The following is a 241,670-nucleotide window of genomic DNA, read 5'->3' on the forward strand; positions in this document are numbered from 1 at the left end:
ATTTATCTATAAATATATTGAACATTCAAGAAAACATCAGCTATCCTCTTAGAGCATTTATTTCAACATTACATTTGAGCAGGAATTAAAAAAAAGTCCCTAATTCAAGTATATTGACTCTACATTAGACTTTCGCTAGATCAACAAGTGTATAATAATCTTAGTTTCTCACATTCATACATCCTGCAATGACCTTATAAGAACAAAAATCTGGTCTGCATTTCCACTACCAGTGTAAAGTTTAGTTCGCTTCCCAAATGGTCATCTTTCAATCAGAATTCTTCAAACACCTTCCCAGACACACTGAACAAATTAATCCCCCACACATTGTTGCATTTTTCTCTTTGTGTAGAGGAACAATAACACCATTCTTCCAGTTGTCAGGCATAAATGCAAGGACACACACAACCATTAAACACATCAGTACATTGAGTCGCTCCATATGCAAGTCATATCCATATGTTCTAGGCATCCCTTAGGCATGAAAGCCAGTTGGGTGACTTTGGGCCTATCGTTTTCTCTCAGCCCAGCCACCTCACAGAGGAATTGTTGTTGTGGAAAAAATAGGAGGCAGGAGCATTATGTACACAGCTTGAGCTCTAGAAAATAAAGGCAGGATAATAGTTGAGTGGCGATTATGTTAACTTTGTCTTCTTTCATCTTAAAGACTGACGGATGTATCACTGCACATTTCCCCAAGTATGTCCCATGGCCTGGCACCAGTTCTTAGAAGGTATACAAACAGGTGTTCATTTTTCACTCCAGCCAAAGTTTTGCAGCATTAATATCACCAGGATTCCAGTTGATGGAGAAAGAAGAATTCACCATTCAATATCATAATCAAATCTCTATATCCCCTTTTCTATGTATTTATTTATTTTGGGCCTCTGAGTCGATTTTGACTTCTGGTGATTTCAGAGGACAAGTGCCTACAGTTCTCTATTTGATCTGTTTATACATGTTTTTCTTCCTATGGTAGACTTTGAGTGGAATGGAAATGTACAAATTCGATAAATGAATTTAAGGATGCATTAAGAATTTAATGTAGGATGTATTTAAGAAATTCAGGAATAAATTACTAGAAGATTTTATTACTGCTGCATTAGCATATATTTATAGATGGATTTTATAAATATAAATTCATGGTAGAGGATTTCTATCTTTTAATGATTCTGAGTCATATTAGTTAAATATGGTTTTAAAGAAAATCAAAAGAGATTATAACTGTGGTCCCTAGTGAGAATGCTGCAGGAGTGACTCTTATTTTGTTTTTCATGCTGTTGACATCTTCATGAAGTCACTATGAAAATTATACAAATTTTGTATGTTGTTATTCCACCAATCATCAGATGAACTCCTGATTGTTTCATTTATCCAATCAAGTGCAGCAATTGATGTTCTGTATTAGCAATAGACATACAGTTGGAAAAATAAAACTTAGTAAAATGAGGTTCAAACTAAACAAAATGCAGAATGGCTAGTCCATGTATCCAACTGAGCATATTTAATATGTTTTGGAAGATGATACATTCAGAGCAGGGGTGGGATTCAACAAGTGTTACTACCGGTTCGGTGACTACGTTTTGCCAGACGCGTGCTGCGTGCACATATAAAAAAACCTTAAGCTGTGCCACCTGGACAGCTGAAAAGTGCAGCGCACAGGTGACAGCATTTGAAAAGCCTCTTCTTTCCTGCTTTTTCAACTGCACAAAGCAGATGAGGTTGAAAAAGCAGGAAATAAAGGACAGGTAAGAGCCCAGGTGGGTGGGCCAAACAGCAGCAAACAGAATCAGTTTGGTGTCTGCTGCTCTTCAGAGCTACGGGTTCTATAGAGCTGGGCAGAACCAGTAGCATCCCACCCCTGATTCAGAGGATCAAAGATATGTGAGGGATTTTTTGGATTCAATACTGGTAGAGACACAGGTGGCTTTAGGGCTTTTTGAATTGATGGCCTTTAACATTCTACCAAACAATTTCTCCTATATAATTGTTTAGCATTGTCAAACTCCCGGCCCACGGGCTGGATGAGTCATCTGCTGGCCACCCCCATGCCCAGTTTAGTGAAGGGGAACAAAGTCCTGATACATCATGTGATGCCGCTGTGATGATGTGAGTTTGGTACCCTTGGTTTAGGGCCTAGAATTCAAGATTCTCTCTGAATACCCCTGGCTTTTGAGGTGTGGTAGATAGCTTCTAGAGTAAGGGTCTTATTGGTAGTGATGTCCTGGCCACAGAATGCTACCTCAAAGTGGCATATTCAGGACCACATGAGAGAATGCTATTTTCTCATGCTGTTAAATTTCAATAGTTTTCAGTGTTTTTATTCTAATTCTTTAACTGAAATTTTGTCATTATGTTGATGTTGGTTTTTAAGTCATATTTACATTGTAAAATTGTCTTTTAATACTGTTGATGATTTTAAATTACTGTAAATTACTAAGGGAAACAGGATCAAAACCACATAGATGATAAAAATGAAAAATATCTAAAACATTTATTTGTTTTTAGCTTTATTTTTTCCAGTCACAACATTCACCAGGATTTCTTTCAGTAATATATAACAGTTATCAATATAGTTCAGACTTAAGATGCCTTGTTGTCCTGGAGATAGGAACATTCTGCTGGCTCTTTCCTGATACCCTCTGTATGAAAAGAATTCCTTGTTCTTTTCTGTCACATGGAGCCACTTCAGATGTAATATTTATGCATATAAATGTTTCAGGAGAGCTCTGATTTATCAACCATCTCCTCCTCTTTCTCCCTCTTATTCAAAGATTTCAAGAGAGCAACAGATGGCCCTTGCAGGCTATTTGCTGTGACTGAAATGGTAACACCACTGAGAAGGGCTCACAACTTTTGTGACTAATAATGAGCGCTGCTTCTTTTGCTAGCACTGTACTCTCTGCATCCAAAAATATTTTGTTTGTTTTAAGAAAAAGAGACATCTGTGCTTGTACCACCTGCTACTTTCTGTTGTTCTTAGTTTGTGTAATTTTAAATGATAATTAAATATGGATTTATGTTTATTGTTTGCATTTTGAAAGTGATTTTTGTTCCCAATTAGGAAAGTAAAGAGCAGCACGCAAGCTCCCTATTCATTCAGTTAGACTTATTTGAGATTTATGCTACTATTCTGGACATAGCCCTCCGCTTGAGTTCTGCTTAAATAATGTAACCATGAAAAGAAGAACTTCAACAGTTAGCATCTGGGCAGCAAGCAGAATAACTTGGTTACACTCTTTCCTATTGCAGTGAGGTACATTATATTTCTTTCAAAATCTGAAATATTTGGTTTTTTTTTAAAAAAAAATTGTAAATGGAAAATAATTCACTACTTTTTCACAATGCATTCCCTTTTTGGTGGGAATACAATAGATTAGATTTAGATTTTTCTTCCAATCCTACCTTTATTATTTTTATAAACAACTCAAGAGTTATTTATATCTAATGCTCATTCCTCCTTCTATTTTGTCTGTAACAGCAGCTCTGTGGGCTGAGTTGGGTTGAGAGACAGAATGGCTGGGCCAAAGTTACCCATCCAGTTTTCATGCTGAAGGCAGGGACTACAACTACAGTCTCCCAGTTGCTATCCCAGTATTTTAGCCACTGGTTTTTATACATATCCATCAAAGAGCTGGAAAAATCTCAGTGAGGCTTAGCCCTACAATATGGTCAAGAGATTCTAAGGAATAAATGGATGTCCTACTAAATATGTATATAGCCGTGGTGGCAGCACAGTGGTTAAAATGCAGTATTGCAGGCTACTTCTGTTGACTGCCGGCTGCCCAGAAGTTTGGCAGTTTGAATCTCACTGACTCAAGGTTGACTCAGCCTTCCATCCTTCTGAGGTCAGTAAAATGAGGACACAGATTGTTGGGGGAAATATGTTGACACTGTAAACCATTTAGAGAGTGCTGTATAACTCTAAGTGCTATTGCTATTACTATATGGAGGTACCACTAAAGAGAAAGAGATACCAGAATTAGAGAAAGTAGAATATGTGATACAATATTGCAATAAGATGCAATAAGAATGTAATTCTTAGTAATAAAAAAGAGTATTAATCACCGGTCAAAACATGATATGCTGTTTATATTGCTGCTCTTTTGTAGAGTAGGAGGGAAGATCGATTGATACACACACATATAAAAGAAGCTTTATGACCAGGATTATATAACAGTAAACCTATGAAGATTAATTGTGGCTGTTGTAATACTCTAATTTCACAGGAAAATGAAGTGTTGAATTGAACGTACATGTTGAAAGGCTGAGGGTAAGATCAAAAGCTGTAAAAGTGTAGCTGAGGTTTCTGGGATGCCAGTAACATAGCATATTTCCAAGGAAAATAGTTTTCCTCAGATAGAATGCCAAGGATAAAAGGACCATGTGCTGGGTTACATATACAATTTTGCTGTAGAAGAAAAATACATTTGAAAAAGTTTTCTTGTTTTCTCACACATGGTCATGGTTTAACATTCAGTTAAAAATCTTGAATAGCTGCTATAAAAAAAGGCAGTTTTAGACAAGGGTGGGATTCAGGTTTTTTAACAATGGTTATGTGGGCGTGGCTTATTTGGTGGGTGTGGCTTGGTGGTCATGTGACTGGGTACGCATGGCCAACTCGACATCATTCATGTCAAGGGGCTCTTCTCTTCGCCTGGCTTCTCATGACAGTGGGGATGCTGCAATGGTCATAAGTGTGAAAAATGGTCATAAGTCACTTTTTTCAGTGCCATTGTAACTTTGAATGGTCACTAAATGAACTGTTGTAAGTCAAGGATTACCTGTACAAAAATACAAAAAGCTTCTTTGCTTGCAAAAAGCTACCCTAATCCCAATCATTAAGTTACCAATCATTGAGATTAAAAATACCTGCAAGCTGGAGTTACAAATCAGGCAGGGTGCCAGAGCACCTTGAGGAATGAAAATAGTTAAAATGCAATGATAACTATCAAGCAGCCAACTCTTGCTCATAAAGTGAAAGTCTTTAGCAGAGAGGTCATTTAAGCTCTCCAGAAAAAGCACACCCAGAAAAAGCAATACTTAGATCCATTTGTACCACTTAAAAATACCAGCTGGTCTCACTCACCTCACAAGATATCCTACGGAAATCGAGGGCGGAGCTGGCGTCGCGGCGGTATGACGTGTGATCTTAATGCTCTAAGATCACCGTCGATACCTCGGCTGCTGGACGGTCCCCACGGACCTCAACTGTCCCATAGAGATGGTAATAGAGAAGGGCACATCCTGTTGATCCCAGAGACATCACAAAGTCCCTGGTTGATCCAGGAGAAGCCCTTTTTTCTGGTGGCAGAGAGGCAGCCATTGAAGCCACTGAAGCTGGGACAGCTCCGGAAGGAAGAGGAAAGTGGAAAGCAAAAGTGTGTCAATCTGGTGGGATGATTTTTTAAAATACTACTGTAGCAGGAAATCTACTGCTTCACTACTATTTGAGAGAACACCCTGAGAAGAAAAGAGAAAAAGTTTAAAGTGAAAACAGAAGAGGGAAAGCGATGAGATTAAACCTACAGTCAAGATTAGTGTAATATTTTTTTTTGCTGGACTTTTCTACAAACACCTTAAAATTTTAAAATTGACTGGTCTTTTTCTTGAATTTTACATCCAATGATTTCTTTACTCTTTTTTTGTTGTTGTTTAGAACTCATTTCTTTTTTCTAGTGCTTCTTTTAAATATCTAAAAGCATTTTAGTTTAGCTGCTTATTTGTTAGCCATTTTTATTTTTTTTTCTTTGGATACAAGGGGGGAAGTAAAAGTAGAGACAATAAGTAACACTGCCATCTAGAGGCTTGGAAACGCTGTTTCTTTCTTTCTTTTTTGTGGCTTGATAAGCCTGACAATAACAAGAGCTGTTGTCAAGGACAATGAGCTAGTTTGTGAAGATAGTGGGATGAGCATGGAAGAATGTTATTACAGGTGCTCTTCTGAGTTACTATCTGTGGTTGCTTTTGGATAGTGAGAGAAAGCAAGAAATAAAAAAGAAAGAAGACTGTGAGGATCTTGAGAAGAAAATTTTAAAGCTTTTTTGGAACTGAACTTAGCAAGAGAGCCTTGTATACTGTACTGTGGCAGTGTGTGGCTTGTTTTTTTTCCTTCTTTGCTTTTTTTATCTTCCCCCCTTAATAATCTTTTTTTTTTTTTTTTTGCTGACCTCTGTGACAGTGGACTGCTAAATGGTTTTTCCTTTTTAATTTTTAATCTTCATTTTTTTTTAATCCTCAGTACCTTGCTTTTTCTTTTTTCTTTTCCCCTTTGGATTCCTTTTTACCTCAAAGTATATTGATCTACTTATTTTTATTTTTTCTTTATTTTACTTTTTTTCTTCTCCTTTTTTGGGATTTGGAACACTATTTTTATGATATTTTGGCTTCTTCCACATTGATTACTTGGATTAATGTACTGAACCTGAAGATCTTTTTCTTTTATTTTTTCTTATTATAATTTTTGCTTTTTTATGGTTTTCTTTTTAATCAATTGGATTTAATTGGAGGGGGTGTACAAGAACCTGAAAATTTTTCTTTCTCCTTGCTTCTGCCTTGTAAAAATGAGTAGAAGACCATCAATTACTAGTTCTTCAATACCAACTACAGCTTCTTTGACATCTGGAGGACAACGATCAACAACGGCAATGTCACAGAAGGAAAAAGAGAAAGAGGTGACCTTACAGATAATTTGGCAAGGAGTTCAAGATATAAAGTTAAGAACAGAAAAACAGATGATAAAGTTGAGAATATCTACCAGATGATGATGAAGTATGAAGAAAGTATCCAAAAAATTGAAGAAAGAGAGGAACAAAGAAATAAGAAGATTGGCGATATTGACAACAGATTGAACATGATTGAACAGGACAAGAGTATGCTGAGATGGGAAATAGATAGATCTGAATTCTATCTTAGATTTTAAAATATAGAGGAAGAAAAGGGAGAAAATTTGTCAGAAATAATGATAGAAATTCTGGCAGAAGCACTGGAAATAACTAAAGAGAAAATGATGAATGGAGAGATGAAATTTTTTGAGTCTTTACAAGATATGCACTGAGAAATAATCTACCAAGAGAAGTACATATAAGATTTATGAAGAAGGCCATTAAAACGCAAATATTACAGATAGCAAGAGAGAAAACACTGAAATATAAAAGGCAAGGAGGTTGTGGTCTTGAAACAAGTACCTAGAAAAATAAGAGAGATGAGAAGAGCATACCAATTCCTGACTAAAATTCTTTTGAAGAAAGGTGTGAACTGATACCAGAAAGCCTTCAGTTTACATGGCAAGAGCAAAGACATAGAATTGATTCAATTGAGAAAGCAGAATTATTTTATGCAGAATATTTCAGAGATAAGGAAGATGAGAGGGAAAGACAAGAAGCAATACTCAAACTACAAGAGGAGTGCCTTGAAGTGATTCAAAAAGAACAAAGAGCTGTAGGAGGCAATGGGGAACCTAAAGAACAATGAGAGGTGAGATCAACCAGAGCTGCTTACCCCTCCTATAAAGTATAAAACATGGAAGAGAAAAAATTGATTACAATATAAATAGACTCAATTCTGCTATTAAAAGAAGGAAAACATTTCATAAATTAGAAAAGTTGAAATTTGATATAATTTGCCTACAAGAAGTACACATCAAAAAACAATATGAACAACTACTGGTACAGCCAAAATTAGGGAAAATATTTACTTCACTGACACAAGTTAAGAATAGAGGAGTAGTCTTAAACATTAAAGATACAATTCCAGCAAAATAAATTTACATGGACGATGATGGAAGAGTTTTGATGGTGGAGATAACAGACAATAACGTGAAATTACTTTTAACTGCGATTTATGCTCCAAATGACAATCAAGAAGGATTTTATAAAAAAAAATTACACAGGACAATAATTGACTTAGAATACGACAATATATGTATGTTGGGGGACTTTAATGGAATAATTAATGAGAAAATGGACTATAAAACACAGAAAACAGTAAAACAAAACAGAAAGATCTTGCCAAAATCTTTTTTTTTAAATGACAGATGAACTAAACCTAAAGGACGCTTGGAGAGAAAGAAATATTAAAAATAGACAATATACTTTTTATTCAAATAGACACTCATCATGGTCCAGAATAGATATGATATGGATGTCAGTGGAATTGATTATTAACATACAGGAAATTGAGTTAGAAACTGGTACCTGGGCAGACCACAATCCAATGACAATTAAGTGGAAAGGACAAAGAAAAAATCTAGATGGACTTTAAATAATACTTTATTAAAAGAATAAAGAACTTTACACAGAAAATGGAGAAAGAATTGGATTTCTTTTTCAAGGAGAATAGAACAGAAGATACAACAATACAAAACTTGTGGGATACAATGAAGGCTTACTCTAGGGGTTTGATAATAGACTATACAAAGATAAGAAACAAAAAGAAAAGACAATCATTGAAAATGTTAGAGGATGATCACAAGAGACTTGAGAAAGAACTACAAAAATCACCATTAAAAAAAAGACGTGAAAATGGGGGGGCATCACTGGCGTCACGACAATATGGCATGCGATCTTGGAGGTCTGAGATCACTGTCAATATCTTTGCTCCTGGACAGTTCTATCGAATCTAAAACATCCCAAAGAGATGGTGAAAGTGAAGAGCACATCCTGTCGATCCCAGGGATACAGAAAGTCCCTGGTAGATCCAGGAGAATCTCTTCTTGCCAGCGACAAAGAGGCAGCCATTAAAGCTGCTGAAGTTGGGACAGCTCCGAAATGGAAGAGAACAGAAAGAGAGAGTGTGCTGGTTTGGTGAGAACTTTTTCTTTATTCTAAGATCTGAAAGGACACCCTAAGGAAAAGAAAGAATCTGTAAAAGTTTTGACAGAAGTGATTAAGCGGCGATTTTAAACAGGAATGTCAAAGTAATGTTTTTTTCTCATTGCTGGATAGTCTATACACGATCTTATATTTTGAAACTGGACTGGTTTTTTCTTTTACATCTATTTTTTTTTCTCCTTTTGGATTTTGTAATATTTTAGGCTAGAGGCTCCCTTTTAGTTATTTCTTTTTTAAAAATATCTTTTTCTTTTTTTTAATCAATTCTTATTATATCTTGCTTGGAAAAGGAGGGGGAAAGTGAGAGCAAAGAAACTTTGTAACACTGTCAACTAGTGGCCTGAAAATATTCTATTTTCCTGTGACCAGACAAAGCTGAGAAAGAAAGATCTGAGATGTTTTTTTCAAGGACATTGCTATTTGATAAGATAGAGGGAAGAGCACGGAAGAGTATTATTGCAGGTGCTCTTCTGGGTTTCTATCAACAGCTGGAGTCTGGTGTTGAAACTTAGGGGGAAAAAAGGTGATAAGTTTTTGGAGAAGAGAGCTTTAATAAGAGCCTTGGATAATTAAACAAAGTGCAGTGTGCTCTTTTTACTTTTTTAAAGTTGTGCTATCCCTCCTCACCAGCTTTATTGTATTTCATTTTATCTTTTTTTTCCCTTGTAATAACTATTTGGGTTTTTGGCTTTGTTGGAGCTTGTCTTTGTTTTTATGCTTGCTTTTTATTTTAAAGGGGAAGCTTTAGTATTAATGTTTCTTTTTCTTTTTTTAAGGGAATAGCCTTTTTCCCCCTCCTTTCTTGATAGGTTGCTCTCACATAGAAAGTGTAAATGTTCTGACCTCATTACACACCAGTCTTTGTTGCAGCTTGACATGCCGCTAAACCCACCTATCTTCCAATAAAACAGACCATATGCGTAGAACTGGATGCTTTATTAAAAGAACAGGATATGGTGAAACTGGGGAAAATAGGAATACATACAATGAGAACCAAATACATGATAGGCAGTATTGAGTTACTGTTGAACATAACATTAATAAATACAAGTAATCTAAATCTCATCAGCGATGATCTGTGTGTGGGATGTGGGTTTGTCCTTGGATAAACATGTGCCACAGATTAAGATGGATTCTACTTTGTGTTTCTGTCTCCTCCAAATGCTAAAGGAAAATGGAGTCTGGCTTTCCAGTGTGAACTTGTTTTGAGAGTGTGGGCTGATTGGGTCAGCTTCAAAACAATATAATGGTATTTGTTCCTCCGGCCACTAGATGGGGCTAAAAAGCAACAACAGTAAATATAAAAATTGTGTGCTGAGGCATAACAGTAAATAAGATTATATATACACATATATCTTTAAAGATTTTATATATACACATATATATATTTAAAAAGTTCAGAGTTTCCCATCCTACAATATGTGGATGCCACTTGAATAGCATGCTGGAACTTGATCTAGTCCAGGGGAGGCTTCTCACCTAGCAAGAAAGGCTGACTGGGACAATGAGCTCCATAGATACAATTCATAAGAGACTCTTAGAAGCAGACACCTCGTTTCTCTGCAATGATGAAGTAAAGCTGAAAACAGCACATAATCAGGCAAGTGTCTCTTTAAGAATTCCTAGGTTACTAATGGATATAGGTCACACTAACAGTCTTAAATAAACAAATCATTTTACTTTTACAAGATTACTATCAGGCTGTGGCTGCTCTGTAAGTCTAAGAACATGTGGAAGAAATGGTCGAAAAGATCTTATACATCAAACCTTCATATCTTAAATTTCTATGGGGAAAACGTCACAGAGCATTCCTCATAAATGTTATAAAAAGGACACATTGTGACCAATACTGAATTTTGTGATGAATACATTACTAAGTGATAAAGGCAGATTTATATGTGAAAATTTACAATTGCACCAAATTATGTAACCCTGCAAACAAAGAAATAAGTGAATACATTTTGTGAATACAATACTGGATTCATTAGTCAAAAATTATGAAGACTACAATGACAACAAGCATTCATAGTGGTTATACCTGAAAATCCAATTGTCTACAGGCAGTGATGGTCAAGTTAAATTGAAATAAAGAAGATTGACTTATTTGTGGAATGGATCTAGTTTACTTCAGTTCCATTCTTATACCTATATTTCTCTTTTTCTGAAGCTATTACCACCCAGGGAGAGATATGGCAAGGATACATTCTGCCTCACTTTTCAATATGCCTTTTTTTTTTTTTTAATAATTCAGGTTCTCACATTTTTTATTCTTTACTCTCCAGTGTTAGCAGACGGTGCAATTCAACTTTGTTATATACAGATGACATAGTAATTTTTGTCTGTCTCCCAGGTGGGAGTGAGAAGGACATTGGCTTTCTCTCGTCCAAAGAACAACTTTTAATAAGTTATAAAAAATAACTAGTGTTTTGCACTAGTTTTGTACAATCAACTATAAGATGCATAAATGGCAAATTAGCAGTAGAGCAGGTGCGTACTTACAAATACCTTGGAGTGCAATTCCAGGTCTCCTTATCTTGGAGCACACATTTCTCCTATTGGATTGGTGTTGTTCAGTGGAGCTCTTCAGTTGTCTGGTGATTTTTTTTTCCATTGAAAGAGAACACAATTTATCCCTGCAGCTTGCAAGATTATTTCTTTTGTTGTTTGTGGTATTCATATTTGTACTTTTAAAAAATTTAATATCCTATCCAAGATCAGCCCAAATTTATAAGAAATAGGTTTGCTATGCTAAGATTTATCAACGATGCTGCCTTACAGTTAGAGATAGGTTTGGTTTATGTAGATGCCAAAGTCTGGCACTATTTCATTACTTGCTAGTTGAAATTAATGTTTTGTTTCCTGTGGATCTGGCTCCAGTGGTTCTCAGTGACCATTTTAAATCAATCTGGCTAACAAGAAATAACAGCAAACTCCAGTCTTTAGGTCTTTCCTTAAATATCCTCTGCCCATTGAAGTTTGAAAATGCTAGAAGTTATCTTGAGCAGTACAACTGGGCACTCATTTCCAAATCAGCCTAAACCTAGTAACCAACACCGCACTCAGTGTTTCTTGTTCAAATTGGTATGTACCATCATCCTATCTCTCTTTCATTCTAACTCTGAAATTTTGCCAGAACTTCATCTTGGCTAGGTTGGAGACACTCCTGATTACAGTCCTGACGGTATTATTTTTTATATTTTTATTCCATCTTTATTACTTTAGAAGAAACTCAAAATTGGGAATATCCCTAAAGTGACTGGCCCAAGATCAACCATCCTGCTTACATGCCAAGGTGGGGCTAGAATTCACAGTCTCCTAGTTTCTAAGCTCCATCTCCTCAACCACTACACCAAGCTCATTCTTATAAAAATTATCTTCAATATATTCCCCTTTGTAGTCAGCTACATCTCAAATCATATATCTCATTTTAAACAAATTTTCAGCAAAGATTAGGAGGCTTACTTGTTGCTTCTGTCTGATCAAGATTCTGATCTATTATCTCGGGTTCCTGTTTTCTGTGTTTTATTTGTTCTACTTATCCCAGTTATTGTTAATCTTCCTGCCATCACTATTACCTGCATTATTTTGTATATTATATTATTGTGCTGCTATTTATTTTATACCTACTTTTTACTTGTATATATATATATATATGGTATATTTCAGGAGTATGTATTTCTATATAGGTTTTTCAGTTTGAAGGGTGTAAGAAAGGTTTGCTTTTACAATCATTTATCAAAATAGGTCACACTGGAAAGATCTATATAGGATTGTCCTGCAAATGTTACTAACGTTTTCTAAATTTGGTCCTACAAGTTAATTTTATTTGGATAAAATCATTACAGTTGTAAGAGATACATTTAACTTCACTTTAACTTAAAACAGAGATAGATTAACTTGGATTCATGAGAGTACTTGGAATTTTGAGCATGTTTAGTTTATAAAATAGCTGCCATGGGGGAAGGGTTTTCTATTCACAAAATAATTATAATGCTGGACAGTTAAAGAACATTTTTTGGAAGCAAATAGGTGAGATTGTTCCCTAATTCCTAGTATTGTTTCTTTTTTCTGGGAAGGTGAACATAAAGTAGTTCAGAAACATTGAAGGAATAGTTACCAATAAAGACATGTTCAATATTTGGAATGAAGCTGAAATATACAAGGTTAATTTAATCACACCCTCACTTCATTCCTGAACATTCCCTTCATTTGGTCTTATTTCAAAATTAATGGACAAAACATATTAAAAAGAAATGATAGGTTCTAGTGAATTATATACTTTCTAGATTGTATGTCTTTGTGTTTTTTTTTAAATAGAGCTTTCAGTAAATTCTTTTATAAAAAGAATTGTAAGTTATAAGTTCTTACAAAACTGTTGTGGAAGACACAGGATTTGTATTGCTATTGGGAAATAGTTCCTTACTGTTATGAGATGCCTTTTTGTTACAGATTAATTCTGTCAAAGAATATCTGTATTTAAATAAGTTAAATTGCTATTCAACCATGTGCTCTTCCTTCAGATTCTGGAATAATTCTCATAAATCTTCATAATCCCCCCATCACGGACACATACTGACCACTTGTGATCTTAATATGTGAATAATGAGTTGCCAATGACTAAGGTACGTGGTGACATTTCAAAATAAGGAAGTTGGGTATTAATTAGTTATATCAAAACCATGTAGATATATGACACAGAGACCAAGTGTACCATCAAGCAGGGAGAGGAGAAACAGATGACCACACTTGTATAATATTTAAATTCCGACCATTCATAAATAATAGTAGTCATCTTAATAAAAAGCTGCTAGAAGTATAAGCATTCTGACAAAGTTTAATATTTCATTTTAAAGCTGGAATAATGAATGCTAAATTATATGGCAGTACCTACAGCAAATCTGTATGTGTGACATTCAGATTAATACTAAATGAATTCATTACAAGAAAGATAATTACAATGAATGGCTGATACATTGATAGTAACGGAACATTTAGGATTCCATACATACATAGAACATTAAATATCTAATTAGCTAGCTGTTTGTAACTGTAGCAATAAGACATGACAAAGATATTTGAAACTGATAAATCTGTTGGCTTTTTAAAAGTGATTACTTAGGTCTCTGATTGTTCTATCCTATTTATGGAGCTGTTGTTTCTAAAGTGCACATAATTTCTTCCAACATGGTTATTTAGATCATTTTGGAAAAAGTGCTTTTATTTATTATTTATTTATTTGATTTGTCAATCGTTTACAAGATAATAGGTATAAGTATAAACATGAGTAAGAATACAGAAAATAGGTATGATTAAATGGGGACATTAGGACAGGGACGGGAGGCATGATGGTGCACTTATGCATATCCCTTACAAACCTCTTAGGAATGGGGTGAGGTCAACAGTGGATAGTTTGCGGTTAAAGGAGTAGGGGTTTGAGGATATAACTACAGAGTCAGGTAGTGCATTCCAGGCAATAACCACTCTGTTGCTGAACTCATACTTTCTGCAATCAAGTGTGGAGCAGTTAACATTGAGTTTGTTTCTATTGTGTGCTCTTGTACTGTTGTGGTTGAAGCTGAAGTAGTCATTGACTGGTAGGACATTGTAGCAGATAATTTTGTTTAGATAGATAGACCTTATTTAGATAGACACAGAATCAATGACTATTATTTGTTACAAATAGTTTTGTCATATAGCAAATTTATTTCCAGCTTATGGGGACTTTACTGCTTATGGGGACTTTACTGCTTATGGGGACTTTACTGCTTATGGGGACTTTACTGCTAGCCTTCAGTATATGATTAAATGCCAGATAAAAGACCTAGTTACAAAGTGCATTTTGGTCTGTAATAGAGTTGACTGGAGTTGAGTAGTTAATGCATTTAAATAATAAAAGGAAATTAGGAGAAAAATTTCAAAACAGATACAAGTTCAAGCATCTTTTCCTAGGAATTAAAATTTGACAACATAATAATTAAATTTTTCACACTTTCTTAATTGATTTAGAACAAGCTTTAGTAATGCAGACATAATGGAAATACATTAAATTAGCACTGCTATTCCATCTTCACTAGAAAGAAAACCCACCCTGAAACATGAGATAGATTAGTATTTGTCACCACATAGTTTTGTTAATAGTGTAACTCAAAGCTGTTCCCTAGATCCATAAGAAGCCCAATCCTGAGACATTTCTGAATAATTTGGAACAGATTATCATTTACCTGGAGCAAAACAGATAGCTCACCTATCCTGTTATGAATTGAAATCCTCAGCACATTGCCTGTCCCAGCTTGTCATTATGGAGCTCTGGAGCATTGCCAATGGCAGTGAGACAGCAGTAGAAGTGTGCCCATCCCAACAGTTGCTTGTTCAAAATTTCATGGTCTACAGATGAGGAAAAAGAAAGTATGTCCTTAGTTTAAAATTTCATGGTTTACAGGTGAACAGTTTACTACTGAAATTGATTTTATGATCAGGTCATAATCAGTTGCTTCAGTCACAGAATCTTAGATACCTTTCTGTGACTTAAAGCCATTATTCTGTTCTGTGCACTCCGGTGCAATAGGCAACAAGTCTTAAACTTTTGATATGTGGGTGTTATGTCCCTGGAACTGAAAGAAGTTCCCACCCAGGTCCGTTCGCACTGCGGGGGCGGTTGCCCCCTCTCATTGGCTGGTTCTCCCCAGCAGCCGGCTATAAAAGCAGGCTGCGGGGTCCAACCAGTCGCTGATCGCTGCGAGCCAGTTCCAGGCTTGGCTAGCACGTTCAGTCCTTTATTACTCTAATAAAGTATTGTTGCATCCATGCCCTGGTTCAGCCTCTCATTTTCCGAACTTAACACTGGCGACGAGGATGGGATGGCGACCAGAGGCAAAATGCAACCGCTGAATCACTAGCCGCTGATCCACAGCCAGAGAGAGGTCAGCAGGCAACGAGAGCGAACGCTGATCCGCAGCCAGAGAAAGCGGTCAGCAGGCAACGAGAGTGAACGCTGGTCCGCAGCCAGAGAGAGCGGCCAGCAAACAGTGAGAGTGAGAAGCGTCTGTAGCCGCTAGTTAGCCAGCTACAGGGAAAGTGTAGCGCTACGAGCCGCAGCCGCTCGTTTCCTTAGGCGCGAAATTCAAACGGCTGTCATTTGAATTTCCGCCCGAGAATACAGTGCGGTGCTGTATTGCGAAGTCACTGACGCCCACGCAGGCGCGAATTTCAAAACGCTGCCAACGGCCGTTGCAGCCTACCTCGTGTTAACCCAGAGAGAGGGGGAGAGTGTGAAAACCTCTCCCAGAGCTGAAGTCACTTGCCTTCCAGAGGCACAAAAACCTTCCTGCTGCTGCCCCAGAGAGATTTTCTCAACAGATTCTCATCATGAACTCCAACCCAGTTTTCCCAGCGTTCAAGCCGGATGAGGAGAAGTGGGAGTCATACAAGAATCGTTTTAACCACTACATCGACGCCATAGGGCTGGCTGATGCAGGGGAGCACCGGAAAAAATCATATTTCCTGATCTACTGTGGTGCCATCGTCTTTGATACTGCCACAGCACTCGTGGCTCCACGTGAGTTAAAAAACGTCCCCTGGACAGAACTGTTAGAAATCCTTACTAACCACTATTCTCCTAGACCCTCACAGATTGCCAGGCGGTTCACCTTCCGAATGAGGAAGCAATCAGACAAAGAGACCATCAACCAGTACGTGGCTGCCCTCAGAACAGCAGCACTCCATTGTGGGTTTGGGACCTACTTGGATGACATGCTCCTCGATCAGCTAGTCTGCGGGGTCAAGGATCTTCACCTCCAAAGGCGCCTACTCGCCAAGAAGGACCTCAACCTCGCTCAAGCCGCCGAGGAAGCCCTGGCAGCGGAGCTGGCAGCACACTCAGCCACCGAGATCCAAGGTCCTGTCTCCAAACAAATTGCAGTTTCCGTCCACTCTGAAGAGGTAGTCATCGAGGAGGACTCCAGTGATGCGGCCGACATCCACCGCCCCTAGCCCACACCAGGCACCCGCAGGTAGGAGCCAAGCAAGAAAGCGTCAGTCCATCCAAGCACATCACTCTGTGCCTATCCTGCGGTGGTTCTCACCTGAGGACCACCTGCAAGTTCAAGGAGCCACCTGCAACAATTGTCACAAAAAGGGCACATCGCCAGAGTCTGTCAAGCCACTCACAACTTCGGCACAACGGGTCCCTTCCTTTTCACATTCCGGACCCCAAAGGCAAGTATTGAACTGTCGCACCCGCCACCACGCTAAGCACGCTTGCCATACCATTAGTAAAATCTCTCTCTCCGTTTTATTAGAAGGTAAACCTTGCCACATGGAGGTTGACACGGGTCAGCGCTCTCAATTATCTCTTGAGCACCCTCAAGAAGCTACAGCCCAGTCTATCCAGAAACCGGCTCCAGAAGTGCCAGCTTAGCCTGAAAGACTACCAGGGGAAGATCATTCCTGTAATCGGCAGAGGCAAGTTTCTTGTTAATTTTAAAACTTTTAAAGGCCACCTACCTCTAGTGGTAGTCAGCGGCAACCTCCCTACACTTTTGGGACTTGATTGGTTCCCCCACCTCGGCCTGGGGTTAACAGGAGTCCATGCGGTCTCAACCTCTGACACTGACTCCCTATTCGCTGACTACTCAGACGTATTCAGCAATGAGCTGGGGTGTTATAACGGTACCCCTATCTCATTCTCAGTCGACCCCCAAGCAGTCCCAATCCGGTTGAAACCTCATAGAGTTCCATTCGCAATTCGCCTAAATTAGATGCGGAACTGGATAAATTATTAAAACAAGGGGTCATTGAGCCAACAGATTTCGCCAAATGGGAGATGCCCATTGTCACACCCCTCAAAAAGACGGTAGCCTGAGAATTTGCTCGGACTATAAAACCACAATTAATAAGTTTTTACAAGTTAGTGCTTACCCAGTGCCCGTCATTCAGCATTTATTACACACTTTTGAACCTGGCAGCATTTTTGCCAAATTGGACATGTCTCAAGCATATCAACAGTTCCCTGTTGACAACCAAACAGCAGAACTCCAGACCATTGTCACACACAGGGGTGCTTTCCGGTGCAAGCGTCTCCAATTTGGCGTAAGTGTTGCCCCGGGCATTTTTCAATCCCTCATGGAGCGGATTTTGCAGGGCCTCCCTGGAGTAGTACCCTACTTCGACGACATCTTAGTCTCGGCCAGGGACAGACCCCAACTCTTCCAGAGAGTTCGAGCAGTGTTAGAGAGGTTCAGACAGCATGGCCTCAAATTAAAAAAAGAAAAATGTGCCATTGCCACTAGACAGGTGGACTTTCTGGGTTATAAAATTGACGCCTCAGGCATTCACCCCCTGGAGTCCAAGGTTAAGGCAATTCACGAGGCACCCACTCCAACCTCCAAAGCGGAACTGCAGGCCTTCTTGGGGCTATTGAATTTTTACGCATCTTTCCTGCCCCATAAAGCATCTGTGGCGGAACCCCTGCACAGACTTTTGGATAAAAAATCGCCTTGGCATTGGGGACACAAGGAAGACTCCGCTTTTTGCGCAGTCAAATCACTACTCACGTCGGAGGCGGTTCTTATTCAGTTTGACCCCAACCTCCCATTAGTGCTAGCAGCGGACGCACCCCCTTTTGGAATTGGGGCAGTATTAAGCCACAGGCTCCCCAATGGCTCCGAGGCACCCATCGCTTTTTTTTCCAGGACGCTCTCTGCAACAGAGTGCAATTATAGCCAAATCGACAAGGAAGCTTTAGCAGCTGTCGCAGCAGTGAAGAAATTTCATGAATTCCTTTTTGGCCACTTCTTCGAGCTGGTCACGGATCATAAGCCTCTCCTGGGTCTACTAGCTGGGGACAAACAGACCCCTCAAGTCCTGTCTCCTAGAATGATGAGGTGGACTCTTTTCCTAGCAGCATATTCGTATAGACTCATACACCGTCCAGGTAAAACATTGTCCCACTCCAGCTGAGGATCCGGCCCCGGTACATGCTATCTTTGAGGTCACCCAACTGGACCTCCCCATCACTGCCCTTGACATTGCCGCCAAGTCCAAGGCAGACAAAATGATCGCCCAGGTACTGGACTGGGTGAGGAGGGGGTGACCGGGCAGCGATGTTGAAACCAAATTCACGCCTTTTAAGACCCGCCTACAGGAGTTATCCAGTTTTCAGGGCTGTTTGCTGTGGGGCACACGAGTGGTCATCCCGACCTCACTGCGTACCCGAGTTTTGGAGGCGTTGCATGAGGGCCATCCTGGCATCGTCAGGATGAAGGCATTAGCACGCAGCTACGTATGGTGGCCTGGCCTCGACGAGGACATCATCAGATGGGTAAGCTCCTGCCATCCCTGCCAGGAATCCCGTCCAGCCCCTCCAATTGCCACCCCCACTAAGTGGGAAAGCGCCAGCGCACCTTGGTCCAGGATTCACATCGACCTAGCGGGCCCAATCCACGGCAAAATGTTCCTGGTGGTCGTGGACTCTTACTCTAAATGGATTGATGTGGCACAACTATCCACGACCACCACGCAAGCGGTTACCAAGGTATTGACTCGCCTGTTCGTAACACACGGGCTACCAGACTCTATAGTTTCCGACAATGGCCCCCAGTTCGCATCGGCCGAGTTCAGTCGCTTCGCTGCCAATCTGGGCATCCGCCACATCTTCACGGCTCCTTTTCATCCAGCCAGCAACGGATTGGCAGAAAGAGCCGTTAGGACCACTAAAGAAGCTCTAGCTAGGTTCAGCAAGGAAGACTGGCACCACAGACTCTCCCGTTTCTTGCTGAGCCAGCACTCAACCCCGTGCACAGTCACTAATAAGTCCCCGGCTGAACTCCTGATGGGTAGACGCCTGCGGACTGTATTGGACAGGCTTCACCCACATTACTGCCCTGACTCTCCCCTCGCTTCCACATCGGAGGTTAGGCATTTTGTCTTGCAGGAAACCGTGTTCGCGAGGAACTTCGCTGGAGACCCCTTGTGGATCCCGGGCGAGATCGTGGCCATCACCAGACCCAGGTCATATCGAGTCAGACTGGAGGATGGCCGAATCTGGAGAAGGCACCTGGATCAGCTGCGGAGGTGCCAAGGCACTCTCGTCAGCAGTGACTCATGGCTGCAGACCGGTGCGAGGCTACAGCATCTACCCCACAGCAGCACCTATTCCGGTGACCTGTTTACACCTGCGGCCGAGCCGGAAAACCCGAACTCGAACCATGACCACCAGACGGTTGACCAGTCCGGACCAGTCAACGGGAGCACATCCCCAGTGACCAGCCCTGCGAGTCCCGAACCAGCACTGACCGAGGAACACGTTCGTGACACCCCACCGGTCCGACCTTCCTCTGCAGACTCTGAACTACCAGACAATTCACCAGAGTTGCGCCGTTCTGGGCGCCAACATAAGCCTCCCGCGTACCTCAAGGACTATGCGTGTTCGCATCTGGGGGGAAGGGGTGTTATGTCCCTGGAACTGAAAGAAGTTCCCACCCAGGTCCGTTCGCACTGCGGGGGCGGTTGCCCCCTCTCATTGGCTGGTTCTCCCCAGCAGCCGGCTATAAAAGCAGGCTGCGGGGTCCAACCAGTCGCTGATCGCTGCGAGCCAGTTCCAGGCTTGGCTAGCACGTTCAGTCCTTTATTACTCTAATAAAGTATTGTTGCATCAATGCCCTGGTTCAGCCTCTCATTTTCCGAACTTAACAGTGGGGTCCCCTCAGATATTTAAAGAGTTGTACTGGTCTCTTCAACCATCTTTTCATTAACTAAATATATCTACTGTAGTTCTGCCATTCATAATTCTTAGTTTCAAATTATTCCTATCTTTCCTTGCAGCTGTTTCAGCTTTTCAGGATCTTTCTTTTAATATGTGTCCAGAAATGGATGCAATTTGCCTGGAAATCTGAACAAATGCAGAAGATAATGGAAACATTACTTTTTAGGATTTGGAAACAATATTAATATAGCCTGAAAATAAATTTGACTCCCCCCCCCCCGAAATAACACTGCACCTCTATATTTAGTTTGTGATCAATTATAATTTCACTGTCCTTTTCACATGTTCTATTACCAATTCAGAAATTGTTCATTCTAAACATTTGCATTTGATTTATTTTTATAAAATAAGAATTTCGCATCTGTCTCTATTCCATTTCATTTGTTTTATCAAGATAACATTGAATATTATTGTGTCTTCGGTTATCTGTACCACCAGTTTTGTGCAATCTGCAGAGCTGATAATGTGGTTTTTTAAAATTGATCTCCTCTTCCAAAATATGAATGAAAATGTCTGAGGCCAACATAAACTTATGACATTTCACTTAATAGCTTATTCCGGTTCCATGATAAACAACATTTTTTGAGTATACCTTTAATGCCAGTTGTGGATCAAACTGCAAACAGCATTACAAAAATCTAGCAAAGATGCTACTGCTTAAAAGTCCTTGCTAACTTTTGGAGTATGCTACATTGGTGCTTATCAATTGATTGCTTTATAATGTGCTCTAGAATCTGAAGAGGTATTAATATCAGACTCATCTCTATGATTTTGGTACCTTCTCTACCTTTTAAAAGCTATGGATAGCATTTCTCCTGTATTTTGGTACCTTACTTATTTTGCAGAAATTCACAAATGAAATCTATAGGTTCAGTCAAACTGTCTGAAAGTACTTTAATATTTTGAAATGTATTCTACTTGACTCTATAGATATGAATTCATCTAGGCTCCTAGTTGGTGTTTATATTAAACTCAAACTGGAATCTTGATTCTTCAAATAGTTCATAAATGTAAAGTGAGATACATATCCTATGGTCAGAGAAGATAAAAAGCTTCCTTCTAGGCAATTCAGCTTCTGTTAATATAGACATATCTATGTAGTTCCTTGGCAACAATACCAAAATTTTGCCATTGTCGTCTTCTGGGATACTTTAAAAATTCCTACTTTCCGTACAGCCCTGATATTCTTGGTAGTGTCCCTTTCAAGTACTAAATAAAAATTGAATTTTCTTGCTTGTTATAGTTGTGTCCAAACTTTGAAGGAATGCTTTGTTCTGATGATACTTCAGTTGAACACACCGTAGTAGTATATTTACAAATCAAAGCATAAATGTGCTTCAAAGTACAATGGTTTGTTTGTTTTCTTATTTTCATACCACAGAAAATACTGATTTCTTTGAATTTTCCTTATACAATTCTGAAATTGTATAATTTCATATGCTCAAAATAGATTATTTTAATATTAAAGATGCACCTGGAATTTGTATCAATATCCCACAACTGTGAGTATAGTGAATATATATATAATTCTTGTTTTAGTATTGGAAAAGGAGTTGTTGTAGTAAAAGTATATAGAAATATATCTATATTGTTGGAAAATTAACACTCCATCATTGCTGGGAGGAAAAAAAAAAGGGGGGGGGCAATGTTGATACTTCACAAATTCATTGTTGAGGCACATCACCAGGCTCTCTAGAACCAGCTTATTCAATTCCATACTATGAAGCTCTTGTTCACTTGGCAATGAAATAAATGTCCCTATTTTTCTTTGTCAGATATTCAAGAGAACGCAATACCGCTCCATTCATTCTCATTCTACCTCCTCACAGAGTTTTCTTTGTATTTTCTGATGTATCTGTGTTTTGGTGTTTAGCCTAGCACTTCCTTATTCCCACTGATTTGAAATCAAGCCATGTAGCCCATTTGCTTGCAAAGCTTCAGCAATTCATCCTGGGGAAGGCAGTCCTTCAGAGGCAGCGAAACCCTGCAGAGGAGGCGTCCTTCTCTTTCACAGCTGAACCGAACAAAGGCTGTTGCAAGCTAAAGGCTCCATGGAAAGATCAACACCGATTCCTCTGTTTTCAGCAGTTAGCAAGTACAAGGCACTGCTAGTGTGACTACTTTTTAAAAAATGTCATGGATATGGAAATGAACTTCAACCTTGCGTCTCTGAAAGGCCAATTGCTTCCCAAATCATCATTACATCCAGTGCTTAAATAGCAAGGTGGTGTGCAATTTCTGTTGTTTCAGTTTACACTCTAGTGAAATCCAGTTCTGAGAGAACTATTGTTTGGGCTTTGAAAGTCAATTCTGTTGTCAGTTATACCTAAGGAAAGTGTTGAGTAATTCAGCCCCATGTCAGTTATTGCATTACTAATTTACCCCAGTGTGACAGAGAGAAGAATTTAACCATCTGGTTCTTTTTTCCCTGATGAAACTCTCATACTTGAAATCCAATCTTTTGTCTTCTAGTCTATCCATGTGGCTGTTACTCTTGTTCCAGCATCCCTACAGGGTATTTCTCAAGGCATGAATTTTCTCCTCATTCTTCCTCTGCTCTCAACTCCCGTCCTGCTGATGCAGTCCCTTCCTCTGCTCATCTTCTCTTTCTTTCTCCTGTATAGTCAAATGCCTCATTTAGTGGATGGCTTCCTAATTGGATATTGATAAAGGCAGTTTTTAAAGTGTTTCCTTAGTAATAAACCATTTTGCTCTCTAGTTGTACCAGGCTGTCATACATACTTTTTCTGATGGCCAATGCCATTGTCTGGCATTGCACATTCAGTTCCTGACTGAGAATTTTGTGGCTCCTATCCTGTATCCCTGGCCTCCTTTATATTTATACCTAGGATTGCCACTTCTGGGCTATGCAGTTTGCAATGGAATATGATTGCTTAGTTCCGTATCCATATATTTAAAAACAACAATAATAACTCATCCAATAATGTTTTGGATTTCTATCCTGATAATTCAAGAAAAGTATATAGAGAAAATGAGGTCATAGTAATATAATATAACATAAACATTCCTACCCCCCCAAGATTCAATGAGGAATCACCTCAAAAAACTCACCAGTTCTCTGCAATCTCCTGAGTCTATAGTCTACATATGCCTGACATTTCAGCTGGCTGCCACATAATTAAGGTTCTCAGAAAATTTGATTTGGGCTTTTTGTGAGTTGAATCCTGACCATGCAAATTGCGATTAATTTTTATAGAAGTAAAAAGGATTTAAAAACTCTAAAGAGCAACCTTGCTTAAGAAATACTTTACTGGTATGTACCATTTTTGAAAGGTACAGAATCCTGAAAACCGGCCACATTTTATTTGATTAGTTCCTCATTTTTTTCAACTCTAAAACGTTTCATCCTATTTTTGTATCAGCTTCTAATGTTTTAAAAGAAGAATCTGCATGAAAAGCTATACAACTAATTGCACACATTTTTCCTAAACTGCATTGTACTTTTCCCTGAAGAGCATTTTTACAAACAATTTTGTTTCCTGTGTGGATTTTTGTGTTGGTTTTTTTTTACTCTACCAAGAGAGAACTGAACTTCAAAATTCAGCAAAAGTGTACTATTATTCCTGTATAAGTAAAGGCTTCTTTTTTGAGGTCAAATGATTTCTGAAACATCTAGAACAACCTGTTCCAAGCTTGGCATATCTTGGGCATCTCCCAGGGCAAGGCTGGGAAGGAATGGAGTAGAGCACAGTCTGCCTACCTTTCTCTGCTGCAGGTTTGGTTAAAAAAAATAATACTAGCAACATGCTGTTTAGAGTGTTAATAAAGGAACAACTGATTAGTACGTGACTCAGAAATGTATTTCATTTTAATTGGGAAACCTTAAACATAATACAGGTCTCTTTTAGTAGAAAAAACTACAGATGGAAATCAATAATAAAATAAAAGGACATTAATTCTTCTGTTATGCACATTAATTCACTTGTGCTACAGTGGAGGTTATAATACAGACATACTACTTGCATATGTCATTGTACAATTATGATTACACACTGAAAAACATAAACGTTTTGATGTACATATTTTTTTCCATCTGTGTAGAGAAAGGAAGATTGAATAAACTAAAGTTTTTACCAGCAGCATTCCTAAGTAAGATATTTTATCTGCAATAGAATCAGTGGTTGCTGGCAAGTAAACAGCTTCCTGCCATCTTTTGAAACCTGTCTATTTATATAGTAATATAATAATTTCTTTATAATAATAAAGAAAGATGATTAAACCTATTTGATTTATATGCAACTTTTAGAATATGTTTTAAGTTTCTTTTTCTTGTTTATATCAGTCCCAATTTAATGCTAACTAGCATTTAATTTTAAAAGACAAATCCTACAAATTCAGAGTGCTCTAAAACCACACCCAAAAGGTCAGTCCAAGCCACATCCAGGTACAGATGAAAATACACCCAACTGTCTGCTGAGCATAGCTGTAGGCAAAAACTGAAGGAACAAATTAATTCAGTGTAATTAAACCACAATTTTAAAAAGCTTGTAGTTTTTTTTCCTGCATGTTGTCTCTTCTGACTTGTTATGTGCCCTGAGAAGTTTGTTTTACAAGGGAGCACCAATCTTTTTTCAACACAACCCTCTGTTAACTGATTAGTGTTTTAGCTGATTCTCTAAATGAAAAATTAGGCATTTTTATTGCTTCCTACAGTCACTTTTAGCCACTTTATCTAGTCACTTCCTTTGTCACTGCAGGTTTCCTTCTTCATCCCTTGGGTGATGTTAGTATCTCGCTCATTGGAAATATGTTCACAGGTGCAGGTTATGGTTAGGCAGAGAAAGCTATTTATCAGATGGGGAACTACAACTTCCTCTTGGTTTTCTTGTTATATTTTGCATGGTTCAGTTGAACAATTGAGGATTATTTTATTTTATTTAATTTTTAATCCCAGTGGAAACCCGTTGAAGAATTTTGGATGTTCTCCATTCCAAATGAAGTTTATCTTGATAATGCATATTTTTTTTTACATTTAGAGAAGACAAATGTATTTGTAGCATGTAATAAATATCACGTTTTAAACTGATACACAGTACTTTCATCGCTATATTCAAAAGCAGGCTAGCAATAGGACTTAGACTTATTTACAGCTTCATAGCGCTTTACAGCCCTCTCTAAGCAGTTTACAGAGTCAGCATATTGCCCCCAACAATCTGGGTCCTCATTTTACTGACTTCAGAAGGATGGAAGCTGAGTCAGCCTTGAGGCAGTGAGAATCAAACTGCCAAACTGCTGGCAGCCAGCAGTCAGCAGAAGTAGCCTGCAGTACTGCATTCTAAACACTGCATCACCACAGTACAGGATAAGATAGGCAGCATACTTCAAATTTATATGGAAGTTGACAAATTAGAAAAAAACATTAATACTTGTTATATGTATTGAGAGATTAAGTGGTGTAAAAAAACATCTTAAATGCTGGAACCCATAAATTAAGCCATGGTTCAAGAACATCAATTTATAACAGAAAGAACCTTTATTTCAGAGCCAATAATAATTCTTGAAAAAAAATACAAGCTAGGAACTTTGAAAATAATGTGCTTCTCTAACAAGGCCTATTTCTTGAGACAGATATATACTTATTCACTGTACATACTGTGAATTGACTCATGTGTTACATATTTCCTTGAAGCTGATTTAATTTCTTGGCCATTTTAACACTAATGAACCATTCATAAATTATAAACCTTTCACAAATTTTAGAGGCCATGACTGTGAAGTAGATGAATATTCATTCATTTCTTGATAGGGGTAATTCCAGAGTTGAGGTAGCCCTAGGCAAAGTATTCGCTGCTGTGTTACCTCTTGTATTTCTGGGCAATGCTGGGTGATGCTCACAAGTTGACTGCAAAGCGATATTCTCATAACACTTTAGAGTCTTCAAAGAACAAATATGGGTCCATGAATAAGTGCTGAGTGGTGCTCAAAAATTAGGTGGAGACTGATATTGTCATAGCATTCTAGAGTAAATCTTCATATAAGCAAACATAGACATTGTTTTTGGAGTTCTTGCTCCATAGCATTTTGGATCCGGGAGCAATTGCTATACCTGAGTCTGGAGCAATGTGAGTTTAGCTTAGATGAATACCACATTTTTCAGTGAATACTAACTGAAGGGTCCTTGGTGCTCTCTGAGCTTGTTTGTTTTCTTGCAGACATTTCATTACTCTAACTAGGTAACATCATCATTACTGACAGCAAATAGCACTCCTTACTATCACTGATGATGTCACCTAGTTAGGGTAATGAAATGCCTGCAAGAGAACAAGCAAGCTCAGACACCACAAGGACCCCTCATTTCAACCCTGAGCTACAAAGATTCTCCTTTATTGATACTAACTGAACACATCATTTTCAACTGGTTTCCTAACTGCAGAGGAAAAGCCAAACACTGATATTATCTGTCATGCCCCTGTTGGAATCTGATTCTGAGGGGGAGGTTGAGCAGCTGACAAGAAGTGGGAGTGTGGCTCCAGTGGCTGTGGAAGAAATTGGGGAAGGGCATAGTCTAGCTGGGCATTCAGAGGAAGACCCAGGGCCACCCCCCTCTTCATCCTAGGGCACACAGGGAGGAACGGAGAAGGGAGCAACATGAGTTGCATGGCTTATGGGGGAGGAAAGGGCCCTGATCCCCTTCATTAGCTGCAGCTGAGAAAACTGTGTAAAAAGGCAAACTACACACAGCAAAGTTGCTGGAAGCAAAGCATGCATTATCTTTGTTTGTTGAGGCTCATCTGGGTTCTGGCATCCTCCCAAATGTGTGTGTTTTGTTACCTTTGGGAAATCTGCTATTCCTCATCCTGCCCTGTCTCATTAATTGCTGCAGTGTGGTTTGTGTTTGTTTTTATTTATAATCTATATTTACTTTGGGTTTGAACTGAATTTCTTCCCTTTAAAGACTGTTCTTTTTTCTCCAGCTGATGATAACTGGACATTGGGGGCCAAGCTGGAAGTATTAAAGGGACTTTATCTACTTTTGTGACTTTGTTACTTTTGTGCCATGTCCCGGGTCATCACACTATCAGTTAGAAATGCATAGATGTACATAGGATCTAGGAACACCTCACAGTTGAATGTATCTATAATGGGTGTATGTATAATGAGTGTAAAATAAGGATATGCACAAAAAAAACCCAGAGAGAATGAAAGAAAGAGAAGGGTCATTCCCTGTATGGATTGTACTGTTTTTAGGAAAGTTGTTATATTTCTGCTTATGCCATAGATTTCTAAATCTGGTGTCCTTCAGTTGTATGGGACTACAGCCCTAAGAATCCAGTGTGAATATACAACCTGAATGAACTAGTTGTATGATGAATATCTAGGGCATAGAAAATATTCTGGGCTGCTTATACTTGTGGTTTCACACTCCTGTTATGAGTAACAGGGAGAGGCAACTTAAGTGTGATGAGAAAATTATTATTGTTGTTTAATTTTTACAATACATCAGTAGTGCTGCAGAAACAAGGTGTTCTGCATTTTTCTTCCTTTCTGAGGATAAGTTGGGTCAATTCTTCCCTGATCAAATTCTAATGAAAATTACACCAAGGGTTAATACAGCCCAGCTGTAGGAGGCTGGCATAAGCAAGGCAAATATAATCATTGCTTTCTTTAATATAAAGAGCAGGAACTTAAAGAAAAAAAAGGCATACATGGCTGTTACAAGAATTTACAGCCTTTTGCAACAGCATGATTAAACCATAAGGGTCAGCCTGAGGGACTGTGCAAGAAAAGAACATGTTGGACAAATATGACTTAAAGGAAACTTTCATGCTGATAATAAGTATTTCGTATGAACAATCTACAATAGGAAAAACAAAGGCTGAAACTTAAGACAGAGACATGAAATTAGGTATCACAAGGACTCATTAATTATGAAATAGTAGCAGAGTTTTTGGAATGCCACATGCTTTGAACACATGAGGCCTTTGTTATCTTCTGCTGCTAAAAGATCTGAATTCGAAGAGCTGGAAAACTTTTCTTTTTTAGCCCTGACAGGGGATGCAAAGGATTAAATTTGGGGGTTTCTTTATATAAATCCCATAGCTGCATGCAGTGCATAACTTTTTGCATTCATATTTTGCCTACCCATAGACAGATTTTGCATTGCACCTAGGACCTGCCCCCCCCGCTTTCCCTAATTTCCAGTCTTATTGTTGTCCTAAGGTAATATTTTCTCTCATTTAAGTTTAAATGTATTTGAGAAATTTAATTTAAAAAAAAACATGGAAAATGACCATCATGGCAAAATTATGATTGATTAATATCAAAGTTATGAAACTGAAATTTCATTTTAGTATAATTTCTAAATATATTATCATGATATAGAGATAAAACAGTAGAGATATACAAATAAATAAATGAACCCATTCTTAAGAAACATCCATTATTTCCTATAACTCTCTTGAATGATTCTTCACAAATACAATTCCAGATGGCTATTATAAACTAAAGATAAACTCAACAATGTATGCAATCTGATTTTTTACATACATTTTGTTCCACTTCTATTCAAAGCTGTCACCTGAATTTTTAATACTACAGCCTGAACCGCACAATGGAGTGTCTTACAAGTAATATTTTTAAAGCTATGACAAATCTTCTAGCAATTCCAATAGCACTTAGATCCATATACCACTCCATAGTGCTTTACAACACTCTCTGAGTCATTTACAATGTCAGCAAATTGCCCCCAACAATCTCATTTTACTGACCTTGGTGGATGGAAGGCTGAGTTGAACTTGATCAAAATTGAACTATTGCTTGTGAACAGAGTTTTCCAACAATACTGCTTTTTAACCACGGTACCACCACGATTTTTTTTTTACTAATTTTCTTTATTCAGAGATCAGTAATCTGCCTCAAAGCAATCAATTGACAAAATAACTTAGTTTTTAAATCTGAGGAATTCAAGGAATTTGTTTTCCATTCCAGCAGATGAATTTGATAACTAACACTCTGGCTAAAAATTAATATGTCTTTTGTCATTTCCATCGATTTCCAAAGCTTAAATACTGAGAGAATGTGATACATTTTGGCTAAATCATGTTTTTATGCTAACAGTTTTAATTTATTTGGATATTTAGTCACAAAACTGGATAAGCAGGGTATATATAACTACAGAATAATAGGTTATTCAATTTCAAAGTTGTATGAAACATTTCACTTTTCTTGCTTTTAACGTTGTTCCAGTTTATATTATTTTCTTTCAGAATTATATTTTTTCTGGGTTGGATATTTTGATGGAAGGTATGACCTAGGTCCCCTCCACTTCAGTTTCATTAAGGATATTTTAATAGTTGATCTTGTTTTCTTTCAAAATGCCAAAGGTCATAGATACTTCTTCTCTTCTCCTGGTTTATAGGGATTTCGAAGATAAAGCTATTTGTAGATTATGTTCAGCTGTTCAGTATCTTCTTAAAAATAGATATTTATTACATTCCTTGGGACAATATTTTCATCCAATAAACTTAGAAAAAAATGGAATTGTTTCTTACATCCAAACCTGATTGAAATAAGAACTTTAGTTAGACATACATAATACTAAAAGTTTGTGGTTGTGAAGGTGAAGCAAAAAAAATGTTTTGAAAATCCTGCCACCTGTGTGTTGGATCCATGCAGATTAATGCTCCTAAGAGGGAAGCAGTGATTAAAGTCTCATTGCAGGAAGGCATGGTGTCCTTGTCTTGAATGAAGCTGTGGTATACACCCTTCTTAAGAGACTATCCTTGCAGTGGTGGGAATTCAATTTTTTTTTACTACCGGTTCTGTGGGCGTGGCTTGGTGGGTGTGGCAGGGGAAGGATACTATAAAATCTCCAGTCAGAGGTGGTATTTGCCGGTTCTCCAAACTACTCAAAATTTCCACTACCAGTTTTCCAGAATTGGTCAGAATCTGCTGAATACCACCTCTGTGTCCTTGGACCTTTTTAGACAACTTTTTTTTTTAGTTTTCGATCTTTTCTTCAAAGTCTACATGAGAACTCTGGAGAGGGCTTCCAACAGCACAGGATGTGGTATCATCAGTTATTATTTATTTATTATTAAACATAAATGCTTCCCACGCCATTGCCAAAGACTCTGGGCTACTTACAGTTTCATAAAACAATAATGTAGAACAACTATATTAAAAACATTAAGCATTAAAAATTCAACATTAAAATTATAAAAAAAATGATTAAAAAGAGATCACTATGTAAATGTTGGAGGCGAAATCTTCTCCTAGTCTACTTTCCACCTGAGGTTAGACCTCATCAGGTCCCCAAGACATTTGTCAGGGACAAATTTTCAGGCTCTTTCAAAGGGTCGGGGAGGTGGGTGCAACTCTCATCTCAAGGGGCACATTATAAAATAATGTCTGTTCAGTTGCATCACACATTCAGTTATAGATTTATACATTTGGTAAATTAGCCCAGAACTAAGACACATCCTGTAAGACAACAACAAAACATTTTACTATTATTCATTTTTATTTATATCACCCACTCTGACATAGCAACTTTTGGAGTTGCGTTTATAAATATGAAATTGACTTTTTCTTAAGAGTTCACTGTCTAGAAGGATATGATCAAGAAAAGCCTTTATATTATGTGGTGCATGTATCAATATTTAATGGGGAATATTATATTTATAACACAAAAGTGCTACCTGGAGTGTTGTAAATCTTACTTTTATAGGCTAGATATGCTTGAGTTAGGAGGGAAGGAAACAGAAAACAGTAATCAAGAGACTACTTATGCTCAATAAAATGAAACAATGGTGAGTCACTGAAGCTCACAAAAAGCCCTTGTAGACTATTTTGGGCTCTTCCACTGATTCTGTATATCTATAATGAATGGAATCCAAAAGAGTAAAGATAAAATTCTAGATTTTTCAAACTTAGCAACTTTAAGATTGTGAACTTCAACTCCCAAAATTTTCCATCCAGCTTTAAAATATATTGTTCTAAATCAGACAGTGCCATAGAGAGAGGTTTGCATTAGCAGTATTTAGAATGAATTTTTTCCCTATTTTTTCATTTACTTTGTTATTTTCTGGAAACCAAATAAAGAAATATATAACTGTCTTTTATACAATGTTATCTTTTAGAACATTGGTGTGCCTACTTAGGAGGGTGCCTAGTCAGTTGAAATGCCTAGACTCTAGAATGATACCTTCACAGCGATTTACGTGACTCCACCCTAAGATAAATGATAGATGATTAGATAGATAGATAGACAGACAGACCACTACAACAGGAAAGTTCTAAAATTGTAATCTACTGTGCTGCAGAATACTGCATAACAGCAATAAGACAAAAATATTTAAATCAACCAAATGTGCTGGTAATTATGCCCACAAACTATAATGTAGACATCAATATCTGATGGTCAAATATTTTGATGTAGGAGCTTATTCTGTGGTCAAGAAGCTTTAGTTAATTTAGGCATTTGCTGAATAGGAACAAAAAAGCAGTTTATTATTAACCTGTCTGCTAATGAAATTATGTCGTGAATTCTATTTCATTCAGGAGAAGTGTAAAATAAATGGGATTCAAAGAGTGCAGGAGGCAGATGCCATTTTAAATCCCTTAATAATAAATACACAGTGCTAGATAGCTAGTAATGTGCTCTATCACAAAGCATAAAAGTATAGGATTTAACTGTTCATATCATTTATCTCTGGTTTGTCTGAATCTTGCATAGTTTTGACTCCTTCCTTTCACAGCTCTAACAGCGAACTCTCTCATTTTTGCAAGGAGAGGGGAAATTGTAGCCTTTGCTTGTTGAGATTGGACATTTGTTTCATATTTATGTTTTCACAGCAACTGCAGACTTAGTTGCAGAATTGCTGTGGTTTAAAGAAGTGTGAGCATCCCTTATGGCAGTGAACTATTTAACTTGCATACAACTATGCCTTTGGTGACTGTACTAGAGAAGACAGGCTGAACTTTGTCTTCCTTCTGAAAGGAAGTTTGTATTGGCTGTATCCAAGTAAATGACACTGTTTCATCCTTAATTATTCTTTTTTTCCATTATTTTATATTTAACTTTACAGGAGAATGGTACATCTTTGCTTCAATACATGATAATTACTAAATGGCAGGATACAGTTAGATCTGTATTGTTAGATTTGTAATACTCAGTATATAGTCTGCACTCCTATCCAAGACTTATGATGTTTTTTGTGTTGGTGGAATCTATTTACATTACAATTCATATAGTTTTATGGGTGTTCTTTTCTTACACAGATTTATTAACACAAGCATTAATTGTTACTTACTTTTCAAATGTTTTCTAAAATGCAGGTGCTATTTGAGTCCAGTTTTCTAGGTTGGAATTGTATTTTGCTCCATGGTTAACCCAACAGTAAAAAAAAATGAACATTATAATTATATTCAAAACTTCCCTTTCCCACAGAACTCAAGGACATTAATGTAAGGTGGTTTATCCTCTTTTTTCTGTGCAAAAGATAAATAGAAGCAAGAGATCAGGTTAGATTTGTTCAGAACAAATTCAAATCGCATGTTTTCTGTCTCCTTGCTGTCATCTTCTGGATGTCTGGCTTTTTGCAGCTATTGTAATCCTGATAATTACAGGGCTTTTTATATTCATGGCTATTTTTCTTTAAAATATTGATCATGTGTTTTCTTATGCTGGTGCCTAAAAATTAAAACAGCCAGAACAAACCATTCATACTCATTCTTTCTCTGAAATTTATTTATTTTTTAGAGCCATAATCTTAGACTGCCACCTAAAGGCCATTAGCTTCTTAAAATACCACCACCGTTTTCATTTTTCTGTTTACTTCATCTCCATCAGGCAGGAATCTGGCACTGTAGAGTTATCACAATATTATACAATATGGGCATGTGCTCCATCCAGTTCGGTTTCTCTTTTGGCAAGCACATTTGATCAGAATAATAGTATTAATTTTATGTCATATGAAAAGAAGAAGGAAAAATGCTGTCGGCTGGTGAGTTCAAGTCTGCCCTCAGTGACGGAAGCTTATTTGAGGCAATGGATCAGCCAGTTACTCTAAGACCACATCATAGAATTATAATTGATGGGAGAAAATGAAAGAAAAAAGGCCCACTGGTGGGCCCTGAGAAAATTTTGGTGGGCCGTAGAGGAATCTCACCTTCAGAGCACCCCCTCAAAACAATTAATCCAGGCTGCGTAGAAACACAAGGCTGCGCCACCCACATGGCCCACAAGAACCCTCCCCACCCACTCACTTACCCAGCAAACTTGCCTGCTTCCTTTTTCTGACCATCAGCTGTTCTACTCTGCCGGGAGATTTAGATTAGCTAGAAAGCAGGAAATTGTTGGATTTCTTACTTTCTAGCTAGTCTTTAGATCTTCAGCTCTGCTTTTAAGCACAGCCAAACCTCCCTTAGGACTGAAGTTTCTATTATTCAGTGCAGACTCACACAGCAAGCAAATTTTATGTGACAGATTGAGCTAGCCGATGGCAGATAGATAGACCACTGAATGATTCTGTGAGCAACTCAATCTGCCTGCCTGCTTTGCCTAATTTTGGGTAAAAGTTGCTCTTTTTTAATAAAAAAAATCAATATTTACATACATAGTGTGTTGTGAGTTAATTTTGTGAGTTTGCTTGCTAGAAAATTTTATGAGTTTGCTTGTAAGAAAATTTTATGTGACAGACTGAGCTAGCCAATGGCAGATAGATAGATTTCTGAATGAATCTGTGAGCAACTCAATCTGCCTGCCTGCTTTGCCTGATTTTGGGTAAAAGTTGTTTTTTTTTAATAAAAAAATCAATATTTATAAAATATTTATAATATTTACATACTGGTCATGCCCAGCCAGTCACATGACCACCAAGCCACACCCACACCCATAGAACTGGCTAGTGGTCCCTGAGATTTAAAATTATGACTTTGTTGGTCCCTGAGGTTCAAAAGGTTGGCAACCCCTGCTCATGGAGATAAGGGGAGAGAGCAGTGAGGCACATTCAGACTTGCAAAAGTCTGTTACTGTAACCTTAGAATAAAGTAGTATTAGCGTTCATAACTTTGGTGTCCTAATTTTATGTATCTTGAGGGTATGTCACCTAATTACCTGCAAATATTCTGAATCACATTTCTTCTATTTTAACTCAGCATGTTTAATGAATCGACATTGTAAAAACTGCAACCCAAAATATCTGAGCTGCACTAGGTAAAACAAGGGAGAGTGCAGCTAAATGAAAACTGGTGATTTGTAAATTAATTTCTGTGGATGTTATGGTGCTGGCAATTACTGTTATAATGTAACTTTTCTTTTTATACATAGAAGCCATAAATATTTTTTTAAAAACTCATCAGCATAGTAGCTCTAAGTAAGTAGGACACAAAGTATCTTGAACAATGTTAAAATTGTTGACTTATACCTCAAGGAAATATCATGTGATTAATCTGTTCAGCCACTGGGTGCCAATGTTGTCTAATATTTCATAAACTGACATTTTTAAATTAATCCTGAAACCTTCAACCTAAACAGATGTTTATATATTATCATACTTGGAGTTCTAATATGATTAGAGATTTGAGTGTTTTAAAGATAGGGGCTGTCATTCTCTTTTAAATAGGAACCTACCAAATACTTGTATTTAATTTTCTTGCTCTCTCATTTTAAATAACAGCAACTATATCTGAGCTTTGATTGATTCTAGGAAGAATTATTTAAAAAGAAGTGCATTTCTCCCCAATACATACAGCTGCTCTGTAGCTATTTCATGCAAACAGTGAAAATTGTGAAAGACCACTAGAGGTCAGTGTATCTCGATCAAATATTGCTATATACGATTTAGCTACAAGTCTAAGCTTTTAATTCCTATCCGCTGTTCTTAATATTTCCATATGATTTATCTATACACATCTCCCAATAAATTGTAAAACAGGATGTTTATTTAGTTGAATATTAGATTGTATCCAATGAATATCCAATGAAAACCATGTAACATGTCACTTCAGTGTGATAAAAGGTGTTTAGACAAAAGACAAAAATAATATTATTATGAGGTCAGCGGATTGGTCAAGGTGATCACAAAGAACCTCTTTATTCTTTTAAATGTTTGTCTGAAAACTTGTCTCAGGTTTCTGTAAGTTGAGCAGGGTGAGTTCCCAGAGGCAATGCCTCTTAAAACAGACAAAGGGAGAGTTGATTGCTCGGATTATGTTTCAATAACCCCAGGAAGACATAGTGATTTGCCACATCATGCCCAGGCATGTCCTGTGATTCCTGAATGATAAGTGACTTCTCCTTTTGTCTTTTTCAGCAAATGGAGAGGGGGACAATTTTTGAGCCCTTTGAGCCCATTGCCTTTGAAATCCTTCGAGGTCGGACTGTCTGGATAAGTTCTAGGTACAGGTAGTCCTGGACAATGGCACTTAAGTTACAATGGCAGTGACAAACGTGTCTTATGAGTGTTTTTCACACTTCTGACCACTGCAGCATCCCTATGGTCATGGGATCAAAATTTGGATGCTTGGCACCTGGCATTTATTTATGATGGTTGCAGTGTCCAAAGTCATGTGATCACCTTTTGTGACTTTCTGACAATGAAAATCAATGGGGAAACCAGATTCATTTACCAACCGTGTTACTAACAATAACTCTAGTGATTCACTAAACAAATGTGCAAGAAAGATCATAAAATGGGGCAAAACTCACTTAACAAATGTATCACTTAGCAGCAGAAATTTGGGGGCTCTATTACAGTCATAAGTTGTGGACTATCTGTAATTATGAGTTTCTCTGAAAATTTGATGGAAGAAAAGGTATTTGTTGGAGAGTAATATGAACTCTTCATTGAATGTTCAGTATATATATATATATATATATATATATATATATATATATATAAAACTTGCCCTTCTATTACAGAAATAACATCAGCCTTCAGTGACCTTGACAATGGTCTACATTTTGCAATCCCTAAAACTTCTTGGCTAATGAGAAAAACAGGTTATAACACACGATCACTATATTGTATTGGAAACACTTTTCCTTGTAAATCTGTTTAGAGCTGGAGACATTTTTAGGAGAGATAGGTTAGACTGATGAATTTCATGGATAGTAGATAATTTAACAAACTGGATATGAAATGGTATATAAAATATTATGAACTAAAATGTTAAATACATAGTTACTTTATTTGATATGTGTTTCTTTCAAGAGTTACAAAATAGCCTTCTTAGAAATATTCGAGTTCAAAATATAGTTGAGGAAATTGAATTTTTATTGAATCCTTCCTGAAAAGTTACTGATAATTGTACAAAGAGGGGAAAGTAGGCTGCAAGGGTACCCAGTATTAAAAGTTTACAGTTTTAAAAGTTAACATATTTTTATTGATAATATGAACAATAGAGATAGCTATTGTGCATCATTATAGATAGCAAAAACTTAACAGTAGGAAATTATGGCCTTATACCAGAGAAGCTTTGCTTCAGGCATGACTTTTCATTAACAAATCTTGATCTCATGCATCATTTTGCAGAAACTATGTCTAACATCATAAATCATTTAACCACAGGGGTCATTGGCATTCTATTCACCACAGAATAAAAGCTGCCTGGTGCTTCTGCTGATCTCTAGGAAGAGATATTGTCCACATGAATTCCATACACACACACACAGGAAATTGTGGTGATGATCCATTTAGGTTAAAATTACATAAAAAGGCTGACAAGTTTACTTATATATTGCAAAACAAAAAACCCAGAAATACTTCATTTTATGGCTCCCAAAGCAGTTTTTTCATATTATGCAAAATATTATTAATCTGTTTTTTTAAGTTTCAGAAGAGGAGTGGAAGCCAGGATACCAACCTAGCTTATAAAATATAAATGGCATAAATATTGTTGGCAATATTTCATTTATCAAAGACATAATACCTTCCATCAGTATACATTTAAAAAAGTAAGTTTTATTTTTTTTGTTATGGCAAAGCAGTTCTTTAATTAAAAATTAAATCTAAATAAGTTTAGACAACAATACAATTTATCCAAGTGTCCATTTTGTTAAAACAAAATAAATGATACCAAAATAGAAAGACTGAAGAGCATGGGTGTCAAACTCGCATCATCATGGCAGTGTCACATGACATATCACATGACATTTCCCCCATTCGCTAAACCGGGTGGGGGTGTGGCCAGCATGTGATGCATCCAGCCCTCAGGCTGCAAGTTTGAAAGCCCTGCTGTAGAGTAAGCAGAACTTCATAGGCTGTACATGCTGTCTTCAATTTACAAGCACAAGTTGAGATTGGAACCTCTATCATAAGCCAGTGGAATCATCATGTGAGTTGACCTGACTTTATGACTATTTTACCATAGCCATTAGGCTGCTAAGTGAGTCATGCTGTCATTAAGCAAATCCAACTTTCCCAATTGACTTTGGTTATCAGAAACCAGCTGGGAAGGTCATAAATGGTGATCAAGTGATCACAAGACATTGCAGGTTGGTTGTCAAGTGTTGTGATCACGTGACTGCAGGGGCAATGCAATGGACCTAACTTCGAGGGCAGGTAAATAAGTCACTTGGCTGCTGTAACTTTGAATGATTGTTAAATGAATGTTGTAAGTTGAGAACTACCTGTGCTGTCATAAAATGAGAGGAAATTATTTGATTGATTTGTTGTCTTCTTTGCTCAAATCCCCAGTCTTCATTGTGAAGACTCAACCCATTAATTAAGTGAAACCTGTACAGCCATAGGTCAAAATTGCTTTCTATAGAGATCATTCTAGAGCTAGCTAGCTGGGAAATTCAGGGAATTAAAGTCCACACATCTTAAAGTGTCTGAGGTTGAAGAACACTGCACTGGAGGATGATACAAGTATAACTATATTCTAATAACTTTTGGGCACCTATATTGGGAAATATTCATAAATAGGTTTTTAAAATGTTTTTAAACAAGGAGTATAACAATTTTTTTAAACAAGAATTAAGCAGGAAAGTCATCTTGCTTTGGAGGAAATGGCAGAGAGACAACTGTCTTTCTTTTCGCTAAAACCAACATTGAATGGGCAAGTGATTATTTCCCAGAAAAAAATCTGCAAGACCCAGGAGAATCTTTCTATTATTGTGATAATACCCTCATGCATGCTTTTTAAAAGTCAACAGGGGAAAATGTAGTCCTTTGTGTATGTCCTGATTGATCACAGGGGAGATTTTCCCCCTTTACCATATCTTTGAGGATTTTAGAAGATTCCTCACCTTTTTGTTTGCTGCTTTCTTCACTCTCAGAGACACATTATTGCAAGCCAAAGAATGACAGAGGAGCAAACCAATTAGAAGTGTGGTCTCAGAGCTAATTATTCTGTAGAGCTGTAATTTGAGAGGATAAGAGGCCATGGCAATACCCACATGTTGTCCTAAGCCAAGGATTTGTTTCCCTAGATAATTTATTTTGTTTATGATTTATTGAATGTATTTGTAGAATGCTTTTAATTGTTACAGCAATTGCAACAATAACATGTTTATGAAATTATTATTTGAGTCTTAGGTAATCCACACCATTTTTTTTAAAGGGAAGTAACAGTGGGACAGGAAAAAGAGTGTTTCACACACACTGTAAGTATGTCTATGAGTCACATGCACTCTCTTTCCTGTCTCATTGTTACTGTGGGACAGGAAAATTTTTTTAAAATCTGTGGTATGATGGGTGGCCAAGTCTGTGCATTCAAAGTTCTACTTTTTTTTTTAGATGTCATACATATGACAAATAGGCAGGAGTTAAATTGAATGGATGTAGCTGCCATCTGATTCCTTTGATTTTCCCGTCAGTGTAATGTAGAATGAATATTTTTCAACTTGTTCAAGAGATGATCTTTTGCTTATGACCAATCATATGCCTCACATTAAAGAGATTTCTAGTTTCTAAATATAAAGTTATTACTGGGAAATTCTAAAGAGCTGCTGTCAAACTGTACAACCAACTTGAGCTACATGGATCAATAGGGTAACCAAATCTTAAGTTTTAGGGTTTCTATTAACTTCAGCTGCATATGCTTAATAAGAGAAGAGGCATACCATGCTCTGAGGGAATACAACTGTATAGTATTAATTAGTAAATTTTTTCTCTCCTTATAGACATGTATGCATCCATCAGTTTTGAAAAAGTCTTCAAACATGTGAAGGGTCCACTGTCTTTTATTAAATAAAAGAAAAAAATGAATGCAACATATCTGAGTTGTGTTGCATAATGTATTTAATAACAACATTGACAACTAATGTACTAATAGTTCAGTTATAGTTGTGAATGCAAACAATTCCAAGCCTTCACTACAAATTCACACTTCAAGCATGCAAAGCTCACTCCTAAGGGAGAGGGAGGCTAGAATTTCTTTTCTTTTTTTAATTTTTATTGGTTTTTAAAAACAAACATAAACAAACAAAACATAAAAACATCAAGCTATCTTCCATATATATATACATATATACATACAGTGTGCCGGTTGGTTTACAAATTGTTTTGTTCTTCCATTTCGTAGTCTTCAATTACAATTACATTGCATACAATCTCATATTGTCAATCAAAAATTAAATACCTTAGTATCATTATTAATCAATGATTTGACTATACTTTAATTCATTCACGTTTTACGAGATAATCATAATTTACTTAGTTTATTTTATAACAGTTCATATGATCACCCCAAATCTATCCTAAAATCATTTTGTAGATATAATAAGAAAAAAGTACATCTTTATATATTTATTATTTTCTAAAAGTCTACATATTTCATTACTGTATTTTATTATCTAACCATTGATAGAAAAGATCCCAAATTTTATAAAATTGTTTATCCTCTTGTTCTCTAATTTCAAATGTCAATCTACTCATTTCAGCACATTCCAATATTTTCTTAATGATTTCCTCCTATGATGGTATTTTCTCATTTTTCCAGTTTTTAGCAAATACAATCCTAGCTGCTGTCAACACGTTTACAATCAGGTATTTCAAGTCTTTAGTATATATTTCAGGTAAAATTCCCAATAAAAATATCTCTGGTTTCAAATCTGTATGTTTTTTTGTCATTTTTTCCAACCACATGTGGATTTTAGTCCAGTATTTTTGAGCATCTCCACAGGTCCACCACATATGGTAATATGAGCCAGGTGTCTGATGACATTTCCAACATTTTTCAGATTTATTCTTGAACATTCTTGCTATTCTTGTCAGGGGAAAATGCCACCTGTAAAACATCTTATACAAATTTTCTTTATATGCTGTTGACATTGTCATTTTATAATTTTGAGACCACAGTTTTTGCCATTTCTCTAAATCAATCCCATATCCAAAATTCTTCCCCCAAGCAATCGTAGTTTCTTTAACTTGTTCTTCTTCTAATTTAATTTCTAATAAATATCCATATAATTTTAAAATCACCTTTTCATCAGTACCTGTCAAAATCTTATCTAAGTCAGTCAATTTATCATAGAAACCTTCTGTTTTAGAATCTTTATCATACCTTGAATGTATTTGCGCATATGAAAACCAATTCATCTTTATACCTTGTTCCTCTAGCTTTTGTATAGATTTGAGTTCACCCTTTTCATTCAATATTTCACCATATCTAACTGTTTGTTCCTTTTTGTATATTATAGGATAAGAAAATGCTTCAATAGTCGATAACCAGACTGGAATTTTCAAATAACATTGTCTTTTAATCTTCTCCCAGTTTTACCACAGAGACTCCCATATATAATGTCTTCTAAAATACCCCTGTGTTTTAGTTCCTTTAAACCATAAAAAAGCATGCCACCCCAACAACAGATCATGTCCTTCTAATGTCAAAATCTAGTGTTTTTTAATGTTATCCATTCCTTAACCCACATCAGATTTGTAGCTTGATAGTACAACTCCCAATTAGGCAAACCAAATCCTTCTCTAATTCTAGCATCTTGCAAAAGTTTTAACTTTATTCTTGCTTTCTTACCTTGCCATATATATTTCAACGCAATTTTATTTAAATCTTCAAAGCAATCTTTTCCAAGCCTAATTGGAATTTTTTGAAACAAATATAAAATTCTGGGTAATATATTCATCTGGTTGTTGAAATTCTCCCTATTAGTGACAGTTGTAAATTTTCCCATTTTGCCAGATGTAGCGCTATCTGCTGTTTAAGTTTGATATAATTATTCTCTTTTAATGTACTATATCTTGCTGTCAAATATATCCCCAAGTACTTGATCTTATTTGTAACCTGAATTTTCAATAGGTCTGCCAGTTCTTCCTTTTGTCTTAATAGCATATTCTTTGTCAAGATCTTTGTCTTATCTTTATTTTCAAACCAGCCACCTTTCCATATGTCTCTATCTTTTCTATTAATTTTGATGCTGTTTCTAAAGGGTCTTCTAAGATGAAAACCAGATCATCTGCAAATGCTTGCAGCTTAAATTCTTCCTTTTTGATTTTCATTCCTTTTATATTCTTTTCATCTCTAATATTTCTGTTTAGCACTTCCAAAGTTAACACAAACAACAAAGGTGATAGTGGGCACCCTTGTCTTGTTCCTTTTCTTATATTGATAGAGTCTGTCAGTTTTCCCTCTATCACTACCTTTGCCGTCTGCTTATAGTATATAGCTTCTATTGCTTGAATAAATCTTCTAGCAAAATCCATCTGTTCCAACAGTAATAACATGAATCGCCGAATCATCGGTATAAATCAATTTTGCTGGGATAGTCTCTTTAATATATAAAACCACTCCTCTTTTCTTACATTATGTCAAGGAAATAAATATTTTCCCTAGTTTTGGCTGTATCAACAATTGTTCATATTGTTTTTTAATATGTACTTCTTGTAGACAAATTATATCAAATTTTAATTTCTCTAATTTATGAAAGGTTTTCCTTCTTTTAACGGCTGAGTTAAGTCCATTTATATTAATTGTAATCAGTTTTTTCTCTTCCATGGTTATATTTTGTAGTTAGGTTTAGTAATTCTCGTAGATCAATCGCCATTTGGCAGTCCTCTTGGAATTCAATTAGTGAGATCTCTTTTTCTGCCTCTTCCTCTTTCCTTCCAAAAAATTTTGTATAAAATAATTCCGCTTTCTCAATTGAGTCAATTCTATGTCTCTGTTATTGCCATGTGAACATTAAACCTTCTGGAATCAGCCATCTATAATTCACCTCTTTTTTAAGTAGCATTTTAGTCAGGAATCGGTATTCTCTTCTCATCTCTCTCACTCTTCTGGGTATTTGTTTCAAAACCACAATCTCCTTGTCTTTATATTTCAATGTTTTCTCTTTTGCCACTTGCAATATTTGCGTTTTAATGGCTTTCTTTGTAAATCTAAGGTGAACTTCTTTTGGTAAGCTATTTCTCATTGCATATCTTGTAAAAACTCCATAAACTTCATCTATTCCATCCATCATCTTCTCTTGAGTTATTTCCAAAGCTTCAGCCAGTATTTCTATCATTATCTCAGCTAAGTTTTGTCCTTTTTCTTCCTCTACATTTTGAAATCTAAGATAGAATTCTGATCTATCCATCTCCCATCTCAACATACCACTTTTATCTTGTTCAACCACCGTTAATCTATTATCAATATCTCCAATCTTTTTGTCTCTTTGTTTATCTTCTTCTTCAATTTTCTGGAATCTCTCATCATACTTCAACATCATTTGTTGGATGTTCTCCACTTTTTCACTGGTTTTCCGTGTTCTTTGTTCGATGTTCTCTGTTCTTTGTTCAATGTTTTCTGTTCTTTGTTCAATGTTCTCTGTTCTTTGTTCAATGTTCTCTATTGTCTTTTCAATATTCTCTGATCTTGCTTGAATATTTTGAATTCCTTGCATAATTATCTGCAGAGTCACTTTTTCTTGTTCTTTTTCTTGCTTTAACATTGTCTGTATTGAACGTTGTCCTCCAGATGGTGGAGAGGAAGAAGTAGAAGTTGAAGAACCAGGAGCTGTAAATTTCCTACTCATTTTAAGCAATTCAAAATCTTCAGGTTCTTCTAAACCTTAATCCAATTGTGAAGTAACCAATTATAGTTCAAAATAAAACTAGTAGAAAAAAGAAGTCCCATAATAATGATAAAAAAAAGAAAAAAAAGGGAGGACAAAATTTCTTCAGGTTCTTGTATACCTTAATCCAATCAATAATTAGATGAAGAAAAATGCTTAAGAAAACAAAAGAAAAAAAAGGAAAAGGAAAAATTCTTCAGGTTCTTCAACTCCTTAATCCAATTGAAAGGTCTCAAATAGAAAAGAGTGCATGAGAATAAACCAGAAAGGTAGATGAAAAAACAAAAATACCAGAAAAGGAAAAAAAAGGCTTTTAAGGCTTTCCCTTTAAAATAAAAAGCAAACGTAGAGATTGGACTTCCAAAGAAAGAAAGAAAAACAAAGACAAGCTCCAACAAAGCCAAAAACCCATATAGTTATTACAAGAAAAAAAAGATATAATGAAATACAATAAAGCTGGTGAGGAGGGATAGCACAACTTAGAAAAAGTAAAAAGGGCACACTGCACTTTGTTTAATTATCCAAGGCACTTATTATAGCTCTCTTCTCCAAAAACTTATCACCTTTTTTTCCCCCTAGGTTTCAACACCAGACTCCAGCTGTTGATAGAAACCCAGAAGAGCACCTGCAATAATACTCTCCCATGCTCTTCCCTCTATCTTATCAAATAGCAATGTCCTTGAAAAAGAGTCTCAATTCTTTCTTTCTCAGCTTTGTCTGGTCACAGGGAAATAGAATATTTTGAAGCCTCTAGTTGGCAGTGTTACAAAGTTTCTTTGCTCTCACTTTTCCCCTCCTTTTCTGAGCAAGATATAAGAATTAATAAAAAAAATAAAAAGATATTTAAAAAAAGAGAAATAACTAAAGGGAGCCTCTAGCCTAAAATATTACAAAATCAAAAAGGAGAAAAAAAATAAAGGTAAATGAAAAAACCAGTCCAGTTTCAAAATACAAGATCGTGTATAGAAAATCCAGCAATGAGAAAAAAAACACATTACTTTAACATTCCTGTTTAAAATTGCCACTTAATCACTTCTGTCAAAACTTTTACAGATTCTTTCTTTTCCTTAGGGTGTCCTTTCAGATCTTAGAATAAAAAAAAAGTTCTCACCAAACCAGCACACTCTCTCTTTCTGTTCTCTTCCATTTCGGAGCTGTCCCAACTTCAGCAGCTTTAATGGCTGCCTCTTTGCTGCTGGCAAGAAGAGCTTCTCCTGGATCTATCAGGGACTTTGCGGTATCCCTGGGATCGACAGGATGCACTCTTCACTTTCACCATCTCTTCAGGATGGTTTAGATCCGATAGGACCATCCAGGAGCAAAGATATCGGCAGCAATCTCAGACCTCCAAGATTGCATGCCGTATTATCACGATGCCAGCTCTGCCCTCTCCCAGGGAGGCTAGAATTTCGTAACTAATTTCAGTGATGTACCTTATTGCTTGTGCAACAGGCCATTGGATGAAAAAGGTCAAGAGTGTTCCAGGAACCTAGTTCCACCTATTTCCTTCCCACTAATATTGTGGACCACATAGAAAGACTACAAAAGAGAGAGAGAGAGAGAGAGGGAGGGAGGGAGGGAGGGAAGTAGCCAGGAGCCCCAAGAAATCAACAGTTATTAAAGAAAGAACAATAGAAAATGCTCAACAGAATGGTTGGCATACAAAGAATATATTATGAAAAAAAAATCAGATGACTGATTTAAAAATCCAGAGTTCAGTTCAGTAACAGATGCAAAATGCCTGTCACATTTAAATTATTTAAAGGGGAAGTATAAATAGACATAGTGTGCATTGCAATTTTGCAAATAGGTTAGGTCAGCATCAGAAATATTGCCAGAGATCCATCCATCCTTCCTTCCTTCCTTCCTTCCTTCCTTCCTTCCTTCCTTCCTTCCTTCCTTCCTTCCTTCCTTCCTTCCTTCCTTCCTTTTATATACAGGAGGAAATCACATAACCAGTTTTCTGAACTGAACTTCATTGCTGAATTTGAGCGATGGAGTCAGATTTTCAGAGGACACAAAAAGAAGCTTAGACAAAGTGGACCTGAGATTATAGGATATCTACTCTTAAGACAAAGAGATATAGAATTTACAAAGTGTAGTCCAGAGGTTAAGTGCAAAGCTAAAATATTGAAACTAATATAGGTCAAAGGAGGGATCTATAAGCAGCTGTATGACTATTCCAGCTGGCTGTTGCACAGAAGTCTGTGATTGTGGTATTTTTTTCCACAAGTGAGTTCTGACTTTCATCTCACATACTGCCAGTAAAATTGATTGATTTCCCCCCTGCTTCCATCATGTTTAGAACACCTGAATGTCAATCATCATAATATCAGTTTAAATACTATAGTATGCATCAACTCTGAACAGCATTTAAAGTCAAGAAAAAATTTACTCACCAAGAATGCTAAAAGTCACCTGGACAGAGCTTACAAGGTTTGATTTGGCTGTGTGAGTTCAGTTTTTGTTGAGTACATGTTGAGTACATGTTATTTTCTTGGCAATAGGAAGAAAGTGGCTCATCACTGTCTTTTTCTAGAATGTTTGCTTTTACATCTTCCACCCTTGGGCTTATTGATAAGCTTCCATTCTAACTAAATTTGAACATGGTTAGCTTTGTGAGATCAGCCAATATAAGAATGATAGGATTAAATTTCAATGTTAACCTTAACCACCTTCTTCCTTTTCCTTTCCTCCTCCTCCTCCTCCTCCTCCTCCTCCTCCTCCTCCTCCCTCCTCCTCCTCCCTCCTCCTCCTCCTCCTCCTCCTCCCTCCTCCTCCTCCTCCTCCTCCTCTATAAAAATAGACATTAGAATTATAAATCTCATTCCTAAAACAATACAGCTTGCTCATGAAAAAAACTATAAAATATTAAATTGATAACACTTCCCTATGTATTGTTATGTGCCACCAACTTCAACAATACTTCATTTGTTTTTGGCTGCAGTGATTACTTTGTAGAAGAAAGAAAGCTTTTGTCCATGTTTAGAATGATTTGCCTTGTGACAGAAAAAAAAATCAGATAAAGCCAGTTTGGAGTAGTGATTAAAGTCCTGTCCTAGAAACCAAGAGACTATCACATGTAGTCCTACCTTAGGCATGAAAGCTGGCAGGGTGACTTTGGGCTGGTCAATCCATCTTAGCTCACAGAGTTGTTGTTGTGGGAAAAATAGAAGGAGGAAGGAGTATTAGTATCTTTGCAGTTTTGGGTTATTTATAAAAATAATAAAGGATGAAAAAAATCTAAAAAGAATTATCTCCAAAAACTGTTTAATTGGCCATCTCCCAATTCTGAGCCCAACAAATCTGCCTGCTGCCAGATAGTGAGGGTCCTAAATACTCAGTGAGGGCAGAATATTGGAAATCATTAGCACTGGGTATATTGATTCTGCTATTTCTAATCTACCACACCTCAGCTGTCAAAGTTCCTCAGAATAACAGCCCAGTATCATTTACTGGGTGTGGAAATCTCTTTCATTTTACAGCCATTTGTAATTAAATCCAGTTGATGGTTTGCCAGTTAACTGGCACATCAATTTTTTTTGAGCTCAAATGTTATTACAGCTATTGCTAACTTTCTTACTTTTAGTATATTTGCAATTTCTCTCACTTTTAGTAATCTTTGTTCTTCAGGCTCAAAAGAAGGTGAGAGAAAGGCGGTTATGCCTCCAGCAGAGCAGTTTACCATTAAGCACAAGTTGCAACTAGGTAATTAATCAGATGATGTTCATTTCTGAGAAAATGGCTAAACCTCTCATCTCAAACAAATTGGTTTCAATAGTGCATGAATGAATACCAAGCCAATTAAACATTGTTTAATAAAGCATTCCTCAGAACATACTATTGCCCCAAATGCCTCCTTTTTACTTGTTATTTCCCCACCCACTCCCCAGCTAAATTTGAATGACGCATTGGCATATTTCTAATACATAGAAATATTTTTATATTGTATGTTCTTTCAGCTATACCATTTTTCCAGCAAGCCTGTATATGACAAATATTCTGATGTTTTTATTATGGAATCAGAAAACAAGCAGTTTTCTTGAGTAAGACTATATAAAAAAATATCTACTATTTTTTCTCATAAATACAGGTTTCTATAAATACTAGATGGAAATGTATAAACAATAAGATGTATTTAATCCACATTCAAATGAAATTCAGTTTTATCCAATATTTGTTTTTCTTCTGTAGCAATAATTGCCTATTATCCCTTTATGGTGTTAGACATTTTTTAAATTAATTTCTCAGTCCATGAGCCCCAGTCTTCATAAAAGCATCTGCTGTTAAAATATTTTGTTCCATTTTGTATTAACATGTCTAAACTGAGTGTTCATCTCCTTTAAATAACCTTTACTTTACTGTTTCCCTGTAGTGTCCGATATTTAAAGATCATTCCTATCAGGTTATCTTTCCAGCCAATCAAACCAATAACAAGTTTCTACAGAAGGGATTAATATATTTAATTATAAAGTCTTATTTCATCTGGGCCTTCAATCCATTTTTAAATTTTCCAAAATCATCACTTTAAGCTTTCTTTTGCTGTTTATTAAAATATTTTTTCTTAAATCCTTAAACTTATATGTTATGCTTCTTTTGCAAAGAAGAAAAAAATCTCACTAAGGTAGAATTCTTGGCTTTCAAGAATTCTTGGCCCCCCCAACCAGCCCATTACAAAAACATCTGTTCTTGAGATCTTTTCATGAGGAACACTATGGAGTACTGTACATATGGGTTATTTCATCCTCTCTCCTTGATCCTGAGAGACTTCTCAAGTCCAGATCCTCAGTCAGGCCATAATATCTACTATAGACGGTATCACATTCAATCAAGGACATCTGGTTTGCCATGAATCTTCATCAGAAATTCCACTGTCAATTTTTACAAGATGGTTAGAAGAGGCTCCAAAGGCCATATAAATTGAATGTGGCTGTAGGCTAACAAGGTGTTCGTCATAGCTATTTCACCATAATGCACTTTCTTTTATTTTGACACAATGTATAAATGCAGTGAGTTATAGTTTTAAAACTATAGCATAGGGCATGTTATTAATATAGAGGTAATTATTATTCTGATTATTGTTATGGCAACTAACCAGTACATCTCAATAAAAGCTTTGATATCAGTGTAATGGTAAAATAATAAACAATAAAGCACAGTACAAACTGACAGTAAAAAGAATTGAACTAAGGAAAGATAATTAAAATTTGACTGGTTCTGCAGGCAATAAAAATAAATGTAACAACATTTAAAATGATTGAATGTTATGGTACGACAGTAAAAAATCTAGATAAATGAGCCTGAATGGATGAGAATCTTTAATCAATAAGTGAAAATATTTAAACATATCTCCATCTCAACCTTCTTAGCAGGATATCTGGAAGCAGAGAGCTATGTATTCAACATAAATGAATAATGGTTTAGCATGTTAACGCAGCTATAGTAAATATAATTCAACACAAATTGTATTGATCTTCAGCTTCTTTTTGTAAACAAAGGGAAAATAAAAGAATAAGAAGAATTCTCATAGACTTTGATTTTGCTTATCATGATCCAATTTTTTAAAAAAAATGGTTGGAGAAGTTTCTCTATGACTTAAAATGTTCAAAGAGTCTTAGTTTTTCTTTGCATCAAGACAGCACTTGTATTCATGAAAACTGTCCATTTTAGAACTTCTGCACCAGCATGAAAGAGGAGCAACTACTTTAAATTAATTTCTGGGAATCTCTTCCCAAAAGTGCCCTCACATAGAAGCCTTAAAAAGAGGCATTGCTTTAATGACCAGCAGAGAACTGCTTGTTTATAACATGTGAATCACAAAGTACTTTTTCCAAATCATTTTTGATTTATACAAATAAACACAGAGAAAAGTGCATGTACATGCACCTGTACACACACTAGATAGCAAAAAAAGAGAGATATCCATTTTAGAAGACGTACGTACTAGCTTTCACTGGTGAGCCAATTGTAGCCTTAGCTGATAAAGGATTAGTACAAAGTGCAGTTACCTATCTAGACTTAATTGTTATGTGAAGCATTATTATTAATATTGCTGTATTGTCATTTGTATTTATGCTACAAATTGTGTATATTGCACAGTCCTTTTGGAGTGGAAAGAAATGAATCTAATGAATAAAGCCTCATATAAAGAAATCAAATCACATACAAATCAAACCTAGCTCCTAAGCACAGAATAAATAATTTTGGGGCATTCATGTCTGTATCTGGAGTAATAAAAATACATAATTTGCTAAAGTATAGTTTCATTTATTTACCAAGTCTTTATTTCTATCCTATTATATTGTAATCAGAGTCCCTTTAGTGTTTTTAGCATCAAGCTTCAAGTAGTTATATTTCTATGACAAAAAATTGATCTGAATGCTATTTAACAATTGAAGTGTTACCAGATTAATAATAACAGATTAACAGAGTTGGAAGGAACATTGTAGGCCATCTAGTCCAACCCCTCTGCCCAAGCAGGAGACCTTACACCATTTCTGACAGATGGCAATCCAGTCTCTTCTTGAAAGCTTCCAGTGATGAAGCTCCCACAACTTCCAAAGGCAAGCTGTTCCATTGGTTGATTGTTCTCACTGTCAGAAAATTTCTCCTTATTTCCAGGTTGAATTTCTCCATGTTCAGTTTCTATCTATTATTACTTGTCTGGCCTTCAGGTGCTTAACCAATAAGAAAATCTCTCTCTCCCCCCCCCTCTGTCTCTCCTTCCCTCCCCCTCCCCCTCCCCCTCCCCCGTCCCCCCTCTCCCCCTCTTTCTTTCTCTCTTGTCTCTATATATTATATCAATCTTCTCTCCCTCCACCCCTTTCTCCTGTCTCTAAATGAAAGCAGCTTGTGTGACTCAAAGAGCAGAATGGTGTAAATGAGTAGCAGAGCAAACCTCACACAGAAAGCTGAAAGGATGTATATTGAAAGGATGTACATCACAAAGAACAAAGTACCACATTTCTCTACTGGGGGCAAATAAGAAGACTTCAGATCGTCTCTGAATATATGATCATGATGAGAAAAGAATAAAAAGAAAACCATTGTGGAGCATCATCATTTGTGCACTTCCTGAATGGGTAGATAATACTAAGAATTAAATATGAGGAATGTTATATTACATATGTTTAACACTGCAACTGGTAAGGGATTGATACTGTTCATTTCAACATCTTCCTTATACTGTATTTCCCCATGTATAAGCCACCCCTTTTTTCCAAAATTTTCAAGCCCAAAAAGTAGGGGGGTGGCATATACAAAGCAGGTACACTTTTTATACGTGAAAAATGCATAAAATAATAAAGTAGGAATAAACTGGTTTTCCAGCAGTATGCTATACTTTTTTGTAAAAATTGTACGTGATGATACGATTACGAGTACGAGTGCACGCGATAGAAATGCATACGCTAGGCATCGGCCTGAATGCTTCGTTCCTACTCTCGTTCCGATGCGTAGATTGCTAGCGTCGCCCGCACCGCTTCGCGTCATGACCGAAGTTGTAGATCTAGACGTCGAATTTTGTTTCTTTGTAAATTTTCTTTCTTCATAACTTGTTTCTCTAATAAAATATTTTTTTCAAAACTTCACAGTCCAAAAATTGGGGGGGTGGCTTATACAAAGGGGGTGCTTATACATGGGGAAATACGGTAAGTCTTTTTTCTAATGGATGTAAACAAGATAATTTATATTTGGCTGTATCATTTTAATTAGGTAGATGACTTGAGTTTTATTTATACAGATTATTTGTTTTAAAATTTTACATGTCGGACACTTTCAGATAGCTCTGGTGGATTATAATCCACATAAACTTTAAATAGTTATAAACCATTTTATAATCTACATAAAATGATAAGTCAACAGCAAAGAGAAAAATTTTCAAGCTCCCTCCTAAGCTAGGATAAAGAGAGAGATGCTCCACCTGGACCATAAAAGTTTTCTTTCTACAGATTTGCTTTTATTCCAGAAGTTTGCCTTTTTGATTTTATTTTATCACTATATTAATATAATGTAAACCCTTTGCAGTATAAGTTACATAAATCTTATGCCAAAGGAATTTTGCAAATAAAAAAGAAATAATGCCACAATTTCAGATACCCAATTTTGTTGTTTGATATACTTTTTCCATTTTAGAATGGAAGGTTATAAACAAAAGTAAGAAGGGGTTGTTTTGCTCAATCTTTTGTTTTTGGGCTCTCAACTGCTATTTGTTTGATAACTTTGGCCTGATATATCACACCTATGTTTTATAGTTGTTCTAAGACTTATATTTAAGATCCTGGATTGTGTGATTGATGGAAGAGGTAACCAGACATACAACAACAATCTTAATAAGTTGTCCCTGATATCAACTATTTATTTATTTTATTTTATTTATTTGATTTGTCAATCGCTTACAAGATAATAGGTATAAGTATATACATATTTATGAATACATGAAATAGGACAGGGATGGTAGGCACATTGGTGCGCTTATGCATGCCCCCTATAGACCTCTTAGGAAAGGGGTGAGGTCAATAGTAGACAGTCTAAGGTTAAAGTTTTGGGGGTTTGGGGAAGAAACCACAGAGTCAGGTGGAGTATTCCAGACATTGACCACTTTGCTTCTGAAGTCGTATTTCCTGCAATCAAGTTTGGTGCAGTTAACCTTGAGTTTGTATCTATTGTTTGCTCTTGTGTTGTTGTGGTTGAAGCTGAAGTATTCATTGACAGGTAAGTCATTGCAATGTATGATTTTATATAGCATACTTAGATCAGACTATAGTCCAGTACTTCTTAAGGGAGACAGTTTCCATATACAGGAGTGAAACCTCAAAAAATGCTGAATCACCTTTCCCATAGCTTTAGTTCTATTTGTCTGCTTTTTCTCTCCTTCTTTCATTGGCTATGATTATGAAGTATGTCAATTAATATAATAAAAATCTCACATTGCCACATGACATTTGTTTGATGACATTAGAGGAGAATATACTGAAATGTCTCCTAGCAGTCAATCAATGAGTGTTCATTTCTTTCTATAAAAGAAGATCAAATGTAGTCTTTTAAACTTTTTAACTATGATGCTCCAATTCCTATAGCATCTCTAGATCTATAGCTAATTTTAAGGGTTTGTTTCTACAGAATGAATAATTTTTCTCTTGTAATTTTCTGTTGCTCACTATGCTTTTGATACTGATTAAATGATGGATGACTGATAGACAGACACAAACTCTTATTTGTTGGGCTTATGTCTTACCTTTTAATCAGGAATTAAAGGCAATATACAGACAGCTTCTTTTACAGCTATAAGGTAAGTGGGACTGAGAGAGATTGTCTCAAAGTATCAGATACGTGTGATGTCTAATGGGGAAAGCTAGTTATTAATGCACTTGACCAGATACATACCTAAAGTTAGCATAACAATAAATTCTATACCAATACAAAACATTGTTTTTCCAAAAGAACAAAACCTTGTTTTCATACTATACATAGAGTATCTAAGACCAGCATACAACAATGTGATGGATGAAAAAAAATACAGTGTATTCTCTTTTCACAGAATGCATTGTTTATGAACACTTTCCCCCCGTATTTATGTCAGGGACAGTATGGAACTTTTGAATGAGGATTTGGAGAGAGTTTTGCTTAAATCTATCTAAGTGGTTTGCAAAGTCAGCATATTGCCCCTAACAATCTGGGTCCTCATTTTACCAACCTTGGAAGGATGGAAGGCTGAGTCAAGCCAGTCAAGGTAAAAGAAATCGAACTCATGACTGTGAGCAGATTTATCCTGCAATACTCTATTCTAACTACTGGGCCACCATGGCTCCATGTAAGTCCCAAAGGTGGAACTACTAGGCTTCATTATCATAAACTTTCATAAAAGTATGGAAGCTTACATGGAAGCTTACATGGAAACTTATTTTTCTTTGACTGAATTTTATTGGCTTGTTGAGGTAGCTAGCTTAAATTTGAATGCTGGCTTGCTTTTTGAAGTATACATTTTGCAAATGCTTTCTATTTATTATTTCATAAGCTTAGTGTATTGTTTAAAATTTTATTGTTTCAAACCCTTTGAGATAATTTTTTGTCCTTAAAGCTAACATAAAATATTTAAAATAAAATTATTTTAAAACTGCAGTAGCCATCTTTAAAGTTTTTGATTTATAAATCAATTATTCATCACCTTCTTTTCACTCCAGCCATCTGCTAATATCTTCTCTCCAAGATTTACCAAAGATGGCAAATGAATCCTAGTCTATAGAAACCTAATTACCTTCCAATGACTGTTATATCTTATACAAATTGATAATCAGATGGGTGGGAAAAGGTAAAATGAGAACAATTAATATATAGTACAACAGATGCAAACATGCCCTATGTTATTAGAGATTATCCAGCCTTGCAGTATTTTTAGATTAGTCTTACTTTTGTTCAGTTTTATACTGAAATGAGAAAAGTCTAAGTAAAAATTCTTAGTGAAATGCTAGTGTTTGTATTAGCAAAATATTTGAACATTAGTACCTCAGGCCATGCTTGTATTTGCGTGAACTCATGTCTATAAAAAAAGACTAAGCTATATTTGTTTAATAATTGAGATATTATTTCATACACTGAGCTGCAGATAATCAAACTGAACTGCAATGTGATTCTGATCTAAACCTGATGTTTATAAACAGCAGCTACAGTCATCTAGTGTAGCTTTGTGGCTCAGCCTCTCATGCTATTATATTAGTTCAATACTAATTTACTAAGCTGTGTGGGTATATTTGTACTGATTTAGAAAATCAGTAAGAAGGAATCATGGCTACAAAAGGCTAACTTGAGGGGAGGGGAGGCTCTTTCCCAAAAACTAAGAATAGTTTAGAAAAAGTAACAAGTACAGTGCCAAATTCCTCTGCTAAACAAATAATCAAATAACAAACAGGAGAAAAATGAAATGATTAAAGCCTTAGTGAAGTAAAAATGTACAATTTTGAAGATCAACATAGCCAAACATTGTAAAATAAGGATGACTCATGTCAAAAGCCCAGTGACATTAGTTTGTGTGTGTTTTTTCCGTTCTTCACAAAAACGTATTTAAAAATGGAAACTTAAAATAAAAATAATGCAAAACAGTGGGTCAAGAGGTGGAGCTATGTGTATTTTATTCATATTTTGCAAATGATCATGCTATGAAAACTTAATAGCATGAAAACTTGCATATGACTGTGCTATGACTGTTCATAGCACAGTCATATGCAAAACAATGAGTCATGACTTCCCTAATTCAAGAAACATTTTATTGATTGGTTTTATTGAAACAATTGGAGTTAATCACCCTGTGGATCTACTGGAAGTTGTCCAATAATCTGTTGTTCTTGGTTTATCTTCTTCTACTTATCCTGATAACAATAACATGACCTTAAAATAACCAATAGGAAATAGATTTATTCATTCTGGACAAAAGGGTGAGATAAAAATTGAAATAATAGCAATCATTCTAATAATTAACACCCAGACTTATCAACTGTTGATAAGAAAGAGAAAAAAAGGCTGGATAGTGGATGTGGCAGTTTTCAGAGACAGAAGAAAAGAACTGGAAAAGATAACAAAATACAAAGACTTGCAAATAGAAATAGAATGATTGTGGCAAAAGAAAGAAGTAGTACTAATAGTAGAAGGCACTTGGGTGCCATCCGAAAACATCTGGAGCACTACTTGAACACCACTGGCATGGATAAATTCAGCATCAGTCAATTGCAAAAGATGACATTACTTAGAACGGCTTATATCCTGTGATGATGTCTGTAAGACCAACAAATATCCACATCTGCCTGTCCAAGGTGTTTGGGAAAGACTTTATAGGTGGGGAAAATACCAAATCCAGTTGGAATATCTGGCCAACTATGCAATGAATCATAATAAAAGGCAATGCATAACATTATGCCCAAATTATTGGTTGTGATAAAGATGACATTCCTTTTATTCCTGTGAAAAATACTCATAGTACTATGGTATCCATCTGAGTAAGGTATCCATCACTAGAGTTTAACTGTAGCAAGAGGCCTTGCCTGAAAGTCTATGTTTGGTTTCTCCTTCAATTAGCCTCACCAGATAGTAAATTTCAACAGTCTTGTCTCCATTCTTTACCTGGCTCTTCACTGCTGCATGTTACTTGTCTTCTACTACTCTATTCCCTTCTGGGAATAAAATTCAAAATAACATTGACATACTTGCTTGACATATAGCCACTCTAAGGGATTTTTTTTTCTCTTTTATTATTCGTTGCACCACACAGAATGTAAGAAATACATTATATAAAGTAGCTGAGGATTATGGCTGTCCTTCCTCAGGAGAACTGTGGAACAAAGCCATCAAAAGAAAAATTGAGGAGGAATGTAGACTGGATCTAACAAGGGGCTGCGGACATAAAAATACATTAAAATTCCAACAGTGCAGTTCCTCTCTCCCCATGAAAAAATAAACTGGGCAATTGCTCAGATTGTATTTAACTACAGGTAGTCCTTGATTATGGGTGTAATGAAGCCTGTTCATCATGGTGATAATTCATGACAGTCATAAACATGGTCGGTCATGTGACTGATCTGATTTTATGATTATTATTTTTTTTAAAAGCAGATTGAAAATCCACATATCTTAAGCAAACCAATGTTTTGCTTAATGGTTCAGTTTTGCTGAAAATTGAAGGCAAGTGCCAGGTTTTAGCAAAACCATCATAAAACATGGTCGCATGACTGCAGGACTCTGCAAATGATCATAAATGTAGCCTGGTTGCCAAGTGCCTGAAGTGCAGTCATGTGACTGTGGTGGGCCCTGATCTAAGAATCCTTCAGGTAGGTCTGTTAGAACTTCGTACAGGTAGTCCTGGGCTTAGGACCACAATACAGCCCAAAATTTCTGTTGCTAAGTGAAACATTTGTTAATGACTTTTGCTCGATTTGATGACTTTTCTGGCCACCATTGTTAAGTAAACCACCACAGTTGTTAATTTAGTAACACAGTTTGTTAAGTGAATCTGTTTCCTAGATTTTGAATTGTCAGAAGGTCATAAAAGGTGATCACATGACCTTGCAACCATCATAGATATGAACCAGTTGCTAAGCATCTGAATTTTGATCATATGACTACAGGGATAATGCAATATTGTAAGTGTGAAAAATGGTCATAAGTCCCTTTTTCGTCATCACTGTAATTTTGAACAGTCAGTAAATAAACTGTTGTAAGTCAAGAACTACCAGTATAGTCACCAAGGTGACTGGTCATAAGTTGAGGACTACCTATATTCCACTCTAAGCTCCCTCCCTTCTTCTGGTCTTGTGAACTTTCATAATTCCAGCAAGCATCACATGCTTTTCCTGCCTCCATAATTTCCCCCAGCTTAATGAATTTGGAATAAATGAGGGGCTTCCGGGCTTCCAGTGGCAACTGCTGTTAAAAGAGTTGGAAACTTTACTGAAAACTATACTCCAATCCAACTGGTGGAAGAACAATTTAAATGTCTCTCTTCACCAGCAGAAACTTTCTCCAAAAACTGAGCAGAACAGGGTTGACAGACAGGAAAATCTAAACCAATGTTGTGCTGGCTGAAGAATTCTGTGAATTGTCCACATATCCTAAAGATTCTAAGTTTGAAAAAGTTGATCTAAACAGTCCTTCTCCCCGCCCGCCCCCAAACCAGGCAAACTTATAGAGTGAAATGTCATACTATTATGATTTTGGCTTCTTTTCCTGACTGCCTGTAATGAAAAAAAGCTGAGCAATTTATAAAGATGAAAGCTGCTTGTACCACAGTGGTCCCTCCACCACCGTGTCTTGGAATCTACTAGTGTCCAGACTCGTCATCACCTGCCAGGGTGATTTAAATTAACTTAATTTTAGCAATTTTAGTAAAACCCATTGTGTACTATCCTGTCTGGACAAATTAAGATGAATGAGTGCTGCCTTGAGTTATCTATAAAATAATAAAAGTGGGATAAAAGTTAAATAATTAAAAATAAATCCTAAAAATCTTTTTAAAATAAACTTTATTAGTCTTTTATATCTTTAAAAACTGAACCAAAAATATACATATTATGACATTAACAGTATGTGACATCTATCTCATAAACTTCTATTTTGTGCTTATTTACAAATACATACAATTTATGTGAATGTACACCTTTAATCTACAGGTTGCTTATTATTAATTGTTTCATCATCCATTTGTCTTAATTCAATCCAATCATATAATTTTTCCCAAATTCTATAATATTCAGAGTCTTCTTTCTATCATGACATCAGGGTTAATTTATCCATCTCCTAAAAATTTTAATGACTAAAACAAATGGCAATTGCAAAAACTCCACCTGACTTTCCAGTCTCCGCCTGGAAAATATGGAAGTGTTTCATATACCACCGAGCTAAAAAACAAACAAACCAGAGCTAAGTCCAAGATTTATTTGCTTGCTTGTTTGTTTTTTTATTAAATTTATTTGTCAACCATCTCATATCTAATGACTCTGGGTGACTCACTACAACAATATAGTTGAATGGCAGCTAATGTTAGTGTGAAAGAGATATACTCATATTTAGAATTAGATTGTACAACTTCTTATACATTGTGCAAGACATACATATTGTATACTATATCCTTAGTTCCATCAATATAATATTTTTTTGATGCATGTTATACATTTATTCTAATTAAATGCTGGAAGAACTAAAACACTGGGAAACACTGGGAAATAGATTCAGTATTGAATCATTTCCTGTCCTGTTTTGTGTTAGTATGCTGTAGTAGCCCATTTATTTGTCCCTAGTGTAGGGTAAGCAAAACAAATGATTCCTTAGGAGGGGTAAATCAGTATTGCTTTATTGATTTTCTATGATTTATATGTGAAAAACTGGCACACTGATTCTGTTCAGCACAGAGGCTACTCAACCTCAATTGTATGAACTGCATGGTTTTTTTCCACAAAGGGTCATGTCCTCCATCTGTTCATTTCAGTGGCACAAACCTCGGTATAATACAACCCTTCAACAGCAGAAATTATTTACTGTTCCCCATGAGTTCAGATAAATTGAAACTGGGCATGTGTATTTATATCTACATAAAGTTTTTCCTCACAGTGATCATATGTTGATGATGTTTTATAAATAAAGCTTCATGAATCTTATGAAGCTCAAACAGTTTTTGGAGATGCCGCTTCAAAATCTCTCAGGCATAGCCCAAATTTATCATATACGTTGCTTTTATAACCAGCAGATATACATAAATTTTGAAATTAAAGTATACAATTTTAATTTTAAAATGCAGTTCCCTGGGGCCTTTGCCCTTCAGAATGCAAAGACATATGTGGAAAGCATCTGGTATCAGGAAAGCTAGCATGTTTTCTGCAGTGTTTAGAAATGAATAGAAAAGCAGCTTACAGGCAACTGTATAATAAGATTCCATTCCTCACAATAACTCAATTTGCTGGGACTGTTTTCTTCTCTTCAGAGACAGGTCTTCCTGGAAAAATCTCCAAAGTGCCTTAAATCCTCAGAATGAATTCTCTTTGCTACTATCAGAGACCAGAGAACTGTCACAAACACCTGGCTCACACATATATAGGTGTTCCGATGAATTACCTTTTCAGGTGAATAAAATATCATGTTCCAAACAGCGAAAGGACATGAATATTGTTGGATTTATTAGCCACACAATTGGGAAGTTTCAGAAGAAGAACCATGGTTCAATGTAACAAAAAAAAAATCATTCATTTCTAATCTGTCCAATTGCTGAATGAATGGCAAATTCATTAAAAGTACTGAAAATTACTAAAATATTTGCTAAGAAGTAGTAATATAGGAAAACAGAGTAAATGCCTTGAATGCATTCAGAGCAGGGGTCTCCAATTTTGGGAACTTTAAGACTTGTGGACTTCAACTCCCAGCTTTGCTGGCTGAGGAATTCTGGGAGTTGAAGTCCACAAGTCTTAAGGTTGCCAAGATTGGAGACCCCTGATCCAGAGGATACTTCAGATCAGTGGTGGGGTTCAATTTTTTTTTACGACTGGTTCTGTGGGCATGGCTTGGTGTGCATGGCATAGCTTGGTGTGCATGGCAGGGGAAGGATACTGTAAAATCTCCATTCCCACCCCACTCCTGAGGAAAGGTTACCACCAGTTCTCCAAACTACTCAAAATTTTCACTACCGGTTCTCCAGAACTGATCAGAACCTGCTGAATACCACCTCTGCTTCAGATCAATATGAACAAAAAATACAAATATGCTTGGGAAGAGAAGTGCAAAAAACCCATCACTTTGTGCAGCATAAAGGTTACGTCAGAGCATTAGCTCTTTTCTATTAATGAAAATCCTCAGTTGAGAAAATCCTTCTGGTAATCCTTCTGAATCATTTTATCTGGCAAGGACATCCTATTCTTCCCCGTCTTTTAATGCTAAATAGAATACAAAAATATCATTCAATCAGAAATGATGAGTCCAGGCAAGTGGGAGCAATACAAATGTGAAGGATCCATTGAGGGTAGGGAAGGCGACAGCATTCAGGTCAGTTCAAGGGAGTTTGTTGCTGTCGTCCCTTCCCATCATTCCACAATAGAAACTGACAAGGATATTAAAGAACCTTATTCCAGCACTGGAAGGCCAGCAGTCTGCTCCATTGCATTAAAGTTCAGCAAACTTGGACAAGGATTAGGGTTAGGATTCATGCACATCCTTTTTAGCCTTAAGGCTCCTTTCCCCATAATTTGCTGCATCAGGCAGTTATCCCTATTAAGTTCAGGATGTGGAGTTTCAAGAAAACAAAAGATTCTAGAAAAAGGAAAGAAGAAGCAGGCATAAACAAAAATGAAGGAATCACCCAACACAAAATCTCTTCAAGGACTTTACACCTTCTTCATGAATGAAAGCAAGGGATGTCAATCAGACTTCTACTGTTACTCTAAGTCCAAAGTTAACCTTCCAAATTATTGAATATCATACAAGATATAATTCTCATACTGGAATACCATCCACTATATGTCGGTCCATGCTCTAATTTATCGGGTTTCTTCGATTCACAGTTATTCTAAGGGAAAGTTATATGATGTACTGTACATATGCATCAAGCAATGGAAACAATGTTTACTGTTTTATTTCCAGTCAGATGAACAAAGCATTTTTCCCTTCATTCTACAATCAGAACTTATTTTCTGAAAGGAAAAGATGTGTTTCAGGTAATGTTAACATTTTTATTATTACTTTATTAAGGCAACATCTTTTTTTCAGGCTGTGGTAGCAGCCTGAGAAAACTTGAGTTCTTATGAATAGCAAAAAGATATATGAAATCTAACAAAATTTTTGAAGCATGGACTGCCATTGTAGTGGCAGTACTTCACTACAACAAGCTGACAACAAAATGAAACATTTCCTTTTCTCATTCAGAAGAAGCCAGTGCCTTATTATCTTTATTTGCTTTAGTATCTTATGTAAAAGAAGACTAAACAATAACAAAAAATCTCTGTAGACATTATCTTCAAATAAGTGTAATCTTTCAAACTAGACTTCTTAAAATCATAACATTTGTTTTTACAAACAAATATTTTCCTAAACATAACTATCTCCAATTCATTGAAGTTAAATGACAAATCCAGTCTAAACATCTGGCCAACAGTGCAAACTACCATAATATAATATATATGTATTCTGTGTATATTTGACAAGATTAAACATTTCCTATCTACATCTTCTTTCAAAGAATGATGCATTCATGCAATAAGGTGAATGTCAAATGCCATCTGTATAGTAAGTAACTCATTTAAGCTTTCAAGAGAAAAATTATGAGAGCAGAATTTAGCAGAGTACATCAATGTTAAGAAAATAAAATGAAAGAAAAATCTGTAATATTATAATTGATGCTTGTATTTTATTTTGTATGAGTATTATATAATACACTAGCATATAGCAAGCCAATTAAAAAGAACAAAGGATCATGAGGAAAAATAGAAACTGTTTGCAGGATTCTGTATGCAGATATTTTTTACCAAAGGTTGGATTATTTTGCACAATATCAGCTGGTTTCTCTATTAGAAATTCTGCCACTTATGCAGTTGCACCACAAAGTCATGACCCAAGTAGAAAGGGACAGAATTTGCATTATGACATTGAGATACATATTTGGTCATCTGTCAAATTTCCCTTGCCTGTAGACCTCCATGATAGGTAACCAGCAGTAACTTAATACACCAAAAGAATTTTAGAGTGATCATCCTATTGTAGGGATATATTATTTATTTAGTAATCAAATTAATACTAATTAACCACCCATCTCACAAAAAGTGATCACAGGTAATCAATCAAAAACAATAAATGCATAAAATAGGCACTTAATTTTTTTTAAAAAATAACCACGATGAATAATTAAATTAATTAAAACTACAATATATACAAACACCAAGTAGAGAGTGAATGAGTACATCCAACCTCAATAATGGAGCCACTTAAACAAGTGTCTGACATAAATATCTGGAGAAAGAAAGTAATTTTTCCAAGTCTTAATTATAGTTCTATGACTTATGATTTAAAGGATAAACATATTGAAAAAAATAACTCTTATGATCCCAAATACTAATGGTTTGGAGAGTTAATTTAATTAACAATAAGTGAATCACTTATTGATACAGATTAGCTGTGGGTTATAATGCTGTGATGACGAACCTATGGCACACGTGCCACAGGTGGCATGCAGAGCCGTTTGTCTGGGCATGTAAGCCCCAGCCAAACTTACCCACACTGTGCATGCATGCACCTCCCAGCTGATTTTTGGCCTGATTGAGGCCTTTTTCAGGCCTCCCAGAGGCTTGAGGGAACCTTCTTCAGCCTTTGGAGGCCAAAAAACAAGCCCATTTCATCACTTCCTATATTTCGAAAATACTGGAAGTGATGAAACAGGGCCATTTTTCAGCCTCCAAAGGCTGCAGAGGCTTCCCTCAAGCCTCTGGGAGGCTGAAAAAGGCCTCAAATGGGCCAAAAATAAGCTGGAAAGTGCACATTGTAGGTAAGGAAGCAGTGGGAGGGATCAGGTGCGCATGTGCAGGGGGCATGGGGGGCTATGCACATTGCCTTCTGGGTGCTGGCATGTGAGCACATGTGAGAGAGAGTGCATGCACAATTTTCAGCACAGGAGTCCAAAAAGGTTAGCCACCACTGTTATAATGAAATATGGGATAGGTATACAGATTTCATATGTGCTACATATCTCAATAATGAATTAAAATACTAGATACCATAGTGAATTATGCTGTCGTATTAACATGATACTTAACTCATTCTACCTCCTCCTCCTGCTGTATGTTTTCTTAATCTTATCCTTGTTTAACCAGTCATTGGTTAATATTACCCATAGCTTATTATAATGTGTGAGTCTAATTGTTGTTCTGCTATCTATGTTAAGATTTGGGCCATATTTCTAACTCCAAATAATACTTAATTAAGCATAGATCCCAACAGTCATCAAGCTTGCAGGATCAACTTTAGTTCCCATCCTACTTAGAATCCTGAATATCTACTGGTTAGAGTTTAAAGCAATGTATTCAAACTTAAAGAATATTTGAGACCAGGAATGTGTCCTGAATAATAAAAGAGAATAGATTTGTGTAACAACACCCCACTCCCATTATTCAACTATTCAGGATTTTAGCAATGTAATTGAACCTTTTTTGTTGTTGTTGCTGTGGAATATATGGGAGATGGAGTTCCTTGATGCTGCATTGCAAATTAGTTAGATTTCCACCAATAAATTCTGATTTTGGACTAAGCTGGAAATTTATTCCTGCAGTAACTCCTTGCATTTTTTTCTACTTTTATATATGTATATAGAAACAATTAAGTAGATAATATATAATTCTCCAATCTGATTATATGAAGAAATTATGTCTGGATGATACCCTGAAAGTTCTTCAGTGAAAAAAAAAAAGGAAGATGCTTTATGGAGATTTAATTTTTTCCCACATGCTGAATTTCAGTGACATTTTAAATAGCTGGTGCTAAGCAAAATAAATCCTTTGGGAACATACAGTTGCTATGCAGATGGTGGTTTTTCCAGCTTTATTAGTGTTCTTTCTAACATGTAGCTATAAGAAAAAGAGATGGTATTTCTTTTCTCAGGATCATATCTCCAACTGCCTTAGCATTAACAAAAAACACATGCAAACACTCAATATTGCAGCATCAGCCTCTTTTGCATAAGGGCCCCATTCTTTTCTTTTTCTTTTCTTTTTTTACATATTCCTATATCACAATGCCATATGATGAACAGCATTTCTGGAATCATCTGTCACACAGGCGGGATCTTATTGTCATGTGTGCATTGTATTCTTTTGCTGTAAGACTGGATAGAAGACAGGAGGTTTTTAGGACCCAGGGGGATGACTGCTATTGTGTGGAGAAGCACACACACTCATCCTATCCAAAAATGCATAGCCCCGTGGAGGCAGAGCTTGTTCATTCACAGTTGTTTAGAGAGATCTTCTGTTGAGGCTGCAAAGAGGGAAAGCTGTCTTGCACCCATCCCTATCTACATCGAGGGTGGCACTCTAAAGGTATTTGAGATGCATCTTTTCTGTGCTTGCAGTAGCTTTTGTTTCTTCCCGTTTCTCTCTCTCTCTCTTTTTGTTGCAATGCCATGGCTGCGGCGTTTCAGCACTATCTTATGTGGACAGCTCTTGTCTGCAATCCATCTGTTCTTAAGCTTTTCCTTCCCACATTACCGAACTCTTCTTCCTGGACTTCCGTGGCTTTTCCCCCCTTTCTTTTAAACTCCCACAGAGGTTAAATTCGAGCATCTTTAAATTCTCAGAGGGGAGCAGAAAAAATAACCACATGTGTACATGCATGCACATGTATATACTAATATTTCTAAGAGCCTTAAGTGAGGAAGTTCAGTTGAAGGTTAGAATTTAGAAAAGAAAGGTCAAAGTGTACAAGAGTTAGAATAGTGGGTGGGTGGGTGTGTTGAGAGCAAGGATGTGTCTTTCATTGAGGAAATGGGGCAATTGTAAAGATCAGGAGGCAAAAGCTGCTTTTAAATAATTTCCTGTCTGCTTCCATTATCCTTAAATTTGAAGAGATGCTTTAAAAAAAATCCAAAAAGAACAATTGAAATAACTTTGAAATGAAAAATAATTATCAGTCAATAAAGAAGAGAGTGAATTTCTTCCACCAATCACCTTTTTTACTTTAATGTTGAAAGTAATGGTTTATTCCCCCCCCCCATGAGGTATAAATGTCAAGATTTTAATAAACATAACTAAATGCAATGAAACCATACAGTTATTTTACAATATATTTCTAATACTAGCAATCTTTTCTTGGGCTTTTTTTTTGAGGAAAATGAATGAAAATAATAAAGTTAAAGAACTGATGGCTGCTCTTTGTTCTTAAATACAATTGGTTTATATTTGGAAGGGACATACAAATATGAGACACACATGGAGAGAGAAGTTCCCTGTGGTTACATGGTATAATGAGACAATAACATAAGTAGTCCTAGTACATTAAAAGTTAGTGCAGTGCCAATAAGTAAAATGATGTTATGTAACAGCATGATGTCATGCAGGGCAGGCACACGTATACGTTTTCCCTTTTAGCTTACAACAGGGTATCACTAAACAAATTAATTTCCTGGTTTGATTTCAGGGATTCAGCTCTTGTTATGCCTTTCATTTTTAATGAAATTACAGCAGATATATTAATAATTTTCCTGTTTTGTTGACTCATCCCTGTTCTGAAAAATCAAGAACCAAACAATCAAATGTGAGAGAGAATGTTTAAAAGAATGCTTTTTGATCATTTGATTGTCATTGCGTGGATTGTCATTGCTTTCCTTTGGCTCTCTAACCTTTTTAAAACTAGATTAACAATAACATATTGATGTAATTAAGCATAGCTTATCAATTCGAAACAGCAGAATTGGGCCTTCAAAACTATCACTGATATCGTGATAGTAATTGAGAGATGAATTTTATACATGGTACAGAACCTTTTTGGGGGGGAGGAAAATATTTGTTGCTTTTATTGACAAACAAAGAAAGCCTACCTTGACATTTCCATAAACAGATTCATATCAGTGTAGTATATGTAATATAGTGACTTAGGACCAGTATGGTATGGTGATTTAGGAAAGGCCAAATTTAAGGGTTACATTGAGCCAATCATTCTTTTTCAACTCAATATTCCATCTTGTGCTTGAAGAGTGGGATATAAATTGAACAAAGAAACCAATAATACAACTTATCTGTCATTATGGCAACATTTAGTTGAGTAATTCCACTTAAACAGTGAGTCACTGATGTAGTTTATTGCAATAGACATAGTCCTGAACTTATATTGATGGCAAATATCAGTTATTGCTACATAAATATATCTATATATATGTAATCTACTGTTTATATATATCTATACCATCTATGTCTAATCTATGCCTAATCTACAGTATATCTATGTCTATGGATATACCTACATCTATACTTGTATACACTAGTGGCTAAGGCACCAGGATAGAAAATGGGAGATTGTGAGTTCAAGTCCCACTCTAGCCATAAAAGCCAGCTGGGTAACTGGACCAGTCATTCTCTTTCAGTCCAACTCACCTCACAGAGTGGTTGTTATGGGGAAAATAGGAGGAAAAACATGGTTTGGATTGTTTTCTGCCTTGAGTTATTTCTAAAAGAATGTAAAATAAAGTCAGGATATAAATAAATAAGATTGAGAAGTGTGAGTATTATAATTGGTGTAATAGTAATCATTACATCAAACATTTGTGAATACATAATCAAATATTGTGCTAGAATTGCAAAATAGAGATCACACCTTTTCAAGCCTAATGATCTCCAGATTATTTGACTACAATTTAGCTCATATCTAGCTAAGTTAGGGAGGGCTCCCATAAGGTTGAGTCACAAAAAAAAAAAATTAACAAAGCATTAAAAGCATAAACTTCATTAATATTTTGAAAGCAGTGATGGGCAGGCAAGACTTTGAAAAATGCATTTTTTTTCAGCCAACCAAAATCGTAACATAATTTTTAAAACATTTTTGTGAATAATGTTATATTACAAGTAATTTTTACCTGACACATGTACTTCTAGCCCTAGTTTATTTCAGTAATCTCAACTATAAAAAATAAAGATGGAACCTTGCAGACAGCTTAAAATAAATAGAAATTAGAAGAATGGTGAAAAATAAAAAAGAGTAGACTATAAACTTCATCCATTCAGTATTTTTTTAATAAATCAATTATTTGAGCAAATAATTCTATGATTGTTTATAGAGTCATGGGAGGGCAGTGTTTAGAATGCAGTATTGCAAGCTAATTCTGCTGACTGCCAGCAGTTTGATTCTCACTGGCTCAAGGTTGACTCAACCTTCTATCCTTCCAAGGTTGGTAAAATGAGGACTCAGCATATTGCCCCCAACAATGTGGGTCCTCATGGCTGTAAAGCACCATGAAGCATTATATAAGTAAGTATTATTGATATTGTAAATATGTTAACTTTGTGTGGACTTCTGGGTGAGTACATTATTATGTTGGAAAGTTGTATTTGAATTATTTGGGGGTGGTGGTGGTTCTGCATCAAATTTGTGGGTTATACACATTTTATTATATAGGAAAATAAAACTGGTCCTAACTGATACAAACAACATTTTAACAGTTGTTTATTTAAGAGCCTAGATGGCACAGTGGTTAGAATGCAGTATTGTAGACTGACTCTGCCCACTGTCAGAAGTTTGATCTTGACCAGTTCATGTTTGACTTGGCCTTCCATCCTTCTGACGTTGATAAAATGAGGACCCAAATTGTTGGAGGCATTATGCTGACTAAACTGCTTGGAGAGAGCTGTAAAGACCTATGAAGTGGTATATAAGCCTAAACACTATTGCTATTGCCAAGTTTTGGAAAAATGAACTTCTGTAATACATACATACATACATACATACATACATACATACATACATACATACATACATGTATTCCCTGTCTTAATATTAGTTTTTTCATTTCTTAATTCCTTGAATATAACATATTTTAAACACTTTGATTTCTGTTGTTGTGAGAAGACAAATATTATATTAAGATACTGTAGGTTTTTTTGTAAACATAGTTACAGATTTTTTTTAATTTTTTTTTAAGCAAATTTTATTGATTTTAACAACAAACAAAACAAAACATCATTAAACATTAAAAACATAAAACCTCTTTCCATTATAAATCTTTACAAGGCAGGTAACACATTATTTTATATCACATTCTTCTAATTTATCCCATTTCCATATAGACACGTAAATTCCCTTTAACAAATTTCACATTATTTCTCTTTACTCTTATTCAATCACATTTATTTTCTAGTTTATCTGCTATTCAATCATCACATTTATATTTTCCTCTGGCTTGTTTACAGTTGTTCTCATCTGGCCTTCCTCCGAGATTTTATTAATTCTCAATTAAACACACACACATAAAGCACAAAAAACATAAAACTTCCTTTTAGAAAGTAACTTGGCCCCAGATTACCTCTTTTTGTATGGACTTCAATTAAATTCATGCTCTTCTTATATACCATTACCTATCTTGTTTACCATTCTATATCTTCTATGTAACTCCTCCCCACTTATATATTTCATCATACTTTAAGACAATATTTTTATATCTTTTGTCCATTTTTCCATTTACATTTATTTCATTCCCAATATAAAAAAAGAATAATTTCTCCTGAAATCTCTAATCAGAGTATGATGCCTTTCTATCATACCCCTAAATTGAAATTTGAAATAACACCTAAGTCCCAATCTGATTCTGCTTAGTACATTCTACTATTTAAAAAACAAATACTACAATAATAAATCTATAATAATCAACACATTAGCCCATTAAACTCTATAATTAAACTAATATTTTAAACATTTCCTTTAATATTTTATTAAAATTTAAAATCATTCATTATTAAACATTTTAACATTGTACCTTAATATTTTAATCTTTTATTAAATCTTATAAAATTCTAATTTTCTATTTTTAATACAAATACAACTGCTACATTACTATCATGTGTACTATGCAGAATCCCTTTTTTTAAAAAAAGAATCATATATTACCCTTTGTCCCTAAAAAAGATTTTCTTTTTCCCATCTTGTTTTATACCTTTATAACTTTTCCCCCCCTTTTCCCTTTCTTTCTTGGCCCACCTAGACTTTTTACCCACTCCTCTCCAAACCTCTGCCTTCTTGGCTTCCCCTTTCTGTTGCATTCTTCTTTCCTTTTGCTTTCTGGCATTATATTGTTTTTGCATCTTATTTTTCTCTTTCATAGAAATTTTTTTATGTCTTAAGCCCTTCCTTTTCCCTCCTCTCTTTCTCCTTTCTTTCATAATCACACTATTTAATTCATTAAAAATGGCTTCTTCTTCCTCCGCTTCTTCCAGCTGTTGTTTAATTTGCTGACACATAGCAAGCGCCATATCTAGAAAACAAAGGGCTTCTCCCATAGCGTCCTTGCCTTCTTTCCTTATTTTTAGATATTGTTTTTTTAGTTCATTGAGAGGTAGAGCCATTATAAACTTTTTATTCTTCTTTTTCTGTATCCTCTTCTTGTTATTAAGCCAATCAAATATTTCCAAACTTAAAACATTTCCCCAAAATCCCAAAGTCCCAAAGTCATCAAACAGTCCAGGCAAAGCACAAACTTCTTCCTTTTACAGTTTCTCTTCCTGGGGTAAAGTCAGTTAGGGAAAAAAAAACCCAATCTGTATTTTAAATCTTTTTTGCAGTTAGTTTCTAATCTCTTTATCTTCAAAGCATCTCCTCCAACAAAGTCTTGGAATAATTTTTTTTCCCCAAGCCTCTCCCTTCCCACTTGTAACAAAGGGCTTTAAATTTTTACCTTCTGTTAGAGAGCAGATTTTCCATGTCCATTTGTTAGTTCCATAAGGGAGGGAGAGTAACTTACTCTTTTAACACTTTCCTTCGCCACTGAAAACCTCCATTAGAAACATTGTAGCATCCAAAAAGAATAGTAATTTTCCAGGTATTAGATATGTCCTTAAAGTCCCGGTTCAGCCAAGAAAAACTTTCATTTTAAAACTTCCTTCTTCTTCCTCCTGCACATTCTTAATCCAGTTGCCGGCTTCTTCGTGGTGGCCATTGAGACCGCCGCTCCACCGCCTTGAGAAAAGGGGGTTATTGCCGGCTGGGGAGGGGGTCTGCGATACCCCTCAACCCCTGTCTGGATCCCCCCTATCTTCAGCTACCCCAACAGTGCAGCCTTATCCTCCAGATCCATCAGGATCGGAGGCACCAAGACGGCTAGCACAGCAGGGATTGCGGAGAAAGTGAATCCCTGCTGTCACTGAAGCCTGGCAAACCGGAAGAGATAGTTACAGATTTTTGTAGAATCGATAACTATAATGTTTATTCAATTTTCAGTTAAATACTGAAAGTTAAATAACTTCTCACAAGTAATCCTTGCCAGATTAAGTGGTAAATGTGTGTTTGTATTTTTTTCTATCTTTCATTGTGTGTGTGTGTTGTGTTTTCAAGTTAGTTATGACTCTTGGAAACTACCTAGAAAGACTTGCAGTTTTCTTGAAAGATTTCAGAAATAACTTGCCATTGTCTCCTTTCTAGAATTGCAAGAAAGTAACTGGCTAAGGTCACCTAGCTGACTGTGTTTCAGGCGGGACTAGTATTTATTATATAATAATATTTTAAAAAGAAACTGAAGGCTTGCTTTTGGGTGTACAAGAGCAAGCTATTCAAACTAATACAATCAAAGCCAAAATTGAAAAATCTTTAAGTGATTCAAAGTGCAGATTGTGCAAAGAGACAGAAGAAAGAGTAGATCATATATTCAGATCATGCTAGAATATTACACAAACTTAATTGCATTTAGTTTGTAATTAGTACAAACTATACAAGAAAGCACACCTGCCAAAATGATTCACTGTAACATCTGCAAAAATTATCATGTACTAGTAATAAAAAATTGGTGAGTACATATAGTTGAAACAGTAGTCAAAAATGAACATGTTAAAATATTCTGAGATTTCTGAATGTAGACTGATAAAGTCTTGGCTCATAACACAGCAGATATAACTGGCTTAAAAGAAAAAAGTGTAGATAATTGATGTGGCAATATGTGGTGATAGTAGAAAGGTAGATAAAGGACTGGAGAAGAACATAAAGTATCAAGATGTGAAAATTGTAATTGAAAAATTATGGCATAAACTGAAATCTTGAATGGCACTTCAAAAATCTGCTCATTGATAAAATTTCCATCTGTCAATTGCAAAAGACCACCGACTTGGATCAGCTCATATTGAGACCTTATGACATCTTAGGTTTCATACTAAAGACCTGGCAGCTGTATCTTCAGATTTTGTAAACAGATTATAATAACAGGATAGGAGTCTAAAGCAGTTTTTATTTTAATGATAAATGTTAATTGTTAAAGCTGAAAATTAAATACTTTTTTGTTTAATTGCTTTATAGCATTCAAGAATTTTTATGAATGAAACAACTAGTAGGCATAGGTCAGCCACTAGATGACTATATTATAATAGCCATTAACATTTTATATTTAGTAGTACTATCAGGAAACTTCAAAGGAATATTGATTATTCTGGCTGCCTACATGTTGCCTTAAGGCCCAATGTTAGAATGAAAGAAGGGATGTAAAAATGAATGATATATAGTGTTTACTTTTTAGTGATTTTATATGTGCTCATGCAAAATGTGGCATTTCACCAAAACATTTCATTTACTATGTGAAAAGATTTAACTTCATGATCTGCTAGCACAAGCCAATCTATTCAGTACCACACATGCAGATAGAAATATTACTAGTTTCCATCTTATCTAGAACAACTTCCTCTTTTTTTCTTTCTTTTAACTAGCTCAATTGGTAAAGCCTAACATTTCCTGCTACTTACTATGGTCTATTGAATCCTATCAAAAGCTGGTTAGCATAGTACAGCATTCACGCATGCATTTCTACATCTAGGCTTATCTCTGGGTATATAAGTGCAATAATCAAACAAATAAATAATGACTTAGCAGGGCTAATTCAGGGAAGGCATGTGACCTGACCTTTTTGGACAGATGAGTAGATTATAAGATCTTCAGAGTTCAGCTTTAATAATGACTAAGATGGAATATAAGTAAAATTTTCACTAACGCTCCAGTGTGTCTTTACTCTTCTATGAATAAGACCGCTATAAGGAAGAACTTTGTACTTTTAAAGCTTATTAGCCCCAAACAGGAATATCAGTTATCTCTGCATCTGGACTCATCTTCGTGGTTATCAGGGGAAAACTCACCTGGCTTCCTGGAAGAGGAAGTCATTTTTGATGCAATCTCACTGATTCTTGTCCTGAATTGTTGTTGTTTTTTGGAAGCACTCTGGGTTTTTTGCCATCTTGAGAGGAAGAGTGATATCTAGGTTCAATTTCTGCAGGCAAAGGATCCATTGCCTGGGTAGTTTTATGCTAAAATTCTACCTATAATCAAATATTGCATTATACTTCAGGAAAATTTTTTAAACAATTCTTTTCTGTGAATTGAGATGAATGGATTAGAGAGTAAGACAGAGTTCATTAATGTGAGTGTTCCATTTGCATATTCAAGAGTCAATGGCAATTGGATTGATGATCATCTGCTCAGACATTCTATTTGTTTTGGATAAATATATGGTTCAACATAAGTTCTTTATGTGTGACAAAAAGGGAATGGATTTAAATATGTGACTGGTTTAATTGTTTGTGATGAAAGTCTGAGAATTAATGAGAATACAAGAGTGAAAAAAAGTTCTGAATTTGAGACAGGGAATTTCATGGTAGTTCAAGAATAAATCTAGGAGAAAAATTGACCTGAAAGAAAAGCAAAGAAATGAAACAACTAGAATGAAAATGGAATCATTTTTCTTCCAGTAATCTTTCCACTTTCACTATAATCTCTCTTCTCCTCTTCTTTCCCCCCCTCTCCTGCCCTCCCTTGACCCTCTTTGATTCTACCATGGATATGTGGATTTGTCATCAATATAGATATAGACAAATTATTTGAGTCCTATATGTGTTGCAGTTCACATATATACAAAGACACATAGAAATTTTTTTCAACAGAGGGACTGATCCCTTTGACTCTCTGCATTGGAATATGTGAAAAGTTGTGGGAGATGTGGGAGTCCAGGAATCTGTCCAGAAGGAACTGACTGAATCACCCCAGTGTGTTAATTATTAGGTAATTTGCATGTCTTCAATGGAAATCTTTTCTAATCTTGCTTCAGAGTTTCACCAGAAACAATTATGTAGATTGCAATGCCATGCAATATACTCTGAGTATAATTCTTTGGAAAATATGATCTCAATGAGAATGAAGTTCCATTTAGCCAGATGAAAGCAGGTTTATTTACAAAAAGTGTTATTATTTCTCAGAATACATACGTCATACCCCTAGTCTTCCATTTTTAATTTTATTCTTGTTAAATATGGAGCAATAGCATAATACTAAATATTAAATCAATGTAATATCTACAGTGCTGATGGCTCAGTGCAATTATATTTTCATCTTGATGTATATGAGGCACAGAATTGATGGCAATGTATTATTCCATTCAAAATAGTTCAATTTTAATCAGGTCTATACTGGCAATAAAAAGGGAGATATAGTGTTTTGAAATGTACTTATTCAATTTCTGTTTATTCACATATAATTAGTGATTTTGATCTATATATTTGTTTTTCAGAGAATGCAAATTTGTACCTTGGATAGATATCTGGGGATATAAATGGAATTTGTTTTCCACTCAATATAATGCAAGAGATAAATGCACTTGAATGGATCACCACATACTCTTAGTTGAATGGAGCCATTGCATATTCTGACCATATTTCTAAAGCTAAGGATTTAGAAAAGCAACTTTTGAAGACATGACCCATTTGCATACTGGACTTAGTCCAGAAATCATAGAGAAAGCCCGTCTGGAACTTAATGAAAACCCAGATGTTTTGCACCAGGATATTCAGCAAGTAAGGGACATGATCATCACAAGACCTGACATTGGATTCTTGCGTACAGATGATGCCTTCATCCTGAGATTCCTCCGAGCCAGAAAGTTTCATCAAACAGATGCCTTCAGATTATTGGCTCAGTATTTCCAGTACCGGCAGCTGAATTTGGATATGTTTAAAAATTTCAAGGCTGATGATCCAGGGATCAAACGAGCTCTGATTGATGGATTCCCAGGAGTGCTAGAAAATCGTGATCACTATGGCAGAAAGATACTTTTGCTCTTTGCAGCCAGTTGGGATCAGAGTAGGTAAATGTAGATAGCATCCTTATCTTTTTTAAAAAATACAATATTCAGTAGCAAATGATTTATTATATAATTGCAAATCCAGATATTTTGTACTATAGAAGCAGATTCAATTGTTGCATTGTTTTGACAATTATTTGACTGATCTAATATTTAAGATGATAAATGAAGAATGTGCTTACATCTTAAATCTTGCTTCAGGTGTGTATTTACTATTTCACATGCATAATTCAGATTTCAACAAAATGTTTATAGGAAATATTGCCTAGTAAAATTAAAGTAATGTTTTATTGGGATTGGGAAGATTTATTTTCAAATATAATTCCTTTTGTAACCATATTTACACTGCTATATAGTTTATAATGTCATAATACAGCTGTTTACAATTGACTATAATACAGGTGGTTCTATATGACCAAAAGAAGTTTGAATAACCCAGGTATCGAGTGGGAAATTCTTCTTTGCTATAACCAATCTTTCCACAATAGTAGGTCTAATAACATCTACTTTATTAACCCAAGATGCCAAATACTTAACCATTTGAAACTGCATAGTGACTGGGATAAAAAGAGCAAAGCATTACTGTTATTTGAAAAGGAAGGAAGGAATCAGAACAATATTTTTAAATTTTCTGAATGTCAATAGGTGTTTAGAAATGTGTTTACCCACAAATTCAATTAAAATGAAGAGTTATTTTGCTCTTGCAAGGTTTCATTAATAGTAAAAACAAAGTTTGCAAAATCCCATGCTCTGTTTTGAGTTCTATATTTTATTATTAAATACATAATGCCAAGACTTGTACCTGTACTGTAAACAAAAACATTTTCAACATATTGAATCTTTAATTTAGATCAATTATATTTTGATTAAAACACTACCTTTAATATCTTTTAGTCCACGAGTGTCAAACTCACAGAGTCACGTTGCTGTCATGTGATGTTTAATGAAGTTTTTCCCCTTTGCGGATTTGAGGTGGGCATGGCCTGCATGTGATGCATCCAGCCCACGGGCCACCAGTTTGACACCCCTGTTTTAGTCCATAGGATTACTAAATAAAATAGTGGTACAAGAAAAAGCTTTAAACAAAACACTATATTGATACTTATGAAAGTAAACAGGAAGGGATGAGGATGCTTATTATGGGTAAAGTCTATTTAGTTAATCCAGATCAATGCTCTTTTTTCCTGTTTGATTAATCACTTCAAAATAGGAAACAAAGATCTGTAGGAAATAGTGAGAAAATATAATTTCCATGTCTATCTTTTACTTCCAGGATTAAAACAATTCCATTTTCACTTTTGTACAGCTTTCAAATATTTCAATGGCAAACACAGACATTCATTTTTCCCTCTTGCCAAGTAGCAAAGACATCATAACTGAGAAGATTATAAGAACAGCAAGAAAAATGATAGCAGACAGGAATTAAGAATTTCAGACATGAAAATAACTGTGTAATCAAGTATTACAAAGGCTTACCCACACAATCCTTTCTAATACAAATTAGTAGTAAACCGTTCATTCTTTAAGGAGTACATTAGTGTTTCTCAAACTAGACAACTTTAAGATATGTGGACTTTTATTCCCATAATTTCCCAATCAGCATACTGGCTGGGAATTCTGGGAGTTGAAATCCTCATATTATAAAGCTGCCAAGGCTGGGAAACAGTTAGATAATAGACAAGTGATTCAAGCTAAATGGATCCACATTCAGTGAATTTATTGGTTTGTCCAAATTGGTTTCTGGTAGGTATTTTATGAAAAATCTGAAAATATCAAGTTATTAGAAAAGTAACAGAAATATCTTTTGATTTTTTTAAGAAACAAAGAAGAGAGAGGTACATTTTTGCATTATATCTTCCAAGTAAGAAAAATATCTATCAGTTCCTAACAGATAAGCTTTGGGAAAAGAAAGTCGGTGATAAATAAGTTAATGAAAATGCTTTCTGGAGAGATAAAAAGTGGTTTCATGCTTGGTTTTGTTAGGCTACAGGATGAATTAGTTCTAATCCTGTCATGATTTGTAACTTTTCAGCTAAAGGGGTCCAGAAAGCTAAGACAAACATATATTGTGAAATGTGATAAGGTCTCAAGGTAACAAATGGTCTGAAGTAGAGATATCTGTCTTAAGGATATTCCTGGACCTTGTTTGGTCATTAGGTTTCATAGTGATTGCAATGACTAAGATTCTCTTTGTTCAGTTTTAATTCATTTACTATACTATAGTGTGAGTATCTTACTGGTAGTAATTTCATGTCTTAATTATTCTACTGCACTCTACATCTCTTGAAGATGATGCAGAGGCTTTAAATGATGCAGAACTAATCATGTTCAATTACTGAGCAATGTGTACAATTAACCACATCAATTCCCCATAATCTCCAAAGACTATTTTTCCTGAAACTACTGCAAACTATATTGTGGATGATTAGCTTGGAGTCCTAGTATTCAATGGAACAGTTCTTCCAATGTGTACTAACTCAGCTTTTAAAGTAACCAGTGGAAAGCTTGGTTATGGTACCATTAATGGACATCATCTGAGTGACTGCTTTTTTTAAAAAAAACTGTGAAGTACTCTTGGATTTTTGAAAACTATAATCCAACACATCTTGCTAGTACTATTCGCAGAAGATTTCCCAAACCATAAGGAATAATGAAGTTCTTCTAGTTGAGGCAGGAAACATTGCAATTCCTTAAGAATAGCCTAAATCCTTTCTGGTAGAGAATAATTTTTATTATAATAAGGTATAATTTAGCACTTCTTTCACTTTTTAATAGCTGGGCATAACTATATGGGCTCCTTTAATGACCACTTGTACATGACTGCCACAAATGTAAATACAAGTGGTACTATGACAGGTTCTTGTATTTACATTTGTGGCAGTCATGTAATTATGATTTAGAGGAGTGGTGTGGTGGCCTAGAGGTAGAGTTCTGGTCTCACAGTCAGGAGGCTGTGAGTTAGATCCTAGGTAGAGGCAGATATTTCTCTCTCTGGGCACAGTGGGAATATATCTGCTGAACAAAACTCCACACTGGCAACAAGACGGGCATCCAGCCGTTAAACACTCTGCTAACTCCATTCAGTTGCCCACACTCTATCCTGCAAGGTTAAAAGATGATGCTGTAATTGTGATTCAGGGACTCAGCACCCAGCTCCCAAGTATGACATTGGAGTGGTCCATAGTCATGTGATTCCCATTTGTCTTTGCAAGTTTCCTACAAGCAAAGTCAATGATGAAGCTGACTGAAAATTGCAAAACACATGATGTCCTTGATTAACAATCCACAGTGAGTTGTTTAATGACAGCACCTGGAAATATTGGAATTTCCATTGCTAAATGGTGCAGTCACATAATACAGTTTACAACTGAATCACAGTGATGGAAATTCTGGTCCCAAATACAATTGATAAGGGAGGGCTACCTGAATTTATTATTTGATAGGTTTTTTACAAATATCATGTGTAACTAATTAAACAAGATTAACTTTGCTGATTAAAAAGATCAGGATTTTTAGAATAAAATGCAAAGCATTACAAATTATGATATTAAAATAATTGGTGATGAAAAATGCAAGCATGTATAATAGTACCATAGATAGTGAACTTTTGTTATACTTCTGTTATTGTGAACATTATTAAATTCTGAATTACTTGTAACCTGAAGAAAAAAACTTGCCTTTTCCAATCAGAAAATTAATTCTATGTAGAGGACAGTAATTGTCAGAAAGTTAATAAGATACATTAAATGAACAAAAAATGCTATATGGAAAAATAACATTACAATTATGCATGGATACATATATTTTATGATTCAGTAGAAGCTTCAGATCTAATTAATAATTTCAATGTAATTGATTTAACAAAACAAATCAAATACAAGATTTGAAATATATGAATCATACACGTTAAGTGTATGGAAGACACTGTCCATGTCCATTGAAGTTACATGCTGTAATTGGCTTCAGATATCTCATTATTAATGTTGATTGGCATTAATATATATATATATATATATATATATATATATATATATATATATATATATATATATATATATATATATATATATATTTGTTTTCTGAGGTTCTCATGGGTATTTGTATGTGGATCTTTGGTTGTTCGGATTTTCTCACGCATAAGATTCGAAGTATCTAGGCAACGTTTCGATGAAGTCTCATTCATCATCTTCAGGCTTCTGTCTTCGGCTCTTGCTTCTCAGAGTGATGTGAGATTGCAGCTGCTGCTTCCTTTTAACTGCTAGTGGGGGTGGGACTTGATTGGGTGGGGGCTTGGCTGTGTTCTGATTGGGTGGGGGGTGTTCTCATTGGTAGGGGTTTGGCTGTGTTCTGATTGGTTGGGGGTTGGCCGTGTTCTGATTGGTTGGAGCGTGTTCTGTTCAGGTGAGGGCTTGGTTGTGCTCAGGTTAGTCTTAGTTGCTGGGGGATTTGAGTTGGTGAGCTGTGATCTTGCTGTTTGGCTTCGAGTTCGTGGTCATGCTGCATCTTCATAGTGGGTGTCGGTTTGCTTCATGTATGGCTCGGAGGGGTTTGAAGTGGGTAGTGATGCAGCTGCAGTGCAGCTTCTGGTCCATGGTCGTGTTTCATCTTCTGAGTGGGTGTGAGTCTGTTTTCTACATGGAAGTGTGGTGGTGGCATCTTGTGTGGCTCTCATGGGTGTGGGTCTGGTGTCATTCTTCATGTTAGGTACTCGTCTGTTCATGAGGGCGGGTTTCCAAATGGCTGGAAGGCGGGAGGTGTCATCTCGTTTGTTCACCAACGTACTTACAGCCAATGGATTCCAAAGAAAGAAGATTACCCACCTAATCCAAAAAGAAACCCCAACCAAAATCCAAGACAGAGAACAAGAAAACGGCAAAGCCCTCCTCCCATATATAAAAGGCACTACAGACAAAATCAGCAAGATCCTCCAAAAACACATCAAAACAGCATTCTGCACAAACAGAAAAATATCCACCATCCTAAGAAACCCCAAAGACAAAATCGAATTAGAAAACCAAGGAGTATACGAAATCCCCTGCACTGCCTGCCCTACCACATACATTGGACAAACTAACAGAAGAATAAGTGCACGCATTGAAGAACATAAGAACTCAATCAAAAAAGAAGAAACGACCTCTTCCCTGGTCCAACACCTCAAAGCCACAGGACATGAAATTGATTTTAAAAATACCAGAACTATCGCCAAAACCGAACACTTCAACAGCAGAATAATCAGAGAAGCCATAGAGATAGAAAAACGCCCACACAGCATGAACAAATGAGATGACACCTCCCGCCTTCCAGCCATTTGGAAACCCGCCCTCATGAACAGACGAGTACCTAACATGAAGAATGACACCAGACCCACACCCATGAGAGCCACACAAGATGCCACCACCACACTTCCATGTAGAAAACAGACTCACACCCACTCAGAAGATGAAACACGACCATGGACCAGAAGCTGCACTGCAGCTGCATCACTACCCACTTCAAACCCCTCCGAGCCATACATGAAGCAAACCGACACCCACTATGAAGATGCAGCATGACCACGAACTCGAAGCCAAACAGCAAGATCACAGCTCACCAACTCAAATCCCCCAGCAACTAAGACTAACCTGAGCACAACCAAGCCCTCACCTGAACAGAACACGCCTCCAACCAATCAGAACACGCCAACCCCCAACCAATCAGAACACAGCCAAACCCCCTACCAATGAGAACACCCCCCACCCAATCAGAACACAGCCAAGCCCCCACCCAATCAAGTTCCACCCCCACTGGCAGTTAAAGGAGGAAGCAGCTGCAATCTCACATCACTCTGAGAAGCAAGAGCCGAAGACAGAAGCCTGAAGATGATGAATGAGACTTCATCGAAACGTTGCCTAGATACTTGAATCTTACGTGGGAAAACCCGAACAACCAAAGATAGATAGATAGATAGATATATATATATATATATATATATATATATATATATATAGATATATATATATATAGATATATATATATATATATATATATATATATATATATATATATATATATAGTATTCAGCTTTGTTCGGTATTTTCCCACGTCATTATAGTTGTGCTTTTAAAGTTGTACCAGCGTTTGGCAGAATATCATCTGCCATCATCATTCTGCCGAAACGTTGCTACAACTTTAAAAGCACAACTACAGTGACGTGGGAAAATACCCGAACAAAGCTGAATACCATACATGTAAGTACCCGCGAAAACTTAAGAATAGATAGATAGATAGATAGATAGATAGATAGATAGATAGAGATAGATATAGATATAGATATACACACATACATACATACACACCACACACTCTATATAGAAGAGAACAGAACAGAACAGAATAGCAGAGTTGGAAAGGACCTTGAAGATCTGCCAGTCCAAATTGCTTAGGTAGGAAACCATATAGCATTTCAGAAAAATGGTTATCCAATCTCTTATTAAAAATGCCCAGAGTTGGAGAATTTACAATTTCTAGAGGCAAGTTGTTTCACTGATTAATTGTTCTGTCAGGAAATTTTTCCTTAGTTGTAGATTGCTTCTCTTGTTGATCAGTTTCCACCCATTGCTTCTTGTCCTGTGTTCAGGTGCTTTGGAGAATAGATTGACTGTCTCTTCTTTGTGGCAGCCCCTGAGATATTAGAACACTCAGGGGTTGGATTCTGCCGGTTCGCATCTATTCACTGGAACCAGTTGTTAACTTTCTATGCAGTAAGGAAAACCAGTTGTTAGAAGAAATCTCCTTTTGTTTTTTTCCACTTTACTGGCCTAATCCTGTAAAGAAGGCAGGAAGGAAACATTCTGGTGTTGTTGCTTACAAAAACTGCCTCTCCGTTAACCCTTATTATATTCTTGGCAGGACTAGACTTCCTTCTCTGGAGTTTTTTTTTTTTTCCTCCTTTGCTGGTACTTTGCTTGTGTGGAGCCCGAAATTGATATATGTGTAGCCATTTCACTTGAAAACCTGACAGCTTGACTTTCTTAAAGGGAAAGGTTCTTTTAAGCTTTTTACACTGCTGTTGTGAGGAAATACTCCCCTGTTGGAGTTAGCACTTTGAAGAAATAATTGAATAACAGAGTAGAGCTGCTGGAAAGAAGCTTTTAATGACAAGGAACCAAGATTAGTGACATTCAGCAAGGCTTCTTGGCTAGCTGGAAAGATTGGCATTCAAACATGAATTTACATACCTTTTCTGAGTTTTGGTCTAAAACTGATTTTTGGTGAAGTTTAATTCTGTGTTTATTGATGGGATAATTTTCCCTATTCAGCTCTGATTGGAAGGAAAAAGGTTAATTTCTGTTCCTGAAAAGTTGAGAAATCTGGCTAGTTCCTGTGTCTATTAGTTCTGGTAATTGGTTTAACAAGTAACAGCTACTGTTGTGATTTAATTAATTGTATTGTGTTTGAATTTTTCCTGCCTCATGCTTTCTTTTTCTATCTGCGGAGAGGGGTTTAGTGGGTTCACTGCTTTAGTGGTATCATGCACTGTCCTTTTGGGTTGTACTTCTAAGAGGCAGGACGCAAGGTTGGCATAATTTTTTTACTGCCTTTCGGGGGAGGGCATGTGATCTTTCCTTAAATCTGGATGAGTTCCTTAGGATATCTTGTGATTCCTTAGGATATCTTGAGGTGAATGAGACCAGCTGGTATCTTTAAGTGGTACAAATGGATCTAAGGATCGCTGAGTGTGTTCGCCTGAGTGTGCTCTTTCTGGAGAGCTTAAATGACCTCTTAATAAAGAGTTTCACTTTATGAGCAAGAGTTGGCTGCTGATAGTTATCATTGCATTTTAACTATTTTAATTCCTCAAGGTGCTCTGGCACCCTGCATGATTTGTAACTCCAGCTTGCAGGGATTTTTAATCTAATGATGGGTATTTAGGGCAGCTTTTTGCAAGCAAAGAAGCTTTTTGTATGTTTATACAGGTAATCCTTGACTTACAACAGTTCATTTAGTGACCATTCAAAGTTACAATGGCACTGACAAAAGTGACTTATGACCATTCTTCACACTTATGACCATTGCAGCATCCCCACAGTCATGAGAGGCCAGGCGTGGAGAAGCGCCTCTCAATGTGAGTGATATTGAGTTGGCCATGCCCAGCCAGTCACATGACTACCAAGCCATGCCTACCAACTAAGCCACATCCACAGAACCGGTTGTTAAAAAAATTGAATCACACCCTTGGAACAATGCTATTAGTCCTGAGTCCTTTTCATCAAACTAGACATACCCAATTTCAGCAACCATTCTTTATAAGTTTTAGCCTCCAGTCCCATGTATGTATGTATGTATGTATGTATGTATGTGTGTATGTATGTGATCTACTTTATATAATTATATGTTTCTAATTAATCATAATATTTTATTTTGGTGAAAACCAATTTTGCAATATTTATGAAATGAACAGTCCCATCTAACTTTCTATATTTATTTAAATATATATTGAGAGTTAGTTTGATGGGATAGTTTTAGATTAGAAGTCTGAGATTATTAATTCTAATCCCACTTTTAAGACAACATTGGCTGGGTTACTTTGTGCCAATCTCTATCTTTCAGTCCTCGGAAGCAGGCAATGGCAAACCATTTTAGAAAATCTTGCCAAGAAAATCACAGGGACTTGTCCAAGTAATGATCTTGGACTTGAAGGCACAATAAACAAACATATATTATAGTTATTTTTGTTCTACTTTTATATCATTTTAAATCAACCATTAAGACTCCTTTATACTAACTAGCAGATGAATTATGTTTCTTTTTTTTCTAAACTAGATTAAATGCTATTATTTATACTCTATTGCACATTATGATGAAAAGTCCTACAAAAATCATACTAATAAAGGAGAACGTTTGTAGCTCAGGGGTCTCTGAGCTTGCTTGTTTTCTTGTAGACTGATGATGTTACCTACTTTGTTTTCTTGCAGCACTGATGTTACCTAGTTTGGGAATGAAACTTCTGCAGGCAAACAAGATTTGAGAGCATCAAGGACCCCTAAAGAAATCATATTTCTATTCAATTCAGATAAATTTATTGCAGTTAAAGAGTGATATAATGCTAGCTATATTTGATCCACCAGGAAGTACAGATAGTCCCCAACTTAACAACCATTCACTTAGTAACTGATTGAAGTTACAACAGCATTGAAAAAAACTGACATATGCCCATTTTTCATACTTATAACTGTGGTAGCATCCCTGTGATCATGTGAGGTTGTGTGTTTACTTTTTGTGACTTTTTGACAAGCAAAATCAATGAGGAAGCCAATTTAGTTAACAACTGTGTTACTAACTTAACACCTTCCATGTTTTACTTATCATGTGTGGTAAGAAAGTTTGTAAAATGGGGCAAAATTCACTTCACAACTGTTTCTGTTTAGCAACAGAAATTTTGGGTTCAACTGTGGTTGTAAATTGAGGACTACCTATATATAAAAATGTGTTGATTTGCAGTACAAGTTCTAAACATGATGTAGGAGGGAAGGCTGAGCCTGAGGGAAGGGTTAAGTGCACCATCAGTCTCAAGTTGCTTCGCTATCATAAAATATTTAAGTCCAGTCCAGCTTGAATTCCATTGACTCTTATCTACTGCCAGTTTGCTTTGATTGTTAGTAGTCCAGATTCTTGTAGAGTATGTTAACATCCAATAAACCTGTAGTCATTTCAACCACCTTGCCTTCTGATTTCTTGCACCTGACACATAATGACTTAAGCAGATTGGAATCATATCAGTACTGATTTTAATTAAATAAATATGGGAAATTGATTATTATGTGAAATTGGTTCAAATTGAGCTAGGATAAGTCATTTTATGTTTTTTTTAAAAAACCTCATGGATCACAACAAATAAGTTGGTTACAATAAAGCAATAGCACATGAAGTTAAAATTGGAAGGTAGCAACAAAAAAAAGAAAGGAAGAAAATTACTTCCTGAATTATTGAAAAGTGATATAAAAGAATCTCCAAGCAGAAATGAATGGTGCTGACAGCATATTTCCCCCAAAATGTGAACTTTTGTCAGTCTGAATATTTTATAAACCATTAATAGGCTATGAAAGCAAGGCTTTGAAAAGTACTTACTGCCTGTAGTAAAGGCCTCACTCAATCTGTCGGCCAATTATGTAGCTGGGTATTGTAAATGATTTAATTAGAATCTGTGCTGGTGCTAATTAGGTGAGCAGTAGGCATGGTTTGATTTATAAATGAATGCCGAGGTTTTCTTGCTTTTGATCAGATGACTCCATAATAATTCATCAATCTGTCTGTTTAAATTCTACTGGAGGGACAGGGTGGAAAAAATATTGGGCAAAGGATTTTATATATATAAAACTACTATATACTTGAACTACGCCGGCTATGATTGGACTTAAGCATAGTACATAAAATCATATGTTACAACATCTTACTGGTTAATGAATATTTAACCACAACACAGGAGCACACAACAAACTTAATGTATACCACTCCAACCTTGATTACAGGAAGTACAGTTTCAGTGTGGTCAATGTCTGGAACTCACTACCTGATTCCGTTGTCACCTGCTCAAACCCCCACTCTTTTACCCTCAAACTAACCTCTATTGACCTCACCCCATTCCTAAGAGGTCTGTACGAGGCATGCATAAGTCCACAATCGGGCCTACTTTCCCTGTCCTATTGTACGCAATTATGATTTCCTATTTCTTATATATAAACGTATGTTTATTCTTATTTCTATTATATTGTAAGCATATGATAAAATAAATAAGTAAATATGTATGTATGTATGTATGTATGTATGTATGTATGTATGTATATTCTTTCCAATTAGCCTAAACATTATTGTAATTTGTGTTCATTTGATACTCTATCAAAGAAGTTTTTTCTTCTAAAAATCTATAACATAATACTGAGTCCCTGATTGTTTCTAAAAACTGAAAGATTTACTGTATTTAATTTCCAGTCATTTCTGCAAAGGATTCATTAAACTTTCAGTGTTGCCTGATTAAAAAAAATACTTCTAACAGCCATAAAGTTCTACTTTCATAGTTTTTATGTAATCACATTTATATTATATAGTTTTACAACATCCTTTATTACATTGTGGTTTTCATAGCCTTCATCATTTCAGTGATAATTCTAAATTCAAGTTATTTTTCTTCAGCTTACAGGCTAGACTGTTTATAATACTTTCATTCTGTGCTAATTAAAGAGATCTGCTTGTAAAGATAAAATGGAAGAAATAAGCCTGTTGCCTTAGAGAAAAAGTAGGATATAAATAAAGTTTGCAATAAATAGATAGCATCTCAAAACAAACACATGGACAAAGAAGAGATATCACTCACTCACTCACTCACTCATACACACACAAATAAATACACTTGTGAAACTAAATGTATATATACAATACAAGGTTTAAAAAAATTAACATGCCCACATATACAGCCCAAGCAGGCAGTTTTGAAATAAAAAAGCCCTTCTATCAATCTTAACTTGTTCATTATGCTTTCCCATTTCTCAACAAAGGTGAAATGGCACAATTGATATTCTGTTTGCTTGGCATAAAGTGACTGGTTAAATACCTGGTAGATTTTGTTTTTACAACTTTTCTTTCCCTGAATACCTAGGTTTACTTTTGGGATTTAAAAGTAGCAAGGGGTGCATTATTTTACAATTTTTCCAGATTTGAGTTATTTGAGAGCTGAGGAAGAAACCTTTCTATGAATTCCAGTGAATGATTGCTTTTATTTGAGTAAAATCTGATTACAATCTTCTCTATCATCTCTATGAATTGGTTCAAGGAAGACTGTTTAATGTTAATCTCAGTATTCTTCCATAGCTTCTCTTTTGTTTTCCAAGCAGTACAATGAAAATATTTTTATAACATTTAATAGTACAGACAGTTCTTTTTGCATTTGTAACCTCTATGCTTCTATTTTACTAAGTTGATTTTTTAAACCTTTACAGACTTAATCTGGCATAGATCATCAAATGATGCTGCCCCTTTTATGTATCTTAAACTTCAAGTTCAACATAATTTTAACAGAGGAACAAAATATTATTAAATCCAGACAAGGAGTAGGCATGCTGTAAGCAGCCATCCTAGAGAAAGTCTTAACAATTTTGCAAAGATCAGCTGGCACAAAATCAAGAATCTTCCAGCATGCGGTACCTTTATTACATATAATGACTTGTAGTTTCAATTCATGCCAGACACAGTTCTAATATAATTTCCAATTATATTCCAAAATATATGCTATTGATTTTTACATAGAGGTAAAGGAAAGAGTTTTGATTTTTTGTAGATGTTCTTCAATTTAACCAATACACAAATTGTTGATACTTGTTAGTCACATAACAAGATCCATTTAAAAAAATCAATCATGTCAATGAGAAAAGGCAAATTCCTTCTTCGTGTTTATAATTATAGTGAAAATACAATCTTGACTGTCTGAATCCATTAATTATATTTGGAACTATACAGTTCCAATGTGGTAAGAACATTGTGATAAGGACATTGTAGAGCTGAGTAAAATATCGAAAGAGGCCCTGAAATAATACTTGAAATATCTTTAAAATGTTCTAAAGAAAAGTATGACAGAGGACATAAAAAGCACTTTGAGAGATCTTGTCCTATCATTCCCAAAGTCTTTGTCACTGAATTCAAATGATTGGTACTAGAAAGTCTGTTGGTACTTTAAAATGTGATGATAATCATGGGTGATATTTGCAGTCTTGAAAAGTTTCAGATGTGGCCCCAGGCCCATTCAGAAATGACCACTAAATTCAAAATTTTAATTTTACACAGCAGTAATATAATAGAGGCATGAGGAGAAATCATAATAACTACATTTATATAGAGTTAAATTGAATATTTGTCCTATCTTAACTTCCTTGCCCAAAAGATAAATTCAGACTTGAAAAAGTTGTTCACCTTTGGCTTATAGAAAAGAAAATGTGCTAAAATTATATATCCTAAATCAGGGGTGTTAAAATGGCAGCCTATAGGCTGGCTGCATTACATGCCGGCCATGCTCACCCCAGCTCTGTGAAGGGAAAAACCGTTGCAAAACGTCACGACAGCAGTGTGACACCACGGGTTTGATACCTGTCCTAAATCCACTAATGGTGATTTAGGAAAAATTGTTAAATGAATCTTTTGTTTATTACAGTCAGAAATCAGATGCCCAATAAAAGTATATATTGGGATAATGCATTTGGAAGGCAGCTAAGTAGCAAAAGTGGCTGCTGATTGGTTGACTTTGGAAAACAAAGTACTGTAAGCAGCCAAACAAGTATGCTCATGAGTTGTTTAAGGAAAAAATTATTTGAATTAAAACAGTGTCTGCCTGCCTGCCTACAATGTGTGTCTAATTCTGCCTAAAAAATAAAGGTAGACTCTCAAAATATAATGGATGCCATGTATTAGGTCTTATTCGTATGTGACTTTGATTCAAAACTTCTATTATTTTTTCCAGGTTTATCCATAACTAATATTAACACTTTCTTTCTCAAGAGCTACTGCTGCAGCTTATGAAAGTCATATTTTCAGTCAAAATCTTGTTTTAGAATCTCTGACATGGAGCCTGCACTAGTAGGTCAAACCTCCCTTGGTAGTCAATAGACTTCTACCTTGCGGCATTTTATATTAAAAAAACACTTTAGTGAGTGTTTTTGGTTCATGAATAATAATAATGATATAAATTCCACTATTTGAATAGCTTGCTAGTACTGTTTTGGCTTTCAAATTCAATTGCCTGGAAACTTTTATCAGAAAATTGTTACTGTCCCCTGAGATAATTTGAAATTTAATTCAATCATTCCAACTTTTAGGTGCATTTTTGTTCTACTGCTAATTAGAACATTTTTATTTCCAATTTCATTAAAAACCAAATGAGAAAAAATTGCACCCTGAAAGTGAGACAATTTATGGAGGTGAAAGTATTGGGGTGAATAGGAGAACCCGCTTACTATTTTGCTGTCACTTTGTTTAAATTGTATTTAAGTCATTTTTTTCTTGATTTGATCAGCAGTAGTGAAGTTCCTCACAGTATCTCTCTTTTGGGGATGGCAATTCCTCACTATTATTACCATCATGAAATATCCTGCCACAATTCCAAAAGGCATTGCATGAAGAAATGGAGATTTCCATCAGTTCCAACAGACAGACAGGCAGGCAGAATTAAAACTTTCAACAAAAGTCATTCTTTAAAAGGTCTCTATCCCTATAATGCTTCATCAATTTATAGATGGATTTTTATTTAGTGAGATGTCTGGTGTTATTAATTACAAGGATAATGTTAAATTGTCTATTCTAATTCATTGACCAGATTACCAGTCAGTCCATTTATCTATTAACTCATATACTTTTATCATATGCGGGGGGTGGATATTGCTGAGTGAAATGTCATTGTGGTGGGACTCCATCTTTAGTCCAATTTAGGTCTAAAACCCACATCGCCAAGTCTCCTGTGTTAGCAAGAATGATGTGGAAAGACATAGCTGGGAAATAGCTTTATTCACTGCATTCATTACAGTCCACTGAGTTTTTCTAAAAAGTTCTACTTTATTTTCTATAATAATATCTTGTGCCACAATTTTATGATTTATTGAACAGATAACTTTGAGGATAGCAATTCCAAAGATCAGGAATGAAAAATCTAGGACAAGGAACCACGTTTATTTATGTCAGCAGATTAAAGTTAACAAGCATTAAAAGTAAATTCTAGTATCATTAACTGGTGAGAAGAAAATAAATTTTCCCATCCCTATGATTACTATATTTTTTCTTATTCCTGACTTCTATTTTGATATCCAAACTGTTGTAGATCGAGGAAATGAGAGGCTTAGACCAGAGCATAGTTAGAACAAGCTTTATTCTAAGAATAAAGGGTCGTCGCGTCTGCTTGCTAACAGGCAGACTTGCCAGCGAACGACGACTGGCTCAACCCGACAGCCGGCTTTTATAGCCGACTGTCAAACGGAGCCAGCCAATGGGAGCTGCTGGTGCTCCCGCTTAAAGAACGGACCTGGTTGGGAACCCCAACCAGTCCCAAAGACATAACACCCCTTCCCCCTAGATGGGAACACGTATAGTCCTTGAGATACGCCGGTGGTCTGTGTTGGCGACCGGAGCGACGTAGCTCCGGAGAGTCACTGGGCAACAACAAGTCCGTGGAGCCCTGGCCAGAGTACGTAGGGGGTCGAGCTTGGCTCGGTGCAGGATCTGGGACCCAGGGAAAGTCTCTGCCTTCGGGCTGGGTTGGAGAACAGTCTCTGCCCGAATGGCGAGTGACTTCGCTGGGGAGAAGTGGTGGCGTCTCCGGCTGGCAGTCCCGGTCTACTGCCTGCTCCCTCTGCTCTGTTGGAGGCGGCTGGTCTCTCTGGAAACTCTCGACTGGACCTTGGTAGGGAACTTGAGAGCTGTCCGGTGGAGATGGATCTGGGTTGGTCAGGCTGCTCCGTCGTCTCCGCAGCTGGTCCAGGTGCCTCCGCCATACTTGACCGTCTTCTAGCTGGACCCAATAAGATCTCGGACCTGTGACAGCCACGACCTTCCCCGGCACCCACAGAGGATCCCCCGCGTAGTTCCTAGCAAATACTAGGTCCTGTAATGCGAAATCCCTGGCCAGACTGTCAGACCCCAAAGGGGTGTCTGGGCAGTAGTGGGGGTGTAGCCTGTCTAAAGTAGTCCTCAGGCGTCTCCCCATTAGCAGTTCGGCCGGGGATTTGTTCGTAACTGTGCACGGTGTGGTATGCTGGCTTAGGAGGAAACGAGACAGTTTAGAGTGCCAGTCCTCTTGACCGAACCTGGCCAGTGCCTCCTTAGCCGATCTGACTGCCCTCTCAGCCAACCCGTTGCTAGAAGGGTGAAAGGGGGCCGTGAGGACGTGTCTGATGCCCAGATTGGTGACATACCTGCTAAATTCACTTGAAGTGAACTGGGGGCCATTGTCGGAGACCAGAGTGTCAGGAAGTCCATGAGTCACGAAAGAACGAGTCAGTGCTTTGGCAACTGCTTGCGTGGTGGTCGTTGGGAGTAATGCCACATCTATCCACTTAGAGTACGAGTCCACGACCACCAAGAAAGTCTTGCCATGCATTGGCCCGGCCTGGTCGATGTGAAGCCTTGACCACGGGGCATTGGCACTTTCCCACCTGGTGGGTGTGGCGGCTGGCGGGGCTGCCCTGGATTCCTGACAGGGTCAACACAAGCTTACCCACTTGGCGATCTGGTCGTCCATCCCTGGCCACCAGACATAACTGCGAGCCAACGCCTTCATCCGTACGATGCCCGGATGGCCCTCGTGCAGCACCTTCAGGATGGGTGTGCGAAGGGTGGTTGGGATGACGACTCTGGTACCCCACAACAGGCATCCCTGCAGCTTGGAAAGCTCCTGCTGGCGAGTTTTAAATGGGGTGAAATCAACTGAATAGTTAGTTTCCGGCCACCCCCTCCCTACCCAGTCCAGAACCTGGGTGATTGTTTTGTCCGCTTTTGAATGAGCTGCGATGTCATCGGCAGTCACTGGCAGTTTGAGCTCGTTGATCTCGAAAATAGCGTGCACGGGAGCTGGGTCCTCGACTGGGGCTGGTAAGGGGCAGCGGCTGAGGGCATCTGCATGGCTCAGATTCTTCCCGGGACGATAGACCAGTTTGTACGAGTAAGCCGCCAGGAACAAGGTCCATCTAGTCATCCTGGGGGACAATACCTGTGGGGTTTGCTTGTCCCCGGATAACAGACCTAGAAGTGGCTTGTGGTCTGTGACGAGTTCGAAATGGTGCCCGAATAGAAATTCGTGGAATTTTTTGACTGCTGCTACTGCAGCCAGGGCCTCCTTATCAATTTGGCCGTAATTACGCTCAGTCTCCGAGAGAGTTCGTGAAAAGAAGGCAATTGGTGCTTTGGAGCCATTGGGAAGTCTGTGGCTTAAGACAGCTCCTATCCCAAAAGGGGATGCATCTGCAGCTAGGACCAAGGGGAGGCGTTGGTCAAATTGAATTAAGACGGCCTCAGAGGTGAGTAGAGATTTGACTGCTTTAAATGCATGGTTTTCCTTGTGTCCCCAATGCCATGGTGAGTTTTTATCTAAGAGCCTGTGCAGCGGTTCAGCGACTGAGGCTTTGTGTGGGAGAAACGAAGCATAGAAGTTCAATAACCCCAGGAAGGCTTGTAACTCGGTTTTGTTGGTAGGCGTGGGCGCCTCATGGATTGCCTTGACTTTAGATTCCACCGGGTGGATGCCTGAGGCGTCTGGCCTGTATCCTAGAAAGTCCACCTGTCTAGTGGCGATGGCACACTTCTCCCGTTTTAGTTTGAGGCCATGCTGCCTGAACTTCTCTAATACTGCCCTGACTCTCTGGATGAGTTGGGGTCTGTCCCTGGCTGAGACCAAAATGTCATCGAAGTATGGCACTACACCAGGGAGGCCTTGGAGAATTCGCTCCATCAGCGATTGAAAAATACCTGGGGCTACACTTACGCTAAACTGGAGACGTTTACACCTGAATGCCCCTCTGTGTGTTACTATGGTCTGTAAGTCAGCCGTTTTATTATCAACAGGGAACTGTTGGTACGCCTGTGACATGTCTAGTTTGGCGAAAATGGTGCCAGGTTCGAATGTGTGTAATAGGTGCTGAATAACTGGAACAGGATATGCGCTAACCTGTAGATAACGGTTTATTGACGTCTTGTAATCAGCACAAATTCTCAAATTACCGTCTTTTTTAAGTGGTGTGACTATGGGGGTCTCCCACTTAGTGAAATCAGTGGGTTCAATCACCCCCTGTTTGAGGAGCTTGTCTAGTTCCGCGTCCAATTTTGGGTGGATGGCGAATGGTACTCTACATGGTTTTAGGCGGATGGGAACTGCCTGGGGGTCTACTGAGAAGGAGATGGGCGTGCCATTATAACAGCCTAACTCGCTACTAAAACCGTCAGCGTAGTCTGAGAATAAGGAGTCAGTATCGGAAGTTGAGACAGCATGGATCCCCGTTACACTAAGGCCAAGAGAGGGGAACCAATCCAACCCCAAGAGACTAGGGAGGGCACCATGAACAACCACCAAAGGCAGATGGCCTTTAAAGGTTTTGAATTGGACTAGGAACTTTCCTTTCCCGAGGACGGGGATGTTCTTTCCTTGGTAGTCTCTCAGGGTGAGGTGGCACCTTTGTAGCTGGTTCCTTGTCAGTCTGGGCTGGATCTTCTTAAGCGTGTCCCAGGAGATAATTGAGAGCGCTGACCCCGTGTCCACCTCCATGCGGCAGGGTTTACCTTCTAAGGAGACAGAAAGTGTAATTTTATTGGGGGTATGAAACGTGTGGTTAGCGTGGTAGCAAGTATAGCAGTTCTCTACTTGCTTTTGGGAACCAGGAGAAGAAGGAGATTTTTGTGGAAGAACGTGCGCAGCTTGGCAAACCCTTGCGAGGTGACCTTTCTTGTGACAGTTGTGGCAGCTGGCGTTTCTGAACCTGCAAGATGCCCGGGCATGGGAACCTCCACAGGTTAGGCACAAAAGGGTTTGTTTCGGGCCACTGTTGTTTCTCTGCCTGGTCCCTACCTGCGACTGTCTCGCTGGCTTGAGGCGATGAATGTCAGAGTATTCTGCAGGGTCATCTTCGCTCACCACTTCTTCAGAGTGTATGGAGGAAGTGCTGGGCTTGGGTGCGGTGCCCTGGATCTCAGCTGCTGACTGGGCTGAGAGTTCAGCAGCTAAAGCTTCCTCAACGGCCTGGGGGAGGTTTAAATCTTTCCTGGCCAGCAGACGTCTTTGGAGCCTTAGATCTCTTACCCCACAGACGAGTTGATCGAGCAGCAGGTCGTCCAGATAGTTCTTAAACTCACAGTGAAGAGCTGCTGTCCTCAGGGCGGCCATGTATTGGTTGATGGATTCCCCCTCGGCTTGCTTCCTCATTCTGAATGCGAAGCGTCTAGCAATCTGGGACGGTTTCGGTGAATAGTGGTTGGAAAGTGTTTCCAGCAGCTCAGACCATGGAACATTCGTGATTTCTCGTGGTGCCAATAGTGCTGTGGCGGTATCGTAGACTGCAGCCCCGCAGTAGCTGAGGAAGTAGGATTTCTTCCTCTGCTCCGTAGCATCAGCCAATCCGATGGCATCGATAAAATGGTTGAAGCGATTCTTATACGAATCCCATTTTTCTTCATCGGGTTTGAATGGTGGGAATGCCGCATTGACATTCATTCTGGATCACTCAGTCTCTTGGCAGACTGGTTTGTCTCACTGGGTGTTCGTGGCCCTGGATTAACGCTAACCGTGAGCGTTGGCGGCTGTGGCTGCAGCGCCCTTAACTCGTTCAGTGACTCCAGCCTCGAGGAGGCAGTTTGTATTTTTGCGCTCTCTGCGAGCGTTTGGCGGCTGTGGCTACAGCGCCGTAACTGACAGCAGTTTAAATTTCGCGCCCTCTGGAGAGCGTCGGCGGCTATGGCTATAGCGCCGTAACTTCGCTTGAGTGGCTGAATTCAAACGACAGCGGTTTGAATTTGGCGCTCCTTTGCGAGCGCGGGCGGCTGCGGCTTCAGTGCCTGACTTTCACTAGCTGTAGCGTTCTAACTCGAGTGGCTACAACGCTCGTGACTTTCACTCTTGGCCAGCAGCGATCTGAGCCTGAGCTTCCTGTGAGCGATACGGCTGCGGTTCAGCGCTGTGACTCCGTGACTCTCAGCTCTTTTGAGTGCTTCTGGCTAGCCTTCCGATCCCATCCTCATCGCCAGTGTTGTAGATCGAGGAAATGAGAGGCTTAGACCAGAGCATAGTTAGAACAAGCTTTATTCTAAGAATAAAGGGTCATCACGTCTGCTTGCTAACAGGCAGACTTGCCAGCGAACGACGACTGGCTCAACCCGACAGCCGGCTTTTATAGCCGACTGTCAAACGGAGCCAGCCAATGGGAGCTGCTGGTGCTCCCGCTTAAAGAACGGACCTGGTTGGGAACCCCAACCAGTCCCAAAGACATAACACAAACACTATTTTCTTTTTGCTTTGTAAAATTCTATGGTTCACAGGACTCTCAATTCTCTCTATGGTTCATGGGGCTCTCAAAATATTTTGTTTTAGTTATTCTATTTTGACATTCTAACAATGCCTATTATACATAAAAATGAGAAGAAACCCCACAAAATAACTACAGAGGTTCAAAGAATTGAAGTAATCACTTTGTCACAATTTCTACTGGTAGAAAATGAGCTGCATTTGTCTAGTGCCACAAAAGCACTACTTTTTGTTTGCTTCCAACTTATGAAAAACAATTATGATATTTTTTTGAATGATTTCAAGATAGCAGTAATGAATTTTTTCTCTTTTCTCCCATTCTTAGAAATTCCTTCGTAGATATTTTACGGGCTATTCTCTTGTCCTTGGAAGTTCTTATTGAAGATCAAGAGCTTCAGATAAATGGCTTCATTCTAATTATAGACTGGAGTAATTTTTCCTTCAAGCAAGCCTCCAAATTGACCCCTTCCATCCTCAGACTGGCCATTGAAGGGTTGCAGGTATGTAGCACAGAAGAAACTGTAATACCTTGAAGAAAAACTTGGCTTTTCTTTCTTTTCTTTTTTTCCAGGAACACTGTTGTCAAGCACAGAAACAATTTAAAAAATCAATAGAAAAATCATGTTGAAACTTGAGGCTTAATTAAGAAAATCAGATGTTTATTTGTTTCAGTGAAACCGTAAATCATTTTTAGCACAGGGCTGTACTGCATACTGCAGCAATTAGAAATGTTTAGAGATTTAAGATTTAATCCATGGGACTTCCGAGGGATTAATAATTTGCAGCATCTGTCAGACAAAATATATACCACACGTATACAGACTGTCTGCATATGCGTTGAATGGAGGATAAGATAAGTATCCAGAGACAGAGCTTAGCACCAGTCTGTATTATTATATATCCAAATGGCCTTTAAAAAAAATTAAAAAAAAAATTTCTCCAAACTATTAAAATCAGAGGTGGAAATGTTGCCCAGAAATATGTTTATACCCAGAAATAAATGAACAAACATCCTAGAATGCTGGAAGCAACATATATGGGTTGCTCTTAAATATTAGATTTTGTCAATAATAGCATTTGAATGACTGTGCTTTTTCAGCTGAAGGCAATTTAAGGGACACTAGGAAAAGAAATGCTGAATCCACAACCATTTTTTTTTCAGATCAGAAAAGTTCGCATCACTAAGTGCTTTGGGAATAGCCAACTATGGGGTTCTTTGGACTCTCTGAGCTTGGTGGTTTTCTTACAGACATTCCATTACCAAACTAGGCAACATGATCAGTCCTAGAAGGGAGTGGGGTTTGCTCTTATTTTTATGTGCTAGAATATAAAATACTAGTATATAAAAATAAGAACATTTTGTATACTTGTTATATACTGTATGTATACTGTCTGCTGCCAATCTTCCCTGCAATGCTATTCCCACTCCTTCAGGGATGTCTAATTCACCATACCATTCAGGGGAAGTCTCTAAATTATTGTATTTTAATAACTAAACAATTTTGATCAATAGTCCTAAATAGCTGCAATTATCCAAAATTTGCTTAGTTCATCTAATAGTCATAAAAAGTGCTTAGTTTATCTAATATTAAAATACCATTCAGCTAAAGTCAAGCATGTATAAATGTTCTATCATTAATACACAGGTATAGATTTTTCAAATAAGAAGACTTTGGAATGTTTTATCTGTTACAGATGCTATTCAACTTATTTTTAATATTATATTTACTATGATTCTTCAGTAAAGTATATTATTCACTTTCTATATTGGATTTAATAAAGATTAAGGACCTCTCGCCTAGAAATGTGAGTCTGTTGCCTGATGTTAATAATTATGTAATATTCAAAAAAGCTACACAGGATTTTCAAAGACAAAAGTGAAATAATACTGGAATAATGGTTTCTCTTTTTCCCTAAAGTACCATGTACATTTCCGTGTTGGGAGAAATGTTGTGTATAGAATAGATTATAGTTATACTATAGTAATGTGTGTATGTGTGTGTGTGTGTGTGAACAATTGGGTCCCTCATTAGGCTGGATTCTTTCCAAAGAATGTTAAGTTGCAATCCCAAATTAATTAATAGGAAATAAGCACTTATATGTAGAAGGTTACTATTTGCCCCATCTTATTTAAGTCATTGGAAGTTTCCCATTGGCTGTTGCAATATGCCTTAATCAACAGCAAGTATTGGTGTAATTAATAATTTCAATTTTGGATTAACACATTTCCAGAATTAAAAATGTCAGTTATTCTGATTTTCTGTGTGTATAAAGCCTTTTTGTATGTGGGGCAGGAGAACATATAGCATTCCTATGCTGTCCATCCTATCATTTCCTGAAAGGACTATTGATTTCAATTTAAATCTGCTGCACATAAGCTCAGCCTTTGCAGTCTTAAAAACCATGATTGAGGGATCGAAGAGTAAATTATACTTCTATTTGGTTTAAGGCTAATAGTAGTTTTGGAACCTTTTGTTTGGACAAAGGATTAAAAACCTTCACTGTTCCCACAGTTCAACCATCAGCTATTAAAAGTAAAGCTTTCTTGAGATGAAGTAGTTGGTGTCATTTATATTTTGTTCAGAATCTGAATTATGCAGAGATGTTCTTTATGTAGCAGTGTATTAAATAGTAATAAACTTCTTGTCAGGAACAGCATCTGAAAGAGATTTATTGTTGTTGGGTTTACCAAAGGCACAGGAAAATATGCATTGTTCTGCTTTTCATTGCTATACCTGACACACTCTCAGTATAACATCTCTGGGGCAAGTGTTACTTTAGAATGCTTTGTTCCAGATGCTTGTCAACATTAACAGATTTGTTTTCAAAGTGTCAGAATCAGAAGGACATTGGAATGATGAGAAATTCTATGTTTTATTAAATGGTTTAAAAGCTGCACATTAATCCTTATCATTTAAAATTGTAACTTTATAGATAGGGCTTCATGAGCTCTTATAAGCTGAGAGAAGACATATTATCATTAGAAATATAGGTACTGCTGCCAATGAAACCATGTAATAGACTATAAATATGGTTTTGCTGTACCAATCACTAGGATAATATTTTCTGATTTTCAAGCCATTATGTTTGTTTTGTTTGTTTCCCAAAACTTAATAGAATAGGCAAACCAAAATAATTGTGACAGGGCAGTGTTAGGTCAGGTCATTAAATTCCTGCATCAATCAGAAATATTACCCACTTTCTGGGGCATAAAATAACATTAATACTTTCATTACCTGACCAATCTGTTCTGCAATAATAAAGTCAGGTTATAAAAGTGTAGAAAAGGACAAGACAAGAGTGAAATAGAGACACCTATCAAAGTTGCATTCTGATACTGCTGGTAAAATCTTAAAATTTAAAATACTAAAGAGAAAAAAAAAGAAGTTATCTAAGTATCTTTGGAAAGTGTATTCCATTAAATTGGACAATACTTTTGTCCAGGTCCTCTTTGCACAACATTTTAATTTTGTGCAATATTTTAAACTGCAGGAAAATGATCAGATGAAATAAGCAGTAGCAATAATCTTGAAGAACAGGAGGATGAGTCACAACAAAGACACGATCAGACAAGAAATTTGAGTCCAAGGCAGAAAGTAATTTGAGAAAGTATCTCAGAGCTAACTTCCAGTTGTCTGGAACATAAAGGATGGGAGTGAAGAATTGTTTTCAGATTTGCAAGATTATTTTACTGTAAGCTTATAATAAAACTAGTATTAGCATTCATAACTTTGGGTTCCTAATCTAATCTACCTTGAAGGGTTGACAGATATTGTTTATGATTACAGGGAATAAGGTATAATTTGCTTTTTTCCATAGCTTTTGTATTTGAGAGAAATGAAGCAAACACATTCATTGTTCTTCCATGAACATTCCAAAAAATTATCCTTGGCTTTAGGACATTGGGGGTGGGGTGGCAGGTGGGATGGAGGATGGGATTAAACAGACCTGGGTATTTAGAAGCCCCAAACATTAGCTGAACAGAACCACTTTTTACTAAACATGGGAAGAATATATATGTATCAACATCTCAGAAGATGTTCTCCTAGTAAAGCACATTTCAAGGACCAAAGTGCCTTTTTTAAATCCACAAATCCAGACACATTCAAATGCATATACATATACATGCACACATTTCCTCAATTTTCAAATAAGTTCCATTACAATCAAATGGCATCCTTGGGTGCCACCCAATTCCTTTAGAATAAAGATAATTTTTCCTTATAGCATTATGGGCAAAGAAGTGGGTACTGAATAAAGGCTATATCTTTTTCTTGCTAACTCCTTACATACATTTTGATTAATAAACACTATTATAAGTGCCAAACATTTCTGCCTTCCAGGCGTTGTATGAAATATTAAACAGAAATTGATGTCATTTTGCCAGATTTAGGTTTATCTAATCAACTTTCTTGGTACAGGAATGAAAACTGGCAAGTAGAAAATGTTCAAATGAAAACTAAACAAACTCCATTATAACTCTAGTAATACTTAAACTACATAAATTGAGAAAAAATGTATATAGCATTTTTGTGAATCATCAACAACGACATAGAGTCAATGGCATGCATAGTATTAATCTATTAATCTACTACTAAATCTCTCGTGTCTGTTTGCAACCTTCAACAGGACAAAATAGCACATTATAGGGCATCAATTTTTGAAACAACATACAGCAAATAGGCTCACTTACACAATGCATGCAAAGGCCCATGACTCCTGTGAGATTAAAATTTGATAAAGTTGTGTCTGCTTTAGTACTGCCATACTGCTGCACCACTGCGATCAGCCATAGTCATGTGACCATCATTTCCAATGCTCCACTTGCCAAGTTTGAAAAACACTGACCTAAGGAATGTAAAAATGCAACGTCTATTCTAATAGACCAGAATAGGCCTATGATAAAGATAAAGATTATGGTAAATGAATTAAGAAATATTAAGTAAGTGATGGGAAAAGAGTAAGGCAGGGTTAAAGAAGGCTTGTGAGAATGTTTGGGCAAAATACTTTGTGCCTTGAATGGATATGTCATGCATTTGGAATAATTAGCTATTGATACCCTGCTTAAGGAAACAAATCCTTCAAAGAGAATTACATCACTTACTTATGAAAATTGCTTGAGGAGGAGGACAACTGGAATTAGCACAAATTTTTCATTGCCTTTTTGCCTACATAGCAATGCTTTTCAGAAATCCTCTATGGTTGTTCCTGGAATGGTGTAATTCATCAGTCTTTTAAAATTTAGAGTGTTTAATGGTGTAGTGAAGAAGGAGGAATCAGTCTTGCTGAGGAAGAAAAATGGAAGAATGAAACAATAGTGTTTTTCTCTTTCACAGACTGTTTATATATTGCATGAATATTGTCTCTCTGCCTGTGCAATTTATCTTCATTCACAAATATGTACTATCTGATGCTACTTTCAGAAATAGGTTATATTTTTCCTATAACTAATTATTGGGTAGCAACCACATTGTTTAGTTCTGATATTTATTGTAAATGAATAATGGCTTGCTTTATCATTGATTTACGGCGTATAGATTTGTTCAGAATCCCATGGGACATTTATTATGCATAATGTCATTCTCTTTGCTTTATTCTGTACACCTATAAGCTTCGTTCATGATATAAATACCATATTAATGTTTTTTAATTTCTGTAATATATATTGCCAGTGGAGAGACTTGTTTAGAGGGAAATGTCACAATAATGTATACATTAAAAATGATATATAGTTTCCCACTTTCTAGCCTAGAACCTTTATCACCAGACCAAACTGGCTCTTAAGTTATAATAGAAGTCTGTAGTGCTGCAATCATATTTATTTATTTATATAGATATAGATATAGATATAGATATAGATATAGATATGAGTGTGTGTGTGTGTGTGTGTGTGTGTGTGTGTTTTCTTAAGTTTTCACGGGTACTTACATATATGGCATTCAGCTTTGTTCCGGTATTTTCCCACGTCATTGTAGTTGTGCTTTTAAAGTTGTAGCAACGTTTCTGCAGAATCTCATCTGCCATCATCAGGCTTCTGTATAGTGTTCATCTGCGGGTCAGACTTTTACAGTGGTTTCAGATTTAAATTTGGGGCTAGCCTATTGCTGTGCCAGAATGGTTTTTTCTTCATTCTGATTGGTTGGGAGTCTTGGTCTGTGTTTATTGGTCTTGGAGTTTTCTGTGTTCTGCTTGATTGGTGTTTCTAATATCTTCTGTCTGTTTTTGTGGCTCTTTTTGTATCTTGATTGGCTGGCAACATGTTGATTGGCTGGCAACATGTTCCTTTATTGGAGGCTTTTAGTGCAGCTTGGCTCCGGGTAAATGGACGGCTATCATTTGTTAGGAAGCGAGGTTTCATCTGGGTACCTGGTTGGGGTGTGTTTGAGCTGGAGGTATCAGGGGGGATCTGTTTGTGCTCAGGTGTTTGTCTGGCTAGTGGCGTGGAGATTTTTTTGTTCGTGAGTGCAGGCTTCCAAATGATTGACAGTCTGGTGGAATCATCTCTTCTATTCATGCTTTCTGGTCTTTTTTCAGTCTCTATGGCTTCTCTGATGATTCTGTGGCTGGGGTTTTCTATAGTGGCTAGGGTTTTAGTGCCATTGAAGTTGATGATATGACCTGTGTCTTCCATGTGTTGGACTAGTGAGGAAGTGTGTTCCAGCTTTTTGACTGCATTTTTGTGTTCATCCAGGTGGGTACTTATTCTTCTATTGGTCCAAAAGTACACATATAGACTGGGTGAAACCAGGCTCAACAGCAGTAACTGTGAGAGGGATCATGGAGTCTTAGTGGACAACCAGCTAAATATGAGCCAGCAGTGTGCAGCAGCAGCCAAAAAAGCTAATGCAGTCCAAAATTGCATTAACAGAGGGATACAATCGAGATAAAATGAGGTACTAATACCACTCTATAAAGCCTTATTAAGACCACACCTAGAGTACTGCATCCAGTTATGTTAACCACATTATAAAAAAGATGTTGACTCTAGAAAAAGTACAGAGAAGAGCAACCTGGATGATTAGGGGACTGGAGACTAAAACATATGAAGAACGGTTACAAGAACTGGGCATGGCTAGTCTAGTGAATAGAAGGACCAGGGGAGACATGATAGCAGTCTTCCAATATTTGAGGGGCTGCCACAGAGAGGAAGGGGTCAAGCTATTCTCCAGAGAGCCTGTAAGCCAGACAAGGAACAATGGATGAAAGCTGAACAAGGAGAGATTTAACCTGGAAATAAGGAGAAACTTTCTGACAGTGAGAACAATCAATTAATGGAAGAGCCTCCCCTCGGAAGTTGTGCGAGCTCCATCACTTGAGACTTTCAAGAAGAAATTGGACTGCCATTTATCAGAAATGGTGTAAGGTCTCGTGCTTGGGGAGAGGGTTGGACTAGATGACCTATAAGGTCCCTTCCTACTCTGATTATCTGTTATCTGTTAGTCTCTTCATTTTTTCAGAATTAAAGATGAACCTAAAAATGTTCTTTGCCTAACAGTAGCAATGCTGACTATGACAAGAGCTATAAAGGCAGTGTTGAAATGAATTGAAATTAAACTAAGATATTATATTTGATTATTTCTGTAATGTTACCTACCTACCTTCCTTCCTTCCTTCCTCCCTCCCTCCTTTACTTTCCTTCCCTCCTTCCTTCCTCCCTTTTCCAGGTTTTTTTTTGTTCCTCCATCTGTGTTGCTTGCAAGCTTTTGCCAAATTCACAGACTTGCTATTTGTTTTCTTGTTTCCTAATTTCTTGGCATATTTGATTGATTTATAATGCTGACTTTCATTCAAAAAAGAATGAAACTGAATATAAATTTTTTAAATGGGACCATGTGGGCAGATCAAGAAAGTGCTTCATTTACCAGCAGGAAGTAAAGGTTGCAGCTAATATTCTAGTGATATTCATGAACAAGGGGTGATAAACTAATGTCACAAAAATATTAGGAAGAAAGACTTCCTGTTTTATTTTTCCTTTGCTTTATTTCCTACAGTAAAAGGTGTGTAGGAAATCGTTTAACAGGATTAATCATATGCTATTAAGTTCTGTGGTTCCATTTCTATCTAGACTGGCATTCAGAATGAAAAGGTTTATAACAGGAATTTTTTGCAGAGGCATAACCTAGCAACAGGCATTCCATTAGGGTCTCTTTAACAGAAACCAGAAAAGCCACAGAGACATGCAATACACTTCACCAAGAACCTAGAGGATACCTGCATTTGCTCCATGGTGCAGTAGATCTGATAGAAAAGAATATTTGTAGCTCAGGATTGAAATGAAGTATCCTTGATAGTCTCTGAGCTTGGTTATTTTCTGGTACATGTTTCATTACCCATCAGTGCTACTTAGGAATGGGGTTTGCTCTCAGTTTATATTCTACTGGCTTGCCCTGTCAGTGTTGGTGGGGATGGTTTAGAGGTTCTTTGATTGGGCTATTTATTGTTGGCTTCTTTGGCAGTTCCTTGATTGTGGTATTGTTTACTTGATTGTTGGTTTGATGTTAATCTTGAAGTTAATCACTGCTCATCTGTGTACTGAATGGTGGTGCGAGATGCTTGGGTATTTTTATTCCCTTTTGGGCTGGTTGACTATCTCTTTTGTATAGTCTATATAGAATATATATATACATATACATATATACATATACATATACATATATATACATACATACATACATACATACATATATATATATATATATATATATATATATATATATATATATATATATATATATATATATATATATAAAGTTTTATGGTATTTATATGTATGGCATTCAGCTTTGTTCAGGTATTTTCCCACATCATTATAGTTGTGCTGTTAAACTTGTAGGCAACGTTTCGGCAGAATCTCATCTGCCATCATCAGGCTTCTGTATTGTGTTCGTCTGTGAGTCAGACTTTCACAGCCATTTCTGTTTTAAATTTGCTGCTAGCCCACACTGTGCCAGAATGGTTTTCTCTTCATCCTGATTGGTTGGGAGTCTTGGTCTGTGTTTATTGGTTTTGGAGTTTGTTGTGTTCTGCTTGATTCGTGTTTCCAATATATCTTCTGTCTGTTTTGTAGCTTTTTTTGTCTTGATTGGCTGGCAACATTGCATTTCCTGTATTGGAGGCTTTTAGTGAGGCTTGGCTCCAAGTAAATGGACGGCCATCACTTATTAGGAAGCTAGGTTTCATCTGGGTGCCTGGTTGGGATGTGTTTGAGCTGGAGGTATCAGGGGGAGTCTGTTTGTGCCCAGGTGTTTGCCTGGCTTGTGGTATGGAAATTTTTTTGTTTGAGAATGCAGACTGTCAATTATTTGGAAGCCTGCACTCACAAACAAAAAAATCTCCACACCACAAGCCAGGAAAATACCTGGGCACAAACAGATCCCCCCTGATACCTCCAGCTCAAACACACCCCAACCAGGCACACAGATGAAACCTAGCTTCCTAACCAATGATAGCCGTCCATTTACTCGGAGCCAAGCTGCACTAAAAGCCTCCAATACAGGAACACAATGTTGCCAGCCAATCAAGACAAAAAAAGCCACAAAACAGACAGAAGATATTAGAAACACCAATCAAGCAGCACACAGCAAACTCCAAGACCAACAAACACAGACCAAGACTCCCAACCAATCAGGATGAAGAAACAACCATTCTGGCACAGCAGTAGGCTAGCCCCAAATTTAAAACTGAAACAACTGTAAAAGTCTGACTCACAGACGAACACAATACAGAAGCCTGATGATGGCAGATGAGATTCTGCCGAAATGTTGCTACAACTTTAAAAGCACAACTATAATGACGTGGGAAAATACCCGAACAAAGCTGAATACCATATATATATATTCCAAATGCACTGAAGATGAAGGAAAAATTTCTTCTGAATATATGTGACCTAAAACATACATACATACATACATACATACATACATACATACATACATATATATATATATATATATATATATATATATATATATATATATGTTTTCTTAAGTTTTCATGCGTTACATGTATGGCATTCAGTTTGTTCTGGATTTTTGTTCCTCACGCCATTGTAGTGTGCTTTTAAAGTTGTAGCTACATTTCAGCAGAATCTCATCCGCCATCATCAGGCTTCTGAAGCCTGATAAAGAAGCCTGATGATGGCAGATGAGATTCTGCCAAAACGTTGCTACAACTTTAAAAGCACAACTACAATGACATGGGAAAATACCCGAACAAAGCTGAATGCCATACATACATACATACATACATACATCCTAAAACATTCACTGTTACTTTAGTCCCTGTTTTCCTTTGAATCTAATGTACTGATTTAACAGGATCTATGAGAAATATAATTTCAAATGCTGCATTCTGCTTACCTGAAAAAGAATCCCACTGTTGTTGACTCTGAAAAGCTTGACTCTACCTGCATACTAATTTGTTGGGTATCTGTTCAGAACCCCCAAAGCAGGCATTTGTGTCTGTTGCCATGGCGCTGTATGCTGTTCCTCCCTCTTGACAGCTTCACTTAACATCTTCCTCTGTCCCTTATGCCCAATTCATTCACCCAGAAAGTTCAACTATTGAAACAATGCCTTGAGAAAGGGCTGAGGAAGGGCAAAGGCACAGGGTGAGGAGATAAACCATGCCTGTAGATGTCTAAGGGGACTCGGTTCTGTGAACCTGTTGGGAAATACAAACCACAAACCACATCATATTCATGTTTAATAGATATGCACATATACAAACTCTCATGGAAATAGAACTAGGATGAGGGTAAGCCCCAGCTGTGGATTTTTTCAAATTTGTTCTGTTGTATAAAAGAGCAAACTGAGCATTAATACACAATGTAGCATGGTTGCGTGATTGAATTGTCTCTCAAATGCACCAATTAATAACCAAGACTTCTCCTTTGACTTCTCCTTTTTCTCTAACTCCTGACATCAGGGCCTGCTATTTATCTCTGTCAGTCTCTGTTAATTAGAATTTGTTTCTTTCGTTTCCACAGGACAGCTTTCCTGCTCGCTTTGGAGGCATCCATTTTGTGAACCAGCCATGGTACATCCATGCTCTCTACACGCTAATCAAGCCCTTCCTCAAAGACAAGACACGGAAAAGGGTAATGAGAAAATGAAACAAGCCTATGATGGTGGAAGCCTATGTGTGATATTAGAGAATTTCTACTCTTCTCTGCCTCTTCCTTTTTCTCTTTGTGGTTTGCAACAAGGGATGAAGTCTCAGCTAGATTTTGTCAGCAGCCTACTGTACATTTAAACACTATTTCAGCAGGAGATAATTATTTCCAGATTCCAAGCCAAGTGACAGAAAATCTTTCATCATATACACATGGAAAAAGCAACTTTCTGTAAAACATAAAATTATCTATTTTTCAACCCAATTCCCTTTTAATATCATGGATTATTCACACTGTTCCCCACTTGCAATAGATCTAGAAGAAAGGCAGGTCACAATAGGTTGCTAAAAACATTGATAGATAACATTTCAAGTCTATTTTATCAAAGGACTGATCCTTTCCCCCCAAAAAAAAACATTTTAACCTTGGGAGAAATCTCTGATTTTGCTGTTTAGCACATTGTCTTTTATGCAACCAGTTGAGAGCAAAATAACTGATAACAGTTAAAATTCAGTTAAATTATTATAAAAGAAAAAAACTTGGGATATTGATTTTTATGAAGCATGCATTCATACATATCCATCAACTTTTCTTTTGCTGGGAAATGCAAAATTATGCTAAATAAAAAGTAAGAAATGGTAAGCAAAAGGTAGTAAAGTTATAAAAGCTATTTAAGACATAAAATAAGAAGGAGGCATCAGCAGAAAAAAATGTGGCTGGGTCGAATTGAGAATATATTTGAAAAGAGAAAGATAAGATGTTCAAAGAAAAATAAGACTATGTATGAAGCAGTACATCAACTTGATAAAAGCAAGGAAGAATTGTTTGAAAGGTCAGGAATGTATCCTGAGCTACAGGAAATTATACTTAAATATTAGATTTCTTTAGATTTCCCTTTGTTTAAAAATTGGCCTATTTCTTTTTTGAGACTATTATTTTTTTATTATTTTTCTGTACTTTGGGTCACATTATTTTATCCTAGCAGGAAAAAAACATAATGGAGATGTTTTTACCTTTGTATTAATATATAATTCATTCATAGGTATGATTTAAAACAGTTACTTATAAATGCAATTCTTCTAATGGATAGTATTGTAGCTGCAGAGGCTATTTGATTATAATGTGGCTCAATTTGCTTGATCAAATATTTTTTAAAAAATTATAATAAATTGAGGGGCATTGTGAACAAGGACTAGCAAGCTGCATACTTCCATAGAAATAAAATCTTTTGAATTTAATGATACTTATACCAGCCTAGTCATGGAAAATATTATACTATTGGGTTTTTTTTTTTGTAATGTAGAGTCCATTCATCCATTGTGAGGCAAGAATCTTTCAATAAGAAGACCTTTCTGTAAATTTTATATATAAAACCTTACAAAGACATCCATTAAGTTATATTGGATGTAAGAAATTGCAGGTCGATTCAATGTGATGATTTAACCCTATTATGAGAGCAATAAAGGTGGAAAGTTCTAATTTCTTGCTAAGTACGGCATTATGTTTTGCAGTGTCTGGTTGCAGGGCATGGTGATGTACGGGAGCAAATGACAAAGATGCGTTGTGACATTATGATTCAAACACCATTAACTTGTAACACACATCAGAATGCAGGATATATAAGGGTGAAATATTACATCATGATATTACCATGTGTATATTTCCATTTGTAGATAATCTTGGTTTCCTGTATACACTTCTGTTGCAGGAATACATAGTGGCTCAGAGGTTTGGACATACTTAGGGTTAGGGTTCTTTAGGAATCTTACCTGATGAATCTTGGGTTCAGATGCTGCTGCTTGCTCATGCCCAGAGTTTTCTCTGTCTATAGCAAAGGTTTCTCAGCTCTCTACCAATGTTCTTTAATGTACTGCAATCAAGGTGGAGAACTTCAAAGATCAAAGTCAGAATGGAATGGAAACTTCAATATCATTATTCTTTAACACTTTATTTTCTCATCCATGTTTGTACAGTTTATATTTTCATTACCTATTGTTTATTCAATAACCAAACACAGAATTATTTTATCGGGTTGATGTTATCCAATCCTTGCTTTAAGGATGAAAGATTTCTTAGAAATATATAACGATGTATGAGATTATCACATTCTAATAATATAGTAGTACAATAAAATGAACACTATGCTTAAGTTAAAAATATATTTCAAAAAAGACAGAGAACAAAAATGAAAAGAATACTAAAACAAGTAGTTGGCAGAGTAGGAATGCAATTAATTAGATCTCAGTTTCCTGGTATGTGACTTGTTTGTTGGAGCTGAAGTCTAATACATCTGGAAAAGGCTGAAATACTTGAGAAGTTTTAGGAAAAATTGACTTATTTTACCTGGAGTTGATAGTCAACAACATAGGCATAATGGCTACACTCTATTATCATTCATCATCTAAGTTCACAAGATTTGATTAATTTGTGAATGTCCAAATAGGCATTTATATTTTGAGATCAAAATTATTTGCCTGCAAACAAATCAGAATGGAATGAAAACAACAAAAGCTCGTTGAATTCCAACAGGTCAATCACTATTATTTTTTTTTTTTGCAAAACAGCCAGAAGTCATTTTTTTCAGTGCCATTCTGGCTTCAAATGGTCACTAAACAAACAGTTGTAAGTCGAGGACTATCTGTACAGCTTTCTGAACATTATTCAAAGGCAGTTTTTACACAAAGGACAATACCACTGCTCTTTTGCGATTAATTTACTTTTTTCTTATTTTTTTTAAACATCTTGATTATTGGAATGGCATAAACACACTAACAACATCTAAAATCTGCTTTGTTTTTTAAAAGATCTTTCTTCACGGAAACAATCTTAATAGTCTTCACCAGCTCATACACCCTGATTGCTTACCTTCAGAGTTTGGAGGAACTCTTCCTCCCTATGACATGGGCACATGGGCTCGGACGTTACTTGGACCGGATTACAGCGATGAGAATGAATACACTCACACATCCTACAACGCCATGCATGTGAAGCATTCATGTTCCAACCTAGAGAGGGAATGCTCTCCAAAACTCATGAAAAGGTAAGAGCAAAGAAAAAAATCTTTGAAGAAAAAAATCCACCTTGAAGAATTTTGTTTGTTTTCTCTTTTTAACTAAGAGGATTTGGAAATATATCTGGGCTTGAAATTTTAAAATCACCAAAAGCAGCAAGAATTTTTTTTTTATAACTTTGCCATTTACTGTTCATATAGATTTTTGCAGCCCAGATATGAATGTCTTGGAAATGATGTTAATGGCTTCTCATTTTGAAAACATATATAGCACCGTGTTGGCTATTTTATACAGAATGAAAGTTTTAAAGTTGTAGCAACGTTTCGGCAGAATCTCATCTGCCATCATCAGGCTTCTGTATTGTGTTCGCCTGTGAGTCAGACTTTTACAGTTGTTTCAGTTTTAAATTTGGGGCTAGCCTATTGCTATGCCAGAATGGTTTTTTCTTCATCCTGATTGGTTGGGAGTCTTGGTCTGTGTTTATTGGTCTTGGAGTTTGCTGTGTTCTGCTTGATTGGTGTTTCTAATATCTTCTGTCTGTTTTGTGGCTTTTTTTGTGTCTTGATTGGCTGGCAACATTGTGTTTCCTGTATTGGAGGCTTTTAGTGTGGCTTGGCTCTGGGTAAATGGACGGCTATCACTTATTAGGAAGCTAGGTTTCATCTGTGTGCCTGGTTGGGGTGTGTTTGAGCTTGAGGTATCAGGGGGGATCTGTTTGTGCCCAGGTGTTTGCCTGGCTTGTGGTGTGGATATTTTTTTGTTCGTGAGTGCAGGCTTCCAAATGATTGACAGTCTGGTGGAATCACCTCTTCTATTCATGCTTTCAGGTCTTTTTTCAATTTCTATGGCTTCTCTGATTATCACTGAGATTCTGTTGAAACGTTGCTACAACTTTAAAAGCACAACTACAATGACATGGGAAAATACCCGAACAAAGCTGAATACTATATCTATCTATCTATCTATCTATCTATCTATCTATCTATCTATCTATCTATCTATCTTCTCGTGGGAGGGTGGATTGTTACTTTGGTAATGAAGCATGTGGTTAGTGTGGGTGGCTTTTTGATAGACTTGCTTTTTGAATTTTCTGCCATTTCCTCTCTTTAAGAAGATATCCAGAAAGGTAGTGTGTGGTTATTTTCTTCTTCCCTTGTGAACTTTGTTCTTTAAAGATGTTGCTGATTGTTGCATGTGTTTTCTCAATTGTTCCTTTATTATTATGACAAATGTTTCACCAACATACCAGATCTATACTGTTGGTTATATGCATGGGAGTGTTATAGCTTCTAGATGCTGCATTACACTCTCTGCTGTGAATGTTAAGAATTCCATTGGCATTTTGCTGAATTGTTTTTTTGTATGGTGTGCTGGCAATTGTACTCTAAAGAGTAGTGGAACCTGGGCAACATTTAAATTCAGTCAGATCTGTTCTTATTTAATTCATTATTATTTAACTTATTGCTTTGTATAAATCAATATTTTTTTCTCTTTTGTGAAATCAATATCAATTTGGTAAAACAATTGGAGATATCAAGGCTTTGGAAGACCTTTGCTGGTCCTATTCTCATGATGTTTGTGAATAAATATTTACATTGAATGGATCCCAAATCACAGATGTAGAGATTTAGAAGCAGAGGTGTCTGCTGAAAGAGGAGTCAAAAAGTCAAAACAGTGGCCACAAACTTGTGAAAGAGATTGAGCTTGACTTCATATCAATATCACACCTTGATCCCCTTGTGGATATCATGGTTTAGAAGGGCACTTTAAAACTGTTATGCCCGAGAAGATCGTATAAATAAAATGGCTGAACAAATTCCACTTTTTTCCCTATTGGAGAATACTTTCTGCATTTTGACTCTTTTAAAAAGATTTTTTTCCCATTTCTAGTTACTATGACAACTTAATTATGTACTACCCACATTGCAAGAGAAAGAAGTAATGACATTATAGAGATATTATAGTATGTACCTCAGGAAAAAAAACCCATACCTGCCATGAAAACCATACCAAATCAACTGCAGATTTCTAGGTGATGTTGACAAAATTTACAACTCAATATGAATTGTAATATTTATATCTTCTACCACAATGATAGCTGGCATGATATAATGTGTCTTCCTTTCAAATGGTACTTCTGTGTGGAACGCAGCAAAGTATTAAGGTGGTGGACATCAAAAGCCGGTAGGCTTTTTTCATGAATGGTCCCCACTCATGCAACTCTTTTGCACCCTGATATAAAAGATATATGGTCACATACATTTCCTATCCAACTCTCTCTTCTTTTCCTCTCAAAATGACCACAAGTCTTGGGGATTTCCCTTCTAAAGAAAGCTTAAAATAGGTAAATATTGTTCTACAAATCTCTCAGGGTTTGGACAAGTGACACTATGTAGGCTGGTCTTTGGCTGCTTAATTGAAACTTAATTGAAATGAAGTGTGTACTTTATGCTCAGCTTCTGGTCTTCCATGGTAATGAAGAAGGTCTAAAGGAGCAATGGTCTTATTTGGGTTTGCTTGAACAGTAACAGAAATCCAGATAAACTGTGTTTATTTTCTCTAAATGGTAATTATCAATAATTAAACAGATGTGGCACAAGGTGTAGGACTTGATCAAACACTCTTTGAGTCCCATATAACTTGAAAAGAATTAGATTCAATATTCACTACTTCAGTGAAAAAATGTCTAAAATATAATAAACTATTTTTGAACTGTAGATAAGAAAAATGAAATGGAAAATTTTGATAGCATAATGGATGTTTCACCAGGAGAGAGCCACTTTGGTGTAGTGTTGGCTTAGAAATCAGGAGACTGTGAGTTCTAGTCCCACCTTAACCATGAAAGCCAGCTGGATGACTTTGAACCAATCACTCACTTTCAGTTCAGTTCTGCATGTAGGGTTGCTGTCCTGAGGAAAATAGGAGGAGGATGTGTGCTTGCTGTGGAATGAGACAACTTGCTGTGGCCAACTCACTGACCCATTTGCTGCCTTGAGTTACTTATAAAACTAATAAAAGCAGAATAAAATACCTAATAAATCAGTAAAAATTCTCAATTCCTTCCTCTCTTTCTCTGTAATGAACTCTTTGGGAAGAGATATGGCAGAAATCAACAGTCTTTTGGCATTGTTAAAACGAACACATCTGATATTGCATAAACTTTTGTGGATCACAGTCCACTTTGTCTCATCACTATGAGTATGAATGCTTATATATCACACAAAAGCATGGCTAATCTAGAAAACATTAAGATTGAACATCTTAATATGTATGAACTAGCTCACTCACAGTTACCACAAATGTCACTTAATATTATCATGTTTTGACATATACTATCTTTTTTAAATATGTGGTAAAAAGAAACTCATATACAAATGTCTTTCATTTTAGCCACACAAGTGTGAAAACTTTGATAGATCAATAGTAGACCCTAATTTGTCTGCTATATTTAGCAGTGACTTCCAAAGTTGTTTAGCAGATGTCTTTAGCCGTCTACCTGGTCATTGAGAAGAGTAGTAATGAATTTTTCCCTCCATGCCTTCCTAAGTTCCCACACAAAATGCTATGGCTAAAGCTCAGACACCCATGTAATCAAACAGGCCTGTAACACAGTAGGAAATTCTAAAACTTTGACAAGTTATCTTGACAAAGAAAAGACCAATTTTCTTGACAAGAAAATCAATAGTCACAGATTGGAAAGGAATTCTTTCCCCCGATATTTTCTGCACCAGAAATAAATCATTGGAAAACAATAGCCTGGAGAAGTAGTATAATAGGTGAAAAATTAGATGGAACTCAAACAGACTAGAGATGAGAGCCAGGTGAATGGAAGATTTGCAATGTGACCTGATTTATTGATCATAATTTAAAAGGCACAAAGCTCAACTAGAGGAGGAAACCCAGCAGAATGGTCCAGGTTTCTCCTTCTCCAACACATTGGTTGTAGCAAATAAGGCTGTTAAGAAGACAGAAATAAAATAGTAGGACAGAAATAAAAAGCTAGGGAATTGATGATTGGGGCTTTACACATTTTTTAAATTAAACTGAGACTAATTTTAAAGCTGAGTTTGATTTATTTTAATATTTCAAGGACAGTTGTTATATGCTTACAGATAAAAAAGGAGGGGTTATACTTCAAAGCTGTAATTATGCAGATTTATAAAATTTATAAGACTTCTCATCTTACTTCTCAAACAACTCTGGGCAGCTAACAAGCACATAAAAGGAGTAGAAAAATCAGTAAAAAATGTCTCAAATAATAAGGGCAGAACCGTAAACCAAGCTTTCTTAACATTCTAGTTCTAAGGACTGAGGGAAGAACGGTTTTGAATCCTTTCAAAAGGCCAACAGGTTAGGACCACCTAGTCTTCAGGGTGAAGGCTGTTTCATGGTGCAGATACCAGAACAGAGAAGGCATACCTCCTAAGTCCCATAAGAAAATACTGTTTCACAGAAGACACCTGGAACATGCTTACCATGCTGAATCAGGTGAGATAGAAACTACTAAAACTAGGCAGTCTCTCAAATAACCTAGATGTATGCCATATAGGGCTTCACACTGGATAACAAACACCTTGATTTGCACCCAGAAACTTCCTGGAAGCAGACCCAACTCAGTGATGTTACATGATATTATGTGGGGATAACATTCTGGGTTACTATATTCTGGACCACCTTTGGGTTTCAAAATACACTTTCAGGACATTTCCACATACACCATTTTGCAGTAATCCAGTCAGAAATCATTAATACATGAGTAACTATGAGCCGAACAACTCAATCTATGAAGAGGTGCAACTGTTGGATTTGTGCAAGGGCCCTCTTGGCCCCAGCTGCCACCTGTCCCTCAAGTGGGAGCCCAGAAGGACCCTTAGATGATACACCAGTTCAGGCTGTCAGAGAGGTACCACATTCAGAGTTACTGATGGAAACTCTCAAGATGTGGGGATCCGTAAAACCTATAGCCCCTTAATCTTGCTGGAGTTGAGTTATACATCTTCTGTTGGAAATGAACAGAGTCTGTTCATTCCCAAATTCTCACAACAGAACGAAGATGTACAATTATCATCAGTGATCAGTTCTGTCTCAGTGCTATGCCCCAGCCTGAACCCAACCTAAAAAGGTTCTAAATAACTTGTTTCTTCCAGGATACTTTGGAGCTCTGAGCAGGGGTTCAACTAGTGTTACTACCGGTTCGGTAACTACTGTGCACTGTGTGTGCACGTAAAATAAAACATCGGCTGTGCTGTCCAGACAGCTGAAAAGGTCTGCGTGCAAGTGCAGTGTTTGAAAAGCTGCTTTTTTTCTGCTTTTTCAACCTCAGCTGTGCCACAAAGCAGCTGAGGTTGAAAAAACAGGAAATAAGGGACGGATAAGAGCCCAGTTGGGCAGGTGGGTGAAACAGCAGCAAACACAGAACTGGTTCAGTGTCTGCTGCTCTTCAGAGCTACCAGTTCTACAGAACTGGGCAGAACCGGTAGCATTCCCCCCTGGCTATGAGCCTAAAAAGAGGTGAACTTCTTATCAACTGCTAATCAAGCAAGATCATGCTTCATTTTGCTTTTCAGAAGTGAAGCTTCTTGGATGAGAAGCAAAATGTTTTCAAAGAAAAAAAAACATAAGAAAGTCCATTTACTTTTGGAAAAGTACTTTGGGACAACTACCTGCTCTGTTTAATAGCTTATCTGCTCTCTACAAAGCAAAATGCACAGCAGGAGGACAATAATCTTTAGGAGTTTTTAAATATTGAAGTCTTCTAGATGTCCATGAGGTACAAAGTTCAGTATCATGAACTTTTGGTCATGTTGGCTTGGCGTGCTGGGAATTGCTTATATCAGCAGCCTCCTGTCTTCAGAATAACAAACAAGAATGATCTTTAAGGAAGACAGGTATAGATTTTTTTACTTGGTATAATATTAACCTAGTACTCCAGAAAGGCATTTCTAGACCAATTTTCATGAGTGTGCAGAATCATGAATATCATAGATCTTATTCTTTCTTTAGCAGTAAACTACATAGATTATTATAATATTAAAGTACTTTGGTTGACTCATAATGGACAGACTAATCATGGGAAATATAAATGTTTGCTTTTCATTCAATGCCATTTTCTTAACTGAGCCTAAGATTCAAATGTGAGTCTCAGGGTCAAATCTTTATCTTGCAAATTAGCTTTGGTAAAGGAGTAAGTAGGACATTTCAATTCATTGCAAATGATCTAAGACTTAACCTGAGGGTTAGAAAGTTATAAAAGCAAAGCAGCCTCCCCCTTTTCTCTCAATGAAGAGATCATTTGTCCCTGGAAAGAAAACAACTTTTGCAACAAGCTGGAATTTATTTCCTATTCCCAAGATAATTTTTATTAATAGTTTTAAATAGAGAGAATATGGTAACTTTGTTATTTTTACCTGGTAATGGTATAACTGCTGGTGATTATTTAGGTAGAATATAATGTCTACTAAAAAGTTAATTAATTTAGTTAATGGTTAAATGGCATTTAACATGAATGAATCACAGTGCACCATTCATTCAAATTTGTGTGGTAGATCTCACAGCATTTTGGATATTGTCCAGTTATTGCTACATGCGTTCTTTGAAAATTGATGCGACAAAATATTGCAGTACATAGATGCCTCACCTGCCATTGGCATTATTTTAAAACAATTCTTTGAAAAGAATAGATTCCCCATCTCTCCATTGCAAAGAGCTGGACCCCTACAACTGTCCCAAGGGCAAAGATTTAGAGCAGTGGTTGCCAGCCTTTTGGGCACCAGGCACAAGTTACATGGAGAAAGGTTTTCTGCAGACCAGAGGGAGTTAGTTTTGCATGCTGTCTGCATTTCATGGATGGGACTTCACTTGTTTGTGTGGACCGGTTGCTGGCATGCTGTGGACCAGGGGTTGGGGACCCCTGATTTAGAGTCCTCATTATAGTACCTGAACCAAATTGGCTTCTAACTTTTTTCAGGAGTGGAAAAATATACAGCTGCTAGCTACTGCTTTGAAATAGTACATGAATTTTGTATGCAAAAAATCAATAGGCATGCTGTTTAATTTCTAAGTTATATTTACCATTCTGCTTTTTTCAGGTCTCAATCTGTGGTGGAACCTGGAATATTAAAGCATGAAGAACAGAATGTGAATGAGAACACCCAGCCACTACTGGCTCTAGATTGAACTCCCTGCAAAATACAGCTGTATCCTCAGACTTCAGTGGTCCTTTTGAAGCAAATGACAGGTTTAATACATATTAATGTGCATTCAGCTTAAAAAAACCAAGCACTCCATCTTTGTGGAGCAAGTAATGATTATCACCAGCCATGTATCTGTGTCCAAAGCCAGAGGTAAAAGATTCCTTGTGGCCCAGAATAACAAGTGAACAAGTCTGATTGTAAAACATTTTTATAAGAGTACATTATATTAATAATGCCTGAAACACAGATTGCTTTCAGTGATCTGTCACTGAAAGAGGGATCTATTGAAGTTGTCTCATATTATTTAAGCAGAGATTTACAGTTTTGTTTAAATAAAAATTAGAAGGTGTGCATGCCTGTGCATATCCACATACATACGTATTTACACAGCCACTTTAAAAATGCCTTGAGTTTAAATAATGCAGTGAGAAGCCAACCTTGGTTTGCAGCACAGAAGTGTCACATCCAAAATTTGTCCTAATTATCTTCCATGATCACCCAGCAGCATGGTATCAATCACATTTACTAGGCATAATAGAAATTGTAATCTAATCTTTTTGGAGGGCACCCAGCTGGGGAAAGTTGGCATGTGTGAAATACTTGCAAACATAAGCAAGGTGTCATGAATGTCTTGGGAGATTAATGTTCCAATTGAGGATTTTTCATTTAGGCCAACTGGACCCAGCAAAATTCCCTTAAATATATTTTTTCCTGAAATCAGTTAAAGATATAGCCAATTCAGGTTTGACTGACTACAAATATAGGTATACTTATAATAGAAAAAAAAAAGACTTTGAATCAGTTATTGAATATACTACCATTAGAAAGAAAAGTGGAAGAAATCATAAAATACCTAAAGATCAAAAGCCAAAGAACAGATTGCTATTCTAGACTTTGTTCTGTTTAAGGTCCCATCCATTTCCCACAAAGAAGTAAAAACAAACACTATTTTTTTTTTACAAATCAGCTATATCAACATTATTTTTATTGTGATTTTATTTCTCCAAATTCAGTAATCACTTTAGTTGTACATCACAATATGACATAGCAGTATTTAGCAAACTTTAACCAGAGAACATTTAAACCATACTTATAGAGAGGCTTAATCACCATCGACAAGGATGGCTATGCAACTCCTAGGTGGTGCTCTGAAGCAGTGATGTTTTTCAACAGTGGCCATATATGATAAATCAAATCATATGTTGCTATCAAGTATCTTTAGTGGGAATGTGATCTTTTAGGAACAGTCTAATCTATAGTGCTAACAATATTGCTTGTACATTTTTCTGCAGAGGTTTAATTACTTTAATTAACATTGCTATTGTCCCAGAGCTGAGTATGACTTTCTTTCTTCTATGAAATCAGTAATGCTCAATCAGTCCTTTCTTCTAAGTGAAATACAGGGTCTCCATTCATAAAGGACACTTACTCTGGACCACAGCTTATCCTGGTCAAAAACCAAGTTGTTTTTTGTTTTTTGTTTGCTTTGGAACCAACAATGAAAACTATTATTGAAAACCAAGCAAGTGAATTTTTAATCAATGAGAAAATGTGCTGCACTTATGTTTCAGTGGGATTACATACCCTTCCAAAACAATGACCAAATGTATTGTAAATTTTGAAAAAAGGCTGCAACAAGCATTAAAAACTTATCTAAAGATTTGTGTAATGTATTTTCACAATGAAAGAATGTTTGGCACTTGTTCTTTTTCACTCACCATCCACCACTCTCGCGAATGCTTCTTGTTTTCATGGGTTTTGCACACAAATTGATTACATTCACTTATTTCAGCTGTCTCTCATTTTTCTGTGCCACATGGGTTAGGGTTAGTGCTTATTGATCAACATTTGACACTTAGCTCTGTAAATTTATGTAGCCATTCAATAATCACAAGAAGGATATTGTACCAATCAATTATGCCTGCAGTGGACAAAAATGGTCGGGCATAAGATTTTAATGTTTATGATGGCCAAAACAAAGAAACAAGAGTCAAACATCTTATTGGTGTGTTATACAGTATATAAAATACACAGACATTCAAGTTAGCAAATTCAACTCAGCTAATAAATGAAATTGTGAAGTAAATAAGCTTGTGTGAAGATGATAATATACTTTAAAAATATCACAGGATCATCTTTTCTAAATAATTTTGGTATTACTGAGGTTGAGGATGAATAAGTTCTACAGTGCATCACGTTTTTTTAATATGCTTCTTTCAGTAACATAGAGGAGTATAACTTTAAAATGAAAAAAAGTCAAAAGTGAAACATATATACCCTGTGCAATATACTTTTCAGTTAAGGGTTGCTAGCAGCAGTAATTCACGGAAACTGTGTTTCATTACTGTGAGCGGACACTCAGGTTTGATACCGAAACAGAATGTGGTGCATGCATTAGGATAGTAAAATTAGTTGGAAATAATGCTTTGGACTTCACCAAATGAACCTTGAGCCTTTATATATTTATTAATGCAGCTGTTTTCAAAATTTCTGCACCAGAATTAAAAATGGCACAGCTACTGCTATAAGGCATTAGTTCACGAGGGATCCTGAAAAAAGAGGCTTTGCATCAATTAATATGATAGAGATGATGGTCTTGTTCTTCATAAGATCCAGAGCTTCTCTTTAAAGGATGTATAGCTCTAGGGCATGTCTCTGTGCACATCTGCATACCCAGTCACATACACAGGCAGTCATATACTAGTTTTGAAAGCTCTTGAATTTAAGGCACAGAATGCCATGTTACAAGCATTTTGAGATATCATCCTAAAATGATAATGAATGTGTATGGGAACCCCCTTCCTCAGGAATTAAACTAATAATTTTATTTTGATTAAGGTTGGACATGAAATAAATATGAAATCTTTGGTACTCTCTGAGTTTGCTTGCTTACAGATGAATCGTACTGATGAGATTATTTATTTGGGTAAGGAGACATCTGCAACCAAACCAAGCTCAGAGAATGCCAAGAACTCCACAGTTCCATCGTGAGCTACAGATATTCTTTCCTATATAATAGACAATTTGTAATTATTGAGTTACAAATTATATATCAAAAAGCAAGGATAGAATCTTGCAACTTTACTACTAAACTTTACTGTTTTATTTGAAATAAAAAAAATTAAATGGGAGTCTATCTTTTTTAATAGGAAGGACATATAAATTTGCTTGATTTTGCATAATCTCTGAAATCAGTTCTGCATATTCATCAGAAGCACCTTTTTATTTTTGGCCCATATTTGTTTTTTTTATAGCATCAATAGAATCAAGAGTGCTCCAGACTTAGTCAGTAGACTGGGTATAATTAGCTGTTTGCTTTCTATATCTACCTTCCCCAAAAATCCATTATGAAAGACTAGCCATTTAAAATAATTTTAAAAAATACCTAAATTCTGTAACTTGCATATTTTTAGAGGAATTCCAAGAATTCCAAAGAAACAGTACTGATAGGCTTCTATCAGACCTACAAAAGATATACTATTTATTTGGCAGAGATGCCAGAGACATAAGAATATTTCTGAGAGAAGCCAAACAACATAATTTTCTATAACATAAATAATTGAAAAGAATTGTAGGCAGTTTACACAGTCCTTGTGGCTGTGATAAGAAAAAGGCATTTAGACATTTGATTTATATGATTTTTAGTATTGAAAAGTCTGAGCATGAATATGAAGCCTCAGATAATATACATATTATTTCAACACTGATACTCCTTAAGATGTTTCTAGCTCTCAGTTTGACAACTTTTGTCATAGCAAAGAACAAACAACAATCAGGGCAGATTAAGATATTATTCAATCTATGAAATGTTGTATTTTGCACAAATTATGACCAGAAATTATTTTCAGGAGCAACTATTGGATTTTGCAGACCTACATTTGGAATGTGCACATTTCTCTGCATAGAATTACACAAATCTGGTAACTTTTGACAATGAGCAATTAATTGCTTATAACTAGTCTTAGTGAATGTAATTTGAAACATTTATGCAAAGCTGTTTAAATGTCAGTCTTGCTTATTGCATTATAGAACTATTTTACTAAATCAAAGAGGAATGTAAAAAATGTAGTAGTTCTAATAGCAAAAAAGAGAGAACAGGCTCAAAGGTTGGCACTGATAGGTTGAATACAAATGAATTATTAAAAATGTTTCATGATCATTCATTAATGGGAAAACCAACAAACATCACCAAACTATATTTATATGTTACTTTCCCTGTCTTAGTTTCATATCTTAGTAGGATATGAAATTGACTGTAATTGAGAACAAAAATGTTACAAAATGGCTCCAGATATCAATTATTTTTTAATCAGGCTTTAGATTATGAAAGTTTTTCTTAAACTGCATTAAAAAGTTGGTAACAAAAATGGCAGCCCGAAGCCTCTATGTACTTCATCTAAGCTTAAAATATGTTTTTATGTTATAAAAAAATAGAAATAAAGAAAAAATTGGGCAAAATTTGCTCTTAACTAGAATTGGACAAAGGAAATATTTATTGATCCTTTGACTTGGAAGGAAAAAGCCACCATTGGTAAAATAGATTGCTGCTTATATAAGGCTTCACTGTTTCTAAATTAATATAAAAAGGGAACTAAAAAAAGTTCAAAAGGAAAGTGGTTCAAATAGAACAGAAAAAAGTATCCATACACACTGTATCTGGATGAAAAAATGTTCTTATCTATCAAAAATAAGATACAAAACCACCTGTTCCTCGTATCTACAGACCACTCTATAAATCCACTGGATGAAACCAACGTAGAATTATAAAAGGTAACAATAATACATGTTCATATTGTTCTATAAGAGCTCATGGTTGCTTTTATCACAGGAGAGGTGGATGTAGTGCTTGAGGACACAATCCACTAAATTCACTGCTTCTGAATAACCTCATAATGATCATAAATTGCAGAGTCTGGAAATCTGCATTCCTTATTATATTCAGGCTTTTGAAGATGGCTTTTACATCAAGGAGTTCCAAATATATATGTGTATGTATATTTGTATATATATATAAAAGTCTGGCACAAGTTTTCTTTCAAAATGTAGCACAGGATGTTCTTTGGCTGATAAAAGCATAGAATTCCAAGTTGAAGCATGAATACAGAGCATTCAGATCAGTGCTGTAATGGGCGATACACAGAACAGGATGCTTTAAAGTCCTGACACATTCTTGATACAGTTGCATTTAATTTTTGTTGTACTTCTCAGCACACAATGTGAAGCTCAAAAGGGAAAAACTTCCAGACCACTTAAATAGCTGGTAGGGTGCGTCGCTGTTGTGCTGTTAACTCTGGGTGCCAGACATCCACAATGAATATCAGCCGATAAGTATTAGCATCCTGCCACACTTCATGTTCAAAAGAATCATCAAAAATGAGAATCTTCCCTTCTTCCCAGAATCTGAAAGAAAAAACAAATTATAGTTTACCTGCTGCTATGAGAACTCAAAACTTTTTCAGTTGTATCTACTACATCCTGGAAGCAAAATCTACATAGCTGATCAAAGTCACCAGGTTTATCTATAATGTCATACAGGTGGTCTTTGGCTTACAACTATTTGTTTAATGATCATTTGAACCTATGATAGCATTGAAAAAACTGACTTATGACACTTAACACTTAACAACTGTTGCAATCAGAGGTGGGCTGCACAGACTGTAACAACCGGTTTGCCTAGTGCAGAACCCAAAATGTGAGCGTACTCACCAATGCGCACTTCACCCATGTGTGCAGCTGCAAAACCACAAATATTTCCTGTGCACAGCAGCTGTGGTGAGTAGAGCGGGAGAGGGCTGCATGGGTGGGGCGAGCAAGCTGGATATATAGGACAGGATAGCATGAGGGTGGGTGGGGCCAGCCAGTGGTCAGAACTACCGGTACAGTTGAGCCAGTCCAAACTGGCAGCAGCCCACCACTGGGTGCAATGTCTCCATGGTCACATGATCAAAATTTGGGCACTTGGTAACCAACATATATTTATTACAGAGTCCTGGGCTCACATGACTGTCATTCATTTACTTTTCCAGATGACTTCCAATGAGCAAAGTTAATGGGGGAAGTTTTTAATGACCGTGTGATTCACTTAACAACCAGTGATTCACTTAACAGCCATGGAAAAAGGTCATAAAATCAGACATGACTCACTTAACAACTTCCTCACTTAGAAACAGGAGTTCCAGTCACAATTGTGATTGTAAATCGAGGACTTCCTGTAGTTATTATTTCTTTCATTCTACCAGGTGAAAAACTGATAACCTTGATAGGAGCCAAACTGTTTATAATGACCCAGAGGCTTTCACAGAAAAATGTACTATGTGTACTATTTCTCCACAAGTAAAAAAATATCTGAAATAGTGTTTGCTACTATGTCTTACTCCTTGGATTTTTTTTCCACTTCCAAATGCGCAAGTCCCATCTACTGAAACATTATGGGATAATAGGTAAGGCAATAAGGGCAACATGGAAGATGCACACAATAAGAGAGAAGGAACTGTAATACTGTGTGAAATAATACCACGTTTTGAAGTTGCTGGACATTTAAGCAGGTATTATAGCGACAACAGTTGAAAAAAACAAATCAAGACTAGGCAAGACAAAATGGTGAGGTATATTACAAAGATTTCAACTCATTTATATTATGTAGAAATGAAATGAGAAAGCGATGTTTCAGCTGTTAAGTAACATTGGATTGCCATAAAAATCACCTCTCATTTCCTGGGCTGGCTTTTAGTCATGAATTAATAGTAATCCAAAAAAGAGAGGGTTTTTTTGTGCCACTGGACATCAGGAATTTCAAAAGCGTAATACTGGCACCCTCACAATTTGACCAATCATATAAATCCGATTTGCCAGGAAGTAAACTCTGTGATCCATGCATATGCATGCATGTCAAAACAGTCATGAAGATAGCTGCAACTGTGGGATTGAAATTCTACTCTTTTTTTTTTTACATATGTTGCAGCTGTACACTGCACTTACAAAGTTATAGGATCACATTTTGCAGCTTGCCATCTTGACTTTTTTGACCCACTAGCTGTGTATCCCACTATTTTTCATTGCATTATCACTACAGCTTCTGAGAATACTCTTTACTTTCCCAACTCAATTTTACCTTTTTTAAAGAAGGGGAGGGACAATCATACGGCACCCATGCAAAGGAAGTTTGATTGCAGCCCCATACTATAGCTTTGTTATAAACAATAAACAAGAAGAAAGAGCTTCAGAGGAGGAGGAGTCAATTCAAGGAGAAGACATCTTAAATAGACAATTAACACAAAGAACACTACAAAGAAGTGGGGGAAGAAGGAAGGCTAAAAAGTTGAGATTTAAGAAGGCAATCAAAAAGGGGAATACCCGTGAAGTCGAGAAAGGCAGAAAGATCCAGCAGAAAAGGGGAAAGGAAGATATCAAGAAAGAGAGGGATATAAACTGGAATGAGAAAAGATATGGGGAAAAGGTGGGGGGAGAAGCAGTAAGAAACAGGTGCATGAAATAAAGGAATATGGAAATAGTAAAATGTTGAAAAGAAATAGTTTTTTCAGAGATAATGGTTGATGAATTAAAAAGGGGATTCTGCAGGGTAACAAGGGGTAACAAGAATATACCTGCAATTAAAAATATTTAGAAAATAGGGTAATTTAGATTATTAAAGGAGGGATAGATACTGATAACTCTTATTAAAAATTAAGGGGGGAAATATGTTGCAGAATCCAAATGAAAAGATGTAATGATTATTATTGTAACTTCTTAAAAATAATGGTTTATTGGGAATCAAGATGAGGGAATAAAGGTATATTTTAACCACTGAGGTGTCACACTCAAAGCAGTAAAAGTGGGGAAACTTATACTTGTTTTTTTTTCTTTAGTGTTAAAACTTGTATTAATCTAGAATTTATAAAAAGAATGTGTGATGGAAAGGGAATATGACAGATTAAAGAACCACTAAAATTAATAAGTTAACATAGACTATTAAAAGGAAGGAGAGACATGGTAACCATTATTATTATTATGCAAACATTTATTGTTTATCTTTAAAATAAATATTAAAGGATTATATTTGAAATAATTGAAATGAAACAAAAAGATGTTTCGATTGAGATTAATGAAAGAGGCTAGAATTAATTTGTTTGTTTCTCTCCTTATTGAAAATTTGGAATGGAAAAGATAATAATAGAATTAAGTATGCATATATGAATGTATAACTGCTGTCATATTTGTATGTGAAAATGATGATCCAGGAATATGTTGTCCACTAAAAAGAGATTTTTGTTTTTTATGTAAAAAACTGAATAAAATTTGTTAAAAAAAAACAATAATGAAGCTAAAAGCTGTGCTTTATTTGCAACATCAAATTGTTTTCAATGGTAATAATCTCAAAATTATGTGATACTCAAATGAAGCAGGAGCTTGGATGATGCCAAATTCAATGCCTCTGTAGATATTGATAAGTATAGATACCATAATATATAGCCCTGACTAGGTGGAGTTAAACAGGCTTCTAAACATGTCTATACTACTCTCTCTGATGGTTTTTTGCTAGCTTAATTTACAATGGAGATGTTTCTCTTGGCTTCCATACCAGCTCTTACTTACTGGCTCTTGACATTATAGGAAAAAAAAGTGCTGTGAGGAGAGGAAAGGATACCTGGTTTCTTGAGCACACCGTATCCTGCAGCCTTCTTTAGGAATAACCAAGCCTAAATGCATCCTCAACCTACAGTTAGTGGGCCCTGTGTGAGGCCAGACGTGAGTCCCTGGGTGCATGACAGAATACTTGATCTGCAAAAAGATGTAGTTGGCTTTAAAAAAAAATCATGTCAATTATGTCAACCTTCTAGAAATATAAATAAACTATATCTAGTTGAACCCAACCAAAATGATTAAAGTTTACGTTAGGCTCTCTACCTGCAGTTTTGAAGCAAATTAATTGTGAACATCTTTGTGGATGAAAATGAATTTCAGTTCTTCAGATCACACAATAGCATCTTAATTAAAACTGAGTCTGCTGGAACTATTCTAATTCCATTTAATCAACATGCGTGTCTATTGTGGATTATATTTTCATTTTTAAAAATAAGGATGTAATATATATATATATATATATATATATATATATATATATATATATATATATATATATATATATATATTACGTGGCTTTATTTTCATGTGTTAATCATAGTTTAAAGAGACATACTGTAAATGTCTTAATTTTCTCCATTCCTGTCATATAACCAACAGGAAGATTTAATTTCAAATTGCAAACTATAATTAGTGATTATACATTGAAAGATCAAGACAATTTTCAATCAAACCTGATTTTAGGTGATTTAACAGCAGCAATATAGAAAAGATTGCCTCTATTTTTTTTCAATCTAGCCAACAGAATTGTTTTGTAATATCTCTCCAAGTGCAAATGAAGACTAACTCTACTTAGTGTTTTTTTTAACTTCAATCAAGGATTAAACAATCAATTTGTTAACTGATTTCTGAAGCTGAATCATATTGTTGGCATTAAACACAATTCCGGAAGCAGACCAGAAGACAATTCATTCAAATCAGTTTATGGTCAGCACTTTTTATAAACAATTATGTTAGCATAATCCTATTTGAAATAAACTTGACTTTAGCCATGTTATGTATAATGTAAAGGTTTACTTTTCAAAACTTAGTTGTATCTCCTTCTACATCATTGTACTTATTGACAACAGTGACTGTTACTGTCCTGTTTTCAGACCTAGACTATATAGAAAAACGAACATCATTGCATCATTTCTCTGTAACAAATATCATGTTGACTTACTCATAAGCATTTAGCAAAGGTAAACTGGAAAGGCAGAGATTTCATTTAGCATTTGCCCCCAAAACCAATTAATAATTATCTTTCTTCTTAATTTTTTCTAAGTCATACTCACAAATCAAAGTAACACATATAAATCCACATCCACTCCCCAATATATATAAGGACTGTAAAGATAACTCAAAGTTATTTATTTATTCAATTTGTATAGCCACCCATCTCAAATACATGATTCTGGTTGAACAGTTGAAAGTAACTCCCAGTCACATAATCAGCAGCTGAGTAAAAATAAAACTGCCACCATCAGATCAACGTAACACATCTGGATCCTGAAGCTTGATGACAAAACCATGTCTTTAAGACCAGCAGGGTTAGGATCAATCTAATCTCAGTGTGTGTGGGGGGGGGGAGGGCGATTTGAAGGGCAGTGATTCAGGGCACACAAGGCTGCAAATGTAGCAGCTAAAAGCAGCTGACGTCCCTCAGCTCTGTTGGCTGTCTTCTGCAGTGAAAATGCAATTGCAGGAAAAGACCTGTTTGCTTTAAGATGTTCAGAACAGGTGCTATAGGCAGGCCAATGTGTCCTCTGAATCACACTTTGCCCTTTCATATTGGATAGCTGCCCAATATATGTAGATGCTTCTTCATATCTATCTATGGACTTGCTCTACAAACCAAACAGTACCTGCCCTCTTCGGCATCCAGTGGCTTCTGAGAAACGTTCTAATAAGGCACATGATTTTGGAACACTGTTGCAGGCATTCTCATTTTTTCTTCCTAGAGTGAAAGAGGAAAAATATAGTTTAAGCAAAGGTAATCTGAATTTCACACCCCAAATCTAAGTATAGTCATACAGGGGATTTGAAAATGTCAGCTCAGCAGGCACTTAAAAGAGATTTAAAAGTGTAATCATTCAAAAAACTCTAATTAACTCTAATCGAATTGGTCTTCGTACCTAAGTATAGAACTAGAATACTTTTGTATTTCTTTTTATACAGAATGTAACTCATAATTCCCATTACAGTTAGCATTCATCTAAAACAGGGGCAGATAACATTTTTTCTTTAGAAATAATTTTTCTTTGGAAATAAATGGCAAAGATTTAATACCAGGTGGTCTACTACTTTATATGATATGTCATATCTATGGATATTTATTATATTTTATAACACATGTTCACTGATCCCAAAGAAACTCATTGCATACTCTGTCATATACTCCAGCTTTTGTTGAATTGACAGGGAAGCATTGTAGAGCTATTTGAATATTGCATAAAATCTAATTCTAGATTCATAATTATATATAACAACAAAGTTTCCTGAGTGACTTTGATCCAGTTATCTCTCCCTTCCATGGTCTCTTACCATCTAATTTATCTTGGTTGGTGTTGTGAAAGAGGATAATGTTCAGTTCCCTAAGGAAATCCAAAGAAGGATTTCATAAAAGCATAAGTGAAATTCGGTGTCTTTTTATAACAGTGGTGATGGACTCATAATTGTGGAACATTAGTCTTCTAAACTGAATATTATGACCAACTAAAAGAAAGTTTTTATTGTAAGGAGAACTACAGAAATTAAAAGCAATTTTAATATTTTCCAGCACCCCAACAGTCTTATACAGCATTCTATTTTAACATTACCCATACAAGTTTATTCCTCATTTTAATTATAAATGACAGAATTGCATTCACTTGTAAGAAGTAAATATCTCTTCTTTGCCAGGGCCCATTTCTTCAGGCCACTTTGTAATCTGTGCACCATCCACTTTGCTAGATGTAAACCAAGCTTATAAGCTTTCTATATTAGAGAAACGCAAAACTATATCTTGCAGATAAATGCAGAAATGAAGTTCTTTTTAAAAAAAATAGAGCACATTTTAAATATTTTTAAAGCTACATAAAGTTGCACACTAAAAATACAGAAATAATTCTGGGAAGTGCCCCAAAGCCATTTGGTTTTGTCCTCTTTCTGACTCCCCTGCCTCTCCTCTTCAAACATGAAACAAGAATCCACTACTACTTTCAAGTGGAACCCTTTATTTTATTTAGACTTTGATAAAAAGTTCAAAAAAAGGAAGTTTCCTTTTATGTGAGTCTTTCCAAGAGCAAATATAATTTACATGTGGCTCATGAACAGATTTTCAGCTAGGCAATGACCAAACTTTTACCTATTTAGCTTATATTAGGTATGGCCATGCACACTTCAAAAACAATTTAGAAGAAATTCTTCTGAATTATGACTCTTAATGTAATAATGTTTTTTCTTCAGGCTTGGGTGTAAGCCTGAAAGTAAAAAGACAGTCTTCTTTAGGGATAGGGGTGCTGTTCTTGTATTTGTGATCAGTCTGATATAATTCTCTCAATCATTTAACGTTTCACAGCTCTAACATTAAGTACTCCAATGTTCAGCTCTCAAAATCCAGAAACATGGCTGCAGATTATTCAACTTCAGAAAAATAAATCAAGATCCAGTCACACAATCAGCTAAGTAGGTCAGTAGCCACCAGTCGGGCAATTTCTTCACAATCTTAAAATAGTTCAATTACGCTTTGTTTTATCAAAATGAATGTGTTTTTTTTCTACTTGATTTAGTCAGTTCAGTTGCTGTTTTTAGTCTCATTTTTTCTATAGGTATTATGTGCTTTGAATGTAGTTGGAACCTAACTTTTGTTCTGTGAACAGGAATGAGTTTGCATACCTGGAAGAAATGTTCTCATTTTCCTCTTCCCATTAAAATCTTTGTTTCACATGTTTAGATCCTCCAAAGTCATGGAAAACTCTTCTTGGAAAGAGGGGCTTTGGTAATAGCCCATCTCTTTTACATGGAGAACAATTAAGAGTTAAAATCATTATATTTATTCTATTATGCATATTTTATTAGTTTTGAAAGAAAAGATAATGTCTCCTGTGGATGTCTCCTGTGGATGATGGGCCATCAATGTCTTCTTCAGAGGCCTCAAAGGAGAATGAGAGCATTCCTGCACATTCAGTATTGCTGACCCTGAGCTGCCTGAAGAACATGTCTTGGCTGGGGATAGTTCGCAGGCCAATGAGGAAAAGGGGGAGGAGCTGCCGGTGTGATGACCTGGGGCGTGGCACAAAGGCAACACAGTGAAATAAGCAAGAAGAGTCCCTTTATCATCTCCAACTTTGCCCCCAATGTCCAGGTTACCTTTGGCTGGAGAAAAACTCCCCCAGGAACAGCCTTTAACTGGAAGAAATTCAGTCCAAAACAAAGTACATACAGACCGTAACTAAAAATCCAAACAAACCAAGCTGCAGTAATTAACTTGACAGGGCAGGAGAAATATTTTCAGACTTGAAAGCATAGAAAAACTCACAGTTGGGAAGATGCCAGATCACATATAAGCCACGATGATACCAGATAAATTTACGATTTGCTCCCAACAGCTTGCTGTGCACAGGTTCCCTTTTTAAACACTGTGTTCCCAGCTGCAGCTAATGAAGGGAATCAGGGCCCTTTCTTTCCCCATAAGCCACGCAACCCACTTGGCTCCCTTCTCCATTCCTCCCAGCATGTCCTAGGATGAAGAGGGGGTGGGCCTGGGTCTTCCTCTGAATTCCCTCTCCCTTGCTCTACCTCTCCCCTGCTCTGCCCAGCCAGACTTTGCCCTTTCCCAGTTTCTTCCACAGCCAATGCAGCCACACTCCTGTCAGCTGTTCAGCCTCCCCCTCTGAAGCAGATTCTGACAGGGGCAAGACAGCTGGTCTTGGTGGATACTGGAGTATGCAGGGCAGAAAGGCGGAGATCTTCCAGATTGATGGGGAAAAGACCCTGCCCTTCTTAATGGACTGCACTGGGAGCGCTTATTTAGCACAGTAGGCAGAGGGAAGCATTGCTGAAAGCAACATGTGTGGGTCGTTAAAAAAGTGGGAATAGACATAAACATAACAAGATCCCTTTAGTTAAACATTGCTAAGTGTATCAGCACATTATTTCACACAATTTAAAGAAATAAAAATATTTCTTTAAATTGAATATGAACTAATAGTAAAAATAAAAAAAAAGTTTTTGCTTGAGCCTAGTAATAATGTTAAGAGTAGGGGGGATGTCACTTCAATTTTCATTATCCTGATCTTTAGCATCACAAAATATATTTTCCCTTTAACATTTCAGTTACTTTCTTTTGTTAGCATGGAAAGGGAACAAGAAAAGAGACAAGAAAAGTAATGAATTGTGTACCTTGCTGCCACAGAGTAAACTGGCTCCAGTCACCCTTTTCTCGTAAATTTTCATCTTCTGGAAGAAAGAGGCCCTTGCTTCTATCCATTACAGCAAGTCCTTCATCCCTGATCACCTTCCAGTTTTTTTCTAAGGACTAAAAGGACAAAATATCACATACATTGCATATTCTTTTAGTTATTTCTCCCCCAAAATAAATATAGTCTCATCAGTCACAAAGCCTCCCATAGTTTCTCATTTTCAATTACCTTTGTATCATAGCTATTCCAATATCCAACACTTAACAGAATGGCTTCCACTTTATTTGCTTTTGATTTATCTAAGGGGGGGGGGATACTTTGTGAACAATCCAATAATATGATAATCATTCAAATTTATCTTCTAACCGCTGATGCAGAAGAAGAGGAGGACTTTATGATCAAGTCCAATTTGAGATCAACAGAACATGCAAGCAAGATATGCTGGTTGTGATTTGTGATTGGAATGGCAAAGTTGGAAACATGAAAAGAGGAAAAAGTAGTTGGATTGCATTATTTAGGAAACTGATAAAACAAAATAAATATACTTAACAGGAAACTGGAATGAAGCAGGATCCTGACATACTAAATGATGCCACTCTAGTGACTTCTTCATAGCTAACATTGTCTTCAAACAACCAAAATTGTTGTCTCTAATGAAGGGCTTATTCAGATGGACTTTATAGAACTCAAATTTACTATATTTTTGCTAAAAGGAGGTAGAGAAGTTCATTTATAGCATCAAATACATGGTCAAGTACTGACTATGGACAAGATTATTAACTGCATGGACAGACTTAATCATAACGAGTGGTACCTAGCTCAATAGCAGAAAATGGTGAGAAGGATCTTGGAGTCCTAGTAAACAATCACTTAAATATGAGTCAGCAGTGTGCTGCAGCTACCAAAAAAGCCAGTGCAGTCCTAGGCAGCAACAAAGATGATTAGGGGACTGGAAGTTAAAACATATATGAAGAACGGTTGCAGGAATTGGGTATTTCTAGCTTAATAAGAGCGAAAAGCAAGATTCAGAGTGACATGATAGAAATGTTCTCATATCTCAGGGACTACCACAAAGAAGAAGGGAAGGCAGAAAAGGCAGAACAAGAATCAATGGATGGAAAGTAAAGAAGGAGAGAACCAACCTAGAACTAAGAGGAAATTTCCTGACAGTTAGAACAATTAATCAGTGGAACAACTTGCCTCCAGAAGTTGTGAATGCTCCAACACTGGAGGTATTTAAGAAGAGATTGGATAACCATTTGTCTGAAATGGGATAGAGTTTCCTGCTTGAGCAGATAATTACATTAGAAGACCTCCAAGATCCCTTCCACTCTTGTTATTCTATTAGTACTACTGAACCAGGTACAACTGATTATGATTTAGTCCTGTGATGGCAAACCTGTGGCACATGTGCCAGAGGTGGCATGAAGCCCTCTCTGTGGGCACGCGTTCCATCGCCAGCTGGTCTTCTGGTTTTTGGCACGCACATGTGTGCTGGCCAGCTGGTCTTCAGGACACTGGAGCACCGGAAAACAGCCTGAAAAACTCCCATTTTGGGGCTGTTTTCGGGCCTTTTTCCGGCTGTTTTCGAGGCCTTTTCCAGGCCATTTTCAGGCTGTTTTTTGGATCAAAAACAGCCAGAAAAAAACAGCCTGAAATGGCCTGGAAAACAGCCTCAAAAACTGCATGGAGACGGCCCCAAACCACCCTGAAAACGGCCCCAAAACCAACCAAAAAAACAGGCATGTGCGCACTGGCCTTTGGGTTTCTGGCGCTCCGGCACACGCAGGTGCATGCACGCACGTTCCAGTTCGGGCTTTCAGTGCCGAAAAGGTTCGCCATCACTGATTTAGTCTATCCAACAGCCTGCTGACTGTTTAAATCCACCAATAGCTATTACTAATTACTGACTTGTTGGAACAAATGACACAGTCCACTCATGGTGTTGTTGATACAAAAAAAAAGTATTGGACAGAAAGGTAAAGAATCTGGGGACTAATTTTATTCCTACCTTTTAAAAACATGTCCTAGGAACAGAAAGAAAAAAAAAGTACCAGTTATGGAAATGGTACAAATAAAATAGTTTAGATTCTTTTATCACTAGACACATTTCTCAGATAAAGATTTCCTATTGTGTGGATTGTATTTGATTATGGGAGCACTTTACATACTATATAAAGTTACAAAATAAAGTTTTGATGCTGCAAAATTGGAAAGATTGATGTTGCTTTTTAGCAAAACTGCAAATGATGAAGTGATACACTTGCTAATTTAGATTGCACTTACAACAAACTTGCCTAAATTTCTTGGCATTAAAAATAGCTAAAGTAGAAGCATAAAGCCTTTTCAAAATTAGTGAAAATATCATCTTTATTAAACTTGTTATTATTCTGTTATAGCATCTTTTGCTTGTAGCAAAACAAAGCTCTTTTATTAGAATTATTTTTTGTTCAAAAATTGTAATAATTTTACAGAGCATTAACATGCAAAATATGATAGTTATAAATATTCTCTTCTAATAAGTCCACAACTTTATTTTCTGATCCTTAGGCAATCTCCCAATTGTATTAGCTATTTTAGGTACCTGACATACAACATCAATTAAGAAAAATAGATATTTGCTGCAGCAGGAGCTTTTGCTGCTATTCATACAAAGCAGTAGCAATAGCAATAGTACTTAGACTTATATACCGCTTCACAGTGTTTACAGACCTCCCTAACAGTCAGAATATTGCCCCCAATAAACAGGGTCCCCAGTTTACCAATTTCAGAAGGATGGAAGGCTTAGTCAATCTTGAATCCATCAGGATCAAACTTCTGGAGTGAGCAGTGAGTTAACCTGCAGTACTGCATTCTAACTACTGCACCACCATAGCTAGATAAAAAGTTTCCAGTGTTGTTGAAAAAGTAAATTGCTGTAACTACTGAATTATACTATTCAATCACTGTATTATTTTATTGTTATTGCTCAGGTATGTTACTTGTTCAGGTATGTTATATTTTTCTTTTTTCATATAGTTTGCACATATAAGATAGATCTGGCACTACAGTGAAGTGTCAACTGTAGCTGTGTTTCTGTAAACATCTTCCTTAGCAATTACCAGGTTCTACCACATTTAATTTTTAAAAATAATTTAAGGTGCAATTAAAACTAAGTTGTAGCTTTCAGAAACCTCTTTATTTCTAGGAAGCTAGATTATACATAGGCTTCATAAATATCTTTTGAACATAAACATTGGTTGAGACACAATACATTGTTTCTAAATATGCCCATAAAATGATAGTTATAATAATTGTAAAATATTGCTGATTTTTAATTGTTTTCATAATTCTTTTTATTGTAAGCTGCTTAGAGTCACTTTATTGTGAGATGGACAGCTATATGAATCTGAGAAATAAATAAATGGAATTGGAATTGATAAAAAGTAATAGTGAGTAGACTAGACAGTGTGGTAGCAAGCAAACTCTCCAGTGTGCTTAAACTGCTTAAACTAGACCATGTCATGATTTTTATCTTATATTTCATATTTTTAGAATAAAATAAATACAAACTGGAATACACATTTTAAAATATTATCTGAATATTTCTGCTCATGCACACTAACTCCTTTATTTCCTCGTAGAATTATAGAACTGGAGGAAACTATTTTGGCTTCCTACCTTCTGCTTCTTGCAGAAATCCAAACAGAAGCATATCTAGCAGAGGACCTTCCAAGCTCTGCTTGAACACATGAATGAAAGTCAAGCTACCTACCTGAGCAATTTTAATGTAAATCTGTGACAGGGGAGATGGAAGTACTTAACAGCATTTGCAAACAGTCGTAGGCAATCACTTACAGAGGCGAGCTGAAGGGTGCTGGGGTTGTATTTCATTAATAGAAATTGCATACCTCTTGAACTGAATTGAATTCATATTCAACCACTGTCCTCAGGAATGATGGAAGACTTTTGTTCAATTGATTTTTTGTCTTTATGAGAATCATTCCCTTGTGTTTTATGTTTGTTTGTGTATACATACATTTTTGTCATATGAAACACCTGGAAATGGGTATGTAAAAACTATTTATAATATAAAGTTACTTATCCTATGCAAGAAGAATAAGTAGGAGGGGAGACAGATTTCTTAAAAGAATCTGTTACCACATATCTCTCTCTCCCAAGGGATTTTAATGCATTGCAATGATAAGGTTGGATGTAGATATTTATGTTGTTCATAAAATAGCACAGAATTCAAAGCTCAGGCTTTTCCAAATAGTTATTGAAAATGCAGCGTCTCAGTTTCCACTAAACATCTTTATATATTTGCATAAGTAGACAAAAATGGATATGCAGCTATTGGAGAGAGAAATCACTTCATCCGCAAACTTGGCAACACACTAGCCATATTAGATATGCAAATTAATTATACTTATGAAAAATAAGTTATTCCTATAACTATTTCTTGAAAAGAACAAGAGACTTACATATCCCTTAAATTACAAGAGATTAATTTACCAGAATGCCAGGCGATTTTCCAAAATATGACTAAGAGGAGTTCACATACAGTAGCAGCTGTTGGTTACTGCTCTGAAGCCAACATCTATTGGTTCTGTCTTACCATCTTTTTCTACATGGAAATATTAGATACAATATAGGTGCCAAATTATGCTTAAACCCAAGCATTAAAGCTTCCAAAACATTTAATCCAAAGAACTATCAACCTTTCCCCTATTTTTATTAAAAGAAAATGAAACAAATAGTGGTAAATAGAAGGTGTATTATGCAACAACCTATAATGGGAGCCTTTGATTTTTTCTTTCTTTCATGAACAACATTCTAAGAGGACTAAATGGAGATGCTGGAGAACCACAGTAAATAGCATTCAGCATTCAGGCCTCACAAGACATCTGAGTTGCTGCTGTAATAAATTGTATGATCGTAAATCCAGTCCAACTTCAAAATACAAAAATGAACTCATTGAGAAAACAAAATCTGAAGGATTAAGCAAGTGAAAAAGCCTGGAGCTGAGTCAAAGCCAAATGATGGAGATGCTAACTGTGGTCAGACTTCGTTTCCTTCAACACAAGCCCTACCTGATTCAATTATTTTGTAGCATCTCTGAACATTCCTACACATCTGTTTTTCTGTATCTAGCAGTATTCTCTAACACTATGTTAACTGTAATAGGAAGATTTAAAAAAAACAATCATAGTTCCCATACAGATGGAATTTAATGTGCATGTGCAAATTAAGTTCTCCTTAACTTTCTTTCACAAGGAAATTTGTTGAAAGTATCAGCTAAGAACCATAAGGAACTGGACTTCTAATATAAAAGAAAATTTTCTCCTAATTTTTAAATATATCTTGCTCATGAAAATCAGATCATTTGGTTTTTAATCATCACTGTTGCATGAAGAGCTATATGGAAGCTAACACTTTTGTTAATTTTATTAGGACACAACACTACCTAAACAAAAACAAAAATGTGACTAATAATGTCTCTCCTATATTTTGACCTTGATCATCTTTCCTAATTCTGTGTTCTCATAAAGTGTTTTGGGATTACAAGTTCAGAATTACAATTTCCTATTTAGGAGAGTGCATTTTTGAAAGTGATTAAGAAAAAAACTACTTTAGGCATTGCAAGGCGATAAATGTAGCATTCTTTTCCAAAATATGTGACCATAGTTTTGTTACAAATACAGTTGGGAGAACCAGTTCCAGAGTTCCAAGCGTGTCCTAGATGTATTTCAAGAATAAAACTTCCACCAAATGATATTCTAAATGTAAGATTAATACTAGAGCAAATAAATTGTAGTTAAGAAACGGCAGTGTAGTAATCATAAATACTTTTCTCATTGATCGCCAAGGACTACAAATATTGCTGGGTTCTTTCAATCTAGTCTGATTTCTCCATTTGTCCAGCTGGTCTAATATTGCCTACCATATGCAGTTAAATGTCCCACTGAAACCTCTAAGAGTTATGAGAGCACGAGGAAACATAGATTGCCCGTTATTCACTAATTAGAACACTGAGCAATTAAAGGCTTGCATCCTAGTAATTAGTGTGAATTATTGAGTTATCGTAGTTATCTTTGTCTATCCAATTCATGGGCCGACAATGTAATTCATTGTGTTTGCTACTTAACATATTTATGCAATCTAATCCTTCTAATACATTGTAGTAAAACAATTTGAACTAGGATGAAATAATTTAACTTCTAGTGAAGAAGGAAAATACATTTTATCAGTTATAAGGAAGTCTAACCTGTGGCAGTCTTATATTTTGAATGATTATTCAGGAATAGAAAATCAGTAGTGAAAAATTTATTTATTCTCATTTTAATAACTAGATTCTAAATCAAAGTGTAATTTTCTTTTCTATTTACATCTTGGGCAATGTAGCATAAGAGAGCCAGTTTGATGCAATGGTTAAGAATCACACTGGAAACTGGGAAACTGAGTTCTAGTTCTGCCTTAGGCACAAAGTCAGCTGGGTGATCTTGGGCTACTTTTTCTAAGCTCTTAGAAGGAAGCAATGGCAAACTACTTTCAAAAAGCCTCACCAACAAAACTGCAAGGACTATTCCAGATGGTGAATAGGAACTAGATTCAGGCTAACTGACCAGGTTCATTCATAAAGTAACAAACAGAACACATTTTATTAGTAATTTTCCCTTAAAAAAACTACTTCTATGTTTGGATTTATAAGCGCTTACATCCAAAATTACATTTTTTAGAGGACCTCCTGGCTTAGACTATGTATGCAGGAGGCAGATGGAAAGGAGATTCATCCAAGGAGAAATATGCACACAATATATACACATTTTCTTAGTTTTTTAAAATCACAGATTAAGCAGAAATTAAATTAGACAAAACAAAAATAGAAATAAAAAATTGAGACCAGGATAGTACGTTCCTGTCAGCTTTGGAAGCCATATTAGCATCAGATGCTGACAGTTCCATTGTGTTCATTGGGCTATACTATAAACTATACAGAGTAGCAATTTTGAAATTAACTTAGCATAATGTTTCTATGGAATAAAGGGAGAACAATATTGCACACCTTGATCAGTTCTGTATAACCAGTTTCCTTTGCTGTCCACCATGGCTGAGCTTTTAAGCCCTTGACATTATACAGAGAACGCTGCCAGACAGATGCAAAATGGCCCCGTTGGTACCCAAGTTCATACCACTTGTATGCCTAGAAGATTGAAATTGAACAGCATATTTTTCAGTTGTTGCATTTCAACAGAAAAAGTAAGTTAATGAGAAATATAATAATTTAGTTATTATTTTGGCTTTCTAATGATACTTGCTTTTCATACAGTAATCAAATATTAATATTAGTTATTAAAATTGAAATTATAATGTTGTGTATTAGAGCAGAAGAACATTTACTCCACTCTATAGTTTGTCCACATAATACATTTTAAATCCATTTTTGAAATTACTGTGATTTATAAGAAAGCAATGTTAATCTGGCCTGGAGAAAAGTTATTTTTTACAAAATTAGTTCCAAATCATTACTATAGTTCATATTCCCAAAATTTTATAATATCACTTTAACTGTCATTATATTTAATGACTATTTATATAACTGTATGAGTCAGCTAGAAATGAGTGAACTTTTTCTTTTTGAGGCATTGATTTAATAAATCAATGTTCATATATAAAAGCTATTGTTACCCATGAAGCAGCAGAAATGCATGGGAAACAAAGGAACACAGGACTCGAAAAATTCAGAGTAACTGGTATGTCTGTCATTGTAGCCAGGAGAAAAGAAAAGAGAAATCCCTGCACCGTGGCCTCTAATTCTAGTTGGAATAAAGAATAATGAAAAGCGAGATGATTTCTTCATTCAGTCCTATTCAATACGTCTATACCCACATCTCCCAATGTTCCTTATTTGCAACAATCTACAGTGCCTCATAATGTTTCTGAGGGCTCTCTATATCTTTTATGCCTCTTTTCCTGACAAAACAAAGACAAGCAATACTCTGTTCTGAATAATGTGGAATAACAGTTATCTGGACTGGCATCAAATGTAAGAACTCTTTCATGTGTATTAACTGGAATGTCAAGCATAAAAGGCAAAATTCTGCTTCTCTCTTTCAGACGGTGCAAAGGGCTCTGAAAAGCCTCATCTTCCACCACCTAGTGAATAAGCAGAAGCTTATTTCCTATGCCAATTTTTATTATATTTAAAGCCTATTTTAACTATAATTATGGAAGGGAGAAAAGAAGGGTACATTACTTCATCTCTATGACCTTTGATCTCCTTGAATTTACCAGGGCAATTTGAAGGTAAAATTACATTGTATTTTTTTAAAGCATAGAATTCAGAACACTTGTGGTATAGGGTCCTATATTGTATAGGACATTGCTAGGATATTTGTTCAAAAGCATTTAAAACTATTTTTTCAGACCTTCTTATTCATATGGTAAGATTGGAATAAAGAGTCAGACCAGAAGCATACATTTATCGCAACTGCAGTTAAGAATGCTTGCATCCCCTTTTGGCATTATATAGCTAAGAGCAGTTTAATTAATTCAATGAATTGAAAACCTTTACCCAGTTATGTAAAAGTACTCATTTGGAACTAATCTTTCAAAACATCAATAGCTTAATTTTTAGTCCTGACTGCAACCTTAGATAATGAACATATATTTACAGTAATGGGGATTATAAACGCTTATGATTTTTTTCTTTGATGAAATCTTGCATTTGAACATAGTCAGAATTTTTTTGTGTTCATTCAGAACTGACTCATAATGTCAAATTCAGTGGCATGTTTTGCCCAAAGATCTATTTCATGAACCCCAATTTTGTTCTAAACTAGATTATTCATTGAATAACATATACAATATAAATCACAATGAACAATAATGAATATATCAAATCAACACAGCTTGATTGCCTGATTTGTCATGTTTATAACAGGAGATAATTTGAGCCGGATGCTACTGATTTGTGGAAAGCCTTAGGATTAAATACTCTTCTCCCACCATTTAACATCTATATAAGGCTGTTGAGTCTGGTCATCTATCAGTTTTGGGGCAGATATTCTCAGTATATCAATGATACACAGCAGTAAATCTCAATCGTGGGCTGGTCAAATGATGCTGCTGAAGTCATATCCCAGTGCTTGATGGCTCTGAAGATTTGGATGGAGAGGATCAAGCTGGATCTTAAACAGTGGTCAGGGAACAGGGGTAAATTACCCCAAATGGGGTAAAAGTGAAAATCTGGGGGTAATGAGGAGGTTGCGCTGGCCAATGGCGGAACTATCGGCATAGCAGCAGTTATTAAAACACCCTTGAGGCAAATTTATCCCCTCCACCCCACCCTTGTTTCCTGGGTCGGAAATGACTCCAGGCTAGATTCTGCAAGAGCCGCGCCGCCCGTTTTTTAGGGAAGGCGAGCTTCTGGCATAGGGCAGAGCATTTGGGAAAAGGGACGCTTTCCCCGCGCTGCGATGACCGCACGCTTTTGCGCGCGCAGTTTGTGTCACCGTGGCTCCCAAATATCATCCTCCTTCCCGCTTCCTCGCCCCCAGGCCCTGCCTGCCTGCCAACCAGCCAGCCAGCCCGGCTCCTCCCGAAGCCTCTCGTCACTGCCAGGCACACAGGAAGCGAAGAGGCACCTGCAACTGCCGCCTTGGCCCCGAGAAAATTCCCAGAAGCCCTCGGGAAGCCTGGTGACATTTCATTCCCTGGAGCGAGCTATCCCGCCTTCTTCCCAGCCGCGGGGGGAAGGGCACCTCCTCCCGCCTCGACCTCCAAATTATGTGTCAGCAGCCTGAGGTGGCCGGGGAGGGGGAGAGGCCGGGAGGGTAACGTCTGCGTTTATAAATTTTTTGGGGGGTAAGAGGTAAAAAAGTTCCCTGACCCCTGATCTTAAATGTAATCAGACTGAGTAGCTAGGTATCTTTGGACCCAGCTATGAAAGATCTTTCTCCTTCGGCTTTTAATGGGATTGCAGAATCCAGGTTGAGTCTGGCATGAAATCGGCAAGTCCTTCTGAACTCACAGTTCTTCTTTGAACAGCAGGTCGCAGAAAGTGGCCAGGAGGAGGGCCTTTGCATAGATTCTCTTGCACATCAAGGATGCCCTATTCTGGATTAAAATGCCATTTTAATCATCATTTATGCCTTAACCCACTTATGGTTGGACTTTAATCTACATAGGGCTTTCCCTGAAAACCGTTTGGAAGATACAGATGGTCCAAACTCCAATGGCACAAACAATAATGTGCAGGCCATATTATATTTATAATGTCTGTGTTTTGTGATTTGTTCTGGTTGTCTATTGGATTCTACATGCAATAAAGCTGTCACTTTTAGAGCTTTGATAAATAATTATTTGAAGGAACACCTGTCTCCTAAGGTTTCTGCCCTTCTGTAACATTCTGACTTATTGCAATGCTATTTAGCAGAAATCAGAAAAGGCCTTCTATGTCTTAATCGCTGCCCTCTGAAATAGCATTGCCTCATAGATTTGCATGATTCCCCCCACCACTGGTTTTAGTACCAAAAGCATGGCTTTTAGCTAAATTTTGGGCTAAACTTAATAGGGTGGGGATAACTTAAAAGGAAGGGAGGGGAGGGAATGCTACTTCTCTGTTCAGCTGTAACTTTTAATAACTAGGAAAAAATATATAGCATAAGGAAGAGGTATCAGGCAGAGGCTTATCCAAACTAGTATGCAAAAACCATTGTGCCAGCTATTTAAACTTGTTATAGGCACAGAACAGCCACTCCGATGTTAAAGATATTAACAATATTGCCTCTAGTTAAGTTCTGAGTGTTGACCAAAACATTCAGTTGAAGAGGCATCAAAGTACTTCCTGTACAGTGAGATAGGGATGTTCATCTTCTTTTTTCAGTTTCCTGGCCATTAGGACTAAGTTACCCCTCCCCTCTGTGGCTGTGGTGTAGTTTGTTTTTTCAAATGAACTCAGTAGATTTCCTACCTCCTTGTTTCCAACTCGCTGCATGGCATCACCCAAATGAAAGTAAAAGCGCCCATCATCAGTGCCAGGATCGCCTGTTTCTAGACCTTCCTAGAAAAAAAAAAGGTGAAACCACATCAACTACCCATTAAGTCATTTTAAATTCATTTTTAACATTATCAGTGTATTGAGATCTACAAGAAACTATGCCAGACAGCCAGCTATTCCCTGCAAAATGTCTTCTTTCTTTGTGGAAATTATTATTGCCCTTTACTCAACATGTATTAAACTACTCTTTTACCATAAAGAGGATTACTTCAGAAAAATCATCACAAAAAAGGATGTATCAATTAGCTTTTGTACAGAATGGCTAGGAAGCTGGAAAAACTATTATATGCTTACTGGAAGTTGAGAATCTGGAGATATATAGCACACACCAATGGTCTTTAAGACATCTCTACTATTAAATATTTCACTTCTGTTCCTATACAATACATGACATCCAGAATGCCCTCTTTTCAGCAACAACTTCTTTTGCTTTCTCAAATAGAAAAAGATAAAAGTCCTAATGTAAATTTTACTTTCAGATAGGGAATGCTTTCTTCAATCTTGTTCTCTGCCTTCAGAATGAATCCATAATGCACTTTTGCAAAGCCATCATTAGGAGCCAGTCTTAGAACCTAAGAGAGAACAATAAAAATAATAATTTTGACTTCACCTCTGTAGCTTTCTAAAACATCGATGCACAGCCTTTTAGAAAACCTAAAAATGTATTTTTTTCTGTCAGTCCTTTATCTTCTCTTATCCTTATCTGGTAGCATTATGGACTCTGGAATGGGATTAGCAGCTGAGATTCAGAATCTAGACCTACTCAGCCCTTGGAGAACTTTGGGCCAGGTGTTCTATTTCAGACCATGAGTATACTGGTTAAGATTCTGGACTATGAGCAGGGAGACCTAGGCTGTAGTTTACTCTGCCCATAAGTGTTCATTGGGTGACCTTGGGCCTGTCACTCTTTCTCAGCCCAATCAAACTCAAAGAACTCTTGCTGGAGAAAAATAGGAAGGAGGACTACAATGTTTGCTATCTTGAGTTTCTATACAAAAATAAAGTGACAGACCGTAAATTCAATAAATACATTTTTAAAAAGTAGAAAGTGGTGTTGTCAATGATGTACAAGTCCCTGCTATATATCACTTCCTTCTCCAGTAGAAACAGAGAAATTCAAACTTGGCAGCAGACGTGAAATGTTACAAGAAAGAAGAGAAAAATTCAATATCAGTGGAAGATAGTGCTTTTGATACCATTTTCTTTTTGCCTCTAAGATGGAATAGAAATGAAATTTCTCATAGAAATGAAATGTATTAAGATCCATTTTAAGAATTTTGAATGTTGGATTTGATATCTGTACAATGAATTTAATGGAGGGTGGGGTGCCAAACAGTACAGAGAATACCACATGTCTGTTTGATAAGGGAATTTTCTTTGTAACAAGTCATGTGACTTCATTAGATATTACATGCATGCTTCAGAGCACTAGCATAACCCGAATAAGCGAAAACATGCTTCAGATTTCTTGTACTACAGAGGAAGCCCTTGAAAAAAGTAAAAACAAGATCAATTGCTGTTTGAAAACAAAAGCAGCTTTGATTTCTTACAAAGACTATCTTTAATGTATTGTGTTCAGTTCCAGACTATGACAGTCAAAAGAAATATATATAAAGGGAAGGGGGGGGGGTGAAATGCTACTCCTTTTTTGACATTGCCTCCAAGCTGTGATACACTGGATAATCTCATACAACATTTCCCAGAAATAGGGCACATTTCCCATCAGATTGATTTCCAGTTAAAGACATATAATTCTTTGATTTAATTTTTACTACTTAGTCTCTTCTTTGAAGAGTGAGATTTTTTAAAAACAGGTCTGAATAATTAAAGGGCTGAAGAACACTGAAGTCAAGCTGTTAACATCCAGCTCTTTAACAGCTGACAGATTACAAGTCTTTACCAAGGATCTTGCTAGTTAAAGCTATTCAGAACAATAGTTAACAGCATTTTAAGATGACAGAAAATATTTCTGTAAGTTTGCAGCTGACCTACAATTTCTTATTTCAATTCATGGATGTGAAGAAGTATACTATGATCAACAATATGGCACCCAGAGGTGCCATGGTGCCAGGGCTGCCATTATAATAAATAATACAATTTCATAAAATCTCATGATAACCATGCAAGATTGCTTTTTTCAGATAGATAGACAGACAGACAGACAGAGAGATCAACGGACAGAGATCACTATGAGGGGGTCCTTGGTGCTCTCTGAGCTTGGCTATTTCCTTCCAGATTTTTCATTACCCATATTTGGTAACATCATCAGTGTTTTGATTATGTTACCTCACGGGTGTCAAACTCGTGCTGTCATGTGATGTATCGTGGCATTTTTTCTCCTTCCTGGAGCTGGGATGGGAGTGGTCTGCATGTGATGAACCCAGCCCGTGGGCCGTCAGTTTGACACCCCTGTATTGCCTTGTTTGGGTAATGAAACATCTGCAAGAAAATAACCAACCTCAACAAACATCAAGGATCCCTCATGTCATCAATGAGCTACAAATATTCTCTTTTATTGAGACATGATTAGTTCAGAAGCGCTATCCTCATTATCAACTTGCTTAATTTATTTGTACCAGTACTGTCATATAGCTGGTTTTGATTGACTAAAGAAAGCTATGATGTTGCCCTGAATATGTCATCCTTAGCTAAATGGAAGAAGAAAACAGTAACAAAAAATAAAAATTAAGGACCTAGAATTTGAAAAAGCATATAAATAGGGAAACCTACTTTAGAGTTTATAGACATTGTGCATTAATGCCTTAGAGCAGGGGTGTCAAACTCCATTTCATTGAGGGTTGCGTTTGACCTCAGGGAGGCGTGGCCAGGGTGGGTGTGGCCAGCTCAATATCACTCGTGTCAGGGGCGCCAGAGGCGGCCTGAACACTCCGCCGGAGAAAATGGGCTCCCAAGCTCTGTTTCCAGCTACAACTTCCTGCAACCCTCTGACAGAGAAAACAGACCTCGGGAGAGCTGCCTGTGCCCTTTCCAAGCTTCATTTTTGCTGGCAGAGGCACTGTGGGCTGGTTCTTCACTGTTTCCAGGGCAGCCCCGCAGGCAAGATCTAAGCACCCTATGGGCCAGATCCGGCCCGCAGGCCTTAAGTTTGACACTCCTGCCTTAGAGAATATCAAAACAATGTATTTAGATTTGTGAAAATAAATAGGCACAGCAATTAATCAATTACTTCTATTTATATGCTTTTTAAAATCCACCCAGGTTATTTTTAATGCATGGTTCTTATATATAAAGACTTGCACAATCACATATATAGTGTTTTTTCGGAATCATTTATCTGTATTTAATAGAAGCTCACCTCCTTGTAAACCTTCTTGGCATTGTTGTTGTCTCCAATTAAAAGATAACCCACTCCAAGGTTGTTCTTGAATGAAGTATCATTAGGAAACTGGTCAACCAGTTTCTGTAGTGTAACTAATGAACCTCTCATGCGACCTAATTTAATGGAAAAACAATAAAAAAAGCCACTTGGCTATGCACATGAAGAAGCAACTTGGAATACAAGAACTTTGCTAACAAAATAAATTAAGATTTTTAAACAATAAAACAGACTATGTGCTATTAAACATTGGAACATGTATAAAACTTACACTTCTAAATCATGCCTTAGAAAACTATGCTTGCATTGCCTAGTGTTATAGAGACCTCTAGTGCACAATCAAAGCATTTTCACTATTCTCTGTTTGGACAATGATGTATGTTCCAAATTGTTGGCCTTTTTCTCAGCTGCATTTATAGATATAAATAAACTGATTTTAACCACAGTATTCATGATTATCACACTATTTAATGAAAGGCTTGCTGCTTCTATATCTTTGAAACTACATAGACTACCTTAGAATAAAACTAGGAAAATTACTACCTTTAATGATTCAAATGTAAATTATATATGTAATATAATGCTCCTGGAAATGATTAGTAGTTGAAATGCATTTTATGACAAATGATATATTTTTGCACAATAAAACTTCAGCTTTTAAGTCTGTACATTGCAATTTCAGCCACTGGAAGCAAACAGGTGTATTTGCATTAGACTTGTATTTGATTCACTTTAACAAAGAGATTTCTGCAAGCAGGTGACCTGATTCTCTTTGTGAGAGGTAACATGAATCACTTTAACAAAACAGTTTATATTACTTCCAATTGCTTTGATCTGCAGGAGAAGGCTCATCTTAGCATTCTCTATATGCATTGGCCACTTATGTTCTGGATGGCTTAAGCACATGCTGTGAGGATTACCCACCACCTTCCCAATACACAGTCTGGAAGACTTTCAGCATGAGTCAAGGATTCTCCAGTCTGGCAGCTTCAGCACACCTTCAAATTTCCACAGCATTTGCCAAAGACGGCAAGAGTGCAGCAGTAGCACTTTTGTACCACAAATTCAGAAAAGCATTTCTTTCTACCTATCATTTCCCCAGCATGAGTTCTCAGGGGGAAAGGTGAGAACAGTTACCAAAAGTCTGCAACTGGGAAAAATGCTGCCGTCATTGGACTACCTGACTTGAATATGCTTAACCTGTTTCTTCAATTACTCTCTGGGACATTCTGAGGTATTACTTGAAAAAGACAAGACCTAGGAAGAAATTCAAGAGGACAAATACTTCTCAGGAACTAATGAGATTTGTTTCAAATCTCAGGCAGAAAGAGGGTAACATTATACATTTGTGCAGTAAAAAGAAGTAAGACTGGATTATAACCTGACTCCTCATAAAAGCCTTTAATTTTAATTACTTATTCATAACAACATTAGTTTTCATTGAATTATTTCATTTTTTACCCAATTTATTTTGTTTTAGTTATTATTTCATTTATTTTTATAATTAACTCAAGATGGCAAACATATCTAATACACCTTCCTCCTGATTACTCCCTCCTCCTCCTATGTTCTCTACAACAATCCTGTGAGGTGAGTTGGCCTGAGAGAGAATGACGGGTCCAAAGTCACCCAGTTGGCTTTCATACCTAAGGTGAAACTAGAACTGTCTCCTGGTTTCTAGCCTGGTACCTTAACTACTAGACTAAACAGGCTCTTAGGAATTGCTGAATTTAGAATCTGCTGAATTACCAGTCAGTTAACAATTGCTACTTAAATGATAATTTGTCCAGTGCAATTTTCTTCAAATGTCACTGTCAGATTCAATAGATACTTGTTGCAGGATTCTCTCTCTCTCTCTCTCATCCTCCCTTCCATCCATCCATCTATCATTTATACACCACCCATCTTACCTAAGTGACTCTAGGTGATTTACAATAAACATTCAATAGACTGAGAGGTATTTTGAAAGTATTCAAATTAATTTAATAGGTTTCCATTCTGCCTTGATGCCCATAAGCTTAAGAGCTTGGAAACTACACAAGAATATCAAATTCCTGAAGAAGAAAACCAATTCTTTTTCCATATTGTCAATGAATTCTTTTTCCTTTAAAATTGAATTATTCAACGTCCATCTTGATCTTTTCCTTTGTCCCTTTCATTTGACCTATATTGGATTGTGATCTGCCCAAGCACTTGTTTCAATACTTGTTTCATGTATATTGGAATTCCTGGATATCAAAACATAGAACATTTTTCAACATTTGAGCCACTGGTAAGTATGGTTTCAGATACTTACCAAGAAACTGCTGCCTGTCTGCCCGCCGTTTCAGTGCCATCTTTATTAGATCATCAGGGACATTTGGCAGATTGGCCACTTCACCATAGGTGGTGATAGACCGCTGTAGTATATCATTGCTTCTCATTTTCTCAGCCAAATCATCCTCACTCTGTATGTGATAATAAAGCATTAATTAGTATTGAATTTTCTATCAAACTTAAAGCACGGATTAAATATAGTAGCAGAGATTTTAGTTTTTTCAGTCTTATGTCCCTTTTGCTGGAAGGAGGGGAAGACATCTTGTTCAAAGTCACTTTACAGGCATCTCAGGAAAAAAAGCAACTAAAGAAAGACCTGTATTGAAAATGTAATGATTGTTTTGAAGCACTATCATATCTGGATATGACTGTCAAACTCTCAAAATAAGTTCTTAGTTTTTGATGATATAACAGTGTTACAGAGTTGAAGTCTCATTCTTCCCTTTGTATTCAAGAATTATGTATCTGCCATATTCAGTTTTTACACATCAAAACTTCAGAGCTCACATAATGGTGATTTTGAAATAAATGTTATAATCTAACAGCCATTGATTAATTCTAAATGCATCTAAAATGACTACTGTGTTTTAATAGGTAACTTCATAATTAATTCTGTAAGTTTGAATAGTATCATGTCTGCATTATACTAAGTTATACTAAACTAGTGCTACTAAGTTTTAAGGATTTAAATATATTCTTTTGTGGGTTTTTAGACTGATGTCCTTAAAGAAGTTACACAGCACAGGTAATTTTTGACTTACGACCACAATTGGGATTGGAACTTCTGTTGTTACGCGATGTGTGTATTAGGTGAGATACAATTGTTGGAATCATTATGCAAATTACATAGTCATTAAGCAAATCCAGCTTCTTCCATTGAGTTTACTTGTCAGAACATCCCTAGGAAGTCACAAATGGTGACCATATGACTCCAGGACTCTACAATCATTATAAATATATGCTAGTTGCTAAATGCCCAAATCATGATTATGTCACTGCAGGAATACTGCAACAGTTGTAAGTGTGAAAACTGATTGTAAGGCACTTTTTTCAGTGCCTTCATAACTTTGAACAGTTGTTAAACAACTGGTCATAAATTTAGGACTACCTGTACAGTTTCGCCCGATAATTTCAGACTGTAGGTTTAGGGAATGTACTGTCATTTTAGGATTACATCAACTGAGAAGGGTAGGAGAGCAAATACCAGGTCTTAATCCCTTGTAATGTGAGAAGCTCAAGGCGTTCAGAAGAGGAAAGGCATGAGCTAGCTAGCCTCTTCAACTCATGTAAGGAAGTGTTAAATTATATCACCTGTTCCCTTCTTTCAGGGGAAGTCTGAAAGCTGATGATGTAGGATCAAAATGGACCTGCTTTTAAAAATTATTATGTAGTTAACCATTCAATTTCTACAGCACAGGGAAACCTTGTCCAGGGTTATATAAGGAATTCTTTTTCCCCCTCCACATCATCTATGTAACTTGGGCCCTTGATATTTATAATTTATACTCAACTCTTTGCACTTAAGTTATCTGAACCTCCAAATGTATCTCTCTTTCTCTGATCTTTGGGGCTGACTTAAATGGGTATTAGTTCCATTCACTCAGTGCAATATCAGCAGATAAAAGATATAGTACTAAACCCAAATTAATACCTTGTCTGTGTTTAGCCAATATTATTAGGATAAATTTAAATGATAATTCCAATGCCATGAAAGAAACATCTTAATTTCGATTATTTAGATCCAAAAATCTAAATTTTGTCATCACTGTCATAACTGCAACATTGTCGGATATGGCCAGCTATCAAATACTCTCTCGCACTGAAATAGGACAATTCAGCTTCAAATGCCTTTAAAACTTTTTCTACTTGGTGCGCATTGGTTAGAATGCAGTTTTGCCAGCAGTTTGATTCTCACCGGCTCAAGGTTGACTCATCCTTCCAAGGTCAGTAAAATGAGGAACCAGATTGTTGGAGGTAATATGCTGACTCTGTAAACTGCTTAGAGAGGGCTGTAAAAGCACTATGAAGCAGTATATAAGTAGTATATAAGCAGTCTAAGTGCATTGCTATTGCTATTGTCATCCACAAAATAATGAAATGGCAATTCTCCACTATAAAGAATCCATAAGGGAACTTTCCATGTTTTCCCTTAGAAATCCAGAGGTTTGTAACATGCAGAAACAGCACTACCTGTGCTCACCAATCCTGAAAACGTGGGCTTTCTTCTAAATCCATACAAAAGTTAATAGCAAATTGGAATTTTCAATATGACAAAATGAAAAACAAATAACATTGAGAAAAATCATTCACTCTTTATTAAAGGTGATCATTCCCGCCAGGGTCCTTTTCATGCTATGCTACATTGGCCATTAAATTCCATAATTATGGAATCACTGTGTTCTGCCCTTGGGGTTTTGTTTTTGCCAATTCTGATCCATATAATTTTCTGATTACTGTACTTATAAATAGAGACAAATAAAGGAAAATATTCTCAGTTCAGAGGAATTTGTCAAAGTCCAATTAACTTAGTTACAACAAACTAATGTAGCCTTAGTCTATCACTATTAACCTATGAGATAATATTACATCCCCCACCCCTTATACAGTTGGTAGCTTGGTACACAATTGCTTTGAAACTCCTCAAATTTGGTACTCAGGGCATTTTGATGTAAAAGTTTTATCCTGGTACTCATTGTTTGTTTAGTATTCAACGCACAAGCTAGAACTTGTCGGTGTCAGCTACCTTGTGACTCACTACATTATTCTTTATGGGAAAATTTTGTTTGGTACTTATTAATTTTGGTGCTCATCACCCCTCTTGGAACCAATTAACAATGAGTACCAAGGTACTACTGTATTTTAAAGAATAAAATAAGTGATAGATTATGAAATTAGAAGCTGTTCCCTATTGCAATTCTTTATTTCCTAATATCAATTCTTTACTTACTTTACTTTATTTGCAACCAGCAAAAAATCTATAATGAGATATACCACAGTTTGATTTTCCATGCACAACTTTTTAATTTCTTGTTTAATTTTTACCTGGGCTTTTCCATATCTTGCTCGTGGACTTTGGGGATACTTGCTTACCAAAGCTTCAAATGCCTTTAAAGCTTCTTCTGTTTTCCCCTGAAAGTCAGACAGAGTTATGCTATAAATAAAGAAGAGAAATCCTTACAATTATTATTTAAGTAAGAATGCACTCCAGATATGTTTGATGCTGACTCTCAAAAGGCCCAAACAAGGAAATACAAATATTGAAACCCAGCACATATAGTTGGGAATGTACAGTGTCAGGGAAGTGTCGTGGAATATTTTGTACTTAAGATATAATATACAATATTAAGAACAGATACAATGACATTTTGTAAATCCATTATTAAAATATCACTAAAGAAATATAAATGGTATAAATTCAGGGAAGAAAACAAAATTCTATACTTCCTGGGTTTAAAATTAATGTCCTAGGAAAAATTAAAGAGGCCTTGATGGGTATTTAAAATATAATTATTTAAGAGGGGATAACTTTGAATAATTTCTGATCACTATGTTAAGAAATTAACATGAACCATTTATCATAAAAATTTATCATCTTCTTTATCTGAAAGAGATTATGACAAATGGCTTGTGTTAATTTCTAATTTCTAATGAATATCATTCCAAAGACAAGTCTGGTTGTATATCAATTACTGGCATGTTCAGAAATATTAAAACATTTCTGCTAAGCCAATGCCTACTCACACACTCTTTTTTTCCCCAGAGGAAGTTTACTAGCAATTAATTTAGCAATGATACATGGAACACACACACACAGTTTTAATTTTGCAAACTAAATTTTACCTTTTTGCGTAGCTTTTCTGCAGCATCAAGTTCAGCTTTAATACTTTTATCAAATTTATTGAGCAATTTTGGTTTCTTCTTTTTTACTATGAAAGAGCATAAAAAACCCACAAAATTTCCACCAAATTCAGTAATACTGGAGATTATTTCATGGCAACTCAGGAGCTTTGGTATAATAAATCACAGTTTTCCATTGGAAGGAAATATACATTTTACATCCATAATTTGCAAACTAAAAACTGCATCTTGGTATCAGCTTCTGTTTTCCATTTTCTCTGCCTTCTCCTTTCTTATCCCAAACCTGCCCCACACTATTGTATTTCCAAAGATCTCTTTCCCACCTTTCTGCCAGTCCCATTATCCTCTCTGGTTTTTACCATTCCAAATATGATAAGTAGCAGAGCTATAGCTTTTATTAGTTTCACTATACACATAGGGGATCAACATGAGCATAAAATATAAATTAGTAAGAAATCCCTTTCCTCCAAGCAGTGAAATGAAGACAAAAAATAAATTTGATATAATGAAATCTAAATCAATGAATTTAATATGGCCATTTTCTGTGTACAGTATCTTTTTCAGTCCTTTGGAGGGGTCCTTGGGGATAAAACTGGTCCTGAGTTTCTATTGCCAATATTAACATTGAAAAGATAACATCAACAAATAAGGATAGTATATTTGAGGGAGGGACTGTTCCAACACTTTTGTATGGGGAAAATTAATCTAGAACAAACAAAAAAACCCAAGGACCTTACAGTTATGGAATTCAAGACAACTATGGCTGATAAGACAAATAGTAGATATTTTTAACCAGAACTCCAAAACCACTGTTAAACCAATTTGTCAATTGAAATACTTACAGTTACTGTAAGCTATTTCCCATACATATTTGTCATCTGTCAGAACTGTAAACTGTATTTGTAGGAGTTATCTACCTATGTAGCAGTATTACTAGTCCTTCCATTCTTAATATTTAAACACATCTATATTTCAGTATTTTGAATATTACAGCATTTTAGCTCAATAAGATCGACTGTGTAGGCAAATGAATGAAAAGAAAAGAATAGCATGATTTGACGTCATTTTTAAAGACTTGAGAGGTCTATTTTCATAGATTGCTTCCAAGAACACCCAGGACATTGAGTTCACATTCTATCATATGGACAACAAGGAAAAAATGACAGATATCTACATTGGCCAGCACTATATAATATCCCAGTGTATTTTGAAGAGGATTCAGAAGAAATGATTGGATCTGGTACAAACAAAATGTCTCAATGGTCCATTAAAGTAACCTGTCTTGTGTATGACTACAAAAAAAATGTATCCACTTTCAGGAATCTATTCATAAAGATTAATTTCTTTTTTCTTTTTTTTGCAAGTTCATGTAGAAATCTAAAAAAAGGCTGGGCTGCTTCAATAGGTAGCAAAGTGGGGGCATTTTATGCTTGCACAATTCAGTTATTTTGAGTCATTTTTAAACAATGCATATATTATGGTGTAATTCTTACAATACATATCAAAATCAATAAATTGTTATCTGAAGATAGCAACCTCTACACACCATTTATTTCACTGGAATAGTTTACTTAGTAGTAGCCTTTTTTCTTGCTATATTTCTCTTCAAATACCATGTTATAATAATAAATTAAAAGGTATCAATACTGCCAGCTAAAGCAAAATTTTTCATGCCTTACCCATTTTATTTCAAATTGAAAATGTAGCTGTCTCAACTCATTCAGCATGAGATCAGTAAGAAAACTGGAAATCTTCAGCAATATGTATTTAGTGATAGGTCACTTCAGAAACTTGAAGGTTTCTGTCTTTAAGCATGAGAACAGAATGCTTCCAAATTTCAAATGCCAAGGCTTGTGATGCATAGTAGGCATCTGGTAGGCCAAGCTTTTAAACTATTATCATCTTTTGAGGATTTATTTTGTGGAAGAAATGTGAAAAAGGATATATCTCTTAAACAAAAAGTTTGGAAATCAAGAAGTCTAAATGATATATTAGGCACAAGAGAAGTCCTAGGATTTGCCTAAGTGCCATTTCCAATTGAGAACATGAAATCTGTAACTATGCAGTCCATATAGATAAAACATTTTCCTCCCAAATCCTAGAATGATATCCAAAGTATTTTTAAACATGATCATTACTTGACCCTGTCTGACTGTAGATGTCAAAGTCTGCCCCAACCAACCAACCTCCCCCCTCCAAATTAATTAGACTATTCCAAATATGTCCTTACCAATATAGGAATTTTAGATTTTTGAACTGTCCATATTTTCAATTGCTTACCTTTTTCTTTTTGAAGAGTTTCTTTTTCACCATGTCCTGGAATAGGTAAACAGATTTCTTATCATTCTGATCCTTTTTAAAAGCAAGTTCAAGTGTATATTCACTGAATTATTAAAATGCTGTCTTCAAATAAATAATATGTAACCATAATGTGCACAGATTAAAATATATATGTGCCGTTAATTAAGGATGTGCAAAGTTTAAATGGGTTGCTTTGCTTTGATGATGCTTTCAGCAAAGCATTCCTTTGAAATGCTTCCAAAAGCAGTGTGCTTTCCTCAGCTTCTAATATCAAGATGGCTGCATTGATTTGATTTGCCTCATTTCTGAGGCTTCCCCTGGTAACACCAATAAGTGGAAAAAGCTTTTGCCCATGTTAAAGCATACTACTGAATACTACTGCTGGCTATATGAACTGCTGGCTATATGAACTGCTGGCTGAGGCTTTGTGAAGACACAAGATACAATTACCATCATCCTTTCAACAAGAATCACCACACGTCTGAAAACAAAGTTTGAAATTAAATTAAGTTTCCTTTTCAGATGGAATCCCAGTCTTGATAAGTTTCCTATATAAAAGTGCATTTGCTATTCACATATTCAGTATTTCATTGATACTAATGAAATGTTCATACAAGTCACATTTATAAAACAAGTCAGTGAGTTTGTTTAAATTATCTGAATATATCTGATATATCTGAAAAAATATCTTAACAATTTTTGATATTTCAACATATATGTAGAAATGACTTTTTCTTAATCAACCCAGAATCTAAATCAAATCAGCTTGATAATCATACTAAAACAAGGCAAATCAAATGTCTTAATTTTTTTGTTCTGTTGAATCAATTTTACAAATTATCTGTTAATCTGAATTGGATTTAGTATGATTTGTTTAGATTTGCTTTTTTTAGATTTGCTTTTTTTCCCCTAATACTTTTAGTTCTACGGAGATCATTATACTCCTGTTAGGAAGGCACCATTTGTTATCCAAGACATAAATTAAGGTGCCTATCAGTGAACAGACAAGATAAATTCAGTTCTAAAAGACTATATCCATCTATCTATACCATCCAAATTCCTCAGAGAGGTCTGGGTATACAATACCACAGATAAAAAAACAGACATAGTTTGTGAAATAAATTCAGCAACAGTTACCTATATTTAGTTCTACAGCACATGCAAGGAATTCTGTGCAGTAACCGTAAAGACTGTCATGCAATCTATCTTTATGCCACAAGTCCTCTGCAATGTCGATATGAAGCAAATGGTCCTAACATGTTAAATAACAGTTTGAGTTATGTCCTTAGTATAATACAACTCAAGACATACATTCTGGAAGTAACCGTTAATATTCTGTTTTATTTTATTTGTGCTTCCATTAATTGTTTCTAGCTTCACCTTCTTCCTTCCTCCTGAATGGTTTTTTTGTAACCTTTATAATGATTTAATGACTGATCACTAAAGTGTACGCCAGTATTTTTTAAAAAAATAATGACTCAATTCATGAAACGTTCTTCTGTATTTTATTGCAGCAAATGTTAACACAGAAGGAAAGGTACATATTTTAATAGTCCCCTTCATCTTGTCTCCATGGCACACTTATGTAAACAAGAAAAACATATAGTAGCATAACACAAAATTTGATCGTAGCAATCATCTTATCCCAGCATTTCAAAAATAGAGTCGTCGTACAAAAATTCAATTTATTTTACCCAAAATAATCTTAATTATCCTTAAAATTATGGCTTTATAAAATATATTGCTGTCATTTAGAAATGTACAATTTTAATTCCATGAAGAATAATACTTTGCCTTGATCTATATGAACAGATTGTTTCCTAAGTATTATAAATGTATATGGCATAGTCCTTCTAGCACAGTGTTCTCATTTCCTGCATACACAAGGAATAGGGAGGGACCAAGGCAGTTACAGCTGATGGGAAATCTTTCATGCATAGATGGAGAGACTGAAGAAGAAGAGAACAAGTCCACAGAAATACCTGATAAAGCACTACGTACACACTCAAATTATGTAGTCCTTACTATCTTGGATTTCACATAATAAAAATGCACTGCATTTATCTCTATTTTTTTTTTTCAAAAAATCAAGTTACAACCAATCACCACCTAAAATATACAAGCACATATACTATAGCTATTGTAGTGAACCCTCAAGGATTCAAATATTTCCTATGTCAGTTTGAAAAATATTTATTTTTTCTGAAAGAATATCTTTAAATTATGCAGCAGACTAAGAACAATTTTCTTACACACTGCCTCAGTTAATCATCTTTCGTAAGCAGAGTAAATATTTATTAAGAAATAAATGTAACAAAGTTTTTGGTAAAGCAGTTACAAGCAGTAATGATTAAACTGTAAGCCTAAGATCATTTACTTTTCAATCTTATTTACTGCAGAAGTTCTATTATTATAAGAAGTTACAAGGATATCACTTACGTAATATCAATATTTAATTGCCTGGCAGTTTATGTGAAACTGTAGCAGAGATAATAATGAATCCAAAAGAAAAAGGTGTTTTAATATTAAAGTTTCATTAGAAGAATCAGTCCATCAAAACATAAAAAAGTAAAAAATATATATTTAGTGATCCTCCTGGACTATGGTTAAATTATTTGCTTTACCTGGGCTAACGTCAGATAAATAATGGCATACAAAATTAGTACGTAGAAGTCCAAGTCAAAATTATTTCACAGTCCTATTTCACTAGTTTTTTGCCATAAGGCATGTAAATATACCAAAAAAATTTGTTCACATTTGAAAACTTTGTAAAATCAGGTTACACCCATAATTTACTTTTACATTATAAATAGCACATTTACAATTATGTGAAAACCACATATTAAGGTTCAGATACAATTAATTTGTCCACTAATAAGAGAAGTAAAAAATGTATACTAAATGCTACAAAAATATTAAAAGTGAATATTAGTATTCTAAATATATGCTAAAGTTAATTGATATAGTAAAAGGTCAGCTATGTGCTATGGTGCTATGTAATCCTTCACTGTTTAGGAATTTTCAGAAGTATCTTTTGCATTTATTGGATAATTTTAAGAAAGGAATTTGCCATGCATATGAAGTACTTTTTAAAAGGTTTTACATTTTTATGTTATATTAGTAGTTATGGGAAATGAATTGAAAATGGAATTTCTAAATGGAATAGTCTCATAAAGTAATTTGTGAAACACTTTTTAGTGTCTACCACCCACCACTAATTTTCTGAGCTCCATTAATTATGTCATAGAAAATATTTAACAAACATCTGCTGCCACTGTGTAGAATATGGTTTAGGCTGGTCCTCCTGATGTAGGGAGTCTTTTTGAAGCGTTAAGTATCTGAAAAAATAAGGGGAGATCTAAATTAGAGGACCAACAGGTGATTTAGAAATAATCTCTAATATAAATATGCAACTTTGTAATATAGTTAATTTAGCTATGTGTTATTAGAAATACTGTTTAATTAAGCACAAAGTTGCTACCTAGGGGAAAAGGTAGGCAATAACAGAATCAAAGGACACTCCCTTGGAACTAAAATGATCACAGAAATCCAACCCCACCTCTCTTTGATATACCTATTAGATATACATTAAAAAAACACCCATTATGATGGGAAAAGCACATGTGGAAGGAAAATTGCCCAACATACATTCATATTTATGAAAGCTGGAGTACCCAAATGATGAACAAATTTGGCTTATGTCAGAATGTTTTTCAAAATCCTCATTGGAAAATAAGTGGCACTCAGTTGCATATGGAAGAGACTGTCTTTGGCACTAGTTTGGGCTTCGGTTTTTTGATCTTAGACATTGTGGCAGAATGTTTGAAAAAATGGTTTATATGTATACAGAAGGAATATAGAAGTTGAGAACAAATAGACTGGAATTAAGTCTTTATCTTCAAATCATAATATATTATTTCAGCTACTGTGTTTCTCCAACAATATGCTCCCCCCAATAGGAAGTCCCAGCATGTTTTCTAGGCATAAGGTGAAATTAAGCGCCTCCCCTCAAATTTAGGCCTATTTTAAAACATGCAAAATGGGGGGGGAAGAGCGGGAAGGAACTTATTGCTAGGAGCGCCCCTCAGGCAGCCATGCCTCACCACCAGCAGCTCCTAACGGCCAATGATGGCAGAGTGCAGAGAGTTCCCTACCTCCACCAAGCGCCTTTGCTGCAGACCCGGGTATGGTGCTGGTTGCAGGCTGGGTCAGCGAGCGGGTGGGGGCAGTGTGGATATCAGTGTCGGCATGACGCTTTTCATCGCGAGACCTTTAGTGCCCGCTGCTGCTGCTTTCCCTTCTGCCCGTGCCGCTGCCTCTGTAGCTTCGTGACGTAAAGTGCCTTGCTGCTGCCACCCATGCCGACGCCTGCCCGCTGATCCGGCCTGCACCAGCACTCGTGGAAGCTACGGAGGCGGCTCCCCGGCCCCAGAAGTGGCTGAAATGCTGCTGGTGGAGGAATGCACAGCACTCCAAATCTGGCAGCGGCACGGGCAGAAGGGAAAGCAGCAGCGGTGAGCACTGAAGTTCTCATGATGAAAAGTGCCATGCTGATGCCAACATCCACAATGCCCCCGCCCGCCCGCTGACCCAGCCTGCAACCAGCACCATACCTGGGTCTGCAGCAAAGGCACTTGGTGGAGGTAAGGAGCCCTCCACACTCTGCCATGATCGGCTGTTAGGAGCGGCTGGTGGTGAGGCATGGCTGCCCGCAGGGCGCTCTAAGCAAGGATGCACAGAGAGGAATTAAGTCACCCCCAAAAAGATGTCCTAGCTGTTTTTGGGGGGCTGAAAAAAAAAGACCCGGCCTTATTTTATGAGAAACATGGTACCAATCTGTAAATCATGAAGGTAGAAAAAATAGCAAACCAATGTTTAAGTAGAAAAGAAATCTAAAATTGCTTGTATTGTCCTCTGTTCTATCTTATCAAACATTTAATATAAAGAAATATATCTTCAAATGCAGAAAACTGTGCCAAAAAGAAAGAGTCAAGGCAAATATCATCCTGGAAATTGCAGGAATTAAATACAGTACATACAGGAACTGGATTAAATAAGAAATCTGTAAAAGGGTATTGATAGCATCAGATATAGGAACCATTATGGATGTCTCAAGACCAAAACCACAGAAATATAAGTAGTTTATTTACTGGGGTCTTTTGAGGGAAATTATGAGAATGGAGTTACAATTCCATGTGCCAGTTAATGTTCAAATATAAATCAGTTGCAACTGAACTAAACATTCTTATTCAGACCACTGTAACATAATAAGATACAGTAGAAGGAGCTGTATCACCAAAAGTACAATTGAAATGCTTAGCAATTACTCTATGGGCTGTCCAGAAAGCTTTCACATCAACTCAACTTTACCACTAGTTAAAATGGTAAAATTCATTCAAGCAGTTGTCTAGACTTGCATTCCAGTCCCACTATAGCCAAACTAGAGATATGTCCCAGAAGATTGTGTCCTAAGAAGAACCATCCCCGATATATTCCTCAGCACTTGTATTGGAGGAAGGAGCTATGCTATAAAATGCAAACTAAGTCATGTATACCTAAATACCTATATTAATATAGATATTTTATTAATTGTATATTAATAGTTTGTGCTTTCTTGACTAACCCATAAAGGGAAATACATATTTTACAACAAAATCGATACATTTTCTATTTGTATATTGCTCAGAGATATGTAAATCCATACAACAGTTACTGAATATACGTGGTAAGACTTTTAAAAAAATCAAGGTTACGTATATCAATAAATATAATGAAAAATAAACATCAATTTCATAGTTTGAAGCCACGAATAACACTCTAATAGCTATTTTCTATAAACTACTTGCTCTTGATTACAAGAACACACACACACACACACACACACAATTTATATATACAGCCAAAATCTTTTTAGCTGGTGGAGGGAGAGAAAGAAGAAAATACAAGTGATTTCTGTAGGCACTCTCTTGCATCTGATTCATTCCCTCCCTCTTTGCTGAGTAAACAGATTGGAGAAGAAGGAATTTCAAGATTATAAGCAGGCACACAATGGGGAATATACTGGCTGTTTCCTGAGTGTATTCACAGCTGCCTGCAATAGTACATTGTTTTCAAGGTGAATTCCTCATCATGTGCCTGCTTACTCTCTTGTAAACCCTTGTTCCCCACTGAATGCAAAATACAAACATTAATTCCTTTCTTATTAATTATACCAACATCTGAGTGAGTATTCCAAAGGGTCAGGCAGTTTAAGAGGCAAACAAAAGCAAAAGGTGTGAAACTAATTGTCTTGTCAGTTTTGAAGTGGCTATCCTAGCATTGTTGCTGAGAGAAGAATTTCAAAGGGCAGGGAAGTGGAGAAAAGGAAAGTACAGTTCTGGCTAATAGTAAGTTGTCACAGTTGTTTACTACTTACTATTTCACTTAGCAGTCCCAACCCAACTGCGATCACTAAATGAGGACTCTTATATAGTCAAAGTTTGACTTTCACTTGGCATCTGACAATGTTACTCCAGCTGAGTCTGTGCTTCAGGATAGTCAGGCTAAAGAACCAGGAAGCCAGAATTCAATGAAGGCTGATCAGCCACAGGGATCTCCTGTTCAACTGGAACTGTTGGATGATGAGGCAACAACCTCCAAGCCCCAGGTCTAGACAAATATTAAGGTGACCTGAGGAGGCATCTCACTAAGAAAGGGCAAGGCATGTGTAATTGTAGCCAATTGGTTAACTAGATTTAGCTGCCCCTTTGCTTGTAGTCTGTGTTGGAAACATTTGACTTTCTAGTTCTTGTTTTTTGTTCCTGACACTTGACCATTGGACCAACTGACTACCTAATTTGGCATCCTGTGAGTCTTGGAATGTATTTGGCCTATGTTATTGTTTCTTGGACTAGTCAGGCAAGCTCTCTGAGACATTTGACTCACACTGCTGACTGTTGTTTGTCTAAAATTCAGTGCCAGTTTTGAATACTTGGGGGGAGAGTGCATATCAGCAACCCTGAAATGGAACATTACCTGCACTGAACTATTACTGTTTAATAGTATGGGTAATCCATACCATGATGGATAAAAATTGGCAAAGTTTAGATTCTTATTACTACTAAAAATTATGTGTGAATATTAGCTAAAATTGCAATATAATTGCTCATTTAAAATGCAATATAATTTGCTCATTTAAAATTAAAATATTTTTAAAACTGAAAGAAATAATGCTCTTAAGGATTTCTTTTTCTAGTTCTTTTTAAACAATAAATGAACATTACACATAAAAAAACCTCCAACCAAAACCCTGTAAGCCATAGTTTGCCTCTCTCAAAAATGCAGCTTTAAAAAAACTGATTAAGCAGCTATTTCACTTAAGTTCTTGAAGATCTATAAGTTACTAATCTACTTTTCAATGATAAACAGTTCAAAATTTGTACTAGAGAAAGAATATAGAAAATGAAAGGGGTTTCTGGAATTTCAGTTCACTATTTTTCCAATCCTGAAAAACATGCAAAACTAACATGGTTATTTAGATCAAACCAATTATACAGTTCCTGTTTCCTGACAATCAATTTTCTAACAGCAGGCTAAATTTATAGGAAAGAATTCCATGTTTATCCATGCGATCACACGTATTAAACTGCCCTGCCATATGTCTGCCCCTCTGCTTAGAGTTCGTACTAATAGGAGCCACAAACCTAGAAGATTTGAGATGATTTTGCTATATCGTAGATGATGGAAAAGTGCAGTGAATGTAGGAGAGGTAATAGGTTATGCTATATCATATTTTGCTATACATCTCATATATGGCTATTACACGTCACATCAAGATGTAAACTGAATTTTTGGTCTCACAGAACACCTTATAACTATATGCTTTCCCTGAGTATATTTTGAAAATTAAAATAGAAATTCATCATGGAATCAGATTTGAAGAGTTCCTGTTGCAGATCAGTAGCTCCCCAAAATTAACATAAATTAACACTCTTCTACAGACACGTGTTTTTTTTATTGCAGTAAGTTATCTGCTATCAATAATCCTATTTTATACTTATCTCATTTTTAATATAATTTTTGTCCAATTCAAAGACTTTAAATTTCATGGTTTTATCTATACCATTATTTAAAGACTAATCGATATATATAAAAAATGTATCTATCATCAGCTGTTTTATTAAATGCTATTATTAAATTAGATGTTGAATTGCTAACCTGAATAAATACAATGATAAAATATAGGATTCTTTGAAATAAAAAGGGGGAAAGTGCTAGAAATACATAAAAATATCAACCTCACCATTATTGCTTGTTCTACTTAAAGAAAAATAATTCCTAAAATTTATGTATTTATCAAGAAAAAACTTTATCTTTTTAACTTTGGCTACAAACTTCAAATCTGCTTATGAGTTTTATTTCTACCTTTATGTAAAATGTGTCTTATGAGAACAGTGTGAAAATTACTTTTAATTAAAGATAAGAATCTGAACAGCTAACTTACCAATTATATCATCCTCTGTATAATCTTCTGTGTGAACAGGAACTTCTGTAATTTAAAGATTTTTAGTCAATTATTATGACACAAGCTTACAGATGTTATTACAACATTCTAGGATTACTAAAACAATCTTTTCTCAGAAATCAAATGGCACAAATATGTTTAAAGTCCTTACATGGCAAAGATATTCTGCCAAAACTGGGTTTATTCAAATAGGATAAAATTCCTACATAGAAAGGAAACAATCCATAGACAGATCGTTATATTGAATAGTTATATCAGCAATTGCCAATTATTACTATTTACACTTAAGGTGTCTTTTTACTGTTCATGGATAACTTCTTGTGTACATACTAGTTGATAAAAAGTAACTCAAATGTATATTGTTATAAAATAATTCTGCTTATATCATATCAATATAAAAGGAGAAAATATATTTACATATCTTTGCAGCAGTTTTGGTCAGATCCAGTTACTAGTGCTATTATATGCAAAGTAATAGTTTGAACGGACAAATATTGTACTAACCTGTATCATGTTGTTGAGCAGCCACATGATCTTCTGTATGTTCATCCTTGTGTACTATGAACAAGTTGGGGGGAAATGGTATTTTTAAATTATGTACACTTGCTTCTTGAAATTGGCTCAGTAATTTCAATAAAAGAAGCTAATGTGCAATAAGTATTAACAGTATATGTAACCTTATTCTGAATTAGAAGGGATAGATTAAATTATACAGAGTATAGCAAAATAAAAAACAGAGATCAAAAACAAGATAGAACACACTTGTTAACCATAATACCCCAACCAAGATAGTGTCTGGTCTAGTGGCACATTTCACCTTTAACATTAACAGAAACTAAAAGACTCAAGTCAGGTGGAAATGGGAATGACTACAATTTATAAAATTCCCCCCCAAAACCCAGTATTCACTTCTTGTTTGGGGAAAAGTGCCCCATAACGACCTCTCAATGACCATGCATTTGCTCAATATCTGTGCATTCACTTAATGACAATGCTGAGTGGTTTAAAGATTGCCACAAAAAGTCAATGAAAAAGTTTTTTTAAAAGGTCTCTGAAGATTTCTCTGCAGTGGCCCGTTTATGGAACACTGGATGATTAGAATGAAACCTGTTAGTCTTTTGTAAGGCCCTAAAAACCTGTCTATGTTCCACACCCAGGGTACTAAATGTGTTAAGGGCCCCATTTCCTTGCTATATTGCTAATTGGCCAACAATCTTGGCTCCTATCTGTATTTAATTAGTTTTTATTGTTTTAAAATATTTTCAATATTTCAATTGTAACATGTTTTTTGAATTGTAAGCTGCCCAGAATCATTGACTGAAATGAGTGGCTATAGAAATTGAATGAATGAATGAATGAATGAATAATAAAATTGGGTCAGACCCCTGTTAATCTGCTTTATGACTGTCACCATTGATAACTGCAGTAAGCAGGCTCCATTACGGTTGTAAGTCAAGGACTATCTTCATTGGTTCCAAATTATACAGTGAAGCTTTCTTGTAATACTGCATTTTTTATTCCAAAATTGTTTGTATAAAATGCATATAAATGAACTTAACAACATATTTACAATAATTAATAATTTCTTTTTCAATTTTTTATCTTAAGATAATTAATAGATATATACCTGACTGAATAGGTTCAGTAGCAGAATCTGAAACATCTGCATCACCTAAGGAAATAATAACATATCTATTAATAAATTATTATGGAAAACTCATAAGGCACAATAAGGCATATTTCAACAATGATTTTTTTAAATAAAGTTTTATTTGGGTTTTCATACATACAAAATACAAGTAAAACATCTTTTTTGAAAATAGCATGGTCCCGGGTTGAACTTCTTTATACAGACACAAAACTCAATTTCATGCTCCTTTTTGTGTTCTATTCCATATCTTATACTATTCTATATTTTCTATATAGTTTTTCCCCTCTTTTAATTTTCTCAATTTTATTTTGATTATCTCATCTCAATTCAAATCATTATATTTATACTTTTGTCTGTTCTGTTTCAATTTCATATTATCTTTTCTCATTAAACAAGTTTTCTCCTGTAGTTATTAATTGGAGTATGACACCTTTATATCTTTTAATTGCATCCATTCAACTCTTATTTAAACTTCAATATATACCTTAAGGTTATGACCTTCAATATAATACATAATACATAACTTCCAATCGAATTCTGCTTGGAACATTCTTATAATACACGCTATATTCTTTTAAAAAAAGGATTATAAATATATGTAATTATAAACCCTCATTCCATTCCAATTCAGTTCTATCATTAATAATCATTAAAATCTTAACATCTTTAACATTTCTTTTCAATTACATATCATACTTCCTTAAAGACATGTATAATCTCCATAATTAATTTTTCCCTTATTTCTCTTCACATGTTTTGTAAATCATTATTCATTTCATTACGTTTATTTATAATTACAATAGCTATTTTATCAAACATTTTAATCATACATTGTTGCATATTTTCTAAAATTATTTCTATTTCTAATATAACAATACTATCTTACGTACCTTTGCAGAATCCCTTTTTCCATTAAATTTTCACCCATTATCTCTAAATAGGCCCGGTTTCTCTATAATTTGGTTTTCCCAATCTTAAACTTTCCATTCTCTTTCCCACCTTTCCTTTTTTCCCCCACCTAAGATTACTTGTTCATTAAAGATGGCTTCTTCTTTGTTGCAATCTTCTTGTTCTGCAGGCATTTCTTGTTGTTTCTCATAGTTCCAAATCTCCATTTCTAAGAACTGAAATACGAAGCCAAAAGAACCTCTCCCTTCTTGTGCACCTTCTTTGTACTTTTAAAGTTCCATTTTCAGTTCTTCCAAAAGTGGAGCCATTTTAAACAGTTTTAAACAACCACCCGATTGATTTAGTCATTCAAATACAATAACCAAAAATCCAGAGATCATCAAGTAATCCAAATAGTCCCAAGCTGTTTCTTCTTATTTCTTTTTCCACTTTCTCTTCCTGGGGTTTTTGTTGCAATGTTTCAGTTAAAATGTATCTTTTGGAAGTCTTGTTGAGATTTTGCTGTAAGTTCTTTTTAATTCCAGGCAGTCTCCTCCCTTCCAGATCCTGCCCTTTTATTCTTTTTCTCTCCTTTCCTGTTTTCAAAAGCTTTTGATTATCCAGAAATCTTTATTATCCCTTTGACTTTTTATTTTCAGCATTAAATGCCTATTAATGTCAAAGTGGATTTTTTTCCAATTTCTTGCTTAAGTCTCTTAGCTGTCAGTATAGGAAAAGGAGAAAAAAACCCAAATCTTTTCCCTTTTCTCTCTCCTTTGCTGCTTAAAAATCTTCTTAGAGAACAATGTTATTGTTTTTTTTTAATAGTTTCAGTTCCAGGGTAGCTTATTTGTTGCTTTTGCTGTTTGACCCGGTCAGCCAAAACTTTCTCTTCTTATCTTCTTCCTGCACATTCTTTTCCGGTCGAGTTCTTCTTTGTGGTGGTCATTTCTGACCACCGCTACAACCGCCTTAGGGAAAGGGAGTATGGCCAGCTGGGGAGGAGAGATGCGGCTCTCCTCAACCCTGCAGGCAGTCTCCCCCTTCTTCACCACCTCTACGGGGTGGCTTAGCCCCGAAACCAGCTGGCTCGGGGCGCTCCAGCGGTGAGCACGGAACAAAACCTCACAGAGAGGAGGCTTCAGTCTGTTGCCGAAGAAGCTCTAACCAGAAGTCCAACAATGATTTTTTTTTTTAGATTGTTGCTGAGATGAATAAAGTCATGTCCTTGACATCCAAAATGGCCAATGTGATGGATAAGGCTGTTTCTATAATCTTAGTGGTAACCTTTGTATATATTTCTTTATTTGATATAAAGCTGCACATCTCAAGTTGTAGCATTTTAAAACACTATAAATAACAGAATATAAAAATATAGTTTTCCTTTTTACTGATATATGTAAATATATTTTATTAATATATGTAAAATATATTTAAATTTGGCCATAATTTTCATCTCAGTTTGGTTTGAACAAGTAATAGGAGGAAAACCAGTGCCTGTCAGGTTGATTATTCAATTTAATGTGTATTCAACAATCCTTTAAAAAAAGAACATTTCATCTATTTCTCTAAACTTCAAGTGCTCAAATATTTCAGCACATTGAAAAATCAACTACTTCTGGTAAGAGAAAGAATAGTATTTTTACATACAACAGTGTTTACTTTTGGGGACCCAGGGAGGGATGGGATGGCTTCAGTTTATGTTCTATGTTCTTTCACTAGAAATAATCACCAATACTTTCAAGGAACATTTATTCTTCATTTTCTTTTGTGTAGCTCTATTCCATGTGTGCTGATTTTAAAATACAACCTATTCAATTTCATGAGGCTGGACTTCCAGAGAAGAAATAGTGACCTGGAATAATTCTTCACTAAAAGCAGAACTGATGACTGTAGAGGAATGAAGAAGTGGCGAGTGGGCTAGCTCTTTGTAATCCTCTCTGAATAAAGGGCACTTGAGATTACCCACGAATGCTCCACACAATACAAGGGTGATTGGAACTTCAACTTCTCTAAAGATAAGAGAATAGCCATCTTGTTCAAACTATATATTCCATATATTCTGAGCATCATAATTACATGCAAAATGCTTAATCATGTGTCATAATGACATCTGTAACTGTGGTTTCAAAGGCCTTTTTTTAACATGTCATACCTGACATAGATAAAAAGAAGTGGCGTTTCAGTTAAATGATTGCAACCCCATTTAGATTTTTTTTATTCTTCTGAAGCAAATGCCCTGCGAACCATATCACTTGGATCTTGCTCATCAGAAAATATTTGACCACACATAATACTTGCGTTGATTTTACCTATTTTGCTTGTGTGAATCTTTGCTTTAAAATGTGGTGGGAGTAACCAGAAAATGAAAGCTAAAAATAAATATTTCCTCATAATGTATTGCCCTAAAATCCTTAGAAATAAAAGTGACCAATTTATACTTACGTTCATGTATTTGTTCTGGATGGTCAATTGTTTCTGTAGATTTATTGCAACAAATAAAAATAAAAATAGAAGTTTTAGGAAAATATAACTAACAAAATAAAAACATTTATGAAAGTAGCTTATTTTAAAAAGTATAAAGCTATAGCTGGAAGCACTCTATACGTAGCGTTTTCAGTTGATTGTATTACTGATGTTTGAAGTATTTTATTACTTATATTTCTACCAGGAAGATAGTACTGTTCAAGAGATATTTATTCAGTATGTCCTTGCTTACCAATGTAAAAGCAGATTTTTATATATTTTATATTTTTATTCAATCTATGTATTTTATTTCACTTTATGAATCCACATAAGAATCTTTAATTAATGGATGTTTCCTATATTTTCTACTCTATACAGGATATGTAGTCATCATACAATATTAAATAAGTAAGAATATGTACAATTTCTTGTTTCTACTGTGCTTTTTAGTAGGAGTTGAAAGTAAGCATTGCAGCTGCTACTAAGTAGGGTACCTGAAATCCAGCAATAAATGATTCTGTAACAATTACAATTCCTTGTTCTAATTGTACTATTATTTCTTCACTTTGCCTATGTTTATAGAAATGTTTAATTTATTGTCAGACACAAACCAATACAGGCTATTAAAATAAAAAAATATTATAAGTGTTCAATTAAATGTTACGTATCTGAAGTAAGAGTGCCATTACTATCTATTTGAAAACGCACAGATGAAGAATATATTCTGTGCTATATAGAGTTAGAAAACAAATGGATTCAGAAGGCCACAATTTGGAATGTAACAGCTTGCATTAAAAATATTACTTTTCATTAAAAAGAAGGAAAGTTGAAATTGGTTATCAGTGCTCTGTGTCAAATTTAAAAACAAAATGTAAATCAATTAGAATTATAGCAACAGAACGCTTCCTATCATTGACTAAAATGTTGATAACGTTTTCTTGTAATTGTAAACTTTCAGAAAAACTGAAAGTTTTTATTCTATGTGAATACATAGATCACACATAAAAGAGTCAGTGTACTTGTTGAGGTATTCCCTCAATATTAACTTATTTTTTAAAACTGCAGACGAATGTATTAAATGTATTTCTTGGTCAATTTACATCCAAATGTTGAGTAGACTAGACGTAGATACTGTAAACATTTAATGCACAGTAAGTAAATAGGAATCTACATACTAGTATGCTCAGTGAACTCTTCTGTCTCTAACTCTAAAAAGAACAGATTGCATATCTTAAAATTAAACATCGAATGGTAAGTTGCTATGAATTAAAATTTTCTGCTATTATAGACGCTTTGCTCGTGAAGTCTGAAGATGGCGAGTGGGACCTCGTCAAAACCTCGCCAAGATACTCTCAATCTTACACAGGAAAAGACCTGAACATGCCAAGACCTGCATATATATGTATATGTATTCAGCTTTGTTTGGGTATTTTTCCACATCATTATAGTTGTGCTTTTAAAGTTGTAGCAACGTTTCGGCAGAATCTCATCTGTCACCATGAGGCTTCTGTATACAAACACTATACAGAAGCCTGATGATGGCAGATGAGATTCTGCCGAAATGTTGCTACAACTTTAAAAGCACAACTATAATGACGTGGGAAAATATCTGAACAAAGCTGAATACCATACACAATACACACACACACACATACACACACACTGTTTACAAGAATATGTTATGCATTAAAAGCAAAGTATCTGGAATTAAATGGTGAATGCCATTTCCTTGTGTCAGTTTCAACATACTTCACAACACATTGGGATTCTTTGGGAAAAAGTAGGAGGATACCAAGATCTTTGCCCACAACATTGTTTCTGGTTGGTTTGGCATAGTAATTTATTTGCACTGACATATTAGGTTTTGCAAACTTGATGAGCCAGCTCTTTCCTATCCACTCAGCGCTCTGTCATTGTTTTTCTACATCACTCTTATGTGTTCAGCAAACAAAACAGATCTCCATCAGCAGAAGATACCAATCAGCTGGAAAAAGACTATGTAAATATCATATAATCACAGAATTTATATGGAGTCAAATGGGGAAAACTTTGGGAACAGATAAGTTAATTAGCATTCACTGAAAGAGACTTAAAATATGGCATTGTTTATTTAATATGACAGATGAATGGGAAACAATGCCGTGCTGATAATCACTACTGAAATCCTATTAGAAAACCATGAAAAACCATACCTTCTTCTTCCACATGGTCAGGCTGTTCTGTATTTTCTGGAGCAGATTCTGCAATTGAAAAGAATATTAAGATCTGTAAGATACATGGTGTTTTGCAAACTTGTTCATAAAGTATACCCTTTCAGAGGTATTATGACCAAAAATGGAAATCATGACCCCCTTAAGTATCATGATTTCTACATGGATGAAAGTTGCTGTTCTTTCACAGAAGTGTTCCTCACTTGTACTTGCCACCTAGAAAGTGTGTTACAGTATTGATTGTAATTACTATTTTTTGTTTTAATATATAAGATTATTTTCTCCCCAACTGTTACTTACCATTCCACACACTTATACATAATTTCACATTACTAATTCTATTTGATTCACAAAACTGGAAATGACCAGACTCTCTAGGAGACGCTTAAAAGACTGAGTGCATATGCTTTCTTTCCTGCTCAGTCATATTCTTCAAACAACTTATCACAGTTTTATAATACCATGAAGTAACTTTTGGTTCTCCCAAAGATGAATCTGTTAAGAAAAATTAACTCCACTTCTTCAGGCTTAACATTACTGACAACTAGTAAGGAACATATTTGGGAACATGAACAATTCTCTTTCCATGTTCTTTCCAAATATACAGTCTGTGTTGTGTGTGTGTGTGAAATTTTTCATTCTTCCTTTTAAGATAGAGCTAAGCAAATTAAGTTTGAAATCAGTGCATGCAACCGAAGGGAGTTTTTTCTAAATTCAGAAAGAAGTCTTAGTCCCATTTGCTAGGTAGAACAACATTAACTTTTATGACCAAAAACAAGTAAGATACTTATTAGTCTTGATCACTCAAATAGAAAAGCCAGGTTATACAATTAAAAGATAGTAAAAGAAAATTATTGACAGATCTATAATGTACTTTTAACAATTTACTTTTACACATCATTAAATATATTTCACTTATATTAATATAAATCAGACATACCTGAGATTTCTGGCTCATTTGTGTCTTCTTCCACGTGAGAATAGTCGTTTAAAACTGAAAATTAGGAATGCCATATTATATTACAAAAACCATTAATATACTGCCAGGACAGGAGATGTTTAATATTGCTGCCACAAATCTTAAGCCGTTAGTTTAAAATTTCAGCGAAATAAGGTGACAGGAAAGAAATCTGTATCTGACTCAGAAGAAAATGTTTTACAAATCTCCAACTGTAGCAATTTTGCATATGTGAGATTCAAGCACTGACAATTTTTGTATAGATCGCCCATACGTGTATACCTTTTCCTAGTGTACTAATTAACCTTTTCTCAGTCAGCAATTTTACATAAAATAATATAAAGTAAATTTATTTTAAGTCGTAATTGAATTGTTGAAATTCTTTATCAAAACTTTAAATTCAGGAGTCCTTGGTCCTTTAGATTCACTTTTTTTCTATATAAAAATTTCACTGAAAGTGCTGAATATAATTTGCAATTCCTGCATATTCAGTACTTAGTCACTTTGTGGCACTAGAAAGTTATTAGTTTATTTATTAATTTAAAACACTTTTATATAAGTCCATCTTATATCTAACTCTTCTATCAAATTATGACAGACATTAGATACCATCGGTGTCATATTCTTCTTGATCCTTGGGTTGGTAGTGATTTGCAGATTCTGAAAATAAAATGTTTCTTTTTAAATATGTACAAAGATTACAGAAAATACTGCAAAATTTCAAATTTACTAAATTAAATTAATCTATAAGTTCCAAACATAGAGGCCCATTCTATATGATAACTGGTATTAAAATTCAAGGATTGTGAACGAGTCTCAGAACTATGCAAGTTTTCTTATAATTCTTTTTTCTTGCATTTGAATACAACCAGGCCTTTATCTTAGTGTAAAATAAATTCACGCATGAATCCAAATCCGTGCAAAGGCACTCCTAAATATGTATGTATGTATGTATGTATGCATGTGTGTATGTATATATGTGTGTGTGTGTGTGTGTGTGTGTGTGTGTGTGTGTATATATATATTCTTAAGTTTTCGCGGGTACTTACATGTATGGCATTCGGCTTTGTTCGGATATTTTCCCACGTCATTGTAGTTGTGCTTTTAAAGTTGTAGCAACGTTTAGTGTTCAGATGAACACTGTACAGAAGCCTGATGATGGCAGATGAGATTCTGCCGAAACGTTGCTACAACTTTAAAAGCACAACTACAATGACGTGGGAAAATACCCAAACAAAGCTGAATGCCATACATGTAAGTACCCGCGAAAACTTAAGAAAACATATATATGTATATATGATATATAAAAGCATATATATGTTGCCTTAATACATACATAGATACACACATACACATACAAATTATTATACAAATACAATACATAGACAACATCACAAAGGTTTAAGTGAATGATTACAACAAACTCAGAGCTACATACATCTTAAACTTTAAAACCTTCAATGCCTCTCTGAATTGGTTCAGAAAATTAAATGCTACATAAATATCTAATAAATATGGTTATTTTTCTTCACAACTGAGATACCTTCTTGGGTAGAACTTGTTTTCTCTGTTATTTCAGGTATTTTGTCTTCTTTTTCTTTATCATAACTCTGTTCTGTTGTGGGTTCTTCAGATAGTTCATTATTGTCTTCTTTTTCTTCCTCCTCCTGAAAATCTGTTTCTTCATGGTGTTCATCTATTTCACCTTTTTCTTCATCTAGTTCACCTTTTTCTTTTTTGAAAAAAAAGAGACGACTTTGAATTCTAGTAAACACCCTTAATTTCATGAAATCAAACATCCATTTAAAACAGTAACAGAAATTGCATCTTTCCTAATAAAAAAAGCATAAACAGTGATGCTTAAATTTTAAACCTGACAATTTTCAATATTTCAATATAATTTTCAATATTTTTAGTGATTTAAATATAGTCTGTTCTCCACAAAAATCATTAAACTATTCTGTACATTTTTGTGTATATTTTTCTATAATCTGTACTTGGTACAGATTACTAAATACCCCTTACTAAAGGGTATTAAAATTAAAATTAAAAAGGGTAATTTTGGCATCTTAGTGATTCATTCATTCATTCATTCATTCATTCATTCATTCACTCACTCACACACTCACATTGTATGTCCATTACATAATAATAGAATAAGGGAAGTGGGAATGGATATTCAAAATATTTCTAGCAGGAATACCAGATTCTGTAACAGCTTTGTTCCCTATGCCATCCACCTGGTAAACTCGCAAGAATTGTTTTTGTCACCATGTACATATATACATCCGAACTAGACTGTGTTGTTTTTCTGTGTCATATATTACAGTATATGTGAGTATATACATAATTTTGTATTTATTTATTTAGTCATGTTTATGTAGCGTATATTGAGATGGTGACTCTTTTGAGCTGTATGCAATGAAATTTCATGTTAATGTATGCTAATTAGTGTACCTTCAAAGTGACAATACAGTTATTATTCTATTCTATTCTACATTGGAGGTTTCTAGTATAATCCCCTGCTCAAGCAGGAGACCCTATACTAATTCAGGCTGTCCTATCTTTTCTTAAAAACCTCCAGTGATGGAGCATCCACAACTTCTGGAGGGAAGCCTTTCCACTGATTAATTGTTCTGTCAGGAAATTTCTCCTTATCCCAATTGTGATCTTACCAAGGCTTTATAAAAACTTTACGTTTCTTGTTCTGCCCTCAGGTGCTTTGGAAAATAAGTTGCCCTTCCCTTTGGTGTGACTACCCCTTAAATATTGGAAGATTGCTAGATATACCCAGTTCTTGAAACCATCATATGGTTTAGCCTCCTAATCATCTCTGTATTCTTCTATACACTCTTTGTAGAGTCTCATGTTTTTTTGTTTTTGTTTTTGTAGCATGGTGAACAAAACTGGATGCACTACTCCAAGACTAGCCTTACTAAAGCAATATAAAAAAATACTAACACCTCATGTGATTTTGATTCTATCCCTCTAGCCTAGAATTGTGCTGGATATTTGGCAGTTGCACTACATTGTTGGCTTATACTTAAATGATTGTCCACTAGGAGTCCTAGATCCTTTTCTGAAAGATACTGCTGATGAAGCAGGTGCCAACTATTCTATTCCTGTTAGTTTTCTTGTCTAAGTCTTACTTTTCTCATCAGTGAACTGCATCTTGTTGGATAGGACCCAGTGTTCAAGTCTGTCAAGATCCTTCTGGAACTTAAGCCTACCTTCTACTGGTTGGCTACTGCCCCCCAGCTTGATGTCACCTGCAAATTTGATGAGTTCCCCTTCTATCCCCTTATCTAAATCATTTATGAAGCTATTGAAGAGTATGGGGCCTAAGATAAAACCTTTGGGTACCCCACTGCATACTTCTCTCCATGTAGTTTCATTGAGGACTATATGTTGAGTGCAGTTGATCAGACAGTTACATACCCGTCTGGTAGTGATGCTCTCCATCTCACATTTTTCTATCTTGCCAAAAAGTGGTCTACTTTGTCTAATACCTTATTGAAGTCCAAGTACGAATAGATTATGCCAGAAACATTTACTCTTATCATGGGAAAGTTCTACAAGCTATGCAAAGACAATATTTTTCCACCTCAGGAAGAAATAATTGTTAAAGCAACGGAGGGATAAACAGAAAGGTATGTTATAAACTCTCTTACATAGATCAAAGTAGTGGCAGACTATTTTTCTAAAAAAAGGAAGAATCTACACATTTGAAAAAAAATGAATCTAGGATACATTCATACCAAGTTGTGAGTCAAGAACTTCATGTAGTAAGGCCTCAATTTCATCTTCAGGTTCTGTTTTAACATGTACGTGTTCTGCATAAGTTTAGAAAATATATGAACAATTACTGAAAATGAAATAACAGAAAATGGAAAATAGGTACCTAGAGAAAAATTAATATATTTTATCCCTAAAATAATTTGTAATTGTCAGTCTTTCTCAACTATGTAATCTATGTTTTACACTAGCATTTCAGATGTTGCCTTTCCGGTTCATTCTACTATTTTTAAATGATTCTTACAACTTCTTAAATATATTTAAAAGCTTCTTCCAATGATCTGAGAAAACTAAAAATTGACACATATATCTGACCTCAAAACAGCCACACAACTTGCTCTTTGGATTTTTCTACCATTATTTACACCTGCTTCAACTTTGTCCAGAGCTTGGAATAAGTTGAAACAAGATTAAATGTGATATCATTTTCAAATTTTTTAAAAATACAAAACATTTGCATTTGTTTTTAAAAAATGAAAATATCACATTTAATCTTATTCAACAAATATTTTCTTTTTATTGTGTTCCATATGTGTATATGTGTGTGTAAAATGCTACATTTTTATTCATGTAAGCATTTGGCTACCAATTCATGTATTTTGCAAATGTGTATATTAGTAGAAATCATAATAAAAAACTTCAGGTGAAGACAAGACAGTAAATTGGATAAGGCAACTAATCTCAATCCATCCATTTTATAGTGTAAGCAGTTTTGCTATATAGGGCTTGGAATGGAATTTGTTACCTAATGTAAAAATGTACTCCTGAAATTTTTATCTTAATACATTTCTAGGTTGTATTTTGACATATCTAAGGATGAGCAAGCATAGCCTACAAGAAATACTTAATTATAGCTTATCTTTGATAAGGCAACAGGTTTTAAGGGAACCTTAAGATCTGTGAATAGATTCCAGGATTAAAATAGTGTATCAGTATGGGGCCAAAGGTAAAAATAGAATTTATGTTTCCAACAAATTACTGTATCCCATGAGCACTATATTAATATGGCTATGTGATGTTATGTAGATTACTATATTTTTACATGGAGATTTCCTGAAAATTACTTAGAAATTCCAACAACTGCAGATTCAGTCACCTTTCTTCCTGATTTACAATGGTTGCCAATTTATTTCAAAGCCCTCTTTAGTTGTTACTTTATAAAGCTTTGAATGGCTTTAGTCCAAGTATTTGCTAGAATGCCATTTCCAATATGTACAGACTGGACATTAAAAGCATTTTAATTTGGAAGGTGGCTTGCCTTTTAGCTCCACCAATGAGTAAGGCCTAAGAGCGATTATCTAAGCCAGAACCTTCAAACTTGTATATTCTTGCTATACAATTTGCGGCTTTTGAAAATAATTCTAGCATTTTCATCTTTGCAATTAGTCAAAATTTCTACATTCGAAATTTTATTATTAATTTCAGCAAATCACTCTCGTCATGTAATATATATAAAACATACCCACAATAATAGCCATTTTTAAATGGGCCATCTCCTCAATGGTGATTCTTTGTATATGTCCCTATATTAGTAAATTTAAGTAGGATGTTTTATTGATATTTCAAAGCATCTATTTAAAAACTCTTTATCATTTCATGTATAACTATTAACTAAACTATTAAATTAACAATTAAATAGTTATACATCTTAGCCAATTTCATCTAACTGTAGCTGCCATTTTGCATCTGAAATAGGCATTATATTTGACTTTCAATTCATTTCTTTGAAATATTGATTTTGGAATTATTTCTGAAGATTATATCAATCAGGAAAAAAATTCTTCACTGCCTTAAAAAAATAACTAAAAACAAAGAGTAAGCTAAATAGAAAACACTGTAATATCTGAAAAAATTCACGGGAAGCACAGAATAAATATTGTAATTTTTCAATCATCGCAAAATGTTGTAATTGCAGATCTCATATTCTAAGAGTTTTGTATTATTAAGGACTTACCTGTTTTCACATGTGGCTTTTCTGCAGGTTGGATAACCTCTTCAGCACTTCTTGGCATTGACTGTTCTGGGACAGATCTTTCCTTAAGTCCTGCATTGTTTAGTTATAAAGTTAACTTTAATCTCTGCATCAATATTTTGATCCAATTAGGCATCATTATTAGCGAACCACCCAGGGTGAGATGGGAGGTGTAGAAATTTAATTAATTAAGATGGGGACACCAAACGCAGTGAAAAATACTTACCACCTCCAGAAAGTCATGTCATCTTCAATTTAAGTTTTAAACATACATTTAAAAATTTTAATACATTAAAAATATTATAGAAACTATTTAAAAGGAATTGCTATGTGCATTCACTAGCTTTATTTCCAACTTCCTTTGAGCATTTTGTATATTACCAAACTGATTTCTAATATAGATACCTAGAATACAATGAGAGACATTAAAAGACCACTGTCTCATGGAAATCTCTTTAAAATTATGGCTGTATGCATGCATGATTTTGTGAGGTCAAATATCAACCAGCAGTACAACTTCATTTAATATAACTGAATTTGTTATCCCAACATTTTCTAGCTCTGTCTCTCTTATCCACTGATGAACAAAATACAATAGATTAAAGGATGTTATAGTAGATCTCAACCTGGTGGAAGTGAATAGAAGAAATTCTTTGCTTCACTTAACGTAATTATTCCCGAGGTTTCTTGAGCATTGGAGATGATGAGTTATATTCATACTGCACACCCAGCAGCAAAAAATACAGACAAAAAGGAGCAATGTACATAGCACGAAGAATGATTATATACTGTACTTCTATAGTTAAACAGGAAAGAGAAATAGCTAAATTTTCAATGCTCCCATATATAGCAAATTCCCAATGTGCAATAAGCCAGAATACATTCTGATTTTTACTATCTTTTATCTTAAACTATTGGGAGTAGTTTATGACCCACATATTCAGCAATTGTTCAAAATTACAACAATGCTTAATAAGATTTACAACCAATCCTCATAATTACAGCCATTGCAGCATCCCTGTGGTAACATGACAGCAATTTGGTGCTGGCAATCAACTCACAAATACTGCAGCATCCCGTTTTCACATTTGCAATTTTCATCACCAACTTCCAATAGGCAAAGTCAATGATGAAACCAGCAGAGTCAATAAAGGATTATATTTGTAGCTCAGGGTTAGAATAGGAGGTCCTTGGTGCTCAGACCTTGGTTGTTTTCTTGTGGATGCCAATGATGATGTTACTTACTTTGAGTAATGAAACATCTGCAAGAAAACAACCAAACTCAGAAAGCACCAAGGACTCCTCACTAGCAGGAGGTTGTAAAAAGCGATCACATAAAAATGCGCTTAATCACTATGCAGGATTTGTATAACGTTAACTGGAACTGCAGCAACTTCCACTGTAAGTCAACAGTTACATGCCACACCATGAAAGAGTTGCCATTCCTAATTACTACTATCTGTATTGCTACCTGTACTTCTTAGATAGCTGATTTTTAAGTAAATATTCTAATATTGAATAAAAAGGAATTGAACAATTCTTCTGCTCAGATGTTTTTATTGAATTTCATCTCTTCTAATAAACAAACAGGAACATATTTCATTACTTTATTTCCAAGAGGATATGAATTATTTTCAGTGTACTACATTCCAACATAAATGTCATAAAAGTCAAAATTCATTCAAAAATCTTTAAATTCTTCAAAAATGAATTAAAAATATTTACAATGAGACTCAATATACTGTCTATACATCTAAGTAATCAGGTGCCTTCCATTTATTACAGAGCACAGTGTCTACAAGTCCTTGCTAGTGGCTAGGCAAAAATACCTTTTGAAAATATATTTGGAAGCAAATGACTATTCCTAAATGTTTTCTGAAAACGTTATATAACCTTTCTCTTCCCCGACAAATGGCATCACCACTGGCTCATGTACACTGCATGTTCTGAAATTTTCGAAGAGGTTTCTATGCTATGAAATTCTTTTCTATTCCTTATTTGACAGCAAAACATACGTTACAGAAATACTAAGATCGACATGGTTGCATTTTATTTATTTTGTTCCCCCTTATCTAACTCTATTTCAAGTTAATATTTTCATTTAAGAATTTGTATCAAACAACTAAATTAATACTATTATATAAATGCATTTCCTCAGGCACACACCCAAATAATATTTTTAGCTAAATCATTAAAGCTACCTTCTCAAAATAAAAAATGCACTATTTTGCATTCCTTTCTAAATTGCATATATGTAGTTACTATTTTTCACATCATCACCTGAAATATAATAATTTATGCATTGCAAATTCAAAGCCATTATGGAAACGTTTGCTTTATCTTCATGTTCAAAATGTTAACCAGTTAAAGTACTTCCGAAATGCTGTCTGGATATCTCCATTATTTTTTCATATAAGTTTCTAAAGTACATCTTTTTTTCTGTAAGGCTTTCCTTGATGGAAAGGAATTCTAAAAGTCACTAATTACTTTTTGTACACAATGACTCTGTTCAATGGTTTTTGTTTTTTTTAACTGTAATACAACTATAAAATTCAATTTTCTCCCCAAAAGATTGGTTTTCTAAGCAGCAAGCATTATGGAAAAATTATTGTGAAAGGGTAGTTGAAATCAGTATTTTGATCAAGTTCATGCGTTCTAAATTCAGTGTCATGGTTTATATTTTCAAACCACTTGTCTTTGATATGGTTAAGTAATTCATTATGGAAAACATTATGGAGTATGTAATCTGATGAGGTTATTTATTGTGATGAATCTCTAACAGGGAAAGCAACCTATGGCATCCCAGTTATAGAAATCACATTCCAGCAGTCCCAGCCAACGTAGCTTAATAGTGAGGGATGCTGGGAATCAAAATTAAGTAACATCTGGAATACCACAGATTACTGAATCCATGCTTAATATAATGGATGTTTGTTTACTGCACACATACACACACACATACAAACACAGAAACCTGAGAACCAAATCCAAGTTTATTTTCCCATTACAATTCTAAGAATTGGTATGAAATATTGTTCTAAATTAAATACTAATTTCAAATATTTCAGTTTATTTTTACATTAGCCTTTTTGTGTGTGACATACTGAGTAGCAAAAATAAAATTCCATTGTATAACTGATCACAATAAAGTAAACAAGCTATGTACAAAGGGAATATTGCATGTTTATAAATTCACACGTCTACCAAGGCTGCGATGGAACTAAGCATGTATTCTTGTTTATTCCAACCAACTCAAGAAAAAGTGTATTACAGATGAAATATCAATGGTTTCTTTTGTTTGTTTGACTACTATTCAGACTTTAAAAATTGTTACTTTGGTTTTTTTCTTTTATCTTCTTCAGATGGTTTAGAAAGACTTTTTGCTAACTTCTTTACTTCTTTATCTTTGTCATTAGCTAATACTTTTGTATCCTTATCTTTATGATTTTTGTCTAACTCAGATTTTTCTTTTCCAGTTTTTCTATCTTGCTTAATTTTATGAGAATCTTTTTTTGATTTATCATCGATTTTCTCGTTCTTTATATCAAAGTCCTCAATTTTTTTCTTTGTCTTCTTCTTTTCTTCTTCTTTGGCATCTTTCTTTAATTGCTGCTTTTCTTTTGTTTTCTTGGCTGATTCTTTGATCACTTTTTCATTATTTAAAAAAAGGAAAATATTTTTTTAAAATTAAGACACTATTTATTAGCATGCAAGTTCAAATCATGAATTCATGTTTCCACTTCAAAATAAGCTGTTCACATATTAGTAAAAGCAGAAAAATATATATAATTTATAGCCTTTTCTGTCTTTTGTTTACTTTTATGGGAAAGTGTCTCTTAGGGTTGTTTACTTTTATGGGAAAGGGTCTCATTATCCTTGTTGATGTCTTTCCTACTTAAATGTTTAAAATTAAATTTTGTCACACCTATCTTCTTAAGTAGTAGGGTTATCTTTATACAATACTTGTACAATATAATACAGTGTAGTCCTTTTTTAATGACCACAACTGGGATCTTCACTAAGTGACACCGTTGTTAAGAGTGAGGTCTTACAATTTACTGAAGGCTGTTCCATTGAGTCTGCTTATCTGAAGCCAAATGTGAAATGTGCAAATGCCAATGCCAAATGATTGAACTGCAAAACTAAAACAATTACAGGAAGACTACTGAATGGAACTGGGTAGTATAAGTCTAATACCTCAGTCTTCTGTTACTTTCACACAGGGTCCCAGTTCATTCCTGCTTTCTATTCTTTTACCACTTTGTTATATGTTCTTTTATGTACACTGAAATCAGAGGTATACTGCAGGTGTAGCAGTTTACTGAAAAGCAGGCCTTTTCCGTAGCAGTCTATGGCAGCAGTCTCCAATTTTTCCAGCTGTGTAGACTGGCTGTGGAAGCAGTGGAGGGAGATGTTTTGCACGCGTGCCCTCCGCTTGTGCAAATGGGGCTTCATGCGCTCCTGTTGCTTGTGTGGCCCTGTACTCAAACAGTAACCAATCGGGCTTGGGAACCCCAGGTCCATGGAACATCCTTCTCAGTGAAGTATACCTGACATGGATTTTACTACACTTTTTAATGTCAAGTGAAGATGTCTTGGTCATATGTCACTGTTCAGATATCAGTTATTTAAGCTGGTACTCTAATGTTCTTTATTTTAATAACTGTTTTTATTACTTCGTTTTATTTTTTTTACTGTATTTTAAGCTACCTAAAACTTTATTCTGATGTTTCAAATTTCAATATTACTGTGATTTTGATTAATATTTGGTTATTGATATATTATATTACTGGAGGGTTACTTTAATTTTGCCTGGGCCATTCAGATACACAGCTATGAAGTGGATGGCTATATTAGTTGTTTAAAGAAAGAAAGAAACAATGACAATGACTATGCTAGCTGTGAGGTGTAGGTTCTATACATCCACAAGGAACCAGCTGGGAAAGGTTGATGTCAAGTATTTTTTTTTAGAAAATGTTAAGTTCAGCACTGGCATTAACTTTAGCAACTTGATGACATTATAGACTCTGAATGTGATTAGTCCAATATTAAAGATATTCTCTTGACTCAATTTCAATTAGCATTGTTTAATTGAACTTAATATTGATCTAGTAAAACATTCTTGAAAATCAGTGTTTTATGATAATAAAATAAGAAAAGAATGCACTATTTTAATAGATTTAGGTAAATTATAGAAAAGCCTGAGATGCACATCTATTTTACTCAGGTTAAACTTGATTATGTTATTCCCCAATAAATTAATATTAACAAGTTTTTTTTTCTGATTGCAATCTGAGAAATTTAAAAAATAAAAATGTGTTATACAATTGATTTGTTAGTGCTACAAGGCATATCAAATCTAAATTTACTCAAATACTAGCTTCCATGCCTAGAGTATCTCAAAATATTCATTAGTAACCATGGAAGTGAGGTAAGGGTGAACAATTGACAGATGCATGAATGATTATTTCCTGAAAATAGCAATTTTGCATAATTTTCAAGTACTGTAGCACTCCAAAACCAGAAGTGAATTCAGTTGAAGGAAAAATATCCTGGCATTATCAATGTTAATAAAAGACAGAGAAACAGAATCAAAGACCTTTCCAAATTATTTTTCTCACTAGGCATCCATCCAGGCCAATATTCATCAATCTGCCAAGATATTATCAACCTTTAATTTTTTCTAGTATGCTATTTGAACCCCAAAAACTGTTGGACTCTTAAGAATAATTAAAGATAAATGTATTAATGTCAAATGCTATTATAAATAAAATGTGTGTCTTCTATCATATAGTTTTTCATTAAAAAATCCTCATGCTAATATTCTAACATTCAAAATAATTACTATTACATCCTAAATATACATATAAAGCCATTCTCAACAGTATTGTCCATTACTAGGCAAGGCTGATCACATTCCCATAAATCCCTTATATATTTTCATAGTATAATACTATTCAAAGGGGTTTAAAACACATTTTCATTCACCATAAATAAAATGGGGAACCTATCTATTCGTGTGATTATATTGCTTGCCCAAATGTTTTGCAGGAGTAAAATTATAAGCCAAGAGTTTACACATCTGATAGACAAAAAGTAATTAAATATTTGGCAAGCACCAGGATAAATAAATCCAAAATTCTTGTTTATATCATTAGAAAGATAATTTATAAGAGTTGTATGTTCTTTTGAAACTATAACTATATGTAACTCCAGCTGACAGATCTCAGTAAAGGCATTTTGTTTATTTTTTGTCAGCAAGTTGATATGCATTTAGAAATTTGCTTCTATATATTTATAACAGAACTGTTTTCAGGAGAGATTCTATTATGGCATAATGATCAAAATGTAATATATTAGGGATGGAGAGATATAACAGAATATGCTGGAGCACAATGCAAAGTACCTTGAGCTATTGAAGCAAAAGCAGAATATAAATATAATAAACTGCTTGAGTCATTTGGAAAACTGTTTAGTAAAAAATGGCCACATCTGAAATTTTTATGAGAGCATCCAAAGTTAGTAGGCATAATTATTAACATGACAAAACTCATGCACTGCAGGCATCAGTAATCAATACACAATAAACTTTGCTAAGGCTTGGTAGTAAAGTACCTTTGACTTTGCTCTTGATAATCTCTCCAGGTTTTACTCCTGAATTTTTAAAAATGGAAATAGGTTGCAAGTATTATTTTAGGACATTTCGTATACTAATTAAAAAATGAAATTTCCACCAGAAATATTTTACCATGAAATTATTAATATTCTACATTTATATTTTTCATTATTCAGTAAAATTAATATACAAGATTTTTTTCTAATACCTCTTTTTGACTAAGAGATTTTTTTTACAACTAATAAAGCAAGATAAGAAAACATTCCAATTTTTATTCCAGTAGACATTAGTTTATTCATGTTACTAGACTTGGAATTCCAATTTCACTTTTTCTGCTGGTAATTATTTCTAGTTATAACTGTACTGAGAGTTAATTTTTTGCAGTCATTGGACTGGATTGAAAAATATATTTAGGATCAAATATGTTTATAAACAATTCTTGAATAAATGCAATCTTGGCTCTGACATTATATCAACTACCTTAGAAAAGTATGCTGGACACATGAATATATGAATTGGTAATAGTTCACAGAAATCTGATTTCTGAGTAATCAGTTCTGAGCAAGTAATACATGATTCATATACATGTCATAGAGATAAATACAGCATTGAAATTGTTCTTTTCTTTAGAAATGTTAAACAAGCTGCACATGTAATAGCTACATCACATCTATCACATGATTGTAAACTGTTTTAGTTTATGTTTATTTATTTATAAGATTTATAATTACACATCTTATGTATCAACATCTTGGATGGCTTACAAACAATATACTAAAACAATTAAAAAAAATCATAAAACCTACATAAAAACTATTAGTGTTCCCAAACAGTACTCCCCTTATAACCAACAGACAAGTTTCCTGAGGTCTAGCCACATACTATCCTTATGAAAAAAGCCAGGTCTGCAAAGCTTTTTGGAAGGCTTTTGGAGGATATAGGCCTGCCAGATCTCAGAGGTAAGGGTGTTTGAAAAGAGAGGGGCAGAAGTTGAAAACAATCTAATATATTCCCCATTCATGCCGAAATACTACTACTTCTTTGTCAGTACTGCTGATTGTAGTTGAACAGTTGAAATTAAACAGGTTCCTTCTTTCCCAAAACATTTTGCCTATTATCAAAGATTTTCATTATCTTTTAGACCAAGCTTAGAATATTCTTGAAAATCTTAGGTGTAAATGTTGCCAACAAATTGCTATATTTAAAATGTGAAATAAAAAAATATTATGATGTAATTTGAAGTTTTGTCATGATCCCACAGAACTTACTTTTTGGAGCATAGTCTTTATAACCTTTAGATGGAGTATGCCCATCTAAAGCCAAAGAAATCCTTCAGCATGGAAAATACTGTTATAGACAGACGACTGGAGGTTATATCCACACTGTATATTATGAAGTTCTGAAAAGCTCAGTTCAGTTCATTAAGTTCTCTGTTCCATTCTATCTCAAACCTAATTAGGCTCTTAATATTCAGTGCCCAGGGCCCAAGTACAATTCAGAAACAATTATAAATCAATTTCATGAAATAACAGATCATATCCCTTAGCAAAATAAATCTTACAATACCAAGTTAGTCTTAAATATTAGAAAATCGAGGCAAAATATTTTTAACATTCTTCCACAAGTTAGTAAAATGTATATAAACTGAAACTGTATTTATAAACTCCACAACAAAAAATAAAGCAAATTCTAAAATAATTTTAAAGGTGAATATGATACGTTTAATAAATAATTTAGGACCAAGATTGCCTGACCTGTTAATAGATTATGAATAAAGACCATTTACAAATAGGAATTTGGTACTATTTGCATATTTAGACTTATCTATAATAGTCATCTGAGTGGGAACAATTTCTCATAATCTATAACCTTCAATTAATCTCCATCAATTTCTCACATATTTAGGAGAGATCTTGCTCTATTTTTGTTAAGTTTCATATGCAATTTAAAACTCTTTTATACAGTTCTATTCCATGAGCTTTCATAAATAATCCATGCTGCCTATTTCAAGCCTTGCTCTAAAAATGTGAAGGGAAGAACTTAACATGAGAACATGGAATCTAGCAAATTTATTCTGACCTTCCCATCCTAATGAGACTGGGAATATTTGAGTAAAGCTAAGATAAACTAAAAATCAATGTAATATGCAGTATTAATGATACAAATATTTGTGTACATGAAAAGAGTTAGCAAAGTAAATTCTAGACTACAAATATCATTTTGTTACAATTCATTTGCTATTCATTATATGTTGATTTCCAAGATCTACTGTACAATTAAGATATTCTATGGTAGCTAATAATAAAAGTATACTACATGTTCGGAATGTTTATTCATATAACTCAAGAAAGTATTTTATAATGTGATGGGAAACTCATTGTTTGTATCAGATACAGTTGAAGGTGGTCACAGAAATCCAGGGTTCAGCTGATAATTTTTGACTTGAACAGATAAAAATGAGAAACTTGATGCAAAATATTTACATGTTAGCATGTCATCAAAACAAGCAGAAACTAAAAGCACAATTACATGCTCAGTATTATCAAGTAAGACAAGCAATAAAAATTACAGATCTCTCTTGTAAGTTGTAAATATTATTTAAAACCTTACAGCAATGTTAGTACAAATAATTAAAGCTGTTACTGTTCACAAGACTAATCCTTGATCTGCAAAGTTCAGCATTTATTCAGCAATGTGATTGTAGTGTAGGAGCTTGGATTCTCTCCTTCCCCAAAGTCCACATTTTCCAGAAAGGGAATCCAGAGCACAGAAACATAGGCATTGAGAAATAGTTGGATTTCAAGAGGCTGAATAATCAATTACTTCATTATGAGGCCAAGGTTAAGACTAGGAATAAAATCAAACCCAAGTCAGCCACCACTTTGAAAGTCAGTTTGTACTGGCTATCTTTAATATGTTCAGAAATTCAAAAAAACACATATATACATGGGTGGGTGTGGGGGTATATTTATTTATTTACAGTTTCTTATCCTCATAAATATCCACTTTTTTAAACAAATGAACTGCCTTTGAAAGAACAGTAATATATGAAGAAGTGACTGAAACCCATTTTAAAAATCTATAGAAGTTGCATGCTTAGTTTTAAATAATAAATAATGGAAGAAATTTATTAATAAATAATAAATAAACAACTATTCTCAATACATGTTCTGTAAAATCAAAGAAACTAAAAAATTAGGAAATAATTACTGATACTAAATTCAGTAATAGTTCTCTAATTTAATGTTATGGTAGGTAGAATCTTAAAATCTCGAGTATCAATATATACACAATTTGCCAGACATGCCTAAATATTTATAGCCAGCTAACATTTGTTAGAAAAAAGAACCATTTACAGATTAGTAATGTAGGCTATTACTATAGGGCTTGTGCATTCTAGTGCAAAGGCAGACATAAACCAATCATACTAGTTAGCATACTGTTGGGTTAATACTAACAAATGTTATTTCAATTTGTCTTTTGACTGTATATTTCTAAAAGAGTTTAGACAACAAGTCTTCATATAGCTGATCTGTCCATAAGAGGGATTTACCCTGTTTTACTCAAGCACATTTTTGCACTTAGTTAATTTTATGGACATTTCCATTCATCAATGAATTGTTCCATGAACCGAAGTCACTGATTCTGCAAATCCACAATAACACATGTCTTTTTTCCTTGAACCCCTTCATTCTGTGACGTACTATCAACATCATCTGTTGCATCGTTCTCTTCTTCTTCTATTATTTCAAAAGGAGTCATTACATCATAGAGAAATGAGAGGAAGCCATAAAACCAATCAGAACTTTCCTCTGCTAAAATATTAAGAACTTCCTCAAGTGAATCAATATTTTCATTATTGCCATCTTTGGTTAGGCCTATACAAGAATAAAGGGAAAAGAAGAAAAAGGCAGTATTAGGTAGAAAGAAAAATCTTGATCTAGAAAGGCTTAAGAGATCCTAGATTAAATAAAGTAGAATATTTTAAAAAGATAGTTGAAGAAATTAGTAAAAGAAAATGAAAAATAAAAGTGTCAATGAATAAAATGGTTCTATTTATATATTATGGGGAAATGTCCAACAGACATATACACATATTCTTTCTCTCCCTCTCTCTCTCTCTTATACATATTCATTCATCATTTTCTGTCTCTCTCTCTCTCCTTCCCTCCCTCCCTCTCTCTCTCTCTTTCCATATACATATACACACACATATACACATAAATGCAGACATGTATATATACAAACATACATATAAGTATACTGTACATTGACTCTACTGAGGTGACTATCTTTTGCATCTTGCAAAGTATAATTTTGCTCATGAAGATAAGTTTGTTTTCAAACTGCTATTGAACTCTTGTTATTACTGCTACAAAACATCTACTCTTTTTAAAATAAAACTGTCCACATGTGACAAGCATATGCTTTCATGACATTAAAAAAAAAACAAGGATAGCACTAAAGAAAGTAAAGTTAAAGCCAAAGTACTCTAAAGGCCAATCCAAAGAAAGATCTACTTGAACAAGGATTGAATGAGTTCCCAGCAGGGGTGGGATTCTACCGGCTCTGTCCAGCTCTGTAGAACCGGTAGCTCTGAAGAGCAGCAGACACAGACCAGTTCTGTGTCTGCTGCTGTTTTGGCCAACTTGCCTGCCTGGGCTCTTATCTGTCCTTTATTTCCTGCTTTTTCAACCTCAGCTAATTCTAATTATTTGCCATTTTCATTTTAAAACAGATGTTACAATGGCTATTTATTCTGCTAATTTAATATTCTGTTATAGCTCTAAAATAGTATATCATCTGCAACTTTTATTTGTTCTTAGATTTCTATTAACTTCTTTCCCAATGAAGATTGATACAAAGATGTCAATTTTGCTCCCCCCAATGTCACATTGTATTTCTTTCGATTTTTCAAATTTTCTCCTATCTGAGGGATCCTTGGTACTGTCTGAGCTTGTTTACTTGCAGACATTTCATCATCCAAACTAGGTAACTTAATCAGTGCTTAGTAGTTCCCCAATCTTTTCAGCTTTGTGGATCGGCGGGGGGGTGGGGGGTGGGATGATGTTAATATGCTCCCACTGCAGGAGCCATTCAGTAGGCAAGCTGCCACATTCTAGACCAGGGGTGTCAAACTTGATTTCATTGAGTGCTTCATCAGGGTTGTGTTTGACCTTGAGGGGCCGTGGTGGGCGTGGCCAGACTGACATCACTCATGATGGGGGCACCTGTGGTGGCCCAAGCACTCTGCCAGCGAAAATAGGGTCCCGAGCTCCATTTTTGGCTGCCACGGCCTCCTAAAACTGTCTGTCAGTTTTCACTGTTTTCACTGGCAGAAGGTTGCAGGAGGCCATGACAGCCGAAAATGGAGCTCGGGAGCCTGTTTTCGCTGGTAGAAGCACCACAGGCCGGTCCTTTGCTGTTTCCAGGGCAGCCCCGCAGGCTAGATCTAAGTACCCTGAGGGCTTGATCCAGCCCCTGGACCTTGAGTTTGACACCCCTGTTCTAGACATTTGCAATTTTGGAATAAACTATAAAGGTGGGCCTAGGTAAAATGCATAATAATAAGAACACAGATTACAATAGCCAGGTTCTCTGCATTAAGTACGACTGCAACTGGCACATCAACTATCACAAAGATATCCTTATATATAGTCACTATCTGTTGTTCTAGCAATGTTTTACCTACATTGGATTAAAAAGGATTTCTGGTAAGCTGTTTGGATAATGAAGAAAAGTGTTTGAGAAACATTAGGATAATCCATTTTACACAGTATCCCAAAATTGGGCCACTAATCTTTCTGTTTGTTTAGTCATGATTTTCATGACTAAACTAACCTGTGACCCATTGGGCCATTTCAGAGAGATTTCCTTACATAATGAGAAAAAAAGGAGCAGGAGCAAGCAAAAAAGCAGAGGGGGCAAGATCAATTTCCTGCTGGCTTCTTCATTAACTTTGTTTGTGTGGGAAGCTGGCTGAAAGAGCCAGAAATCCATCCATCCATCCATCCTCCCTCCCTCCATCTGTATTTACTTCTGATTTGGGACAAAATGCCCCACAGTGAATGATAAACAACTATAGTGTGTTACTTAACAACTGTCATGAAAAAAGGTTGTGAAATCAGGTCAGTCATGTGATGATCTCTTTATAATCATCATGACCTATGACTATATCTGAAATTTAATTGCCGAGGACAGGGTTCGCCAACTGTTTGGTCACCAAACTTATGTTAAATCCCGCGGACCACTAATATGAATTTTGACTGACAGTAGCTTGCTGACGTTGGTGGGAAATTTGGTCCCATATTCCAGAGCTGCAGTAGTCACAGGACTGGCCCTTTGGTCATCCTGGAGCAGCTGCTCCTTCACCTGGGTGCACTGGCCTGCCATGGACTGGAGGAGCTGCTCCGGGATGACCAAAGGGCCAGTCTTGTGACTACTGCAGCTCTGGAATATGGGATCGACTTTCCCACCAACGCCACCAAGCCACCCCGGGATGGATTTCCCTCCCTTGCCGTTGGTCTTACCTTCCAGGTCCAGCTCACGTGGCTCTACTCAACGTAAGGTTTATGCTCGGCTGAAGGGTGGGGGCCAGTGGGTGGGCAGGCCATGTGGGTGGTACAGCCTTGTGTTCCTGCACATCCTGGATTAATTACTTTGGGGGGAGTACTTAGGGGGAACATTTCTCTGCAGATCAAAATTTTCTTGCGGACCACCAGTGGTCCCTGGCCCACCAGTTGGCAACCACTGGCCTAGGAGAAAAACCGAAACTTCTTGCTCTAAGGAACAAATAAGATTTCTAAGAACTGATGCTATGAGCTCCATGTGTTGTCCTTATAGGTAATTCACTGATTTGGGCAAAGGTGAAGGGTGAAATATGAGAAATGTTAGAACAATATCTGGGAATGGAGTAGGGGAAGGGATTGACTGAACTGTAATGAAAGTGAGAAACTCTGGTTCTATCAGTTTGGACATCTAGGTTTCAGATTCTCCAGAAGAGTATGCCTTAATATGAGTATATTAAGAACATTCAAAACTAAAATCTTTCTTTTAACACAACATTTTTAATGTATTAAATACTCTTAAAATTAATTCAATGAAATGTTTTAAACACTAGCAAACAAGTCTGCATGATGTCTATGAAGATTCTCAATCATCCAGGTTATGGTTGTCCCAACCATAACAGAACATGTCTGCATGATATTAAACATAAAGTGCCTACAAAGCAGATTTTTTTCCTGGTTATTTTCCATAGTTAGCTACTTTATGTTTTGAGTGAATAATACAGAGAATTGTATAGTAATATGGGATTAGCTTTTCAAAATTTAAAAAAATAAAATCTCATTGCATTATTCATAAATGAGGAAACTCAGATTCGAAGTGATTTGAATTCCAAAATTCAGGAGAGTAACTTCATCTAACTTACAGTTATAAAACAGCTTATTATTTGATTAGGTTAATTGTTTATTAATTAGAACCATATAAAAAATAAAATAAAAATAAAATACAAGATATAATTCTTGAGTAAAATAGATAAAAGAAAACACACTAATAAAATGCATATGTGGTATTCAGAAAAATACATCATCTTTACAGAATACCCCAATTCTGTTCGATATAATGGGCTCTTATCTCAACTGCTTTAATTATAAACTTTTGCTCACAATGTATACATTATTGCCCAGGAGGAAATAAAGTAATCTACAATTTAGATCCCAGTGGGCTCTGAAGTTCTATCAGATGGGGATGTTATGTATCTTCGCCTAAGATATTCTTAGCATACAGTTGACAGTATGAGCATAACATATAGTGCATAATTCTGCATATCATTTTGAAGTGCTTGATATCAACAAGTAATGTTGAATAATAGTATGTTTGATTTTGCAAAAATATGCCAAGGTATATAAACATAGTGATGTCATAGATAAATGGGTGTCTAGGTGCTTTTGTTTAACCCTACTGAGCACAACTATAATGTTTCTGTTTCAGCACCTTACTATACTCAAGTTTAAATGAAGAACTCTTTACTGATATCCATCCTAAATTAGTACTGACAACTATGCCCCCTCCCCACCACCTTCAAAGTTATGAAACTATTTGGGGATTCAAATTGCTTGCAGGAAACACTTCATTTTAGATATTATGTCTCTTCAATAGGATATGCAAAACATCCTGAATCCAAAAGATTCCAACTTTATTCATCCTTCTAGAAATATTCTGAGTTCTGAATATTTTTAGAATGATTATAACATAAAAACAGCATTGATAACATCAAAACAGTTATATGGAATAAGATGTTTTGAGCATGATACTTTTCAATTCCGAAACATTTTACACTAGTTAAATTGCTCATATAATTAACTACCTGATTATTTTCTATGATTTTTTCTTTACTGTTAGTGGAAAACAAAAGGACTTAAAGCATGACAGCAAATAATTTCTATATCCCCCTTTCCCTTAGATTGCAGAAATAAATCAGATTATAGGAGTACTGAACATGTCACTATATATGACAAAAATAGACTGGTAATCAGGCGTGGGATTCTACCAGTTCTGTCTGGCTCTGTAGAACCAGTAGCTCTGAAGAGCAGCAGACACAGAACCGGTTCTATGTCTGCTGATATTTTGGCCCACCCGCCTGCCCAGGCTCTTACCTGGCCTTTATTTCCTGCTTTTTCAAACTCAGCTGCTGTGTGAGGCACAGCTCCAGTTGAAAAAGCAGGAAAAAAGTGCTGTTTCAAACGCTGCTTCTCTGCACTCAGTGCTGGTAAGCTGTCCAGGCAGCAAGCTGATGACGATTTACAGGCACACAGCATGCAGGGAAGCACATTGTAAATCACCAAACCTCGTAAATCACTGAACCGGTAGTTAACCCTGTCGGATCCCACCCCTGCTGGTAATAATCATGCCCTTTCAAGTTGTTGCTAATGCTTAACAACCACATAGATTTTCCTTAGGAGAACAAAAATAGACCAAAGTATATTTTCACTGTACATACTTTGCCTTTTCCTCTATAGTACTTTATAATAGTGGTTCAGATTATAAGGCTATTAGATGTATATTTCAGAAATGCAGGGCAAAAGCTTGGATCAAATGTGGTTATGTTTTGAGAAGACTTCTGCAATCAACGGAACAGATAATTTAAATAAGTAATTAACAGTTGATTTTAACAGATCTATCTTAAACATGATTTAATTCTTGGTCAACACTAGTGTCAATTTCAAAGTTTGAGGGGCCCTTTATCTTGAATATCCTTCATTGTGACCAGGAACAATGAAAGAAAATCATTCTATAACCCTTACATGCCAGGAAGATTTTTTTTTCTTTTTATGACTTTATAATCCCTTAATTTGTTGGTGCTAGGTGGCCAGTAAATGCAGACTTTTTTTGCACCCTACAAAAGAAATATCTGCTGCTATCTAGGATTGAACTGTCAACCTTCTGAATGGGAGGCAAGTGTCTTCACCACTAGGCCACCATGCCGCTAGGAAGAATAAGTAACAATAAATGTGGTTGCTGAAGAATTGACAGCATCTTTTTTGTTTCCTTTACCCTACCAAAAGTCTTCAGAACTTGAAGGCTACTTAATGAATTAAGAAATTGAGAGGGAGAAATTAGCCTACGGCCAAACACTACCATTGTTTTCACAGTCCACTTATTTATTAAATTAATTAATAAATAAACAATAAATAAATAAATAAATAAATGCATATAAAATAAGCAGCTTCCACAAAAATATATTTTAGTACTATAGATGAAAACATAAATTCAAAATCAAAGACAAATTATTCTTCTATAGCAATACATGGTTTGTATCATAGAACTTTACTAATACTGTTAAGGTTCTGGATAACTTTACAATGCATTACACTTTTTATTTGAATGTTTCATTTTTGAATGGCATTTTAAAAATATCTACTTGCCTAGCAAAACCTTGGCATCTTCCATATCAAAATCACCATCGCCATCAGCATCATAGATCCCAAGTTTTCCTAATGGGGAAGAAATGAATCTGTTTCAGAACCTTTGAATGATGGAAGAAAATTAGCAAAGAAAAAAAGAGTAATTGAATATTTTTTACTAGAATCTTAAATGCAAATACAAGCTATTTTGAATATATATATATATATATTGAATACATGTTGCTTCTTCTTAAAATAATGTATATTAGTATTTGAATCCAAAATCCCTTCATAATGCTAAAATGACATCACAGTATTTCCTAACATTAAAGAAACAATTTTGCATTTGATAGACACATTTATACAAAATAAATATACAATAACTTTGACCCTATTCTTTTCACATCAGTGGAAACTTTTCACTTCAACAGGAATATTACTCTTCTCACCAAATTATTAATAATATATTGTGTACTATGCATGTATGATTGTGTGCTAATATATTTACATATCTATTCCCTAAATAGGCAGGTTCTGAGTTCAGAAACTTTGCAGTCAGGCAGATAGAAGCAATGTAGAGATATACTTGCTTCAAAGTAAATTTGTGAAATAGGAATAGCTGAAGATATCCAATATTTTACTTAATGAGGAACACATGTCAAGTTGGCAAAAACTAGGGACTACTGTTTACTGAAAGGGGAAAAAAAACTGTTCAGATTTGCTAAAAGGTTGCCCAAGAGGCAACTCTTAACCATTTCAAATAGTCAAATCACCTCAAAAAAGATACAAAAAACCAGAAAATTCCTCTAAAACCTAATTTGCTATACAGTTTCGAACTAATGTCATAACTGAGCTTCCAGACGTCTCTAAATTAAGATAGCTACTGGATTTCATAGATCTCTCTACTAGTGGATTATAATAACTCTCAGCTGCTATTTGTGTTTATTTTTTCTGTACTGTATTTTAACTGTTTTTAGATCTACGGAGTCTCAGTCATCCAGTTCATGGTTGTCCCAAAAGTGTTTTTATTTTCAAGAAGCAACTGGACTTTCTTTATTTTTCCTCAAAGACTTTCAGGTCCTTAGAGTTCTGGAACTGAAGAAGCTTCTTAGATGAGAAGCAAAACATCTTCAAAGAAAAACAAAAGAAATCCAGTTGCCTCTTGAAAAAGCACCTTTGGGACAATTATTTTTATGATTATTTGCTAGCCAATCATTTGTCTGAGATGCGTAGCTGTACAAACTGAATAAATAAAGAACTAAAATAAGAATAAAATCATCCTTTGCAAACATGGATTATTGAGTAAATCACAATTGATTGAATTTACAGAACACAAGATAGATAAAATGAAATGTACTATATTATGGCTTAGTAAGGTTATCAATTCAGTTAGTTGCTGCACACATTTTTTGAGGAAGTGCAAATCATCTGAAATAGATCCTTTATAAAAGTGTTAGAATGAGCAAAGTATTCCTCTTAATTGTATTAAAAGGACCAGTGGAAGGCTTGCCCAGCTGTTTCAACAGTTGTCCCTTGTGGGAACCATCAGTAAAGCGAAGTGGCTGTGCATGACAAGATTAAAAAAAAGAACCAGGAACAGTCTTCATAGCATTTTGAAAAATGTATTGCTTTAAGGCTGTTTAATTAATTAGGACAAACACTTTCTACAAAAAAAAACCTCTTTTAAATGTTTTATATACCCAGTTTTAAAATAAAGCAGAATAGTACTTTTCTAAACATTTTCTTTTCATATAATCATTTCCATCAAAATGCCAATAAATTATTAAAATCTAAAGAACAGGGGAAAATGTTTCACAGATTCTGTCAAGAACTCCTTTGATTTTCACAGCCTTGATTTTGGAGGTTATAAGTTTCCCTATACCCAGTTCACAACAATAAACAAATGGAAAGTTTGATACAGGGAAGAAAAACACAGTTTCGTTTCGTTTCACAAATTCCTAGTCCCCTGCCCTGCCCCAATTAAAACCAAGACAATTAGGCAAGTGGTGACAATCTAAGCAAATGTCCCCAAACTTTTTAAGGAAAAAGAAAACAAAAGCCACTATCGTGGTTAAGTTATTCACATAAGTTTGCCAATGGCATTAAAATATTGAACAATTTTATTTACAAAATTAAATATCAATAGCAAAACACTATTCAGGTGATCTGCATCTTCCTGCTACTTATTTCTTCTTTTCTGAATCAATTCCACAAACTAAGGGAAAGAAGCTAAACATTGCACATTCAAAAACAATGTAAAAGAAGGGAAAAAGGAAATGTAAATCAAATAAAATCTGTCCCGTCCTCTTCAGGAGTCAAAAACAAAGTGTAACAGTACATTTTCTTACTAAAATTAATTTCACCACAGCTTCAGAAGTTATCTGGAAATAAAAGCATCTTGGCTAGGGAGAAAGAAAAATAGCTATTTATAAATCAACCCCACAAAGTATAACATATGATATAAACATTCCTTTATAATCCTACCTTGAAGTACTTCTGATAAGTTATAACGGAAGTCCTTTGCCTTGGCTGCATGCATGGCAAAAATATAGATACAATTACGCACATTATCAGAATCCACAAAATTGTCCACCCTTTCAATCTGCAAATTTATCTTTTCTCTGGCCCACTTGGACTTAATATACTAGATACAATATATCTAACTCTACTTTCCTAATCTAATTGCTTGCATTTTAATATTTATTTTGTGCCTTCAAGTCAGTCTTATCTCTTGGTGACTAAAGAGTCAGGTTGGTGCAGTTTTCTGGTACCATTTTTAGAAATGTTTATCACTGCCTTATTTCTAGGGCTCAGACAGAGTGAATGGCCCAAAATCGCCCAAATGGTTTAACGCCTAGAGCAGGACTAGAACTTTTGTTTCCATGTTCCTAGTCCCAACACTTCTCCAAACTGGCTTTCTTGCTTTGATTGTTTTTACTAAAAAAATGAATAACAAAAATGAGTAACAAAAAATGAAAAGAATTTACTATTGCTAAAGTTTTGAACCAGATTTTAATATTAATAGGAGGAACTGGAGAAACATCTGCAGGGCCACTGTGAATAGGCATCAGTTGAATAAAGTTGCTTAGATTTGCACTAAATTGGAATCCAGCTGAACAGATCCTACAGAGCAATCCTACAATTGCTTAGTTAATCTGAGCAATTTCAGACAGGTGATCCTATGGAAGTGGTCAGAATTTTTACTGCATTCAGCTCTGCCACCTATGTTCTGGATTTTGCCTTTCCTGGCTGTCTAAGGTTTCATAGAAAGTGATATGTGATTGGGTCCGAACAGTACTTAATGCCACTTTGAGAAAGAATATAGAAAATAGAAGACAAAAGTGTGTAAGATATGTTGAGTTATCTATAAAAATAACAAAGCTTGGATACAAATAAATAAATATTGTGCTCATTCCTAGACCAAAAGTCTCAGATCATGGTCACTTGTGCCTTACTCATGTCCTATGTGGACAACTGCAATGCACTCACTCTACATGGAGCTATTCTTGAAGACCACCCTCAACCAGTCCAAAATGCAGCAGCAGTTCTGGCTTGCCCAGTTTGCCAGAATTGCACCACTATTGTGTAAGTTGCCTGGACACCTTTTTCTTTCTAGATGGAATTTAAGTAGCTGTTCGTTAACTTTATAGCACACGGTCAGTTTAGTTAAGCAAATACCTCTTCCTGAGGATATCCTCCCAGATTGGATAGGTGGGTGAGCTCCAGGTCTATTAAATCTTACCATTTTATGGGGCCTAGGAAGCAAACCTTTTCCCATAGTGGCACCTAACCTATAGATAAGACTCCATGCTCAGATATAGAGAACCGCTAAGCTCATGGCCTCCTTCAATGAGGTTGTGGCCAGGTTGTGTTCTTGTGATGGAGCATTATGGCTACTGCTGGTATGTAAGAATTTTTAATTTCATTGTATTTTTCTTATATGTATGCCTGTTGGCTGCTGTGGGTTATTTTCTATAACATGAGAAACCATTAAAATGTTTTTTATTCATACAGAAATGTTTAAAAATGTATTTATTCATACATAAATGAATAAATATAGGAATAGCAAAGTTTTTAGGAAATTGAATCTTAAGATATTATCATGACTAAATTCTTACCTAGTACTTCCTCGTAATCAACAAGTTCAAACCAAACCACTGCAACTGATGTCCATACTCCCAGAAGTGCAATTACCATGAACCATGTAAAAAAAGAGCTCCCAGAAGCTCCTTCTTTCTTGGCACTCTTGTTTCCACCATGTTTTGCTTCTGTAAGATAAAAAAATGAAGCATTATCAGAAGTTAAAAACTTTGGAAATGAATTACTAAATAAAATTCATAACATAAACTGTAATGTTACTATTAAATACATGACACTATTTTTAAAGTTTGTTCACAGATTTAAAAAGTATAAATTAATTGGCTTCAAAGTTATTTTAATATACAGCATATATTTCCTATTTGGTAGGAAGTAGTCAATGTTATGTTAACTAGGGAAGTATTTTCCAGATTAGAAATCTAGGTAATACAGTTCTCATTGTGTATGACAATTGTCATGCGGTTCCTATTGTGCTATATAATCATTTGTTGCACTGTTTGCCTAATAACTTTGTAGTCTGTCACACTGATTAGTAGACAATTATGATAACAACAAAGGGTGGGGCTGGGTATAAAATAGAAGGCAGGGGCGTGGAATTTCCTAGCTTACCTATCACTAACTATAATATTTTACCTTGATTGATATGGTGACAACAGGGTTAATCAAGATATTATACAGATGTGTATTATGAGTATTGGTGGCTATTGATTGGGGACTGGGACACTGAATGCAAGGCAGAAGTGTCCCCAAAGTCTGAATCATCAGTCAAGGAGATGATTTGATTGAGTTGTGTAATATGGAGATGACATGACTGGGAGAGGGTGGGGGTGGGGGAGACAGTTATAGAGAGAACATATAATTGGGAATGGGTGTTAAAAGCAGGAAATAAAATCCAAGTGGTAAGATGTGCATGGCAAGAGAAAGAGATGGAGTAGTCCTCAGGAGAAGTGCTTACTGGTAATCTTATTCTCCAGTTCCCTGACTCTACCTCTTTGCCTGGTAATTCGAGATTAGGACCCACCAGTTGCTGCAACTTAATTCCTAAGAAAGTAGAGCAGGTCCCAATAAAGGAGAATAAATGTAGCTCGGGATTGAAATGAGGGGTCTTTGGTGCTTTCTGAGCTTGCTTATTTTCTTGCAGACATTTCATTACCATAACTAGGTAAACTAGACAGGCACTGATAATCTTCCTAGTTAGGGTAATGAACCGCCTGCAAGAAAACAAGCAAGCTCAGAGCGCAGCATGGACCCCTCGTACAGAAGGTCCTTGGGACTGTAAGCCCACCTGTATTTTAAATCCATGTCCTTCCTTGTTGGTCAAGACCTCCCAGGAGTTGACATATGATCAGATCCAAGTACTGAATACATCTTTCAGAAAAGGGATGATTTTACTAGGTATGAAGGTGATGGGAGTCTACCCCCTTCTCAAGAAACCATCACTCCAACAGAGCTGGATAATTTACCAGTTTGCAACCATCTCTTTTCAAGGTAATTAGGCTGCAATCTCTAAGGATCATGAAGAAAATAGATTTTATGTATCTCTTTAGGTCTGGCTTCTGACCAGGATATAAGGCTGAGATAGCATTGGTTGCCCTTTGTGATGACATGGCAGGCTCAAGATAGGAACAGTACATTCCTTCTGACTCTTTTTGATTTCTCAGCAGTCTTTCATACCATCAATCACAATTATATCTGAGTAGCTTGGGGGCTTGGAAGCATTCTCCTTTCTCCAGGGCCAACTGCAATTTATATCAATAAGGAAGAAATCTAATTCTAACATCTGCTTTGTAGAGTGTCTCAGGGCTCCTGTCTCTCTTCCCCCTCTCATTTTAATATCCACATGAATCCACTGTGGGAAGTCAGCTAACTACTGTTAGTATGCTGATAATAAACTCAGTTGAATATCTCCGCCATTGGCCAACCAAGGCAGCAGGCCAGGTTATTTGCAGAATTACCTATCTCTAGTTATTTCTGCCCAAAGCACTAACTGCATAAGGTAGGCGTGCTCCAGTTCTCCTCTTCAAGAACCATTTAATGGTATCATTTGAGACATGCCTTCTTTGTTACAATGCTTGATGTTCAAAATGACTTTCCCCTCTCTGTAGTTCAGATATCCTTTTGTAGAGCTGTGAAGACTCCCATATCTTGGGACTGGATGGTACCTGAGCCCATCCTGTTGGAAAGATGAGTGGTTTTTATTCCCTGACTCAGCTGTTTATATGTAAATTATTGTATTTTTAAGAGAATTGTATAATATTTTGGAAACAAATTTAAATTTATTTTGGAAGTGATTTTTCTTTGTTGAAAGTAACATTATTGGCAATATAAACAAGAAAAATAAATAACAAATGAATATAAATTATTTTCTCAACTTATTTTCCTTTCTATTTTCTTTCTACTTTCATTGTCTCACCTTTCTAGAAAACCCCATTAATGATATTTTCCTCTTTTCAAATCATATAATGCATGTGCATACAAGACTTGCACCAACTAATTTAAATGTTAAAGCTACGCTTATTCTTAGTCTGATCCGTGCCTTGGGTTTCTTTTTTTTAGATCAGACACACATAATCCAGTATATAGTATTTTTAAACATATATTTATATTTCTTATGCTTGCAATCAGTTTAAAATATACTGGAATGCTGCAGTTTCATGTTTTTTATTCACAGTACCGTAAAATTTTATTATTTATTCACAGTATTATTATTCATAGTACCGTAAAATATTAAATATTATAAATGTCCATAGAAAACACTGAAGGGCAGAGAGAGAAAAAAAACAGAAAGGAGAGAGAGAGAGAACTGGTGTGTTTTAAATACAAATATCTAGGTAAAATACGTTTGGGCTCATATAAATGAAAATATTTTCATATAATGTTCTCTGAACTGAACTATTTGGTATTTCTAAAGATATCACAATTTTATATTTATTTTTAGAACAATGAAACCATAACTGTGATGGTCATGCAAATCACTTATGCCTTCAAATATTTACTGGAAGTCTTTTCTTAGAAATCACATAAAAATCACTTTTTTAAAACCCTGCCTTTAAATTTATCAAATGGCATTTAACAAAGCCAAAAGTACTCATTAAAAACTATTTACAATTTAAACTAATTCCTCAGAGCTAAAACAAAATTACTATCTTTCACACAGATACTGCCAGGAATCAGAAACTAGGTCAATGTCCAAACTTGGTGTGCTTTTGCTTTCATCCACCACTTGTTTAAAGCAATACAATTATGCATTAACATTATGTCAAGAAATAATTTTAATTGTTTTAATTGTATGATATTGATTCTGCTACACTTTTATAGTATTGTACTTTGTTATTAAAATGATCTATGTTCATCACTGTTTAAAAGAATCCTAAAATCGAGTATCTTGTGTAATGGGAACATACAATAAATGAGATTTTAAGTACAATAAACTTAAAAATTCCATTTAATTTTTAGGTAACAGTATTTTAAATTTTGCTACTCAATTTGAAAGTCATAAACACATTCAATTTTCCAAGAGACATACCTGAATATTCAGCCATGCTATCAGAAGCTTTTATCCATGAATAAAATACACTTTAATATAAAACCAGCGTCCAAGATACAAACAGCAAAATTCACTTTCACTCTCTTGCGACAGTAGCAAAGGAAGATCTTTATGGCCAACTCAGCTAAACCCCGAAATTAGACCCGACTGCAAACTCTGCTCAAAGGCTATTTTTAGTGCAGCCATCACAAGCTAAATGCTTTTATGTACCCATATTGAAACCCAGCACTGACAGCAATCAAGTTTACCCTCTCCTACTAACAAAGCATCCTGGGTAATAGGTTTTTTTTCTGTCTCATTTAATCTCTAAACATCAGCATACCAGAAAAGCAAAATGGAACAGATTTTTTTTTTTAAAAAAAAAGCATGCCTCAGCAACTAAAATATAAGAACATCAAATCTTCTATACAAACTCAGACAAAAGTCCTGGTACAAAGCTTGTCTGTCCAATCTGGGTATCAGACAGTCATTCTTACCTGATGCTGTTGATTTTAAGTAACTTATTTATAAACTAACAAACAACTGATTCAATTTCATGTCTAATTACAAGATATTGTTCTGAATAAAATTTCCTTCAATGGCAGCACTGAACAATAACTAGTAATAAGTTAAAGCACAGCCTTCATTACAAAAAATCCAATATGTCCATAACATTTCACAAAATGTTAAAATTTAGAGACTTCTTGTTACCAATTTGTCAAGCAAGAAAGTGACAGGAAGCTAAAATACATTTTAATTACTGTATATAAACCAAACTTTGAGTGAGAAATGTAACAGAGTATGAGCCCACAGTGCAACATTAAGCAATCTTTAGGCTGCCCCTATAAGAATCCTCCCCCTTTCTCTCCCCCATAAAATAATATTAAGATTACTTCACAACTACTTAATCTGGGCTGTTGAATTCCAGCCCAAATATTAAAGATTCAGCAATGCTGGAATATCTTCCAAACCTTGCTTGCCTTACTGCTTACTGCTGTTATTAATAGTGAGCCCAATTTTTGTTGATAAGCAAGATAGTTACCATGTTTCTTCAACAATACGGCCTCCGCCAATAGGAAGGCCGAGCATGATTTCTAGGCATGAGGTGATATTAAGTCCCGCCCCCCAAATTTAGGCCTATTTAAACCATGCATTTCCCCATTTCTCACATCATTTGTTAGAACTACACGAGGTGAAGAGAAATGGGGGGGAAGGGCGGGGGGATGGGGAGAAAACTTGCCTTTAGGAGTGCCCTGCAGGTAGCCTAGGCTAGAATACCCCGATAGCCGATAGAAGCTCCCTGAAGGCAGAGTCCCCAGCCGCTTCAGGGCGAGGCGTGGCTGCCCATGTCCCCTCGCCTTTAGGGCAGTCTCTTTCGGGCGATGAAAGCTCCCCTGTTAAAGTCACCAGCCACTTCGATAGGCCGGTAGAAGCAGCCTCGGGGCGAGTGCACACACACACTTCCCTCGCCCCAAGGCCGCTTCTACCGGCCGATCGAAGTGGCTGGTGACTGCATTTGGGGAGCTTCCCTTGCCTGAAAGAGACTGCCCTAAAGGCATGGGGACATGGGCAGCCACGCCTTGCCCTGAAGCAACTGGGGACTCTGCCTTCGGGGAGCTTTCGTCGGCCGATAGAAGCAGCCTCACTGTGAGATATGTGCGTATGGGCCGCTCTAGGTGGGGGAGGAAATTAAGTTACCCCCCAAAAGGCGGCCTAGCCATTTTTTCAGGGGTCAAAAAAAAATAAGGCCTGGCCTTATTTTGTGAGAAACACGGTATTAAGTGAGTTTTGCTCCATTATACAACCTTTCTTGCCACAGTTACAATTGTTATGTTAGTTATACCATTGTTAAGTGAATCCTGCTTCTCCACTGTCTTTGCTTGTCAAAAAGTCAAGAAAATATTATATGACCCTAGGACACTGCAACCATCATAAATACATGCCAGTTGCCAAGCTTCCAAATTTTGATCATGTGTCCATGGGGAAGTTACAATATTTATGTGAAAAACAGACATGTCTACTTTTTTGGTTCACCACTGATTGGTTCAAAATTGGGAAAGGAGTCCACAAGGCTGTATATTGTTGCCCTTTAACTATTTAACTTACTGGTGAAACTCAAAAAATTACAATACTGTGCAAAAGTTCATTTATTTCAGTAATGCAACTTAAAATGTGAACCTAATATATGAGATAGACTCATTACATGCAAAGCAAGATAGTTCAAGTTGTGATGTGTCATAATTGAGATGATTATGGCTTACAGCTCATGAAAACCCCAAATCCAGAATCTCAGAAAATTAAAATATTGTGAAAAGGTTCAATATTCTAGGCTCAAAGTGTCCCACTCTAATCAGCTAATGAAGCCATAACACCTTCAATGGGTTCCTCAGCCTTTAAATGGTCTCTCAGTCTGGTTCAGTAGGAATCACAATTATGGGAAAGACTGATAACCTGACAGTTGTGCAGAAAACCATCACTGACACCCTCCATAAGGAGGGAAAGCCTCAAAAGGTAATTGCAAAAGAAGTTGGATGTTCCCAAAGTGCTGTATCAAAGCATGTTAATAGAAAGGTATGTGGAAGGGACAAGTGTGGAAGGAAAAGGTGCACAAGCAGCAGGGATGACCGCAGCCTGGAGAGGACTGACAGGAAAAGGCCATTCAAAAGTGTTGAGGACTTTCACAAGGAGTGGACTGAGGCTGGAGTCAGTGCATCAAGAGCCACCACACAGACGGATCCTGGACATGGGCTTCAAATGTCATATTCCTCTTGTCAAGCCGCTCCTGAACAACAAACAATGTCAGAAGCGTCTTACCTAGGCTAAAGAAAAATCGAACTGGTCTGTTGCTCAGTGGTCCAAAGTCCTCTTTTCTGATGAGAGCATCTTTTGCATCTCATTTGGAAACCAAGGACCCAGAGTCTGGAGGAAGAATGGAGAGGCACCCACTGCAAGATGCTTGAAGTCCAAGTGTGAAGTTTCCACAGTCTCTGTTGATTTGGGGAGCCATGTCATCTGCTGGTGTTGGTCCACTGTGCTTCATTAAGTCCAGGGTCAATGCAGCCGTCTACCAGGAGATTTGGGAGCACGTCATGCTTCCTTCTGCAGATGAGCTTTATGGGGATGCTGACTTCATTTTCCAGCAGGACTTGGCACCTGCCCACACTACCAAAAGCACCAAAACCTGGTTCAATGACCATGGGATTACTGTGCTTGATTGGCCAGCAAACTCACCTGACCTGAACCCTATAGAGAATCTATGGGGCATTGCCAAGAGAAAGATGAGAGACATGAGACTGAACAATGCAGAAGAGCTGAAGGCCGCTATTGAAGCATCCTGGTCTTCCATAACACCTCAGCAGTGCCACAGGCTGATAGCTTCCATGCCACGCTGTATTGAAGCAATAATTTCTGCAAAAGGGGCCCAAACCAAGTACTGAGTACATATGCATGCTTATACTTTTCAGAGGTCTGATACTGTTCTATGTACAATCCTTGTTTTATTGATTGCATGTAATATTCTAATTTTCTGAGATTGTGGATTTCGGGTTTTCATGAGCTGTAAGCCATAATCATCTCAATTATGACAAATCACGGCTTGAACTATCTTACTTTGCATGTAATGAGTCTATCTCATATATTAGTTTCACCTTTTAAGTTGCATTACTGAAATAAATGAACTTTTGCATGATATTCTAATTTTTCAAGTTTCACCTGTATATGCAGAACACATCATAAGAAAGGCAGGGCTAGATGTATCAAAAGTTGGAATGAAGATTGCCGAGACAAATATCAACAACCTCAGATTGCAGAAAATACCACTCTAATAGCAGTCTTGATGTGGGTGAAGAAAGAAAGTGCAAAAGTTGGCTTGAAACTCAGCATTAAGAAAACTGGCAGACAGTACAGAATAATAAAAACAAGGACAAATAGGCTGAAAAACAGCTTCTATCCCAGGCAGTAGCTCTTTTGAATTCTGCTGTATAGTACAGTGTTGGTGCAGTGTCAGGCATATTCGGTTCAATGTGTGGACAGTGAAGGATGTGTGTTTGTGTTTATTTTCATGGTCATAGTCATGATGTGCACTGAAGATGGTGTTTGATTTCGTTGTACGAGGTGCAATAACAATAAACTAAACTAAACTAAACTAAACTAAACTAAACCTAAACTAAAATCACGGCATCCAACCATCTCAATTCCTGGCAAATAGATGGGGAAAAAGTTGAAGTAGTGACAGATTTTATTTTCCTGGGCTCCAAGATTACTGCAGATGGGGACTGCAGCCAAAAAATTCAAAGACGCTTGCTCCTGGGGAGGAAAACTATGGCAAATCTAGACAATATACTAAAAAGCAGAGACATCACCCTGCCAACTAAAGTGTATATAGTCAAGGCTATGGTTTTCCCCAGTTGCAATGTATGGATGTGAAATCTGGACCATAAGAAAGGCTGAGCGCCAAATAATTGAGCCTTTGAGGCCTTTGAACTATGGTGCTGGAGAAGACTCCTGTTGAGTCCCTTGGACTTCAAGGTGATCAAGCCTGTCAGTCCTAGAGGAGATCAACCCTGACTGCTCTTTAGAAGGCCAGATCCTGAAGTTGAAACTCAAATACTTTGGCCACCTAATGAGAAGGAAGGACTCATTGGAGAAGAGCCTAATGCTGGGAAAGATTAAGGGCAATGGAAGAAGGGGACGACAGAGAATGAGGTGGCTGGATAGAGCCACTGAAGCAGTAGGACTCCAGAAGATGGTAGAGGACAGGAAGGCCTGGAGACGTTGTCCATGGGATTGTGATAGGTTGAACACAACTTCGCAACTAACAACCACCACTAACTTTGAACTGTCACTAAATGAATGGCTGTAAGTTAAGATTTACTTGTAGCAATTCTTAATGTTACAACAAATAATAAAACACTTATGCATTTGATACAAATTAATGAACTCCTAAGACATAAACTGTACATTTAGCTGTAGACTCGGGAAGTTATTTCAGAATATAGTATTGTAAGTCCTTAGTTCTTGGGGATATTTTGGGCAAACTCCCAAAAATAAAACAAAACTTGTAAAGTAACAGACTACAATGTCAGAAGAAAATATAGTTCAATAAATGTGTATTATTTATTAGTTCTAAAAAACTCAATTTATTTTTTATTTATATCACACCTTTATTATTGTCCAAGTATCCAGCTTTTCCAAGCATCCAGCTTTTCTTTCAAAGAAGGGACTATTTTAAATTATTTTTATCTGAAGCAATATTATTTGGACGAAATGTTGAACAAATTTTGTTCAGTCAGTCATCATGCTGTGATCTTCAAATATTCCATAACCTGTTACAGCAAAGGAGAAATGTAATTTGTCCACTTAGTAGTGGCATGATGATTTGCTGGCCAATTTGATAAACATAAAATCAGATAAATATTACAACTTTGAGGGTTTTTAATTTAAATTGAGCTGGTTTTAAAGCAGCATTTATACTTCTAAATGCTTAAAACTGTTAAGGGAAGATGTTAAATACTGTATTTTAATATTCAACTGTGTTTGAAAAGATATAACATGGATTTTGTCTTTTCCATTACAGGCATTAGGTTATCTACCTTGAATTTGCATAATAATGTTATATTTCTGAGAAAAAATGGCAATTAGTTCAAATTTTCTCGAAATAGACCATTTTTAAAAAACATAACATTTTAAATGTATATCAATGAAATAGTACAGTAAAGAATAAAAAGAATATAATAATTTAAACTTTTTAAAGTCACGAAGTAGTTATAGAAAACAAAATAGAAACAAAAAAAATATTATTACTAAAGATAAGTTTATACTGATAAAAACATCTTTATTGTCTCTCAATTTCCTTGCATCTATTTGCAAACTACAAAAAGGTGATGCAATTATTATTATTTTTTTAAATTTCCCTGCATGTTTCATAATGCTATGCACCCGACATTCAGGCATTCCAATCTCACCCTATTTTAACTATTACTATGATCACATTCATGTAATTAAATTTCATCAAATTTGTGCGCTAATAATGAGCCTCTTCTTTTTTAAAACCTGTATTGTTTTTTTCTGACAGAATCCTCCTTTTCTCCATTTTGAACACATGATTAATAGGGCGTAAACCACAACTGTAACTGAACAAACAGAACCGTTAACAGTACCTCACATTAACTGAATTTTGGTATCCTAAACATGATCTGATATCAATTTACAATATAAGCTAAACTGAATATTGCATTATTTGAAATCACAATCTACCTGTAAGCCTAAGTAATTTATTAACACACCTATCCACTTAAGCTCTTTCCTGTAACTAGTTGACAAATTTTAAAAGTATATGTCCCAATATAGTTGCTTAAAGAACCTTAAAATGTTTTTTAAAGCCTTTTAAAAATGTTGTTTAATAATCTTTAAGTAGTGGTCATTTGATAAATAACTCCAGAGTTGCTGATATAATCTTAAAATTAATTTGCTTCCTTTTTATCCCCCCTCCTCCCCCAATCCTTAATGCTGAAAATTCTATGATCAAAATCTTTGTTTGAGGAGTGAAAAGGAATTATCCACCTAAACAATGCATTACATTACATTGTGTGGTAGAACCAGTTTAGTGTAGTGGATTAGGTGCTGGCCTAGAAACCAGGAGACTCTGGGTTCTAGTTACACCTTAGGCATGGAAATCAGATGGTTAATTCGGCCCAACTCACAGGACAGTTGATATGGGAAAATTAAGAAGAGGAAGAAGTATTATGTATATTTGGTGCCTTAAGTATTTTAATAAAAAGTAAAAATGCTGTACACTATGTGTCCTCTGTACAAAGACAGAATCTATGAGGTTCCTGTGATTTATGAACCATTTGGTATCCCGTTTTAATTGGTGGACATTAGTCACAACTCAGATAAATGCTAGTTATTGTGGAGGGTGGCTGTTAATCAATGGGAGAGGTAAGAAAGAGAAAGATTAATCTTAAATCTTAAATTAATCATTTATGCTTTAACACTTTTGTATCATCTATGTGGCTGAATGTTCCTAATGAAGATTTACATCTCTATCACACTTGAAAAAATAAACAATAAATAATAACAATGTTGTGACTTGTAAAATGGAAAAGTAGTTAATCCTCTTTTATCACTATCATAATTTTAATTATTTTTCCACTATTACACTTCTACCTAATAATCTAAATTCCAAATAGTTCTAAGATAGAAATCCTGCCTAGTCACTTATTTCCAAATACATGTTTTAGAGGGGGAAATTGTTGCACAAGCAGCGCTTGACTTTGACTTTTATGCAGCATAAAGTCTGTCCAATCAGATTAAAGTGTGTAATATATCAGTGACCTTTTAATATGCCAAAAAAAAAAAACCAGCTTGTGCATATACTGAACATGCTTCATGAATGGATATTACTAAATCATCCTCCATCACCTAAATGAAAAAATTGTAAACTTTACTAGAGTGAAGTTCCTATGAGGAACATACATTTAAGGAATATTTAATTCAGATATGTAAATAAGGTGTCAGTAATAGTTCAAATATGAACTTAATCAGCACATAACAGAATTATTACTAAAATGAATACTTCTTAGAGAAAAATTACATTGTTAGATGTTTCCTGAATTCAGAGAAAATGGTCATTCTACAATCACACCACTCTTTAGTATTTTTTAAATTAGAAGTTAGAAGCATTTAAAAAATTAATTAGATGCTTAGCAATCCAAGCAATATAAATGAACAAGTTCATAATACAACTATTATAAGATAGCTTTAAAACACAGTAATTCTTTCCAGGGCTGAAAAATCAAATATAATTTGCTATCTTGAGTTTAAAAATAAGTTGACTGAAAATCTAAAAATGAATTAAAACTTATTTTTAAGCTTTTAATATAAACAATAGTAAAATGGCAAGTTCAATAACATTTAAACACTGTCACCTATAGTTAAAATTAGCAAAGATAAGATTTACACATGGAATTCTTGGGAGCTGCTGTCAGTAGATAAACCAATGATCTGATTTGACATAACACAGCTCTCTTCATAAAGTTATTCAACTTTTCCACAGGTAAAACTTTAAATTTCAATACTGACATCTGTGGAACTGAAGGATTTTCCAGCCCTAGTTGTTGTTTTTTAATTTTACAACAAAATGAAAACTAAAGCTTTTCATGCAGCAAGTCAGCCTACAAATGTGGTTACAAAATAAGTGCCGATACTCCAGTCTTATCACACTTTACCAGTTTATGATGTTCATCAGGAAACAATCACCTTGATGTAAGGAAAACTTCAATGCATAAAAAACCTACAATGAAGAATCCATGTTTAAGATGCAGCACTGTTTATAATTCTAATATTATAAAAATAATAAATATTTCTTAGAACTGTCTCTAAAGGAAAAGTCAGCCATTTCAATTGCATAGTACACAATGAGGATGTTTCTTTCTTACACTGTCATACACTGCATTTATTTTACCGATATGTCTTTTACATCTTTATGGTATTCTTTACATATTGTAGGAAATCTGGATTTTAAGAACTCCAAATATTTTTTTTTTTTATTACACCCCTTGTGAATTTATAACTATAGTCTCACTACGTGAAGAAATCAACTGTTCTTGGAAGCCATCTATAATCATATATATCTTATTTATTATTTGGCTTATTGAGGTTTATTGAATTAACAGTTGTATCACACTGAGCCACAAATTAGTGAGAGAGAGAGGGAGGGAGGGAGGGAGAGAGAGAGAGATCTCACAACAAAAGTAAAGCAAAATTTCTATCTGGGAAAGCATTTGCTTTTAGGCAGAGCCTGGAACCTCCAGAGAGCGCATCCCCGGTTGGTGGATTGGGGGCCTTACCAGTATGGCTTTATGCTATAATGGCAGGTTGGAGGGAATCAAACATCTCCCATGGACCAACAGGCCTGGTGAGTAGCAGATGGCTCATCAGTATTGACTGAAGGCGGAGGCCATATTGGCTTCAGAAGAACAGCATATGGTGTGGTGGCAGCCACTTGAACAGTGTGTGCACAATGCTGTAGAAAGCAAAGGGAAGACTACTACACTATATATTTCCCAGGAAAATCATGATAATGGTGGCAAAACCTAACCTTAAACCTAAATTTAAAATAGGATCGCCAACATGATCGCTAACATCCGATGATATGACACAAGAAGATGATTGAATACACACACAGACACACAAACTATAATAAATAAATTATGAAGTAGCACAATACCTGATCCTACCCTAATACCTAGGGTTAAAGTGCAGGTAGGCCTGCAATGTTCTCTTTAAAAGCAGGTTACAAAGCTATATAAAGTCAAGTAATATAACTATGACGACAGGAAAAACTTAAACAGTAAATATAGTAAATTTGCTGTAACTATAAAGGCAGCCTGTTAATTTAAATGCATGAACTTTTCATATGCTGACTAACCCATGTAGTCTGGTGCTATTCTCTACCCTTTTCAATGTGATGTTTTCTTCCCATCGAGTTTACTTTCTTTTTGCAAGTTTCTTGGAGAAAACTTATCATTTAAAGCCTTTTTTTTTTTTACCTTTTATATAATTGCTCAAGTTTTTCTGAACTTTTATCCAATTTTGCAATAAAAGAAAAGGAAGCAAGGATTATTGACATTCAGAAAGGGTACCGCTTGCTTTCCTTTGGTAAATAGTTCCTTATATAGGATTTGTTTCTGGGATAGAATGGAAAACTGAATGAAAAAAAAGAAAGGGCCATCAGTTTTAATAAGGTTTACAATACTTTAACAGTAATTTATTCTAAAATCCATAGGAAATGGTGAATGCACTTTTTTTAACATGACAACTGAATATTAGACTACCCCAAATGTATATGTAGCAGGATATATATTACACTTTTCATTAATCTAATATTTTTTTTCCAAAAAATCCTTGGTAAAATTATATAAAGTCATAGTAATTGTACCATTTTGATGCAAACTGCTGTGAAAGTCACTGAGAAAACAACAGTGGTCTCTGGCAAAAATATTTATTTGGTCATAAACATTTTTGTGCCCTTTATTGAATTAAATTAGTGAACATTCAAAAGAAATTGTACACAGATCCATGTAAAACATCAACCACATGAGTCTTTTATAATGAAATTTTAAAATATGAGGTGACAACCAATGTAGATTTAAGAGGGGCTGGGTGGTATGACAAAGAATGTGTCCTCTGAAATGAGGTTTTCCTTCAAGATCCATGAGAGTCCCATCTTACTAATGTTTCAGACAGCCTTAAGACTGGCTTTTGCTCTGGATATGATGGGAGTAGTGCCTTGTGAGAAGATGATGTATGTGTTACTGCCACCAAGTTTTGTCATCTTTGAGGTTTGTTTTTTCTGATTTTTTTTCTTCTATTGCTGCATTCTTTTATCATTTTCATATTTTTGTATGAATTGCCCAGAATCACTGGGAGTTAGGCAGTGTACACATTCAACAAAATAAATAAAATTTGTCCCAGCAAATTACCTGAAGAATCATTTTCTAGAATTGTATACAAATTTGCTTACTTACTGAGACATATTCATAGTGTCTCTTGCGTCCCACAACATTAGCAAAAATGTATGTAATTGGCATCAAATAAAAAATTATTTTCAATGGCTAAAATCAGGCATGCGAATGCTATCCAATAGTAGGCTTACTTTTATTTTTTATTTGTATCCCGCCTTTACTATTTTTATAAACAACTAAAGGCATTGAATATATCTGACATATCTTCCTCTTCCTTTTTCGTCCTCCTTTCCTACAACAGCCACCCTCTAAGATAGGCTGGTCTGAAACAGAATAACTGGACCAGAGTCACCCAGTTAGATTTCATGGCTAAGGCAGGACTTGAACTTTTAAACTTTTAAACTTACTTTTAAAGTAAGTTAAAAAGGGGTAAGAATACATAAATCATTCCTCCTTTTTGAACGGTAGTTAGTCACACTTGTTTTTCTGGGCTTTGTATTATTATCCTCTCCACTTACCGGCATTTATCCAGCAGAAGGTTTGAAGAGCAGCACTTTGAAAATAACTGTCAATTTTACCTCCCCCTATTGCTTGTTCCACAGTAGTAGGGAACTTTTGAACATGGCAAGAAGCAATCATCTCCCTCTTCTTTATTCCATTAATAAGAGCAACTCTTTATATCAAAGAGCACCAAGGAATAGAATTGCAGTTGGTGCATCCCAGCCTATCTTGGCACATAAAAGAAACATCTGAGAAAGACAAAGGTAAATTCTTTTCTTCCTACAAACTATTTTAAAAATTAATTTACTACAATTTTCTGGCTTTGCTTTATATTCTGATAAGTGGAATTTTCAAAGCATGGTAAGATAAACTATGGATAAGGAGATTAGCATTGAGTAATCTCTTGGTACCACTGAGTACTATATGTACACACAGTCAAAATGGATGAGGAAATTACATACAAACTTGAATGTTCTACAAGAGATTGTATTAAACTCCTCTTATAATGGAAAAACCAATTTAAGGCTATACTTTGCATATATACTTCTTTCAAAACATGCGTTCTAAATAAGTGAAAATCTCCCTCAAGTCAAGCTTATTATAATAATCTTAATGAAAGTAGAAGAATCTTTTTACTAATTACTGAGAGAACACTACTGAGACTAGATTTGAAGTCCCAGTAACATAAAGAATTATTTGGAAATTTGTAAAAGCTTCTAATGCAAAAAACAAGGAAAAGACATACTTTCAAATAAACCAGTAAAATTAAAGAAAAAATCCTACTATCTCAAAATGCTTTCATCAACACATTAAAATATAATTAATATGTTCTTGCTTCCAACAAAATTAACATTTCCCACCCAGAATTATACTAGGAAGTATTTTGAGAACTAAATGGTTTGCAATATTATTACTGTTTTGAAATTTTAAGAGTATTAATCTTATTCAGCAACTGGGGTGGAAAAATAGAACACCCTCCCCTAAAAGTGTTTGCTTAAAAACAGTTGACCTATTATCACAAACCAGAGTTTACTGCTTATTGTATAAAAAGTATTCCATGGATTTTCTTACACTTTACATAAGTTTTGAAAAGACAAAAATTTTCTTACTAGTAAAAGGCCAGTAAAGACGAAGAAGCAGATTTAATGGAAGTAGAAGATATAAAACAATCTGGCCCTAACTCATTCTCTGTTCACCAGCAGTTGACATGTAAACATTTTAGATATCAAAAATTGTCCAAACTGAAAGAGCAAAAGGGAGCAAGGCAAGGGATGTAAGGTAATGGACTGGCCTATTAAAAAAAATTAATTAGAACAATAATCCTAAAGTTTATAAATTACAAAAATAATATGCAGGAAAAAAGAAAAATAAAGCAGTAGCTTCAGATTTTCTTTAGAGCTATAAATATGGATGTAACTTCTTCCCCATGACTTTTTCTATAATCTATTTTTTTCTAATCATCAAAACCATGTATCATAATTTCATGTTTTTACATTTCATCAAAATGTCTACAAGGGATTTCCTGTCACCATTAAACTTTTTAAAATCAAACTGTCAACTGATCATCTCAGCAAGTTCAATCAACTACACAATCCATTCCTCCGTTGTGGCAATATTGAATGCTTCTACTTTTGTGCATAAAATAAATCTTGCTACAGTAGTTATATGTAAAGACAATATATAAAGACAAAGTTCCATTAATTCTTACAGCTGCTTAACAATCAGACCAAATATAAAAGCTACAGGTTTCTACTATATATTAATTTTTAAAAATCTTCTGAATATATTAATTATATTATATATATTATATTAATATATTAATTTTCTGTGTTTTTGTATGAAAACCAAGCACTTCTTGTTTATATTTCCAAGAATAAATTGGAATAGCTTTATACATTTTACATACAGAGTCTACATAATTTTTTCTGGTGAAATATATCAATGATACATCATTTTATAAAACTACTCTTAAAGATTACAACATTATGTAAATTTCAATTATTTCAACCATACATTCTGCCATTGTTCCATTTGTGCATTGTAAGCATTTTTAGCCTGTGCTATCATACATTATTTCCCTTATGTTTGAATTTTTAAGAGACATTTATACAATTTAGCAATATCATTTTCATCATCTGCACACAGTTCTACTTTAAACTCAGCCTTACAATGCTTAAAACCAAAACTTATTTTATCTATTTTCTAGTAATTGTAGATAAGACTGTCATTGACAAGTGTAACCTTCTGCCTCCAGATCCTCCCTTGACTTTTATTTTGCATTTTATATTTTTCTTGACAAAAATCTAACATGGTTAATAAGTTAGCCATTTGTCTTTACTTATCATTTCTCTTCTATGAAATACTTCTGGTGCTTAGAGCAACAAAGATACTTTTGGACATAACCTGGATTTATATCTGCTCCATTTTCTCAGTATGCAAATCTAACAAAATTATTTTTGAAATCTACATTAAGCTTAGCTTTATCATACTTAAATATCCACACAACCCAAACTCATGCCATATCCATCTAGCTCCAATTTGTGAAATGCTATTATCCATTATTACAGCACCTACTTCTTGAAATTTCAATATCTTTTTCTTTTCTTAATCTATATGCTTTAATTTATTTGCAAATTCAATTTTGTAACTTTATATATTTCATTTTTCTTCATTATTCTTACTGTTAACAGGTTTACAGGTTTAATTTGTTAAGAAATACATCTTTTCTGGAGATTCACTTCATCTCATCCAAAATATTGGGTGAGATTTTCTCGTTTCTTCTTTAATTCAATATTCATTACATTCTGCAAAACAATCTCTGATAAAAACTTTACTTTTGTCCCACGCCAATCTTAAATCTGTGCCTTAATTATTTTCAATTTTTTGTTATTTTCTTTTACACAACCTATAGCTATTGCTTCTTTCTCTAATACCATTCCATTTAATTTCTATCTAAAAGAACTAGATTTCTTTTTACAGGTCAAATCCACAGGATTATGATCAGAAAAAAATCTTTGGTAAAATCTCTCCTTTAAAGATCCTAATAGACAGGTTTTCCTAAACGATTCAACAGGAGATCACATTCATTGGATTGTAATCCAAAAATCCTCAGAAATTCACTTATGGTACAGATAACTCTTCATGTCATAATGTAGAAAATTATGTAATTCTCATAATTTAACTTGTATAAATATAACCCTCTTATTTTGTGCACTTTTCATAGTTTTTAATTATGAATGTTTTATATATATTATCTTTAATTAAGAGTTGTACCCAACCCAGAATCACTTTCTTGTGAGACGTGTGGCCATACATATATGAAAAATAACTGAGGAAAAATAAAATGAAAACTGTATTTTAACACAAATCAGAAATATAATATTCCACCAAACAGTACTACAAATTCTCACAGGGAACTGCAATTATTTAGTTTGTTACCTTATGTAAGGCTAACAAAATTAAGTTGATTTTACTTGTATCATATAAATTGTTCGAACCAATAGTTTACTGTGAATCAATTAAAGGATTATGAGGCTATGTTTTACGAAGTTTCACCTAGTCCAGGGTTGTCAAACTCAGGTTGTCATGGCAGCATCATATGATGTATTGGGACTTTCCTCCCGTTCACTAAACCGGACATGTGCATGGCCAGAGTATGACGCGTCCAGACCACGGGCCCAGAGTTTGACAACCCTGACCTAGACCTAGTGCAATGCATCTATGAAGTTAGAGTAGAAGGTAAAAAAAATGTAAAAGAACACGTGTTTTGCACTATTTAAATTTCTATTCTAGTCTCATAAATCATAGCTTTAACTTAGCTTGTTTCATTTGTCTTAGTTTGTCCAGGTACAAAAAGTGTAACAAGCTTTGACTATTGAAAAATGGAAACAAAGTTTCTGAACAGTTGATGCATAGTTCAAAACACCTAGAATGAAAGTCAGGAGGGCTGCTAAGGTAATTGTAACAGTATTGAACTATATTTTGATGATACAACTGAAGCAACCCAGTCATTTGCATTTTGAGCATAATGCACAGAGTATTCTTTTGAAGGGCAAAAATACTTCATTTAAAGCTCTGTTGGCCTCAGCTACAACTTGAATAAAGTTGAATAAAATGGTTTAAAGAATCCACTGATGATTCAGTGGGGAAAAAGTATGGTGGGAAAGAAAAAGTTGACACATAAGCGTACTTAATATTCACTATTGGATTAACTTCCATCAAATATGTAAAGCAGCCCTTCCTGACCCTATTAAAGGTTAAGGTAACCAACACAGGCTTAATTCCTGATGAAAACGTGTGGTTTTCTTGCAAACAATACAGAAGCAGGTTACCACTAAATCTGTCTCTCTTGCTTACAGCCCCATAATTTTCTGTTAAAGCAAATCCTAATCAGGTCCAGCCCACCTTGGTTTCCCAATACAGACGAGATCAGCCAGCAGAACTGCCATAGCATGTTTTTAATCTTTAAATGTGAATACCACGGTCCTCTTGCAACAGAAATCTACATAAATCCGTTTGAAAACCAATCCTCCTTTATATGCCAAAAAGATTTGACCACCAGATAAACTCATCATTGCACAACCTTCGCCTGAAACCTCCCCACACAGATGTGACCCGAGTGCACCGTGGAGGAAGAAATGAGATGAAGCTCCTCCCTAGTGTTGTCTCTCTTTTGTGTGCATTTAGGGAGGAGGTCAAAGTAGAAAGGTAAGCCGCTCTTTCCATATCTGTAACTAAAACAGTGCAGGAAATGAAGTCCTACAGCCCATTCCACTTTCCCCTTCTGTAATTACAGGTTTTGTCCCACTTCATTTCCCTTTTGGGCAGAGCAAGTTCAGCCGACTGGGGGAAGAGGTAGATGAAAAAGAAGACCCAAAGCGCCAAATTCGAAACCCTGGCGCCAGCAAAACCCCTGCGGTTTTCTGAAGGGGCGACCAGATATGGGAGCCCCCCAAATAGCCTCGGCTCTGCAAAACCATCACGTCTCCAGCAGCAGAGAGGAGAAAGATGAGGGGCGCCCCCCCCCCACCTCCATCCCCAATCCCACGTCCGATTCAGCTGCTATTGAGGCCCAGCGAACCGGCTGTTACTGACCTCTCCGGGCTCCGGGGCCGGGGCTGCCGCTTTTGGGGCTCTTGCGGGGAGCCATGTCTCCTCCTGTCAGGTAACAAGGTTGCCTGGGAGTGCAGGAGCCAAGAGTTGGGCGGGGCCGACACGAGGGTGAGGATGGCACTACTAACCTGAAGCAGCTCCGCCCCGCGCGCTAAACTGACCCGGCGGCCACGTGAGCCAAGCCCTCTGATGATGACACAAGAGTGGCAGCCAGGCTCAACCAATCGCGACGCAGAGCTGGAAAAGCCGATCGGAACCTCATTGGTGAATGGAGAAAACGTCGAGGACGTTAAAAGTTCGCCTGGGCGTTGTCGTTCGCCGCCGGGAGCGGTAATCGCCTGGAACGTGGCACTGGAGAAAGTGGGCTGCGGGGTGGAGGGCGTGTGTGGGTAGGGGGAGGAAGCCTGGCTTTGGGTCGATTGTCACGAAGGTGCGGCAGTTTGGCCGAACCGTGCTTGTTGCAAAGAGAAAGAAAGCGGAGTTGCAGTTGCTGCAGCACATCCAATTTTATATCTTGTCAATTACACTTTTATTTAATCGATTGCGAATCTGCGTGCAGCCTACTCGGAGAGCGTCCTGCTCTTCCGAGGACCCAGGACAACTAACAAAATGAAAATATTTCTGAAAGTGAAAAACAGCGATTAACAACATGGTAATATTATGCACGGTGGGGCCATGCGTAAGGGCACCAGCGTGCCTACCGCCCTTGTCCTACTGTTCCTATTCATCCATTTATTCGTACTCATTTTTTATGTATATACTTATACCTGTTTATACTTATATGTTTATATGTTATGTTCATACTTATACTTGTTTTCTCATACATGCTTGACAAACAAAGTAATAAATGCTTGGCGAAAGAGGAATTTGCAGATTTTCCTAGCTGAGTACATTTTGACAGAGATGCAAACTTGAGGCGCTGTGGTCTGTGGCTGGAAGGCATGCCATATGTCTCTTAAAATGAAATGGAGGATTTTGAAAAGAGATTTGCTCCTCCTTTAACTAACAGTAACCCAAGGCAGATTATTTAGTGTCAGCCTTAGTTTACTTTGCACCAGTTACAGCTTTCAGATTCTTCAAGACACCAATTGTGGAGAAATTTACCTTCTGGCTTGGTGAATAAAGCAGAAAAAACTACAGGTAGTCTTTGACTTATAACAGTTTGTTTAGTGACTGTTCAGAGTTACAACAGCACTGGAAAAAGTGACGTATGACCACTTGTCACACTTATGAATGATGCAGCATCACCATGGTCATGTGGTTTACATTTGCATGCTTGACAACTGACTCACAATTATAACAGCTGCAGTGTCCCAGGTTCACACGATCCCCTTTTGTGACTTGACAAGGAAAGTCAATGGGGCAGGCAGATTCACTTACAACCAGGTTACTAATTGAACAACTGCAGTGATTCACTTAACATGCATTTCTAAGGAAAGTCGTAAAATGGGACAAAACTCACTTTAAAAAGTTCTCACTTAGCAACATAAATGTTGGGCTTCATTATGGTTGTAAGTTGAGGACTACCAGTATTTCAATTTAACTTTCTTCTTCCTGACCTGAACAGCATGGGGAAACAAGGTTGACATGAGCCATCTTCCAACAAACTTGGGTAAAGAAAAGATGCTTTATTTGCTGTTTGACTTAAGGTCTCAGCTGAATGACATGCACCTTATATACCTTAGTGTGCCATCCAATATGAGACCTTGAGTCAGATATCAATTAAGAAACCTTGACTTTACTTAAAGTTGGATGGAATATTGCTTGTGATATTATATAACTATGACTATGTAAACACATATTCAAACAGATGCCCTCTTGATTTACTCAGATGTAGATTCATAAATATGAGGGAAACCTTGAAATAGAAGGATGATAGGACATGGTTTTACGCATGTGGACTTGGAACTAAACTAATAGTAATCAGTACTATGCATGGGGCAAAAGAGAACATAAACCATTACTTTTGAGCCGTATCTCTCCTAAGATTTCTATTTGCCCAATGTCAAAAAAGCTGCCCCAATGCTAATAACAGCTGTACCTCCTAGATTAAGTTGGCCACCCACAACAAATTCTCACTGCTGCCACCTACCACGATCTATTTATGAAATTTGTGCATGCCTGGGGTAGAATAACTAATATTCTAGAAGATGAAAATCAAATTCAAAATTGTTCAATGAAAGTAATGGACAATATAATGTGTAAGAGAGATTAATGTTTAATAGAGATTAAAGCAACATTTTAATTTAATTGCATTAAATTAATAGATTTAGAGCAGGAGACCATAGCAAAAATACTTCTGAAAAAGATTTTATACTAATAACCTATTAGAAACTCGATATGACTCAGCAATGTGGCTACAAAAAGCACAGAGAGAGTTTGGGTAATGACCAAGTTGCTGGACTAAAAGCCAGGAGACAAGGATTTCTCGTCTTCTCTTAGTCATGAAAGCTTACCGGACCTTGTTCTTTGTTGGTGGGGGGGGGATAGAGAGCAGCAGGAACATTAGATGTGTGCTTCCTTGACAAGAGAGTGATAACAATTTAATATGAAAATGTTAGCCTGGATGAACAGACATATAATTTCCAAGCACAGGAATCACTGTTCTACTTCATTTGGCATTGTTCACACTCATCTTTAATATTGAGTCTATAGTTCAAAAATTCAGATAATGTGGAAAAAGTTCAAAGTAGGGTGATGAAGGTGCTTGAGGGACTAGAAACCAAGTTTTATGATTTAAAGTAGTGGCCCCCAACCTTTTTTGTGCCACAGCCCGGTACCGGCATCACAAAATGATCCACGGCCCAGTACCGGCATCAGCACGCATGACCAAGGCAAGGCGAGCCGAACGACCGGCCAGCCAGCCGTCCCCTGCTTCTCCCCGCCACCTTCAACTCCTCCTTTGTACCTTTTTTGTGCTTTTTTATGCTTTCTTAATCTCCTCCGCCATCAGGATGGCTCTTCATTCAAAGCCGCCCCCCCTTCGATGAAACTAAGGCACGAGGATTCCTTCAGGACCCAAACGCCGCTTTCCAACCGGAAAAGCTCACCCGGAAGCACTTTCTCATCGAAACAAGATGGCGGCGCACAGCAAACCGGCGCCCCAGTAGAAAATGATCCATGGACCGGTACCGGTCCGGGGCCCGGTGGTTGGGGACCCCTGATTTGAAGGAACTAAGAATGTTTCGTTCATATTGAGTCCTTGGTGCTCTCTGAGCTTGATTATTTTCCTGCAGATATATGACTATGTAACCTTCTTATTTAGCTTAGCCTCTAAACATCTGGCTGACTGTGCACTAAGCGTAATAAATGAATATGCTCAAAATGGCCCAGTTTCATAACTCAATTGAACATTTGCTATGTCAAGTGTACTCTTTCATGTCGTAAGTCTTTCAAAATATAAAGCAATTTTTCTTTCCTTTCTTAATACCCCTACTCCTACTAAGAAAGAGCTGGTAGAAGAACGTATAAGAATTACTTGTAAGAAGATCAGATATGATACTTCAAAACAAGTATTAAGATACCTTTTACAGTTCTGTAAAAAAATAGGGTGAATGGAGAAAAAAGACTTTGCCAAGGAAGCACTGAAAGTCAGGATGTTTAAATTTAAATTAAAGGGTTTTTTTAAAATCTCAGGAACAGACAAGCAATTAAAATAATTCTTTGTAAATCAAAGCTTTCATTGTAACTATTCTGTGGATTAAATTGATGCTTACATTTAGACAGGGAAGAGGACTACAAAAATAGTAAGTACATAGTGGAAAAATTGATCCATTTCAATTAATTGGTGATTACGGGAATATTCCATGATGCAAAAGTATGTCATATGTGTTCAAAATTTGGTTTCCTTGTTGAAGAAATAGTCCCGCATTGCCTGAATCAGGGGTGTCAAACTTGTGGCCTGTGGGCCGGATGCATCATGCACTGGCCATGCCCATACCCAGTTTAGTGAAGGGGGAAAAAAAATCATACTGTGTCACGTGACAATACTAGTTTGACACCCCTGCCCTAAATCAAGCTACAGAAAGCAAACCAGTTACTGTTCAATTGAATTTGTCCTTTTAGTACTGTTGAAATCAGAAGAAAAACTGCAATGTATTCAGACCTCTCTTTAATGTTTTAGGAAAATTCCATCCACAGTTTAGTAGATAATTAACTTCTATCCTGAAGCGAATGCCCTTATATAAGTTAGGTTTTCTTACGTTCTTACCTTGTTTTGCTGTGGGTGAATTTAAATAACTATGCAATCTTATAGTAGTTTAAAATACAGTATTTTTAATGTAAAAAACACGGTACAGTTTAAATGTTTATTCCGCACAAGGCTTCATTTTATTCACAAATCATATAATCTTTAACTTTAAAGTATTTTGTATATATAAGGAATAGTTGAGGAAGTACAAATCTGTTAGATAATTTAGATGTTATCAAAAACTCTTCAGTGGCCTAATGGCAATTGAGGTGGGTTTTTTTCCAAGCTTACAACCTTTGTACTTTGTCAGTATCTGGTTAATCTGAAAACAGGATTGGCAACTATATCTGTCCTAGACTTTATTCTTTAACTTTATTCTTTATTTAGGCACCAAGAATTTAGATAGTTGAGATTCAAGTGGTTTGGACTGCCGCAAGCTTTAGATTCCAGGACTGCTTTCAAGGCTTTGGCCTAAAGCCACCAGTCAATTCTAAGCAAAGCACAAAGTGACTTATTTATGCAAATTTTGATCCAGTCAGTCAGCATGTATTTTGAATTAAAATGTTATTAATTTTTATGGAATTGCATTTAAGAGTAGAACAATGCAGATTACCAGTAAATGTACCATTACTACTTATTTGTTAGAATATTATTCAGATTCATAAGAGATAGTTAAGTTGTAGAAATAAATTCTCTTTGTACCATTTTCCCCTTCCAAACAAAGAAAGCTTTGGTGAAGATACATTACACTTGTATACAGAATTCTCTCTGCAGATTTTATGACAAATGATAAGCAGGAATGTCACAATGCTTTGCAGGAATGCCCCTCATGATTGACTGCACAGCACACCAGCATTATATAAGTTCAGAATAAAACACCTGTGACTATTTACAATGAGTTAAGCAGGAGTTTTAATCATTAAGAATATTAACATCTAGATATGCAATTCAGTCTAAAGGTTAACTATTCCAAATACAACTCAGAAGCTGTAATGAAGCTATACATAAGTTGCTGTGATAGGGTTCAGAAAAGTAGCTATGCATTGCTAGAAATGTATTGTTAAGCCTGACCATTACTCTGGGATGATTTTTATATTTTGTTTTGTTTTAAACAAAATCCAGGTATATTATTTTAACTTGAGAAAAAATAAAGAATGTCTTAATCTTTTCTCGTATCACAAATATTCTACTTAGAAATTCCTTCCAAACTGTGCTTCCCTTCCCTTTGGAAACTATGAAGAGTCGTCTTCTCTCCTTGGCTAACTTCCCTGTGCAAGTGTTATTATGCTTACAAAAGGGAAAAGAAAGGGACAAATCCCAGTGATAAATGAGTCAACACATAAAGATTGGGTATGGCCCATGGTCATACGTTTGTTATTTCAACATTGTACACAAGCTCAACTCATGCTGATTTCATATTTTCTTGACAGTAGGACAGAAGCAGTTGATCACTGTTTTCTTCTTTTTGTATTTATTTCTCAACCTAACTGTTGGTCTGAGATTTTCTTGAGGTGTAACAAATATTCTAAGCAGATCCAAATCAAGCAGATCTGAAATCAGTGGTGGACAGATAAGCTTTGTTAAAAATGTTTCCATCATTTTGTTTATTAACTCCACTGTGGTATAGATTAGATACCCTACTAATTAACCATAAAGATGATTGGTGAACTAATATATTTTATAGGATAGATAATGCAATTTGTGTACTATGAAAGTGAAGAACATACTGTATTATACCTGGTTTAAATTTCATTGAACTCAGATTATAATTGGTTTCATAACAATTATATAGAAACTTGTTATGAAGGACTTACATATATAGTCTATGCACTTCCTAGTTTGTCCAGTGACAACTGTCAAAGTTCTTATTCAGTGCTTGGAGTCTGTGAGGGCCTGAAGGGAGAAAACTGGCTGCAGTTCAATCTTGACAAGAATCAGTGGTTTTGAGTCCCCTAGATCTTGTGTATTGTCTTCTTTAACGCTTGATGGGATAGGACTCCCTCAGACAAAATTGGTGCACAATCTGAGGCTCCCCTATACTGATAGTTGCTACTCAAAGAACAAGTCATGGATTTGGGGCCTTTGTGTGGATTCATCTTGTGCATTAGTTGTGCCATTCCTGGACTGAAAGGCTCTGCTCTCATTCACTCACATCTTAGTTCCTGGTTGGATTATTGCAATATGGTCTATGTGGTCCTGCCCTTTAAGAACACTTGGAATAGAGATAAATAACATCTATGTAGTATTCAAAAGAGGCAATCAAAAAGCCAAAAAAGAAACAAAAAGAGCAAAACACCTATTCAACAGCAGTCAATACTCAGCTGATATTAGCCCCAAGACACTACAACACTAGACCAACAATCAAGAAGTAAACAATACCCCAATTAACGAAATACTAACTCAGACAAACAGGAAACAGCAGCCTAATCAAGGAACCAACACAAACACTCTAGGGCAAACCGCTAACATATAAAATGGGAACAATTCCCACTCCCTTCTAACACTGATGATGTTACCTAGTTTGGTAATAAAACTGCAAAAAACAACAACCAAGTTCAGAGAGCACCAATAAAATCACAGTTCAAAATATGAGATTTTTCATTGATTAACTCTGATCAAAATTGGCAACACCTCTTCATTTATGGTTGTTTACAGGAATTTCTGAGTCTTGTTGAGTGCAAAGGGCAACCTAGAGAAGAATTTGCCATTGTAATTTTCATTTTCCATTTTAGAAAAAAATGTAGGCTGATAAATTTGGCTCTATATTATAACTGCTCAGCAGAGGTCAGTATTGTTGCATGACAGAAAAGAGAGACTTCTTTGAGTTCTGAAATTGAAAGTAGACTTTCTCTTTGAGAAAGAATGAAAGGAAAGTTTGAGCTGTAAAATGTTTACTCTGAGCTGATCAATTTTCTCAGGGTACTGTATTCTTTTAACTCTAGAATAACAATTTTGAGCAACTGAAATCTAAGTACTTATAGTTAGATCTTGTTTCTAGGTCCCCTTTTGAATTTTTAATTATACATGTATTTCACGTATTATACACGTATTTCATCCTAAAAAATCCCAGAAAATATCTACAACATATACAATTATAGGAATTAAAGTGATTTTCTTCCATTGTTTTAAAGTAGAAAAATAGCTTGTTTCATTCATTATGTTAAATCATAATATAAGTGGACTTAACATACTGTACTACGCAGGGGTGGGATTCAATTTTTTTTAACAACTGGTTCTGTGGGCGTGGCTTAATTGGTGGGCATGGTTTAGCGGTCATGTGACTGGGTGGACGTGACTGGGTGGACGTGGCTTGGTGGTCATGTTATTGACTGGACATGGCCAACTCAACATCACTCACATCAAGGCACGCATCTCCTCGCCTGGCCTCATGACTGTGGGGATGCTGCAACAGTCGTAAGTGTGAAAAATGGTCATAAGCCACTTTTTTCAGTGCCATTGTAACTTTGAATGGTCACTCCACACAAGCAAAGTACCAGCAAAGGAGGGAAAAAAACCTCCAGAGAAGTTCCTGAGACAGGAAGTCTAGTCCTGCCAAGAATGTAATAAGGGTTAACAGAGAGGCAGTTTCTGTAAGCAACACCAGAATGTTTCATTCCTGCCTTACAGGATTAGGCCAGTAATTTCTTCTAACAACCAGTTCTCTGAACTGCTTAGAATGTTAACAACCAGTTCTAGCGAATAGGTGCAAACCTGTAGAATCCCACCCCTGGTACTACATGAATGAGGTGGTAGGAAAGCTTTTTGCACAGCTCTGCTGTAATATGCAACCTTTCCTGGATCATGACTCCCTATGCTCAGTTACTCCGGTCCAGGTCATCTCTCATCTGGACTACTGCTCTACATGGGAATACCCTTGAAAACTATTTGGAAACTTGTGCAGCTAGTGCAAAGTGCAGCAATGAGAACAGTCTTTGGGGGTGCTGGGATGGCCCATATAACACCCCTGTACCGTGAATTTCACTAGTTACCAGTCTGCTTCAAAGTGTAATTCAAGGTGTTGGCTGTAACCTTTGAAGCCCTTAATGGCATAGGTCAGGGCTACCTGATGAACCATCTTGTCCCAGGCTTAGGATAAGCCTGTCCTACTTGTGCAGGCAGATAGGGCCTTTTTTGAATCCTATAAGTCAAAGAACTGAAACCATCAGGATTCAGAAGAGCCTTCTCTGCTGTAGCACCTGCCTTTTGAATATCCTACCCTCTACCACCTACCACCTACCCTCCTATCAGAGCCTGAAGACCTGACTCTGTCACCTGGCTTGGAGAACAAATGTGAGAGTCGCATGCTAGAAGTGGCTGCTGGACTGATGACAGACTCCCACCCACCCTGCTTTGTTCTGTATTCTCCACTCATCCATCTTTTTGGTTATATTAATGTTCATTGTGTTCTTTTTCATTGTTTATTTTATTCTGTTATTTTACTTCTGTTTATACTCTTTTCATTTCTTCTTTTTGTTGTTGCAATCTACGTAGAGTAGCAAGAAAGATGGCAAATAATTTTATTTAGTTTTAGTTTGGCATTTCATTGGGCTATAGACATATTGCATTTATCTGAAAATATAACAACATTCAGTGTAAGGCAATTCTTATCCTCCCCAAGATTAAAACAATAAGAAATTAAGATTTGAAATGATAAGAAAATATTTAAAAAGATTAGTAAGATTAGGGAAAAAGAAACCATAGTGTTTTTATCCAAAATTCTACATCAGTGTGCATAAGTTTACATGCCATGCAAATCTAAATCACATGTTATAACTTAGTGTTATACATAAATAATACCATTAATAGAATACTACTCAACAGGGTGTGGAGTGAATTTCTGGAAGATTTTCTAAGTAAAACTGTACACATCCCTAAGGTAGGATTATTGTATCTGATTTGCAGCCTGATACATATGCAGCTAATATATTCTCGCTGCAACTTGATTAGTTTTCTGACTGGTATCTAGTGCTCACCTGGTTTTTTATATCTTAGACATAAAAGCATTATCATAAATTATAATTGGTTCTCAAAGGTGTGAGAAGTTAAATTGACTCTCCATATATATTGCTTTATATAATTATACTGTTACCAAGAATAAAATATTCAGACCAACAGAAAAATATAGACCTGCTTTGTGGACTCAGGAATGTAGGTAGTACTTACGTTTTCTCAATTTGCTTCTCCTTAGTGAACCATTGCTTATTTGCTTAATTTTTTTCTAGATTGAATAATGCAGAGTGAACCATAAATTAATCAGACATAGTTTAGCCTAGCATGCTAGGCTAAAATGTTCCTTGCTGTATTTGGCATTGAGGGTATTGTGTGAAGGCAACCACAGAAGGAAAGAAAGGTGAGCAGTAAGACCCTATGGATCCACAGTGATGCAAACAGCCTTCAACCAGAAGATTTTCCCTCCTGATTCATTGTCTCCAAATTCTAATATAAGACTGTGATATTTAATTTATCTATACTTCATTAGCTGGGGAAGTGGAGGGGGACGTACAATAAAACTTAATACTTTTTCATATTTATTGTTACATGTTCTGTATATTAAGTTGGAAATGACAATCTGTGATCTCCAAATTACAACTGTTTTGCCATCAGCCATTTAACCAGTTACGGTGAGCTTCCACAATACGTTAGAATGAAGCCCACAGGTTACCCACTTCTGCTATAAAGGCACCCGTCGCCTTTCCTCCACTTCAGCATTGAAAGGCAAAGATTAGAATTGCTCACGCCCAAATCAACAAAGGATAAACTAATGTCCCATTCTAACATCTGGCTCCATTTACAAAACTTAACAGGAGTCATAGCTGATCTGCGTTTAGTAGCAGCTTTAGGAGACTGACACATCACCAGGTTCACATATCACACTGAGCTATAGGTTGTGGTTTAAATCTCACAGTGGCTGGGTTCGCATCTTGTTCAGCCACCTGTGTTCAGTGAAGCAGAATGGTCACAACTAGGCATTAACCACTATGTAGATGACAGTCAATATTTCTCCCTCCGAAACATGGCATTAGTAATTGGCTATGGACATATCTTCCCACTGAACACAAGCAATGGAATATAAGGATGCAACCTCTACTGCCGACTTCATCCTCAGATCTGCTCTGAAGAAGTCAGAACCATGGCAAGTAGAACATCAGCATGCATTTGTTGTCTAATGAAACATTATGCAGAAATCATTTCACTGATGAATAGCTACAGTGAACACCAACATGCTATGATATCCCATTATACCTTTCTGTAACATCTGAACGCAGTCCTTGCATCTAAAGACAGCAAGTTAGCCAAGGCATCACCGAGCTTTTATCATTCTGCACTTCTCAGTGTCTGCCACCTGAGGTAATTGTCTACTCTGCCTTATGGAATCAGCTACTGAAATGGTTTTAATAATCTAAATATGTATGAATGGTAGATGGATGATAATTCATCTTGGCACTTGCACCATTTATCTTCTTAGAAAAAGGAAGGCTGGGATCTTGTATCCATTTTTTTCTGGGAGTAAATTTCATTAGCATCTGAGTAAATATATATTAGCCTCCAAGCTACCAATGGTTTTAGCATACTGACTGTGATGGATATATTCCAATATTTTTCCCTGGCAGTAGAAATAACTTTTTAAAAATCAAGAAATCAAATATGTTATACCTGACTGACTCATACAAAGCTGAAACAGCTGGAGGTGCTTGAAGAAAATCATTTATCGGAAGAGGCCCATTATCATTAGTCACACTAGTGACCAACTGCACCATAAACTTAAGCAAACCTCATGAGCAACATATGCTCTACTTTCCTTTCACTGGTGATTATTGCAGCCGAATGTACTTGCTAAATTAGAGAAGGAAGAGGGTGTTGTCTGTCTTTGAGAAAAGCAGATAGACAGAAGACAAAATATGCTTTGCATCTTTTCATTTGTGTCTTTTCCCTGTATGGCAACTCTGAAATTAAAAAAGTTTTTTTGTTAGCCAGAGTTCCTTTTCTACATTTAACCCATAAGTACACATGGAAACCACATTCTGTGGCTCTATAATCTCAGTAAACTGTTTGGTTTTGCTATCGTGCTTTGTGAAAATGTAGTCATTGTGGTTTATTACCATGATTTATGGATTGGGGTACAAGTGCTTTAATTAATGTGTAAGTCATTCATGCATCCAGCCAGTGGAATATTTATCTGAACAGTGGGAAACAATGGGAAACTTGATCTTAGAGAAATATCTGAGGTATCTTTGGGACTACTTATCCCAATTGTTCCTCCCTGGCTCCTTTCTGCGGCAATGTTGAGACAGACCTTACAATCCCTATTCCTAACTCCCCAAGTGACAAAATTCCTTCAGAAATTTGAATTTCCTTAACGCTGTTGGGATTTAGGAAAGGCCTTTCCATTAACCCATGGGGGAGGAACTATGAGAATGTTCCAGTTGCAATGTAGTTTTTGTTTCTCTGATAATATTATGGTTCCAGATAATTTAGTAATGGTATTTTATATGTATCATATGATTAATAGCTCATTATTGTAATTAGAGTTATGATTTTAATTAGATTTACAATTAGAATATGTACACTGCAGGAATGATAGTGATTGCAGCACCCTATAAGCTAAGAAAGTAAATAACGCATCTGACTCACCAAGCTCATCATCCATTCCAGTAAGATTCCTTCTCCTGATCAAAGCCCTCTTCTTTAAAACCTTGTCCCCTTTTACCCTTTCTATCCAAAATGTTGTTTGAGATAATCTCTCTCAAAAGTGGTCCCAGCACCTTAAACTAATTCCTCCCTAAGCTTGATCAATAGTTTGCTTTTTCCACCAGGAAAAATGGATTCTTGGGAATCTGGGTTCTCACTTGCTTTCTCTAAGAGAAATAAGGAGAAACTTTCTGACAGTGAGTACAGTCAACCAATGGAACAGCTTGCCCTCGGAAGTTGTGGGAGTGCCATCACTTGAGATTTCAAGAAGAGATTGTCAGAAATGGTGTAGGCTCTCCTGCTTGGGGTGGGGGTGGACTAGATGACCTACAAGGTCTCTTCCAGCTCTGATTATCTGTTATCTGTTAAGAGGAACGGCAACACAAAGAAGGCCAGCTAACACAGATCACATAATGTTCATGTCACACAGCTTTCTTGCAGTGCCGCCTATGTAACTCTCTGTATTTTCCAAGCTAAAACAATTGATTATTTATTTACTGGTTGGCTGGTTTATGGATTTTATCAATCAGTTTCTATGGCCTCCCAACTCATCGCTCCTCACACGATTTTTTGTGTTATCTCCTGCTTCTTTTCTGTTGATTGATGGTAGGTTTGAATGAAACAGAGGTGTGTTGTCAACCTCATAGTGATCCCAGAAAACTTCTAAATCCATATTAATTCATATTTCATAGCTACTTACAAACATCCTGGACAAAGTAATAAGAAAAAAACATTTCTAATCTTTCTTTCTCCCTCTGAGACTTCATTACCAACAATAAATTGTTTCACATTCTTAAAAAGCAAGGCTCAGTGCCACTCAATGGAAAAGAAATTGACCATAAATAAAAGCAAATTAACTTTTATATATCTACTGAAATGAACATTAAATACAGGAAACAAATACTACATTGATTTCTTCCTGAACTCTAAAAAGCCATGCCAAACAAAATATATTCTACTTGATTCTAAACCAGATCATATATCAATCATGTTAAGTAACACATTTTTCCTTGGTTTTAAACATGATTCTATGTTCATTACTTTTTTATATGCCTTTGAATCAGTCTTGACTCCTGAAGATTGCCTGGACTAGTCCCTGCCATTTTCTGGGCAAGATTTTGGAAGCGACTTTCCCATTGCTTGTTTCCTAGGGCTGAGAGGGAGTGACTGGCTCAAGGTCACCAAGCTGGCTTTGTGCTTAAGATGGAACTAGAACACACCACCTCCCAGTGTGCAGCCTGATACTCCACTCTGACTCTATATTAATCCAGATTTATTTCAAATCAACATAACACAGCCATAATTTGGCTATCATTTGAACTGAGATACCAAGTTAACCATTATTTTAACTCTCTTCCATTCTCCAGAATAAAGTCTGTTATTTCTCTCCACATGTATAAAAATCCTGTGTAGGGAAAATAGTGCAATCTTAAACAGATCTAGTTAGAAGGAAATTACACGGACTTGGCTCATTCATTGCATTCAGTCATGATCTATTTAAAAATTAAAAATAAGCCATGGCAACCTAAGATAGTATTAAAAACATGATCTGCCAGCTATAATAGTTAGCTTCATGTATCAGTATAATGAGGGGTGTTTTTTTGCCTTAGCGTGTCTCTGGGTTTTCATGTAGCTACAGTATATAGACACTCCAACAAAATAAAGGGAAAGAGGGAAGCACACGCTTCATGAGCCATTGTTATCTTTTATTTTCTAGAAAGTTTTCTTACAATAGATAAGCTATATAGGAGAAAAAAGATGGGGCATAAGACAGAAAAAACAATTAGTAGAAAGAAGTGATTTCATGCAACAAACAAATCATTGGTTACAGTATAGCCCATCTGTCATTCAAAATTTGAAGTTGTTATATTCCATAATCACAACAAATCCTATTTTACAAACTTTGTGAAAATGAAGGTACATAAACATTGTCTTTCATTATTATTCTCGCTATTAAGTTATCATTACATATACTGTAGTACATATAAAAATTATATAATTATATTTTTACTCAATTTCAAACATTCAATTGTGCTCCTAAGAGGAACATTAAAGGTTCCTGTCTGCTAATAAAAGCACCATATGTGTTGTTAGATAGTGAGAAATTAAATCACAGTATAGCTTATCATACTCTCAGCTGCACTATGAATTGTGAGTATTCTTATTTTCCATGAATTTGTCTAAATGCTTTTAAAGCTATTCGAGTCCATGACCACCACTGTAATTCTTACTGTATATACTCTCCCAGAAAATGATTTGTTCAGCTTTGTTTAAGCATGTTGGATTAACCAAGATATTCTTCTATGTAAAACCATTTATGTTTATTGGCTTAGCATGTTGTTACATCAATTGCAATTGTTTCAAAAATCATAAGCCCCTGCAAAACCCAAAGGGTTATTGTAATGAAATGTGAACCAGACGTTGTGCTAATGAATTCCAAAGTCTGGGTATGCTATTGTGAAAAGAATTATTTCCTGGTACCTGTTCAGACAGTCAGGCCATTTAATGTATGTGTATGTGTATGTGTATATGTATACAGTGGTAGCATTCAAATGATTTAACAACTAGTTCAACCAGGGTCAGATTGGCTGTGTGGGAGGCATGGCCATCCCTGTCCTCCGGCTCTGTCACACATGCAGGACAGCCCTCCAGCGATGGCCAACTTGACCCTGGGTAATCAGTTGTTAAATTATTTGGGCACTTGGTAACCAGATGCATTTACAACAGTTGCAGCATCCCAGAGTCATGTGATCTCCATTTGCAATCTTTCCAGCTGGCTTCCAACAAGCAAAGTCAATGGGGGAAGCCAAATTCACTCAATAACTGCATGCTTAACAACCATGCAAATTTGGGCATGTCTCACTTAACAACCTTGTTTAGCAACAGAAATTCTTGTCCAAATTGTGGTGGTAAGTCAAGGACTACTTGTACTGGATTTCAGCTGCAAATTTCCCTATTGTCTATATTCTAGTTGGGTGGAAGCTGCAGGGATTCTGTATTTCCCTTCCATCCTTTGGGAAAATGTCATGGTATGTACATGGCATATACCAACGTCTCAGTCCAACGCTGGAAATGAAGGTTCAGTGGTCTTAACTTCTTAGTGCCTCATGATTTATAAGGGGGCAAAGGAGTAAAGAAAGAGTGAGAGATGTAATGATTTACCGTGTATACTGTCACTCTGCCTGCTCTTCTCCTAACGGCTTGCTACTCTTCTGTTTTTGTTCCCAGATACCAGTGCACAGAAAATATGGTCTCTGACTCTTTCCCATGTGGAATGTAGCTAACTTATGTTAGTCTTTGCCTATCTTTATAATAGATTTTTTGCAAATAAATTTCTGTTATAAAACCTGCTTCACTAATCATTACACATGCCAAATTTCCACCCTCAGTGGTTTTCTCTCATCCAGAACTCATCCATTTGCAACACCTGATGCCCAGATAGATAATCTTTTTCATGACATCTAGCGATTGCTGAGATTTTTTTGCCATCTAGATTTGGTAGAAATAAATCTTGCTTTTAATAAGGGCAGGATTTTTTTTTCAGGGAAAAATACTTATAAATCTAACATTGTCTCTATCTGATGGTTTAAAGGAAAGGTTTATACCCAATCCACTTATAATTCACCAGCAATATACAATAAACTGTAGTTGAATGTGCTGTAAAACTTCTTTATGAGCACTCAGAGGGCAAAAAACAGTTTTATTGTTAATTGTATACAAGAAGTGGCACTTTATAAGTTCATGATCTGATTGTGTATTGCCCTGCAGCTTGTTAGCCTCAACTGAAATATGCAGGAGGTTCACGAGACAATATGAAATGGAATAGTGGCTAGTTCTCCCACACTATTTGTATAATGTCTGTACAGAGACCCTACAGCTGAAAAGGCTTATTTGAACAGACTTGTCTTTTCTCCATGAATCACTAGAATCCTGCTACTAAGTTCAAGTATTTAATGTGTAAATCATATACCTCTATTTTATTAAAAATAAATGGTTTACAGGAAAGAGAAAAACCTTTTAAAAAATGATTACATGTCTCTGTGATGAAGGGGAAACATCAGCCACCTTTTGAGTAAATCAAACACCAACAGAGCATGAGCATCTGTAGGTTCAGTGCCTGCTGAGCACCCAACAAAGAGACTCTGATAAAGGAACAGGTTAAAGCAATGGTCTTCAAACTTGGCAAGTTTAAGACTTGTAGGTTTCAACTCCCAGAATTCCTGAGCTAACATGACTAGAGGAGGAATTCTGGGAGTTGAAGTCCACAAGTCTTAAAGCTATCAAGTTTGAAGACCCCCTGGGTTAGAGATGTTGTAGTAGATGCTTGAGGTCAACAGAGAAGAACCTACAGAGAAAGATTACCTTTATCAGGCTTGTACAAACGTTCTGCACTGCCAGGAAAGGGAGTTGGATCCTCAAGTGTTCCTCAGGAGGGGAGGTAAAGACTACACAAGTAAGGAGTTACGTATACACCCATGGTTGAGGTTGGAAATTTTATTGAGGCTGTTGGTGAGAAAGTTGGAGAGTAAGTTACAACTTGCTACTATACTGCCAGAACAAGTTATTCCTTGATAGGTTTTTTAAATAGATTAAGTATGTGCAATCATGTTGCTTTCAATTCCCAACAACTGATGATTATCATGATTTTGTCATGATAATCTATCCCTAACCTGGTTTTTCAGGTGTTCCAACTGTGCATTCATCTCCATTGTTGGTAACTGAGTTCAGCCACTTTGCTGCTGGCCATCCTCTAATCTTTCTTTCCAACTTTCTATTCCAGAATCACACTTATTCCAGGGAGTTACAGCAGGTGTTTGTGTAATACAATCTATCCAAAAAAAGAAGTATCATGCTTGCAGGATTCTGCTCTTTGTAGGTATCACAATATCTTTACCAAGGCCTTTTATTTATTTATTTATTTATTTTATTTTTATTTATTTTATTTATTTGTCAATTGTTTACAAGATAATAAGTATAAGTGTATACATAGTTATGAATACATGAAATGGGTACATATAAGAAAAATAAAAGAAAAATAAAAGAAACAATAGGACAGGGACGGTAGGCACGTTGGTGCGTTTATGCCACGCCCCCTACAGACCTCTTAGGAAAGGGGTGAGGTCAATAGTAGACAGTCTAAGGTTAAAGTTTTTGGGGTTTGGGGAAGAAACTACAGAGTCGGGTAGAGTATTCCAGACATTGACCACTCTGTTGCTGAAGTCGTATTTCCTGCAATCAAGCTTGGTGCGGTTAACCTTGAGTTTGTATCTGTTGTGTGCTCTTGTGTTGTTATGGTTGAAGCTGAAGTATTCATTGACAGGTAGGACATTGCAATGTATGATTTTATATACCATGCTTAAATTTTTACTCCTACTTTGTCAAGCACTAATCTGTGGTGTAATTGATGCATGTTCCTTGTTATTGAGTGTCTTTGGTTGGGCATTTTATTTTGAATGTTATTGTGAGTTTTTAGTTTTGAATTCTTGGGCTCCAAAGAATGGCTGTTGTTGCTGTTTTTGTTTTTTAAAACCTGTCCACAATGATTGGGAAGAATAAATTCCAGAGTCCATATTTCTGTTACTTACTAATTAGCTCCCCACCTCTTTGTCTGCAAAGATCTTTAACTTTAACCTTTAATCAACATAAAATAAAGACCAAATTGCAGGTATAAGTAGAAGGACCTTTGCATGATTACATCTTACAAGTCAGTGATGTCCTTTTTTGGATCACTGTCACTCATGGTTGAATTATCTCCCTTTTAGATGACTATACAGGGGACTGCTTTTGAAGATCAGCTGGAAACTTCATGAGAGCTATAATGTAGGCAGTTTACTCGTATACTTCTACTCTGAGAGATGTACTACTTATTCATTTGTTTCTGGACATAATTCAAACTTTGTGTTCTCTCTTTCAAAGATCTTCATAGTTCAGGACTTTGATAACCACGGGACTGATTTCTCCCAGTTGCCTCTGTTTGCCCTTTAGGAACATTGACAGGGATCTCTGTTTCCTTTCTCTGGAACAGCATTCTCCTAGATATCATACGGGCTTTGATTCTTGGCTTTTCACAAAGTAATTAAGATCTGGTTGTTTCAGGAGATTGGGATCTGAGATGTTGTATTTGTTATTTTTAATGTTTATTAAAAACAATGTTGTGGCTGTTCCTCAGCATCTTAGTAATTTAAGTTGTTGTTCCTATATATTGTTTTGTAATCCTCTTACTACTATTAAGCTGTTCAAAATGGGACATGATTGCAGCAGCATCTCAGCAAAGCAAATAAATTGGTAAAAATGGCATTAAAATTCCAAGTATTGATGTAGATGGAATTCCATTTATTCTCAGAAAATAGCTTCTTACATTTTGAACTAAAGTAATACAAGCTCAAAGTATATGTTGTTCTTATAAACCTTTGGTATGAATAAAAACACTTTGAAAGTGTTCAGATCAAACATACATGCAATGTGTTTTGATGTTGTATTTACTACACAGCGTGAAGTAATGCCAAGTACATCCATTGTATTTTTTAAGCCCTGCTCATTGAACAAGTCTGAATTTGTCCTGCTTGTTCTGATGTTGAATTCATAAAGCATTCAACTCTTCATCTATCAATTCCACTTGATTCTTAGCGTCTCAAAACGATGGCAATTCTCAGCAAGTCTAAGCTGTTTCTCTTCAGTGCTGTTCCTGATTCTTCTTGAAGCTGTTTTTAAAAATTCCAATCTGTACTGCAATAATTTGACAAGGTGGCCAATGTGCTGCTCACTACAGACAGTTCCCAGAGCTCCTGATTGCTTGTTCCCCCACTCATTGCCCTTCCTATCCATGCAGAGAAAGAAAGCCTTACTGATTGGTACCTGCATGGGGTATCTTTTAGATACCTGTTTTCTTCTCATTACTTCCTGTACTTTTTCTTTGCATTCCCAGATGTTTGCACTGATAAGTAGATGGATAAATGGACAGGATTCCTTCTCACATTCTATCCTTTTTGACACTAATACTGACTCTTTCTTTCTTTCTTTCTTTCTTTCTTTCTTTCTTTCTTTCTTTCTTTCTTTCTTTCTTTCTTTCTTTCTTTCTCTTTCTTTCCTCCTATCTTACCATTTCTACTCCGAACATACAGTAATGAAAAAAGAGAACAGGTTTTTCCTTCATTCCAATAGTTTACACCACAGGTGCCTAGAAATTAGTAGCAAAAAATGATTCAGCTTTACAGAAGCAATATAACATTTATTGAAACTCCATAGCTTCATTGTGACATGCCTGCATTGTAAGTAATGATTAAACTATTTAATCATAATTTCATTATTAAAGGGTTTAATAACATTTTTTTAAAAGGTTGTCAAGGTATTGAGATGTAATAGCCAACCAGCTGTTGTAAGGCTGATGCAATGAGGATGAATCAGCATGGTAATTGCCGCTTTAAGACTGATGATTGGTCCAACAGGGTTTTACCACTTTAAGAAGCTGTCTATATATATGAGACCATGAGAGGACATAGCCTTCTCTCCTTGTGTTCTGCCTCCATTGTAGTCCTCTGTGCAGTGCAATTGGGAAACTTTGCAGTAGTGTAGATGGATAGCATTAGAAAAGGAAGAGGAGTTGCTTCACCCAGCTTGAATAGAAAGTGAAAGAATCCTTACTGGGATATATAACATTGATTAGAGGCGTGAATTTCTAAAGGTGGTGAAATAAGAGATGTTCATTGACATACAAGACCATGTGAATCAATTGCAGGATCTTGAAACATTGGCATCCGCTAACTAGTAGAAAATATAGCAATCCAACATTACAGGACAAAATGGCTGGCCAAATCAGTTTCTGGAAGAAGGGGAAATGCCAGGTGGTCTAGATATCAAAGGTGGGGCTGTTTCTCAGATTGTAAACAACCATTCAGAATAATGTAAGAAACAGCAAGGAAGAAAACAGCAGTTTTGAAGCAGCACTTTAAAAATGTGTAGGACCAGTGCATTTGCATTGGTTGGGAATGGGTTGAGATGACATCATCCATTTCTGCAGTGAAAAAGCAATGGATTGTCTATGCTGGTGATTGGGCAGATTTGCTGTGCAGATTCGCTAGGAGTTGTATGAGTTGTTGAACTATTGAGCAAGACACATGTATTACATGGAATCAAGCTGGGATAATGGTTGATTTGTCTTTTTAGTTTCACAGAAAATGAAAACTTCCTCATTCTTAGGAAAGAGGTAATGGAATTAAATGTAATGATTACATTAATTAAAATATTTTGTAGTGCTTGAAAATAGTATTGTGGGAACTTGAAATCATACCCATGTACTCTAGGCCTAGTCAAATTAATGCTTTACCTCCATTGTCCACATCAATTGCAGAGTGTTGACACTTTCACACTATTGTCATCCGTATACCTGCTGGACTGGCACTTAATACACAGCACAATCAATTACTGTTTAGTTCATATTAGCTAATACTATAGCTGAGCACATATAGAACCACACTGAGTTCTCCTTCTCCACATATTCAAATATGAAATAATTTTATGAATTATTTTATGGTTAAAAAATCAGCATCAAACCCCTCCTTCCAAACAGAGGTAACAAACTGTAAGCACATTTTTTCTCCATTTATACTAATGCTTTCCACCTTTATTTCTGTGTTTTATATGTAGTGGTAGTAGTAGAAACAATCTCTCTGATAGGCGGCAACAGTGAGAGCCAATGGAAGGAGCTTTAAACAGAAGATTTATTTGTGAGCATTTAGAAAAATTCAGTGAGAACTTAAAACAAGCTTTTGATCATGACACAAATCAGATTTGCTGGTGGACTGTGCTTTCCATAGTGATAGTTTTTCCCATTTTTCCCATATTGGCAAATCTTCCCAATAGACAGAAATACAATTGGGAAGCCGTTGTTGTGCCATGAGCCATCTCTGCAGCAAAAGAACTCATGTCCACAGGTACAGCCTGGCAACATTGTCTTCTGCAAAAAGGAGAAAAGAAATGTACATTATAAGCATGAGTTTCAGGGAGTTTGTGACAGATGAACAAGCATTGGGCAATAATAGCTGTGAGTGAATCCTTTGGGAGATTTAAAATATTCTTCACACATGATATGGCTCAACATCACAGCTAAAAATGAAGCATGTGGAAAAAATGTGAAACTGAAATTTGGAGACTTGGCAGATCTTATTTCTGAGAGTTTTATTTCTGTTTTGGAAACCTCTGAAACGGCACTTGTGTGAATTCTTTCCTCTGGCAACAGCAACAGAAGCCACTTCCCAACACTTAAAGTTAGATTTGTTTTCCACTTCCCAGACACTAAACAGCACTGCAGAGTCATTAAGAAGGCTCATGAATCAAACCATCACCGCAGAATCTTAAATTAGGAAGGAGAAAGTTTGTGGCTCATTATTCAGCTCATGGGGAAACCTTTATTAAATTCACTTTCATTCCCTCTGTTTTCAGAGCGTGCTCTTTGGACACTTCAAAGAAAACATTCATTTTAAAAGGTGCACATGCATTATTAAGTAGCTATGTAAGACTGAACAGATACTGTTTAGCTATCTACTGACAGAATGAAGCAAGGCAGTGTTTAATAAAGATGGAAGTAATATGCTATTATTTATATGATACTATATGGCCGTAGTTGCAAGATATGACCCTGGATGTAAAGCAGGATAATAATCTGATTTTAATTAGAAATGAGAACTAGGCTAAATGCAACAATGCTGACAGTATCTATTTATGCAAACAGTGTCTGATGGGGTAGAAAAGACTGTGCAGACTTTTAAAATAAGTTTTAACTTTGTGCAGATGTTCAGATTTCATTGCAGATAATACAGTAGGAGAAAGTTTATTTGAGCATGCTGTTCTCACCTCCATTGCCTCTCTGGCCTTCTTTTCTGAGCAGTATTCTCATATTCCAAGAATGAAAGGGATAGTAACTTTTCTGGACAGACGTTTGCTTTCCCACCCATGGAAAATGTTCCATTTCCAGTGTCCTGAGTCTTATCAGTAGATAGTTTATGTTTTTGGAAAAAAATAGTTAGCAAAAGTATTCATAAATAGTTCCATGTGTGTATCTGCTAATGTATGCAGAAGTGGTATTCAGCAGGTTCTGACCTGTTCTGGAGAACTGGTAGCAGAAATTTTGAGTAGTTCAGAAAACCAGTAAATACCTTCAGTTGGCCCCACCCTCATCTATTCTCTGCCTCCCAAGTCCCAGTTGATAGGCTGAGTCTTCTTTTGTTGCCCTACACAGGAGAACAGAGATGGAAAGCAGGTTAAGGGGTGGGGAGGGAATGGAATTTTACAGTAACCTTCCCCCGGGAGTGCGGAAGGAATGGAGATCTTACAGTATCCTTCCCCTGTAGTGGGGTGGCAATGGGGATTTTACAGTATCCTTCCCCTGCCACGCCCACCAAGCCACACCCACCAAGCCACACCACACCCACCAAGCCATGCCCACAGAACCAGTAGTAAAATTTTTTGAATACCACCATAGAATGTATGCATAGGGTAATAAATTCCCAGATTTTTGGAAACAGTTTTTTCCATAATAAATTGTGGGATTTTGTGCATTTTAAGTGCATATTTGTGTGTGTGTGTATGTGTGCGCGTACCTGTGTGTGTGTGAATTTCAAGCCATGTTGCAAAATTTTGTCGATTTCAGAATGTAGGTCCATGGCAGGTTTCCTTTACATTGAATGATTTAGAAACACCGGTCATATAAATTTCCAACAGAACGAATTTCTTTCTTAATGTAATTTGATTGGTTCACAGTCTTATTATTAATATCAAAATTAAGTATCATTGATATCAATGCCCTGGTTACACATTATTCTAAGATGCATTGTAATGAGTTTGTTTTTTATTTAGGATAATGTATTAACTACCAATAATGGAATATGTGTGTGTGTGTGTGTGTGTGTGTGCGTGTGTGTATGCACACACACATAATTTTTTAAGTTAAAAAGTATTATAAATATTATAAAATGCAAACTGCAAAAGTAAATAAAAGAGCAGTGGGGGGAAGGGGAAAGGTAAGTGAGGAAAGATAGGGAAAAGAAAAGATAAGGAAAAGAAAAGAAAGCATCGACTTACAATTCTCTCTGCTGCAGTAGAATAAGGCATTAACATCAAATCACAGCTTTTTGTTTTCCTTAATAATGTGAACAAGTCATTTCTATAAAGATCTATCAATTTTGGGATAACATTCAGTTGTGGGATTCAAATTTTTTTACTACTGGTTCTGTGGGCGTGGCTTGGTGGACGTGGCAGGGGAAGGATACTGTAAAATCCCCATTCCCTCCCCACCCCACTAACCTGTTTTCCAGCTCTTTTCTCCTATGCAGGGCAACAAAAGAAGACTCAGTCGATCAGCTGGGACTCAGGAGGCAGAGAATAAATGGGGGTGGGGCCAGTCAGAGGTGGTATTCCAAACTACTCAACATTTCCACTACCAGTTCTCCGAACTACTCAAAATTTCCACTGCTGGTTCTCCAGAACTGCTCAGAACCTGCTGAATACCACATCTGGTAACATTATAAACATGCCTCCATGACTTATACGTTAGGTTTTGGTATAAAATATCCTTTGTTGACATCGAAGTCGGGATCCAATCCAGATTATAATATGTTTAGTAAGATATAGTGCTGCTACACTTTAATTTTCTGTGTAGACCTAATAGGATAGTAAATGTTTAAATTTCTAAACAAGAAAATTCCTTGCTTCAGCTATGAGATGTAAATTATTCTTTCCTCTAATGAAATGTAGGACTTTCAAAAGCAACCAGTGTGGTTACAATGGTAGCATATTGCAACGTTTCGTAAAGTTTGATGACTGCATCTTGCAGAAACTATTAGCAGTCATGCTTATATCTCCTCCCTCGGGCATAGGGAAGCATATAATATGCAATCTCAGTTTGGTTTACTCCATCATCCCTTTTAATTAGGCTATTAAGTGCTCATAAAAATTAAAAACTGTATAGAACACCAAAAGCCAAATTGCTGTAGGTACTTGATTACCAAGTTGCACTATCATTCTCCAGTGCCAGCCCCTCTTTTTTCAAATTTAATTATATATTATTCCATTTGTTTTTTTGGCTTTTATTTTTTTCAGTTAGGGCTCCCTGTTATATATTCAAAAAATCACTGAATGTTTATAACAGCACTTGGTTCCTTTCATTTTTTTGTTTGTATATTGCTGTTTTTTTTCTGCACTAATGCTTTATTCTGTAGCTTTTTCATATTTCTGACTTTGAAGGCTAACATTTCAGACAATCTCTTATTCTGCTTCCCTGTATAATAAATTGACAAATAGAAAGTTTTACATGTCTCAACATTGTTTCCATTCCCATTCTTACATGCAGTTTATGATTTTTAAAAAAACTCATTTATTCAACTTTGTGGAACTGTAGCATGTAACACAGTAATAGTTGTTTATTTTTGCTCTTATTTTGCTTTCGTAGGGATTATATAAGACAAGAGATCCTGGGAACTAATGGTATTTGTGTTCTCGATTCTTTTGATCTGAATATTGGATGTAACCTGATACCAACACCATCTCTGTATTTAGTTTATAACCATGTCTGTGGAGATTCTCAGGCATCTAGGTCATGGTTGTGTCAAAAGTGCTTTTTCAAAAGGGACTGAACTTTATCTCTCCTTGAAGATGGTTCATTTCTCATCCAAAAAGCTTCATTCATTCCCATCTTCAAAAAGGGAGACCCCAGCCGAGTTGAAAATTACAGACCAATTTCTTTATGCTGCGTCACCTGTAAAGTCATGGAATCAATTATTAACCACTCCATTATCCTCCACTTAGAGACAAACAACCTACTCTCTAACAAACAATTTGGTTTCAGAAAAAAAAGTATCCTGTAATCTGCAACTCCTACACTGCAAAAATATATAGACTACACAACTTGACCAGGACAAAGCAATTGACACTATTTACATAGACTTCTGTAAAGCCTTTGATTCAGTGGTATACGACAAACTACTCTTAAAACTAAAATCTTATGGTTTCTCTGGACAACTGCATAACTGGATAGGTGCATTCCTGGTCAAACAGGCAACAAATGGTCAAATTGGAAGCGCCCTATCAAATCCTGTACCTGTCAACAGTGGTGTCCCCCAAGGCAGCGTTCTAGGACCAACTCTCTTTATACTCTACATAAATGACCCTGTGGTCATATTAAGAGAAACTGCATTCTTTTCACTGATGATGTAAACCATTGACAATACTGCTACCCTTCAAAAAGATCTCGACTATGTGTCAGAATGGTCAAACAAATGGCAACTTCAAATCACAACAAACAAATGCTCTGTCTTACATATTGGCAAAAAAAATCAGAAAATAAAATACAAGCTGAATAGTCAAGACCTTGTTGGTGACCCCAACTATGTCAAGAATCTTGGAGTACTCATCTCTAATGATCTAAGTGCTAGAGCCCACTGTAACTCCATAGCCAAAAAGGCATTAAGAGTTGTTAACCTAATCCTGCATAGTTTTTTCTCCGGAAATATCACACTACTTACTAGCGCATACAAAACATTTCCAAGACCAAATCTTGAATACAGCTCATCAGTCTGGAACCCGCATTGCGTATCTGATTGCGTATACAGTTGAGAAAGTTCAGAAATATTTCACAAGAAGAGTTCTCCACTCCTCTATTTGTAGCAGAATACTTTATGCCACCAGACTTGAAATTTTAGACCTAGACAACCTAGCACTACGTCATCTTCGGTCCGATCTAAGTATAGTACATAAAATTATCTATTGCAAGTCCTACCTGTTAATGAATACTTCAGCTTCAATCACAACAATACAAGAGCACACAATAGATACAAAGTCAAGGTAATCCACACCAACCTTGATTGCAGGAAATACGACTTCAGCAACAGAGTGGTCAATGTCTGGAATACTTTACCTGACTCTGTGGTTTCTTCCCCAAACCCCAAAAACTTTAATGTTAGATTGTCTACTATTGACCTCACATATTTCCTAGGAGGTCTGTAGGGGGCGTGCATAAGCACACCAATGTGCCTACCGTTCCTATCCTATTGTTTCTTTTTTAAATTCGTATCCATTTCATGTATTCATAACCATGTTTATACTTATACCTGTTATCTAATGCTTGCTTGATAAATAAATAAATAGTTTGATAACCATGTTTTACCATAGATCTTGAGGCCCATAGATGATCTGATCTAATTATTAGACTTCTTACTTCTTCTTCGTCCTGTTTTTATTTAACATCTTACTTGATTAAGTGTTCTAAAGCAGCCATTCCCACCTTTGCGGCTTGGTGGCCTAGCTGGGGAAGGGAGAAGATATGCATGCTGTGGGGCAGCGTTCACAAGCGTGCAGCTCAACTTACATAAGTGGTGGGGTGGCACACATATGTATGGACGTGCAGCTCAAATTTAGCAATTGAGCTACATGTGCATGTGCACATATGCCAGCCCTTCGCTCATGCAGATTGCACAGCCCCAATTCCGAATAGGCCATGGCTCGGTAGTGGGCCATGGCCCAGGAGTTGGGGACTCCTGTTCTAGAGAACTTGAAAACTTGTGCATTCTTTTGAATCATTTAGGCTGACCCTACTTAATGTATGATCCAGGTATAGATGTGATAAAAGGATGTTTCTCTGAAGTTTGAGATGCAGCAAAAGTTTTGTGTAAAAAAATACTAAAGGTTTTTCCTCAGACAGAAGTTTTGTCTTCTGAGGAAGACAGAAGTAATACTTTATATATAAACTTGCTTTTAAGATATAGTAAGCGATCATTTATTGTGTCAGCTTTGGAAGCCATATTGAAACCAGATGCTCCCACGCTGTCACATTTTGAGCCTGGGAAAGTGGGAGGGTGGAAGTTCTTGGGGTATATGTAGTTAGACAAATAACATTCTTTTTGTAGTTCAAGGTCATGCTGTGGTGCGCATATGTGAGGGGAAGTCTTCAGTGGGGACGGATGATGATTGGGGCATGTGATGTGATGATGGGTATAGGGGGGTTGGATTTATAGTTTTGATTATTGCAAGAAAGCCTGAATTTTCAGACTTG

At 35.9% G+C, this 241,670-nt stretch overlaps 2 protein-coding genes and 2 long non-coding RNA genes across 18 annotated transcripts; 2 read left to right on the top strand and 2 right to left on the bottom strand.

Annotated features, from left to right (window-relative positions):
- The first annotated feature begins 63,952 nt into the window (after positions 1–63,952).
- CLVS1 (clavesin 1) lies at positions 63,953–116,910 on the top strand. Of its 2 annotated transcripts, XM_087931301.1 has the most exons (7): positions 63,953–64,116; positions 72,688–72,805; positions 73,311–73,883; positions 94,220–94,394; positions 104,882–104,992; positions 107,812–108,047; positions 115,107–116,910. In XM_087931301.1, exons 3-7 carry the CDS (start codon positions 73,495–73,497, stop codon positions 115,192–115,194), a joined length of 999 nt encoding a protein of 332 aa, XP_087787427.1. In that variant the 5' UTR covers positions 63,953–64,116; positions 72,688–72,805; positions 73,311–73,494; the 3' UTR covers positions 115,195–116,910. The 2 variants fall into 2 exon arrangements, with proteins under 2 accessions (XP_087787427.1, XP_026561686.1); XM_026705901.2 differs by lacking the exon at positions 72,688–72,805.
- A 238-nt stretch (positions 116,911–117,148) lies between these two features.
- ASPH (aspartate beta-hydroxylase) lies at positions 117,149–214,825 on the bottom strand. 14 transcript variants are annotated; one of them, XM_087931286.1, is made up of 27 exons: positions 214,735–214,825; positions 195,168–195,317; positions 193,534–193,578; positions 191,071–191,139; positions 174,511–174,600; positions 172,520–172,594; positions 170,305–170,493; positions 169,371–169,421; positions 168,744–168,797; positions 167,786–167,833; positions 166,769–166,801; positions 165,573–165,605; positions 162,216–162,251; positions 161,093–161,146; positions 160,568–160,612; positions 152,065–152,100; positions 149,767–149,852; positions 148,969–149,055; positions 145,907–146,057; positions 143,590–143,726; positions 140,747–140,845; positions 140,187–140,276; positions 136,278–136,415; positions 129,213–129,348; positions 125,696–125,787; positions 123,856–123,989; positions 117,149–120,611 (listed from the first exon to the last, which is right to left on the bottom strand). In XM_087931286.1, exons 1-27 carry the CDS (start codon positions 214,787–214,789, stop codon positions 120,461–120,463), a joined length of 2,364 nt encoding a protein of 787 aa, XP_087787412.1. In that variant the 5' UTR covers positions 214,790–214,825; the 3' UTR covers positions 117,149–120,460. The 14 variants fall into 14 exon arrangements, with proteins under 14 accessions (XP_087787412.1, XP_087787411.1, XP_087787414.1 ...); XM_087931285.1 differs by having other exon boundaries at positions 162,216–162,260; XM_087931288.1 differs by lacking the exon at positions 214,735–214,825 and adding an exon at positions 198,674–198,917 and having other exon boundaries at positions 162,216–162,260.
- Positions 203,834–207,676, bottom strand: LOC148126391 (uncharacterized). The gene is made up of 3 exons (XR_015743213.1): positions 207,523–207,676; positions 206,902–206,966; positions 203,834–203,997 (listed from the first exon to the last, which is right to left on the bottom strand). It is a non-coding gene; the product is annotated as an uncharacterized LOC148126391 (long non-coding RNA).
- Positions 214,826–214,910: 85 nt separating the features above from the next.
- Positions 214,911–218,375, top strand: LOC148126392 (uncharacterized). The gene is made up of 2 exons (XR_015743214.1): positions 214,911–215,404; positions 217,706–218,375. It is a non-coding gene; the product is annotated as an uncharacterized LOC148126392 (long non-coding RNA).
- Positions 218,376–241,670: the final 23,295 nt, after the last annotated feature.

This window comes from Pseudonaja textilis, chromosome 3 (genome assembly GCF_049901715.1).
Source record: "Pseudonaja textilis isolate UNSWEBS1 chromosome 3, rPseTex1.2, whole genome shotgun sequence".
Taxonomy (NCBI): Eukaryota; Metazoa; Chordata; class Lepidosauria; order Squamata; family Elapidae; genus Pseudonaja; species Pseudonaja textilis.

Excerpts from the sequence above, each read along its gene's own strand:
- CLVS1 (XM_087931301.1), top strand. The coding sequence starts at position 73,495 with ATGACCCATTTGCATACTGGACTTAGTCCAGAAATCATAGAGAAAGCC. Across the intron at positions 104,993-107,811 it reads AAGACAAGACACGGAAAAGG|ATCTTTCTTCACGGAAACAA; the intron begins GTAATGAGAAAA and ends GTTTTTTAAAAG. Across the intron at positions 108,048-115,106 it reads TCTCCAAAACTCATGAAAAG|GTCTCAATCTGTGGTGGAAC; the intron begins GTAAGAGCAAAG and ends TGCTTTTTTCAG.
- ASPH (XM_087931285.1), bottom strand. The coding sequence starts at position 214,789 with ATGGCTCCCCGCAAGAGCCCCAAAAGCGGCAGCCCCGGCCCCGGAGCC. Across the intron at positions 170,494-172,519 it reads AGTTCTTGACTCACAACTTG|AAAAAGGTGAACTAGATGAA; the intron begins GTATGAATGTAT and ends TTTTCAAAAAAG. Across the intron at positions 146,058-148,968 it reads CAAGATATGGAAAAGCCCAG|AGTGAGGATGATTTGGCTGA; the intron begins GTAAAAATTAAA and ends TATCACATACAG.